This window comes from Magnolia sinica, chromosome 6 (genome assembly GCF_029962835.1).
Source record: "Magnolia sinica isolate HGM2019 chromosome 6, MsV1, whole genome shotgun sequence".
Lineage (NCBI taxonomy): Eukaryota > Viridiplantae > Streptophyta > Magnoliopsida > Magnoliales > Magnoliaceae > Magnolia > Magnolia sinica.
In genome coordinates this window covers 58,364,971-58,653,328 of record NC_080578.1, presented here as the reverse complement: position 1 = coordinate 58,653,328, position 288,358 = coordinate 58,364,971, and the positions used below count along the sequence as shown (strand labels likewise).

Genomic DNA, 288,358 nt, shown 5'->3' with positions numbered 1-288,358 from the left:
GAATTGAGAAAGCAGATAGATGGCTTGTTGAATTTGGATTTTATTCGACCTAGTGTGTCTCCTTGGGGAGCACCTGTTCTGTTTGTGAAGAAGAAGGATGGTTCCTTGCAATTATGTATAGATTATCGCAGGTTGAATCAGGTGACTGTGAAGAATAAGTATCCTTTGCCCAGGATCGATGATCTATTTGATCAGTTGAAGGGGGCACGATACTTTTCGAAGGTTGATCTGTAGTCAGGGTATCATCAGTTGCGCGTCAAGAATGAGGACGTGCAGAAGACCGCTTTCAAGACGAGCTTCAGCCATTATGAATTCCTTATGATGTCGTTCGGTCTTACGAATGCACCGGCCGTGTTCATGGATCTGATGAACAGGGTATTTCGGCCATTTTTGTTCTGATTCGTCATTGTCTTTATCGATGACATTTTGATATACTCTGCGAGTCGGGAAGAGCATGAGGAGCACTTAAGAGCGGTTTTTGATACTCTCAGGAAGAATCAATTATTTGCGCAGTTCAAGAAATGTGATTTTTAGAAGGAGGAAGTCAAGTTCCCAGGACATGTGGTGTCCAGGGAAGGGATAGCTGTCGATCTCGCTAAGGTAGCTGCAGTTCAGGACTGAAAGCAGCCTGGTTCAGTTACTGAGGTGAAAAGCTTTTTGGATCTAGCAGGCTATTATCGACGTTTCATATGTGACTTCTTGAAGATAGCCAGACCATTGTCTCAGTTGACACGGAAAGACTTGAAGTTTGCTTGGAATGAAAAGGCAGAAATAGCTTTTCAAGAGCTGAAGGACAAGTTGACATCCGCCCCTGTGCTAGTATTGCCAGAGCAAGGGGTTAAGTATACAATATATACTGACGCCTCTCGCGTTGGTTTGGGTTGTGTCCTTATGCAGAAGGACAGGGTGATTGCATATGCCTCGAGATAGTTGAAGAAACATGAAGAGAATTTCCTTACACACGACCTGGAGTTGGCAGCTGTCATTTTCGCATTAAAGCTCTGGAAACATTACCTCTATGGAGAAGAGTTCGAGCTATTTTACGACCACAAGAGCCTTAAGTATATTTTCACGCAGCGTGACTTAAATATGAGGCAACGCCGATGGATGGAAACATTGAGAAACTTTAAGTTCGATGTCTCTTACCATCCTAGCAAGGCGAACCTTGTGGCAGACGCGTTGAGTCGCAAGAAGGCTATAGAGTTTGCGGCTCCGCTAATGATAGTAGAATGGGACATGATGGAGTTTGTGCAACACTTTGAGCAGAAACTTACGGTGGAAGAGTCGTATGAGGTTATCGCACATATTCGAGTACAGCCCCTCATTGACGAGAGGATCGTTGCAGCTTAGGCCGATGATGAGCTATTGGCGAAGATGAGAGAGCGGGTTGGTACAGATGAGGATTTCAAGTGGAGTGTTGGTTTAGATGGGGGCCTATGATTTCATGGCCGATTATGTGTCCCAGACATTCCTGACTTGAGAGGGAGGTTCTCGAGTCAACCCATAATTCTAAGCTCGTGATGCATCCAGGTAGCATGAAGATGTATCAAGATATGAGAAGATCTTATTGGTGGGACAACATGAAGGTTCACATTGCTAAGTTTGTATCTCGTTGTCTCACATACCAGCAGGTCAAGGCAGAGCATCGCCGACCTCCTGGACTGCTTCAGCCCATGCCCATAGTAGAATGGAAGTGGGACTTCATCTCTATGGATTTTATTTCATACCGAGAACGAAGAAGGGACATGACTGTATTTGGGTGATCGTTGACCGATTGACGAAGTCGGCTCATTTCTTACCAATCAGAGTCACAAACTCTGCAGATGAGTTGGCTAGGTTGTACATCAAGGAGATTGTACGTCTGCACGGAGTTCCCTTGGAGATTATGTCTGATAGAGACACGCGATTCACATCTATCTTCTGGACTCGTATCCAAGAAGCGATGAGTGTGAAATTGAAGTTCAGCACCGCATTTCATCCGCAGACAGATGGGCAGACGGAACGTGTGAATCAGGTTCTGGAAGACATGTTGCGAGCTTGTGTTTTGGATTTCAAGGACAGTTGGGATGATTGTCTCCCTTATGCAGAGTTCGCGTATAATAACAGTTTCCAGGCGAGTATCGGCATGGCTCCATATGAGGCGTTGTATGATCGCCCGTGTAGAGCACCGTATTGCTGGGCAAAAGTTGGCGAGCATAGCTTGATTGGCCTAGAATTGGTGTAGGAGACTTCAAAGAAAGTTGACATTATTCGACGTCGACTTCTAACAGCCCAGAGCAGGCAGTAGAGTTAAGTGATACGAGGCAGCAACTGCTTGAGTTTGAGGTTGGAGACCATGTATTTCTTAAGGTTTCCCCTATGAAGGGAGTTCTGCGGTTTGGTAAGAAAGGCAAGCTCACGCCGAGATTTATTGGTCCATTTCAAATTCCGGATCGAGTGGGAGCGGTAGCATACCGCCTTGCTTTGCCCACACCACTTGCGGGCGTGCATAAGGTATTTCATGTTTATATGCTGAAGAAGTACGTTCCTGATCCTTCGCATATTATCAGTTGGAAGCAGGTGCAGTTGAGCGAGGATACCACATATGTACTGCGACCGACACGTATCCTTGACAGGAAGGAGCAGGTATTGCGTAGCAAGGTCATCTCTCTTGTGAAAGTATTGTGGATGCATCACAGTGAAGAAGAGGCTACTTGGGAGATTGAAGCTGAGGTCAGAAAGAGCTACCCTCAGATCCTTGAGGAGTATGAGAAGGTACGAATTTCTATGATGAAATTTTTCTTTAAGGGGGGTAGATTGTAATGACCCAAAAAATTTCATGCAAAGACCTGAGTACTACCTTAATTTCTTAGAAGTCATTTGTGGGTTAATTAGCGCTAACCTCGATTGCTTGTGAAATTAGCATCAATCACTTTAAATTTGATCTGCCAGACTCAAAACCTGTAGAATCGTTAGCGCTATGTTAATCTGAAATCTGGGATTTAACGCTAAATTCAGTTGCTCTCGGGAATATTTGGAATCTTTGGATCGGACCTGAATCGCGTGTCAAAAGTCCAATAGCGATGATCTTAGGTAGTTATGGTCACCTTGCTGGGCTTGACCATCACCTCAGAAATCAAGTCCAGATGATGTCCTGGGTCGATTTATTTGAGTCCGGAGTAAAGAGTGTGAGAACGGTGAGAAATTAAATATGATTTTATGAAATCTGAGTCGTGTCGCTCGCGCGACGATTTTAAGCAATTTGACCATTGGATTCTGACCCAATTTCACCCTCGGATCAAGAAAGATGGCCCAGCATGTCATAGTGCATGTGGACCTGATCGAGTTTCGGTGACCATTGAATTATGATTGGTCCGCCACGGCTGATCTGTAAATCCAATCGGTACAAAAACTCAATTTGACCTAGATCCATGGTCAGTGAGCTTAAGTCCGACCGCACGTGGAAAAAGGACCACCGGAAGCGCTCCGTTGGATCGAGAGAGGTCTGATTTGGTTATAACCTAAGTATACCTTGGCCCTAGGGCTATTTTCATCAATGTTAGGCCTATATAAAGACCTTAAAACCCTCACTCTCTATGCCATACGAATTTCCTAAACCCTAGCTAAGAGAGAGAGGAGAAAAGAAAGAGAAAGTAAGAGGAAAGTTGGTGAATCATCTTGAGATTCTTTCTTGTTACTTTGCATCCCTAAACCGTCACTTCTGAATCGTTATTCCGGCAATTCTAAGTTCATTCTTGGGTAAGTTAATCAAACCCTAGTCTATTTTAATGCTTAGAATAGTCTAAGTGTTGATGTAGCTCATTTTTATTCATGCCATAGGTTATCTAGTCGCCGTTGAGGAAGACATCGTCTGAATCAGTTCGGTGCGTTCTTTCTGGTTTAAGGTGCAGACTATATTCGTATAGGTTTAAGGTTCGGACTATATTCGTATAGGTTATGGTTTTCAAGGCTTTCAATGTCAGATAATGGTTTATTATTGTTGTGGGTGTAATTTCACATGCCAAATGCTATGTTTATATTGCGTTCCTAATATATATGCATTATGTTGAGATTTGTGTATTCCTTGTGTATGTAGAAAGTATCGTATACGTATAAAATACGAGCATGTGTTTGCCATGATTATGTGTCGTGTATTTGTGCTAGTTGTATGTGTGTCAACTCCTTGGCAAAAGGAATTGTCCAAATGCATGTATCACCAACATACGTCATGTATGTTGGAATATGTAGTCTAAGTGTTTGTGGCAATGTCTGAATGATCTAATATGTAATATATTATCCTATATTTAGGCGTTGAGAAGAGATTCTCAACTGTCCTATTGGTGTGTATGATTTCCTACATGCAATTTACATTCCTTGTTGTTTAACTTCAAGTACTACTTATGTGTAAATCCATGTTAAGTTGATATTCTTCAAATGCTCACATACTGTATGATTTGAATTGTTGTTCCATTACTATTCTAAATTGTTGATATAAATATCCGTTATAGTTGTATATGTTTAGGACTATGAAATAGTCCAGGAAATCGGTAACAGACTTTGAGTTCGTGGCCGAGATTATTTTCGCCACGTAGGACGTGTTTGACGAACCCGAGTCGTATTAGGGTTGTTGGTAATGGTTTGGCCACACGGAGTGTTTGCACACTCTATGTCGTTCAACTCAACGTGCGCTCATACTAGTCGAGTTCATCAAGTAACCCGATTATCCCGATGTATGTTTACCATGTATGGACACTATTGCTTGAATCTAGGGTACCAAACTTACCGATGAAATCCCGTTAACCGTTGTACCTTGATCCACTAAGACTCATGAGCCGAACATGGTGGTATGGGACACCGTGGTTGAGCTGTCGGCCTACGCTGGGGTGACGAGCCTCCCCGTAGTGAGTACTGAGCACACCAGACTCGTGAGTCGATTATGGTGGTATGGGACACTATATTCGCGTTGTCGGCCTACATTGATTGGTGACGAGCCCTTTGTAGTGACCTCAAGCATACCTTGATACTGCATTAAGGCGACGAGCCTTAGAGTAGTAACTAAGGTATGATAGGTGTGCATTGATTGGTGACGAGCCATTTGCAGCGACTTAGAACCATATGATCGTATGAAATGCCTAGGACTGACGACCCTATAATGGATCACTGTGTGGAAATTGATATGAGTAAGGTACTTTAGCTTCCCAATCCTGCTGTATGAAAATGACTAATAATAACTTGGTAATCATGTTCATGCACCGCATTGCATGTGCGTAGGAGTTGTTGGCACTGCTGGAGTTTGTCATGCGTAACGTAAGATGAAGACGCCGAGGGAGTGCAGGCGAGGGCATGCATCATTTATACATACATCCTTGCATTAACAAGAGTACTTTAGACGTGTTTAATTGTATTGCCTTATCATTACTGCTTGATTGATTTGATATCATGTTAACTTTTACTGTATAGTTCCACTGAGTTGATCACTCACTCCCTCATTCTGGGGCGGTGTTTCTACACCAACCAGACTCTGTCTTAAATGCAGATGATGACGCGACCCTTGAGGCAGAGCAGGTGTTCGAGGATGATGAGGCCGCGTTTTCCATTATGCAGTTCTCAGGCGGGTTCATGTGAACCGTGTCCTGATTGACGAGGATTCTGGGTTTTCTTTTGGGATAGATAATTTCATTTTGATATTTGTATTGTGAAGATAAACACTTGTAATTAAGACCTGGCAGAGCATACATATCACAGGGACTTACACATGTACACATATATTTCTTTAAGTCTTCCGCTTGCGTTTTTCTCTTATCCCTGGATTATGTTTGCAGTTTCGCTTAATCTATTCCCTGTTTTATGCACTCATGCAGACAACATACATCCATCATTAATTATGTTGCATAAGTGATGTTTTGAAACTCGGGAGCTGAGTTATGCTCGACCCCCAAATTTCAGGGCGTTACAAGCTGAGTTCGCATACAACAACCGCTATCAGGCGACTATTGACATTTCTCCTTTTGAGGCATTGTATGACAGATCATGAAGATCGCCGAGTTGTTGGACCGAGGTCAGAGAGCGGCATCTCCTAGGGCCCGAGCTTGTGCAACAGACGTCAGAGGCTATCGATATCATCAGGCAGAGGATGTGCATAGCTCAGTGCCGGCAGAAGAGTTTTGCTGATCGCCGGCGTCATCCCTTGGAGTTCACTGTTGGGGATAGAGTATATCTCAAGGTCTCACCCGTGAAAGGTGTAGTTCGATTTGGAGCAAAGGGCAAGCTTGTCCCGAGATTCACAGGACCTTTCAAGATCATTGGGCATGTTGGTGTCGTGGCCTATCAGCTTGCATTTCCATCATAGTTGTCTAGCTTTCATAACGTTTTTCATGTCTCTATGCTAAGGAAGTGTGGGTCAGACATCATCCCTATTATCGATTAGTAGCCGATGGAGGTTCGTGAGGACGCTTCTTACATTAAGCAGCCAGTTCGTATCCATAATCGGAAGGAGTAGGTCCTCCGGACCAAGGTCATTCCCTTGGTGAAGGTTCAGTGGGGTTACCATTTTGTTGATGAGGCTACTTGGGAGCGCGAGACTGAGATTCGAGAGCACTATCCCCATCTCTCTGATGATTGATTATATATTGTATCTTATATGTTGTCTCTGATTTTATATGATGATGCTTTGTTTTCTCTTCTATTATGGGTTATGTTTACTTATAATGATAATGTAAATTTTGAAGACAAAATTTTTATTTGGAGGGGAGATTTGTAAGGCCCGAATCATAGTTTATATCATTTCGTAGGCTTCCACGGTCTTCCCGGTCGAATTCTGGCAACCCTCGACTTGTATTCGACGTTTACGCATGATCCTAAACCGAGTCCTGCATATCGACGTCGACTCGACTAGAAATTTGTACCGTAGCAATTGCGCCGTCGTAGTGGTTTCAACGCCACGACTTGCGCATCGATCCGCTACTCAGGCCAGGAGATGTGGGCCTGCATTCATTTTGAAGAAACATCATGCATTACGAATTTCGAGAGAATCTCTACAATATGTTCCATCAATCAAGTCAAGTACACCCTCCATACTCAATGCCACCTCACCCTATCACAAGTACAAGCAACCATTACCTCTTTTTTCCCAAAGTCAACTCTCTCTCTCTCCCCACCCATACCTCCTTTACACAAATTTCAACCCAACTCATGTTTTCCCATTCCCATCCCTTACAACAACCATTCCATCCATCCCTTTTCATCCATCATTTCTCTCACTCTCTCATTTATATCTTCACTCTCCAACCCCAAGAGAAACACCCAACGTCCTAGCTCTCCAAGCTCCCTCCCAAATCCAAGTGTGGCCCACTTTCCTACCCTCTCATCTCCCATCTCAACCTTCCAATCTCCATCGACCTCCATCAAATTTGAAGGCAAGGAGCATAGGAGTCCATGGAGCTAAAGAAGGAGGCCAAACGTGGGTGATCCGCTATTGATTCTTTTATTTTAAGGGCCCACTTGATGTATGAATTGTAGAAGGGAGGGCCCAATAGTGGCGGGGTCCCTCCCCTTCATGTTCTTCTCTATCTCTCTCCCTCTTTCTCTCTTTAATGTGTGGCCCACCATGATGTAAGTGTACATCCAGCCATCCATGGAATCTATGGACCCTGGATGTAGTTTGGCAGGTGTACCACCAGCTACCAAGCTACTACTGACATGCTTTAGTAAGTGATGTGGCCCTCTATGTGGCGTGTGATATCCACACCGTCCAGCCATGTGGATGGTGGATCCCACCAGGAAGTATATGTTATATCTACACCATCCATGCTTTTGACGTGGACCCCACCATGCAGCATGTGGGGCCCACCATGACAATTGTGTACATCCAGCTGTCCGTTCAAGCATGGACAGGGACGATGGATGCAGTGTTTGTTAAAAAAAGAGTAATATAATAATAATAATATAATATTATATTATATATATGCATATAACATAGTGGCAGTCCCCATGTGGGACCCACTTGATGGATGGATTGGCTAGTGAGCCTCACACCAGCTATATAGTTGATGTATTGGCATCCCAAGCATGGTGGGTCATAGCTGATGATGTCAGCGAGTGTAGTGGGTCTAGTGATCCAGACCGTCCATCCACTGGACGAGTAGCCCGAGGGTTGCTATATTAGCACCAGTCCCATGGGTTTCATCCACACCGTCCACTTGCATGTACCCCACATGATGCGTGTGCTTTATTTATACCATCCATATATGTGCACCCCACCTACATACCTACTGCACTAACGTTAGTAAGTTTCATGGGTCCCACTGATGTATGTATTACATCTAAACCGTCCATCCATTTAGCAAGCTCAGCTCCAGGCTTAAGACTAAAAATAACACATATCCACTTATCAGGTGGACCACACTGCAAAAATAGTGGGATTGAATGTCTACCATTGATACTCTTTTGGGTCTGGACCAATAGGATATTTATTGTTTTTTTATTGGTTCAGGTCTTTGTGACCTTATGAACAGACTGGATAGAAAATAAACACTATGGTGGGCCCATTGGAAATTTAACAGTGGAAATCATTATCACCACTACCATTTGTGGTATGGTCCAGATGATCCTTGGGATATGATTCATTTTGTGATAATGCTCTAAAATGATCTCTAGCTATAGATGAATGGTGTGGTTGGTTTGGGCTCATTCGACTTGGCCCATTTAATTCGGCCCATTCGATTGCCCCATTTGATACGACCCATTTGATATGGCCCATTTGACTTGGCCCATATGATTCAGCCCATTTGATATGGCCCATTTAATTCAGCCCATTTGATGTATTTGAGGTCCTTGAGTGAGGCTCCATGATGATATGTATTAGGCCCTTATGTGAGGTTATAGGCCCACTATACATTCGGTCCTATGTGGGCCACTCCTTGGGAGCAATGTTGGTTAAAGGTCCACATTGATGGGAAATGATGGTTGAACATCCACATTGTAACCTTCCCTTAGGCCTTGTTAGGCCCATTCTCATCATTCTCTTGTGGGTTAACCCAAATGATTGGGCCCCATTGATATTGCTTGATCCATCATCGGCCGTCCATCTATGGACCCCGCCTTGCGTCTAGGTCGATTATCGATACCAGCTATTGATGTCGATTACGAGTTTGTGACAGCATAGCATCATGATACATGCCCATACGCATCATTGCATGTTTGTTACTAGCATCAGGGTGCCATAAATGTCCCTGGGTGAAAATCCCTAAACCCGATGGTACCAGAGGATGACTCTAACGTCAAGACCGAGTGGATACATGAGCACATGAGGGCCGAATACCAGGAGGCCGCGTCTCCCACTGAGTTGTGGTCGGTTGGAAAGAGGTATGGCCTTACCCGCCCGAGGGTAGGGAGCATTGCTAGGCTGAGTTTGACCAGCTCGTGAATGGGTCCGCTATCAACATGTTGGATTGGTATTGACAGACTATTAGCCAGGCGGATAGTGAGGTTTCTTATGCTCACTTGGACTGCGCGCCTGGGAAAGGGGTAGTGTCATTGGGTGTGTACTAAACCTCGGTGATTATCCACAGTGAGAACTGTGCTGATATTTGATGCTCTAGTGATGAGTTGCATTGATATGTGGACTCGGATGAGGATTGGCATACTTGAGTTGCATCTCGCATCGCATGGTCTTGATATGGTCGATAGCATTCATATCTTGCACTGCATAGCCTTGGTACAGCTGATTGCATTCATGTACTCATTAGTATGATTCCGCATTACTTTAATATTGTATTCTGAGGATGTTAATATTACGCACACACTTACACCACCCTCTAAGCTTTCTATAAGCTTATGCACGATTGATGCATGTAGGTGATGGCAGGACGTAGCCGTTGCTTCGCCATAGTAGGAGTGTGCAGTCGAGCTTCAGGAGTTTTCATTATTATTATCCTGTATTTTCCTTTATATACATTGTACCTTAAAGCTTTTGATCATAGTGGATTTTGTGATGGTGTTCTTGTGGTTATTATTCGTGTATTATGCTTATGGTTATGCTTATTATGAATCAAAATTGATGTTAAAAATCCTCCTTGTAGGATCCCAAGATCAGAACCTAGTGTATAGGCGTCAGGAGCTGAGAATGGGGTACTACGGAAGCTGTTGGCACCGGATTCGGCGATCGGGAATTTTGTGAGCCCAATTTCTGAGTTTGGGGCATGACAGCAGCCAGGCAAGGACACCCTAAAAATAATTTAAAAAAACTAATTGTAGCAGGAACAGAGTACCTGATTTAGGGATCCCTCAAGCCATCTGATAATGTACTAGGAGGTGAAGCCCATGCTCGTGAGAAGTTCATACCAGCCGACCCCTTACGAGGAGATGGGTAGAGAGTTTTTCGTCATCCAGTGTTACATCCTGATCCCCCAACACAGCTGTCTAACAATGCTGCAGCTCCCCTGCTTGTTGTAAGTTTTTATACCAATATCATACCATCCATACAAGGTAATGCCCTTTCTCATCCTCTAGGTGTTCGTGATAATGCCTTAGAGACTACCCACTCAGTCCCACCGACTGCATCTTCTATAAGGGCTCGGAATTTTCCCCTACCTGTATAACACCTCGGTGTTCAAAACCCGAGTAGATGACTCATTTTCAGAAAACCCAAGTGTTAACCTTTAAGGATAGCCAAATTTCACATAAATTTTTCTTTTTATTTTCAGAGCGAGAAGTCTAGCAGAAGAGGGACAAATAAAGCATAAAGGGAAGTCCACATATAACATTCAAATACTCAAGTGCTTGCCTGAAGGCTTATATAAATCAATGTCTCAATACTAAAAATTGAAACAATTAAATACCGTGTGATCATCAAGCTTTTTATGCTCCATGCCAGAGTCTACATGTACATCATCCACATATCTTGCACACAGTGAATATTGTTTGATAGCGTCAATAGCTATCATAGTGAGGTATAACCCCCAAGATTTATCGAGACACCAGGATAATTAAGCATAAGTATCAGGAATATTCCATAATGAATATTTTACAATGACCATTAAAGTAATAGGACTGAGTTCATTGGATGCGCAAATGTTAGGTAAATTTCACAATGATGTTTTTATTTAAATACATGAATGCATGCACATGCTCACAGACCTGGGGATGCACATCCAGCTGGCAAAGAGGTCACCTAAGGAGAACTAGCCACCTGGAAAGGTACATAAAGGTATGCTTTAAGGAGGACTAGACACCTAAAAAATACCATGCATTGAGGACACCCAAGGCGAAATAGTCTCTCAGAAAAATACTCAAAGGAATGCCCTAAAGAGGACTAGGCACCCAAAAAAGTCCATGCGATAAGTACAACCCATAGTGATTCAAATGCACGTGATAATAACTTAAGAACACCTAGTAAAACACTCTATGGTACAGCCCATAATGACCAAAGAAACCCCATGTCTTACATTGATCAACCGGTAAAGTCCGCATGCCATGAAATGTATGATTAGCCCAACCAATATTATTCCAATTTCAAACGGTCATTTTTAGAAAGCTCAAAGGTCACTATGGAGGGCTCGTCACTCAGCATAGGCCAATAGCTCTGGCATAGTGTCCCATACTACCATCCCCAACTCATGAAACTAACAAATAAGATGTTTAAAGGTAACATCTTCAACTAGTGGCCAATTATAGTTCTACAAGTGGAACTTACCATCGCAATGTTATACGAAAATGATTCATCAAAGCCACATAGGGCAAATATTCCATCAAGCCGCATAGAAAAAATAGTTCATCCTAAGGATGAGATAAAAAAAAGGATCATCCCAAAAGCCACTTAGGCACAAATGATACATAAGATGGTAAGTCCACCTGTAACATCCTGAATTTTCACGGCTTGAGTTTACACTAGTGCCCGAGAAAACTAGGCATTAATGTAATAATTGAATGCTTCAAATCACACCTTTTTTTTCATTTAGATCACATTCATGTAGGTATCCAATCACAAGAATAAAATCAATTGTACTTCTTATTCCATCAAGGCATAAAATTAAGTTAACTGTCTAACGCCCTCTCAAATGGGAGTTTATTACATTATCAAAGTGTGTAGTGGAAAATAATTCTAAATGTAATGTTATATTTCTCATTTATTTTGAATAATCTTCCATATAGTGATCAACATCCGCATCTTTGGTTTGTGCTTCACCTGCAATGTCTATATGGTTGGTGAGGGTCAATGCCCTACTCACAGTGATGGCTATCCCTTAAGATCAACAATAATTCAAGAAATTCATAAAAGTAATGTAAGAGTTCCAATATGTCTCGTACTCCACCACTACGAGTGGTATTGGTATGCGCAACCAATATATATATATATGAATGCATGCATAGCAAAGTGTGTGCGGTCCATCATACGTAGTAATCATCACAATGTGGAATATAATTCATAGAAAATTCGTCTCGCCTTGCATTCTCACACTATGGAGATTCGTCGGCGTGTCCAATGCTACCGTGGATTTACATGAACACGTCAAGGCGGCATAACACATGAATCGGATGAATTATGTGACACAATTTGTTCATTTAGCAACTATTTGCAATATCCATTCCCAGAAGTGATTTAACACGTATTGCGAATTACTTACATTGATTTGTGCACTACTACCCAAAATCCATGAAATTACACGTCGACCAAGTGGGTCACTACCCAGATCACATTACATCCATGATAAAATATATGAACTCTTATATATGAGGCCTATAATACATCACTTGTATCAATAAAGAAATAAGTCGAAACATGAGGGTTTTGGAATTCCAAGACACATGCCCAAGACATAAAGGGAGGTAGTACAAGGATGACCTAATAAAGGAGAAGAGTAGCAATAAGCTAACTTAGTAAAAGAGAAGAGTGGTAAATAGGTTAACTCATAAAAATAAGGGGAGATGAGCAAAAGGGCAACTCAATATAGAGTGGAAGCACGCGTCGCTCTCAAAATTAGCAAAGGGCAAGGCTTGTATCCATCACTCCACATAAATTCATAAAAATAACACATAATTAAAATCATATCTTAACTATAATTCTCAAAAGGATAAATAATTCATAATGGTCGATCAATCAATTGCATGGAAAATCATAGTAATATGAAAGGATGTAAAAAATAAGATAAGTCATATTAACTCAAATTAGTGTAAGCTTAAAGGAATCCCTCACCTTTAAAATCAATTTGTTCTCAATTGAGGCTAGATGTTGTTTCGACAAGAAAACAAACGCGTTTAATTTGGGGAATTTATTCAATGATAACAAAGAATTCAATGAGAGAACAATGATCACAAGTTATCTATTCATTATGAGTTCATTTATGTCCTTGGATTCCCTTAATTCTGAAAATAAAGTACAATCAATCAATGCAATGAATGAAAGAGAAGACAGTTCAGTGGCAATTTTAGCAGTATGTTGATGCTTTTATTATTCATTGCGAAGGCAAATGAGTCATGTAGACTTAAATCCCTTGACTTTATTGTGCGATAGGCATTGATCGTTCTTCCACTTATCCTTTCAGTTGTATGGACATATCTTCTTTTTCCTGAAGCTCTTTCTCTATGCTTCATATTTCCTTTACTTTCCCTTTATGAATCTGGCAAATGGCGCACTTGATCAATGAAGGGGCATTTTGGGCAAGAATACTGGTGCACAATCTACGAAGAGATGGAAACTTCATGAACTTGGGTTGTGTCATAATCTTGTTGTGTCATAATTCCGTTGCGTCACAATTCTGTTGTGCTATAATTTTGTTGTGCTATAATCTTATTGTGCCATAATTCCATTTTGCAGATCTTCCATCATGCCCCACTTTTCTCTCTCCTCTAGGAGTTCCTTGAGCTCTCCAACTTCTGTCTGTCCAAATGAAGATGGGAGAGGGGTATTTATAGGCATCTCGCACGTGTGAAGGCTATTTGCGCACAATAGGGTGTGCACAACAGCTTCCAGTGCGCAACGCCTTCTAGCGCACAACAACTTCCAGCACGCAACCCCTTCCAGCGCCCAACAGCTTCCAGTGCACAACAGCTTCCAGTGTGCAATAGCTTCTAGCACATAGTAGCTTCCAGTGCAAAGTAGCTTCCAGTGCACAGCAGCTTCCAGCGCATAGTAGCTTCCAGGCAGGGGCGCACACTAAGAATTTAGGTAGGGGCGCACAACAGGAATCTAGGTAGGGGCACAAAATAGGAATCTAGGTAGGGGTGCACAATAGGAGTAGAGGCAGGGGACACACAACCAGGAGCGCACAACCCTAGGTGCATAACCCTAGGCACATAACTAGGGGCGCACAACCAGGGCCTTCTCAGCAAGGGCCTCTGCACTCTAACAAAGATCACAATGGAATTTCCACACTGAGGTGATGGATGCGCATTGAGACTTCTAGAGAGAGAAATATATATATTTTTGTGCCCCAACAGATGCCGCCTCGATCCTTCTTTGATTGATTCATGAAATCAAATGGAGGATTGATCTTCCTCTGACTGAAGAACTGAATGAACTGCAACTGAAGGATGACTGGATAATCATGCTTGCATGGAAGATTGAATGATCATACTTGACCAGAAGATCGAATGATCGCGTTGGATCGGAAGACTGGAATGCTCGCTTTTGAACGGAAGGCATGAATGATCGCACTCGAAAGGAAGACTTGAATGCTCGCATTTAAATGGAAGATTTGAATGATCGCGTTTGAACGGAAGACTTGGATAATCACGTTCGAATGGAAGACTGGATGATCGCATTTGAACAGAAGACTGAATGATCGATTTCGAATGGAAGACTTGGATGATCACGTTCAAACAGAAGAGTGGATGATCGTATTCAAATGGAAGACTAGATGATCGCGTTCGAACGAAAGACTCGATGATCGCGTTCGAATGGAAGACTGGATGCCCCCAGTCAGCATTGTCGAGCGGATGCTTCACTAGAGAGAATAAGATTTTCTTTTCATCGAGACCCATCACTGTAACAGCTGTGACGTCTTCGTCTCTGAGTATCTTGGTCAGAGAACTATCTTTCAATGTTGTTAGTGCTGCAATGATCTCTTTGATTAACTCCGGTGACTCTTCCTTTGAACTTTTTATCTCTAGAGAGCTATTCTTTAATGCTGCTCCTGCTACAACAACTCTTTCGATTGTCTCTTTAATTCATGATCTTCATAACTCAAGCTTTCGAATGATAGTCTTTCCTGCCAAATTAATTGGATTTAGTATCTTAAGATATCATAACTTTCCAATTTAGCTTCATGAAGTATTTATAATTTTAAAATATATTGAAAGCATCTCTCTTTTAGGCTGATTGTAATATTCGCAATATGATAATGACTTAATCATTTTATCTTTGTGCTTGTTAGCGTGCTTTACATTGCATTTTTTTCTCGTTATATCGCACTTTCGAAGATGTCATTTCTAACTCTTAGGGTTCAACTACCGAGTCTTTTACTGAGTTTTTTCTAGTTTGTGCTCCCTGGCATTTCTTTATAGACTTTTTCTTAGATCTTTGCTGATTTTGAAAAATAGACAAGACTTCTTTCAATTTTCATATAATAATTTTTCGAAGGCCATAGAAGTTACTAATGACGATTTCGTTTGTTATTTATCTCTATCAAATCTGGTACTTGGAGTCTTGTGATATCATTATTCATAATTCTCGACATATGAATTCCTTCGCCACGCATAAGAATTTATTAGAAAGACCAAGGCATAGATTACTTTGAAGACATAAATCATGCCCCCTTTTCAGGCCAATCTTTGCATAAAGATTCCTTCAGAAGATAATATTTTCGAAGTGAAGCTTGCTGAAGGATGGATAATTTTTTAATGCTCTTTTAATGAATCCAAAGAATACATCTGAATCTTTAAATTGTCAGGGAGAGAATGATGATTCTTCGTTAGTTTATTCTCTACCGCCTTTGAGAATCTTGTGCGATAATATTTCTCTATTATCAAGAAGGCAAGAACAAAAAGACGCAACCGATATGGTTTACGCGGGTTCCTGGAAACCACCGGAACCTCCTCTCTCACCTTCAGTTTTCCTCCTTACTCTGCTTCCTCTCCAAAATCTTCAATCCGTCCAAATTAAGGAGGGGAGGTGGTATTTATAGGCCTTCGCATGTGTGGAACCTCAATTTTGGTGCCATGGGACCCACCTTTCAATGCTTTAGATCTTTTTACAAAGAACCAGTTCTGTATTTTATTGTGCGAACTCGCGCAACTAATATTTCGGTTGTGCGGTCCCGCGCAATGGTACTTTATTCTCCTTCTCTTCTAACTTTCTTTCTATCTCTCAATCGTCTTTTTCTTCAATCCTTTCTTCATAATTTTTTATACCTCAACAGATGCCCCCTTGATCCTATCTCTGTTTCCCTAAAATCAAAGAAAAGGATCAAAATAATCACCCTGATGTGGTTTGCATGGGTCCGCGCAATGGAAACTCATGTACCGCACTCGACCGCATGTCCTATAAATACTCTAACCCTTCGGTCATTCTGCATTCCATTTCTGCCTGTTGTGAACTTTTACTTTTGCGATTTTGCCCTGTGCAACCAATATTGATTGCGCGGTTCCGCGCAACAACTTTCGTGTTTGCACAAGGTTTCCAGGAGTTGTGCCATCCCCCACAACAGACTTCGGTTGCGCGGACCCATGCAACCCGATACTTAGCAAAATTGCCTGCTCTGAATTCTTTTCTTCCAGGACTTAGGAAAATTCTCATTCTTCCTCATGGTTCGTATCAAGCATACTTTTTGCCCCATAGACCCACCTACTGACCAACCTTCTCACCCTGATTTGCCTGATCCATCTTCTTATCGCCCTTCCCCTTCTTTCGATTAACTGCCAGCTAAACGTACCAAAACTGCTGCCCACAACCTTGCCTACTTCAAAGAACCTGTACTTCCAACCTTTGATTTCACCAACCGCATTGAATCACTGTCATCTCCCATTCATCAGGCCATCGCGATGGGAGACTTAAAGTTGCCTCCTAAGCATGGTCGCGAGTATAACTGGGATGAGTGGTTGAAAACAATCGCGCACATCCGCACAAATAGTCAGAGACCCCCTCTTCAAGAAGACACTCCTCTCGCTTCCCAGTCAAAGAAGACTCGCTGAAACAAGGCGAAGGAGTTCGAGGAGAAGATTAAGGAGTACAATAAGAAGAAGCTCCAGAATTCGTGGGATTCAGTTCGAGTCATTGAGGGTATCATGAAGTTTAATAACCCTCACTCAGAAGGTATGACGGTGATTCCCACAATGTTCATCGCCACCAATCCATGCTCGATTGCGAGCCAAAGGATTACATAGATGGAGAAAAGCTGATGTACACTGCCTCGTGGGCAACGAGAGAACCGCGCATCCTTGAAAGGATATTACAAGCGCATAAGCCGCGACAATGCATTGGGGAGGTCCACCCCATGATCTTTCTTACCCCTTTTCATAGTCTGCACAACCTCTTCCCCACGTATTTCTATGAAACTATCAGGCAGCGCTTTAGAAATCGCGAATAACTCTGGGGACCAGAAGATTTCCAAACAAGGGGTCTGTTAACTTCTCGATGCTATTATTCCAACTGGACAGAAGCCATCTTGCCGAAGCACGCAGTTACACTCACCAAGATCGGCCTATACGATGTTATAGAAGTTACATCTAAGTACTTCTATAAGGAGCCCGCTATGCTGAAAGGATTTCATGAGTATTGGTCACCCACTACCAACTCTTTCCACCTGCCCTTTGGTGAGATGAGTATCACACTTTGGGATCTACATCGAATAGTGGGTTTTCCATTAACGAGCAAGTTCTATGATGATTCGTTCCATCCAATAGAGATCTGGCCTTCGTTTCTTCTCCCGATCGTAAGCCTTCCATTTCTGAGACCACCATTGAGCTCTTTAAGGAGATGGGGAAATTTCCAAACATCCATAAGCTTTCTCCTCTGCAATGGCTGGCCCATTTCTTTAGAACTCTTAGGTATTTCCAAGTCTAGTAGTCAACTTCCCCCTTTTTCTTTCTTTCCTTTTATTATAGATTTCTTCATACCAATCTTTTACCTCTCCCTGTAGATTCCGCGATTGTCGTTTTAAGGAACTAATAAAGCTTCGCGATGATATGAAGGAGAGAGTAAATTACAATTCATTCGGAGAACTTGCGGCCTTCCTAGCTTATTGGCTGAGCATTGTGGTACTTCCAAGCTCCAAATGGGTAGATGTTATTCATCCTACGGTCTTGTCATTGCTGGCACTTTGGCAGAAGGACACAAGTATTCTCTTGCACCTCCAGTATTGTGTTCTATTTATAGAGCCCTTGGAGAAATAGCCACCCATGTTAAGAACCCTACCATCGGATCTTCATCATCATACACTTCATGGTACTATATCACAGGCTGGCTGGGAGTTTACTTTCCCTGGACCTTCGAAGCGCCAGAGAAGGCGTATGTTCATCCTACGCATCTCCCGCTTTGGTTCTTTCAATAAAGGGCCATGGCCAAAAGGTCATACGATTGGGTGGCCAACAAACTCTGGGATACTGACCAAGTGGACTTCTTCTAATTTCATCTCCATTGCTATATCGAAGATACCGACATGGTGGACCAGGGAACACTTACTATGGCAGAAAGAGCTTTCTTTCTCTCTATTCGCTCCAGCAGTCTACCGCTTCGAGAAGGAACGGAGTTTTGGTGAGAGCCTTATTATCCCAGCCGCTTTACTCACCGATTTGGTTACGACCAAGCTATGCCAGAAGACTACGGATTGGTCACTAAGGGAATGCATTGTTATGGAACTGGTCCTATCAACTGGGCCATGATATGGAAGCAATTGCTAGGCGGTCATGTTGATTCTTTCTTCATAATCCCCAGTTACGACCGCATAGTTCATACTTCCTATAGCTAGATCGGTGGTGGGATCACCAGTCATTCTTAGCTACCCATTGCTTACCCATGGATTCACCCATTTTTCTTCATCCACCTAGACTGAGGGGCAGAAAATTTGAGGGCAGAATTGGCTTTATTCCAGAGAAGAGCCGCGCATCTCATCATGGTGAAATTTGCAGAAAGATATCACTAGAAGATCCAATCCATGAGACAAATCCCATTAATACTTTGGACAGCTGGATTGCTCACGGAATCTTGATGGAATTTGAGCAAGTCCCTCGTGATTTTAGTGAGCGAGTCACAGACGATGCTGAAGACACATCTTCTCTTATTCCTGTAGAAACTGCGGCAGCTCAAGATGAGCCAGCTCAAGATGAACCAGCTCCTCCTTCACAACCTACTCCTCCTGGTTCATCATCTCCTATGACCAGATCTCGAACGCGCTTGCAAGTGTCTCCACTTGTTCCTTAGGAAGGAGGTAGATAGGTATCTACATCCCCTTCAGTCCCAACTAGCAGGGAACCTCCATTAGAAAGTATCCGAACTACTTCTTCTAAAGGAAAGTAAGTCATGATTGAAGAGGTAGACGAAGAACGCTTAGGAGATGAAAGTTTATCTTCTTCATTAGAGGGTACTGCTTCTATGGAATATGAAGATGATGAGAATGATGAAAGTGGCGAGGATAAAGATGATGATTTTGAGGAAGGAGAAGTCAATGTAGACAAAGAGGAGGATGTAGTTGCTGAAAATGTTGAAAAAGAACATCCTACTATGGCTTCTGAAACTCTTCCTAGTGCCAATATTCCTGTATAGTCTCCTGCGACAATAGAGGAGGAAGAAGAACCTTTAGATTATGGAGAGTATGGATATTCACCTGGTAAGGAAAATTTAATTTAATATATATTTATATGCGTATTTAGTGATAGTTATTTTATTATCATTGTCATGTCTCTATTTCAGGTGCTCATGTTGCTAATATTAAGATGGGTGATACTCCTCCTCTAAATCCTCCTGCAACTACATCAGTAATTTCGCCAAGAGCTCCTCTAGTTCCATTGGCAGCACCAAAAGTGGTGGCCCGTGAAATTATATTTTCAGTAGAGACCACTGATTTGCCCACTTCGACCATTAGAGACTCAAGTATAGAGGCCAGGGCACCTTCCTTCGCTGACATGGCAGGGGCTGGCCCTTCCGTGGTTCAGGAAATTCCTCCTCGCGTTAGTCATACTTCTGCGGCAGGTATATATATATTGATTGCTTTATCAAGAGTTGTGTATCTTATAACTTTCTATCACTATCTTTGAATTCTTTCCTTCTTTATACTATAGGAACCCCTCCTCGCAGTAGAGAGGCAAGTTTTAAGTTTGTGGCCAGTACATCTGAACGGTCGTCCTTTACGAAGGTCCCTGCCCACAAGATGCTCTTGATGAAGAACTCTTTGTCAGCGATAGTTCACATCTTTAAAAACCCTGAACAATGGTCGGACCTAGATATTGCTATCAAAATTTTAGAAAGTTCTGCGGCAGGTAACCCTGAACAAGATCAGTATCTCCACTTTACGTGATTCCCTTCTCAAATTCTGCAATTCAATAATCTCTCTGGCATCAGCGGAGAATGTTACAATTGCTCCTGAAATCCTGGAATATGGGAAGCAGCTGACTTTGTCCAAGAAAAAGGCTTCTCTTATTGCTTCCACTATCTCTAAATTTAACCAGGAGCAATTAGTTCTCCAAGAACAGCTGAAGGCCTATACTACTGACAGGGTGGTTATTCAAGACCACATCGCCGCTCTGAAAGAGGAGAACTCGCAACTAGAGTTGAAGAATCGTGAGAAGGAATCATCCATAACGGAGATCAAGGAAAGGATACAAGTCAATATTCATTCTGCTAATGCTGAGAAGTCTAAACTGCTCAAGAGCAAAGAGATGATCGCATCATTGGAAGGTAAGCTTCCTGACATTCGTGATCAAGCAAAGATCATTCTCGAAGAAAAGTCAAAACATGTCGCGGCTCAAATGCAATTAAAAGAGGACTTGCAAAAATATATGGGGATAGTAGGAATTGCAGAAGACATTAAGCTTGTAATTTCTCTTGTGTATATGCTTTTTGAACAAGTATATCTTTTGATTCTTAGCAATGAATTCATGACAATATTTTTAGATATTTCATTCTTCTGTGAATTTCTTCATCGCAAATCATTTCAAACATATTTATCTATGCAATAATCTTGACATAATATACAACACACAGTCCTATTAATGAAAAGCTAATATAAAACACCAACATTTTATACTTGTTAGTTCAAGATTTCCTATATAATTTTTTTATTGGCGGTGCTAAGTTTCAATTCAGTCAGTTACACATAGTTTAGACTCTTGAGTAGTAGAGCCCATGCAATTTTTTAAGCTCTTGAGTAGTGGAGCCCACACAATTTTTTAGACTCTTAGGAGTTCACTAGACTTCTTACAGCCTGGGGAATTCACAAACCGTGATCCATCAGAGGGACCCAGTGAAGCTATCGAGGCTGTGAACTCGGTTGGAATTACACTCAGGGTTGGCAGCGGTAACTCTCTAGAGTTTACAGAGCTCGCAAGGCGACCTTTGGAGTACCAAATCTAGGGCTGTCAGTCTATCAATGAGTAGGTTTAAGCCCTTCCTCATGAGTTAGTACTGAAATCAAGCCAAAGATCTAGGGGTCTTACGCATAGTTGGCCTATCTATCCACATGGCTAAAGAGCTCACACTGCGGCCTGCTTTTTGTTCATCTGCAAGGTCAAGCCCATTCATGGGAGGGCATTTTCCTTCGATCCCCATGATGCTGCCGGAAAGCTATAAAGACGGCATTGGTCTCACGCGTGACTGGCCATTGAGGACTTTTTGGCCTTTTAGTCTTTTAGTCACTGGCTCCGTCGGCTACCCGCATGGGTATTCATATGATGACCTTTACAGGCTTTTTAGGGCCACTAGCTTCTCATTGCTGCTCGAATGACGAAAATGATAGGTCTTATGCATAGTTAACCCTTTTAGGACTTGGTCCTTTTAGGGCTTGGCTAGACTGCCATAAAATGCCTTAAAACACAATAATAGGTGTGGTCATCGTTGCTGCGAGAATGATAGACATCTCTGACTAAGATTGATATGTCACCACTTCTGATAATATCTTCAAGAGGATCCATTTGTGTTGCTCATACTATATTAGCTTGGTGGCGATACCAATTTCGACAGAATTTTGCAGGGTTCGCTTGATGATGGCGATGTTCACTTTCCTTTCACAATGCTAGTTAATATACCTGATATGCTCGCAAATTTCTTCTTTATTCATTCATCTGATGATACATAGACATAGTCTTGTTTATTCTTGCCCCCTTTTGATATAGAATCATTATGCTGATAATATTCTGGATCAAAATCAGTAGCATCTTTAGGGATGGTCTCTTTTGATGAAGCGAGCATTGACCGGTATACTGATACCTTGTCCATCTTGATCCACAACTCTGTATGCGCCATTGGAGTATACTTCTCTTATTATATATGGCCCATCCCATTTAGGCTCAAATTTGCCCCTTGTTCGACGGGTGACCACTATAGGTCTTTTTAACATTAGCACCATATCCCCTTTTTTGAAAGAGTGATATTTAATACGTTTGTCAAAGGTGGCTAATATCTTTGCCTAATATGATTGCAATCGCTATTGTGCAGCCAGGCATTTTTCATCGAGTAAATCTAATTCTTTCAATCTTATTTTTGCATTTTTATCGTCTGTTATGAACTGGTGCACCGCCATTCTGAGTGATGCTACTTGTATTTCAATCGGGATTATTGCTTCCACACCATAGACTAGTGAATACGGTGTCACTCTTATTGTTGTCCAGTGAGTAGTTCTGTATGCCCATAAAGCTTCGTGTAATCTTTCATCCCAATCACATTGATTCCCTGTCACTATTTTCTTCAGTATCTTGACTATCATTTTATTAAACGCCTCTGCTAATCCATTGGTTAGTGGATAGTAAGGTGTTGAAAATGAATGATGAATGTTGAATTTCTGGCATAGATTTTTCATGCCTCTATTTTTGAAGGGAGTACCATTATTTGTAACAATTTTCTTCGGAATACCATGGCGGTATATTATTGCATGCTAGATGAAATTAACCACATCTTTTTCTTTGACATTGCATAAAGAAACTACTTCTGTCCACTTGGAGAAATAATTCGTCGCTGCTAAGATATACTACTTTCCTTTAGACGAAGGCAGATTTATAGGACCAATGACATTAAGTCCCCAAGCAGAGAAGGGCCAAGAGGTGACCGACTGATGCAAGTCTTATGGAGGAATGTGTATAACATTGCCATGAATCTAGCATTCTTGACACTGCTTCGCATAATCTATTGCATCTTTAAACATGGAAGGCCAATAATATCTCATTCGATGTATTCTATAGAATAAATTTCGACCAGCTGGATACGCCCCACATTCTCCAGAGTGTGCTTCTCGCAATGTTTGACCTGCTTCTTATTCATTTAAGCAATGTAGCAGCATTCCATTATAAAATTTCCTGTACAATACGTCACTGCATATGATGAATCTACTTGACCATTGCTTGATTTATTGTCTCTATGCTAGATCTTCTGGCAAGATGTTATATTTGAGATAATCAAGGAAAGGCTGACGCCAATCATCTGTCGTTATCTCAAAACACGATACAGGAAGTGTTTCGACAATCTCTTCGATGACCTCTGGAGATGGTAAAAATCTTCTTTCTTCTATAGTTATTTGGAGAGGGCTTCGATTCGGACATGATAGAACTGCTGCCACGCTGGCCAAAGCGTCTGGTCTTGCATTTTCAGATCGCAGTATGTGTTTGATTTCGACATGACAGAATTGTTCTAACAACTGCTGTGCTTTCCGACAGTATGGCAAAAGTTCTTGCTTTCTTACATCGAATTCAGTCGTCAATTGATTTATAATTAACTTATAATCTCCAAACATATGCAGCGTTTTTATCTCTATTTCTCAAGCCCTTTCCATTCCAATGATGAGGGCTCTGTACTCAGCCTCATTTTTTGTGCATGTAGTGCTCAACATGAAGGAGTACGGTAACAAATCACCTTGAGGAGTAATGAATATCACTCCTGCCCCCACTCCTGATGCTCGAGCAGCACCATCAAAATACATCTGTCATGGGCTTTGTGACTCAGCCAGCATAACTTACTCATTCGAAAAGTCATCACTGATGGTTTCGCATTCTGCTACAGGGTGCGCTACAAGGAAGTTTGCCACTACTTGTCCTTTTACTGCCTTTGCCGGCTCATATGTAATAGTATATTCTAAAAGTAATAGCATCCATTTAGCCAATCTTCTAGACAACATCGTTCTTGTCATTAAAAGCTTTATCGGATTAGCTCTTAAAATCAAAGTTATGTCATGGGAAAGACAATAATGTCTTAATTTCTGAATTGCAAATATCAGTGTCAGACACTCTTTCTCGATCGGAGAGTAGTTGCATTCTGTACCTATCAAAGTTTGGCTTAAATAATAAAGAGCAGTTTCTTTCCCAGATTCATTTACTTGAGCTAACAAGGCGCCTAAAGAGTTCTCAGCTGCAGATATATATAGAATAAGCGGCTTTCCTTTTATCAGAGCTGTTAATACTGGCAGCTATTTCAACAACTCTTTTATGGAATCAAACACGTTCTGACAAGCTTGGTCCCATACAAACTCTGTATCTTTTTGCATCAAATGGGAGAATGGCTGACATCTTCCTGCCAGATTTGAAATGAAACGGTGAATGTACGCCAACTTTCCTTGCAGACTCTTTAATTCCTTTAATGTTGTCGGTGGCAGCATATTTGAATGGCTTTGACTTTCCCTGGATCGATTTCAATGCCCCTATGCCTGACAAGAAAATTGAGAAATTTACATGAAGACAGCCTGAATGCACATTTGGCTAGGTTCATATTTAACTGTTTCTTTCTGAGACGACGAAACACCGATGTCAAATGTTTGCGATGCTCCTGATGATCTCTTGACCTGACCACCAAATCATCGATTTAACACTCAACACGCTTGTGCATCATGTCTTGGAAGATATTCTACATTGCCCTCTAATATGTTGCCCCGACATTTTTGAGATCGAACGTCATAACTTTATAACAATAAATTCCCGGCGATGTCCTGAATGATGTCGCTTCTTCATCTTCAGGTGTCATTCTAATTTGATTATACCCTGCGTAGCCATCCATGAAGGACATGATAGCATACTGCATCATGCTAGCAATTAGTAATTCAGTTATTGGGAGAGAAAAATCATCTTTTGGCCAAGCCTCGTTCAGATCCCTGAAGTCGACATACACCCTGACTTGTCCACTTTTCTTCTTTACAGGGACAATGTTTGATATCCACTTGGGATATTTGACCTCTGATAAACCCGACCTTTATCAACTTATTCACTTCTTCGTCTCTCAAGGGAACCAAGTCTGGATGGAACGCCTTTGTGCTTGTTTAACCGGCCTTTTCTCTTTAGACATATTTAATCGGTGCATTGCCACAGAAGGTTCCAAACCTGGCATCTCTACATACATCCAAGTGAAGACATCTTTATTTTCTTTGAGAAGTCGAACATATTCCTCAGACTTCTATTTAGAAAGACCAGTGCTGACAAATGTGTTCTTTGGTTCTTCTTCCGTACCCAAATTTATCTCTCGCAGATTGTCTATCGTCGGCTGCCCCTCGTCTTCTATCTGCTTTGAAGCCAGTTCAGGGTGATCGATCATCTTAGGATCCTCTTTTGATGATTACGTGGTCGTGACCATGTTCACTGATGATTTTGCCCCTAGTACTTGAAATTTCCTTTGCTTTTCCTGACCGTCCCCGATAGGAATTTGAATTCCTCTCCCATGATTCAGGCTAGTGGGTTCTTCGTAATTAAAACCCATGTTTTTCATGATCTTCTTGCTTGCCGGGCTATATTTTTTGAGATCTTACGGTGTCAGCCTACCGAGGTACACATTATTCTCGGTCTCTTCTTCAGCCTTTGTTTCCACTGCGACGTAAAATTTTATTGGTTCCAGATGCTTTACGCTAGCCTTGACCTGAAATCTTCCTAGAATGGCTGAAAATGGCTTATTCCTTTCAACATACAGCAATGGCACTATATAATTGGACTATAAAATTTTCAATTGTTCAGGCGATAATAGGGTTAGCGGTAATTACCCTGGTTGTCTCAGATGTTTTAGCACAAAATAGAATTTCTTCTTTGCTACTGTAGTTCTGAATGATCCTGCTTTTTTTGTTTCTTCTTTAATCATGTTATTTGAATGTCCTTTAGGACTTTTCTTTCATCATTCTTTCTTTCTTCTTTAGCGAACCCTTTATAGAAACCGGCGTCCACAAAGAAGGACTCGGCCTCTGTATATGGCTTCGCATCTGCCATTACTTTATACTGTATTCCGCCTTTACAGTATTTGAAGCATTGATGCAGAGTAGAGGGTACAATACTATACTGATGTATCCATGGCCTTCCCAGGAGAAGATTATACATCATCATGGTATTTATAACATAACACACGACATCATTGGTCAGCTCTCCTATCTCTAACATGATTGTAATCTTACCGAGTGCGCGTTGCCCATCTTAACTGAAGCCTTGTATCATCATTCCACTAGGGCATAGATCTGAACAACAATAACCCAATTTACTCAACATTGAGAGTAGCAGGAGATTCATTACAGACCCATTATCTATCATAATCCGCTTAACTTTCTTCCCATGGATATGGCCTTCTATCATTAGCGGTCTGTTATGCTCTACCTCATATATCAAATCGTCATCAGAGAAGGAAACGACCGGTAGACAGTATTCTTGCTCATCATGTTCTTCACGTTCCATCTTTGCCAGTAAAGTCTCTCTGACATCATGATCGGACAATGCTTGGACCAAGCTCTGTCGAAATTCTTCTGACAATTTAAGCACATCGTAGACGCTTAATCTAGCCAGTATGCCCTTCAAATGACTTACTACAACATAAGTCACCTTTGCTGTCTCATTCTTCTTTTCTTTCTCGTCATCATCGTTCTGCCTTTCAATGACTTCTATTCTTGTAACCCCTGCCTTCTGCTTTACAGGACTTGTTATCTTCTTTCCTGATCTTAGTGTAATCACCGTTACCTTCTTTGTTGTCTTACGATCCTTTTTCTCTTTCGTATCCTGAGCCTTTCCTCAGATCGTGAGTATATTCACCATTGCCATGGTACCTCTTTCTTTTTCTTTACCAATTACTATTTCACCTCTGTCTATCATTTACTGTATTATACATTTCAATGTATAGCAATTCTTCGTTGGATGCCCTATCAGGCGATGATAGTGGCAAAAATCTCTCTCCTTGGTCCTTGTCACATCTTCAGGGCGTTTAGGTTCTGGTAATTCTATTGTGCCGGCTTTTAGCAGTTGGTTCATCATAGGAATGACATCCTCCCTGTCGAACAGAAACCCTTCGTGAGAATTAAGCATCCTGGGCCTTTTTCCACTGTATCTATTTCTTGACTGGTTTAATTCTTCTTTCCATTCCGACCTCTTGTCCCTTGAGTCCCTTGTATCTTTGCTTCTCGTGTTATGGTCGACGGTATTTATAGCCATCCTGCTAGGTACTCTCCTAGTTGTTTCATGGTAAAATGCTGACATCTTACGAGTCATCAATTCCAAAGTATGAGCCTTAGTGGCCCGGTCACGGAAAGTTCTGATGTCAGCACTGGTGAGTCCAAACACAATTCCTGTCCCCATAGAATTCAGACACATTTTGACTAGTTCTCTTTTCTTCCGGCAGCTGTCTACACAAGGCTCCCAATGTCTTCCATCTGTCGATAAAATTTTCTACTGGTTCTCCATCTCTTTATCACACAGAAGCCAATTCTGTAATACTAACATCACGCTTTGAAGAGAAGAAGTTTAACATAAAGGCATCCTGCATTTGTTCCCATGTACGTATCGACCCTGGAGCCAAGCTGGAATACCATCGGAATGCTTTGTGGGTCAGTGATGACCTGAATAATTGTAAGCAATACTGCGGTATTGTAGAAAAATTCCCCATGCTAGTAATGAAGTGCATTAAGTGTTCTTTTGGCGATCCTTCCACATTAAACTTTTGAAAATCTGGATGCTTGAACTTGGCTGGAAAGGGGATATCTTCTACCTCCCTTAGATACGGTGTTCGGTACCTGAAACAGCCAGTATTTTCGTGCTCTCTTTCTATTCTGACAGCTTCTTCGACGACTTGCCTCACCTCGTCTTGTATTACGTCTCGCAGCTGGAACAGACCCTCGTGATCCCCCCCCCCCATGTGGTTGAGACCTTTAGGTTGGTTTTCTTATCCATTCATTATGCCCATCATTGGTGGAGCTGTTATATGGTCTACATTATGCGCAAGAGTCGTTAAAGCCTCCCTAAGGTTTCTGCACTCTTCCATTAGTGCCCTTTGTGCTTTTGCCATCGCATTCACACGATCTTCTGTAGTTAGCATATCGTCTTGATTTGTCTTGGCCATATGCACTGTAACTTCTCAACTCTTCGATGAAGTAGTAGTTGGAATGGGGTGGGAATATGTTGACGTAATAGGACTTATGAAAGAGAAGATGATGGAGTTTCATATGACTTCTGTATGCTTCTGGTGCTATTGATCGATTGGGGCGATACGGTCATTGGTGAGCCTGTTAATATTGTCTTAGCTTTCTATTCTTCGTCCATCTGACCCTTGGGGCGACTAAAGCCAGAAAGTCACGCGATACTAACTGTGGAACTACTCGCTCAGGATATATCACAGGAGGAGCGAGTTCAGGATTCTTTCTGGCTGCATTACGCGTTATTGGCCCTCTAACTCTTAATGAAGGCAGATTCATTATAGGGCTTCTTACATTCTGCGGTCTCGTCTTACGGGACATTACAATAGTCTAGCCCTTATTGCCTTCCAGTGGTTGAGGAGAGGCAGATACGACCCCAACTGTCACTCGAGTCAGGTTGTTTTCGCTTGTAGGAAATCGAGTCATGCACTCCAGGGTTTGGTTCGGCGCACATTCTATCAGGAACCCGGTCGGAATGAAATGAAAGCTCACTTTTCTTACAAAAGTTCCCATTAGTTGTAATTTGAAGTTAGATTCAGAAACCTTCAAACATGAAACATAACTATAATTAGTGTTTGAAGAATCAAATAATCTATCTTAGAGATGAAGGGGAGGATGGTCCCATTGAGAGTCGCCATTCTAGCATCAGAAAGACGCCAAACTATGATGAAGGTCCTTAGCCATCTCAATGTTATTGTTAAATAAAATAAAGAGTCCCCAGCAGAGTCGCCATTTTGTTTCAAAATAGAAACAAATGCATTTGATTTAGGAAATTATCTTATTTAAACATAATAAAGAAAGAGTATGAAAGACAATTATCATATTTTATTAGCACTGAGTTCATTTCCATCCTAAAATATCCCTTGATTCTAGGATAGATTATTTAGAATGTATAAATTGACAAAGTTCAAATATCCAAGTCGGATATTAAATCTGGCAACATTTCGACTCATGATTTGATCATCTTTTTAAGAGGAATATGACTCGAATATCTCTTCTGCTGGTTTCTTCCTCTTAAAGCTTTGAACAAAAGAAATCTGGAGGCTTTAGCCATTTCAGCAGCATGTTGGCCCCTTAGCTTCACAGATTGCAGGGTAGTCTGGTTGTGCAGACCCGCGTAACCGATATGGTTTGTGCAGGTCCGCGCAAACCACCGGACCTCCTCTCTCACCTTTAGTCACCCTCCTTGCTCTGCTTCCTCTCCAAAATCTTTAATCCATCCAAATGAAGGAGGGGAGGGGGTATTTATAGGCCCTCGCACGTATGGGACCTTGATTTTGGTGCCATGGGACCCACCTTTCAATGCTTTAGATCTTTTTACAAAGAACCAGTTCTGTATTTCGTTATGTAAACCCACGCAACTAATATTTCAATTACGCGGTCCCGCACAATGGACATCGGTTGTGCGGACCCGTGCAGACCACCCTTAAGCTACTTCATTCTTCTTCTCTTCCAACTTTCTTTCTATCTCTCAATCTTCTTTTGCTTCAATCCTTTCTTCATCATTTTTTATGCCTCAACAGATTAGTCGAACCGAAGTTGGGTTCGGTCAGACTAAATTAAGATTTAAAATAACACTTTCTCGCAGGACAATTTTACGCAATTTCGATCAGACTAAAGTTGACTTCGGTTGGACTGAAGTTGCTACTAAAAATTCTTGTGAAAAAAATCTATCAAATTTAGGTCATACTGACTCCAACCGAAGTACTTTGGTTAGACCGAAGTTTGTTCAGGTCGAACCAAATTATCCTGATTTCTTGCTGGATAGTTTTCTACGATTTCGGTTGGACCGAAGTTGGCTCAGGTCGGACCGAAATGTCCTGTTTTCTACTGCAGATTTTACATTCTTTCAAGTCCTTTCTTCATTGTTTGTACTTGGTTTTATTGGATCTTTGGCATGTGAATTCTACATTCTTTGTTTCCTAAGATCCATCTTTTGCCTTGGTGATTCTTGGGCATCAATTCCTTGCTTTTAACATTCTTTTCAATTCAAGCTCTCAGATTCACCTTGTAACACAAACATGTATAAAATATACCATTAAGCCTTATCATGTTCATCAAACCAAAATATAAATAGGGGAAAATATGTAATATTTGACACTTAACACACTCCTCAACTAGCATTTTGCTAGTACCAAGCAAAACATGCGTGAAGTGAACCTCAATTCTCAATGTTCAAACCCTTTTCAGAAAACAATCTTTTGTAAATTGAGTATGAATGAGTAAAGTTAAGATGGGAAAGTGGGACTTTGAAAACCTAGAGCCGAATCATATAAGCAGTCAATTAAATCAGTTCTTTATCAATTTCTTCAGAGTATAAGTTCCTATAACATGTTTTTAATATGCTCTATGAAAATCAAATTACTTCCCATGAGGATACTATCATTTCATTACGCTAGCCATGTTCATTATATCAAGAGTGGTTAAAAACTTAAGTGTTGATTCCAAACTTATCCCCTTCTCCTTCTTTTTCCAGTTTTATATTTTATATCAACGGTCCTTTTTTTTATTATTCATTTTTTTTTAGATTCTTTTCAAATTTTTTTTAAAAAATTTTTTCATTCTTTTCCAGTCTTTTCACTATACATGACCTTTTTGTCGATCTGTTGTCTTTTAACTGATTCTTTTCATCTTTTAAAGTGGATAAAATTCTCGAGACTCAATTCTCAATGTCTATCAATGATTTACACACTAACCATCAGAAATTCTAGCATTATTCACAGAAAGTAGCTTGAACGTGTCTTGTGACTTAGATTAACATGATATTCAAACTTCTTCTTAATCAATTTAGTGCAAGAACTGTAAGTGATAGGCTACTTAGTTTATCAAACTCCAACAATTCAAAATTCAATTTCTATCTTATCATTATACTCAAAGCATTCTTAATCCACAAATTATCAATTTCCAAACAGGTTTTATCTTAAAATTTTGATAATTTCCACAGTTATTTACTCAAAACTAAGAAAATACTGATTAGTTTACCTAATCCACACCCCCTAACAGAAAATCTACATTGTCCTCAATGTAAAAGATAAGCATGCAATGCATATGAGAAAATGAAAAGAAAGGAGAAGTGATGGAAAGATAATACTTGAAGAAGTAGAATCTATGATATTCTAACGATCTCAGTGTGAAGATGGGTTAACACAAAGACAAGACAAATCGAAAGAAAAATACCCTAATCCTATGAAAGAAATAAATTCTAATCCTAAACTAAGAAAGCAACAAAAATCTACTCAATTATGTAGTAAGGTTTTGAAATTGCGGTAATGACCGATTTAGTAGAAGTGGGAATAGGTAAAAGTGTCCTAGAGGGGAGTGAATAAGACTTTATAAAAAGTTTATGATGATTTAAAATCCCATCATCATAATCCTGATTTAACAAACACTTATCAAGATGACCCTAATTTAACTCTAATGGCTTCTAAGCCGAATAAAGGATCCAATCATAAGACTATTCAGTTTTTAAACAGTATGCAATCTTAGTCTATGATGAATGAACGATGCGACTGTGTGTGTACGTGGGATGTGATTCTTATCAGCTCTAAATAATTATGTTAACATGCTTTATGAGAACATTTAAAGTAAACATAAATAGTAAGGAGAAAATATCAATCCCAAACACAGTCATTTATAGTAGTTCGGCTACATGCCTACTCCACTTCCGGTGGACGCACTCAACCCTCGAGTGTATTGAATCTCACTAGAGGAGGTTTTAAATAAGGTTCACTTCTAACCTTCACAACCTATACAAGGTCGACTCTAGGACCTACATAAGGAACCTAGACATGTCTCCACCAGACATAAGTTTATGCCCCACACAGGAACAAGGGTCAACACACAACACCCAAGTTTTATGCTCTACACACGAACAAAGGATCCACACAAGAAACCTAGGGTTTTAGGCCACACACTCCACTGATTCACATAATGAACCTAGAGTTTATGCTTTACACAAGAGCAAAAGTCAACACACAATACTTAAGTTTTAGGCCACATAAGCCAAGGACCTACACTAAGGACCTAAGTTTATGCTCTACAAGAGCAAGGATCAGCACACAACACCCACACGTACTCTCCCATCAGAGGCCTCCTATGAGGACTTGAAAGGGGTGAGAATCACCTTTGACCCAATCCAACACAAAGGAAATATCAGTAGGGTCTCTAGACTCTAATGACTTATAGATAAGTAGATGAGCCCCATTAAGCGCATTGATGAAGATCTCCTCCTTTGATGATAAAGAATCTTCAGCTCCCTTGATCCGTAACACTTGAAGATGTACCGATAAAGGTGATGGGTTGGGTCGAGGTTATCTTGGAATCAACTCTAATAAATATTATCTGTTAAAGCACTGGAGAGATTCCAAGGTTTTAGGCATTCAAGGGATCCCAGCTCAATAATTTTCCATTAATGTGGTAGCTGGAAGATCCTTGAATGCAAAAGTTCATTCCTCAATCCACTCTATTGAATATCAATGATGAAGGTGGATTGAAAGATGAACTCTGATGAGAAAAAGGGCTTTCGGTAGATGATATGTAGTTACTCTCTCAAAGCTCTCTCTAATTTTCTCAATACAACAATGTAACGGCCTTGGAATTTTCTGTGCTAATCTTTCCTTAAGTAGTTGTTTTGGGGTAATTAGCGCTTTACTCGATTGCTTGTGGAATCCGCATCAATCACTTTAAATTATATCTGCATGGCTCTAAACGTGTAGATTAGTGAGCGCTATGTTACTCTGAAATCTGGGATCCATCGCTAAATCCAGTTGTTCTGGAGATTTTTTGGAATATCTGAATCGGACCTGGACCGCGCGTCGAAAGTCCGATGGTGATGATCTTAGGCTGTTGCGGTCACCGAGTTGGGCTTGACCATCTCCTCGAAAATCAAGTCCACGTGATGTTCTGGGTCGATTTGCTTGAGCTCGGAGTGAAGAGTGTGAGAACGGTTGGAATTTATTAAACTTTTATTAAAATCTGAGTCGTGTCGCTTGCGCGACGATTTTAAGCTATCTGACCGTTGGATTCTGACCCAATTTCACCCTCTGATCAGGATAGTTGGCCCAGGCATATCCTAGTGCTTGTGGACCTGATCGAGTTTCCGTGACCATTGAATTGAGTGTGGTCCGCCACGGCTGATCTGAAGAGCCGGTCGGTATGAAAACTCAGCTTGACCTAGATCCATGGTCAAGGAGCTTAAGTCCGACCTTTCGTGGTTATAGGCCCACCAGAAGTGCTTCGTTGGATCGAGGAAGGCTTACTTTGGTTATAACCTAAGTATACCTTGACCCTGGGGTTATTTTCATCAAAAATAGGCCTATTTATAGTCCTTAAACCCTAGCCCTCTTTTCCATACGATTTTCTCTAACCCTAGCTTGGAAAGAGAGTGGAAAAGAGAGAGAAAGTGAGAGAGATAAGTTGGTGAATCACCTTGGATTCCTCCTTGTTCATCTTCATCTTTGAACCTTCACTTTGAATCGTTCTCTCGACGATTCTGAGTTCTTTTGGGGTAAGTTAACCTAATCCTAACCTGTGTTAGAGCTTAGATTAGACTTGGTGTTGTTGTATCTCATTTCTATCCTTATTTTAGGGTATTCTAGCGCCGTTGACGAAGACAACTCGTCTAAATCAGTTCGGTGGTTCATTCTTTGCTTAAGGTGCGGACTTTAAGTGTATAGGTTATGGTTTTCAAGGCTTTCAATCCCAGTTAGTGATTTATTCTTGTTATGGATGAGATTTCACATGCCAAATGTTGTGTTTACATTGCTTTCCTGATATGCATGTGCTATATTGAGATTTGTGCATTCTAAGTGTATTTATAAAGTACCGTATACGTATAAAATACGCACTTGTGTTTGCCATGATTATTTGGCATGTATGTATGCTAGATGCATGTATGACGACTCCTTGGTAAAAGGAATTGTCTAAGTGCATGTATTCCAACATAGGCCATGTATGTTGTTCCATGTATGCTAAGTGTTGGTAGAAATGCATGAATGATCTAAGTGTAACTGATTACACTAAATGTGGGCATTGAGAAGTGATTCTCAATACTCCTATGGATGCGCATGTTTTCCTTTATGCAGTTACATTCCAAGTTATTTAAATTCAAGCATTACCTATGCTTACATGTATGTTAAGTTGTTATTTCTTCAAGTGATGATGTACCATGATTTGAGTTATTGTTCCATTACTGTTTTACATTCCATATGAATATCTGTAGTCGCGTAAGGTGTTTGGGACTATGCCTTAGTCCAGGAAATCGGTAATTGACCCTATATTCGTGGTTGAGATTGCTTTCGCTACGTAGGACGTATTAGACGAACCCGAGTCGTATTAGAGTTGTCGGCAGTGGTTTGGCCACGTGGAGTGTTTGCGCACTCCATGTCGCTCAATTCGACGTGCGCTTGTGCTAGTCAAGTTCGTCAAGTAACCCAATTGTCCGCTGTATGTTAACCATGTATGGACACTATTGCTTGAATCTAGGGTACCGAACTTACCTGTGAAATCCTAATAACCATGGTACCTGATCCGATAAAACTCATGAGCCGGACATGGTGGTATGAGACACCGTGGTCGAGCTGTCGGCCTACGCTGGGGTGACGAGCCTCCCCGTAGTGACCAGTGAGCAACTAAACTCGTGAGCTGATTATGGTGGTATGGGACACCATATTCGTGCTGTCGGCCTACATTGATTGGTGACGAGCCCTTTGTAGTGACCTCGAGCATACCTGGATACCGCAAGGAGGTGACGAACCGATCTGTGGTAGTAAGGGCATGAAAGGCGTGCATTGATTGGTGACGAGCCCTTTGCTACGACCTCAACTATATGATCGTATGAGATGTCTAGGATTGACGACCCTAGTATGGATCACTGTTTGGATGGCGATATGAGGAAGGTATCTTAGCTTCCCAATCCTGTTATGTGAAATGGACTAATAACAACTTGGTAATCATATCCATGCACCGCATTTGCATGTGCTTTGTAGATGTGGCGCACTTTGAGGCGATGTCATGCGTAACGTAAGATGAAGACGCTGAGGGTGTACGCGTGAGGGCACGCATCATATTACATACATCTTTGCATTAACAAGAGTACTTAGGATTTATTTAATTGTTCTGCTTTATCATTACTATTTGATTGAACTGATAACATGTTAACCAGTGCCTTATTGTTCCACTGAGTTGATCACTCACTCCCACGTTTCTGGGGCGGTGTTACACACCCACCAGACTCTGTCTTAGGCTCTGATGTTGCAGATGTGGATGCGACGTCTGAGGCAGAGCGGGAGCTGGATGACGACGAGGCTGCCTTCTCCTATATGCAGTTTTTAGACGTGTTTTAGTGAGCCTCGGTCTGTTGTGCGGGATCTCTGGGATTATATTTTTGGAACTGAAACGATGTAATTTATACTCGAATTTTGTTACATAACACTTTCCTATGATCTGGCTTGTATATGTAGTTCAGGGATTTACACTTGTACACATATTTTCCTATAAGTCTTCCGCTTGCTTTATTCACTTGTCCCTGAATCATATCTGTGTTTTGGCTTAATCTATTCCATGTTTTATGCACTAATACAGTCAACATACATCTCTCATTAATTATGTTGCATAAGTGATGTTTTGGAACTCGGGAGCTGAGTTATGCTCGACCCCCGAATTTCAGGGCGTTACAAGTTGGTATCAGAGCATGATCTGGATTAAACCGGACCTTGGTTATGGTCACACACTGCACGTTGTCGCCACTTTAGTGTAATTGGGTGCGGGTCTATCATCGCTTTGTGTTTGTGCTCCGTAGTTTCTATCGGCGAAAGTTTCCTGAAAACCTTCGCCGAGATCGAGTCTGTACTCTTACCTGATCACACACAGCGACCCGAAACCTTTCCTAGACCCTCTATTAATGAGTGTAGACGGTCTGTCTTCCCTTTTTTCATCTTTAAACCTTTCAGAAATCGTTATTTGGATCAGATTTCTATCAAAATGACCCGATAGGCGTCAAACTACGCAAGGGGCCAATCGGGGCATTTTCTGTGGGACCCAGGGGGGACCACATGTTTTGGACCAAGGGGGACCAGGAGGGACTCGCCAAATCGGTGAGGCATCGCCGGACTGTCCAGAGACTGGCGATGGATCGCCGGTCAGCGGGCCAGGCGGGCCGGGCCGACGCGGGCCGATCGTCCATAGGCCTTGTGTGGCCCACCCCTCCATGGTTTTGCCTTTATATCTTTTTCTTTAACCTATTTCCTTCACAAAACCCACCCCCAAGCTCTCCCTTTCTTCAAAAACCTCTCCAAACTCTCTCAAATCTCTCCCAAATCTTCATCTTCCTCCCATTTTCGTGCAAACCCATCACCCCATTTTCAAATCCTCCCTCCCATTGCTGATTTCTCTTTCTTACCTTCCCATTTGAGCCCTTTCATTCCCTTTTTGGCTAATAGTTGTGTGGAAGCTTCACCATCTTCCTATTTCTCTCTTTCTCTCATTTCTCATGGCCCTCTTTGAGATTGTGATGGCCATCTTTTCCATTTCTTCCCTTCTTTCCTTGATGGGGAAGAAGAGAGCGCCCGTGGATGAAGCCAGGCCGAGCCGCCCAACCCGTGCACGGAGGCCGAGAGGTGCCACCGCTAGCACGTCCACCACTCGCGAGTTCTAGACGAAGCGAGACCTCGATCCTCGAGCTCCCGTCAGTAGGACTCTGTTAGCGGAATTGTCGCATGGAGTCTATGAAGGGCGTAGAGTCCTTTTTGAGGCTCATGTTGATCCGCGGCTCTTTGGTGAGTTTTTCTTGTTGGAGCGCCTAGAAGGGGCTGGTTGGGGTCCCTTATTCGAAGGCGAGTATCGCGCGAATGCTAGCACTGTTCGGGCCTTTTATGCCAACATTCTAGAGCCTTTGCTGGATCCTCTACAGTTCAAGATTCCTTGTGGTAGCGATCGGGTTGGTATTGTCAATGTTGCTTTGATATCCCGACTCCTGAGAGTGCCACTTGGTGAAGTGCATGCTAGCGAGAAGAATGTGGACAGTGTGCGCGAGTGGGATCATCGCACCCGATCCTTGTGTGGTCGTCTGGTTGAATGGCAGCCGAATAGGAGTCTTCTAGCTTCTTTCATGACGAACAACTTCCGTTTACTTCACCACATCTTTACATTCAATGTATATCCAAGGTGGAGCAACCGCAGCGAGTGTACGCGCCTGATGGTGGATTTTCTATATCAGGTGAGGCAGGAAGCGAAGTTGTGTGTGCCGACGTATGTCCTGCGCCAGATTATTCTCATCGCTCGTTCGAGTAGAAGGACCGAGTCTCTTCCCTTTGGCCGCCTCATTTGCAAGATCGCACATGAGTTTGGCTATAGGCTTGGAGCTGAGAAGCCGATTCCTGTTCGTTATATCAATTTGAGGACTCTTAAGCTGATGGAGGTTGGTTCTGGTCGGCTTGCCTCAGAGGGTGAGGCTGAGTTTGAGAGCGGTGATAATGAGAGTTATGCTGAAGGTGGTGCGGAGTCTGAGGAAGAAGCAGAGTAAGACGAGGAAGAGATTGAGGCACAGGATTCGATCGATAGCTCTCCTCCTGTGGTGCCGGAGTAGGGTGCAGAGCAGATTGCCAGAGATGCCCGTCTTACACGGCTTGAAGAAGGGCAAGCTGCTTTACGCCAGGATATGGTGAATCTTCGTAGCTTTGTTAAGCATAAGCTTAGGAAGATGTCTTGGACCTTGAAGTCTATCCTGTGTTGCTTGCAGGATAAGGGTGCTCCGCCTCCATCTCCTGATTCCGACGAGTAGCATCGTCGTGGCCGTCTTTGCTTTGTTTGTGTTTTCTTTCTGTGTGTAGCCGTTGTTGACTTGTAGTTGAAGTGTTGTAGTTGTGGTAGTTGTTTGTGGTTATTGTAGTTGCTGTGGTTGTTGAAGTGTTAAATGTTGTTGTTTTCATGCTTTCCTAGTCGTGATTCATGTATTGCTGCACTACTTGTATTGCGACAATTTTGATTAACGGAATGCATGTTGTTTGTTTTTGGAGTTGTGCTGTGCTGTGTTGTTGTGTGGATGGATTATGTGACTTAGAATCTGACAGGTTGCATCCTCTGATTTAATGTAGGGATGCCTCCTAAGGGTTCGAAGACTTCGGCCCGTCTCTCTCTGATTGAGTCGCTTGCTGGGGTTCCTCCCTTGAGCGATAGTCATTCAGATCCGCAGGTGGGTCCATCTTGTGCCGGTGTTGGGTCGACACCTATGGCTCCTCCAGTCACACCCTCTGTTCCTAGGCCGAGCCGTGCACCTTCATCTACTCCACTGTTGATAGGTTTGAGCAGATGATGTTGTTGATGCAGCAGCAGTAGATTCAGCAGTAGCAGCACCAGCAGCAGCAGCAGGAGTTCCTCTCTTCCATGGCTGGCATCTTTGCTCAGTCTGTGGGGGCGACTCCACCTGTTTCACCTATGCCTCCATCTGGGAGTGCCAGTGTCAGTGCTAGTGCCAGCGGCACATTTGAGCGATTCCAGCGCTTGCGACCTCTTACTTTTGCGGGTTCTCATAGACCCGAGGAGGCCGAGTATTGGATTGACCGCATCTCTAAGATGCTGAGACCGTTGCACTGCTCTGAGGTCGAGCAAGTTGAGCTTGCCACCTTCATGTTTGAGAAGGAGGCCAGTTTGTGGTGGGACATTGTGCTTCGCACTGTCGAGGAGGACTTCGTGTGGTCGTGGCAGGCGTTTGAGGCGCGCTTCCACGAGAAGTATTTCCCGGTGACGTACCGACATGAGAAGGAGAGTGAGTTCCTTCGCCTCCGCCAGGGAGGGTTGTCGGTTACAGAGTATGAGAACCGGTTTACTGAGTTGGGGTGGTATGTTCCTTTGATCCTGGGTGATCAACCGATGAGGATGCGGCGTTTTTCTGAGGGATTGAGACCTGAGATCCGATCGAAGATTTACTGTGCTAGCATTTCTTCTTATGCGGAGCTGGTGAGCATGTCCTTGCGAGCAGAGCAGGACAAAGATAGAGCGTCCCGCATGCGAGCACCGATGGTTCCTAGGCCGCGACCGGACTTTCAGGGTGCACCTTTCCTCGGCAAGAGGCCGCGAGTTGATTCTCCTCCGAGGCGTTCAGCGCCGCCTGCTCAGCAGATGAGAGCTGATCTTAGATGTTCTTATTATGGGAAGGTGAGGCACTTGGACCGTTTCTGCTTTTCCCGTATGCGAGCAGGTGGTTTTACTCCACCGCAGAGGGTTAGCCGTCCGATGCCTAAGGTTATTTCTCCTCCTCCTCTTCGATCAGCGCCAGCTCATCCATCCTTCAGACCTGCAGTTCCTGGTTTCAGGCCACCTCAGCGGCCCATGGTTCCTCAGCCGAATCGTCAGCAGCAGGCTCGTGTTCATGTGCTTTCAGCTGAAGCGCCTATGTCTGACTTGGTGCCGATGTCCTTTGAGGTGACAGCGCATATTGAAGGTATTCCCGTTTCTGTGTTAGTGGATACAGGGTCCACTACTTCTCTTATTTCTTATGCGGCAGTTAGGCGTTTGGGTTTGAGATCTGTTCCTATGCAAGGAGTGACGCTTACTACCGCTACGGGGATGTCCTCTGCTTTGGGCAAGCGTTGTATGGATTGTTTAGTCGATCTGGGAAGTGGATCGATTCGTGTTGATTTGCTAGTCGCACCGCTTTATCACTACGATGTTATTATGGGTATGGATTGGCTCACGAGGATGCGAGCTGAGATTGATTGTGAAGCGAGATCAGTGACGATCCATGGACCTGAGGGCGAGATTGTTACTTTCCCAGTTCAGGTCAGTTACCCTCTTCGTATTGATTTTTATTCTTCTCTGTTGGAGAGTTCGGCCGAATTGGCGTTGGTTAGTACGCCGGTAGTTCAGGAGTTTGAAGATGTGTTTGAGTCGATTCCTGGATTACCTCCTCAGCATGAGATTGATTTTGCTATCGATCTTATGCCTGGTGTGGCGCCCATTTCTTTACCCACCTATCGTATGCCTCCAAGTGAAATGGAGGAGTTGAGGAAGCAGATAGATGGTTTGCTAGAATTGGGTTTTATTCGGCCCAGTGTGTCTCCTTGGGGAGCACCTGTTTTGTTTGTGAAGAAGAAGGATGGTTCCTTGCGATTGTGTATTGATTATCGCAGGTTGAATCTGGTAACTGTGAAGAATAAGTACCCTTTGCCCAGGATTGATGATCTGTTTGATCAGTTGAAGGGGGCACGGTACTTTTCGAAGGTTGATCTGTAGTCAGGGTATCATCAGTTGCGCGTCAAGGATGGAGACGTGCAGAAGACCGCTTTTAGGACCAGCTTCGGTCATTATGAGTTCCTTGTGATGTTGTTCGGTCTGACGAACGCACTGGCCGTGTTCATGGATCTGATGAACAGGGTGTTTCGGCCATTCCTGTTTCGATTTGTCATTGTCATTATTGATGACATTTTGATTTATTCGGTGAGCCGGGCAGAGCACGAGGAGGACTTAAGAGTGGTTTTGGGTACTCTTAGGAAGCATCAGCTTTTCGCACAGTTCAAGAAGTGTGATTTCTGGAAAGAGGAAGTCAAGTTCCTGGGACATGTGGTGTCCAAGGAAGGAATAGCCGTCGACCTTGCCAAGGTAGCTGCAATGCAGGACTGGAAGCAGCCTGGTTCTGTTACTGAGGTGAGGAGTTTTCTGGGTCTTGCAGGCTATTATCGACGCTTTATTCAGGACTTCTCGAAGATTGCCAGACCGTTGTCGCAGCTGACACGGAAGGATTTGAAGTTTGCTTGGAGTGAGCAGGCGGAGTTAGCTTTTCAGGAGCTGAAGGACAAGTTGACGTCCGCCCCTGTGCTAGTATTTCCAGAGCAAGGGGTTAAGTATATTATATATACTGACGCCTCTCGCGTTGTTCTGGGTTGTGTCCTTATGCAGAAGGACAGGGTGATTGCTTATGCTTCGCGTCAGTTAAGGAAACACGAAGAGAATTACCCTACGCACGACCTGGAATTGACAGTTGTCATCTTCGCATTAAAGCTTGGGAGACATTACCTCTATGGTGAGGAGTTCGAGCTCTTTTGCGACCACAAGAGCCTTAAGTATATTTTTACGCAGCGTGATTTGAATATGAGGCAGCGCAGGTGGATAGAAACATTGAAGGACTTCAAGTTCGATGTTTCTTACCATCCTGGCAAGGCGAACCTTGTGGCAGATGCATTGAGTCGCAAGAAGGCTATTGAGTTTGCGGCTCCGCTGATGATAGCAGAGTGGGATATGTTGGAGTTCGTGCGCGATTTTGAGCAGAAGCTTACGGTGGTTGAGCCGTATGACGTTATCGCACACATTCGTGTACAGCCCGTTATCGACGAGAGGATCGTTGCAGCTCAGGCAGATGATGAGCTTTTGGTGAAGATGAGGCAGTGGGTTGGTACAGATGAGAATTCTGACTGGAGTATTAGTTCTGATGGGGGCCTACGTTTTCGTGGCCGGTTATGTGTTCCTGACATCCTTGACTTGAGACGTGAGGTTCTCGAGTTAGCCCATAGTTCTAAACTTGTGATGCATCCAGGTAGCACGAAGATGTATCAGGATATGAAGAGGTCTTATTGGTGGGACAATATGAAGGTCCAGATTGCTGAATTTGTTTCTCGTTGTCTCACGTGCCAGCAGGTCAAGGCAGAGCATCGCCGACCTCCTGGGTTGTTGCAGCCCATGCCCATAGCTGAATGGAAGTGGGATTTCATCTCTATGGATTTTATTTCTAGGTTGCCGAGGACGAGAAAGGGATTTGACTCTATTTGGGTGATCTTCGATCGATTAATGAAGTCGGCGCATTTCTTACCGATCAGAGTCACTTACTCTGCAGACGAGTTGGCTAGGTTGTATATCAAGGAGATAGTACGTCTGCATGGAGTTCCCATGGAGATTGTGTCTGATAAGGACACGCGTTTTACATCTATCTTCTGGACTCGTATCCAGGAGGCAATGGGTGTGAAACTGAAGTTCAGCACCGCGTTTCATCCGCAAACAGATGGGCAGACGGAGCGCGTGAATCAAGTCCTGGAGGATATGTTGCGAGCTTGTGTTTTGGATTTCAAAGACAGTTGGGATGATTGTCTTCAGTGTGCAGAGTTCGCGTATAATAATAGTTTCCAGGCGAGTATCGGTATGGCTCCCTATGAGGCGTTGTATGGTCGCCCGTGCAGAGCACCACATTGTTGGGCAGAAATTGGTGAGCGTAGTTTGCTTGGCCCAGAGTTGGTGCAGGTGACTTCTGAGAAGGTTGACATCATTCGACGTCGACTTTTGACAGCGCAGAGTAGGCAGAAGAGTTATGCGGATACGAGGCGTCGACCGCTTGAGTTTGTAGTGGGAGACCATGTTTTTCTGAAGGTCTCTCCTATGAAAGGAGTTCTGCGGTTCGGTAAGAAGGGGAAGCTGACGCCGAGATTTATTGGTCCATTTCAAGTTCTGGATCGAGTGGGAGCGGTAGCTTACCGCCTTGCTTTGCCCACACCTCTTGCGGGCGTGCATAACGTATTTCATGTTTCTATGCTGAAGAAGTACATTCCTGATCCTTCGCATATTATCAGTTGGGAGCAAGTGCAGTTGAGTGAGGATGCCACTTATGTACTGCGACCGACGCGTATTCTCGACAGGAAGGAGCAGGTGTTGCGTAGCAAGGTTATCCCTCTTGTGAAGGTGCTATGGACGCATCATGGTGTGGAAGAGGCTACTTGGGAATCTGAAGCTGAGGTCAGGAAGACCTACCCTCTGATCCTCGAGGATTATATAAAGGTATGAATTTCGAGGACGAAATTTTCTTTAAGGGGGGTAGATTGTAACGGCCTTGGAATTTTCTATGCTAATCTTTCCTTAAGTAGTTGTTTTAGGGTAATTAGAGCTTTACTCGATTGCTTGTGGAATCCGCATCAATCACTTTAAATTATATCTGCATGGCTCTAAACGTGTAGATTAGTGAGCGCTACGTTACTCTGAAATCTGGGATCCATCGCTAAATCCAGTTGTTCTGGAAATTTTTTGGAAGATCTGGATCGGACCTGGACCGCGCGTCGAAAGTCCGATGGCGATGATCTTAGGCTGTTGCGGTCACCGAGTTGTCGAAAATCAAGTCCATGTGATGTTCTGGGTCGATTTTCTTGAGCTCGGAGTGAAGAGTGTGAGAACGGTTGGAATTTATTAAGCTTTTATTGAAATCTGAGTCGTGTCGCTTGCGCGACGATTTTAAGCTATCTGACCGTTGGATTCTGACCCAATTTCACCCTCTAATCAGGATAGTTGGCCCAGGCATATCCTAATGCTTATGGACCTGATTGAGTTTCCGTGACCGTTGAATTGAGTGTGGTCCGCCACGGCTGATCTGAAGAGCCGGTCGGTATGAAAACTCAGCTTGACCTAGATCCATGGTCAAGGAGCTTAAGTCCGACCTTTCGTGGTTATAGGCCCAACAGAAGTGCTTCATTGGATCGAGGAAGGCTTACTTTGGTTATAACCTAAGTATACCTTGACCCTGGGGTTACTTTCATCAAAAATAGGCCTATTTATAGTCCTTAAACCCTAGCCCTCTTTTCCATACGATTTTCTCTAACCCTAGCTTGGAAAGAGAGTGGAAAAGAGAGAGAAAGTGAGAGAGATAAGTTGGTGAATCACCTTGGATTCCTCCTTGTTCATCTTCATCTTTGAACCTTCACTTTGAATCGTTCTCCCGACGATTCTGAGTTCTTTTGGGGTAAGTTAACCTAACCCTAACCTGTGTTAGAGCTTAGATTAGACTTGGTGTTGTTGTATCTCATTTCTATCCTTATTTTAGGGTATTCTAGCGCCGTTGACGAAGACAACTCATCTAAATCAGTTCGGTGGTTCATTCTTTGCTTAAGGTGCGGACTTTAAGTGTATAGGTTATGGTTTTCAAGGCTTTCAATCCCAGTTAGTGATTTATTCTTGTTATGGATGAGATTTCACATGCCAAATGTTGTGTTTACATTGCTTTCCTGATATGCATGTGCTATATTGAGATTTGTGTATTCTAAGTGTATTTATAAAGTACCGTATACGTATAAAATACGCACTTGTGTTTGCCATGATTATTTGGCATGTATGTATGCTAGATGCATGTATGACGACTCCTTGGTAAAAGGAATTGTCTAAGTGCATGTATTCCAACATACGCCATGTATGTTGTTCCATGTATGCTAAGTGTTGGTAGAAATGCATGAATGATCTAAGTGTAACTGATTACACTAAATGTGGGCGTTGAGAAGTGATTCTCAATACTCCTATGGATGCGCATGTTTTCCTTTATGCAGTTACATTCCAAGTTATTTAAATTCAAGCATTACCTATGCTTACATGTATGTTAAGTTGTTATTTCTTCAAGTGATGATGTACCATGATTTGAGTTATTGTTCCATTACTGTTTTACATTCCATATGAATATCTGTAGTCGTGTAAGGTGTTTGGGACTATGCCTTAGTCCAGGAAATCGGTAATTGACCCTATATTCGTGGTTGAGATTGCTTTCGCCACGTAGGACGTATTAGACGAACCCGAGTCGTATTAGAGTTGTCGGCAGTGGTTTGGCCACGCGGAGTGTTTGCGCACTCCATGTCGCTGAATTCGACGTGCGCTTGTGCTAGTCAAGTTCATCAAGTAACCCAATTGTCCGCTGTATGTTAACCATGTATGGACGCTACTGCTTGAATCTAGGGTACCGAACTTACCAGTGAAATCCTAATAACCATGGTACCTGATCCGCTAAGACTCATGAGCCGGACATGGTGGTATGGGACACCGTGGTCGAGCTGTCGGGCTACGCTGGGGTGACGAGCCTCCCCGTAGTGACCAGTGAGCAACTAAACTCGTGAGCTGATTATGGTGGTATGGGACACCATATTCGTGCTGTCGGCCTACATTGATTGGTGACGAGCCCTTTGTAGTGACCTCGAGCATACCTGGATACCGCAAGGAGGTGACGAGCCGATCTGTGGTAGTAAGGGCATGAAAGGCGTGCATTGATTGGTGACGAGCCCTTTGCTACGACCTCAACTATATGATCGTATGAGATGTCTAGGATTGACGACCCTAGTATGGATCACTGTTTGGATGGCGATATGAGGAAGGTATCTTAGCTTCCCAATCCTGTTGTGTGAAATGGACTAATAACAACTTGGTAATCATATCCATGCACCGCATTTGCATGTGCTTTGTAGATGTGGCGCACTTTGAGGCGATGTCATGCGTAACGTAAGATGAAGACGCTGAGGGTGTACGCGTGAGGGCACGCATCATATTACATACATCTTTGCATTAACAAGAGTACTTAGGATTTATTTAATTGTTCTGCTTTATCATTACTGTTTGATTAAACTGATAACATGTTAACCAGTGCCTTATTGTTCCACTGAGTTGATCACTCACTCCCACGTTTCTGGGGCGGTGTTACACACCCACCAGACTCTGTCTTAGGCTCTGATGTTGCAGATGTGGATGCGACGTCTGAGGCAAAGCGGGAGCTGGATGACGATGAGGCTGCCTTCTCCTATATGCAGTTTTCAGACGTGTTCTAGCGAGCCTCGGTCTATTGCGCGGGATCTCTGGGATTATATTTTTGGAACTGAAACGATGTAATTTATACTCGAATTTTGTTACATAACACTTTCCTACGATCTGGCTTGTATATGTAGTTCAGGGATTTACACTTGTACACATATTTTCCTATAAGTCTTCCGCTTGCTTTATTCACTTGTCCCTGAATCATATCTGTGTTTTGGCTTAATTTATTCCATGTTTTATGCACTAATACAGTCAACATACATCTCTCATTAATTATGTTGCATAAGTGATGTTTTGGAACTCGGGAGCTGAGTTATACTTGACCCCCGAATTTCAGGGCGTTACAAACAACCAATAGCATGCTCTCCTTAAATAGACAAAGAGATCCAACGATAATAAAACAGTCAATTTTTTGACAGAGTTCGATATCATCAAGCCATCTTCGATATCATCGACTGTATACTTTCGAAGACATTGAGGGACAGATTGATGATATGAACTCTACTGACAATCACAACTGAATCTCTTATACATAGCTCATTCATATCAAACATGCTTCGATGTCATCGAATCTCGAACTCCGATTTCATCAAACCATGGTTCGATTTCTCGACAATGAAAATATAAGAGTAGGCTAAATATGAGACAACAGGCTTCGATATTTAAATACCTAGTTCAATTCGGATGTCATCAGATTTCAAATGTCGATGATATCGATACCTAGTTCAATTCATTAATCTTTTATAGAAGATTTTCCTATAAGCTCACTAGACATACTATTTTTTGAATTCGATGATATCATCTTACTTTAGATATGATCTATATTTGAATATCGATATTATTGAGGGAGTCTTAATACCTCGAACATTTAAAGAGGAATTACCTAAAAGCTTTCTGGACTAGTTTAATCCGAATTCGATAACATCGAAGATCCATCGATATCATCGGAGTTTGAGTTCCAAGGATATCGAGGCTCTCTTCAAGTCATCGAAAAATATATGATTTGCCTTAACAGCTTGCTGGACACAAAATAACCAAAATTTGATTATATTGAGCCGTCTTGATGATCTCAGAATTCGAATGTCAATGATATCGATTCTTCCATCGATTCATCGATAAATTTGTCTAGAGATCAAGTTGGTTGCTAGACACAAGAGGTCCTCAATTCGCTGATATTGAGTGCATTTTGAGGACATTGATAATAGGTGTCCGATCACATTGAGGGATCTCGATATATCAACAAAAGCTAAAAACCTAGAGATTTTCCTGGTTTTCCAAAATAGTTTTCATACATTAAACCCTATGTTGTTCTATCCACTTTTAAGGGTTTTATATACCTGTGTATTTTGGGACATGAGATGTGAGGCTAAGTTTACCTTTGACGAGTTTGGAGCACACATCTAGTTGAGACAGATGCTTTAAATGATCTTCCTATGGGGCTCACTTGACTTGCTGACTCAACACCCACGCTAATTGACAAACCAGGGCACTTTCAACCTCCCCCTTTGTCAATTACATGACAAAACACCTAAAACCACCTAAAACAACATCCTAAATTGTGTGTACATGAACCTTTACACAATTTTACAAAGATACTACATAGTTCACATAATTTCTTAAGTAGCTGCTCCCCCTGTCTTCTTTGCAGCTGCTCCCCCTATCACCTATACCACCATACATACATAGATACAAACAATGTCCCTCATGGTGGGATTTGTTCTCCCCCCTTTTGTCAGTCATTGGCAAAGGGTAAGATATATATTTTAATATCAGGTGACTGAAGTTGAATCATAAAAACATGGGAGAATCATGGTTAAAGGAGAGCTGTGATTTCGCAAAAATAGATAGCAACATCACTTTATCAAACTAGAAATCACAAATTAGCTCACAACTTCTATGGACATACAGTAATGATTAGAAAAGTAATCAACATTTATACCATGCATTCCATGGAAAAGTAGAAATGAGATTCAAACAGATGATCAGTGAATAATGTGAGCAGATAGACTTGGCAGAGAATAAGCATCAAAGATATATAGTAACATTCAGCCATCAAATATCCAAAAGAAACTGCCCTAGCATGGCAGTAGTTTAAGCATTAAGACTATCAATCTGTCTAAAAAAATTTATACAGCCCATCCATGGGCAAAGCAAAACCAAGGTATTTTCCTCATTTAGAGGAAGATCAATAAAAAAACAATTTAATCCACAGACAAAAATCATTTTGTCCTAAAAAAAATGATCCAACCATGGACACCTTCACTCTGACTTCTTCCACATCACTAGAGTGCACGAGTTGCTCAGTCCATCAACAGATTGATGATTTGTTGTTTAGCATGCTGGAGTGCATCAACCTTATCCTCGATCCCAATTAGACACATTTCGCAGTAGTAGAGACGCTCGTTAATCCTGGCTTGTTCGTTCAGTGGATGGCATTCAAGTACATGATGTCGGCAATTTGTGACTGACTCGGGACTGTGGAGTGGCATCCAATTAGATCCCCATGGCGTTGGCGTATTCTGCTGCTAGCTGTTTGCTCCCACAGGAGGACTATCCAAATGAGAATAAGTGGAGATGTACACCTGTTGAACTGCATCCTGGTCGAACCATACCTCTGGGTGTACTTTATCGTACATCAGTAGTAGACCCACCCAATGTGCTAGATTGCATATGAGGGACGAAAATGGGAATGTATCAAGATGATTCCCTTTGACTATCCTAATCAATTGCTCTAGTATAAGGGTTAGTAGGCACACAGGAACCTCTTGATATACGTCATAGAGGACATTGAGCACAACGGGGTTTAGTCCAGTTTCTTTTGTGTCACATGGATAGACATTAGAACTGAAGATACTGTGGAAGATTTTGAACATAGTTCCAAGATATTTAACATGAAGTACATTTTCATCATTCATAGGGATTGTAGCACCATGGCATAGTGCATGCGTGATTTCCCCCCACATTCCTAATCCACTCAAATTTCGCTTAGTGACTGGAATTCGAGTCATGCCTATGTTTAGAAGACGTCCAAGAACGACCGGAGTAATGAGTTTGGTTTGTTGCACAAACTCCAGATGAATACATGGTGGATAATCCCGAACAATATGGCAGTTATTGAAAATTTGTTAAATAATTTCATATTGGTAGGGACTACCTAGACTGAGTATATTCTATCAGCCTATTGTTTCTGTAACGCCCTGAAATTCGGGGGTCGAGCATAACTCAGCTCCCGAGTTCCAAAACATCACTTATGCAACATATTTAATGATGGATGTATGTTGTCTGTATTAGTGCATAAAACATGGAATAGATTAAGCTAAATAGCAAATATAATCCAGGGATAAGTGAAGAATGCAAGTGGAAGACTTATAGAAATATATATGTACATGTGCAAATCCCTGAAATACATATACATACCAGGTCGTACTGACAAGTGTTGCTATCAAAATTATAAGTATCAAATTACATCATTTAATTCCCAAAAGAAATCCCAGCATCCCGCGCATCAGAACAAGGCTCACTAGAACCCATCTGAAAACTGCATAAAAGAGAAAGCAGCCTTATCATCCTCGATCTCCGGCACTGCCTCAAAGGTTGCATCAACATCTGCAACATCAGAAACTAAGACAGAGTCTGGTGGGTGTTTAACACCGCCCCAGAACATGGGAGTGAGTGATCAACTCAGTGGAACAATAAAGCAAAGGTTAACATGTTTTCAGTTCAATCAAGCAGTAATGATAAAGTAGAACAGCCAAACATGTCCTGAGTACTCTTGTTAATGCAAAGATGTATGCAGAATGATGCGTGCCCTCACGCGTACACCCTCAGCATCTTCATCTTACATTACGCATGACATTGCCTCAAAGTGTGCCACGTCTACAAAGCACATACAAATGCGGTGCATGAACATGATTACCAAGTTGTTATTAGTCCTTTTCATACAGCAAGATTGGGAAACTAAGGTACCTTCCTCATATCACCATCCAAACAGTGATCCATTCTAGGGTCGTCGGTCCTAGGCATCTCATACGATCATATGGTTTGAGGTCGTTGCAAAGGGCTCGTCACCAATCAATGCACGCCATCATACCTTTGTCACCATAATAAGGTTCGTCACCTCAATGCGGTATCCAGGCATGCTCGAGGTCCCTACAAAGGGCTCGTCACCAATCAATGTAGGCTGACAGCACGAATATAGTATCTCATACCACCATAATCGGCTCATGAGTTTAGTTGCTCACTGGTCACTATGGGGAGGCTCGTCACCCCAGCGTAGGCCGACAGCTCAACCACGGTGTCCCATACCACCATGTCCAGATCATGAGTCTTAGCGGATCAAGGAACCATGGTTAACAGGATTTCGTTGGTAAGTTCGGTACCCTAGATTCAAACAATAGCGTCCATACATGGTGAACATACATCGGACAATTGGGTTACTTGATGAACTCGACTAGCACGAGCGCACGTTGGGTTGAATGACATAGAGTGCGCAAACACTCCGCATGGCCAAACTACTGCCGACAACTTTAATACGACTCGGGTTCGTCTAATCACGTCCTACGTGGCGAAAGCAACCTCAGCCACGAACTTAAGGCCGGTTACCGATTTCCTAGACTATTCATAGTCCCAAGCACATTCCGCTATAATAGATATTGATATCAGCAATTTAGAATAGTAATGGAACAACAACTCAAATCATATGGTACATGAGCATTTAAAGAATATCAACTTAACATGGATTCTCACATAAGTAATACTTGAAATTAAACAACTAGGAATGTAACTTGCATGAAGGAAATCATACACACTAGTGGGAGAGTTGAGAATCGCTTCTCAACGCCCATACTAGATTGATATATCACACTTTAGATCATTCAGACATTTCTACAAACACTTAGAATACATAATACAACATACATGACGTATGTTGAAATACACACAATTGGACAATTCCGTTTACCAAGGAGTTGTTGCACATACAGTTAGCATAAGTATACGACAAATAATCACGGCAATCACATGTTCATATTTTATACGTATACGGTACTGTATACATACACATAGAATACAAAAATCTCAAAATAACACATGCATATCAGGAACGCAAAATAAACATAACATTTAGCATGTGAAATTGTAACGCCCTGAAATTCGGGGGGCGAGCATAACTCAGCTCCCGAGTTCCAAAACATTACTTATACAACATATTTAATGATGGATGTATCTTGTCTGTATTAGTGCATAAAACATGGACTAGATTAAGCCAAAATACAGATATAATTTAGGGATAAGTGAAGAAAGCAAGCGGAAGACTAATAGAAATACATGTGTATAAGTGTGAATCCCTGAAGTACATATACAAACCAGGTCGTAATGTAAGTGTTGGTATCAAAATTACAAGTATTAAGTTACATCATTTAATTTCCAAAAATAATCCTAGAATCCCGCGCATCAGAACAAGGCTCGCTAGAACCCGTCTGAAAACTGTATATAAGAGAAAGCAGCCTCATCATCATCCATCTCCCGCTCTGCCTCAGAAGTCGCCTCAACATCTGCAACATCAGAACCTAAGACAGAGTCTGGTGGGTGTTTAACACTGCCGCAGAACGTGGGAGTGAGTGATCAACTCAGTGGAACAATAAAGCACAGGTAAACATGTTATCAGTTCAATCAAGCAGTAATGATAAAGCAGAACAATTAAATAAGTCCTAAGTACTCTTGTTAATGCAAGGATGTATGCAAAATGATGTGTGCCCTCACGCGTACACCCTCAGCGTCTTCATCTTACATTACGCATGACACCACCTCAAAGTGCGCCACATCTACAAAGCGCATGCAAATGCGGTGCATGAACATGATTACCAAGTTGTTATTAGTCCTTTTCATACACCAGGATTGGGAAGCTAAGATACCTTCCTCATATCACCATCCAAATAGTGATCCATTCTAGGGTCGTCAATCCTAGGTATCTCATACGATCATATAATTTCAGATCGTTGCAAAGGGCTCGTCACCAATCAATGCACGCCTATCATACCTTCGTTACTACACTAAGGCTCGTCACCTCAATGCGGTATCCAGGCATGCTCGAGGTCACTATAAAGGGCTCGTCACCAATCAATGTAGGCCGACAGCACGAATATAGTGCCCATACCACCATAATCGGCTCATGAGTTTAGTTGCTCACTGATCACTACGGGGAGGCTCGTCACCCTAGCGTAGGCCGATAGATCGACCACGGTGTCCCATACCACCATGTCCGGCTCATGAGTCTTAGCGGATCAAGGTACCATGGTTAATAGGATTTCATTGGTAAGTTCAGTACCCTAAATTCAAACAGTAGCGTCCAATACATGGTGAACATACATCGGACAATCGGGTTACTTGACGAACTCGACTAGCACGAGCACACGTTGGGTTAAACAACATAGAGTGCGCAAACACTCCGCGTGGCTAAACCACCGCCGACAACTCTAATACGACTCGGGTTCGTCTAATCACGTTCTTTGTGGCGATACCGATCTCAGCCACAACCTTAAGGTAGATTACCGATTTCCTGGACTATTCATAGTCCCAAACACATTACCCTACAACAGATATTCATATTAAATGTAGAACAGTAAAGGAACAACAACTCAAATCATGTGATACGCAAGCACTTGAAGAAATATCAACTTAACATGAATGTAAGCATAAGTAAGACTTGAATTTAAATAACAAGGAATGTAACTTGCAAGAAGGAAATCATACACACTAGTGGGAGAGTAGAGAATCGCTTCTCAACGCCCATACTAGGTTGAAACATTACACTTTAGATCATTCAGACATTTCTACAAACACTTAGAATACATAGTACAACAATATGACATATGTTGAAATACAAGCATTTGGACAATTCCTTTTACCAAGGAGTTATCATACATACATCTAGCATACATACATGATAAATAATCATGGCAATCACATGTTCATATTTTATACGCATACGGTACTTTATACATACACATAGAATACACAAATCTCAATATATCACATGCATATCAGGAACGCAAAGCAAACATAACATTTGGCATGTGAAATTTCATCCATAACAAGAATAAATCATTAACTGGCATTGAAATCCTTGAAAACCATAACCTATACACTTAAAGTCTGCACCTTAAGCCAGAAAAGAACACCAAACTGATTTCAGACCAGTTGTCTTCGTCAACGGCGATAGAATACCCTAAAGCAAGGATAGAAATGAGATACAACAACACCAAGACTATTCTAAGCTCTAACATAGATTAGGGTTAGGTTAACTTACCCAAAGATGAACTCAGAATCGTCAGAATAACAATTCAAAGTGAAGGTTCAAAGATGTGAAGAACAGGAAAGAATCTAAGATGATTCACCAACTTCTCTCTCACTTTCTCTCTTTTCCTCTCTCTTTCCAAGCTAGGGTTAGAGAAAATTCGTATGGAAAAGAGCGCTAGGGTTTCAAGGTCTATAAATAGGCCTAAAATTGATAAAAATAACCCCAGGGCCAAGGTATACTTAGGGTATAACCAAAACCAGCCTCTCACGATCCAACGAAGCACTTCTGGTGGGCCTATTATCACGAAAGGTCGGACTTAAGATCACTGACTATGGATCTAGGTCAGGCTGAGTTTTCGTACCGACCGGCTCTTCAGATCAGCCGTGACGGACCACACTCAATTCAACGGTCACTGAATCTCGATCAGGTCCACAAGCACAAGGATATGCGTGGGCCACCTTCCCTGATCAGAGGGTGAAATTGGGTCAGAATCCATTGGTCAGATTGCTTAAAATTGCCGCCCAAGCGACATGACTCAGATTTCATAAAATCACATTTACTTTCCAACCGTTCTCACACTCTTCACTCCGAACTCAAACAAATCGACCCAGAACATCACATGGACTTGATTTTCAAAGTGATGGTCAAGCCCAACATGGTGACCGCAACAGCCTAAGATCATCATTATCGGACTTTCAACGTGCGGTCCAGGTCCAATCCAAAACTTCCAAAAATTCCCCAGAACAACTGGATTTAGCGATGGATCTCAGATTTCAGAGTAACATAGCGCTAACTAATCTACAAGTTTTGAGTCATGCAGATACAATTTAAAGTGATTGATGCAGATTTCACAAGCAATCGAGTATAGCGCTAATTACCCCAAAAGCAACTACTTAAGGAAAGATTAGCACAAAAATTCCTGGGTCATTACAATCTACCCCCCTTAAAGAAAATTTCATCCTCGAAATTCATACCTTCTCATATTCCTCAAGGATCAAAGGGTAGATTTTCTTGACCTCAGCTTCAGATTCCTAAGTAGCCTCTTCCACACCATGATGCGTCCATAGCACCTTCACAAGAGGGATAACCTTGCTACGCAATACCTGCTCCTTCCTGTCCAGAATACGCGTCGGTCGCAGTACATAAGTGGCATCCTCACTCAACTGCACTTGCTCCCAACTGATAATATGCGAAGGATCTGGAACGTACTTCTTCAGCATAGAAACATGAAATACGTTATGTGCGCCCGCAAGAGGTGTGGGCAAAGTAAGGCGGTATGCTACCACTCTCACTCGATCTAGAACTTGAAATGGACCAATAAATCTCGGCGTCAGCTTCCCCTTCTTACCGAACTGCAGAACTCCCTTCATAGGAGAGACCTTCAGAAATACATGGTCTCCAACCTCAAACTCCAGCGGTCGACGCCTCGTATAAGCATAACTCTTTTGCCTACTCTGCGCTGTCAGAAGTCGACGTCAAATGATGTCAACCTTCTCTGAAGTCACCTGCACCAAATCTGGGCCAAGCAAACTACGCTCGCCAACTTCTGCCCAGCAATGTGGTGCTCTGCACGGGCGACCATACAGCGCCTCATAGGGAGCCATGCTAATACTTGCCTGGAAATTGTTATTATACGCGAACTCTGCATACTGAAGACAATCATCTCAACTGTCCTTGAAATTCAAAACACAAGCTCGCAACATATCTTCCATGACCTGATTCACGCGCTTCGTCCGCCCATCAGTTTGCGGATGAAATGCAGTGCTGAACTTCAGTTTCACACCCATTGCTTCCTAAATACGAGTCCAGAAGATAGATGTGAAACGCGTGTCTCTATCGGACACAATCTCTAAGGGAACTCCATGTAGATGTACTATCTCCTTAATATACAACCTAGCCAATTCGTCTGCAAAGTTAGTGACTCTGATCGGTAAGAAATGCGCCGACTTCGTTAATCGGTCGACGATCACCCAAATAAAGTCATATCCCTTCCTCATTCTCAGCAACCCAGAAATAAAATCCATAGAGATGAAGTCCCACTTCCATTCAGCTATGGGCATGGGCTGCAGCAATCCAGGAGGTCAGCGATGCTCTGCCTTGACCTACTGGCACGTGAGACAACGAGAAACAAACTCAGCAATATGGACCTTCATATTGTCCCACCAATAAGATCTCCTCATATCCTGATACATCTTCGTGCTACCTGGATGCATCGCAAGCTTAGAACTATGGGCTAACTCGAGAACCTCCCGTCTCAAGTCAGGGATATCAGGAACACATAACCGGCCACGAAATCGTAGGCCCCCATCAGAACTAATACTCCAGTCGGAGTTCTCATCTGTACTAACCCGCTTCCTCATCTTCACCAAAAGCTCATCATCTGCCTGAGTGGGCGGCGCTGAACGCCTCGGAGGAGAATCTGCTCTCGGCCTCTTGCCGAGCAACCATCGTAAGCTTCTGCTCAAAATCTCACACGAACTCCAACATATCCCACTCTGCTATCATCAGCGAAGCCGCAAACTCAATAGCCTTCTTGCGACTCAACGCATCTGCCACAAGGTTCGCCTTGCCCGGATGGTAAGAAACATCGAACTTAAAGTTCTTCAATGTTTCCATCCATCGGCGCTGCCTCATATTCAAATCACGCTGCGTGAAGATATACTTAAGGCTCTTGTGGTTGCAAAAGAGCTTGAACTCCTCACCATAGAGGTAATGTCTCCAAAGCTTTAATGCGAAAATGACAGCTGCTAATTCCAGGTCGTGCGTAGGGTAATTCTCTTCGTGTTTCCTCAACTGACGCGAAGCATAAGCAATCACCCTATCCTTCTGCATAAGGACACAACCCAGGCCAACGTGAGAGGCATCAATATATATAATATACTTAACCCCTTGTTCTGGCAATACTAGCACAGGGTTGGACGTCAACTTGTCCTTCAGCTCCTAAAAGGCTAACTCCGCCTGCTCACTCCAAGCAAACTTCAAATCCTTCCGTGTCAGCTGCGACAACAGTCTGAAAATCTTCGAGAAGTCTTGAATGAAGCGTCGATAATAGCCTACAAGACCCAGGAAACTCCTTACCTCAGTAACTGAACCAGGCTGCTTCCAGTCCTGTACTGCAGCTACCTTGGCAAGATCGACAACTATCCCTTCCTTGGACACCACATGTCCCAGGAACTTGACTTCCTCTTTCTAGAAATCATACTTCTTGAACTGCGCAAAAAGATGATTCTTCCTAAGAGTATCCAAAACTGCTCTTAAGTGCTCCTCTTGTTCTTCCCGGCTCGCCGAATAAATCAAGATGTCATTAATAAAAACAATGACGAATCGGAATAAGAATGGTCGAAATACCCTGTTCATCAAATCCATGAACACGGCCGGTGCGTTCGTAAGACCGAACGACATCACAAGGAACTCATAATGACCGAAGCTAGTCTTGAAAGCGGTCTTTTGCGCGTCCCCATCCTTGACGCACAACTGATGATACCCTAACTGCAGATCAACCTTCGAAAAGTACCGTGCCCCCTTCAATTGATCAAACAGATCATCAAACCTAGGCAAAGGGTACTTATTCTTCACAGTTACCAAATTCAGCCTGCGATAATCAATACATAACCGCAAAGAACCATCCTTCTTCTTCACAAACAAAACAGGTGCTCCCCATGGAGACACACTAGGCCGAATAAAACCCAAATTCAACAAACCATCTATCTGCTTCCTCAACTCCTCTATTTCACTCGGAGGCATACGATAGGTGGGTAATGAAATGGGCGCCACACCAGGCATGAGGTCGATAGCAAAATCAATCTCACGCTGAGGAGGTAATCCAGGAATCTACTCAAACACATCTTCAAACTCCCGAACTACCGGCGTGCTAACTAACGTTGATTCAGCCATACTCTCCAACAGAGAAGAATAATAATAACTGACCTGAACTAGGAAAGTAACTGCCTTGCCCTCAAGTCCATGGATCGTCACTGATCTAGCTTCACAATCAATCTCAGCTCGCATCCTCATGAACCAATCCATACCCATAATAACATTGTAATGATAAAGTAGTGCGACGAAAAAGGCCAACAACATGCGTTCCATTAAACAAAATCGTCGCAATACAAGTAGTACAAGATTACATGAATCATGACTAGGAAAGCATGTGAACTACAACATCTAACACTTCAAGCAACAACAAACAACTACAAACAACTCCAACTACAGAGCCAACAATGGCTACACACAGAAAGAAACAACAAACAAAGAAAAGGACGGCTACACCGACAACTACTCTTCAGAATCAGGAGATGGAGGCGGGGCACCCTTATCCTGCAAGCAACACAGGATACATTTTAGAGTTCGAGTCACTTTCTTAAACTTATGCTTAACAAGGGCTCGAAGATCAACAATATCTTAGCGTAAAACAGCCTGCCTTTCTTCAAGCCGTGCGAGACGGGCATCACTGGCAGTCTACTCTCCACTCTGCTCAGGCGCCACAGGAGGAGAGCTATCACTCGAATCCTGTGCCTCAACCTCTTCCTCGTCCTACTCTGTTTCTTCCTCAATCTCAGCACCACCTTCAGCATAACTCTCTTCACCATCGCTCTCTGACTCATCCTCACTCTCTGAGGCATATCGACCAGAACTAATCTCCATCTGCTTAAGAGTCCTCAAATTAATATGACGAACAGGAACCGGCTTCTCTGCTCCAAGCCTATAGCCAAACTCATGTGCAAGCTTGTAAATGAGGCGGCCAAATGGAAGCGACTCGGTCCTGCTAGTCGAACGAGCGATGAGAATAATCTGGCGCAGGATGTACGTCGGCACACACAACTTCGCTTCTTGCCCCACCTGATACAGGAAATCTACCATTAGGCGCGTACACTCGCTGCGGTTGCTCCACCTTGGGTATACATTGAACGTACACATGTGATGAAGTAAACGGAAGTCGTCCGTCATGTAGGTAACTAGAAGACTCCTATTAGGCTGCCATTCGACCAAACGACCACACAAGGATCGGGTGCGACGATCCCTCTCGAGTATATTGTTCACATTCTTCTCACTGGCATGCACTTCACCAAGTGGCACATTCAGGAGTCAGGATATCAAAGCAACATTGACAATACCCTCTCGACCGCTACCACAAGGAATCTTGAACTGCAGAGGCTCCAGCGAAGGATCGCGAATATTGGCATAAAAGGCTTGAACAGTACTTGCATTCGCGGGATACTCGCCTTCAAACAAGGGACACCAACCAGCCCCTTCCAGGCTCTCCAACAACAAAAACTCGCCATACAGTCGCGGATCAACATGAGCCTCAAAAGGGACTCTACGGCCTTCATAGACTCCATGCGATAACTCCGCCAACAAGGTCCTACCAATAGGAGCTCGAGGATCGAGGTCTCGCTTGGTCTGAAATTCATGAGTAGCGGACGTGCTAGCGGTGGCACCTCTCGGCCTCCGTGCACGGGTTGGGCGGCTAGGCCCGACTTCATCCACGGGCGCTCTCTTCTTCCCCATCAAAGAAAGAAGGGAGGAAATGGAAAATATGGCCGTGATGAACTCAAAGAGGGCCATGAGAAATGAGAGAAAGAGAGAAATAGGAAGATGGTGAAGCTTCCACACACTTGAGAGCCCAAAAGGGAATGTGAGAGCTCAAATGAGAAGAAAAGAAAGGATAAACAGCAATGGGGGTGAGGGTTTTGAGATGGGGTGATGGGGTTTACATGAAAATGGAAGAAGAAGAAGATTTGGAAGAGATTTGGAAGAGTTTGGAGAGGGTTTTCAAGAAAAGGAGAGCTTGGGAGGGAAATTTGTGAAGGAAGTAGGGTATAGGAGGTATTTAAACCACCGAACCATGGAGGGGTGGGCCACATAAGGCCTAAAACTCGTCAACCCGAGCCGGCTCACCCGGCCTGGCCCGCTGATCGATGAGGCCTCACCGTTCTGGTGAGGTCCTCCTAGTCCCCCAAGCTAAAAATGATGTGGGTCCCCCCTGGGCCCCAAAGGAAATGCCCGATCGGCCCCTTGCATGATTCGACGCCTATCGGGCCATTCAGGCAGAAATCTAATTCAAATAAAGATTTCTTGAAGATTTAAGGGTTGAAATAGGATGATAAACCATCTAAACTCATTAGTGGATGGTCTAGGAAAGGTTCCGGGTCGCTGTGTGTGATCAGGAGAGAGTACAGACTCGATCTTGGCAAACGTTTTCAGGAAACTTTCGCCGATAGAAGCTACGAAACACAAACACACAATCTACAATAGACTCGCACCCAAATACACTAAAGTGGCAACAGCGTGCGGTGTGTGACCATAACCCAGGTCCAGTTTAATCCAGATCATGCTTTGATACCAACTTGTAACGCCCTGAAATTCGGGGGTCGAGCATAACTTAGCTCTCGAGTTCCAAAACATCACTTATGCAACATATTTAATGATGGATGTATGTTGTCTGTATTAGTGCATAAAACATGGACTAGATTAAGCCAAAACACAGATATAATTCAGGAATAAGTGAAGAAATAAAGCGGAAGACTTATAGAAATACATGTGTACAAGTGTGAATCCCTGAAGTACATATACAAACCAGGTCGTAATGTTAGTGTTACTATCAAAATTACAAGTATCAAGTTACATCATTTAATTCCCAAAAATAATCCTAGAATCCCGCGCATCAGAACAAGGCTTGCTAAAACCCGTCTGAAAACTGCATATAAGAGAAAGCAGCCTCATCATCATCCATCTCCCGCTCTGCCTCAGAAGTCGCCTCAACATCTGCAACATCAGAACCTAAGACAGAGTCTGGTGGGTGTTTAACACCACCCTAGAACGTGGGAGTGAGTGATCAACTCAGTGGAACAATAAAGCACATGTTAACATGTTATCAGTTCAATCAAGTAGTAATGATAAAGCAGAACAATTAAACAAGTCCTAAGTACTCTTGTTAATGCAAGGATGTATGCAAAATGATGCGTGCCCTCACGCGTACACCCTCAGCATCTTCATCTTACGTTACGCATAACACCACCTCAAAGTGCGCCACATCTACAAAGCATATGCAAATGTGGTGCATGAACATGATTACCAAGTTGTTATTAGTCCTTTTCATACAACAGGATTGGGAAGCTAAGATACCTTCCTCATATCACCATCCAAACAGTGATCCATTATAGGGTCATCAATCCTAAGTATCTCATACGACCATATAGTTTCAGGTCATTGCAAAGGGCTCGTCACCAATCAATGCACGCCTATCATACCTTCGTTACTACACTAAGGCTCGTCACCTCAATGCGGTATCCAGGCATGCTCGAGGTCACTACAAAGGGCTCGTCACTAATCAATGTAGGCCGACAGCACGAATATAGTGTCCCATACCACCATAATTGGCTCACGAGTTTAGTTGCTCACTGGTCACTATGGGGAGGCTCGTCACCCCAGCGTAGGCCGACAGCTCGACCATGTTGTCCCATACCACCATGTCCGGCTCATGAGTCTTAGCGGATCAAGGTACCATGGTTAATAGGATTTCATTGGTAAGTTCGGTACCCTAGATTAAAACAGTAGCGTCCAATACATGGTGAACATACATCGGACAATCGGGTTACTTGACGAACTCGACTAGCATGAGCGCACGTTGGGTTAAACGACATAGAGTGCGCAAACACTCCGCGTGGCCAAACCACTGCCGACAACTCTAATACGACTCGGGTTCGTCTAATCACGTCCTTTGTGGCGATAGCAATCTCAGCCACAACCTTAAGGCAGATTACCGATTTCCTGGACTATTCATAGTCCCAAACACATTACCCTACAATAGATATTCGTATTAAATGTAGAACAGTAAAGGAACAATAACTCAAATCATGTGATATGCAAGCACTTGAAGAAATATCAACTTAACATGAATGTAAGCATAAGTAAGACTTGAATTTAAATAATAAGGAATGTAACTTGCAAGAAGGAAATCATACACACTAGTGGGAGAGTTGAGAATCACTTCTCAATGCCCATACTAGGTTGAAACATCGCACTTTAGATCATTCAGACATTTCTACAAACACTTAGAATACATAGTATAACATATATGACATATGTTGAAATACAAGCATTTGGACAATTCGTTTTACCAAGGAGTTGTCATACATACATCTAGCATACATACATGATAAATAATCATGGCAATCACATGTTCATATTTTATACGGATACGGTACTTTATACATACACATAGAATACACAAATCTCAACATATCACATGCATATCAGGAACGCAAAGCAAACATAACATTTGGCATGTGAAATCTCATCCATAACAAGAATAAATCATTAACTGGCGTTGAAAGCCTTGAAAACCATAACCTATACACTTAAAGTCCACACCTTAAGCCAGAAAAGAACACCGAATTGATTTCAGACGAGTTGTCTTTGTCAACGGCGATAGAATACCCTAAAGTAAGGATAGAAATGAGATACAACAACACCAAGACTATTCTAAGCTCTAACACAGATTAGGGTTAGGTTAACTTACCCAAAGATGAACTCAGAATCGTCAGAATAACGATTCAAAGTGAAGGTTCAAAGATGTAGAAGAACAGGAAAGAATCTAAGATGATTCACCAACTTCTCTCTCACTTTCTCTCTCTTTTCCTCTCTCTTTCCAAGCTAGGGTTAGAGAAAATTCGTATGGAAAAGAGAGCTAGGGTTTCAAGGTCTTTAAATAGACCTAAAATTGATGAAAATAACCCCAAGGCCAAGGTATACTTAGGGTATAACCAAAACCAGCCACTCACGATCCAACGAAACACTTCTGGTGGGCCTATTACCACGAAAGGTCGGACTTAAGCTCACTGACTATGGATCTAGGTCAGGCTGAGTTTTCGTACCGACCAGCTCTTCAAATCAGCCGTGGCGGACCACACTCAATTCAACGGTCACTGAATTTTGATCAGGCCCACAAGCACAAGGATATGCCTGGGCCACCTTCCCTGATCAGAGGGTGAAATTGGGTCAGAATCCAACGGTCAGATTGCTTAAAATCGTCGCGTAAGTGACACGACTCAGATTTCATAAAATCACATTTACTTTCCAACCGTTCTCACACTCTTCACTTCGAACTCAAACTAATCGACCTAGAACATCACATGGACTTGATTTTTGAGGTGATGGTCAAGCCCAACATGGTGACCGCAACAACCTAAGATCATCGTTATCGGACTTTCAACGCGCAGTCCAGGTCCTATCCAGAACTTCCAAAAATTCCCCAGAATAACTGGATTTAGCGATGGATCCCAGATTTCAGAGTAACATAGCGCTAACTAATCTACAAGTTTTGAGTCATGCAGATACAATTTAAAGTGATTGATGCAGATTTCACAAGCAATCGAGTATAGCGCTAATTACCCCAAAAGCAACTACTTAAGGAAAGATTAGCACAAAAATTCCCGGGTCATTACAGGAATCTCATCCATAACAAGAATAAACCATTAGCTAACATTAAAAGCCTTGAAAACCATAACCTATACGATTAAAGTCCGCACCTTAAACCGGAAATGGAACACCGAACTGATTCAGACGATATATCTTCGTCAACGGCGACAGGACAACCTAAGGTAAGAATAGAAATTAGATACAACATCACAAAGACTATTCTAGGCTCTAACACAGATTAGGGTTAGGTTAACTTACCCAAAGATGAACTCAGAATCGCCAGAATAACGATTCAAAAGTGAAGGTTTAAGGATGAAGAAGAACAGGAAAGAATCTAAGATGATTCACCAACTTCTCTCTCACTTTCTCTCTTTTCCTTTCTCTTTCTTAGCTAGGGTTAGGAAATTCGTATGGAAAAGAGAGTTAGGGTCTTAAGGTCTATATATAGGCCTAACATTGATGAAAATAACCCCAAGGCCAAGGTATACTTAGGGTATAACCAAAACAGGCCTCTCTCGATCCAATGGAGCACTTTCGGTGGGCCTATTACCACGAAAGGTCAGACTTAAGCTCACTGACCATGGATCTAGGTCAAGCTGAGTTTTCGTACCGATTGGATCTTCAGATCAGCCGTGGCGAACCACACTCAATTCAACGGTCACCGAATCTCGATCAGGTCCACAAGCACAAGGACATGCCTGGACCACCTTCCATGATCAGAGGGTGAAATTGGGTCAGAATCCAACGGTCAGATTGCTTAAAATCATCGCGCAAGCGACACGACTCAGATTTCATAAAATCTTATTAAATTTCCAACTGTTCTCATACTCTTCACTCTGGACTCAATCAAATTGACCCAGAACATCACATGGACTTGATTTTTGAGGTGATGGCCAAGTCCAACATGGTGACCAAAACTGCCTAAGATCATCACTATCAGACTTTCGACGCGTGGTCCAGGTCCGATCCAGAACTTCCAAAAATTCCCAAGAACAACTAGATATAGCGATAAATCCTAGATTTCAGAGTAACCTAGCGCTAACTATTCTACAGATTTTAAGTCATGCAGATCAAATTTAAAGTGATTGATGCAAATTTCACAAGCAATCGAGTCAGCGCTAATTACCCCAATAAGCTTCTAAGGAAAATAGAGGTAGTACTCGGGTCTTGGCACAAAATTTTTCAAGTCATTACAGTTTCTAACAGAAGGTCCACCCCATATAGCTCAATAGCACTATTGAGAACAATACGATCCATGATCGTGACTTATTCCCAATCTGATTGGTTTGGAGGTGATCTATTTCCTGTTGTTTTCACATTTTTTCCCTTCTTGACCTTCAAAGATTTAGAGGAAGAAAGATCCTTACCTTTTCCCTTAACCATTTTCTTTCTCCTTTTGAATGATTGGAAGGCAGCAAGGGAATGGAGAAGGCCGGAGAAGATGAAGACAAATTTTTGAATTGTTCATGCTCTCGTCTTCTTTTATAGCAGAGTGTTGATAACATCGAAACAGTTTCGATGTAATTGAACTCGGGCTCATAAAGTCATTAAAGACTGTGTCAATGACTGTTGGAAAGGACCAAAATATATAATGATCATTGGGGAAGTCTAATGGACACCTTCTTGTCTTCTCGAGAGCCGTCGATGACATCGATGGTGCATTTCCATGTCATCGAGTTTTGAATCTCAATGATATCGAAAAGGGCTTGATATCATCGAGTATGTCAAGATACATCATATCTATTGACATAAGTAACATGGTTAATTCATGAAGATTTGCCTATATTGTTTATGAATAATTAACCATACAAAAATCATGAGAACCCCAGTTCAAAAATTTACCTATTTAGTTCATTTTGACAGAGCTTTTCATCAATTTACACATATTCCAATTGACTTCTGGAGATCGCTAAACTTGTTTGCATCAAGAGGCTTAGTTAGGATATCGGCGAGTTATTTTTCTGTAGACACAGTCCAACACAATAATCTTTTCTTCAATAAGTTCTCGAATAAAATGATGACATATGTCAATATGCTTAGTTTGAGAATGTTGGACATGATTTTTGACATGTTGATGGCACTAGTGTTGTCACAGAAGAGAGTCATTGTGGATTGCTCAATCCCATAATCTAGTAGCATTTGTTTCATCCAGAGGAGTTGTGCATAACAACTACCTGCAACGATATATTCGGCCTCAGCAGTGGACAGAGATATTGAATTTTACTTCTTGCTTTGCCAAGATACCAAACAATTTTCGAAATAGAAACATCCTCCACTTGTTGATTTGCGATCATCTAAATTTTCAGCCTAATCGACATCTAAGTATCCAGCAATGATGGTGGATGTTTCAAATGGATACCATAGACCAAAAAGAGGTTGTTCCAGCTACAAATTTGATGATTCTTTTAACTGCTATTAGGTGGGATTCCTTAGGATCTGCTTGATATCGAGCACATGCTCCTATGCTAAAAGATATATCTAGATGACTGGTTGTGAGATATAATAGGCTTCCTATCATACTTCGATATGGGTGTTGGTCTACACTTTTGCCATTTATGTCTTAGGAGAGTTTGAGTGTGGTGCACATGAGAGTATGATAGGTACGACCAGACTCAAGTCCAAATCTTTTCACTAAGTCTTTTACATACTTGGTCTAACATACAAAGGTTCCATTGTACAATTTCTTTACTTGTAAGCCTAAGAAGAAATTCAATTCACCGACCATACTCATTTCGAATTTAGACTTCATGAGATCAACAAAGTTATGAGTAGTATCTTCACATGTAGAACCAAAGACTATATCATCCACATCGATCTGAGCAATAAATAATGAATTCTGTCTTTTGAGTGAATAGTGTTTTATCTACACTACCCCTACAAAAATTATGGTCCTAAAGAAATTACGTCAAATGTTCATACCAAGCACATGTTGGTTGTTTGAGACCATAAAGTGTTTTTCTCAATCGATAGACTTGATGAGGGTACTTAGGGTCTGAAAACCTGTTGGGTTGTTCCACATAAACTTTTTCATCAAGTACCCCATTCAGAAATGCACTTTTCACATCCATTTGAGATAATTTAAATTTTAGTGCACATGCAATGGACATAAGAATCCTGATTGACTCAAGGTGAGCTACAGGGGCAAATGTTTCATCAAAGTCAATGCCTTCTATCTGTGAATACCCTTGAGCTACCAATCTTACTTTATTTCTAATAACATTGCCAAATTCATTAGATTTGTTCTTGAAGAGTCATTTGGTTCCAATGATATTTGTTTCCAGTGGTCTGGGAACAAGTTGCCCTACCTCATTTCTCTCAAATTGTTGAAGTTCTTCTTGCATAGCATTTATCCAATGTTCATCTTGATGAGCTTCCACAATATTCTTGGGCTCAATCTTTGAGGTAAAACAAAAATGACTATAGTTGCTTTCTATCTAACATTGAGTTTTTACACCATCATTAGGATCTCTAATGATTTGATCTAGAGGGTGATCGTTAATGGTGGGTATGTTAAATGATGGTTGAGGTTCATTAGATGAGGGGGTTTTGTTATCTGATTTTCCTAGAATGCATGAGTCCACATCATCTTCTAATTCATTTAAAGGGCTTTCTTCTTCATGAGGCTGGTCATCAACTGCCAAATTGACTGATTCTTGAATGGTTAGGGTCCTTAGATTGTATACTCTATAAGCACGACTACTAAAGGCATACCCTAGAAAAATACCTTTATCACTTTTAGACTTAAATTTTCCTAGGTGATCTCTGTCTTTCAGAATATAACATTTACTGCTAAAGACACGAAAGTATTTCACACTAGGTTGTTTTCTGTACCATAACTCGTATGGTGTTTTGTTCAAACCTGCTCTCAGATATACTCTACTTATTATGTAGCAAGCTGTATTGACTGCTTCAGCTTAGAAACTCTTTGCCATATCCTTACCATTTAACATAACTAACCCCATTTCCTGCAACACTCGATTCTTCCTTTCAACAACTCCATTTTGCTGTGGAGTCTTTAGGGCTGAGAATTCATGGCGGATTCCTTTCTCATCACAATATCTTTCAAACCGTTCATTTTCAAATTCACCACCATGATCACTCCTAATACGATTTATGCAATATCCTTTTTTATTTTGAAGTCGCTTTGCCAGAATCACAAATTCATCGAAGGCATCAGATTTTTCTCGAAGAAAGGCAACCCAAGTAAATCTGGTGTAATCATCTACTACCACCAAGAAGTACCTTTTTCTACCATGACTTTCAACTTTGGTGGGACCAAGTCCATGTGTAGCAAATCTAATGGCTTTGTTATTGCTATGGTGGTTGTCTGTTTGTGACCGACTTTTATCTGTTTACCCTTTAGACAATTACCACATACAACTTTTTCTTCCTTTCTAATCTTTGGGATGCCTTTAACAAATTTCTTGAACTTAACTTGGCTAAGTTTCGATAGTGAACATGTCCCAACCTTTGGTGCCATAGTTTGGACTCATTTTTTACAGCCATATGACATTTTATGGATAATACATTCTCATTACTACTTTCAATAACGTAGCAGTTGTCACTTGTGCGTAAACCTTTCATGATAGATTTTCCTATATGATCTAAGATTCTACACACATCTCTTGAAAAAGTGACCAAGTGTTCTTTATCGCAGATTTGTGAGATACTAAGAAGATTATGTTTCAGACCTTCCACACAAAGAACATTCTTAATTTTAAGGAGTCCTGGTCTAACTATTGTTCGCCAAATTATTTTGGCGAAGCTCCCATCTCCAAATGTGACAAACCCACCATCAAATTCTGAGTAGTCATAGAAGTGGGTCTGATCGCCAGTCATGTGTCTGGAACATCCACTGTCAAGATACCACTTTGAGTTGTTACCGACCTTAAGAGCAGTATGAATTACTAGACATTTGTTCTGCTTGTTTTTATCTTCAGAAAGGCTTAAGGATTCAAAACATTTTTTATTTTGGATATTTGCAGTGATGTCAACTATTTCCTCTAGACCTATCATGATTCCTAACTTCAGTCAAGATCACTCTCTAGGCAGTTAAGCCCTTAAGAGAGACCCTCTCCGATACCAATTGAAATAGCGGTAATGACTACTTTAGTAGAAGTGGGAATATGTTAAAGTGTCCTAGAGGGGTGTGAATAAGACTTTATAAAAGTTTATGATGATTTAAAATCCCATCATCATAATCCTGATTTAACAAACACTTATCAAGATGACCCCAATTTAACTCTAATGGCTTCCAAGCCAAATAGAGGATCCAATCATAAGACTATTCAGTATTTAAACAGTATGCAATCTTAGTCTATGATGAATGAACAATGTGACTATGTGTGTGTGTGGGATGTGATTCTTATCAGTTCTAAATAATCATGTTAGTAAGGAGAAAATATCAATCTCAAACACGGTCATTTATATTAGTTCGGTTACATGCCTACTGCACTTTCAGCAGATGCACTCAACCCTCGAGTGTACGGGATCTCACTAAAGGAGGTTTTAAATCAGGTTCACCTATAACCTTCACAACCTACACAAGGTCAACTCTAGGACCTACATAAGGAACCTAGACATGTCTCCACGAGACACAAGTTTATGCCCCACACGGGAGTAATGTCAACACACAGTACTCAGATTTTATGCTCTATGCATGAGCAAAGCATCCACACAAGGAACCTATTGTTTTATGCCACACAGGCCAAGGATCCACCCAAGGAACCTAGAATTTATGCCCTACACAAAAGCAAAGGTCAACACACAACAACTAAGTTTTAAGCCACACAAGCCAAGGACCTACACTAAGGACCTAAGCTTATGTTCTACAAGAGCAACGATCAACACACATCACCCATCAACACACAGTACCCACATGTACTCTCCTGTCGGAGGCCTCCTATGAGGACTTGAAAGGGGTGAGAATCACCTGTGACCTAATCCTACACAAAGGAATGATCAGAAAGGTCTCTAGACTCTAATGACTTATAGATAAGTAGATGAGCCCCATTAAGCATGTTGATGAAGATCTCCTCTTTTGATGATGAAGAATCTTCATCTCCCTTGATCTGCAACACTTGAAGATGTACTAATAAAGGTGACGGGTTGGGTCGAGGTTATCTTGGAATCTACTCTAATAAATATTACCTATTAAAGCACTGGAGAGATTCCAAGGTTTTAGGCATTCAAGGGATCCCAGCTCAACGATTTGTCATTGAGGTGGTAGCTGGAAGATCCTTGAATGCGGAAGTTCATTCCCCAATCCACTCTATTGAATATCAATGATGAGGATAGATTAAAAGATGAACTCTGATGAGAAAAAGGGCTTCGAGTAGATGATATGTAATTACTCTCTCAAAGCTCTCTCTATTTTACTCAATACAACAACCAATAGCATGCTCTTCTTAAATAGGCAAAGAGATCCAACGGTAATAAAACAGTCAGTTTTTTGACAAAGTTCAATATCATCGAGCCATCTTCGATATCATCGACCGTATACTTTCGAAGACATTGAGGGACAGATCTTCATATAAGCTCACTGGACATACCATTGACAGATTTTCCTATAAGCTCGCTAGACATACCATTGTTCGAATTCGATAATATCGACCTAGTTTAGATATGATTGATATTTGAATATCGATATTATTGAAGGAGTCTCGATACCTTGAACATTTCAAGAGGATTTACCTAAAAGCTTGCTAGACTAGTTTGGTCTGAATTCGATAACATCAAAGATCCATCGATATCATCAGAGTTTAAGTTCTGAGGATATCGAGGCTCTCTTCAAGCCATCGATAAATATATGATTTGCCTTAATAGCTTATTGGACACAAACTAACCAGAATTTGATTATATCGAACCGTCTCAATGATCTTGGAATTCGAATGTTGATGATATCGATTCTTCCATCGATTCATCGATAATTTTGTCTAGAGATCAAGTTGGTTGCTGGACACAAGGGGTCCTCAATTTGATGATATCAAGTGTATTCCGAGGACATCGATAACAGGTGTCCGATCACATCGAGGGATCTTGATATATCGACAAAAGATGAAAACATAGAGATTTTCCTGGTTTTGCAAAATAGTTTTTATACTTTAAACCCTATGTTGTTTTATCTACTTTTAACGGTTTTATATACCTGGGTGTTTTGGGACATGGGATATACGGCTAAGTTTACCTTTGACGAGTTTAGAGCACACATCCAGTTGAGGATAATGCTTTGAATGATCTTCCTCTAGGGCTCACTTGACTTGCTGACTCAACACTCATACTAATTGACAAACTAGGGCACTTTCAGGTTCCTCCTCTGGCTAGTATCTTGATAAATTTCTCAGTAGGTTTCTCAACAAGATCATCCAAAAGCCCTTTTTGCAATAAGCTTGAATGCCTTGGAGCATGAATATTTAGAGAAATTTATGGACCTCAGCATAAAGTTTCCTTTTAATCTCCTGAGGTGTCCAAAGTATATACGATTCACCTGTGACAGAAAAATTTCAATGTTAGTACACCATGGTGAAACAGAGACTACAAGTAGATGAAATTCAGAAAAATTCTCAGTAAGTGGGTGTAGTCTCAACACATTCCAAAGTTTCAAACTTCGTTTCAATTGTCAGCTCCTCCTTTGATGATAAATGTTCACGATCTGTGGAAGGAGGGGCTTCAGAATAAGGGTTCTTTCAGTTAGTAACAACTACTGAGGTATTGTCTTGCAAGGCATCCACTATTTCTTTTATCATGTTATCTTTAGGATCTTCGAAGTGTACCAAGCAATCTTCCTGAGAGTTGAGAGGGGCTCGTTTTCCACATCGAGGTTTGTGATGATATGCCCAAGGACTCCTTCATTATCTCTGAGAATAGAGTGAATCATGCTCTCTTGCTCTTCATCTTGGTGAAAGTCGATCATCATCGAATACATCTCGCCTTGCCCTGCATAGACAGATTGAGAATCAGAAGGTGAAGATTTAATTTGAAGACTCGGTTCATTAATACTAGTCAGTAGAGGCATTGTATCATCAAGGGATGAGTGTTCCAATGGTGACCTCCACTACGTAGTTTCAAATACCGAAGTCATGTCTAGCAAGTCATCCATCTCCCTAATTAAATCATCATTTAAATTAGGGGAGTGAGCCGAGCATACCTCGAAAGGGTCATGCAATTCACTAGGAAGTAACTCATCCCCCACAATTAAATTAAATGTGTTAAATGGGTGGAGTAGATCATTATGGTCGACAATTCCATGTACTTCTTGATCCTTTACCTGGACCATAATTGAGATTGATTCCTGGGAAATTTAACCTGTAAACTCATGGTTGTCATCCCACTCCTCATCATTGTCTAATTCAGTACAATTCACAAGTGAGCTGAAATCACTTTCCTCACACTTTGTTTCTAGATTGGGTTGAGACTTGAATAAACTAGCCTCTTCCTCCTCATTGAGGTCAAGTGTATCACGTGGTTGGAGTGAGTCAACATCATTATATTTGAAAGATACCCATGTCTCTTGATCTTTACTTTGGACAGTCATCGAGATCGACTCTTTGGAAAATTGAACCATATGCTCATTAACATAATCCAAATCTTCATTCTCAATTTCAGTACCCTCTATAAGCAAGTTAGGATCACTTTCCTCATGTTGTGTTTCTGGATTGGGTTAAGGCTGGGAAAAACTAGCCTCTTCCTCATCATTGAGGTATGATTCAGCTCTTTGAACAGAGGATTCAATCGCTTCTAATGATTTTCTAATGTCTGCGAATGATAGTGTAATGAATTGGTTGAATTGTTCTTGAGCTTCTATGTGAAGAAGAAATTTCTGAAGTGAATCATCTTAGATCATTTCTGGTTGGATCTCAAAGGTAGGGGATCCAAGAGAATAGTCACTATAATGTCTTGTTGGTTCATCTCTCCAATGTTGATGTTTCCTCTGATCATAGTCATACGGTTCATATGTGGGAGAGTTTAATGGTTGTCGGTACACATTATCACCCATAATATAATCTCGCATTGTTTTCTTTTTGTTCGATGGGTGATAATAGTTCTCACTGTTCACAACCCCAAGTGTAGGGTTGCGATGTAGTAATAATCTCGGTGAGACTGAGATCGAATCCACAGGGACTAATCTTGTATGTTTTTGAAATTAACTAGAATTAGAACTTAAAGAAGATGTATATCTTAATCTGAATAATTAGAAAGAGTAATTGTGAATAATGTAATTAAAACTTTTAAAATTAAAGGTGGGAACTAGGGTGCCAAGGATCCACTTGTAGCTATTGGGAGGCCACCTTGCATGATTCAAGAGATGCAACTGGAATCGGAGTCCTATCGTATCTAATTAGGGAAAGAAGAGATGGTCAGATCTCTGAACTTCTCATGAACCTAGTCTTAACAAATGCGAGTTGTGAGGATTGGAAGTGATTCCATCACCCAACCATGCCCAAGAGACAATGGCAAACAACAAGATATACCAATCTCACAACCAATCATAAGAGAATTGTGAAGATTAGGAAGGATTCCATCACCCAACCATGCCCAAGGGATGATGGTGAACAACAGGACGTACTAATTTCACAATCTCAATTTAGGAAAAGAAGATATTTAAAGCAATTACAGATCTATTGTAATTTAACACAACAAACCATTAAAAACTAAAAATATTCCTTAATAAAGAACTAGAATCCATAAGGTTCAATAAAAACATGAATCATAGCAAAGCAAACATCCCAATCATGCTATAAGCTTCACCTCTTAGCCCTAGCTAAGAGGTTTAGCCAACCATCGACATGATTGAACTAAAATCTCTTAAGAAAAGCATAAAAATAACTAAAGAAGAAGAAGAAAGACTCTTGGTGGTGGCTCTCCATGATTTTGTTCCACTCCTAAAACCCTAGAAGATGCCTAGGAACATCCTAGGGACTCCTATTTATAGTTGTGAATCACCCTCTTGCGAACCGACTCGAAAAAATTTGAAAATCGCCTCAAATTTACACAGTCTATGTAGAATTTGCGCAATCTTCGACAAGTTAAGGATCGCGTGAATTTAAAAGATAATGTTGCTCTAGCCAAAGTTTGTTTGACTAGTCAAGGCAGGGCTTAGACTGGTTGAAGCAGAGCTTAGGCTGGTCGAGGATCACGTAAATTCACTTCAAATCTTTGATTTTCTTCATTCCTCACTTGGTTTCCTTGGATCTTTGGCTTGTAAATTCTTCAATCATGGTCTCCTATTATTCATCCTTTGCTTTTATGATTCTTAAGCATCAAATCCATGCTTTTAAAATTCTTTTCAATCTAAGCTCTTAGATTCACCTTGCAACACAAACATGTATAAAATATAACATTAAGCAGTATCATGTTCATAAAACTAAGATATAAATAGGGAAAAATATGTAATATTTAATGCTCAACATACTCCCTAACTAGCATTTTGTTAGTCCCGAGCAAAACATTCGAAAAATAATTCTCAATTTTCAATGTTCAAATCCTTTTTCAGAAATCAATCCTTTGTGTAATCAAGCATGAATGAGTAGAGATAAGGTGAGAGAATGAGATTTTGAAAACCTAGAGCCGAATCATATAAGCAAGTAACCAAGTAGATTCTTTATCAATTAAATCAGAGTATAAGTTTATATATCATGTTTTTTAATGCACTTAGTGAAAATTAACTTACTTCCCATAAACATATTATCTCTTTTCATTATGTTACCATGCTCATCACTTCAAGATTTACTGAGTAATCAAGTACTGATTCCAAACTTATCCCCTTCTCCTTTTGTCACTGCCCAAACTCGAAAATCGAGCTCATAAAAATCCTGATCGCTGAATTCGGTGCTGACAGCCTCTGTAGTACCCCATTCTCGGCTCCCAGCGTACATACTCCAGATTCCGATCCTGGGATCTTACAAGGAGGATTTTTCAACGCACGTTTATCTTGTAATAAGCATAACCACAAGTTTACCCAAATCACAAAGGCAACATCATCATCACATATCCATTAATACAATTATTTGAGTATAATACTGAAAGGGAAATACATAAATCAAAAATCAAAGCTCCAGAAGATTGCTGCATGCTCCAAGCTCAATGTCACTGCAACCTAACGCCACTTGCACGCATCTATCGTGCATAAGCTTATAGAAAGCTTAAAGGGTGGTGAGAGTGTGTGTAAGGTAAGTGCCAAGTATACAATAAAGCCCATAAATCATACATCATTGGAATAAGCGGAAATATTGACAAGATCACGAATCATATGATATCAGAGTAAGTGAAAATATACTGGTAAGTCCATGAGTGCTATCAGCCGTACCAAGGCTATGCGATGCAAAACATAATAAGACAATAACAGATGCGGAGGATGAAATGCAATATGCAAATCCTGACAAGCCACGAATACTACCAACCTCATCTAGGCCATATAAGTGTAAAAACATAGTAACCCAAAATGCTAAGTACTGGATGCAATGTAATATGTGGTGCGAATGAAATGACCATGTTAGGATGTGAAGTCGGGACAATAGGACGTAGTATCGCAGGCTACGGGGTCCACCACAAGGGACTTCTATCCAAACCAGTCCCATACTTAAATTTGTATAGTCCGACTCAATGTGGTAAACTCCTGATCGCAGGTTAGTCGCGTGGCCAACTAAAATCCTAGCCATGCGAAGGTACACGTAACCAATAGTTACGCACCACTAGCCCGAGTGGATAGTGAATGACTGAATGAATGGATATGCAATTCCTGCTCAATAAGTCCACATATCAGTACGGTTGCTCTCTTAGGAAATCAACAAGGTCTATTACACTCTACACCGATTGCCTTCTCCTTAGCTGCACAGCCCAGTGAGTGGAAGAGACCTCACTATCCGCCTAGTCAGCAGTCTACCAATACCTACTCGGCTTGTCGATAGCGGACCCATTTACAAGTTGGTCATACTCAGCCTAGCTTATAGCCCCCTCACTCGGGCGGATAAGGCCACACCCCCTCCCAACTGACCAGGACAGAGTGGGAGATGCGGCCTACTGGTATTCGGCACTCGGGCGCTCATGTTCCACTCAGTTTAGACGTTGGGGCAGCTCCTGGCCTCGAAGATTCTGGGATTTTCACCCAAGGACATCCTAAGTGCCCACAGTGCTGGAGCCAAGTATTTTCGGTATCCCATTTAGTCATCTACGATGTGCCTGTGGAGGCCACGACCCTGATGTCGCTTGGGCGTACAATGATCAAGTCACATATATGCGAGATGCATGAGTCACACTATCCAGTCATGCAACAATCCTGCACGTACGACGCGATAATCTGGGCACTTCGTCTCATAAGGAGTCCCGTAAATAGTCTGCCCAATGGCGTATGCTATGATCAAACATTCCTCGTATCAGGCATACATATGATATGTATGGGCATGAATCATGGAGTGATATTAAGCATTTTATAAGGTGATGAACTACTCTCACAACGAAGATAGGCCTAGACGGCCTACACATAACAAGTATGGGCCTATCAATGGGCCCTAGGGAGAGTCATAATGCGGACATTTAACCAACATTATTCTTACAATGTAGAGGTCAAACCAACATTGCTCCCAAGGCACAGTCCGCCATAAACATCATTACTTGCATTATAGTAAAATCACACATCACATCGAGTTCACATTCCTCGCATTAAGCCATATGTACATCACATCGGGCCTAGCCATGTGGGCCACAAATACATCAAGATGGGCCTTATCACATGGGTTGAAAATATATCACAATGGGCCATAACATATGAGCCAGAAATACATCACAATGGGCCTTGCCAAATGGGTCAGAAATACATCACAATGGGCCTCAACCCATGGGCCCTAATACATCACAATGGGTCTCAACCCATGGGCTCCAAATACATCCCAATGTGCCTTAACCCATGGGCCCTAATACATCACAATGGGCCTTAACCTATAGGCTCCAAATACATCACAATGGGCCTCAACCCATGGGCCCTAATACATCACAATGGGCCTCAACCAATGGGCTCCAAATACATCATAGTGGGCCTCAACCCATGGGCCCCAAATACCCTACAATGGGCCTCATCAAATGGGCTACACCAATGGGCCCCATGTATATCAAATGGGCCATACCCAAATATAAGTAGTGAAAATGATTTCTACCATTAAAATTCTCAAGGCCCACTATAACATTTATTTTCTATCCAATCTGGCCATAAGCTCACATAAACCTAGATTAAGAGGAAAAAAATTTCCCAATGATCCAAAACTTCTGTGGAACAAAAGGTTTCATTGGCAGACACTCAATCCCCACTACTTTTTGCTATGTGGTCCACTTGATCTTAGATCTGCCTCATTTTTAGTCTTAAGCCTAAGATGGGCTTGCCAATTGAATGGATGGTTTGGATACAATACAAACATCAAGGAGGGTCCCACACATGTCACCAAGGTGGGCTCCACATAACCTGCTACATCACAACCATATGCCTGGTGTGTGGTAGATGTGCCAATCCAAACCATTACAGGTGGGTCCCACGTGGGGCCCACCATAATGTTTATCTGACATCCAATCTGTTAATGAGGTCATACAGACCTGCATATAGAGGAAAAACAAATTACATAATGATGCAAAACTTCTAACAACCCAAAAGGTTTCAATGGCTGATGTTCAAACCCACTGCTTTGGCAGGGTGGCCCACCTGATTAACCGCTGGATGACAAGGAATAGAACATGTACATCACAGTGGGTCCCACTGTCCAGTACCGTGGACAGTGTGGACATAACACATACTCCATGGTGGGTCCCTGCCTCCTCCTAACGCATGCTGCTGCGTGCATTAGCAGCGTCTACAGCGGCAGGCGCTGCTGCCTACTTTTTAAAAAAAAAATCAATTTTTTCAAGGTTTTTCGTGTATAGGGACTGCATCAGTGGAATCCACCCTGGCCATTAGATTCTACGGCTCGAGAACAACTAAATGAGTCCAATATTCAATGTGTTTTGGTGTGTGAAAACCTTAGGTGGATTTCAACGGTAGAAAACATCGCTTACCATGCTATGGCCCACTAGAAATTCAGATCAACTTCATTTTTCATCTCAACATCTAAAATGAACTGGAGAATGGAATGGATGGCGTGGATTAAACATATACATCATGGTGGGGCCTGCATGAGCGGCCCACCCAAAAACCACTCTTTTCCTTTTTTTAGGTTGATGTCAGCACACCCTACTGTGTGTTCACACTTTAGTGAACACGTCCAGTGTCTAAGGACGCTAGACGGACTGGGTTCACATGTTGATCGAGGTGGGTCCCACATGGACGTGGCCCACTTAGATCATTATGGTAATTATGTTTTCCCCATCCCCATCAAGGTAGGGCCCACAAGTTTTGGTCGGTTTGGATAAGGCATACATCAAGGTAGGGTACATCCGGGTAGGCCACACAACCACATTATCACATGCAAAAACAAATAAAGTGAGGGAGAGAGAGAAAGAAAGAGGGACACGTGTGATGGAGGGACCCTGGCACTATGGGCCCTCCATTTCAAGCATCCAATCATACATCAAGTGGGTCCCAATACATGTGGGCCCACCAAATCAAAAATCAACGGTGGAGATTACTCCTCAACCTAGATGGAAGGTCTAAATGACCTCTTTTCAAGCTAGAAAGTAAACATCATGATAAGGTCCATGGAGAATGGCCCCACCATGGAATTATCATGATAATCAAGGTAGTCTATCAGACATCAAGGGTCCAAAGTGAGATCCATACCATCAATCGGTAGGCCTCACTTGGCCCTTCATAAAAACATGCAATCTAAGCCTATGAAGCACCCATCGTTCGATCTTCTTGGTCTGTTGGAAAGCCGATCTCCTTATGTCTCACTTTGATGGTGGATGATGAGAAGTGAAGGGTTATGATGAAGGATTTTGGGGTAGGAAAGTGGGCCACACAACTCACTCTCTCTCTTGGAAAACCATGAACGTCCACACTTCATGTTGCTTGGAGTTTGTGTTGAGAAATGAGAGAGCGAGGGGTGGTTGTAAGAGAAGTGATGGGTGATGGATGTGAAGTGAGTGATGGGTGAGGTGAGAGATTGGTTGACTTGGTGGTTGCTTGACTTATAGAGAAAGAAAGTATGGGTGCTCCTGTACTTGACAGGAGGTGATTGATTAATTGATTTGAGTGATTGATTGATGGGACATGTTGTAGAGATTCTCTTGGGATTACAAACGCACAGCATTTTCTTCGAAATAAACGTCGGCCCACATCTCCCTGCCAGGGTGTCGGATCAGTATGCAAGCCGCGGCGACGGTGCAGTCACAATGGTACAAGTCTCGGATTAGGCTAACTCAGATCTATGGGATACGACTTAGGGTCATGCGTAAACGTCGATTATAGGTCGTAGGTTGCCAAAATTAGACGGAAGGGATCGCGGGAGTCGACGGAACAGTATGGACTAAGATACGGGTCTTACAGCTCTCCCCACTAATGAAAATTTCATCCTCGAAATTTAAAGCACAACACAACTAATACAGAGCTCACCAAGGGAGGGATATCCTATCGTTATAGATATAATTAGAACACAACTTACCATCATAATCAAACACCTAAAAGATGGGCCAACGCCCACAAATCTCAGCCTCTTTCTCTCGAGACGTTTCATAAGCACTATGATGATCCCACTGAACCTCGAATCCTGGATCAGAAATGATCGAAACTGGAATACTATGTACCCTCATCATCTCAACGGAAGGAAGCTATATCAGAAAATCTCTAAGTTATTCAAACTCGGGGATCTAACTATTCTAAGTCCTCAATAATCATACAGTGTAGTGTAACTATCAGCAGATATGTGATGTTATCCTTAGGTATTCCCAAGTTATGCGCTCTGATACCAACTTCTATCACGCCCCAAACTCGGGAACCGGGCTCACAAAATTCTTGATTGCCAAATCCGGTGCCAACATCATCCGTAGAACCCCATTCTCGGCTCCCAGCGTACATACGCCAGATTCCGATCCTGGGATCCTACAAGGAGGATTTTTTCAGCGTACATTTATCTCGTAATAAGCATAACCACAAGTTTACCCAAATCACAAAGACAACATCATCATCACATATCCACTAATATAATTATTTGAGTATAATGTTGAAAGGGAAATACTTAAATTGAAAATCAAAGCTCCAGAAGACCGCTGCACGCTCCAAGCTCAATGCCGCTGCAACCTAACACCACCTGCATGCATTCATCATGCATAAGCTTATATAGAAAGCTTAGAGGGTGGTGAAAGTGTGTGTAAGGTAAGTGCTAAGGATACAATAAAGCCCATAAATCATACATCATTGGAATAAGGGAAAATACTGACAAGATCATGAATCATATGATATCAGAGTAAGCGGAAATATACTGGTAAGTCCATGAGTACTATCAGCCATACCTAGGCTATGCGATGCAAAACATAATAAGACAATAACAGATGCGGAGGATGCAATGCAATATGCAAATCCTGACGAGCCACGAATACCACCAACCTCATCTAGGCCATATAAGTATAAAAACATAGTAACCCAAAATGCTAAGTACTGCGAATGCAATATAATATGTGGTGCGAATGAAATGACCATGCTGGGATGTGAAGTCAGGACGATAGTAGGTAGTATCGCAGGCTACGGGGTCCACCACAAGGGACTTCTATCCAAACCAGTCTCATACCTAAATTTGGATAGTCTGACTCAATGTGGTAAACTCCTGATCTCAGGTTAGTCGCGTGCCCAACTGAAATCCTGGCCATACGAAGGTACACGTAGCAAACAGTTACGCACCACCAGCCCAAGTGGATAGTGAATGAATGAATGAATGGATATGCAATTCTTGCTCAATAAGTCCACATATTAGTACAGTTGCTCTCTTGGAAAATCACTGGGGTCTATTACACTTTACACCGATTGCCTCCTCCCTAGCTACACAGCCCTACAAGTGGAAGAGACCCCACTATCCGCCTAGCAAGCAGTCTGCCAATACCTACTCGGTTCGTCGATAGTGGACCTATTTACCAGCTGGTCATACTCAACCTATCTTATATCCCCCTCACTCAGGGGGATAAGGTCACACCCCCTCCTAACCGACCACAACACATGGGAGACGCGGCCTATTGGTATTCGGCACTTGGGCGCTCATGTTCCACACGGTCTAGATGTTGGGGCACCTCCTGGCCTCGGAGATTCTGAGATTTTTACCCAAGGACATCTTATGTGCCCACAGTGCTAGCACCAAGTATTTTTAGTGTCCCATTTAGCCATCCACGATGTGCCTGTGGAGGCCATGACCTTGATGTCGCTAGGGAGTATAATGATCAAGTCACGTATATGCGAGATGCATGAGTCACACTATCCAGTCATGCAGCAATCCTGCGCGTATGGTACGATAATGTGGGCACTCCGTCTCATAAGGAGTCCCATAAATAGTCTGCCTAATGGCGTATGCTATGATCAAACATTCCTCATATCAGGCATACATATGATGCATATGGGCATGAATCATGGAGTGATACTAAGCATTTTATAAGGTGATGAACTACTCTCACAATGAAGATAGGCCTAGACGGCCTACACATAACAAGTATGGGCCTATCAATGGGCCCTAAAGAGAGTCACAATGCAGACATTTAACCAACATTATTCTTACAATGTAGAGGTCAAAGCAACATTGCTCACAAGGCACGGCCCGCCATAAACAACATTACCATCACATATTACATCGGGTGCACATTCCTCGCATTGAGCCATATGTACACCACATCAGGCCTAGCCATGCAGGCCACAAATACATCAAGATGGGCCTCATCACATGGCCCAAAAATATATCACAATGGGCCACAACATATGAGCTAGAAACACATCACAATGGGCCTTGCCAAATGGGTTAGAAATACATCACAATGGGCCTCAACCCACGGGCCCTAATACATCACAATGGGCCTTAACCCATGGGCTCCAAATACATCATAATGAGCCTTAACCCATGGGCCCTAATACATCACAATGGGCCTTAACTCGTGGGCTCCAAATACATCACAACGAGCCTCAACCCATGGGCCCTAATACATCACAATGGGCCTCAACCCATGGGCCCCAAATACACTACATTGGGCCTCATCAAATGGGCTACACCAATGGGCCCCATGTATATCAAATGGGCCATACCCAAATATAAGTAGTGAAAATGATTTCTACCATTAAAATTCTTAAGGCCCGCTGTAACATTTATTTTCTATCCAATCTGGCCATAAGGTCACACAGACCTGGATTAAGAGGAAACAAATTTCTTAATGATCCAAAACTTCTGTGAAACAAAAGGTTTCAATGGCAAACACTCGATCCCCACTACTTTTTGCTATGTGGTCCACTTGATCCTAGATCTGCCTCATTTTTAGTCTTAAGCCTAAGATGGGCATGCCAATTGAATAGACGGTTTGGATACAATACATAAATCAAGGAGTGTCCCACACATGTCGCCAAGGTGGGCTCCACATAACCTACCACATCACAACCATATGCCTGGTGGTGGAACATGTGCAAATCCAAACCATTACTGGTGGGTCCCACGTGGGGCCCACCATAATGTTTATCTGACATCCAATCTGTTAATGAGGTCATACAGACCTGCATACAGAGGAAAAACAAATTACATAATGATGCAAAACTTCTAACAACCCAAAAGGTTTCAATGGCTGACATTCATTCCACACTGCTTTGGCGGGGTGGCTTACTTGATTAATGGCTAGATGGCAAGGGATAGAACACGTACATCACAGTGCGTCAACAGCATTTACAGCAGCAGGTGCTGCTGCCTACATATTTTTTTTTTTGAAAATCAGTATTTTCAAGGTTTTTCGTGTGTGGGGCCTGCATCAGTGGAACCCACCCTGGCCATTGAATTCTATAGTTCGAGACCAACCAAATGAGTCCAATATTCAATGTGTTTTGGTGTGTGAAAACCTCAAGTGGATTTCAACGGCAGAAAACATCACTTGCCATGCTATGGCCCACCAGAAATTCAGATTAGCTTCATTTTTCATCTCAACGCCTAAAATGACGTAGAGAATGGAATGGATGGCGTGGATTAAACACATACATTAAGGTGGGGCCTGCATGAGCAGCCCACTAAAAAATCACTCTTTTCCTTTTTTTCTATGTTGATGTCAGCACACTCCACTGTGCGTTCACACTCCAGTGAACACATCCAACATCCAAGGACACTAGACGGACTGGGTTCACATGTTGATCGAGGTGGGTCCCACACGGACGTGGCCCACTTAGATCATTATGGTACTTGTGTTTTCCCCATCCCCATCAAGGTAGGGCCACAAGTTTTGGATGTTTGGATAAGGCATACATCAAGGTGGGGTACATCCGGGTGGGCCACACAACCACATTATCACACACAAAAACAAATAAAATGAAGTGAGGGAGAGAGAGAAAGAAAGAGGGACACATGTGATGGAGGGACCGCGGCACTATGGGCCCTCCGTTTCAAGCATCCAAACAAACATTAAGTGGGTCCCAATACATGTGGGCCCACCAAATCAAAAATCAACGGTGGAGATTACTCCTCCACCTAGATGGAAGGTCTAAATGACATCTTTTCAAGCTAGAAAGTAAACATCATGATAGGGTCCATGGAGAATGGCCCCATCATGGAATGATCATGATAATCAAGGTAGTCCATCGGCCACATCATGGGTCCAAAGTGAGATCCATACCATCAATATGTAGGCCTCACTTGGCCCTTCATAAAAATATGCATCTAAGCCTATGAAGCACCCACCATTCAATCTTCTTGGTCCGTTAGAAAGCCATTCTCCTTGCGTCTCACTTTAATGGTGGATGATAAGAAGTGAAGGGTTATGATGAAGGATTTTGGGGTAGGAAAGTGGGCCACACAACTCACTCTCTCTCTCTTGGAAAACCATGGACGTCCACATTCATGTTGCTTAGAGTTTGTGTTGAGAAATGACAGAGAGAGGGGTGGTTGTAAGAGAAGTGCTGGGTGATGGATGTGAGTGAGTGATGGATGTGAAGTGAGTGATGGGTGAGGTGAGAGATTAGTTGACTTAGTGGTTGCTTGACTTGTGGAGAAAGAAAGTATGGGTGCTCTTGTACTTGACATGAGGTAATTGATTGAATGATTTAAGTGATTGATTGATGGGACATGTTGTAGAGATTCTCTTGGGATTACAAACGTACGACATTTTCTTCGAAATAAACGCCGGCCCACATCTCCCTGCCAGGGTGCCGGATCGGTATGCAAGACGCGGCGTTGGAACCACTGCGATAGTGTGGTCGCAATGGTACAATCTCGGATTAAGCCAACTCAGATCTACGGGATACTACTTAGGGTCACGCGCAAACGTCGATTATAGGTCACAGGCTGCAGAATTCGACAGAAGGGATCGTGGGAGTCGATGGAACAGTATGGACTAGGATACATGTCTTACAGCTTCTTTTTCTAGTTTTTAATTTTATATCGATATTCACTTGTATTCATTTAGTCTTTTCATTTTCATTCTTTTTTAGATTTTTCATTCTTTTCATTTTTTTCTATTTTTTTCATGACCTTTTTGTCGATCTCACTTGTTTTTAAACTGACTCTTTTTATCTTTTAAGGTGGATAAAATTCTCCAGAATCAATTCTCTTCTTCTATTTGTGATTCACATGCTATCAACCAGAAATTCTAGTAACATTCACAAAAGGTAGAATGATCGTGTTTTTTAATTTAGATCAAACTGATATATGAACTTTCTCTTAATCAATTGAGTGTATGAACTTTAGGTGATAGATTATTTAGTTGATCAAACTCCAACAATGCAAAATCCACTTTCTACCTTATCATCATACTCAAGGCATTCTTAAGTCCACACATTATCATTTTCAAATAGTTTTTATCTTAAAAAAGTGAAATTTTTTAGCAATTTTTGTTGAGAAACTAAGAAAGTACTGATTAGTTTACCTAATCCACACCCCCAACCTAAAATCTACATTGTCCTCAATGTAAAAGATATAAGCATGCAAAGTAAAAGAGGCAATGAAAAGAAATGAGAAGTAATGGAAAGGTAGTACCTGAAGAAGGAATTTTTTAGGCTTTTTCCAAGGATCTCAATGTGAAGATGGGTTAGCACAAATACTGAAACAAGTTGAAAGCAAATTATCCTAATCCTAAATTCTAGGAAAGCAATAAACCTAACTACACCTCTATCGAACTAGGAGGTCAATCCTAGTAAAAAGGATCAATCAGAGGTATGGACATGTTCTTTGAATCAAATTTCTCCACAAATGGCTTTAGACGATGTCCATTCACTTTGAAAGCATTTCCATTGTTTGGATTCTGAATCTCAACGGCCCCATGAGGATAAACATTAATAACAGTGAAAAGACCGGTCCAACAAGATAGAAGTTTTTCCAAAAAAAAGGTGTAATCGAGAATTATACAAAAGGACTTTTTGACCAGTTAAGATGTTTTCCAAAGGATGTTCTTATCATAGAACACCTTCATCCTCTCCTTGTAAATTCTCGAGTTCTCATATGCATCATTCTAGATTTTCCTCGAGTTCATTCAATTGAAGTTTACATAACGAGCCAACGTTGTCCAAATTAAAGTTTAAATTTTTAATGGCCCTGTAGGCTCTATGTTCCAGCTCCACAGGTAAGTGGCAAGCCTTTCTATAGACAAGTCTAAAGGGAGTCATTCCAATAGGGGTTTTTAATGCGGTACGGTAAGCTTATAAATCATTGGTCAAACGAATTGACCAATCATTACAATCAGGGTTAACCATTTTCTCTAAAATGTGTTTAATCTCCCTGTTAGAAATCCCAACTTGCCCACTTGTTTGTGTGTGGTATGGAGTGCTCACCTTATGAGAGATTCCATATTTCCTCATTGAGTTTGTAAATAGCCTATTCCAGAAATGTGAACCTCCATCGCCAATAATGGTCAAGATGTTCTAAATTGGGAAAGGATATTTTCTTTTAAGAATTTAATGACCGTTTAATGGTCATTATTCCGACACGAGATTGCTTTGACCTATTTAGTGACATAGTCTACTACTAGCAAGATGTATAAATTCCCAAAATATTGGGGGAATGGTCCCATGAAATCAATGCCCCACCAATCAAATGCTTCAATGATGAGAATGGGGTTTAAAGGCATCATATTTTGATGGGACAATGCTCCCAATTTCTAACAATGGTCATAAGCTTTACAACATAGTGTCATGCCCTAAAATCAGAAACTGGGCTCACAAAATTCTTCATCACCGAATTCGGTGTTGACAGCCTCCGTAGTACCCCATTCTCAACTCCTGACACCCATTTGCCAGATTCCAATCCTGGGATCCTACAAGGAGGATTTTTAGTATGATTTTTTTTGTAAGGGAGCATAACCACAAGCATAACTAAGTCATAAAAAACATCATAACCACATATCCACTAATAAAATCATTTGACTACAATGCTGAAAGGGAAATACATATATGAAATAAAAACTTAAAAGCTCTGGCACACGCTCCTGCCTCAATGCTGATGTGACCTAATGTCACCTGTACGCAACGGTCGTGCGTCAGCTTATAAGAAGCTTAGAGGGTAGTGTCTATGTGTGCAATGAACGTGCCAAGCAAATAAATATCAGAGTAAGCAAAAATACTGGCAAGTCTATAATTGTTCGAGTATAAGGACATAAAAACTAAATATCATATGTTGAGGATGCAATGCAAATCAGCTCTGCAATGCAGAGCCATAGTAATTCGAATGTCATATGCTGAGGATGTAATGCAATATGCAAATCCTGACAAGTCCACAAATATCATCAGCCTTATCTAGGCCACGCAATGTAAAAACATACTAAACCAAATGTCATATGCAGAGGATGCAATGTAGTATGCAATGTAAAAGAAATGACAAAGCTAGAGTGTGTAGTCAGGATGATAGTACATGGTATAAGAAGCTGTGGTGTTTATCACAAGAGACTTCTCTCCAAACCAATCCCATACCTAAATTTGGATAACTAGACTCAATGTGGTAAACTCCTAATCTCGGGTTGGTCGTGTACCCAACCAAAATCATGGCCGTTGCGAAGGTACACATAATGATTTAGTTGCACACCACCAGCCCGAGTTGATAGCGAATGAATGAATGAATGAGTCAAGTGTTAAGTACGCAACTCTTACTTAGTAAGTCCACATATCAGTACCGTACATCTCTGGGATATCACCGGGGTCTAGTACACTTCATACCAGATTGTTACCCTATCGCGCACAACCAGGTGAGTGGAAGAGACCTCACTACCCGCCTAGCTAGAAGTTTACCAATATTTACCCGGCACGTTGATAGCGGACCCATTTTTGAGATGATCAAACTCAGCCTAGCTTTGCCCCAACCCTCAAGCGGATAAGGCGACACCCCCTTCCAACCGACCATGACATAGTGGGAGATGCGGCCTACTGGTATTTGGCACTCGGGTGCTAATGTATCCACTCGGTCTAGACGTTGGAGCATCCCCTAGCCACAGAGGTTTAGGGGCTTTCACCCACACACATCCAAAGTGCCCACATGTTGAGTTTGAAACATTTTCAATGTCCCATTTGGTCATCCACGATATGCCTGTGAAGGCCACAACCCTGGTGTCACTAGGACGTATAGTGATCATGTGACACAAAATACGAGATGCATGAGTCATATCATCCATTCATGCATCAACCTGTGCGTACCACGCGATCATGTGGGGCAAATCCATCTTGCAAGGAGTCCTATAAACATCTCAGCTCAATGACATATGCTATGATCAATCATTCCTCATAACAGGCCTACAAATGATGCATATCGGCATATGCCATGACATTATACTAAACATGCTCTCAGTGTGACCTACTAAACAAGGTATGCGAGCATGTTATTAAATATAAATAGTAGACAATAATGGACGACAATCTGCCTAAACCGGTATATCACATATTAAGAGTAGGAGCTAAACGACTTACTCCTTTTACAACTGCAGGAGTCTATGTGGTATGTCCCTTATTAGGCTAACGTTAGCCTCTTAAGACACTAATATAACAAATATCCCGAGTCGGGGTCCACTGGGGGGAAAACGGCAGATCAACCCATACATCGAGATAGGCTCGATACAGTGGATATCACATATTCTTCCATTTACGGTGAGAGGTTATGATGTATTCTCCTACAACCAATGGATGGCCTAGATGGCATACCTTCATCAAGGATGGGCTCATGGGTTGAGTCTAATGGGTATACAACAAGGTGAATTAAGAGGGTGAAACTTCGTACAATGAGTGGCTTCCTCACCCTCTCTCTCATCAAATAAACTGGGCTTTCCAATGGGGCCTGGTATGAATACAAGATGGCTTTGGTGGGGTTCATACATTTAGGACTATGTGTCCTTCTAAACAGATTGGGTAGCCCGCTCAACACCTAAGTGGGCCTTGGGTATGGTCATTAAACTTGAGCAAAACATGAATCTAGGTGGGCCACATTTCTATGGAAGGCCCGGTATGAACATAATGTGGGCTCCAAGGTTTGGACAATCCTATAGGGCATGGTGGGAAGCACCATTATTAATGGGGGCCTAGCGGTTTGGGTTAGCCCAATGGGTAACACTAACATCAGTGGGGACCCAACGGTTTGGGTTAGCCCATAAACGGTAAGGGTGGAAATGGGCCTAACAATGGGGCCTACGGAGGTTTACAACGGTGGACATTTAACCACCATTGTCTTAAGGTGCTGTCCAATTGGGATTGGGATTGGAATCACAACGGGGCCCTTGGCCCTTAAAATTTCTAGAAGGACAGATGGATAGTGCATGTACTATGCACACATCATGGTGGGCCTCTCAAGGAAGCCCATGGGGGCGTATAACTCATACATTATGGTGGGCCTGCATAAGGTGGTCTGTATAAATGAATGGATAGTGTGCATACAACACACACACATCATGGTGGGCCTCACACATCATAATGGGCCTCACATGTACAATGCGCCTCTCATATAACTGGCCTCACACACAATGGGCCTCACAGTGGGCCTGCACATCACAATGGGCCTCATTCACATCACAGTAGGCCACATACATCTCAATGGGCCTCATGCATCACAATGGGCTTCACATACAGTAGGTGAGCCTCACATACAGCAGGTGGGCCTCACTAGACGGACAGTGTAAATTTAATACATGCATCATGTGAGTCCCACCATTCCACGCTTGACGGAGTGGATGAAATACGTACATCAGGTGGTCTCACCATCCCACACTGGACGGTGTGGATAACACACATATATCAGGTGGGTCCCACCGTCACACTGGACGGTGGAGAATAAAACACATACATCAGGGCCCCATAATCCCACACTGGATGGTGTGGATGTAACACATTTATCAAGGCCCCACCGTCCACCTACTGGACGGTGTGGGTACAGCATATACATGGAGGGTCCCATCGTCCACCTGCTGGACGGTGTGGATATAGCATACGCCAGGTGGGTCCCACCGTCCCACGCTGAACGGTGCTGATAAAATACTTACATTAGGGTGGTCCACGTACACGTGGCCCACCGGTCAGCTAATCATGTAAGGCTCGTATCCTAATCCGTACCATTCCTTATACTTTCGAGATCCTTCTCGTCGAATTCTAGCAACCCATGACCTGTAATCAGTGTTTGCGTGTGACCTTAAGTCGCATCTTATAAATCTGAGTAGACTCTACTCAATGCGTGTATCATTGTGACCGCATTGTCGCTGCGATTCCAATGCCACATCTTGTGCACCGATGCGATGTCCAAGGCAGGAGTTATGGGCCCTTGTTTATTACGAGGAAACGCCACGTGTTGTGAATCCCAAAAGAATCTCTACAATTCATTATATCAATCAATCAATCACAAGTCAAGTACATCCCATCACAACCCATCACTCACCCATAACTCTCTCTTCACCAAGTCAAATGAACCCATACCTAGCCATTCCTTTCTTACCAATAAGTCAAGGCAACCCATACCCCATGCCACCTCATGCCCCCAAAAGTCAGGAAAGCCCATACCTTCCATGTCACCTCCTCTTACAACATCCTCTCCCTCTCTCTCTCTCATTCTCTACCCATTCCCCAAGCAACCTAAGAGAAGCAATCGTCCAAGGAGAGAAGAGCTAAGGAGAACCTAGGTGTGGCCTAATTCTTACCCTCAAACCTCTCAATCCAACCCTTCAATTCTCATCATCCTCCATCAAATAGGAAGCCTAGGAGCTAATGAGTCTAGGAAGCTAAAGAAGAGGACCATAAGTGGGTGATTTGTAAGATTAGATTGTGTTTTGATAATGGGCCAAGTGGGCCTACCGATTGATGGTATGGATCTCATTTTAGACCCTAGGTTTGGCCGATGGCCAACCATGATTCATATGATCATCCCATGATGGGGCCATTTTCCATGGACCCCATCGTGATGTTTATTTTACCATCGTGAAAGGTCATCTAGACCTTGCATTTGTTTGGTGGAAAGGGATCTCCACCGTTGATTTTTATGATTTAGGGCCCACATGATTTGGTACCCATTTTGATGGATGTATTGTATTTGCATGGCCCACCTAGGGAGGGCTCATAGTGGCGGAGCCCCTCTCCTCCACCGCGTATTTCTCTCGCTCATTTTCATGTATGATGGCCCACCATGATGTATGCTTTGATCCACACCGTCTGCACCATCCACTGACTGGACGGTGGGACTTCACTGTAATATATGTGTTTTAACGCTGCCCGTGTAGCACATGGACCCACCTTGTATGTGTGTATACACACTATCTAGGGGCTGGGCGATTAAAGAATGTAATATATATATATATATATATATATATATATATATATATTTATATATAATATGGTGGGCCCCACATAGGACCCACCTCTATGCAAGAAGATTGGCTAGTGTACGTTACACAGTTATATGGCCGTTGTATTGACATCAGAAAGTGGTGTGGGTCTGATCATGAGGTATGTATATCCACACCATCCAGATTGCTGGATGGTGGGACCCACCGTTAAGGTATGTGTTATATCCAAGCCATCCACACATGGGACATGTGGACCCACCTTGATGATGGGCTTCATCCAGGTCATCTGTCCACTAGACGTCTAAGATGCCTGGATGAAGGACAACATAAATATTTGCCTGATTCAAAACTATTGGTGGGTCCACATGTGTGGACCCCTGTGGACCCACCTAATATATATGTTTCATCCATCTCGTCCGTCCCTGGGATGGTGGGTCCCACCCTGCACATATGGGGTCTCCACCGTCCAGTTGGGACATGGACCCCAGCATAGTTTATGTGTGATATCCACACCATCCAGATAGGCTAGACGGTGGGGCTTGTTGTAATGCATGTGTTGCACCCACACCATCCAGCGATTGTGGGGCCCACGTGATATAAGTGTTGTACATCCACACTGTCCAGTTGTTTGGGACGGTGCTGGATGCACCATAATGTAAATGTTGTATTCACACCATCTGCCCATGGACCCTACATAATGTATGTATTTTACGTCCACGTCATCCATCTGTTTTATACCTACGCAGTCCATCTTATGCAATGCGGCCGACTTGATGTATATGAGGCCCATGTGATACAGCCCATTTGATGTATATAAGGCTCATGCAATGCGGCCCACTTGATGTATATGAAGCCCATGTGATGCAGCCCATTGTGATGTATATGAGGCCCGTGTACGAGGCCCATTGTGATGTATATGAAGCCCATGTGATGCGGCCCATTGTGATGTATATGAGGCCTGTGTGCGAGGCTCATTGTGATGTATATGAAGCCCATGTGATGCGGCCCATTGTGATGTATATGAGGCCCATGCGTGAGGCCCATTGTATGTGAGAGGCCCATTATGTGTGTGAGGCCCACCATGATTTGTATGTTGTATACACACTGTCATCCATTATAAGGGCCATGGGCTGCCCTGAGAGGCCCGCCGTGATGTATATATTATACGCCCAACTATCGGCTGTCTCGTGAGGCTCACCTTGATATTTGTACTATACACGCTGTCCATTCATTTTTTCCAAATAGTATAAGGGCCGAGGGCCCTGTTGTGATTTCGATTTCTATCCTAGATGGACTACGCATTAGGAGACAATAGTGGTTCAAGGTCCACTGTTGTAAACCTCCCAAGGGCCCATGGTTAAAATCTTTACCTTGTTGGGTTAACCCAATCCATTAGGCCCTCATTGATGTTAGAGAATAAACACCTTCCCTTATTGGGCTATCCCAAACCATTGGGCCCCCATTGATGATACTCATCTCACCCTATCGGGTTAACCCAAACCCTTTAGCCTCATTAATGTTAGTGATACCCGTTTTCTCTTATTGGGTTATCCTGAACCGTTAAGCCCCCATTGATGCTAGTAATACCCATCTTTCCCTTGTTAGGTTATACCAACCCATTGGACCCTCATTTGATAATAATGCTTTCCACCATACCCTGTAGGACCACCCAAGCCTTGGAGCCTATCTTGTGTTCATACCCGGCCACCCATAGTAATGTGGCCCATCTAGATGCATGTTTTGCCCAAGTTTAGTAACCATACCCAAGGCCCACTTAGGTGTTGAGCGGTTACCCAACCCGTTTGGAATGACACATAGTCCTAGATGTCGGAACTCCGCCAAGCCCACTCTGTGTATGTATCAAGCCCCATAAGGAAGCCCAGTTTATTCATGATAAGAGGTTGAGAAAGTCCAATTGTTCACCCTGTTAGCTCACCTTGTCATATACCCACTTGACTCACCATGAGAGGTGTATCCTACCCTTGTACCCCATTTGCTATGATCTCGCGACATGTACATATCATCTGCATCGTCCATCTCTTCATTGAGACAAGTACGAGGTCCATCCTTGACATTAGTGTATTATCTAAGCCATCCGTTGCTTAGAACACCATCATCGCTTGCCATAGATGGAAGAATATGTGGTACCAGATTTAGTATATCCACCGTGTAGAGCCTATCTCAATGTTTGGGTTAGATCCACCATCCCTCTATGGACCCCGCTTTAGGATATATGATATGTTAGTACCTTGAATAGGATAGTTTATCATGGACCATTCCATATAGACTTCTACATGTCTAATAAGGAGTATCATTCAGTCCTTACTCTCGTAAGTGACATACCAGTTAAGACCGGTCATTACCTGTTATATTTGATAATCATGCTAGTATACTTAGTCTAGTAGGACACATTGAGTTCATGCTTAGTATTACATCATGCTACATGTCCATACACATCATTTGTATGCCTGTTCTGAGGAATGGTTAATCATAGCATTGCTGTTGGGCTGAGTTATTTAGGGGACTCCTTAAGAGACAAAGTTGCCCCACATGATCGCACGGTACATGTAGGTTTGATGCATGACTGGATGGTATGACTCATGTATCTCGTATTTGTGTGACATGATCACTAGGCGCCCTAGCGATATCGGGGTTGTGGCCTTTACATGCATGTCGTGGATGACCAGATGGGACACTAAAAATGTTTTGTTCGAGCATCTGGGCACGTTAGTTGTCCGTGGGTGAAAGTCCCTAAACCTTTGTGGCCAGGAGACGCTCCAACATCTAGATCGAGTGGATACGTGAGCGCATGAGGGCCGTATACATTAGGCCACGTCTCCCGCTGTGTCGTGGTTGGTGGATGGGGGTGTGGCCTTATCTGCCCAAGTGAGGGGGCTGTAAGCTAGGCTGAGTTTGACTAGCTCATGAGTGGGTCCGTTACCGATGAGCCAGGTCGATATTGGTAAGCTGGTAGTGAGCTCTCTTTCACTCACTTGGTTGCACAGCTAGGGAGGTAGCGATCAGTGTGGAGTGTACTAGACCCCGGTGATGATCCCAGAGATGTACGGTACTTATATGTGGACTTATTGAGTAGAAGTTGCATACTCAGCATTTCATTCATTCATTCACTATCTACTCAGGCTGGTGGTGTGCAATTAGATCATTATGTGTACCTTACAATGGCCATGATTTTGGTTGTGTACATGACTAACCTGAGATCAGGATTTTACCACATTGTGTCCAGCTATCCAAATCAGGTATGGGCTAGTTTGGATAAAAGTCACTTGTGATGAACCCCACAACTTGCAATACTATGTACTATCATCCCGACTTCACACTCCAGCTTGCTCATTTCTTTCGCACCACATATTACATGCATCCTCAGCATATCGCATTTGGTTTATTATGCTTTTGTATTTCTTAGCCTGAATAAGGTTGATGTTATTATGGACTCTCCATGATCTGAATATTGTATTACATCCATTACACATGGCATATTGGGTTGCTATGTTTTCTCATTTATATGGCCTAGATGAGGCTGATGGTATTCGCAGCTTGTCAAGAATTGCATATCGTATTACATCCTCGACATCTGATATGTGACTCATTATGACTTCGCATTGCATAGCCGATCTGTGTTGCAGAGTCTGATGTTGAATGACTTATAGACTTGCTAGTATTCTGCTAACGCTGATATTTGTGTGCTTGGCACTTATCTTGCGCACACATACATCACCCTCTAAGCTTCTTATAAGCTTATGCACGACCGTTACGTGCAGGTGACGTTAGGTTGCAGTAGCATTGAGGCAGGAGCGTAGAGGCTGAGCTTTATGGAAATTTTATTATATGCATGTATTACCTTTCAACATTGTAATAAACTATTTATATTAGTGGATATGTGATGATGATGTTGCTCTTGTGATTTAGGTAGACTTAGGGTTATGCACCTTTACATAAAAAAATTCACACTGAAAATCCTCCTTGTAAGATCTCAGGATCGGAATCTGGCATATGAGTGTCAGGAGCTGAGAATGGGGTACTACGGAGGCTGTCGGGGCCGGATTCAGCAAACGGGAATTCTGTAAGCCTGGTTTTCGAGTTTGGGGTGTGACGGATTAAACTAATATTGTTATTTTCCCTTCGTCCAGGCCTATTCAAAATGGATAGCCAGGTGGGCCCTACCCACTGGACGGATGGCGTGGATGACATTATGCTATGGTGGGGTCCATGGAATGGTGGGTCACCCCACTCCAATCAGGCTGATAATTGTGTTTTCCCTACGTCCATGCCTTCTCGAAAAAGGTAGCAGGGCGGGATGGCTGGAAGTGGCAACGAGGTGGGCCCCAGTTTGGACAGCGAGGGTATCCCACAATGGTACAGCGTGGGTACGACACATACATCATCAAGATGGGCCATCAACAGGGAGAGAGTTATGTAGTGGAAGGGAGCTCCACCACTATAAGCTCCCTTGAGCTACAATACATACATCAAGATGGGTCCCAAAACTTGTGGGCCCTTAAATGAGAAAATCAAGGTGGGGATACCATCCTCATCACAAATTTAAGGTCTAGATGACCTCTACATGTTAAGAATCAAACAAAAATCATGGTGGGGCCCATGGAGAATGGCCCCATCATGGATTTACATACATGAATCATGGTGGACCATTGGCCACACCTTAGGTCCCAAATAGGATCCATACCATCAACTGGTAGGCCCCACTTGGCCCATCATCAAAATCAAGATCTAAACCTAAGATTACCCACTATTGCTCCTCTTCTTTACCTCCTTGGAATCCTTGGCTCCTAAGCTCTCTCTTTGATAGTGGATGATGAAGTTTGGATGGTTGGATGGCGAGATTGGGTGGTAGGGAGATGGTTCTTCTCTTGGCTTCTCTTTTCTCTCCTTAGTCTTTTTCTCTCTTAGTTGTTAGGGAAATGGAGGGAGAAATGAGAAGGAATGAGTGAGGAACGGGTGTTGTAAGAAGAAGTGACATGGAATGTATAGGCTTGGTTGACTTTTGGGGGCATGAGGTGGGATGAGGTATGGGTTGCCTTACATTGTTGGTAAGAAAGGGATAGGATAGGTATGAATGGTACAATCTCATCAATACCTAATCTAACAAGACAGTCCTAAGGCCTGGTCGCACGAATCGTCGACGACTCCTGATGACTGAGGGTCCCGCTAGGTTTTATAAAGTCTGCCTTGGGCCTACTGGGGAGGTGTATGTCTCCTCTATGGTTGTTGCTACTGCGCCTGCTGTTGGGGTCTCGGTGGCAGGTACTATCATCGTTGCTACTGCCATGGAGGCTGCTGCTGAGGATGGGGACACTCGTGCTTACGATGCCCCATCCCACCGCATCTGAAATAAACACCTGAGAATGGTCTCAGTGGTGGTGTTGAAGGTGCTGCTGGCACTCGAAAGGATGGACAGTTCCTATGCCTTTGCATTCGTCGACGCTGCTGATCGGAGCTACCGGAGGGGGTCTTCCTCTTCCGGTCCCCTCTCCGGTCATGGACCTGCTGGGAATCCGCTCATTCTGCCTCATATATCAGGGCCTGCTGTATGACTTGCTCAAATGTCAGGAGCATGTGTCGAACGACATCACTTTGAAGGCCACGACGCAAGCCACACTCAAAATGGTGGGCCTTCCTCTCCTCATCAGCTCCATAAATGGTATAAATCCCGATAACGCGACGAATCGGGCCTCATACTGGGACACCAACATGTCCACCTGCATAAGAGTCTTGAACTCGAGTGCGCACTGTTGACAGCTGCGTATCGGGAAGAACTTCTACTTGAACCAATCTGTAAAGTCCTCCTATGTCCACTCAAACTCTGCCCTTGCCACTAGAGCAACCGATGTCCACCAGTGCTCAGCCTCTCTCTGAAGAAGAAATACTGACAATGGGACTTGCTTCTGGGTCGTGCACCTCATGGTATCAACGATCTTCTCCACCTTAGATCTCTATCTTTCCGTTGTTGACGAGTCAGGTTCTCCCTGGAAACGCGAGGAATCGAGCCGCTTCAAGTCATGTAGAAGGGAGCTCACATGCTCCTGCTCAGTTTGGGCAGGTACATCCGCGGGTTGCCTATCCTACCCCTGATGAATCACGATCATCGCCTGTAGCATCTGTTGTAGCTGATTCGTGCTCACCGATACGGTCAGGGTTGCACTGGTCTTGGAAGTGAGAGCCGCTCAGCTCGATCTCTCATGCGTCATACCCTATAGGAAGGGACAAGTGGCTTATTACCCTCCAGCACTCTCAAATGCACACACAGTAGGGAGCTATATCAGAAGGTTTCTAAGTTATTTGAACTCGGGGACCTAATCATTCTAAGTTCTCAATAATCATATAATGAAGGGCAGTTACAAGCAGTATGAGATGTTATCCTCAGGTAGTCCCAAGTTATGCTCCGATACCAACTTCTGTCACGCAACAAACTCAGAAACCGAGCTCACAAAATTCTCGTTCACCGAATCCAGCATCGATAGCCTCCGTAGTACCCCATTCTCGGCTCCCAACACCCATTTGCTAGATTCCAATCTTGGGATCCTATAAGGAGGATTTTTAGTATGATTTTTTTTGTAAGGGAGCATAACCACAAGCAAAACCAAGTCATAAAAACATTATCACCACATATCCACTAATAAAATCATTTGAGTACAATGCTGAAAGGGAAATACATATATGAAACAAAAACTCAAAGCTCTAACACACGCTCCTACCTCAATGCTACTGCAACTTGACATCACCTACATGCAACGGTCGTGTGTAAGCTTACAAGAAGCTTATAGGGCGGTGTATGTGTGTGCAATGCATGTGTTAAGCATATAAATATCATAGTAAGAGGAAATACTGGTAAGTCCATAATCATTCGAGTACAAGGACATAATAAACCAAATATCATATGCTACGGATACGATGGAGATCGGCTATGTGATGCAGATTGGCTATGCAATGCAGAGCCATAGTAAGTCAAATGTCATATGCTAAGGATGCAATGCAATATGCAAATCCTGACGAGTCCACGAATACCATCAGCCTTATCTAGGCCACATAATATAGAAATATAGTAAACCAAATGTCATAAGCAGAGGATGCAATGCAAAAGAAATGACAAAGCTAGACTGTGTAGTCGGGATGATAGTACATGGTATCACAAGTTGTGGGGTTCATCACAAGGGACTTCTATCCAAACTAGACCCATACCTAAATTAGGATAGCTAGACTCAATGCGGTAAACTCCTGATCTCAAGTTGGTCGCATACCCAACCGAAATTATGGCCATTGCGAAGGTATACATAATGATTTAGTTGTGCACCACCAACCCGAGTGGATAGTGAATGAATGAATGAATGAGTCAAATGTTGAGTACGTAACTTCTACTCAGTAAGGTTCCACATATTAGTACTGTACATCTCAGGAATATCACCGGGATCTAGTACACTCCACACCAGATTGTCGCCCTATCGCCCGCAACCAGGTGAGTTGAAGAGACCTCACTACCTGCCTGGCCAGTAGTCTGCCAATATCTAAACAACATGTCAATAGCAGACCCATTTTTGAGCTGGTCAAACTTCGCCTAGCTTTGCTCCCTACCCTCGGGCAGATAAGGCCACACCCCCTTCCAACCGACCAGACACAGTGGGAGACACGGCCTACTGGTATTCAGCACTCAGGTACTCATATATCCACTCAATCTAGACATTAGAGCATCCCCTGGCCACGGGGGTTTAGGAGCTTTTACCCACATACATCCAAAGTGCCCACATGCTGAGTTCTAAACATTTTTGGTATCCTATCTGGTCATCCACCATATGTCTGTGAAGGCTATAGCCTTGGTGTCGCTAGGGCGTACAGTGATCATGTGACCCAAAATGCGAGATGCATGAGTCATACCATCTATTCATACATCAACCTGTGCATACCACATGATTATGTGGGGCAACTCCATCTCACAAGGAGTCCCATAAACATCTTAGCGCAATGGTATATGCTACGATCAATCATTCCTCATAACAGGCCTACAAATGATGCATATAGGCATATGCCATGACATTATACTAAACATGCTCTCAGTGTGACCTACTAAACAAGGTGTGTTAGCATGTTCTAAGATATAAATAGTAGACAATAATGGACCACAATCTGCCTAAACCAGTATATCACATATCAAGAGCAGGAGCTAAACGACATACTCCTACAACTATAGGAGTCCATGTGGTATGTCCCATGTTAGGCTAACATTAGCCTCTCAAGACATTAATATAACGAATATCCCAAGGTGGGGTCCACTGGGGGAAAATGGCTGATCTAACACATACATTGAGATAGGCTCTATATAGTGGATATCACGTATTCTTCCATCTATAATTAAAGGTTATGATGTATTCTCCTACAAATAATGGATGGCCTAGATGACATACCTTCATCAAGGATGGGCCTCGTGGGGTGAGTCTAATGGGTATACAACAAGGTGAGTGAAACTTCGTGTAACGAGTGGCTTCCTCACCCTCTCTATCACGAAATAAATTGGGCTTTCCTATGGGGGCCCGGTGTGAATACAAGGTGGCTTTGGTGGGGTTCATACATCTAGGACTATGTGTCCTTCTAAACGGATTGGGTAGCCCGCTCAACACCTAAGTGGGCCTTGGGTATGGTCACTAAACTTGAGCATAACATGTATCTAGGTGGGCCACATTTCTATGGAAGGCCCCGTATGAACATAATGTGGGCTTCAAGATTTGGACAATCCTACAGGGCATGGTGGGAAGCACCATTATCAATGGGGGCCCAACGGTTTGAGTTAGCCCAATGGGTAACACTAACATCAGTGGGGACCTAATGGTTTGGGTTAGCCCATAAAGGGTAAGGGTGGAAATAAGCCTAACAATGGGCCCTACGGAGGTTTACAACGGTGGACATTTAACCACCATTGTCCTAAGGTGCAGTCCATTTGGGATTAGGATTGGGATCGGAATCACAACGGGGCCCTCGGCCCTTAAAATTTCTAGAAGGACGGATGGATAGTGCGTGTACTATGCACACATCATGGTGGGCCTCTCAAGGTAGCCCATAGGGGCGTATAACTCATACATTATGGTGGGCCTGCATAAGGTGGTTTGTATAAATGAATGGATAGTGTGCATATAACACGCACACACGTCATGGTGGGCCTCACACATGGCAATGGGCCTCACACGTACAATGGGCCTCTCATATAATGGGACTCACACACACAATGGGCCTCATAGTGGGCCTACACATCATAATGGGCCTCAATCACATCACAGTGGGCCACATACATCTCAATGGGCCTCATGCATTGCAATGGGCTTCACATACAACAGGTGGGCCTCACCAGACGGACAGTGTAGATATAATACATACATCATATGAGTCCCACTGTCCCATGTTCAAGGCCCCACCGTCCACCTGCTGGATGGTGTGGGTGCAGTATAGACATGGAGGGTCCCACCATCCACCTACTGGATGGTGTGGATATAATATACGCTAGATGGGTCCCACTGTCCCACGCTGGACGTTGCGGATAAAATACTTACATTAGGGTGAGTCCACATACACGTGGCCCACTAGTCAGTTGATCAAGCTGATATTGTTATCCAAGCCTGTCCAAAACGGACATCCAAGTGGGCCCTACCCACTGGACGGACGGCGTGGATGGAATTGTGTTATGGTGGGGTCCATGGAAAGGTGGGCCACCCCAGACCAATCAGGCCGATAAATGTGTTTTCCCTATGTCCAGGCCTTCCCGAAAATGGTAACAGGGTGGGATGGCTGGATGTGGCAGTGAGGTGGGCCTTAGTTTGGACAGCGAGAGTATCCCACAATGGGACAGTGTGGGTACGGCACATACATCATCAAGGTGGGCCATCAACAGGGAAAGAGAGAGATAGAGGGAGAGGTGTATAGTGGAAGGGAGTTCCGCCACTATGAGCTCCCTTGAGCTACAATACATACATTAAGTGGGTCTCAATAGTTGTGGGCCCTCAAATGAGAAAATCAAGGTGGGGATACCATCCCCATCATAAATTTAAGGTCTAGATGACCTTTACATGTTGAGCATCAAATAAACATCATGGTGGGGTCTATGGAGAATGGCCCCATCATGGATTTACATATATGAATTTTGGTGGGCCATTGGCCACACCTTGGGTCTCAGATAGGATCCATTCCATTAACCGGTAGGCCCCACTTGGCCCAACATTAAAATTAAGATCTAAACCTAAGAACACCCACCTATTATTCCTCTTCTTTAGCTCCTTAGAATCCTTGGCTCTCAAGCTCTCTTTTTTATGGTGGATGATGAAGTTTGGATGGTTGGTTGGCGAGATTGGGTGGTAGGGAGATAGGTCTTCTCTTCGCTTCTCTTTTCTCTCCTTAGTCTTTTTCTCTCTTGGTTGCTAGGGAAATGGAGGGAGAAATGAGATGGAATGAGTGAGGAATGGGTGTTGTAAGAAGAGGTGACATGGAAGGTATGGGCTTGGTTGACTTTTGGGGGCATGAGGTGGCATGGGGTATGGGTTTCCTTACATTGTTGGTAAGAAAGGGATTGGATAGGTATGGGTTAATTTGACTTGATGATGAGCGAGGTATGGGTGAGTGATGGGTTGTACTTGACTGATTGACGAGAAAGGCATGGGTAGAGATTCTCCAGAATATCTCAAAATTCGCAACGCGCGGCATTTCTTTGAGATATACGCCGGCCCACAACTCCTAGTCTAGGTATTGCATTGGTGCGCAAGACGCGGTGTTGGAACCACGCCGACGGTGCGGTTGTAATGGTATGAGTTTCGAGTTGAGTTGACTCAGGTCTTCGGGATGTGACTTAGGGTCACGCGCATTTATTGTCTACAGGTCGCAAGTTGTCAAAGTTTGATGGGGAGGATTGTGAGAGGTGGTGGAATGGTACAGTACTAGGATACGTGCCTTACACAGTGGTCCAGTAAAAGCCGCACTACAGAATTTTAGTCGTGGTCTTTTTACTAAAAAAAAGTGACCACCACAGGCCTAAGAGTGACAGAAAGAGATGACACTTTGGTGTTCATTTCTGGCACACATCTCCTTAAAATTTGATCTGGGTAATATTTAAACAAATACAGATCATCCCAGAAGAATTTGCATACCTTGGCGAAGAATTTTTTCTTATCTTGCGCAGTCCAATGTGTTGGCATGAAACCTGTGGCAAGATAATTAGCAATATCAGCAAATCAAGGTAAGTGGGAGAGTTTAACCAATTATTCATTAGGGAACATGTCGTTTATGGGTACTGTCTCAAGGGAATTAGGAGGATCAAGTCGTGAAAGATGGTCAACCACTACGTTCTCTACTCCTTTTTTAATCTTTTATTTCTAAATCAAATTCCTGGAGTAGGAGGATTCATCTTATCAAGCGGAGCTTAACATCATTCTTAGAAAGAAGGTACTTAAGCGCCGCATGATCAGTATAGTGAAAGAGTGCATTTTGAAAGAGTGTATTTAAGCGTTAGCAAGTATAAAACGCTGGGTGTGGAAGAGTGAAAGAGTGTATTTTAGCCATTACCAATTATAAAACGCTACAATGTACATATATGGAACTTATTCAAGTAGTTATCATACTTCAAATAATCAATTCCCTGCAAAGTAGTTTATAAAACATTCTAATTAGTTTGGGTTTTCTTAATTTTAATTATCAAAAATACACATCCTTTATTAAAAGTTTGAAAGATATTCGTGTTTTCAAATATACTGTAATCTAAGCATTGTCCATGCTAAAAGAATCCAGTTCCGCATTTAACTCTATCAATGATACCATTAAATTTTTATTTTTTATTTTTTATAAATTCCAATTGAACTTTGGAAGCCATCAAAATCCATTTTCAAGTAAGGATTGAATAACTTATCTTAATTAGAGTTACAGAAGCTGCATAATGCATTTCAATAAACTGAATATTAATGTCTTCAATGGAGAGTTTTTGGTGCCCAAATGATCTTCATGTGAGGATTTTGAACTCAATAGAAGTATCCAGCCCTTTGGTTTATGACAATGAACCTTATTTACCAGAACGGGAAAGGGAGTAGCAACTTAAATAATATCAAAAGTAGAAGATTCATGTAACTTTATACTATACAACTACGTAAGGAAAGAAAGAAAAGATGTAAATAGAACAAAAAGAACAAAAAATAAAATAAAATTCACTGAAATAATATAAAGTCATTATGGAGAGGATAAAGACATCTAAATAGTGATCATGTGAGTTATTATTTTTATTTCTTATCAAATTTTCAGAAAATTTTCTTTTAAAGAAAAAAAATAGAAAAAACAATTCCATTGACGGTATGATTAGATTTGTCCTCTATTACATCTAATGATACAATTATGACTTGGACAACATTGCTTAATAAAATCATTTACAAAATAGCGGTTTGCTATTGCAAAACATCCTTACATTACTAACAATAGAAAAAGCTTTGCTAAACCCATGTCCATATATGGTAGTTCCTCTACATGCCAACACATCGCCAAATGTCACATATGTCTGAGATCCAAGCTGTCCATCAACTCAGCCCCACATTGTCAAGGTACTGGCCAGATAGCTAGACCAATCCACTAATCGGATGAGCAACAGTGCACAAAAGAAAAGTACCGCTAACAAATTTTGGCCACGTTCTTTTCAACTGACAATTGGTTTCACAAACCGTGACTCACCTGATGTTTGGGCCATGAAAATTAAGTCATGGGGCCACCCAATAGACAACCTAGATCACGCACACATTCCATGCTGTTATGTAGAGGGGCTGAATTTATACACTTGTTTGGGGTTAGCAAATGCCAAAATAAACAAACTTGCCATTGTTCTGGACATTAGAACCTTATAATGATTCAAAAAAGCTTCAACAGGTCCCCATTATACCTTTGGTATTAGTGCTGCTTAATTCGATTATTGTTTTGATGTGTCCCAAAATACTGATATATCCATTACTGCTGTACATACAAGGTTAAGAAGAAAATAGGATCTGCACCAGAACCTTATATGATTTTTAATGGGTGTTTGTGTGAAGAGAATACAATATGTTGGGATTCTGGAGATAAGGTGCCCAATACAACAAGATCAACTAAAACATTTCCATGAAAATCCTTAGAGTAACTCCTTTTTATTTTTATTTTTTGAAGGAATGAATTCATTTACTAACTAGGTACTTACAAGAACTTATATACCAAGTGACACAAGCATGAAGCAGAGTGAAATATCAGCAAACACCTGCACTATATTTTGATTTGAATTGATTAGAGATAAATCAAAAAACATATACATTACAACAATCCATCATTACAAAACAAAGAAAAGTTCTACCATTTCGAAAAAATTAACATCTATCCACAGAGCTTTCTTGGGAAGGGATAAGAACTGCTTACTTGACCATCCTTTTTTTTTAACGATTGACGCGTACTTGGCCATCATTATAGTGTTATATTTAAGTCCTCTGTTCCCGAGACACTACCTTTTCCAGTGGGTAGGTAAAAACTAATTTTTAAAAAAAAAAAACTTAGTGCTTACAGACACAGTAACAATTGGAAAAATAAGGCATTGTCTTGAGAAGATATGATCTTTAGTAAATTAGGATTTAATTATTCCACCATCCATGGTTGGACCTAATCCAATAGACTGGATCTAATAATCCACGAAGCCCAATGGCCCAAACACCCATCTACTTAACTGCTCTCTTCATTGATTACTGCAACGCCCTGAAATTTGGGGGTCGAGCATAACTCAGCTCCCGAGTTCCAAAACATCACTTATGCAACATATTTAATGATGGATGTATGTTGACTGTATTAGTGCATAAAACATGGAATAGATTAAGCCAAAGCACAGATATAATTCAGGGATAAGTGAAGAAAGCAAGAGGAGGACTTATAGAAATATATGTGTACAAGTGTGAATCCCTGAAGTACATACACAAACCAGGTCGTAATGTAAGTGTTACTTAACAAAATTACAAGTATCAAGTTACATTATTTGAATCCCAAAAAAAATAATCCTAGAGTCCCGCGCATCAGAACAAGCTCGATAGAACCTGTCTGAAAACTGCATATAAGAGAAAGCAGCTTCATCATCATCCATCTCCCGCTCTGCCTCAGAAGTCACATCAACATCTGCAACATCAGAACCTAAGACAAAGTCTGGTGGGTGTTTAACACTACCCCAGAACGTGGGAGTGAGTGATCAACTCAGTGGAACAATAAGGCACCAGTTAACATGTTATCAGTTCAATCAAGCAGTAATGATAAAGCAGAAAATTAAATAAATCCTAAGTACTCTTGTTCATGCAAGGATGTATGTAAAATGATGCGTGCCCTCACGCGTACACCCTCAGCATCTTCATCTTACGTTACGCATGACACCACCTCAAAGTGCGCCACATCTACAAAGCATATGCAAATGCGGTGCATGGATATGATTACCAAGTTGTTATTAGTCCTTTCATACAGCAGGATTGGGAAGCTAAAGTACCTTCCTCATATCACCATCCAAACAGTGATCCATTCTAGGGTCGTCAATCCTAGATATCTCATACGATCATATAGTTTCAGGTCGTAACAAATGGCTCATCACCAATCAATGCACGCCTTTCATACCTTTATTAACACAGTTCGGCTCGTCACCTCATTGCAGTATCCAGGTATGCTCGAGGTCACTACAAAGGGCTCGTCACTAATCAATGTACGCCGACAGCACGAATATAGTGTCCCATACCACCATAATCGGGTCACGAGTTTAGTTGCTGACTGGTCACTATGAGGAGGCTCGTCACCCCAGCGTAGGCCGACAGCTCGACCACGGTGTCCCATACCACCATGTCCGGCTCATGAGTCTTAGCGGATTAAGGTACCATGATTAATAGGATTACATTGGTAAGTTCGGTATCCTAGATTCAAGTAGTAGAGTCCATACATGATGAACATACATCGGACAATCGGGTTATTTAACGAACTCGACTAGCACGAGCGCACGTTGGGTTGAACGACATAGAGTGCGCAAACACTTCACGTGGCCAAACCACTGCCGCCAACTCTAATACGATTTGGGTTCGTCTAATTACATCCGCTACGGCGAAAGCAATCTCAGCCACAACCTTAAGGCAGATTACCGATTTCCTGGACTAATGCCTAGTCCCACACACATTACACTACAACAGATATTCATATTGAATGTAGAACAGTAAAGAAACAACAACTCAAATCATGGTACATAAGCACTTGAAGAATATCAACTTAACATAAATGAAAGCATAAGTAAGACTTGAATTTAAATAACAAGGAATGTAACTAGCAAGAAGGAAATCATACACATCAATAGGAGTGTTGAGAATCACTTCTCAACGCCCGCAAATAGTGTAATAAGTTGCACTCAGGATCATTCAGGCATTTCTACAAACACTTAGAATACATACAACAACATACATGACGTATGATGAAATACAAGCATTTGGACAATTCCTTTTACCAAGGAGTTGTCGCACACACATCTAGCATACATACATGACAAATAAGCATGGCAAACACAAGTGCATATTTTATACGTATACGGTACTTTATACATATACATAGAATACACAAATCTCAATATAACACATGCATATCAGGAACACAAAGTAAACATAACATTTGGCATGTGAAATCTCATCCATAACAAGAATAAATCATTAACTGGGATTGAAAGCCTTGAAAACCATAACCTATACACTTAAAGTCCGCACCTTAAGCCGGAAAAGAAATACCGAACTGATTTAGACGAGTTGTCTTCATCAACGGCGATAGAATACCCTAAAACAAGGATAGAAATGATATACAACAACACCAAGACTAATCTAAGCTCTAACACAGATTAGGGTTAGGTTAACTTACCCCAAGATGAACTCAGAATCGTCAGAATAACGATTCAAAGTGAAGGTTCAAGGATGTAGAAAAATAGGAAAGAATCCAAGATGATTCACTAACTTCTCTCTCACTATCTCTCCCTTTTCCACTCTCTCTCCAAGCTAGGGTTAGAGAAAATTCGTATGGAAAAGAGAGCTAGGGTTTAAGGACTATAAATAGGCCTATTATTAATGAAAATAACCCTAGGGACAAGGTATACTTAGGTTATAACAAAAGCAAGCCTCTCTCGATCCAACGAAGCGCTTCTAGTGAGCCTAAAATCACGAAAGGTCGGACTTAAGCTCTCCAACCATGGATCTAGGTCAAGCTGAGTTTTCATACTGACCGGCTCTTCAGATCAGCCGTAACGGACCACACTCAATTCAACGGTCACGGAATCTCGATCAGGTCCACAAGCACAAGGTCATGCCTGGGCCACCTTCCCTGATCAGAGGGTGAAATTGGGTCAGAATCCAACGGTCAGATTGCTTAAAATCATCGCACAAGCGACACGACTCAGATTTCATAAAAACTTATTAAATTTCCAACCGTTCTCACACTCTTCACTCCGAACTCAAACAAATCGACCCAGAACATCACATGGACTTGATTTTTGAGGTGATGGTCAAGCCCAACATAATGACCGCAACAGCCTAAGATCATCGCAATCGGACTTTCGACGCGCGGTCCAGGTCCGATCCAGAACTTCCAAAAATTCCCCAGAACAACTGGATTTAGTGATGGATCCCAAATTTCAGAGTAACATAGCGCTAACTAATCTACAAGTTTTGAGTCATGCAGATCTAATTTAAAATGATTGATGCGAATTTCACAAGCAATCGAGTATAGCGCTAATGACCCCAAAAACAACTACTTAGGGAAAGATAAGCACAAAATTTTCCAGGGTCATTACAATCTACCCCCCTTAAAGAAAATTTCGTCCTCGAAATTCATACCTTCATAAATTCCTCAAGGAGCAGAGGGTAGGTCTTCCTGACCTCAGCTTCAGATTCCCAAGTAGCCTCTTCTACACCATGATGCGTCCATAGCACCTTCACAAGAGGGATAACCTTGCTACGAAATACCTGCTCCTTCCTGTCGAGAATACGCGTCGGTCGCAGTACATAAGTGACATTCTCACTTAACTGCACTTGCTCCCAACTGATAATATGCGAAAGATCAGGAACGTACTTCTTCAGCATAGAAACATGAAATACGTTATGCACGCCCGCAAGAGGTTTGGGCAAAGCAAGGTAGTACGCTACTGCTCCCACTCGATCTAGAACTTGAAATGGACCAATAAATCTCAGCGTCAGCTTCCCCTTCTTACCGAACCGTAAAACTCTCTTCATAGGAGAGACCTTCAGAAACACATGGTCTCCAACTTCAAACTCAAGCGGTCGACGCCTCGTATCAGCATAACTCTTCTGCCTACTCTGCGCTGTCAGAAGTCGACGTCGAATGATGTCAACCTTCTCCGAAGTCACCTACACCAACTCCGGGCCAAGCAAACTACGCTCACCAATTTCTGCCCAGCAATGTGGTGCTCTGCACAGGCGACCATATAATGCCTCATAGGGAGCCATGCCGATACTCGCCTGGAAACTGTTATTATACGTGAACTCTGCATACTGAAGATAATCATCCCAACTGTCCTTGAAATCCAAAACACAAGCTCGCAACATATCTTCCAGGACCTGATTCACGCGCTCTGTCTGCCCATCTGTTTGCGAATGAAACGCGGTGCTGAACTTCAGTTTCACACCCATCACTTCCTGGATCAGACGCACTATCTCCTTGATATACAACCTAGCTAACTCGTCTGCAGAGTTAGTGACTCTGATCGATAAGAAATGCACCGACTTCGTTAATCGATCGACTATCACCCAAATAGAGTCATATCCCTTTCTCGTTCTCGGCAACCCAGAGATAAAATCCATAGAGATGAAGTCCCACTTCCATTCAGCTATGGGCATGGGCTGCAACAATCCAGGAGGTCGGCGATGCTCTGCCTTAATCTGCTGGCACGTGAGACAACGAGAAACAAATTCAGCAATCTGGACCTTCATATTGTCCCACCAATAAGACCTCTTCATATCCTGATACATCTTCGTGCTACCTGGATGCATCGCAAGCTTAGAACTATGGGCTAACTCGAGAACCTCCCGTCTCAAGTCAGGGATGTCAGGAACACATAATCGGCCACGAAAACGTAGGCCCCCATCAGAACTAACACTCCTGCTATTTGCTTTACCTCTTTATTGGTTTGGGTTTTTGATACTGACAAACATTTTAGTAAGGTTGTCCTGCCATAAGCCTTTGGTTTTCAGTGTTAGGTTGTCCCTAGAACTAAGTTTGTATTAACCTCTCAAGACTAGTACATTTGAGGTTGCTATTTACTTATGGTTCATTATATTTGATTGTGATATCTTTCTTTCAATTCTGCATTTATTTTTTAATTTGGTATAGTCCTATTCAACCCCCCCCCCCCCCCCCCAAGGACATTTAGCTCGTCCTTTTCAAAAACTTCTGAAACCAACTAGAAATTCCCCTTGTATAACTCAAGAATTTCCTAGATAACTGAGATGTAGTTGGACTTGCCCCTTCAAAGTCAAAATGGTTTATCCTTATGAGGATGTCGAGATACAAAATCCATCAGATGGTAACATTTTAAAAGTGAACGATCATCACCTTCAACCATTCGTTAAAAGATTCTATTCAGTGGATATGTCCATCCCTCTTAATGATCATGTCTATTAGGACTGACCTTCTAGTATGATGGACTGAAATTGCTGTAAATTCACTATGGTAGAAGTCAGAATAGGTCAAAGTGTCCTAGAGGGGGGGTGAATAGGACTTTATATACTTTTCTTGATATTTAAAAACCCTATCTGCCTAATCTTGATCTAATGTGCAACTATCAAGATATACTCACTTTAACTCTAACGGCTTCCAAGCCAAGTAGAGGATCCAATCACAAGACTACTCAATATTTAAACACGATTAAGCAATTAGTCTATGATGGATGAACTGTGTGAAAGTGTGTGGGATGTGATTCTTATCAACTCTAGATATTCATATTATCATGCTTTCATGTCATCACTCAAAACAAACATAATAGAAGAATATGTAAACTTCAATCCCAAACACAGTCGTTTATAGTGGTTTGGCTATGTGCATACTCGATTCCCAGTGGACACACTCAACCCTTGAGTGTACTGGAATTCACTAATGGAGGTTTCAAATCAGGTTCACCTCTAACCTTTACAACCTACACAAGGTCGACTCTAGGACCTATACAAGGAATCTAGACATGCCTACATAATGCACAAGTTTATGCCATATACAAGAGCAAAGATCAACAAGAAGCACCTAAGTTTTATGCCCTACACAAGAGCAAAGGATCCACACCTGGAACCTAGGTTTTATGCCCTACACAAGAGCAAAGAATCCACACAAGGAACCTAGGTTTTATGCTACACAAGAGCAAAGGATCCACACAAGGAACCTAGGTTTTAGGCCACACAGGCAAAGGATCCACCCAAGGACCCTAGTTTAGGCCACATAGGCCAAGGATCCACACAAGGACCCTAGTTTAGGCCACATAGGCCAGGGACATACACGAAGGACTAAGTTTATGCCCTACACAAGAGCAAGGGTTAACACACAGCACCCAAACATACTCTCCTGTCAGAGGTATCCTACGAGGGCTTGAAAGGGTGAGATGTACCTATGACCCAATCCTACACAAGGAATAATCAACAAGGTCTTGGGACTCTAATGACTTACAGATAAGTAGATGAGCCCCGTTCTTGCACGTTGATGAAGATCTCCTCCTCGATAATGAAGATTCTTCAGCTTCCTTGATCCATAACACTTGATGATGCTCCAATAGAGACGACAGGTTGGGTTAAGGTTATGTTGGAATCTACTCTAATAAATGTTTACCCATTTTAGAGGAGTGATTCCATGCTTACAAGCATTCAAGAGATCCCAGCTCAATGATTTGCTATTAAGATGGTAGCTGGATGATCCTTGAATGAGGAAGTTCATTCATCAATCCGCTCTAATGAATGTCAATGATGATGATGGATTAAAGGATGAACTCCCATGAGAAAAAGGGCTAGGGTAGGTGATATGTAAGTATTCTCTCAAAGCTCTCTCTCTTTTTCTCAATCCAGCAATAATAAAAAAAAGCTCTCCTAATAAAGGCAAAAATTCCCAATGAAAAAAAAGTGCCAGTTTCTGATAGAGTTCGATGTCATCGAACATATACTTTCAATGCCATCAAATATCGATTCGATGATGCGAACTCAATCAAAAACATATTTCGAAAACTTTTAATAGAAGATTGATATCATCGAATTTTGAATTTTGATGTCATCAAATCACTGTTCGATTCCTCGACATGACATTGTTGAGAGCTTATTGGACTTTTAAAGGAAGGCATCGATGTCATCTATCCTGATTTGATATCATCGAAATTCAAATTCTGATACCATCGAATCCCAGTTTGATTCCTCGATCTTTTAGGATGATATTCTGTGAAAGCTCGCTGGACACTTTTGTCTTCATTTCGATCTCATCAAGCCTTCCTCGATGTCATCGAAGTTTGAATATCAATGACATAGAGGCTATATCGATTCCTTGAACATTTCTACAGATTTTCCTATTAAGCTTGCTGGACACAAATTTATCCAAATCCAATATTATCGAACCATTTTCAATGTTATCGAGGTTTGAATTTCGATGACATCAAATCTCTTTCGATTCCTCGAGCAATATCAGAATATTTTTCAAAAAGGTTTGTTGGATAATGCTTTGAGGTGAGTGCATGGGAGGGTCAAAACCCTCCTATTCTTTGTGATTTTTCTATTTTGGTGGGCTCACAAGGGTGGGACCTAAGTAGATCATGTATTGAGTATGTGGTGGACCCCAAGTGTGCCATGCTATTGGAGAGTATGTCCCGAATGGTGTCATAACATGGACCACCTTGTGTGGCCCACCTCAATGTTTATTTTCTATTTAACTAATCGATTGTGTAAGCACACTTGGATGGTGAAAAAACACCAAAAATTGATGTGATGCAAAGCTTCTTGGCCCCACCATAAGTTCATCATTCAAATGAATGGAGTGAATTTCCTTGGTGGGCCCTACCTCACCCTTAAAATACAAGAGTGGGAGGGGTAGTGGCACTGTCGCTAGACGCAACAACATCCAGAGATAGTTATCGCACCGTCTACCTCCCAAGCCCACCCTGTGGGCTTCCCTCGTGGACCACATCAAGATGTATATATGTCATCCACATCGTCCATCTATTTACCTCCTCATCTTAGGTGTTGAGCTAAAAAAATGAAGCTAATTTGAATCTCAGCTGGGCCATACTAAAAATACTAAGGGGTTGGGTTACCCATCATCATTACTTGCTTTACATGAGAGGTTTGGAGTGAGTTTTCACTCATGGGACCCAGATTGATGTATTTCTTAGATCCACACCATCCATCCATCTCCTGGCTCATTTTAGCCATGGACCCCAAAAATCTATCCAATCTAACCATCAGGTGGACCACACCACAGCCAACGGTGGGGCTAGGGGCACCCCTCATGTCAGCCATGGACGTGGGGTAGGGGTGTCTCAGTCATGGACCCCACATTGATGTATATTTTTAATCCACACCATCCACCAGTTTCACCAAATTATTTTAGGCCATGGACCAAGAAATGGGGCAGATCTGAGCCTCGAGTGGACCGTAATAAGGCAAATAAAGTCTCATTATTGGAACTTTTTAAGGCCAACTATTGTGTGTGTAGGTGATGAACCTACCCAACATTGGACTCCTTCGGTCCATAAAGAGTTGGCCGATGTAATGGACAGAATGGATTATCCACTAGTGGACCCCACATAGAAGAAAATAAAAATAAATAAAGAAAAAAAGGGTCATGGGGCGTTATTGATTAGTGACGTGAGGGGCGAAAGCCTCATTCAGCTGCCCCCACTCATGGACCCCACTATAACGTATGTGTTTAATCCACACCGTCCACCATCTCCTCAAGATAATTTTAGGTCATGGGCCAAAATTTGAGGTAGATCTTAGTCTCGAGTGGGTCGCACTAAGGGGCATAGTGCCCATCATTGAAACCTTCTAGGGCCCACTATGGAGTCCCTGATCATCCAAATCAGCCCAAACCAAAGTCTATTAGACCCCACTCGAGCTGACCAAGATGGTGGATGGATTAAATCATCCACTTGGGGCCCACTTTAATAGTGTATGCAAAACATAAAACAAATATAATAATAATAATAAAATTTAATGAATGCTATGTAGGTGGGCAGGAACCATTCTTACATAATTTGGATCTCACATGTGGGACCCATCTTGATGTGTATATCTAATCTGATCCATCCACCAACTTCTCCAAATCATTTTAAGCCATGGGCCAAAATATGAGGCAAATCTGAGTCTATAGTGGGCTGCAACAGAGGGAAACAAAATCCTGCTATTGAAACCTTCCAAGGCCTGGTGTGGGGTCCCTGTATATCTAAACCAATCCCAGTTAGGCCCATTGGGCTCCGCTCGAGCTGGCCTACGCGGTGAGCAGAGTATATCATCCTTGTGGAGGGCCACTTTGATGGTGTGACGAAAACCAAACACACACACACACACACATATAGGAAATTGAGACCTCCAGTTAATGTCTTGGGCGGGTAAATGCCCACTTGGGGCCCACAGATGGGATCCCATATGTTATATGTGTTTCATCCATTCTGCCCATATGGTAGTCAAAAATGAGACATGGCCGTACCACTAGAAACAGTGAGGACAATGATATCCACTGTTTCAACTTTTACATGGCCCCCTATGTGGATTGTATGCCATTTAATGATGTCACGAGAAATACATGACCTGTACCTTAGCCAAGTGTGGCTAGGATGTTGGGAAGACACAACTATCAGCTTAATTCAAGGCATTTGGAGGCCACACAAGGTGGCCACTGCGTACACTGTCCAACAAGGCTCACCTTGTGGGGCCACCCTAATGTATCTATTTGATCCATGCCATCCATCTGTCCCTCCAATTCATTTTAGGATAGGGCCTAAAAATGAGGCCAATCCATATCTCAGGTGAGTCATACCTCAAAGAATAGAGGGACAATGGTGTCCACCCTTGAGACCTTCCCAAGACCCACCGTGAAGTCTGTATTTTATCCACGATCCGCCGTGATGTATCTATTTTATCCATACTATAAATATGTTTTTCATATCAGTTTCGGTCATGAGCATGCTTACGTTCTAATTAGAGGCTACAACTGGCACCCATTTTGGACTCTTTATATACCTACATGGCTTGCTTTGAGTGGGTCATTCGACTTTGGGCCTACCTATGTAGGAGCATGTGGGGTCCATTAAGGGTAGATTCAAGTGGATCCCACCTAGTCATATCAATATTAGATTTGTGGAGCCCATAGTGATTTTATTTGTAATCCAACTAAATCATGTGTCCTCTTTTGTGAATAAATGTGCCCACACAATAAGTTGCCTTATTGTTCATGTTGTGGCTGCCCATTAGGTCTGCCTAGATTTATATGTAGTGGTCGTACCATGGGCCAATCCTGTGGCTTGTGTCGTGTTTCCACCATTGAACTACCGCTTGGGTTCCATACATTACATGTATTGAGCCCATCATAGGCCTGTGTTTGGTTGGTTGCGAGCTACCCTCTTGGGCCTTGCTTAGGGATAGTTGTAGGGCCCACTTTGATGACCATTTTGGGCCCACTATTATTGTTTGTGGATCTTACAATTTCTTAACCCAATTGGGTGACGATAGTTGTATGTTTTGGCTGCGTAGGGGAGAGCTTTCTGAGTAAGCCCATTAGCTTGAAGGACCACTTAAGTATAGCCCTATGGACCTCGATGAACTTCGTTTCCAAGTAGGTTCCACCCGTTATAAATGGTGAATTTCCATGTGGTGCAATATTTTACATATGTGTTGGTACAATAGTTCCTTGATAATTTATGTAGTATTACCTTAGTGATTTATACGATGTTTGTGCTCGTGATTTCTATAACACTTCCTTTATGTTGACGTGGTGCTTCTTTATATTAATGCGACACTATTTTATGTTAAATGTATCATTGCTTTTACATTCGAGTTAACATTGCTTTATATTAATTTAGCCTTACTTTATGCTTGATATGATATTACACACCCCATGCATAGTGGTTATGATTGTATGTTATCGTATCTCATTCGTATCATGTGTGCATGACTTGGATGATAGCTAATTTAGAATTTTTGGCTTGCCTATGTGGGACAAGGTCGCATTGACGACTTTACAACTTTAGACATTTGCAGGGGACCCATAAGAGATGGGGCTGCCTTGCATGTATGCACAACTTACATGACATGGTTGCATGACTCGAATGATGCTCTCATGCATTCATACATTGCATGATGTATTTTCATTCACACCCTAGCAACATCAGGGTTGTGGCCACCACAAGATTATCGTGGTTGCTAGCTTGAGTATGGACATCAGAAATCTGGTTACGTTTACAGGGCATGTAGGATGTCCCTGGGTGAAAGTCCCTAAAAGCTTTGGGCCAACAGGATGCTCCAACATCAAAACCAAGTGGATAACTATTGAGGGTCAAATATTGCATATTATTCCCCATTTATATCTTGGTTTTATGAATATGATGCTGCTTAATGTCCTATTTTATTCATGTTTGTGTTGCAAGGTGAATTTAAGAGCTTGGATTGGAAAAGGTGCTAAAAGCATAGATTTGACGCTCAAAGATCACCAAGGCAAAGAATGGATCTTAGGAGACAAATATTGAAGATTTCAAGGTCCAAAGATTCAAGGAAACCAAGTGAAGAAGGAACGAAGTCGAAAGAACAAGTGCAATATTTACATGGACTATTTCATCGATCACCATTTGATGACATCGAGGACATCGAACATGGGCTAATGACATCGAATTTATGAAAGAAAATCGAGTTGGTTGCTGGACAAATTGAAGACATTTTTCGATGACTCAAAGCTTTGCTCAATGACATCGAAGTCATTTTGATGCCATCAAAATTTCTATGGATTTTCGGCAAAACTCGCTGGACAGATTGGGTACAATGTTTGATTACTTAAAGTACTCCTAGATGATATTGAAGACATGTTTGATGACATCGAGGGCCTCTTCAATGACATCGAATTTATTGAAGAAATTGAATTAACTCGTTGGACTGTTTTGGATGGATTATCGATTCCTTGAACAATGCTCGATGACATTGAAGACATCTTCGATGACATCGAAGGAAGGTTCGATGACATAGAAGATTATGTAGTCTAAATGAAGCTATGGAGTGCAGAAAAAGCATATATAAAAGTCACCTTCGATGACATCGAAGGCAATTCAATGTTATCGAACCACTTACGCAGAGTTGCGTGGAATTACGTGGAGTGCGTAAATTTGAGGCAGTTTCTGGATTTTCCCAATGAGGTACGAAATGAGGTGTTATACAACTATAAATAGGAGTCCCCAGGGCATCCCTGGGCATCTATCTAGGATTTGGAGGAGTGAAGCACAAGGTGGAGAGCCGCCGCTAAGCATTTTTCTTCTTTCTTCCCTAGTTTTTCATGTTTTCTTCTAGGGTTTTAGATCCAATCATGTCTATGGTTGGCTAAACCTCTTAGCTAGGGCTAAGAGGTGAAGCTTGTAGCGTGATGGGATGTTTTTTATTGCTTTGATTCATGTTTATGTTAAACTCTCCTTAATTCTAGTTTGATATTTAAGGAATACTTTTAGTTCTTAATGGTTTGTTGTGACTCAAATTATAATAGATCTACAATAGCTTTGAGTATCTTCTTTTCATTCCTTGAGATTGTGAAATTAGGAAATCCTGTTGTTCACCATCATCCCTTGGGCGTGGTTAGGTGATGGAATCCCTTCTAGCCTTCACAATTCTCCTATGTTGTTTGTGGAATTGGTATATCATGTTGTTTGCCATTGTCTCTTGGACATGGCTAGGTGATGGAATCACTTCCAGTTCTCACAACTCGCATCCATTGAGAATTAAGTTAAAGGAAGTTCAGATTTGGTTTTATTAGTATATCCTAGAGAAGATAGGACTCCAATTCCAGTTGTGTTCTTGAATCAAGTAATAGATCTCCCCGATTGCTACAAGTGGATCCTTGGAAACCCTAGTTCCCACCTTTAAATTTACAAGTTTTGGTTAAATAATTTACAATTACTCTCTCTACACTTTTAAATTTAGGTTTACATCTTCTTCTAGTTTTACTTCTAGTTGCTCTCAAAATACAAGCGAGATTAGTCCCTATGGATTTGACCTCAGTCTCACCGAGATTATTACTACATTGCGACCCTACACTTGGGGCTGTGAATAATAACATGAGCACCCAAGTGTCGAATACTAGTAGACCACGTCTCTCACTATGTCATGGTCGGTTGGAAGGGGGTATGACCTTACCCGCTCGGGTGAAGGGGGCTACATGCTAGGTTGAACCTGACTAGCTTGTGAAATGGGTCCGCTATTGGAGAGCCGAGTGGAGATTGACATACCACTGACGAGGCAAATAGTGAGGTCTCTTTCACTCGCTATGTCATGCACGCAATGGGTGACAGCCAGTGTCAGAGTGTACTAGATCTTAATGATTCTAGTGATGATAACTGTACTAAAATGTGGACTTACTGAGTAGGAGTTGCATATTCAACATTTGACTCATTCATTCATTCACTATCCACCCGGGCTGGTGGTGCGCAACTAAATCCTTATGTGCACTTTTGCAATGGCCATTGAAAAGGGTGAGCTTAATAGTCCTGGAGGGGGGTGAATATGATTATGCCAAATAAAAATAAACTTGTTGAAATAATAAATAAATTTGGAATAAACTCTCACTATTATTAAAAAATTGTTTCAAACTTAATTCGTAGGATAACCTACACCCAAAATAAAGTTTTGGCAAGACAACCTTATTTCACGAATAATCGTAAGGATCGAAATCTCGAACTAAAGCAAGATCTAATAGAGCTATCTATTACAAGCATTCCTCACATTTGCATAAATAAAATTACAATCATTCTCCACATATGCAAAAAGTAAACATTCACCACAAACACCAAGAATTATAGTGGTTCGGCATGTACACCAACTATTCTCAAACAACCACACCTACTCCACTTCTAATAATCACAAACCACGTGATATTGGCTTTAACTATAAATAAGATTTTCACAGGGTCACCTTAAAACCTGCTACAATTGTGATTGTAAAGGGCTTATCACAAAAAGAAACCTCATATTGAGATTTTTTTGCTATCTCAGTCAAAACCAACACATAAGATTTTCTGGCTATCTCAAAAAAACCAAAATACAAAGAATAAAAATGTACTTATCTTCTCCTTGAAGATGTTCTTGATGTAGCCTATAGAACCATTTTGCTTAAAGTAGAATGTTCAATGTCCAGTAACACAAATAAGGGTTCTAGATTCTAGATTGATTTTAAATTAATTCAAACTAAAGGCTACTTGTTTGAATTCCTCATATCTCAAAGAAGAGTGATTACTCTCTTGAAAAACATAAATTCATGAAATAGATTAAGGAATTAAAATAAAAAGTTATATAAACAAAATATTAAAATACCGTGCAATAGCTTGAAGATAGTGAGGACTTCTCTCTCTCTCTCTCTCTCTCTCTCTCTCTCTCTTAGTGAAGGCTTTTACTAGCTTGGATGAGTAATTTTGGATTGAGAGAAGGCCTTTATTTAGAGACTAAAAAGTTGTTGCTTTGACTCTTCTAAGGTCTCCTTCGACTTGTCTAAGATATAACCAAATTAAAAATTTTGGGCGCGATCAGATAAAACTGTTCTTTGACTGGTCGAAGGCCTTGCTCGATTGGTCGTGGGTGCTATATTTTAGTTATTGAACTTCGAGTCGAGCAACCCTCGACTGGTCGAGTAATCTGCTCGACTGGTCAAGAAAGCACCAGAAATATCCATTTTTTGGAATTTAAACTTGGACTGGTCGAAGATTTTCTTAGACTGGTCAAGCTACAACTTAGACTAGTCGAACCAAGGCCTAGACTAGTCAAACTTAAGCCTAACCAAATTATAAAAACCCATATAAGTTTACCTTTTGAAAGCACCTAAGTCTAAGTTCTATCTAGGGTCTATTATACCTAAGAAGACTGAATATTGAAGTTTAAAGCTTGTTCTTCTTATTGAATCTTCAATAGAGCATAATAGATCTTCTACATGAAGTGTATTAAAGGTAGAGCTTGATCTTCTACTTGAAGTATAGTAGAACTTGAACTTTCCAGCTTCATGACTTGTACTTCAGTAAGGTGATTGACTTCATGACTTGAACTTTCCATCTTGATCCACATTAGACGGACTACAACACAAGCTATTTTATCTAAATGAAATTTGACAAACAATGGTGTGCTTTATACAATATAGCACTTACAGCCATGATTTCGGTTAGGTACGTGACTAACATAAGATTAGGAGTTTACCACATTGAGTTTAGCTATCCAAATCAGGTATAGGACTGGTTTGGATAGAATTCCCTTGTGATGAACCCCATAGCTTGCGATACCACGTATTATCATCACAACTACACAGACCAACTTTGTCATTCCTTTTACATCACATAGCTTGGATAGGCCTGATGGTATTTATGGACTTGCTAAGATTTGCATATTACATTGCATCCTCAGCATATGACATTTGACCCAGTATGTCTTTACATCGCATAGCTTGGATAGGGTCGATGGTATTTATGGACTTGCGAGTTTGACCTCCATCTTTCCGCTTATTCTGACATTTGTATGCTTACCACATGCATTGTGCACGCATGCATGCAAGCACTTTCTAAGCTTTGTAGTAGGCTTATGCACATTCATTATGTGCAGGTTATGCTAAACCATAGCAGAGCATGTGCCTAATCTTTTGGAGTTTTGTTATATCATGTATTTTCCTTTCAACACTATACTCAAAGATTATATTAGTGGATTTTTGGTGATGATGCTTTGTGACTTGGGTACGCTTGTCGTTATGCTCCTTTATATAAAAAAATTCACCATGAAATTCCTCCGTGTAGGATCCTAGTATTGGAACCTGGCTCATCGGAGCTGGGAGCCGAGAATGGGGTACTACGGAGACTGTCGGCACCGGATTTGGTAACCGAGAATTTTATGAGTTTGGTTCTCGAGTTTGGGGCATGACAAATTTTTTTAGTGTTAAAACATGACATGCATGAGTTCGGCTCTTTGTTGAGGGTCAAATATTGCATATTATTCCCCATTTATTTCTCAGTTTTACAAACATAATATGAGTTAATGGTATATTTTACATGTGTTTATGTTGTAAGGTGAATTTAAGAGCTTGGATTGAAAAGAATGCTAAAAGCATGGATTTAATGCTCAGAAATTATCAAGCAAAGAATGGATTTTTTGAGACCAAGATGGAAGATTTCAAGACCCTAAGATTTAAGAAAATCAAGTGAAAAAAGAAGTGTAAAAATTAGTGCAGAAATTGGTGCAAAAATTCATAGGATTTGAGCTTAGATGTCATTGAAGGCCTTAGATGACATCGAAGGCTGGTCTTCAATGACATCTAGGCTGGTCGATGACCTCGAAGAATTATAGAAAAATCGAGTTGGTTGTAGGACATATTGGGTGCTCTTTTGGATCAATCGAAGCTAGTCTATTGATGACATTGAAGAATTACAAAAAAGTTGAGTTGGTTGCTGGACATATTGGGTGCTCTTTTCGATCAATCGAAGCTAGTCTGTCGATGACATCGAAGAATTACAGGAAAAACAAGTTTAGTCATTGGACAAATTGGATACACTATTCAATGACATCGAAGCCAGTCTGTCGATGACATCGAACCGGTTATGCGGAATGCAAAAATTTGATTCAGTTTTGCGATTTTACAGAACTTTTCCCATAAATAGGGATTCCTAGGCACTTTTTGGGTTATCTAGGGTTTGGAGGAGCAGAGCAAAAGGTCGAAGCTGCTTCCCAAGTGTTTTTCTTCTCTTTTCCTTAGTTTTAATGCTTTCTTTTAGGGTTTTTAACTCATTTATGTCTATGATTGGTTAGATCGCTTAGGATGTTTTCTAGTTTGATTCATGTTATTATTAACTTCTTTGATTCTAGTTTGATATTAAAAGAATACTTTTAGTGTTTAATGGTTTGTTGTGAATGAAATTGCAATGGATCTGCAATAGCTTGAAGTATCTTCTTTTTCTGTTTGGAGTTTGTGAAAATAGGAAATCCTATATGGATGGGTGATGGAATCCTCTCTAATCTTCACAATTCTCCTATGTTGGTTGTTGGATCGGTATTCCCTGTTGTCTACCATAGTCTCCTAGGCATGGTTAGGTGATGGAATCACTTCCAATCTCACAACTTTCATCCATTGAAAATTAGGCCAATGGAAGTTTAGATCGGACTTTACTGAATATCTTCCAATTGGGTAGGATAAGACTCCAATTCCAATTGAGTGCCTTAAATCAAATAAGAAAATATCCAAATAGCTGCAAGTGGATCCTTGGATACCCTAGTTCCCACCTTCAAATTCTTAAGTTTCGAAATTTATCATCTCACAATTACTCCTAATTTTCCTAATTTAGGCTAGATCTTCTCCTAGTTTTGATTCTAATTACTCTTGGAATAAACACACAAGATTAGTCTCTCAGCACTCGACCTAGGTCTTACCTAGATTATTATTACATCACGACCCTACACTTGGGGTTGTGAATAAGTTTTTGGCGTCATTGTCGAGGATTAATGGTTGTGTTTTTTTGAGATTAACTAGTTTTGGAATTATGTTAAGATTAGGGTTTTTATACTTTATATTTTTAGGTTTAGAAACTTTCTATTTTCTGTTTTTAGAAACTTTCCTTTTTAGAAACTAGTTTAATTTCCTAATTTGTTTTTAGAAACTTTCTAATTCTAGGTTTAGAACTTTCCTAATCAGCTTTTAGAAACTAGGTTGTTTTTTTTTTTAAACTTTTCTTTCTAGTTTTAGAAACTGACTTGTTTTATTTCGTTTTACAGGATCTTAAATTAGGAACTTCCAATTTGGTAACTTCTTTCTACATGCCCTCGCTCTTTTTATTTCTAGGTTTACCTTCTTTCTTTTAGGTTTAGGTTAGAATTTGAAATTGAGGGGTGACAGTGGTTCATGCCAAAGTGGGTCCGTGACAACACTCGACATCTTTTGAGTGAAGGAGGATGAGTTGAGGCGCTATCTATCCATCACAGGTTTAGACACCACTCGAGATCCTCAGAGTTAATTGAGGTTCGATTGCTAATCAACTGGTCAATCAACCGAGAAGACAACCTCAACTTAAGGTTGAGGAAGTCCAGGATGAGAATGAGGTGCATCAAGCACCCCTGCCTCGTACTTTGCAAGACTATTTATAACTAGCGGGGGTGAGTACGCCCTCATGCATGATTTTTTCAGAAAATATGGGACATATGGATATCAAGCCAGGGGTGATCCAACTCCTTCCAAAATTCCATGGAGTTGAATCTAAAAGTCCAGATCTTCACTTGAAACATTTTGATGAGATTATAGCTACTTCATATTTTCTTAACGTGTCTGAGGACACGGTCAGACTAAAACTCTCTCCCTTTTCTTTGAAAGAGAAAGCTAAGACGTGGTTGCATTCACTATGTCCATGATCTATTGGCACATGGAATGACATGATAAGGGAGTTCATAAAGAAATTTTTTCCACATCATAAAACAAACACCCTTAGGAAGTCAATCATGAACTTTGCCCAAAAGGAGGATGAAACATTCTTCCAATACTAGAAGAGGTTCAAGGTTCTTGTCAGTTCATGCCCATAACACAGTTTTGAAACGTGGCGCATTACATACTTTTTCTATGATGGACTGACATCTTCCATGCGCCAATTGGTTGAGACAATGTGCAATGGGGAATTCATGAATAAAAATGTTGATGATGTGTGAAACTACTTGGACAGACTTGTTGAAAGTGAAAAATTATGGGACACCTCCCTAAAATTAAGCACCACTTCTAGGCCCACTCAATCAAAGGAGAGGGGCGGATTATACCTTCTGAAAGAGGATGATAATATCAATGTTAAGGTATCTAATCTCATAAGGAAATTCGAGGCCATGGAACTAAAGAAGGATAAGGCTAAGGAAACTGTTTGCAGTATTTGTGCTTACAACGTTCACACAATTGAAAATTATCCAACAATACCTTCCTTTCAAGAGGTGTTGAATGAGCAATCTAATGCTGTGAACAATTACCAAAGACCTTTCAATGGACCTGCCTCCAATACATACAATCCTAATTGGAGAAATCATCCAAACTTCAGTTGGAGGAATGGACAAACTGGTACTCCTCAAGGTTTCTTTAATCAAATTCCAAATCAAGGGAAACCTCAAGAGTATCCGGTTTAAAAACATATTCGAGAATAAGAGCTACTCAACCAGGATATCAGATCAGCATTGGGAACGCTTGCGTCATCCATTCAAAGGATAGAGTTGCACTTTTAACAATTAGGGAAAAGGGGATGCTTCTTGCTTAACCTCTCCCCAATCCCAAAATGCAATATGAGATAAGTGATCCAAGCTCTTCAAATCAAATTAAGCAAGCTAAGTCTATCACCACTCTTAGGAGTAGGAAGATAGTTGCAAATCTATTTCGGCAAGGGCTAAGAAGTCTAAGGACCCAAAAGTAGATGAAACAAATAGACCTAACAACACTCCATAAGAATTAGAACCGGAACTTCAAGGCAAGCCGATTGCACCATTCCCCCAACGGTTGATAGAACAAAACTCTTTCTAACTCTCAGGACATTTTAGAGGTGTTCAAGCAAGTGAAGGTCAATATTCCTTTACTAGATGCTGTAAAACAAATATCTTCATATGCCAAATTTCTAAAAGACTTGTGTATGACCAAAAGACAACAAAATATTCAAAAGAAAATATTTTTAACACAAAAAGTGAGTGCCATCCTTAAGCAAGATGTGTCATAAAAGTACAAAGATCCTGGTAGCCCAACCATCGCTTGCGTAATTGGGAAGTACCGAATTGAGCACACACTTCTTGACTTAGGAGTGAGCATGAATCTCATCCCATACTCAGTTTATGAGCAACTAGGTTTAGGTGAATTAAAACCCACCCGGACCACATTATAACTTACCGATCACTTAGTACGTGTACCGAGAGGGATAATAGAGGATGTGTTGATCCAGGTTGACAGATTTTACAACCTGGTAGATTTTATCATCTTGGATACTCAACCCATCGTGGACATGAGAACTCAAATTCTTGTCATTCTTGGTCTCCCATTCCTTGCCACATCAAATGCAATCATTAATTGCTGGAATGGAGTCATGCATTTATCTTTTAGAAATATGACATTGGAGTTAAATATTTTTTTTTATATGGGTAAACAGGTAAAGGATGATGATGATGCCCATGATGTTAACTTGATTGATTCTTTCATGGAGGATAGAACTCTGATGGCCTTTTCTTCTGACCATCTAGAGACGTGCTTGGCCCACTCTCATGATTTAGATGATGATATGATTAGGGAAACAATTGCCATGCTTGATATTGTGCCAGTACTTGAAGTTAACCGGTGGAGGCCACAATTTGAAGAATTGCCCCAAAATGACGTAGTGTCTCTACCGTCTAACCTCAAGGCACCGAAGCTTGACCTAAAACCTTTGCCCTCTGATTTGAAATATAACTACTTAGGCCAAGATAAGACATACCCGGTGGTAATTTCTTCCCACCTTGAGAAAGAACAAGAGACTATGCTCATTTCTACTCTCATTGAGTATAAGTGAGCCCTTAGATGGTCGATTACGGACCTCAAAGGAATTGAACCATCAATTTGTACTCACCATATTTATCTAGAGGATAATGCAAAGACCTCCCAACAACCACAGTGTAGATTAAATACAAACATGAAGGAAGTGGTTAAGGTCAAGGTTCTTAAGCTATTGGATGTAGATATCATATACCCGATATTCGATAGTCAATGGGTGAGTCCAACTCAGGTGGTTCCTAAGAAGTTCGGAATCACCATCGTAGCCAATACCAATAATAAACTCTTGCGAACTAGAATCACTATTGGTTGGAGAATGTGCATTGACTATAGGATACCGTCACAAGGAAGGACCACTTCCCTTTGCCCTTCATCGATCAAATTTTGGAAAGGCTAGCTGGCCACTCTTACTATTGCTTCCTTGACGGTTATTCGAGCTACAATCAGATAGAGATAGCCCTTAAAGATCATGAAAAGATCACTTTCATATGTCCCTTCGGTACCTTTGCTTACTGAAGGATGTCATTCAGACTGTGTAATTGTAAGTGCTATGGTTTTATGCTCCTTTGGTTGTCAAATTTTGTGGTGCCAAAACCTCAATCTATGTCTTGTGTAGCTCATTGGTATATATGTTCAAGACAATGCATATGGGTTCAAGACATTGCATCACCTCTCTAAACACTTTGCTTCAAGTTAAGAACGAAGAACTACTTCAAACCATTTTAAGAAATATAAGTACAAGCTACAATGAAAGAAGTGATCTTGTTCAAAGACTTAAGTTAGTATACAACTCAAGATGAAGTATAATTCAAGCTCTAGAAGATCTCAAGTTCAATGCTACATCAAGTATAGGGATCTCAAGCTTCACAATCTTCAATTGTCAATTATCATCTAAAGAAATGAAGTGTCAATGTCCACACTTCACATTTAAGGTGTGAATGACCTTAGATTGACCTTAGGGTAGGTCATTTTGTATACATAATTCAAGTTAAATCTTTTTATATGTATTTAGTTTGTTCTAAGACTAGTCCTGGACCTTGTTCGACTAGTCCTAGAACTGGCTCGACCAGTCCAAGAAATTCCAGGACCTGTCCTAAGTTTGTTGTAATTTTTCAGAATTTTTTGGTTGAGCTACGACTAGTCTTAGAGTTTGCTCGACCAGTCATAGGAATAGTGACGACTCGATCCAGGACCAATCATGTACTTAAGACTCAAACTACAGCAAACAAACCTGGTGCCTCATGACCAGTTGTAGGATGGTCATGACTAGTCGTGGAGGTGTCACGACTGGTCGTGCAAGGCCTACGACCAGTCGTGGAACAGTTTTATCTGATCGTGCTCAAAATTTCAAAATGTAGTTCGTCCTACGACCAGTCGTAGTGTCCTTAGGACTAGTCATAGATGCGATTTCTACAACTATAAATAGAACACGAATTTCAAAGTTTCATATCTAATTTAAGTAAAATCAAGGCTTCTCTCTGAGATAAGTTTGTGTTCATTTTAAGCTACTTCGTGCATATTTAAAATTCTCTTTTGTTAACTTTATTGATTTGATTTTGTTTCTATATTCCAATCTGAATTGAAAAGTGGAATTGTTGTATTGCTTCTTCTTGGAATCAAAACTAAATAGAGCTAGCCCAACTGGTTTAATTTAAAATCAATTAGAACCTAGAACCATTTCAAAGTGAGTATTGGATATTGAACTTCTACTCCGATTGGTTCTTCCGGGTTGTGACAAAAAGGAGAAATTAAGATATTTTACTTTATTGTAAATTTCCTTTATTTTGGTTTCTTTTGAGATTGAGCCAGAAAAATCTCATTGTGTTGGTTATCTGAGGAGAGCCACAAAACTCAAAAAGTGGAGTTTTTTGAATTGTATAAGCCCATTTGAAAGACACAATTGTGAAGGTTTTAGGTGAACCTGTGAAACCTATTTTCATAGTGAACGCTAATATTCCCTGTGCGAGGATATTAGGAGTGGAGTAGCAATCTGTGTGGCTGTTGTTTAACAATTGGTGAACACACAGGCGAACCACTATAACTCTTTGTGTTTTGTAGATGTGTGATTTATTTTTCCTATATTTTATCATTCAAGTTTGTGGGTTGTATGTGTGGATGTGAATGTTGTAATATTTACATTTCAAGAATTGTAGGGAATGTTGTAATAGTTTAGAATTTATTTCTTGTTATTTCCTTTATTTCCTTTCAGTTTGAGTTTTTGATATTCAAATTGTTCTAGTAAGGTTGTCCTGCCATAAACCCTTAGTTTTATGGTGCGAGGTTGTCCTTAGAACAACATTAGTATCAATCTCTCTATTTGAGGTTGCTTTACATTTCCACATTGTGATTGGTTTAAAGTGCTATCATTCCTTTATTTATTTAAATTCCGCTGTTAAAGTGTTAATTTGGCATAGTCCTATTCACACCCCCCCCCCCCCCCCCCCCCCCCTCTAGGACATATAGCTAGGCCTTTTCAAGTGGTATCAGAGCCTAATAACTCGTTTTAATTGTTATATTTTTGGATTTATTTCCTAAGCTAATCGATCTAAGTTATTTATAAGATGTCAAATTTTGATAGCCTTTCAGTGACTAGGCCTCTATCATTTGATGGCTCCAATTATGCTTATTGGAAAGCCAGGATGAGGATTTACCTTAAATCCATGGATGAGAGCGTGTGGCAAGCCACAGTGACTGAATGGACCCCTCCTACCATTGAAGTAACTGGTATCGATGGATCCAAATTAATGAAAGTCTCACCTTATTTTTCTTGGACTACACTTCAGAAAAGTGAGAGTAGTGCCATTGCAAAAGCATTAAATGCAATCACTTGCGCACTATCACCAGATGAATTCAAAAGAATTATATCATGTGATACTGCAAAGCAAGCTTGGGATATTTTAGATATGACACATGAGGGAATATCAATTGTCAAGAAATCTAAAGTCCAACTCACAACCAAATTTGAGGAAATACATATGGAGGAAAATGAAATGTTCATGGACTTTTATACAAGATTAAATGACATTGTGAACTCTATGTGGGGTCTTGGCGATTAAATCCTAAAACGTAAAGTGTGTGCAAAGATTTCTACGCTTATAACCTGAACGGTTCAACTCAAAGGTTACCGCGATCCACGAACTTCGTGATACGGATAATATGAGGGTAGAAGAACTAGTTGGGTCGTTACAAACCTATGAGGTAAATTTTAAAGCTCCTAAAGGTAAATCTATTGCCCTTAAATCTTCTAAATGTATTTCTCAAGAAAATTCTGATTTTGAAAATTCTGAAGATGATATGGCCCTTTTAGTGAAAAAGTTTTACAAGATTTTCAAAAGTAAAAAGATGGTTGACTTTTAAAAATCAAATGATAAGAAAAGATTTAAATCTAAATCTAAAACTTGGAAATCTTTAAAAGATAATCAATGTTACAACTGCCAAGAATATGGGCATTTAGCAAACAAGTGTCCTAAAAGGGACAAACCTAAAAAGAAAGGAATGTTGGCTACTTAGGATGAATCTTCTGGCACTGAAGCCTCTTCTGAATCAGAAGATTCAGAAACCGAGTCGGACAATGAAGTTAAAGATCTTATGACTCTAGCCAAGTTCACTTTTTCAGATCATGATGATTCTACTAGTGAAGAAAATCTGAATAATGATCATAAAAATGAAGAAGATCTTCAAGATGCTTACAATGCCCTGTATAAGGAAAGTTGTAAAATTGCCGTAAAACTAAAACTTTAAAAAGAAAGGTTTTTAAAACTTAAAGAAAATTTTGATTCTCTTATTTTAGAAAAATCCCACATTTTAGATTGTTTTGAAAAATTGAAATGCGATTTAGATTTCAAAACTTTCCTGATTGAAAATTTAAAATCTGAAAATGAAAAACTTAAACTTGAAGTCTTTTCTCTTTTGAGTTTAAAGGATACATGGAGGTATGCCTAAGGTGATCCAAAATTAGAAAAACATTTATCTGGATCAAGAAAATGTGGCGACCGATCTAGTTTGGGCTATGATAAAAATATTCCTCCTAAACAGAAGAATACTCCTCCTAAGCTTGTAAAAGGAGAGTCCTCAAACTCAAAAGAGAATGGGTATAATAAAAAGTTTTCTAAAAATACCAAAATATTTCAATCATTTAAACTTAAAAGTAACCATCTCAACTATAATAATCAAAACTGAAACCCTTTAGCTGAAAAAATAGTTGATTTGCTTAAGGAGCCCTTAAAATCTAACTCAGTGGGTCATTCTTACAACAATTACAAATACAAGAAGACCAACTACATTCCTAAACCCAAAACAATTATGAAATGGGTTAAGGTTACTTGCTTGGTTGCCTACACGGCTTTCAAAGCTTCAAGCCATTCAAAGGGTACTTAGACAGTGGATGCTCAAGGCATATGACTAGTGATAAAGGTCTATTCACCAATCTTAAAGACATGGCTGATGGTTCAGTCACATTTGGTGATGGTAGCAACTGCAGGATTATTGGCCAAGGTACGGTTCAACTTTCTAAGCTCTCTTTATTTAAAAATATTTTATACGTTGAAGGGTTAAAACACAATCTATTAAGCATATCTCAAATATGCGATAAAAATCATAGTGTAAATTTTCTAACCTAGGGTGTGAAATTTTAAACAAAAATGGTTCGATAATATTAACCAGTCGTAGAACGTCTGAAAACTGCTATATTGTTAGTGATTCTATTCATCTATTCAATCGTGTTACATGGTCCATACCGATGAGACTGAATTATGGCATAAACGCCTTGGACATGTACACTACCGTAATCTATATAGATTGAGGAAAAAAGAACTGATAAGAGGTCTACCTAAATTACAGAAAGTAGACAAAGTATGTGGTGAATGCCAGATTGGTAAATAAACATGGAGTGCTCACAATAAGGTAGACTCCAATGCTACATCTAAACCTCTAGAACTTCTCTACATGGATCTTATAGGACTTACCAAGATGGAGAGTCGAGGTGGAAAAAAATACATACTAGTGATCGTAGATGATTATACCAGATTCACTTAGGTAGCCTTTTTAAGGAATAAATCAGAAACCCTTGATAAAGTAAAAAAGAGTTCTCAAACGAATCCAAACGGAAAAATGTTCTCAAGTCTATAAGATCCGTAGTGATCATGGATCGGAATTTGAGAATAGCAGTTTTGAGAAATTCTGTTGTGATTAGGGAATATCGCATGAATTCTCTACACCTAAAACACCACAATAAAATGGAATTGTTGAAAGAAAAAATAGAGTACTTCAAGAAATGGCAAATGTAATGTTAAATAGTATGAAGCTCCCTAAAAATCTTAGGCTAAAGCCGTAAATACTACATGTTATATAATCAACTGGGTCTATACGAAAAATCAAACTATAAATAGCTTATGAAATATAGTTCAACAAGAAGCCTACTATCAAATACTCGCGAGTTTTTGGCAGCAAGTGCTATATTTTACATGACTGTGAAAATCTGGGCAAGTTTGACACTAAAAGGGATGAAGGGATCTTTTTAGGATATTCTTTGAACAGTCGAGCATATCGAGTACTGAATAAGAGGACTGGTGTTATTCAAGAGTCTATCATGTGGTTATTGATGATCACTTGAATACACCTGTCTCAAGTTTAGATAATAATGAAGTTCTTTTAATTGACAAACCAGATACTTCATCAAATCAAACTAATTCTGAACTGAGGACTGTTGAAGATCATCCAACTACTTAAATTCTTGGATACCCTCTCACTGATGTACGCACTCGTAGTCAACTAGAAGATATATGTAATTACGTGTGCTTTACATCCCCGATAGAGCCTGTTAACGTAAGAGAAGCTCTTACTGATGAAAATTGGATAGTTGTGATGCAAGAAGAGCTTAACCAATTTATGAGAAATGATGTTTGGCATCTTGTTCCTAGACCTAATGATAAACATATTATTGAAACTAAGTGGATTTTTAAAAATAAGTCTGATGAACTTGGTAATATAATTCGAAACAAGGCAAGACTAGTTATACAAAGGTACACTCAAATTGTAGGTATTGATTATGATGAAACCTTTACCCCAGTAGCTCATTTTGAGTCAATCAGACTATTCATATCTATTGCTTGCTTTAGAAAATTTAAAATTTATCAAATGGATGTGAAAAGTGCCTTCTTAAATGGTGATCTACATGAAGAAGTGTATGTTGAACAACCAATAGGTTTTGAAGACCTTAAAAACACTGATCATGTCTATCGCCTTAAAAAGGCTCTTTAGGCATGGTACGAGAAATTGACTAAGTTTTTACTAAGTCCTGATTTTCAAATGGGAAGTGTAGACAAGACTCTTTTTGTTAAGAAACTTAATGATCACATCTTAATAGTGCAAATCCATATTGATGATATTATTTATGGATCTACCTGTGCTAACATGACTGTTGAGTTTGCAGATTTAATGAAATCTAAGTTTGAAATGAGCATGGTTAGGGAATTGAATTATTTCATAGGATTGCAAGTTAAATAACAATCTGATGGCATTTTTATTTCTCAAACCAAATATGCTCTAAACTTAATCAAAAAGTTTAGATTTTAAAATGGTAAGAATTTTGATACTCCTATGAGTACAACTTTAAGACCCTCAAAGGACTCTACAGATAAAAATGTGGATCCTAAATTATATCATACTATGATTTGTAGTATTTAACTGCAAGTAGACCTGATATTGCTTTATTGTTGGTATTTGCGCTAGATATCAGTCTGATCCTAAAGAGTCACATTTAACTGATGTTAAGAGGATTATGCGATATGTCGCAAGTACTTCTAAATTGGGTCTCTGGTATCTATATGATACTAGTGTTCATTTGGCTGGGTACTCAGATGCTGATTAAGCTGGTACTAGTGATGACAGGAAATCAACTAGTGGTGGTTGTTTTTATATTGGAAATTGTATGGTTTCTTGGTTTAGCAAGAAGCAAAGTTCTACATCGCTCTCAACTTCTAAGGCTGAATACATTGCAGTAGGAAATACATGTACTCAGCTTGTTTGGATGAAACGTATGTTAAGCGATTAAGGAATTGCATAGGATTCAATGGTTTTATATTGCAATAATTCAAGTGCAATAAATATTTCAAAAAATCCAATCCAACATTCACGTACCAAGCACATTGACATTAGGTTTCATTACATTCGTGAATTAGTGGAAGAAAAACTGATATCTTTGGAGTACATTCCTACTAAGACTCAACTTGCTGACATTTTTACTAAACCGCTCAACAAAGGCAGGTTTAATAAATTGAAATTTGATCTTGGTATGTGTATTCTAAATTGATTATTCATGCATATTTGTATTATAGTGTATATATATATGATAATTTATTGATTTAAATTTCATTTTTTTATGAAAAAATGCATAGTGTATATATCTGCTCCTTCTTCAGGATCAGATTAAGTGCTTTAATCTTGGTCTGTAATAACTTTACTTCTACTTTTGTTAGCTTGTGAACTTTATTTGGTTAACTGACTTTTGTTTTAACTAGTTAATGGCTTGTGGACTTCAATTTACTTATTTCTTGACTAGTTAATCTATTTATTACTCTTATTTATTATCCTTTTCCATTTTTCTTCCTTTGTCATATTGAGACAAAAAGGGGGAGAATTTACTTGGTTTTGCATATGGATTGATATATTGATATTTGATTATGGATAATATGGACTGTGGTAGTAGCATATGGATTCATATATTGCTATTGATTATGGATAATATGGACTGAATATATGTGTGCTACACAGGGGGAGTAAGTAAGGAAGAATTTGTGCACTGGTGCATGATTCTTTAACCAGGATGTAACTGGTTCTCTTATATATGACTGGTGCATGATTCCTTATTGAGCATGTAATGCTTCTCTCATTTTGATTGGAGTATGTTTATCACAAATTTGACAAAGGGGGAGATTGTAAGTGCTATGGTTTTATGCTCATTTGGTTTTTCAAATTTTGTGGTGCCAAAACCTCAATCTATGTCTTGTGTAGCTCATTGGTATATATGTTTAAGACATTGCATCACCTCTCTAAACACTTTGCTTCAAGTCAAGAATGAAGAACTACTTCAAACCATTTCAAGAAATACAAGTACAAGCTACAACGAAAGAAGTGATTTTGTTCAAAGACTCAAGTTAGTGTACAACTCAAGATGAAGTATAATTCAAGCTCTAGAAGATCTCAAGTTCAATGTTACATCAAGTATAGAGATCTCAAGCTTCACAATCTTCAATTGTCAACGATCATCTGAAGAAATGAAGTGTGAATGTCCATACTTCACATTTAAGGTGTGAATGACCTTAGATTGACCTTATGGTAGGTCATTTTGTATACATAATTCAAGTCAAATATTTTTATATGTATTTGGTCTGTTCTAAGACTAGTCCTGGACCTTGTTCGATAAGTCCTAGAACTGGCTCGACTAGTCCAAGAAATTCCAGGACCTATCCTAGGTTTGTTGCAATTTTTTGAAATTTTTTGGTTGAGCTACGACCAATCCTGGAGTCTGCTCGACCGGTCGTAGGAACAGTGACAACTCGATCCAGAACCAGTCATGCACTTACGAATCAAACTACAGCGAACAAACCCGGTGCCTCACAACCAGTCATAGGATGGTCACAACCGGTCATGGAGGTGTCACGACCGGTCGTGCAAGGCTAACGACCAGTCGTGGAATGGTTTTATCCGATCGCGCTTAAAATTTCAAAATGCAGTTCGTCCTATGACCAGTCATAGTGTCCTCAGGACTAGTCGTAGATGCAATTTCTGCAACTATAAATAGAACACGAATTTTAGAGTTTCATATCTAATTCAATTAAAATTGAGGCTTCACTCTGAGATAAGTTTGTGTTCATTTTAAGTTACTTTGTGCGTATTTAAAATTCTCTTTTGTTAGCTTTATTGATTTGATTTTGTTTTTAAATTTCAATCTGAATTGAAAAGAGGAATTGTTATATTCCTTCTTCTTGGAATCAAAATCAAATAGAGATAGCCCAACTGGTTTAATTTAAAATCAATTAGAACCTAGCACCATTTCAAAGTGAGTATTGGACATTGAACTTCTATATTCGAACTTTTACTCCGATTGGTTCTTCCGAGCTGCGATAAAAAGGAGAAATACGGGTATTTTACTTTATTATAAATTTCCTTTATTTTGGTTTCTTTTGAGATTGAGCCAGAAAAATCTCATTGTGTTGGTTATCTGAGGAGAGCCACAAAACTCAGAAAGTGGGGTTTTTTGAATTGTGTAAGCCCATTTGAAAGACACAATTGTGAAGGTTTTAGGTAAACCTGTGAAACCTATTTTCATAGTGAACACTAATATCCCTTGTGTGAGGATATTAGGAGTGGAGTAGCAATCTGTGTGGATGTTGTTTAATAGTTGGTGAACACACAGGCGAACCACTATAACTCTTTGTGTTTTGTGGATGTGTGATTTATTTTTCCTATCTTTTATCATTCAAGTTTGTGAGTTGTATGTGTGGATGTGAATGTTGTAATATTTACGTTTCAAGCATTGTGGGGAATATTGTAATAGTTTACAATTTATTTCTTACTATTTCCTTTATTTCCTTTCAGTTTGAGTTTTTGATATTCAAATTGTTCTAGTAAGGTTGTCTAGTCATAAACCCTTGGTTTTTTTGGTGCAAGTTTGTCCTTAGAACAACATTGGTATCAATCTCTCTATTTGAGGTTGCTTTACATTTTCATATTGTGATTGGTTTAAAGTGCTATCATTCCTTTATTTATTTAAATTTCGCTGTTAAAGTTTTAATTTGGCATAGTCCCATTCACACCCCCCCTCCCCCCCTCTAGGACATATAGCTAGGCCTTTTCAATAATGCCCCGCCACCTTTCAACGATGGATCATGAGTATTTTTTTTTACATGGTGGGGCAATATCTAGAGGTCTTCATGGATGACTTCTCGATTTTTGGTCCATCTTTCAGCGAATGCCTCGAAAATCTTAAAAGTGTGCTGAAAAGATGTGAAGAAAAGAATTTGGTACTCAATTAGGAGAAGTGTCATTTCATGGTTCGTAAGGGAATTATCCTTGGACATATCATCTTGTCCGAAGGAATCGAGGTAGATAAGGCTAAATTGATCTTATCTCTAACCTACCTTCACCCAAGAACATACGAGATGTGCGATCCTTCTTAGGACATGCTGATTTTTACAGGAGATTCATAAAGGACTTTAGTCACCTCTCTTGTCCTCTATGTAATCTACTTCAAAAGGATGCACCATACGAGTGGACTGAACAATGTCAGGAAGCTTTTACTAAGCTCAAGGGCATGTTAACCACTGCACCTATCATGCAGCCACCCGACTGGAGCCTTTCTTTTGAACTTATGTGCGACACGTCTGACTATGCTCTTTGGGCAGTTTTAGGCCAGAGAAAAGAAAAGAAGCCCTATATTATTCATTATGCAAGTAGAAATCTAAATCCTACCCAAGTGAACTACTCGACTACGGAAAAGGAACTCTTAGCCGTAGTGTTTCCTTTGGACAAATTTAGGTCCAACTTGATCGGATCCATGATTGTCATTTACACAGATCATGCAACGCTTAAGTATCTTCTTTCTAAAAATGTGAAAAGCCCCACCCGATAAGATGGATCCACTTACTCCAAGAATTTTATTTGGAAATAAAAGATAAAAAGGGAGTAGAAAACGTAGTGGCAGACCACCTTTCACGCCTTGATCTCTCTGATTCTCTTGGGACGACACATATAAATGAAATTTTCCCTGATGATCAATTGTTCAAAGTCTCCCATTCACCTTGGTTTGCTAACATTGCTAATTATCTTGCCACAAGTTTCACGTCGACACATTGGACTGCGCAAGATAAGAAAAAATTCTTTACCGAGGTTCGTAAGTTTTTTCTGGGATGATCTATATTTGTTTAAATATTACCCAAACCAAATCTTAAGGATATGTTTGCCAGATAATGAACACCAAAGTGTCATCTCCTTCTGTCACTCTTAGGCCCGTGGTGGTCACTTTTCTGCTAAAAAGACCATGACCAAAATTCTGCAGTGTGACTTTTACTGGCCCACTATATTCAAGGACACTCACGAGTTTTACAAAGCTTGTGAGAGTTGTCAAAAGTTGAGAGCATTGCTTATCGAAATATGATGCCCATAAACCCCATTCTGATCATTGAGGCATTTGATTGTTGGGGCATCGATTTTATGGGACCATTTCCCCAATCCTTAGGGAATTTATACATTTTGCTAGCAATAGACTATGTCACTAAATAGGTCAAAGCGATTCCATGCTAGAATAATGACCATTAAATGGTCATTATGTTTTTAAAAGAGAACATCCTTTTTCCGGTTCGGAACACCTCGAGCCATCATTAGTGATGGAGGTTCACATTTTTGTAATAGGCCATTTGCGAACTTCATGAAGAAATATGGCATCTCCCATAAAGTGAGCACTCCATATCACACACAAACAAGTGGTCAATTTGAGATTTCAAATAGGTAGATCAAATACATTTTGGAGAAAACGGTTAACCCTGATCGAAAGGATTAGTCAATCCGATTGACCGATGCTTTATAGACTTACCATACTACATTTAGGACCCCTATTGAAATGTCTCCCTTTAGACTTGTTTATGGGAAGACTTGTCACTTACCTGTGAAATTGAAACATAAGGAATATTGGGTGATCGAAACTTTAAATTTTAATCTAGACAACACTGGCTCGCTATGCAAACTTCAGTTGAATGAACTTGAAGAACTCCAGAATGATGCGTACGAGAACTCAAGAATTTACAAGGATAGGATGAAAGTGTTTCATGAGCAACATATTCTCTGAAAATCATTTACACCAGGTCAGAAAGTCCTCTTGTACAATTCTCTGTTACATCTCTTTCCAAGAAAACTCCGATCTCATTGGACCAACCCTTTCACTATTATTAATGTATATCCTCATGGGGCTGTCGAGATTCGGAATCCAACCAATGGTAATGATTTTAAAGTAAATGGACATCGAGTAAAGTCATTTGTTGAGAAATTTGATTTGGAGGATATGTCCATACCTCTGAATAATCCTGTTTATCAGGATTGATCTCCTAGTCTGACAAAGGTGTAGTTAGGTTTACTGCTTTCTGCTATTTAAGATAGTTTACTTTCCGTCGTTCTAAGATAGTTTGCTTTTGCTGTTTAGGATAGTTTGCTTTTCGGTTGTTTACTTCTCATGCTAACCCATTTTATGTTGAGATCCGTAGAAAAGCTTCCATTTTCCTTCTTCTAAGTACTATCTTTCCAACACCATCTCCTTTATTTTCGTTGCCTCTTTGCCATTTCCATGATTATTTCTTGTACATTGAGGACAATGTAGAATTTTTGTTTGGGGGGGGGGGGGTGATTAGGTGACCTAATCAGTGTTTTCTCAATTTTAAGCAAAAATTTTACAATTTTTTCAAGGTTTTGAGTTGAAATCTGTTTGAAAAACAAGAAATTGTGTATTTAAGAATGCTTTGAGTACGATGAGAGAAGAGATTGGATTTTAAATTGTGGGAGCTTAATCATCTAAGAAAAAGTTTGAATATCATGTTAATCTAAACCACAAGACACGTTCAATTTGCTTTCTGGGAATGTGCTTGAGTTTCTAATTGTTAGTATGTGGATCATTGTTAGATATTGAGAATTCAATTTGGAGAATCTTATCCACCTTAAAAGATGGAAGACCAGTTAAAAAATAGGAGATCGACAAAGAAGTCATAAAGAATGAAGAATGACAACATCTTTGAGTGGAATGAAAAATGAATTTGAAAAGGATGTAATGTCTGAAAAAGAGGAATAAATAATGGTGACCGTCAATATAAAATCAAAAACTAGAAAAAGAATGAAAAAGCAGACATGTTTAGAACCAGTACGTGAGTTTTCAACTAATCTTAATATGATGAACATGGCTAACATTACGAAACAAAAGTTGTCTTCGAAGAAGTGAATTGATTTTCACCAGGCACTTTTAGAAAACTTGATAGTTGAACTTTCATTCTGATTTAAGTGATAAGAACCTACTTGATTGATTGCATAGTTGATTTGGCTATAAGTTTTCAAGAACCCACCATCTCACTTAATTCTACTCATTCATACTTGATTAAACAAAAGATTGTTTTCTAAAACAGGATTTCAAACCTGAGATTGGAAATTATTTATTGCATATTTTGCTCAGGACTAGAAAAATACTGGTTGGGAGTTGTGTTGAGGGTCAAATATTGCTTATTATTCCCCATTTATTTCTTGGTTTTACAAACATAATATGACTTACTGGTATATTTTACATGTGTTTGTGTTGCAAGGTGAATTTAAGAGCTTGGATTGAAAAGAATGCTAAAAGCATGGATTTAATGCTCAAGAATCATCAAGCAAAGAATGGATCTTTGGAGACCAAGATGGAAGATATCAAGACCCCAAGATTCAAGAAAATCAAGTGAAAAAGGAAGGAAGTGCAAAAATTAGTGCAAAAATTGGTGCAAAAATTCACAGGATTTGAGCTTAGATGTCATCGAAGGCCTTAGATGACATTGAAGGTTGGTCGATGACATCGAAGGTTGGTTGATGACATCGAAGAATTACAGAAAAATTGAGTTGGTTGCTTGTAACGCCCTGAAATTTGGGGGTCGAGCATAACTCAGCTCCCGAGTTCCAAAACATCACTTATGCAACATATTTGATGATGGATGTATATTGACTGTATTAGTGCATAAAACATAGAATAGATTAAGCCAAAGCACAGATATAATTCAGGGATAAGTGAAGAAAGCAAGTGGAAGACTTATAGAAATATATGTGTACAAGTGTGAATCCCTGAAGTACATATACAAACCAGGTCGTAATGTAAGTGTTACTTAACAAAATTACAAGTATCAAGTTACATCATTTTGAATCCCAAAAAAATAATCCCAGAGTCCCGCACATCAGAACAAGCTCGCTAGAACCCGTCTGAAAACTACATATAAGAGAAAGCAGCCTCATCATCATCCATCTCCCGCTCTGCCTCAGAAGTCGCATCAATATCTGCAACATCAGAACCTAAGACAGAGTCTGGTGGGTGTTTAACACCGCCCCAGAACGTGGGAGTGAGTGATCAACTCAGTGGAACAATAAGGCACTGGTTAACATGTTATCAGTTCAATCAAGCAGTAATGATAAAGCAGAAAATTAAATAAATCCTAAGTACTCTTGTTAATGCAAGGATGCATGCAAAATGATGCGTGCCCTCACGCGTACACCCTCAGCGTCTTCATCTTACGTTACGCATGACACCACCTCAAAGTGCGCCACATCTACAAAGCACATGCAAATGCGGTGCATGGATATGATTACCAAGTTGTTATTAGTCCTTTTCATACAGCAAGATTGGGAAGCTAAAGTACCTTCCTCATATCACCATCCAAGCAGTGATCCATTCTAGGGTCGTCAGTCCTAGATATCTCATACGATCATATGGTTTCGGGTCGTAGCAAAGGGCTCGTCACCAATCAATGCGCGCCTTTCACACCTTTATTACCATAGTTCGGCTCGTCACCTCATTGCAGTATCCAGGTATGCTCGAGGTCACTACAAAGGGCTCGTCACCAATTAATGTAGGCCGACAGCACGAATATAATGTCCCATACCACCATAATCGGCTCACGAGTTTAGTTGCTCACTGGTCACTATGGGGAGGCTGGTCACCCCAGCGTAGGCCGACAGCACGACCACGGTGTCCCATACCACCATGTCCGGCTCATGAGTCTTAGCGGATCAAGTACCATGGTTAATAGGATTTCATTGGTAAGTTCGGTACCCTATATTCAAGCAGTAGCGTCCATACATAGTGAACATACATCGGACAATCGGGTGATTTGACGAACTCGACTAGCACGAGCGCATGTTAGGTTGAACGACATAGAGTGCACAAACACTCCGCGTGGCCAAACCACTGCCGCCAACTCTAATACGGCTCGAGTTCGTCTAATTACATCCGCTGTGGCGAAAGCAATCTCAGCCACAACCTTAAGGCAGATTACCAATTTCCTGGGCTAATGCATAGTCCCACACACATTACACTACAATAGATATTCATATTGAATGTAGAACAGTAAAGAAACAACAACTCAAATCATGGTACATAAGCACTTGAAGAATATCAACTTAACATCAATGAAAGCATAAGTAAGACTTGAATTTAAATAACAAGGAATGTAACTAGCAAGAAGGAAATCATACACATCAATAGGAGTGTTGAGAATCACTTCTCAATGCCCGCAAATAGTGTAATAAGTTACACTCAAGATCATTCAGGCATTTCTAGAATACATACAACAACATACATGACGTATGATGAAATACAAGCATTTGGACAATTCCTTTTACCAAGGAGTTGTCGCACATGCATCTAGCATACATACATGACAAATAATCATGGCAAATACAAGTGCATATTTTATACGTATACGGTACTTTATACATACACATAGAATACACAAATCTCAATATATTACATGCATATCAGGAACGCAACATAAACACAACATTTGGCATGTGAAATCTCATCCATAACAAGAATAAATCATTAACTGGCATTGAAAGCCTTGAAAACCATAATCTATACACTTAAAGTCCGCACCTTAAGCCAGAAAAGAAACACCGAACTGATTTAGACGAGTTGTCTTCATCAATGGCGATAGAATACCCTAAAACAAGGATAGAAATGAGATACAACAACACCAAGACTAATCTAAGCTCTAACACAGATTAAGGTTAGGTTAACTTACCCCAAGATGAACTCAGAACCGTCAGAATAACGATTCAAAGTGAAGGTTCAAGGATGTAGAAGAACAGGAAAGAATCCAAGATGATTCACCAACTTCTCTCTCACTATCTCTCTCTTTTCCACTCTCTCTCCAAGCTAGGGTTAGAGAAAATTCGTATGGAAAAGAGAGCTAGGGTTTAAGGACTATAAATAGGCCTATTATTGATGAAAATAACCCAGGGACAAGGTATACTTAGGTTATAACCAAAGCAAGTCTCTCTCGATCCAACGAAGCACTTCTGGTGGGCTTAAAACCACGAAAGGTCTGACTTAAGCTCCTCAACCATGGATCTAGGTCAAGCTGAGTTTTCGTACCGACCGGCTCTTCAGATCAGCCGTGGCGGACCGCACTCAATTCAACGGTCACGAAATCTCGATCAGGTCCACAAGCACAAGGACATGCCTGGGCCACCTTCCCTGATCAGAGGGTGAAATTGGGTCAGAATCCAACGGTCAGATTACTTAAAATCATCGCGCAAGTGACACGACTCAGATTTCATAAAAACTTATTAAATTTCTAACCATTCTCACACTCTTCACTCCGAACTCAAACAAATCGACCCAGAACATCACATGGACTTGATTTTCGAGGTGATGGTCAAGCCCAACATAGTGATCGCAATAGCCTAAGATCATCGCAATCGGACTTTCGACGCGCGGTCCAGGTCCGATCCAAAACTTCCAAAAATTCCTCAGAACAACTGGATTTAGCGATGGATCCCAGATTTCAGAGTAACATAGTGCTAACTAATCTATAAGTTTTGAGTCATGCAGATCTAATTTAAAGTGATTGATGTGAATTTCACAAGCAATCGAGTATAGCGCTAATTACCTCAAAAACAACTACTTAGGGAAAGATAAGCATAAAATTTTCCAGGGTCATTACAATCTACCCCCCTTAAAGAAAATTTCGTCCTCGAAATTCATACCTTCATAAATTCCTCAAGGATCAGAGGGTAGGTCTTCCTGACCTCAGCTTCAGATTCTCAAGTAGCCTCTTCCACACCATGATGCGTCCATAGCACCTTCACAAGAGGGATAACCTTGCTACGCAATACCTGCTCCTTCCTGTGGAGAATATGCGTCGGTCGCAGTACATAAGTGGCATCCTCACTCAACTGCACTTGCTCCCAACTGATAATATGCGAAGGATCAGGAACGTACTTCTTTAGCATAGAAACATGAAATACGTTATGCACGCCCGCAAGAGGTGTGGGCAAAGCAAGGCGGTATGCTACCGCTCCCACTCGATCCAGAACTTGAAATGGACCAATAAATCTCGGCGTCAGCTTCCCCTTCTTATCGAACCGCAGAACTCCCTTCATAGGAGAGACCTTCAGAAACACATGGTCTCTAACCTCAAACTCAAGAGGTCGACGCCTCGTATCAGCATAACTCTTCTGCCTACTCTGCGCTGTCAGAAGTCGACGTCGAATGATGTGAACCTTCTCTGAAGTCACCTGCACCAACTCCGGGCCAAGCAAACTACGCTCACCAATTTCTGCCCAATAATCTGGTGCTCTGCACGGGCGACCATACAACGCCTCATAGGGAGCCATGCCGATACTCGCCTGGAAACTGTTATTATACGCGAACTCTGCATACTAAAGACAGTCATCCTAACTGTCCTTGAAATCCAAAACACAAGCTCGCAACATATCTCCCAGGACCTGATTCACGCGCTCCGTCTGCCCATCTGTTTGCGGATGAAACGCGGTGCTGAACTTCAATTTCACACCCATCGCTTCCTGGATACGAGTCCAGAAGATAGAAGTGAAACGCGTGTCTCTATCAGACACAATCTCCAGGGGAACTCCATGCAGACGTACTATCTCCTTGATATACAACCTAGCTAACTCGTCTGCAGAGTTAGTGACTCTAATCGGTAAGAAATGTGCCGACTTCGTTAATCGATCGACGATCACCCAAATAGAGTCATATTCCTTCCTCGTCCTCGGTAACCTAGAAATAAAATCCATAGAGATGAAGTCCCACTTCCATTCAGCTCTGGGCATGGGCTGCAGCAATCCAGGAGGTCGGCGATGCTCTGCCTTAACCTGCTGGCACGTGAGACAACGAGAAACAAATTCAGCAATCTGGACCTTCATATTGTCCCACCAATAAGACCTCTTCATATCCTGATACATCTTCGTACTACCTGAATGCATCGCAAGCTTAGAACTATGGGCTAACTCGAGAACCTCCCGTCTCAAGTCAGGGATGTCAGGAACACATAACCGGCCACGAAAACGTAGGCCCCCATCAGAACTAACACTCAAGTCGGAGTTCTCATCTGTACCAACCTGCTTCCTCATCTTCACCAAATGCTCATCATCTGCCTGAGCTGCAACGATCCTCTCGTCGATAAGGGGTTGTACACGAATATGTGCAATAACCTCATACGGCTCAACCACCGTAAGCTTCTGCTCAAAATCACGCACGAACTCCAACATATCCCACTCTGCTATCATCAGCGGAGCCGCATACTCAATAGCCTTCTTGTGACTCAACGCATTTGCCACAAGGTTTGCCTTGCCTGGATGGTAAGAAACATCGAACTTAAAGTCCTTCAATGTTTCTATCCATCGGCGCTACCTCATATTCAAATCACGCTGCGTGAAAATGTACTTAAGGCTCTTGTGGTCGCAAAAGAGCTCGAACTCCTCACCATAGAGGTAATGTCTCCAAAGCTTTAATGTGAATATGACAGCTGCTAATTATAGGTCGTGTGTAGGGTAATTCTCTTCGTGTTTCCTCAACTAACGCAAAGCATAAGCAATCACCATGTCCTTCTGCATAAGGACACAACCCAGGCCAACGCGAGAGGCATCAGTATATATAATATACTTAACCCCTTGCTCTGGCAATATTAGCATAGGGGCGGACGTCAACTTGTCCTTCAGCTCCTAAAAAGCTAACTCCGCCAGCTCATTCCAAGCAAACTTCAAATCCTTTCGTGTCAACTGCGACAACGGTCTGGCAATCTTCGAGAAGTCCCGAATAAAGCGTCGATAATAACCTGTAAGACCCAGAAAACTCCTTACCTTAGTAACTGAACCAGGCTGCTTCCAGTCCTGCACTGCAGCTACCTTGGCAAGGTCGACGGCTATTCCTTCCTTGGACACCACACGTCCTAGGAACTTGACTTCCTCTTTCCAGAAATCACACTTCTTGAACTGCGCAAAGAGCTGATTCTTCCTCAGAGTATCTAAAACCGCTCTTAAGTGCTCCTCGTGTTCTTCCCAGCTCGCGGAATAAATCAAGATGTCATCGATAAAGACAATGACGAATCGGAACAGGAATGGCCGAAACACCCTATTCATCAGATACATGAATACGGCCGGTGCATTCGTCAGACCGAACGACATCACAAGGAAATCATAATGACCGAAGCTAGTCCTAAAAGCGGTCTTCTGCACGTCCCCATCCTTGACGCGCAACTGATGATACCCTAACTGCAGATCAACCTTCGAAAAGTACCGTGCCCCCTTCAATTGATCAAACAGATCATCAATCCTAGGCAAATGGTACTTATTCTTCACAGTTACCAAATTCAACCTGTGATAATCAATACACAATCGCATGGAACCATCATTCTTCTTCACAAACAAAACAGGTGCTCCCCAAGGAGACACACTAGGCCGAATAAAACCCAAATCCAGCAAACCATCTATCTGCTTCCTCAACTCCTTCATTTCACTCGGAGGCATATGATAGGTGGGTAATGAAATGGGTGCCGCACCAAGCATAAGATCGATAGCAAAATCAATCTCACACTAAGGAGGTAATCCAGGAATCGACTCAAACACATCTTCAAACTCCCGAACTACCGGCGTACTAACTAACGCCGATTCAGCCATACTCTCCAATAGAGAAGAATAATAATCAATACGAAGAGGGTAACTGACCTGAACTGGAAAAGTAACAGTCTCGCCCTCAGGTCCATGGATCGTCACTGATCTAGCTTCACAATCAATCTCAGCTCGCATCCTCGTGAGCCAATCCATACCCAAAATAACATCGTAATGATAAAACGGTGCGACTAAGAAATCAACACGGATCAATCCACTTCCAAGATCGACCAAACAATCCATACAACGCTTGCCCAAAGCAGAGGAAATCCCCATAGTGGTAGTAAGCGTCACTCCTTGCATAGGAACAGATCTCAAACCCAAACGCCTAACTGCCGCATAAGATATAAGAGAAGTAGTGGACCCTGTATCCACTAACATAGAAATGGGAATACCTTCAATGTGCGCTGTCACCTCGAAGGACCTCGGCACTAAGTCAGACATAGGCGCTTCAACTGAAAGCGCATGAATTCGAGCTTGCTGCTGACGATTCGGCGGAGGAACCATGAGCCGCTGAGGTGGCCTGAAGCTAGGAACTGCAGGTCTGAAGGATGGATGAGCTGGCGCTGATCGAAGAGGTGGAGGAGAAATAACCTGAGTCATCGGACAGCTTATCCTCTGCGGTGGAGTAAAACCACTGGCTCGCATACGGGAGAAGCAAAAACGGTCCAAATGCCCTGTCTTCCCACAATAAGAACAGCGAACATCAGCTCTCATCTGTTGAGCGGGCGGCGCTGAACGCCTAGGAGGAGAATCTACTCGCGGCCTCTTGCCGAGGAAAGGTGCACCCTGGAAATCCGGTCGTGGCCTAGGAACCATTGGTGCTCGCATGCATGACGACCTATCCCCGTCCTGCTCTGCTCGCAAGGACATGCTTACCAGCTCCGCATAAGAAGAAATGCTAGCACAGCAAATCTTCGATTGGATCTCAGGTCTCAATCCCTCAGAGAAACACCGCATCCTCATCAGCTGATCGCCTAGGATCAAAGGAACATACCGGCCCAGCTCAGTAAACCGGTTCTCATACTCCGTCACCGACAACCCTCCCTGGCGGAGGCGAAGGAACTCACTCTCCTTCTCATGTCAGTACGTAACCAGAAAATACTTCTCGTGGAAGTGTGCCTCAAACGCCTACCATGACCACTCAAAACCTTCCTCGACAGTACGAAGAATACTGTCCCACCACAGACTGGCCTCCTTCTCAAACATAAAGGAGGCAAGCTTAACCTGCTCAACCTCGGAGCAGTGCAGCAGTCTCAACATCTTAGAGATGCGGTCGATCCAATACTCAGCCTCCTCGGGTCTATGAGAACCCGCAAAAGTAGGAGGTCGGAAGCGCTGGAATCGCTCGAAAGTGCCGCTGGCACTGGCGCTCCCAGATGGAGGCATAGGTGAAACAGGTGGAGTCCCCCCATTGACTGAGCAAAGATTCCAACCATGGAAGAGAGAAACTCCTTCTGCTGCTACTGCTGAATCTGCTGCTGCTGGATCAACATCATCATCTGTTCAAACCTATCAGTAGGCGAAGCATACGAAGGTGCACAGCTTGGCTCAGGAACTGAAGGCGTGATTGGAGGAGCCATAGGTGTCGGCCCAACACCGGCATGAGATGGACCAGCCTGAGGATCTGACTGGCTATCGCTCAAGGGAGGAACCCCAGCAAGCGACTCAATCAAAGAGAGACGGGCTGAAGACTTCGAACCCTTAGGAGGCATCCCTACATTCAACAGAGGATGCAACCTGTCAGATTCTACGTCACATAATCCATCCACACATCAACACAACACAACTCCAAAGACAAACAACATGCATTCTATTAATCAAAATCGCCGCAATACAAGTAGTGCAGCAATACATGATCACGACTAAGAAAGCATGTAAACAACAACATCTAACACTTCAAACAACCACAACAACCAACAACAACTACAACAACACCAACTACAAGCCAACAATGGCTACACAGAAAGAAAACAACAAACAAAGTAAAGGACGACCACGACGACAGCTACTCGTCGGAATCAGGAGATAGAGGTGGGGCACCCTTATCCTGCAAGCAACACAGGATAGACTTCAGAGTTCGAGTCACTTTCTTAAACTTATGCTTAACAAGGGCTCGAAGATCAACAATATCCTGGCATAAAACAGCCTGCCCTTCTTCAAGCCGTGCAAGACGGGCATCACTGGCAGTCTGCTCTGCGCTCTGCTCTGGCGCCACAGGAGGAGAGCTATCACTCGAATCCTGTGCCTCATCCTCTTCCTCGTCCTGCTCTGTTTCTTCCTCAATCTCAGCACCACCTTCAGCATAACTCTCTTCAGCATCGCTCTCAGACTTATCCTTACTCTCTGAGGCATGCCAACCAGAACCGATCTCCATCTGCTTAAGAGTCCTCAGATTGATATGACGAACAGGAACTGACTTCTCTGCTCCAAGCCTATAACCAAACTCATGTGCAAGCTTGCAAATGAGGCAGCCAAATGGAAGCGAGTCGGTCCTCCTACTCGAACGAGCGATGAGAATAATCTAGCACAGGACGTACGTCGGCACACACAACTTCGCTTCCTACCCCACCTGATACAGGAAATCCACCATCAGGCGCATACACTCGCTGCGATTGCTCCACCTTGGGTATACATTGAACGTACACATGTGATGAAGCAAACGGAAGTCGTCCGTCATGTAGGTAGCCAGAAGACTCCTGTTAGGCTGCCATTCGACCAGACGACCACACAAGGATCGGGTGTGACGATCCTTCTAGTGCACACTATTCACATTCTTCTCGCTGGCATGCACTTCACCAAGTGGCACATTCAGGAGTTGGGATATCAAAGCAACATTGACAATACCCACTCGACCGCTACCACATGGGATCTTGAACTGCAGAGGCTCCAGCGAATGATCAAGAATATTGGCATAAAAGGCCCGAACAGTGCTAGCATTCGCGCGATACTCGCCTTCAAACAAGGGACACCAACCAGCCCCTTCTAGGCGCTCCAACAACATAAACTCACCATACAGCCGTGGATCAACATGAGCCTCAAAAAGGACTCTACGACCTTCATAGACTTTATGCGATAACTCCGCCAGCAAAGTTCGACCAATGGGAGCTCGAGGATCGAGGTCCCGCTTGGTTTGGAATTCACGAGTGACGGATGTGCTAGCGGCGGCACCTCTCGGCCTCCGTGCACGGGTTGGACGGCTAGGCCCGGCTTCATCCACGGGCGGTCTCTTCTTCCCCATCAAAGAAAGAAGAGTAGAAATGGAAAATATGGTCGTGATGAACTCAAAGAGGGCCATGAGAAATGAGAGAAAGAGAGAAATAAGAAGATGGTGAAGCTTTCACACTCTAGAGATCTCAAAAGAGAATGCAAGAGCTCAAATGAGAAGGAAAAGGAGGGAAATCAGCAATGGGAGTGAGGGTTTTGAGATGGGGTGATGGGGTTTGCACGAAAATGGAAGAAGAAGAAGATTTGGAAGAGATTTGGAGAAGATTGGAGAGGGTTTTCAAGAAAAGGAGAGCTTGGGAGGGGAGATTGTGAAGGAAATAGGTTAGAGGAGAGGTTTTAAATACAAAACCATGGAGGGGTGGGCCACACTAGGCCTAGAAATCATTGGCCCGCGCCGGCGTGGCCCGCCTGGCCTGCTGATCGGCGAGCCCTCGTCGAACTGGCGATGGCATCGCCGGTCTCTGGACTGTCCGGTGATGCCTTGCTGTTTGAACGAGGTCCTCCTGGTCCCTCATGGTCTGAAATATGTGGGTCCGCCCCTGGGCCCCACTGGAAATGCCCCGATTGGCCCCTTACATGATTTGACGCCTATCGGGCCATTCTGGTAGAAATCTGATTAAAAGAACGATTTCTTGAAGGTTTAAGGGTTAAAACAAGATGATAAACCATCTAAACTCATTAATAGATGATCTAGAAAAGGTTTCAGATCGCTGTGTGTGATCAGGTACGAGTACAGACTCGATCTCGGCGAACGTTTTCAAGAAACTTTCGCCGATAGAAACTACGGAGCACAAACACACAATCTATGATAGACCCGCACCCAAATACACTAAAGTGGTGACAACGTGTGGTGTGTGACCAAAATCCAGGTCCGGTTTAATCCAGATCATGCTCTGATACCAACTTGTAACGCCCTGAAATTCGAGGGTCGAGCGTAACTCAGCTCCCGAGTTCCAAAACATCACTTATGCAACATATTTGATGATGGATGTATGTTGACTGTATTAGTACATAAAACATGGAATAGATTAAGCCAAAGCACAGATATAATTCAGGGATAAGTGAAGAAAGCAAGCGGAAGACTTATAGAAACATATGTGTACAAGTGTGAATTCCTGAAGTACATATACAAACCAGGTCGTAATGTAAGTGTTACTTAACAAAATTATAAGTATCAAGTTACATCATTTTGAATCCCAAAAAAATAATCCCAGAGTCCCGTGCATCAGAACAAGCTTGCTAGAACCCGTCTGAAAACTGCATATAAGAGAAAGCAGCCTCATCATCATCTCCCGCTCTGCCTCAGAAGTCGCATCAACATCTGCAACATCAGAACCTAAGACAGAGTCTGGTGGGTGTTTAACACCGCCCCAGAACGTGGGAGTGAGTGATCAACTCAGTGGAATAATAAGGCACTGGTTAACATGTTATCAGTTCAATCAAGCAGTAATGATAAGCAAAAAATTAAATGAATCCTAAGTACTCTTGTTAATGCAAGGATGCATGCAAAATGATGTGTGCCCTCACGCATACACCCTCAGCGTCTTCATCTTAAGTTACGCATGACACCACCTCAAAGTGCGCCACATCTACAAAGCACATGCAAATGCGGTGCATGGATATGATTACCAAGTTGTTATTAGTCCTTTTCATACAGTAGGATTGGGAAGCTAAAGTACCTTCCTCATATCACCATCTAAACAGTGATCCATTCTAGGGTCGTCAGTCCTAGATATCTCATACGATCACATGGTTTCAGGTCATAGCAAAGGGCTCTTCACCAATCAATGTGCGCCTTTCATACCTTTATTACCACAGTTCGGCTCATCACCTCATTGCGGTATCCAGGTATGCTTGAGGTCACTACAAAGGGCTCGTCACCAATCAATGTAGGCCGACAGCACGAATATAGTGTCCCATACCACCATAATCGGCTCACGAGTTTAGTTGCTCACTGGTCACTACGGGGAGGCTGGTCACCCCAGCGTAGGCCGACAGCACGACCACGGTGTCCCATACCACCATGTTCAGCTCATGAGTCTTAGCGGATCAAGTACCATGGTTAATAGGATTTCATTGGTAAGTTTGGTACCTAGATTCAAGCAGTAGCGTCCATACATGGTGAACATACATCGGACAATCGGGTGATTTGACGAACTTGACTAGCACGAGCGCACGTTGGGTTGAATGACATAAAGTGCGCAAACACTCTGCGTGGCCAAACCACTGCTTCCAACTCTAATACGGCTCGGGTTCGTCTAATTACATCCGCTGTGGAGAAAGCATTCTCAGCCACAACCTTAAGGCAGATTACCGATTTCCTAGACTAATGTATAGTCCCACACACATTACACTACAATAGATATTCATATTGAATGTAGAACAGTAAAGAAACAACAACTCAAATCATGGTACATAAGCAATTGAAGAATATCAACTTAACATAAATGAAAGCATAAGTAAGACTTGAATTTAAATAACAAGGAATGTAACTAGCAAGAAGGAAATCATACACATCAATAGGAGTGTTGAGAATCACTTCTCAACGCCCGCAAATAGTGTAATAAGTTACACTCAAGATCATTCAGGCATTTCTACAAACACTTAGAATACATACAACAACATACATGACGTATGATGAAATACAAGCATTTGGACAATTCCTTTTACCAAGGAGTTGTCGCATATACATCTAGCATACATACATGACAAATAATCATGGCAAACACAAGTGCATATTTTATGCGTATACGGTACTTTATACATACACATAGAATACACAAATCTCAATATATTACATGCATATCAGGAACGCAACATAAACACAACATTTGGCATGTGAAATCTCATCCATAACAAGAATAAATCATTAACTAGCATTGAAAGCCTTGAAAACCATAATCTATATACTTAAAGTCCGCACCTTAAGCCAGAAAAGAAACACCGAACTGATTTAGACGAGTTGTCTTCGTCAACGCCGATAGAATACCCTAAAACAAGGATAGAAATGAGATACAACAACACCAAGACTAATCTAAGCTCTAACATAGATTAGGGTTAGGTTAACTTACCCCAAGATGAACTCAGAACCATTAGAATAATGATTCAAAGTGAAGGTTCAAGGATGTAGAAGAACAGGAAAGAATCCAAGATGATTCACTAACTTCTCTCTCACTATCTCTCTCTTTTCCACTCTCTCTCCAAGCTAGGGTTAGAGAAAATTCGTATGGAAAAGAGAGCTAGGGTTTAAGGACTATAAATAGGCCTATTATTGATGAAAATAACCCCAGGGACAAGGTATACTTAGGTTATAACCAAAGCAAGCCTCTCTCGATCCAACGAAGCACTTCTGGTGGGCCTAAAATCACGAAAGGTCGGACTTAAGCTCCTCAACCATGGATCTAGGTCAAGCTGAGTTTTCGTACCGACCGGCTCTTCAGATCAGCCGTGGTGGACCACACTCAATTCAACGGTCACAGAATCTCGATCAGGTCCACAAGCACAAGGACATGCCTGGGCCACCTTCCCTGATCAGAGGGTGAAATTGGGTCAGAATCCAATGGTCAGATTGCTTAAAATCATCGCGCAAGCGACACGACTCAGATTTCATAAAAACTTATTAAATTTCCAACCGTTCTCACACTCTTCACTCCGAACTCAAACAAATCGACCCAGAACATCACATGGACTTGATTTTCGAAGTGATGGTCAAGCCCAACATAGTGACCACAAACAGCCTAAGATCATCGCAATCGGACTTTCGACGCGCGGTCCAGGTCCGATCCAGAACTTCTAAAAATTCCCCAGAACAACTGGATTTAGCGATGGATCCCAGATTTCAGAGTAACATAGCGCTAACTAATCTACAAGTTTTGAGTCATGCAGATCTAATTTAAAGTGATTGATGCGAATTTCACAAGCAATCGAGTATAGTGCTAATTACCCCAAAAACAACTACTTAGGGAAAGATAAGCACAAAATTTTCCAGGGTCATTACATTGCTGGACATATTGGGTGCTCTTTTCAATCAATCGAAGCCAGTTCAATGACATTAAAGCTCGTTTGTCGATGACGTCGAAGAATTACAGGAAAAACAAGTTTAGTCACTAGACAAAATGGTTACATTATTCGATGACATCGAAGGCTGTTTGATGACATCGAAGCCAATCTGTCGATGACATCAATGGTCGTTCGATGACATTAAACCATTTATGCGGAATGTGTAAATTTGATATGGTTTTGCGATTTTATGGAACTTTGCCTATAAATAGGGGTTCATAGGCACTTTTTAGGATATTTAAGGTTTGGAGGAGTAGAGTAAAAGGGCGAAGCCACTTACCAAGAATTTTTCTTCTCTTTTCCTTAGTTTTTAATGCTCTCTTCTAGGGTTTTTAATTCAATCATGTCTATGGTTGGCTCGATCCCTTAGCTAGGGCTAAGGGGTGAAGCTTGTAGCATGGTTGGGATGTTTTTCTTATTTGATTCATGTTATTGTCGAACTTATTTAATTCTAGTTTGATATTTAAGGAATACTTTTAGTGTTTAATGGTTTGTTGTGACTAAAATTACAATGGATCTGCAATAGCTTGAAGTATCTTCTTTTTTTGTTTGGAGTTTGTGAAAATAGCAAATTCTGTTGTTCTCCATCATCCCTTGAGCTTGGATGGGTGATGGAATCCTCTCTATTCTTCACAATTCTCCCATGTTGGTTGTTGGATCAGTATACCCTATTGTCTACCATAGTCTCCTGGGCATGGTTAGGTGATGGAATCACTTCCAATCCTCACGACTTTCATCCATTGAGAATTAGGTCAATGGAAGTTCAGATAGGACCTTATTGAATATCTTCCAATTGGATAGGATAGGACTCCAATTCCAATTGAGTGCTTGACCCAAATAAGGAAACATCCTAATAGATGCAAGTGGAACCCTGAAAACCCTAGTTTCCACCTTTAAATTCTTAAGTTTCTAAATTTATCATCTCACAATTACTCCCGATTTTTCTAATTTAGGTTAGATCTTCTCTAAGTTTTAATACTAATTACTCTCAGAATAGACATACAAGATTAGTCTTTGTGGATTTGACCTCGGTCTCACTAAGATTATTAGTACATTGCGACCCTACACTTGGAGTTGTGAACAATCTTAGAGCCATAAAGGAGACAAGAGTTGTCCAACTGGTGAAGGCGGTATCCTTATAGAATCCAAAATGTTACCGCAAGATGGTGGCTTTCAGTGCTGAAGATATCTTGTACTGTAGTTCAAGAGCAAGGTGAGCATTTAGTCCGATAATTGTAGGAAACTACATGCTCCAATGAGTTTAAAGGGTATCGGATCCCAGAGGGGTGATTCGAAAGCCTCATAAGTATCCTTGGGACTCAGGGGAGGCTATAATAGATGCATAGAAAGCTTGGAAAGCCTTCGAATGCAGATGGTGCATAAGCTTGGGTTATAATTACACTAGCAGAGTAAATGGTCACGTAGATAGTTTCATCCATTAAGGAAGAAGTTTGACTTGATCTTATTCATATGTGGACATGTCTAGCCATGAGACAATTCACACATTGCCTTACAGCCATATTTGAGATCACCTTTGTGATGGTTCTTGGTGGAGATTTTGACAGCATCTCCCCTTATTCTTTGGAAATTCATGGGCCTCAATAGGTGTTGGCATTAGGAAATTTTGGCAACATCTCCCCTATACGGGGGACATGCATTGGCCTCATCAAGCACTAGCACTTAGACCCAATGTCCAGAAGTCCATTGAGCATGCAAAAGTATAAGAATAGTAGAACTGTGGAAAATCAGAGGAGTCCGAGCGACAACTGAACTTGTAACCTGATTTTATAGTGTGACCCTTGGTTAAGAGAAAACCAGGAGGGGGTTGTAACACCTCAACCTTTAAATATTCGGGTATTGGATGTCCTCAAATTTTTTTAGTAAATTTTCTATCGAAATTGGCAATCGCACATGTGTACATGCATGTATATTCAAATAGCTAGGGATTATGAGATAGAATTTAAACCTAGAAACCTGTAACTTAATTAAACTATGTACCTTAATAGATCAAAATCTATTATACTACTTATGGGACCCATGTCATTGAATTCCTAGTCCATTCAACCCTATTGCACGATTAGATAGCATCTGTACTTACATACTCTAAACGGAATAGCCAGTTTGAGCGAATAGCTAATAGAGTACATAGGTTGGAATCCTAAGATCTTAGAACGGTGAGAAACCCCATTTACAGGAGGAAAACATGCTCTGTCAGTTTGACATATAACCCTGTCGGTCCGATCGATTGTATAAACCTGAAAATATGTGAAAATCATGTTTTTTCGGCTCGACTAACAAAACTATTGGTTCATGTTGGTCCGATCGATTGTCCTTGAATTTCAACTCTTGCAACCATCGAACTTCTATTTCGAGCTATAAGAACCCATTTGCCCATTTTATTTTAATTCTTAAGAACTAAAGGGTTAGGCAGAGAAAGTGAGAGAGAGAGAGAGAGATGGAAAATGAGTGATAGTGTGGGAGTGAGAGAGAGAGAGAGAGAGAGAGAGAGAGAGAGAGAGAGATCAAGAGAGATCGGGTGCAATTGCCGCTTCGAACCATTTTCATCCAAAATTAGATCATGTGAACCATCTTACATCTTCCCTAGTCAAATAACCTTCAGTTGGTTGGGTAAGAGATCCTTTAGCCGTGCATGTGTTATTATCCCAATTTCTAACAACTTGAGGTGATTAGAGTAAGAAATCCTTCTTATCGATCTGACTCTTCGAGATTTTAATGTTAGAGTTTATTCATATTAGGTTTCAAGGTCCTTGTACAATTAGTGGTGACTAATTTAAAGTACTCTATTTTATCAATTAGAGTAAATTAAGAGTCTTAGAGTCAAGTGAGCCCCAAAGAAGAACCAACATTGAAGACTCAAAGGTTTAAAGTTATCCAAATCAAGACAAGCTAAGAAAGAAACAAGACCTCATCAAACCCTATACTTAAACCCACCAAATATAGCCTATACCTAGCCAATACTATCAAGGAAAAATTGGATTTTTACGGTGGCATCGAACTTAGCTTCGATGACTTCGAAGAAATGCTCAAACTGTCCAGCAAGAAATCAATGAAATTCTGGATTTTTGCGATGGCATCAAAGCAACCTTTGATGGCATCGAACATAACTTCAATGACATCGGAAAAGACAATAAACTGTCCAACAGGAAAATAAGTTAAATCGAGATTTTTGTGATGACATCGAAGCTTCCTTCGATGACATTGGAGGTCAGCTAGATGACATCAAAATTGGAACAAAAATTGTCCAACAACCTCAAGTCATTTAATAGGATTTTTGCGATGGCATCGAAGAACCTCTTCAATGATATTAAAGGCCACTCGATGGCATCGTGTAAATTACAGAAACTGTCCAGCAACATTTTGCTTTTTAAATATGATTTTAGCGATGACATTGAAGATCACTTCGTTGACATTGAAAACCCTTTCAATGGTATCGAACCTGACAGTTTTCTACCCATTTTTTAACAGTTGGAAATATTTTCTATATATTTGTTGAGGTATTTTTGAGCAATTTGGTGATTTATTGAGAGAGCTTTGTGAGAGTTAATACATAGAGTTAATATCCATCTTCTCAAACTCTCTTTCCTTATAAAGTTCATCATGCAATTCTTATCTTGAAGGCATTCATTAGAATATTCAAAGCTTGGATTGAACAATGAATTCTAGCATTCATTTATGCCCTAACAACTACTTATATATATATATATATATATATATATATATATATATATATATGTTAGCAAGCATTAAATGCTCAGCCATGGGGATCCTTAAGTAATTCTTAAAGAGCCATCAATACCTTCTTGGGATTCACCAAACCCTTAACCCAACAACCTCGACATCTTTAATGGAGCATCATCATCCTATTGAGGTAAAAGGGAGCTAAAGATCCTTCATCATCCAAGAAGATCTTCATCAACATGCTTAATGGGGCTCACTGACTTTTAGGTAAGTACCAAGAGTTCATTGTGTTTGGAAACCATTCCTTGTGTAGGATTGGGTTTTAGAGTTAAAACTTCCAAAATCAACAAGTCCTCGTGTAGGCATCTGATGGGAGAATACGTTTTGTTATCCTTGTTTAAGACTCGATAAGACCTTGTGTAGGCTATCAATAGATGGAAAACATTAAACTTGTGTAGATTGTGAAGGTCTATGGTGAACCTCATTTAAAAACCATCTGAATAGTGAAATTCGGCACACTCTATGAGAGAGTGAGTCCGCTGGGAGTGGAGTAGGCATATAGCTGAACCACTATACATCATGTGCATTGTGGTGAATGATTTAAATCCTTATTCGAGATGTTTAGATGAACAATATAATTTGTTTATTTTCCACAGCAAACATGTTTATCAAAATACATGAATGATGTGTTTCACTAAATTGACTATGTTTATGCACTTCTTCTCATTGAAATTTCTTTACTTATGTATTTAGAAGCAAGTGCATGTCAATAGTTTAAATAAATTTTAAAAAGCCCCATTCACACCCCTCTAGGACATTAGACATATCTTCATGCTTTACTTATAATGAAAAAAAACTACAATTTCACTATTCTCATTCAAGAGCCATATTGGAGTGTGGCTTCGTGTGAGCTTTGGATTTATGTCGAGATTGGACCCCTTTCGCCGAATCAAGTTGTGGATCGTTCAAATCGAGATAAGTAAACCCCTAAATCCCTATTGAAGGTATAATTATGATAAAATCTAAGCTATTAATGATGGATTGACATTAAATTTAGGGCTTGGAGCATTTCCCCCAAATTTCCTATGCTTGCACCACATCAGAACTGTAAGATCTTCGATTCTAAGGTGAGATGTATTCTCCAAGCTTTCTTATGACATTTTCAGTCTTGTGATAGTCTCAATATTTGATAATCATGTTGTTTAGCTTATAAATTATGCGATAAATCTTGTAATCTATGTTATATATGTGAATGTTAGGATTATTTACAAGAATCCCTAATTTTCGGAGTTGTATAGAAACAAATAACATATTAGCCCTTCTTGCTTAGGTTGGTTCACACACGTGAAATCTTAGGATGTTCAATTACTTGAATATAGTCCTTTCCAATGTGAGATGTAGATGGAGATAAATTATAATGTGCCCTAATGTATATTATGCTTGATTTTTTGGTGTTAAAACGTGCATGTCCTGTTGAGTAGCCAAGACCATGTGAAACCTAGTGAGGATTGGGCTACAAGGAATGATGGAGGATGATTATGGGGGACGTCAGTCACAAAGATGGACTTTAAGCCTAATGATAGCAATAGATCTCATACTTGTTCCAATTGTATTTTTTTTTTGTCTTTATTATATTTTTTATTTTTTCAATATGCTAGAAGCATACATTGTACAGGTTTAACTATGGCTTCTCAACATTAACGGGTTCCATGCGTGATTTACCTGATGGCCTGATAAACTGATGTTAAGTACACGCTCAGATGGCGCCTTTACAGGAGCCTTCTCAATGAAAAGATCAAAGAGGAATTTCTTATTCCCCAAATAAGTTCCTAATTAGCAAGTGGTACTCATAGTATGAATGTTGTGGTGTATGAACACCTAGCAAAAGGAAATAAATGCTATATAAGTATGGAAATATAATGCTAAAATTAAAACACTGGAAGGTAAATGTTGAAATGTAATGCATTGGAATGTAAGTGGACTAATATTAAAGAATCCCTAAGAAAATATAAAAACCATGTTAGTGTAGCTAGTGGTTAGCACAAATCCCAATAGAGTGCCAAATCTGTTGGGAAAAAATATGACAAGTCTGGAGACCCAGTTATGGAATGGACCAACTCTATGAACACAGCTCAAAGACCCGAGGTAATGGGTCTGACCGAGGCAAGACAGTAAAGCCTAAAGGAGAGACTTAGCTCGAATTGCAGGAAATGAATCCCGACTGAGACTTAAAGAGTTAAGAGCCATAGGCAAAATATAAGACGCATTAAGTTGACTTGGCTAACAAGCCAAAACGTCTAAAGGGGATCAACTACGATCCCAAGGCTAGAAATTGCCTGATCGATCATAAAACCGACTCATATTGAGTCGGTTGTAGTATCAGTTATCGGAATAAGAAGGAATATCGGTTACGAGCTGACTCTGTTTTATCCGATAAAAGATAAAAATCCCTGTCCTTACAGCCAGCCAAGACTCATCTATTGCTAGAGTCAGTCAAGGTCAAGCCAAGCGAGGAAGAGACGGTGTAAGCGTAAATACCGTCCCGAAAATCTTTTGAAAGGATTCCCGACCCCGATAATCTCGGGATCAGGAATCATCCGTAAACAGATTGCGATCAGATCAAATCTCCTAAGATTGGGGAGAGAATCCTTGTGCGACGGGCCAGCACCCACTCATTCCGAGACTGCCGTGCCGCCCCCCACTAATCTCCAACATGAGATCGATTGGCAGAGGCACAGTTGGCCTTCGGTTGAGGGTATGGCAGAAAGTGACGAACTTTGGAAAGCCAACCTTCACAACTTCAGGAGATAAGTGTGGAAAGAGATTGCTAACATGAAGTAGAGTCGAGATGCCCATCAAATTAGGCCCAAAACAAAGGCATCCCCATTTGTGGAGGAAGTAATGCAGGCTCGGCTACCGGAACGGTTTCATCTTCTACAAATAACACCTTTCACCGGTAAAACTGACCCAACTGAACACATCGAATGCTTTCGAACATACATGAAAATGCATGATGCCTTGGATGCCGTGATGTGCAAAGCTTTTTCCCTCACTTTAGCCGATGTAGCTAGACTTTGGTTCAAACAGTTGAAACCAAAATCCATTAGCTCGTTTACAGAGCTTAGTGATGCGTTCTTCACTAACTTCATTAGTGAGAAGAAGAAGTTGAAGCCCCCTGTGCATTTGAACAATATAGTTCAGAAGGAGGGAGAGTTACTAAAAGATTACATCAAACGTTTTAATTTTAAATCACTCCAGTTCAGAAAAATTCAGAGGAGATGGCACTGAATTCCATCATGCAAGGTATTAGGGATAAGCCGTTTCTAGCATCCCTGGACAAGATTCCGCCTGAAACTCTGGTTAAATTCATGACTCGGTCAGATAAACACGTGGACGCTGAGGAAACATGAAACTTGTGTGAGGCCGCCCGGAACACAAAAACCCCAACCAAAGAGTCAGCCAAAAAGGAAGTTGACTTGGCCGGAGGAAAGAAGCGTAAGGACGACCGAACACGCGATGAACGCAAGTCGGGCAAGCGACCCGACCGAAGGTTTTCTACATACACCCTACTAAATAAACCTCAAGAGTAGGTGCTGATGGAAATCAAAAGTGAAGGATTTGTCAGTTGGTCGAATAAACTTCGAAGTAATCCAAACCGGTGGAATAAGGATAAATATTGCCACTACCATTGTGATTATGGCCACAGTACGAGTGATTGTTATCACTTGAAGGAAGAGATCGAAAGACTTATCCGAGAAGGCCAGCTCAAAGAACACATCGAAAGAACTGGGACAGCGGAAGAATGCCCAAGTGACAACCGACACATAAAGGAAATCTAAACTATTGTTGGTGGTCCCGAAGGTGGAGGTGACTCAAACAATGCTCAGAAAAATCACGCTAGAAGCATCAATCGACCTGAGTCTAAGATCCTGATCACAACCCAACCTTCAAAAGAAAAGAAGAGAGAAAAATACTGTATCGCGTTTACCGATGAAGATGCTCGAGGCATTCACCATCCCCATGATGATGGTTTAGTCATTACTCTCACTATCGTGAATCGAAGGGTGTTCCGCATACTCGTCGACATAGGATCATCTGCTGACGTGTTGTTCACTCAGGCGTTCAACAAAATGGGTGTTGAATGATCGGCATTGCGGCCGGTTCGTGCCCTATTGGTCAGATTCTCAGGAGGACAGATACTCCCAGAATGAATCATCTCACTACCACTTACTGCTAGAAACCCTCTGCATTGGGCGACAGTGATGGTCGACTTTTTGATAGTCAATCGGTCATCCGTCTACAATGCTATACTCGGTCGATCCTCTCTGAGTCTCCTTCAAGCTGTGGTACTCACATACCACCTCTCCATAAAATTTTCGACTGAGTCGGGAGTGGGAGTTGTCAAAGGAGATTAGCAAGACGCACGACGCTGTTACATGACAGCCGTAAAAGCTCCACCCGAGGTATTAATGATCAAGTCACTGGACCTTCGGGTCGAAACTCATGAACGAGGACAACCGGTGGAAGACCTTATCTCGGTATCTTTGGTTGAGACAGATGAATCCAAAATGGTGCGAATTGACTCGTTAGTCACCCCTGAAAGATAATCTAATAGCTTTGCTCTGACGCTACGCTGACGTATTTGCATGGAGTCATGAGGACATGCCTAGGATCGATCTGGCTTATCGGCCGATCCGACAGAAGCAACGCCCACTTAGCCCCAAAAGGTACGCTATAATTGAAGAAGAGGTCAGCAAGCTCCTCAAGGCCAAATTCATAGAGGAGATATACTACCTAGAATGGATAGCTAATGTCGTGCTTATGAATAAAGCCATTGGGAAGTGGCAAGTCTGTATTGACTATACCGACCTTAACAAAGTCTACCCAAAGGACAGCTTCCCTCTTCCGAAGATCGATCAGATGGTTGATAACATTGCGGGGCACGAACTTCTTAGTTTTATGGATGCCTATTAAGGGTATAATCAAATTATAATGCATCAATCTGATAAATCTAACACCACCTTTGTCACTGATAAAGGTCTTTATTGTTACCGAATGATGCCATTTGGTTTGAAAAATGCTATAGCGACTTATCAAAGATTAGTGAACAAAATATTCGCTCAGTAAATCGGTTGAACCATGGAAGTTTACATTGACGACATGCTCGGTAAGAGTATACATGTGTCTGATCATATAGCCGACTTAGAAGAAATATTCATGATCTTACGCAAGTTTCAAATGAAGTTAAATTCGAGTAAGTGTGCCTTCGACGTGAGCTCGGGAAAGTTCCTTGGATTCCTAATTAGTTAGCGAGGGATCGAGGCAAATCCAGAAAAGATCAAGGCATTGCTCGACATGGATCTCCAAAGATGATCAAAGATATACAAAGGCTGATCGGACGAGTAGCCGCACTCAATTGCTTCCTCTCCCGAGCTACCGATAAATGTCTACCATTCTTTAAACAACTGAAGGGACGACAAACGGTGTATTGGACGGAAGAGTGCGAAGCAGTGTTCCAGTAATTAAAGTCTTATCTCGGATCTCCGCCTCTCTTATCGAAACCCAAACTGGGGGAAGCTTTGCTGTTGTATCTCGTGGTGTCCGAGGTAGCTGTTAGCTCAGCTCTGATATGAGAACACAAAGGAAAGGAACTACCGATTATTACGTCAATAAAGTATTATTACCAGTAGAGACAAGATATCCACTTTTAGAAAAAGTGGCCTTAGTCCTAATAGTTTCCTCGCGGTGACTTCGGCTATACTTCCAAGCTCACACCATTGTCATTATGACAAACCTCCCACTGCGTTAGATTCTACAGAAACTAGAAGCTTCAGGCCGACTTACGATGTGGGAGATTGAACTCAGCGAATTTGACATTCAATTCAAGTCAAGAGTAGCAATCAAGGGGCAAGTCGTGGATGACTTCATTGCTGAAGTGACACCATGAGCAGATTTAATGACTTAGAATACCGAGCCTACTGAAGAATCGACGACCGCTTCTCCTGAGTCATCGCCCCAACCAATCCCTTGGAAGCTATATGTCGATGACTCCTCCAACTCTAAGGCAAGCGGGGCAGGAATAGTCTTGGAAACTCCCGATCAGACCTACATGCATTATGCCTTAAGACTTGGATTTCAAGCCTTAAACAATATAGCAGAATATGAATCTTTATTGCTTAGCCTCAGACTCACGGCCAGTTTAGGCATTACACATCTTAACGTCTTCAGTGATTCACAACTAGTCGTCAATCAGGTTACGAGCGTGTATCAAACACGAAAAGAATAACTAAAAGTATACATGGAGAAATCCAAAGAATTGATCGGCAGCTTTCAGCTATTCGTCGTCACTCGGATCCCTCGGATAGAAAATGCCAACATCGATTTATTAGCAAAACTTGCCTCAGCCAACGAGGACGACATACCTAGGTCCATTCCGATCGAGTACATCACCAAGCCAAGTATCAATGAACCATTTAGCTCGACCATGCATATTATTGATTCAGAACCCACTTGGCTTGACCCGATCATCCAATATCTCGACAATGGAGAGTTGCCCGAAGATCGCGCTAAGGCTCGACGATTAAAGATTTGAGCTTCCCGCTACACCATTCTTGATGGGATACTGCATAAAAAGGGTTTTTGTGGTCCTTTATTACGATGCCTAAATCCCGATGAAGCCAATTACGTACTATGGGAGATCCACGAAGGGATCTGTGGAAATCACTCGGGAGGGCGAGCACTCGCACATAAGGTTTTACGTTAAGGATACTACTGGCTGACCGTCTAGCACGACGCTCGTAAACTAGTCCAAAGATGCGACAAATGTCAAAAGTTCACAGCCATTCCGAGGCAACCCTCGAAAGAGCCGACTCCAATGACCGGTCCTTGGCCCTTCGCGCAGTGGGGAATCGATATTATTGCACCACTCCCCATGGGAAAAGGTCAGACTAAGTTTGCTGTTGTATCAGTGGACTACTTCACAAAGTGGGCCGAGGCAAAACCTTTGGCGAGGATAACCGAACAGAAAATCACGAACTTTGTACGGAAAAACATTATCTGTCGGTTCGGGATACCTCAGACTATTGTTACTGATAATGGAAAACAGTTCAAAAACAGAAGTTTTCGAGAGATGTGTGATAATCTCGGAATCAGAATGTATATGCATCACCTCATCATCCTCAGACGAATGAACAGGTTGAGGCGGTCAATAAGATCATCAAATAGCATCTCCGAACTAAGCTTGACCGAGACAAAGGAGCATGGGCTGAAGAACTCCCAAAGATATTGTGGGTATATCAAACCACGGTACGAACCGCAACAGGAGAACTCCTTTCTCCCTTACTTATTGTTTGGAAGCCGTTACCCCAGTCGAGTTCGGGCTGCCTTCAGCCCTAGTCAGTTCGTTTAACAAAGAGGATAATGAAGAACTCTTGGCCCTCGGACTTGACCTTGTGGACGAACAAAAAGAAAGAGCTCGGCTATGAACTATGTCTCGGTGGCAACAAGTAGCTCGGTTTTATAATGCCCGAGTCAAGGTAAGGCGATTTCGAGTCGGGGACATAGTTCTCTAAAAAATGTTCCTCAACACTAAGGAGGTTGGCGTGGGTACACTGGGCCCCAACTGGAAAGGACCCTATATCATCTCAAGCACCATCCGACCTGAAACGTATCGATTGGAAGACCTAACTGGACAATTGCTATCTCATCCGTGGAATGTCGAACATCTAAAAGTCTATTATCCCCAGGTCAACCTAGCGAAGCGTTCAGAAAGACTCAAAATTGACAAGCATGTAAACCGAATCAAAATGAAAAAGAAAACCAACTATATTTATTCATCAGTATGTTTGTTACATTGAGTTACATCTTTCTTTGGCATTACATTGATAAAGTAAAAGGCTTAAAAGAAAAAGGGAAGGTTGGCCGTGACACGCAAGCTTCTTCCTTGGCTGTGGGTACTCTCGAGCCTGCCCAGGAGCTCGGTCAGTTTGAAAAGTTGGTGTGAGTGACAAAAGTGGAGATGATGATGGTACCAAAAATCCAGCTCCAAGGTTCGCCAGGAGTTGACTCAAGAAGTGGATCAGACTCAGCTACCACCATTGGGAGCAACCTCAACAACCTCAGGAGCTGCCTTTGACTTGACATCAATACCATCTGCAGCATCAGCAGACTCGGCAGCCTCGGCCTCCAGGCCTTCAGGACTAGTGACATCATCATCGAATCCCGATAGATCAAGGTTGGGAAAAGATTACTTCATCAGTTGGATGCAAGCTATATATCCACTCTGATACAAGTGATCCTTTTCTTCCTCAAACTCTTGGGATCCAAGAACGCCTGTATGACCTGATCCTTGGCCTCCTTAGCCTCGTCGATGGCCCTCCAAATAGCCGCCTCGGCTTCAGCCTTGGTCCGAGCCAGCTTATCCAAGTAAGAGGCATGAGCCTGACGGATTCACTGACTCTCTTCTTGAGCCTCCGTTAGCAGCGAAGTCATGCAAGCACATTCAGCTTTGGCATCGGCGACAACCTTCCTAGCAAGTCCCAATTCGCTCGACAGAACTCCAGCCCGAGTCAAGGCAGCCTCGACTTTTGCTCCCACCTCAGCTGCCTGCTTTTGAGCTGCAGTTAGATCTGAGCAGGCCTTAACCAAACAAGGAGCCAACTACAAAAGGAGAACGTGAAGCCAGACTGAGTCACCAATGCAAGAAATCACTGGCAAAAAAAAATCACCAACGTTACATCAAGAAGTATCTTCGCCACATGACCAACAGTTTGCAGCGAAGAAGTATTGTAAAGACTAGCGAAGTCTCTCTGCTCCCAAGAGCGATGGCCCAACGGATCATCCCCGAAACGACCTGATGGAAAGGCGAGGGCTCCTGTTGAGTCATCCCCCCTCCTGAAGTGTACCCTCCATGCCCCTCTCTCGGTTCTGAGACCCACTCTGCAACGGGTCCTGGCTCTGAAGCCACCTGAGACTCGGTAGGGAGAACGTTCACATCTTTCGCCCTTTCCTTGGGGTCAGAGAGTACGACGACAGTTGGGATGATGGGAGTAGGAGGGACTAGTGGATGACTCCTTGGCCTTCGGAGCCGTTTTCGCCTTCTTTGAAGGTCGAGGCTCCAACATAAGCACCGACCTCAGAGAAGCCTTCATCTTCAACGCTGGTTTCAGAAGGGGCCGAGCTTCAGTCATATCTGTATCAGACAAGGTAAAGAGTTAGGAAAAATCCAAGAGAAACGCGTCAGAACGAATAGAGGATACCTGCCACGACAGAATCTAGGCCCGAGAGAAGAAGACGCTCTGGTTGAAGAAGATTCTTCCAAGACCGATCGTCCAGACTAAGCGTCCTCAGTTCCTTGATCCGAGCTAAAACGTTGGTGCCTAACTTCGGCCATTTCTTGGGGATGTCTGCAAAAACGCGTTCGGTAAGACTCAGAAGAATCATAGCAAGAAAAGACACAGAAAGGGCATGTTGAGTCACCTACTTCAGAGAATGCCCGAGGAACGCGACGTTCAAAGAGCCCAGACTCGGTGGTCTCCCAACGACCGCACACCCAGAACCACCTCTCCCCAGTGCTTGTTAGAGGTAGGAGGGTCGGTTATTAAAGGACCGCCCTTGTTCCGCCAAGCGCATAGGAAGTACTAGCCGGGCTGTTGAGGGTTTGGTCGTACTTGGAACAAATAGAGGAACTCATCAATGGTCAGTAGGGGCTGCTCTCCTTAGCTTACAACACTAAACATCCGAATAAGTTCCTCCACCCATTCGGAACTATTTACCCAGGAGCAATTCCAAGTCGGGAAAGGAAATCCCGAGCAACGAGTTAAAGGGGCAGATGCAAGCCACATTGCATGACGACTTGGAAAATCGCAACCATCCCAGGAGGAGGATGGTCAGGCTATTCACTCGGGAAAGGAAGGCGAAGAATAACTGAGTCGGGGACATGATACCCGACTCGAATTCTGTCCAATTCTGCCTCAATTAAGATCGAAGGGACAAGACCCCTCTGCTCATCTCCAGCCTCTCCTCCCTCGGCAGCCTCCCCTTCTTCGTCTGCTGACTCAGTGACCCGAGCAGACCTCCTAAGAGGAATCGACTCAGTGGTTTCCTTAAATTCCTCATCCTCTTCTTCCAAGTCATCCCCAGGAAGATTACGTCTCCTAGGTGCAGTCGATAGTGACAAGCCTTCAGAAGGACCTGTCAAAACAGGATGCTCCGCTAAAGTTCCATAGACCCCTTCAGAAAATTAGAAAGCTTCATTAGCGCCAATCGCCATCTCCGTCAGCAATAAGGGCGATTCTGAGACATTCTAGAGATGTCTCGCTTCGTCCTCATCACCGGAATTTCCTCCCGAGGACTTGAAGGACCACACATTGCCATTGAAATTGAAAAGGAAAGGGAGGGAGAGAGTTAAACCTCACCGGAGAGGTGAAAAACACATAGATGGAGAAGCTAAAAGGAAAAAAGGAATGGAAATGGCGGAGGAAACAACAACAGAGAAAAAGAGAAAACGGGGGAAGAAAAAGCAGACACGCAAAAATGGAGAAAAAGTGTCCCGCTCCTCCTTTTATAGCGCTGCCACGTGGCAGAGGCATTTAAGGAGTCGAATCGATGCCTGGTTTGACTCCCCCGCCCAACACGTGGCACACGCCGACTGACGCAAGTAACGTCCTCGCCACACGTCCGACGCTCATAAGCGAACGAAACGTTTTGACGGCTATCCGCTTGTGCGACCTCGAGCAACGAATCGACATACGTCAAGAACGACACAAGAAGCATTAATTGCCCCATCATAACCTCAGTTTTCAGGGCACACCGACTTAAAAACTCATTACTCCTTAGTGTCGACATAGCTGACACAAGGAGTAAGGGGGCTTACTGTTGAGAAAAAATATGATAAGTCTGGAGACCTAGTTATGGAATGGACCAACTCCATGGACACAGCCCAAAGACCCGAGGTAACGGGTCTGACCGAGGCAAGACAATAAAGTCTAAAGGAGAGACTTAGCTCAGATTGCAGGAAATGAATCCCGACCGAGACTCAAAGAGTCAAGAGCCATAGGCAAAATATAAGACATATTAAGTTGACTCGGCTAACGAGCTAGAAACGTCTAAAGGGGATCAACTAAGGTCCCAAGGCTAGAAATCGCTTGATCGATCATAAAATCGACTCGTATTAAGTGGGTTGTAGTATCGGTTATCGGAATAAGAAGGAGTATCGGTTACGAGCCGACTCTATTTCATCCGATAGAAGATAAAAAGCCATGTCCTTGCAGCCAGCCGAGACTCATCTATTGCTAGAGTCAGTCAAGGCCGAGCCGAGCGAGGAAGAGATGGTGTAAGCGTAAATACCGTCCCGAAAATCTTGTGAAAGGATTCCCGACCCCGGTAATCTTGTGATCGGGAATCATCCGTAAACAGATTGCGATCAGATCAAATCTCCTAAGATTGGTGAGAGAATCCTTGTACGACGGGACCTCTCACTCCTATAAAAAAAAAGGACGTCTCCAAAATCAAAGGTACGTAGAAAACCCTTTTAAAAACCCTTCCTACGCTATCTAGTAACTAACTTTAGCATCAGAGGGTCCGCGGCTCTAGCCAGGGTCTCCTTTGTCTCATCCTTGTGCAGGCGGTAGATCAGAAGGAAGGTTCACCAGTTTTTTGCATCAACAAGACTGGAAGGTAAATGTTGAAATGCAATGCACTGGAATGTAAGTGGACTAATATTAAAGAATCCCTAAGAAAATATAAAAACCATGTCAGCGTAGCTAGTGGTTAGCACAAATCCCCAATAGAGTGCCAAATCTATGAATGCTTGTGCCTCGCACTCACCCATTCCTTAATGGGGTGTGGTGTTGACTAAGGAGAGGTATGGTTGATTTGGAATCGCCGCTAGCTATTGAAGTGTAGATTCTATGATCAATTTGACATTATAGAATCATTGAAAGTTAGATAATCAAAGATTTCCCAACTTACGTAACTCCTATGGTTGGTTTATGCCGAAGATTCAAAATAAAAGCTTTGGTGACAGAGAGTGTAGGGGTTAGACAACCTACTCCGCCAGTAAGCAAGTGCAATCTCTACTTTAAGGAAATAAGAGATTTTCTTCTACGATTATTTAGTCCTAAAAGCATGAAACAAAGAAGCAAGATTCAATTCACTTGGACTAGAACTATGACCATGGAGACAGGGCATTCAACATTGGTTATGGCCTAAGAATCCACTCTTATTTTGAGAATGAAAAGAGAATCAGCAAGGATTGTATGAGAATGAATATGTGGCGACTGATTAATGAAAAACAGTTTATGGGTCAAAGATTTGAGGGAGGAAATGAGAAGCCCAAGACTATTCAAGAAAGAGACGATTGGGTGTCTCAAAAACCGACCCTATTCCATCTAATCTGGATTGCTTGGATGATAGAATGTGATCCTCTTATTTTGTCTTTTTGTCTCTCATTTAAACTGTTATTCCTCCTCTCCTCTTTTTTCCTCCCTCGGCCAATTTTGTATCCTTCTGTCCTCTTCTTGTGGTAATCTACTTATATAAAAGCCTCGGTAAAAATCAAATTTCTGGTGCACAGGTGGCTATTGAACCTCGAAGATCCCCATCCCCTGCCATAAATATTGGAATTTGGGTTTCCCATGCACAAATGGAAATCATATTTTCGCCAATCGACCCAATCGCATCCCTATCCATTTTGCTCACTTTGCTAATTTGAGAGACGCAGCAGCCTTTGATCCGCCAACAAGTGTTAGCGAAAATCGAAATTTTGTTTGCCCCTATTTTCTCTCTATTTTATTTATTTATTTAATTTTCCCTTTTTCTATACCTGTGCTGTGGGAGCGAAGGGAAATCTATTTTCAGCCGGCCCTATTATTATTATTTTTTTTCATCTTTTTTGCGTCGTTTATTGGTACGTGGTTTGTGGGAGTGGTTGTTACTTGGACTCGATCAAATGTGATGGGTGACAATTAAAAAAAGATTGCGAGTGATTACGGTTATTAAGCTGAAAAATGGGTGTCATGTCGTGAAAACCCCGAAATTAAAATATTACTTTTTTTACATTTTGAAAATTAGGTTCCAATTTTTAAAGTCAACGGCCTTAATCTTTACAATTTTGAAAAGCTACAACGAAAACTATGTTGAGGGGCCTACGTTCCATCAAACGTCTAATCAACGGACATTGGTGAGGTTCATCGCGAACAAAATTCCAAGGGCAAGTTGAACGTGAGGTTTGCTAATACCACACGGCTCTAGTAGATCAGCCGCCCTACATGCTCTCAAATGTCAATGAATACACGCCATTATATCCGATTTCTCCATTAGGTGGGCCCAGACACGTAGATGTCCGGGTCCAAGATTCAATCAGGTTGATTAATCTGGTGGGAGGCTACTTAAGGAAATAATGGACAGCTGAGGAAGCCTTCACCAAGTTCATTTCAACCATCAATTCGCTCGGCACACAGTCGTCCACCTGACGAGTGTCCTATCTTTAACTTTTAGTAGGGGCATCTCCACTGGATCCCACATGATGGACAGCCCGTATGTTGTACATGTGTCCCATATTGCCACATATGCGGATGCCTCTGGCTTCTCAGTGGTGAGTGTGATTTTCGGATAGGGTGCGGATCACCGGATGATTGGTCCCGTTCACCAACGGTGGAGCCCACCGACTATAATTTTCTGTCATTCTGCGAACACCTTTCCGGTGCTCAATTGTCGGAAGCCATTCAGGTGTTTTCCGGTAAGTCCGAACCTGTCGTAGTCTCATTTCATTGCAATAACTTGAGAAACATTGTCAGGTGAAGTTTGTACTGCAGAATAGCGGATGTGAGGGCTCACATTTTAAAAGCTCCTTTTAAGGTATTATATTGTCGACACCCCACTGAAACCATGCATTGTCGAGCGGTCAAAATCTTAAAAATTCTGACAGCACTTCAGATAAATCAAACGTGATCCGATTGTAGTTATTTCAGTTCTATTGAAAACCTTATCAAGCGATATTTTCAAGGAGTCTAAAATAGTCGAAAACAAATAATTGGTGAAATTGCAGACAACTGATTTCATATATTGAACAGTTATACTTTTAACAAATCAAATAAAGTTCGATCGAATTAATTCTAGTCTTGTTAAGAAGCTTATATCATTATCTTTCAAATGAGACTAAGATTACCAAAAATGGATGGACAAAATCAAAATATAATCATTTAAACAGTTTGTAGAAAAATACAAAAACGAATCATTATGTTTCATATATATATATATATATATATATATATAGTTTCGACAAGAAACGAAAAGTATTTCGTTTAAGGATTTATCATTCAATAATAACAAAGAAAATAAAAGAACATTCATCATCATAGATTTTATTAATTCTGAGTTTCAATTACATCCTCGTATCTCCCTTAATTCTGAAACAAAGTACAATGAATCTGTGCAATAAAAGAAAGGAGAAGCAGTTCAATGGCAATTTCGGCAACATTCTGGGTCATATCATTCATGTCTCCATAGGAGATGAGTTGCGCGGATCTTCCCCTCTTATGCATCTTCCTTCATTAATATGATAAGGGAGTGTTAGAACTCTCGAAGTACTTGAAATGACCTGGGAACTTATAAAAAATCAACAAAATGTTGCCCTCATAGAGTACCCGCGGGCCTGTGCAACTCGTTAGGAGTAGCTCGACCTGATCTTCTTCACACACACACACACACACACACACACACACACACACACTCTCTCTCTCTCTCTCTCTCTCTCTCTCCAGTACCTGTCAGAGGCACTGATCTACTGGACATCCGATCCTCAAATAAGGGGGGTAAGGGGGTATTTATAGGCTTCTGCACGTGTGGGCCATCAAATCCCGTGCTGTGGACCCCACTTTGCACCACTTTGCAAACTCCAATCTGATCGTCCCTTCGAGGAGTTGCACGGGTTGGCGCAACTATGAAGAGTTGCGTAGTTTGGCGCAACTCATGTTCAAGCACAACTCGTGCTTCAACGCAACTCATGCTCCGTGCAACTCATGCTCCGCACAACTTGTGCTCCAGCGCAACTCAACCCTTTATATCTTTTTCTTCGGTTTCTTTTTCTCTTTACTTCCATTCTTTCTTCTTCTATTCTTTTCTTCTTTGTCTCTAATATCTTCTCTTTTCTCAAAATCTCGTACAATGAGAATTTTGTACATTTTTTGTGCACCAATAGATGCCCCCTCAATCCTTCTTTGATTTGTATACGAAATCAATTAGAGGATCGATCTTCTTTTGTACAAAAATCCTTTTACGTTGGAAAAGGATTCTTCATGAAAGTATAATTGGTCGCATAACGGAGAAGGATCGCCTGAACGGAGAACTGAAGAGTCGAACCCAAAAGAATCAAGCTTAGATGAATTGAGCTCGAATGAATTACGACTGAAGGATGACTAAATAATCGCGCTTGAACGGAAGATTGAATGATCTCACTTGAACGGAAGACTAAATGATCACGTTTGAACATAATACTAAATGATCGCGCTTGAACAGAATACTGAATGATCGCGCTTGGACGGAAGACTGAATGATCGCGCTTGAACGGAAGACTGAATGCCCCCAGTCAGAAGCACCAAGTGAATGTTTCAATAGCGAAGATAATGCAGCAACAAAAGTACTTTATCTTCATAGCGGTCAATCAGTTAGAATGTCTTTATACGAACAGAGCTACAATTGCATCCTCTACAGTTTTGACTCTCTTATTCGCACAATTCTCTTTTCATCGAAACTTGCCACTGTAACAGTTGTGGCGACTCCATATTTGAGTAACTTAATAAGAGAACTGTCTTTCAATATTGCTCCTACTGCAACAATCTCTTTGATCAACTCAGCGACTCTTTCTTTGAACTCCGTGGCTATGGAATTGTTCTTTAATGCTACTCCTACTACAACAATCTCTTCGACTGTCTCCTTTATTCATGGTCTGCATAATCCAAGATTTCGAATGGTAATCTTTCCTGCCACATTAATCGGAATTAGTATCTCAAGATATCATAACTTTTCAATTTAGTTTCATGAAGTATTGATAATTGTGAAATAAATTAAAAGCTTTTAGAATGATTGTAATATTTGCAATATGACAATGATTTGGTCATTCCATCTTTGTGCTTATTTAGCGTGCTCTGCATTGCATTTGTTGCATTCTTTGCTCATTATATCGTGCTTTCAGAGATGTCATTTTCATCTCTAAAAGTTCAACCGCTGAGTCTTTTCTAGTTTGTATTCCTTGACATTTCTTTATAGGCTGGTTAGGAGTGTATTTTCCTTGAACCTTTGTTGATTCAGAAAAATAGAGAACACTTCTTTTCATTTACTAGTTTTTCGGAGGATATAGAAGTTATCGATAATGATTCCATCTCTTTTAGCGAACATTCATTCCTTATCTCCATCAGGTTCATTACTCTTTCATTGGAAGAAGGTAATAAGTTCTGGTGAGAACCATATTATCCCAGTCGATTTGCCCATCAATTTGATTTCGATCAGACAGTACCGGAGACTTGCAATATCATGACTAGAACAGTGAGAAGTTATGGCATTGGACCATATAACTAGGCTTTGATATGGAGGCAACTTTTGAATGTCAATACTGGATCTTGCTTCATAATTCCTAGCTATAACTATTTAGTCCATAGTTCTTATTGCTGGATACGTTGGTGGGTTCACCAATGTTATTTGGTGTGCAATTATTATCCAGTAGACTGTGCCGTACATATTCTTCCACCGCATGTAAGAAATTATCAGAAAGACCAAAGTATAGGTTACTTTGAAGAGACAGATTATCCGCATGTAAGAAATTATCAAAAAGACCAAGGTATAGGTTACTTTGAAGAGACAAATTATGCCCCCCTGTCCAGGTCAACTTTGCATAAGGATTTCTTTGGAAGATAATACTTGCGAAGAAAAGCATGCTGCTACTAATGAAAGATGGATAACACTCAGCGTTCCTTTAAGGAATTTAAAGAATACATCTGAGTCATCAGACCGCCTAGAAGAAAATGATAATTCTTTGCTATTTTATTCTCTGCCGCCTTTAAGCATTTTGTGAGATAATATTTCTTCATCATCAAGAAGGCAAGAGACAGAAAGACGTCGCGACTCTTGTCAGAAGGATAAATATACTTTTGTCTGAATATATTTTTATTGGACATGACTTGACATGACTGGACTGGACACTTTCACATACAGTTTAAGCTCTTGAGTAGTTGGAGCAATCACAATTTAGGCTCGTAAGTAGTTGGAGTGATCACAGTTTAGGGTCGTAAATAGTTGGAGCAAGGTCTTATGCGAATGACCTCTGTAACTCTCTAGAGTTCACTAGGCTTATCGCGGATGGGGAGTTCACAAACCGCGATCTAAGAGAGGGGCCCAGTGAAGCTACCGGGGCAGTGAACATGGTAGGTTTTACGCATAGGGTTGGCCATAGTAACTCACTAGAGTTCATGGGGCACACAAGGATATATTCGAGTACCAAATCCAGGGCCGCCAGTCCATCAATGAGGGGTCATCTTGCTTCAGAGACCCATCCCTATGTGTTACTACTTAAATCAAGCCAGGGATTTGGGGAGTCATCTTGCTTCAGAGACTCACTTTTTCTTCGTCTGTACGGTTAGACCCATTCACTAGAGGGCATTTTCTTGCCAACCCTTGTGACACTGTCAGAAACTTTATAGACGGCATAGGTCTTATGTGATTGCTTCATTAACTACCTGTATGGGTGCACGTGATGTTCTTTACGGGCTTTTTAAGGCAACATGCTTTTCACTGCTGCCCAAATAATCTCACGTATCGTCATCGCCAATGATGATAATTCTTATACGTAGTCGGCTTCATATGCTCAGCTCTGCTACCGTAGATGATAGATTGCCATCGTTGTCGTAAGACATATATGTGGTTGGCTTTATAAACTTATTTCACTGCCATTGATGATAGATCTCCATATTCCATTGCCATAGATGATAGATCGTCATTGCCAATGATATTTATATGCAACTGGCTTTATAGGTCCTGCTAAAGGTAATAAATCAAAATTGATATATCACCTCATGCCGATGATATGAAACAAAATTTTATAGTTACAATAGTGTATCAGCTTGGTGGTACTATTAATTTCGATAAATTTAGATAATAAAATGGCCTTCGTGTTGGCAATATAACGATAGTGAGGACTGCTTTTGATGATTTGATGGTAATCATTGGTGCTTTTCGTTTGGCGATAATCGTTGGCGCTTTTCATTTAGCAATAATCATTGGCGCTTGAACTTGATATGCTAGAAAATCTGCCTTTTATTCAGAATGATGAAGAATACATGGCATTTGCCTTTTGAGGCTCTTCCGTTATTCTGCTTGTCTTACCCCCTTTTGATTTGGAAGTATTATGCTGATAATCTTCAAAATCAAAACTGTGATCATCTTCAAGGATAACAGTTTTGATGAACTGGGCATTGACAGGTGTATATACCGATAAGAATTTACTTCCCCAAGGAATATGCTTGTCTTATGGCTTCACGTTCCTTTCTTATTTAATGTCTTCCTTATGACAATTTCACCATCATCAATCATCTTTTGTAGAATATTCTTTAAGACAAAGCAATTCACAATTCGATGTCTAAGAAAACAATGATAATAGCAGTAATCATTCTCTCTTATTTTCTTCATTTCCTTTGGACGTTTTGGCCATAATAGTTTGATTTTCCCTTAAGCCAATAATAGATTCATCATGGGAAGCATATCATCTTCTTCGAATGTACACTTTTCGCAGTTCTTGACTTATTTAAATCTTTTCTTTACTTTCTCTGTTATATAATGTTCACTTTTCGCAGTCTTGAATTATCTAAATCTTTTCTTTACTTTCTCCATTGTATAACTGCTCGTATTTCCTTCATCAGAGTTTCCTTATTCAACTTGATAATTCTTCCTTTCTTTTTCTTCCTTGACAGTATCAATCAAAATCTTTTTAGAATCTTGAAACAACTGGCTCATATAAAAATTGAACACCTTCATACTGAGCTTTTCTAGATTGCAAGCTTTTACAATCAGATCTTGAAAGATTTGTATATTCAGACTGATAAGACCCATTGCAATATCTGGTTTTATGCATTCCATACACAACTTAACATGTTCTCTTTTTTTACTAGTTGTTACGTGATGCCCCTAGTATCCTCCATCGATCGATGAATTCATTGACTGGTTCATCTTGTCTTTGGCAGATAGAAGCTAAAACACCTGTACTGATTTCTTCGGTAAATGACCCATGAAGCTGTGAATAATAATAATGAATGTTTCTAATGAAACTTGCTGTAGGAGATGTAGAAAATGGTGATTTTCTTATCATAACAGCTTTCCCTTTATCTTTCCATATCTTTGACGGATCCCTTGCGGACACCATATTTATAGTTACTTTTCTGTCTTGCTTCTCATCCTTTTTTTTTAATTACTATCTCACCTTGCTTTATCATTTTCTATAATATATCTTCAATGTTAAGCAGTCTTCCGTGGGATGCCCAGAAAATGATGATAACAACAATAATTCTTTTCTTTCATCATCTCAACTTCCTCTAGATATTTAGGCTGAGGTAACTTGATAGTTCCAGTAGCTCGTAATTGCTCCATCATCGGCAAAACATATTCCTTTTTGAAGATATATCCTTTGTAAGAGTCATATAATCGAGGTCGTTTATCATTTACACGACCCTTGTAACGATCCAAGTCTTCTCTTCTCCTTGTTTCTCTTCTGTTGTGAGATATGTTGATGCTTATGAGTCTAAATGCAATTCCTGTTTTCATAGAGTTTAGGCACATATTCACTTGTTCCTTTTCTTCGGATAACTGTCTACATGAAGCTATTCTCCCAAAGTTTTCTATCTATTAATGAATTTCTATATTTCTCCACGAGTTATGACTTCGGCGATGACTCAAGACTTGTCACTTTCAGTCAATACGGGTTGATTTTTACTACATTTAAGCTTTGTGGGTGGAGCATGGAGCTTTATATTGGAGCTTTATTGCTGATTTGCCCCCTTTTGATTGGGTGGAATTTTCTCTATGAATCTTCATAATAAAAAATATTTTACCTTTCGGCTATAGCAATAACTCGATTGCCATAATACTCTTGGGCTTGAGCATTATCATATAATAGTTCAGCCGTAGTAATGATACCGATTCCAATGTTCGCCTGATCCGATTTTCCTGGAAGATATCAACATGATGCTTACAAGTCTTTCAATAGACTAACAAATTCGTTATCTGATTCATCTTTCTCATTGGCAAGTAGAGACTAATTTAGTCAAACTGAATTCTCTAGTCTCATCTATCTTTAATCGTAACTGCTTCAACTTTCTCTGGTATTCTTTGTGGCGATGGTTGTGTATTGTCGATGCAATTTTGTGCAAATCCTTTTAGGTATAAAGTAAACAATCACATTAGTCGGGATAAAAGCCATTGTAGTTGTGTAAGGACGGAATAACTACAATTCAAAACTGAGTATCAATTATTTTAATTAAATAAAATCGTACTTTGTTTTAGAGATGAAGGGGAGGATGTTCCCATTGAGAGTCACCATTTTGGCGTCTATTCGACGACAAACAATGATGAAAATTCTCTAAATATTTTCTAAGTTATCATTGAATAATAATCAATCCCCAGTAGAGTTGCCATTTTGTTTCGACAAGAAACGAAAAGTATTTCATTTGGGGATTTATCATTTAATAATAACAAAGAAAATAGAAGAACATTCATCATCATAGATTTTATTAATTCTAAGTTTAAATTATGTCCTCGTATCTCCCTTGATTCTGAAATAAAGTACAATGAATCTGTGCAATGAAATAAAGGAGAAGAAGTTCAATGGTAATTTCGGCAGCATTCTAGCTCATATCATTCATGTCTCCATAGGAGATGAGTTGCACGGATCTTCCCCTTGCATGGGATCTTTTAAAAAATCAACAGGATGTTGCCCTCATAGAGTACCTGTGCAACTCATCCATGAGTTGCACGAGCAGAGGATTTGCGCGGGTCCGCGTAACTCACAAGGAGTAGCGCGGCCTGGCCTTCTTCACACACACACACACACTCTCTCTCTCTCTCTCTCTCTCTCTCTCTCTTCTCTCTCCAATACCTGTCAGAGACACTTGTCTTCCAGACATCTAATTCTCAAATGAGGGGGGAAGGGAGTATTTATAGGCTTCCGCACGTGTGGGCCCTTGAATCCCATATTGTGGACCCCACTTCGAACCACTTCGTAAACTCTAATTTGATCGTCCCTTCGAGGAGTTGCGTGGGTCGGTGCAACTATGATGAGTATCGCAGTCTGACATAATTCACGTTCCAGCGCAACTCGTGCTCCAGCGCAACTCATGCTCCGCGAACTCGTGATCCAGTGCAACTCAAGCCTTTATATCTTTTGCTTCGGTTTCTTTTTCTCTTTACTTCCTTTCTTTCTTCTTCTAGACTTTTCTTCTTTGTCTCTGATATCTTCTCTTCTCTCAAAATCTCTTCTTCATTACTTATAGTTCTCCACAATGTGCAATGAGAACTTTGTACATTTTTTGTGCACCAACATATATATATATATATATAAAGATTTATTATAAAATAAATATATATATATATAATAGTCATCATTACCTTTTAACTTATATATAATATATAATATATTATACATTAAAATATTTATTACAAGTACGACATATATTACTTTATAATTCAAACGTCGGCACCCACAACGCAATCCAACGAGCTACGCCTGTTGATAGCAAATTATTGTTATCAATACTTATATAAGGGGCTTGTTGCCGAATAGAGAGGGAGCAATGGAGGAAAGTGCGACAGAGAGGGAGAGTGAAAGAAAAAGAAATAGAGAGTGAAAGAGTAAAAAAATAGAGAATAAAGAAAGATGGAAAAACACAGAGAGGGTCCAAGGATTGGAGTTCACCTTGAGGTGTTTCTTGATGTACCTTAAAGATTTCCAATATGCTGACATGCCGCCCGATATAAGGGACAAACAATTCCATTAAAGAAGTCACTGAAACTAAGAGTTGTCTACCACAATTTACGCGTAATCCACTCTACACATTACCAGTGCATTAACTACATTTATATTTCCTTCTATCTCATTCTGCATTATTTTTCCTCTTTCAATTTCTCTTACTTATTTGCCTATCCAGAATCTTAAATCCTGTAAAGCAAGGCTAATTGGTATTTCACCTTATTTACTGTATTTTAATTTTATTTTCCTAGCAAGTGTTTTTTAGCTCCAAGAAGTAACGCTAGTTTGCATTTCATTTTACTTGCTACTGGTTACTTTATTTACCTACCCGGGGCCACTTGACTCTATGATGTATGGTTAGATAGTTTATTTTTCTCATTTTCTCCTACCCAGCCCATATGGTTTATGCGAAGCATGACCAAATATAAAAGTATCGAAATTCTGTTTGATCCTAAAAAACTATAAAATCTTGTGAAATAGAGATCGCACATTATACATGCGGAAAATTGTGCTTAATCACTTCCATTTCGGTCACCGAGGCCCTTACTCAGAATCTACAATCATAGACTAATCGTGGTAGTAACTGGACTTAGGGAATTGCGAGATTTCCCGACCCTAAGCGATTCTATGATTTCTAGCCAGCTGTAGATCTTGAGTTTTATTTGGCTAGTGAGAACTTTAAATCAAATGCATATTTACACCCAAGTCAATAATATAATTTGGCTAGACTAAAAAATTAATACCAAAGCTAAGGAAGTGAGGGTGAAATTGCGGTTTACACCACTGATACTAAAGAGGGAATATGAGGCAATGTCCTAGGGTGTGAATAGGACTTTTCAATTATTTCTGCCTATTTGAAAAACTTGATTGCCTATCTTAAATGATCATTCAATTTTAAAGGTAGTAAGGCAATACAACTCTAATGGCTTCCAAGTTAGTTAGAGGATCCAATCACAAAGGCTATTAAAGATATAAAAATATAACACCTAGCCTAGTGTTGTGAGCTTTGTGTGTGGAATGTTCTTCCTATAAATGAATAACATTCATCTAATCATGTAACAAATTTAAACATTTAAGCAGATATAAGCATGATTTAAACAGATGCACAAATGAACATTCCAAACACAAGCATTTATAGTGGTTCGGGTACGTGCCTACTCCACTCCCGGCATCCATAGTCAATCCCAGAGTGCATCGGATTTCACTATCAAAGGTTTTAAACAGGTTCACCTATAACCTTTACGGTCCTACACTAAGGAGACAAATTTATGTGCTCTGCAAGAGTAAAGGTCCTACACATAGAACCCACGTTTAGACCCACTGGTTAAGGTCGCACACAAGGCACCTCAAGTTTAGGCCCACCAGCCAAGGTCTCACACAAGGAAACTACTTTTACGACCCCCCGGCCAAGGTCCCACATTAGGAACCTAATCAAGTTTGTTGATAGCAAACTCTTAGCCTCAATCCTACACGAAGAAAGAGACTAAACTTTAAACTCTTAACTCTTAACTATGACACTTACTTGTTAAATTGAGTTCACTTTTGTAGTTTGTCTCGGGTTGTTAGATCTTCGCGCTCTCGAGCTTGAATCAGCTTCCCTGTGCTCCCCCGATCACGTAGTTTGGATTTGCTTGTTGGCTCGGCTTGACGATCAAGAACCTTGCATAAGATGTACCTAAAAGTGACCAAGGTTATGGGAGCTGATTGAATCTCCTATCTAGGATAATGAGTGAATTTCCTAAGAGATTCAACCTATGGATGCTCTAGAGTATTAAAGAACCAAGGATATTCTTATTATTTTGGTCTTTGTACTCTAGAGAAGGCACGAGTTCACGTTCTTCATTAATTAGGATCTTTGAATGCTCATAAGAGTGAAGGATCACAATAAAGAGAACATGAACTCATATGGATAGAGTCTAAGTAGGTTAAGATAAGCTTAGGATACACTAGAGACTCTTTGGTGCCTATTTCCACTATTTTTGTAAGTTTTTGCAAGCCATATTTATAGGAAAAAGGTTCCAACGTATATAAAATGGATATAAAATGGCTAGTTTATGGTGTTACCGAAGTTAAGTTTAGTATCATCAAACTTGCTTCGGTGGTACCGAAATATCATTCGGTAGTACCGAATTTATCCCTCGAGTTACTGACCAAAATTTGTCTATTTTGGTGGCACCAAAATTTGTCTATTTTGGTGGCACCAAAATTTGTCTATTTTGGTCGTCAGTGGCTATCGGTGTCACCGAATTACCCAGTCGGTGATACTGAATTACATGTGTGAGGTTGCTGGACAGTTTTGAGTCCCTTCGGTAACACCGAAGGTATCTTTGATGGTACCAAAGGTGACATTTGATGACACCTTCTTCCTACCGAAGGTGGACAGATTTTACTGTTTTTGTCCTTTTGATCATTCAACAAGTTGGGTTTTCCTTATGCCAATACTATAGGATAAACTATGGACTTGGGATTGACTTGAAATAAATGACCTAAGTAGATATTTTCTATTTGGGTTGGGATCATCTATTTGAAAAGTTATGATCGCAGAAGCTGTTCTTTGTCTTCAATGTGGCTTTAATGCTTTTGATCTAGTTGCGTCATTGGTCTTCACTTGCCAAGAAATCATCCGACTATAAGAAACAACTAATCACGTAATTGACAAACATGGGTGCAAATAAGTGCACTAACAATCTCCCCCATTGTCAATTACCTGACAAAAATAACTTAACCTACGACTATGTCATGGTCCATACTAATGAGATACTAAAACAAAAATAATTACATATCACACATATAGATTTACAACTCAGGACTTGATATGTAAAACAGAATCATGCTGCTCCCCCTTAGTGTTTATCATATATAACTTGCAATAAGAGAAATAAATACTTTCTATAAGAAACAACATCGTTTTGGTGGGTAGGTTTCTTCTCCCACTTTTTATCAGTGTTGAGGGTCAAATATTACATATTGGACCCTATTTATTACTTGATTTTATGAACATGATAATTGTCATGCCCCAAACTCGGAAACCGGGCTTATAAAATTTTCAATCACCGAATCCGGTGCCGACAGCCTCTGTAGTACCCCATTCTCGGCTTCCAACGTCCATACGCCAGATTCATATCCTGGGATCCTACAAGGAGGATTATTTTTACGTAAATTTGTTTCATAACAAGCATAACCACAAGTTTACCCAAATCACAAAGATATCATCATCATCACATATCCACTAAAATAAACATTTGAATACAATGCTAAAAGGGAAATACATATATCAAAAATCAAAGCTCTAAAAGTCCGTTGCATGCTCCAAACTCAACGCTATTGCGACCTAACACAACCTGTATGCATTATCGTGTATAAGCTTATAGAAAGCTTAGAGGGTTGTGTAAGTGTGTACAATGCACGTGCTAAGCATATAGATATCAGAGTAAGCGAAAATAATAGCGATCCAAAAATCGTACAATATCAGAGTAATGCGGAAACATGCTAGTAAGTCCATAAATACCACCAGTCTTATCCAGGCTACGCGATGCAAAAACATAATAAACCAATATCATATACTGAGGAAGCAATGTAGATCAGCTATGAATGCGTAGACATAGTAAGACAAATATCAAATACCAAGTTCACGAATACCAACAACCTTATCTAGGCCATGTAATATAGAAGCATAGTAAAGTAAGTGTTATGTGCTGAGGATGCAATGTAATATGCAATGTGAATGAAATGACCAAGCTGGAGTGTGAAGTCAGGATGATAGTACGTAGTTTCGCAGGCTACAGGGTCCACCACAAGGGACTTCTATCCAAACCAGTCCCATACCTAAATTTAGATAGTCAGACTTAATGTGGTAAACTCCTAATCTCAGGTTAGTCACGCGCCCCAACTGAAATCCTGACCATTGCGAAGGTACACGTAACAAATAGTTGTGGACCACCAGCCCGAGTGGATAGTGAATGAATGAATGAATGAGTATGCAACTCTTGCTCAATAAGTCTACATAACAATACCATACATTTCTAGGATTATCACCAGGGTCTAGTACACTTTACATGAAATCGCTGCCCACTGGACGCGCAACCATGCAAGTGGAAGAGACCTCACTATTCGCCTGGCCAGTAGTCAACCAATATTTACCTGGCACATCGATAGTGGACCCAATCATGAGCTGGTCAAACTCAGCTTAGCTATGCCCACTACCCTCGAAGGGGTAAGGCCACACCCCCTCCCAACCGATCACGACACAGTGGTAGTCGCGGCCTACTGGTAGACGGTCCTTATGCGTACATATATATATCCACTCAGTTTCGACGTTGGGGCATCCTCTGGTACCAAGAGGGTTTAGGGATTTTCACCCAGGGCCATCTATGGCGGCCTGATGCTAGTAACAGATTTTTGGTGTCCCATCTGGCCATCCACAACATGCCTGTGGAGGCTACGACCTTGATGTCGCTAGGGCGTATAGTAATCACAACACACAATGCAAGATACATGAGTCACACAATCCAGTCATGCATCAATCCTATGCATACCTTGCGCTCATGTGGGACAAACTCCGCCTATCAGGGAGTCTCATAACAACCTGCCCAATGACATATGCAATGGTCAATCACTCCTCATATCAAGCATACACATGATGCACATGGGCATGGATCGTGAAGTTATACTAAGCATGTTATAAGATGATGGTGTACTCTCCTCATATCAAGGATGGACCTAAACAGCCTAGTCATAATAAGAATGAACCTCACAATGGGCCTAAGGGAAGGTCACAATGTGGACATTTAACTATCATTGCCCATCAATGTGCACATTTAACCAATATCGCTCCCAAGCAATGGCCCACATAGAGCCAAACATAAAGTGGGCCCATGGCCTCACATAAAGGCCTAATATACATCGCAATAGGCCTCATACAAGGGCTACATACACATCACTATGGGCCGCATCACATGGTCCTAATACATGTCACGGTGGGCCGCATCATATGGGCTTAATATGCATCATGATGGGTCACATCACATGGATCTCGAATACATCACAATGGGCCTCACTCATGAGCCTTATATACACAACAGGTGGGCCCTGCTCATGGGCCTTAATACATAATATGTGGGCCCTACACATGGGTCTCACCAATGGCCCTCATATACATCAAGTGGGTCGCATCATATGGGCCGTACTAATGGGCCTCATACACATCAATGGGCCGCACTAATAGGCCTCATACACATCAAGTGGGTTGCATCAATGGGCCGCACTAATGGGCCAAAAATACATCACAATGGGCCGCGCCCATGGGCCTCAGATACATCACAATGGGCCTCATCCCATGGGCCTCCAACATATCACAATGGGCCTTCATGTATATCAAGTCGGGCCTCATCATATGGGCTTCAAATACAAAATAGGTGGGCCCCATCACATGGGCCAAGAATGCAAACAGGTGAGCCCCGCACATGGGCCAAAAATACATCATGATGGGCCTCATGGATGGGCCGCACCAATGGGCCTTAAATGGGCTTCAAATACAAAACAAGTGGCATGGGCCAAAAATACAAATAGGTGGGCCCTACACATGGGCCAAAAATACATAATGATGAGCCTCATGGATGGGCCGCACCAATGGGCCTCAAATGGGCTTGGACCACACCAAAAATCATTTCAATAGTTGTAGGTGTAACATGTGTATCACTGTACACTATCATTCCATGGGGCACATGGCCCACTAATGATGATCAGCACTGTCCAAACATTGTCCAGGTAAATCAGCATCATCCAAACATTTCCATGTAAATCAGCACCATCCAAACATTTCCCATGTAAATCAGCACCATCCAAACCGCACCTGTCCAACTATTGGACAATGTGTATAATACACGTACATCATGGTCAGGCCCACACAGATGGGCGGTGTGGATCAAAACATACATCACAAGGGTCCCACATGCCGCTGACGTCAATACAACAGCTATATAGCTACTGTATGATGCAGCTGCTACTGCTTCAAAAAGAGCAGGTGGGTCCCACGTGGGGCCCACCAGTTTATAATATAATATATATTATTATATTTATTATTATTATTATTATCAATATTATCATTTATTATTATTTATTTTTTTATTATTTTTTTTAAACAGGGACCAACGTCCAGGGAGGTTGGGCGTGTTGACCAACCACATGCATCACAGTGGTCCCTCTCTGCACTATCCAGAAATGGACGGTGTGGATATATGATTCATACATCAAGGTTGGTCCTACCCACACGCGCAGGGGTGGGCCACGTCCTCTAGATGGATGGACAGTTTGGATAAAACAATGCATCATGGTGGAGTCCACCGTCCTGGCCAATGGATGGCTGGATGAAACCATACATCATGGTGGCCCAGGGAGCTGCATGCGGTGCTCTATCCAATCCACTTCCATTTTTTTTTAAAAAGGGGGCCCACGTGTGGGGTGAATCCTCACCGTCCAGGCAGTCTAGCAGATGGATGGCTGGATGCACACATAAATCAGGTGAGCTCCACCATGGATGGACGGTGTGGATGATACACATATGCCACGGTGGGTCTCACCGTCCAAGTTGCTGGACGATGTGGATGATACACATATGCCACGGTGGGTCTCACCGTCCAAGTTGCTGGACGATGTGGACACACCACACACATCAAAGTTGGCCCAACCTGATGGATGGCGTGGATATGTCACACGCATCAGGTGGGCCACACGACATCAAAGGGAGAGAGAGAGAGAGAGAGAGGAGAGAGAGAGACGGTGAGGAGGGGATGGACCCCGCTAATATGGGCCCTCCCTATATAATACATACATCAAGATGGGTCCCACATATGTGGGCCCTCAAATCGCAAAATCAACTAATAAAATCTCCCACCTTGAATTTCTTCCTTCCTCCTTCCGCCTATAGGCTTTAGAGCTCCAAGGGGGTCGATCTAATGGTTGAGATCGGCTTTGAAGGGTTGGATTTGGTAATAGGGAGTGGGCCACACAAAGCTTCTCTCATGGAAGCCATGGTCAATTCTCTCCTTTGGAGTTGCTTGAAAATGGAGAGAGAGAATGAGAGAGGGAGTTGATGGGAGAGAAGTGATGGGAGAGAGGGATGGTGAGTGATGGATGGGTGTACTTTGATGGGTGGAGAGAGAGAGAGTTGACTTTAGGGGTTGCTTGGGGATGAGTGTTGTACTTGATGTGATGGGATGGAGTACTTGACATTTGATGTGATGATGAGACATTCTCTTGGGATTACAACGTGCGACATTTTCCTCGAACTGAACGCGGGTCCACATCTCCTGGCCCAGGTATCGCCTTGGCATAGGAGACGCGGCATCGGAACCATGGCGACAGCGCAGTCACAAGGGTACAAGTTTTGAGTCGAGTCGACTCTGATATATGGGACACAACTCAGGATCACGCACAAACACCGATAATAGATCACGGGTTGCCGAAATTCGACCTGGAGGATCGCGGAAGCCTACGGAATGGTACGGGCTTGGATACATAATGCTTAATGTTCTATTTTAATCATGTTTGTGTTGTAAGGTGAATTTAAAGCTTGGATTAAAAAGGATGTTGAAAGCATGTATTTATTGCCCCAAGAATCACCAAGACCAAGAATGAAGAATGCACACACTGAAGATCCAAGAAAATCAAGTTAAGAATGAAGAAAATCAGAGTTTTGATGTGAAATTGCATAATCCTCGACCAGTGCTGGCCTCTACATGACTAGTCCAGGCTACTCACGACAAGTCCTAGACACCACTCGACTGGTCGAGATGCCTTGACTTGAACTCCAGCGAGTAAAAAAACTAAATTTTTATCTCGCTCGACCAGTCGAGGACGTCCTATAACCAGTTGAGTGTTAAGCAAAACTTGCGCGGATTGCGCAAATTTGAGATAGTTTCTGAAAATTTTCACTCGGTCCGAAAGGTTAAGGCCTAAAACTATAAATAGGGGTCCTTAGGGCACTCTTAGGCATCATCTAAGGTTTGAGGAGTGGAGCAAAAGCATGGAGAAGTTGTCGCTAAGAGTTTTTCTTCCCTTTCCTTAGTTGTTTTTATGTTTTTATTAAGAGCTTCTAGTTCAATCATATCTATGGTTGGATAAACCTTTTAGCTAGGGCTAACAGGTGAAGCTTGTAGTGCAATGGGATGTTTCTATTGCGTTGATTCATGTTTATATTGAACTCTCTTTGATTTTAGTTTGATTATAAAGAATACTTTCAATTTTTAATGGTTTGTTGTGACTCAAATTCCAATGGATCTGCGATAGCTTTAAGTAGTTCTTTTCATGTATTGAGATTGTGAATTTAGGAAATCTTGTTGTTCACCATCGTCCCATTGGCATGGTTGGGTGATGGAATCCTCCCTAACTTTCACAAATCTCTCAAATTGGTTTTGGGATTGGTAAATTACTGTTGTTTGTCTTGTCTATTAGGCATGGTTTTGTGATGGAATCACTTCTAGTTCTCACACCTCTCATCTATTGACGACTAGGTCAAAGGAAGTTCAAATTTGATTTTACCGAGATATCTTCCAATTGGATAAGATGGGACTATGATTCCAATCGTGTGACCTTAATCAAGCATAGATCTCCCTGATCTCTACAAGTGGATCCTTGGAAACCCTAGTTTCTCACCTTTGAATTTCTTAAAATTTTCATTAAATTTCTCACAATTATTCTCAAATATTCCAGATTTAGGTTTTTATCTTTTTCTAGTTCTCATTCTAATTGTTTTCAGAATACGCACAAGATTAGTTCCTTTGGATTTGACATCAGTCTTACTGAGATTATTAGTACATCGCAGCCCTACACTTGGGGTTGTGAACAAGTTTTTGGCGCCGTTGCTAGGGATTAATGGTTGTATTTTTCTGAGATTAGCTAGTTTTAGAATTAAGTTAAGATTATGGTTTTTCTATTTTCTATTTTTAGATTAGGGTTGTTTTCTATTTTTAGAAACTTTCTAATTCTAGGATTTCTTAGAAACTAACTTACTCTCTAATTCTAGGTTTAAAACTTTCTTAATCGGTTTTTAGAAACTTTCCTTGTTCTTTTTTAGAAACTAGTTTACTTTCTATTTTTATTTTTAGGAACTTTCTAATTTTAGAATTTCTAATTTTAGAAACTGACTTGTTTTGTTTTGTTTTGCAGGATTTTAATTAGGAACTTCTAATTTGGTAACTTCTTCCCAAATCACTCTCTTTCAATTTTCTTTCTCTTTTAGGTTTAGGTTAGAATCTGAAATTGAGGGCTGAAAGTGTTTCGTGCCCAAGTGGGTCCGTGATAACACTTGATGTCATTTGAGTGAAGGAGGATTGGTTGAGGGGCTATCTATCAATCACAGGATTAGACACCACTCGAGATCCTCAGAGTTAATTGAGGTTATGACTACAAATCAACCGGTTAATCAACCGGGAAGACAACCTCAACCTAGGGTCGAGGAAGTCCAGGATGAGAATGAGGTGCATCAAGCACCCCTGCCTCATACTTTGTGAGATTATTTACAACTGGTGGGGGTGAGCACACCCTCATGTATGATTTTTCCAAAAAATATGGGACACATGGATATTAACCCAGGGTTGATCCAACTCCTTCCAAAATTCCATGGACTTGAATCTGAAAGTCCATATTTGCACTTGAAAAAGCTTGATGAGATCATAGCTACTTTATATTTTCCAAACGTGTCTAAGGACATGGTCAGACTAAAACTCTTTCCCTTTTCTTTGAAAGAGAAAGTTAAGACGTGGTTGCATTCACTACGTCCCAGATCTATTGGCACATGGAATGACATGATAATGGAGTTCATAAAGAAATTTTTTTCAACCTCATAAAACGAACACTCATAGAAAGTTAATCATGAACTTCGCCCAAAAGGAGGATGAAACATTCTTCCAGTGTTAGGTGTGGTTTAAGGATCTTGTCAGTTCATGCCCACAACACAGTTTTGAAAAGTGGTGCATTATATACTTTTTCTATGATGGACTGACATCTTCCATGCGCCAATTGGTTGAGATAATGTTCAATGGGGAATTCATGAATAAAAAGTCGATGATGTGTTGGACTACTTGGACAGACTTGCTGAAAACGCACATTCATGTGACACTTACCCAAAATCAAGCACCACTTCTAGGTCCACTCAATTAAAGTAGAGGGCTAGATTATACCTTCTAAAAGAAGATGATGATATCAATTCTAAAGTGTCTAATCTCATAAGAAAATTTGAGGCCATGGAATTAAAGAAGTATAAGGTTAAGGAAACTGTTTGTGGTATTTGTGCTTGCAACGTTCACACAACTGAAAATTGTCCAACAATACCTGCCTTTCAAGAGGTGTTGAATAAGCAATTTAATGTCTTGAATAATTACCAAAGACCTTTAAATGGACCTACCTCTAATACATACAATCCCAGTTGGAGAAATCATCCAAACTTCAGTTGGAGGAATGGACAAACTGCTGCTACTCAAGGTTTTTCAATCAAATTCCAAATCAAGTGAAACCTCCAGAGGATCTAGTTTTAAAACATATTCAAAACCAAGAGCTTATCACTCAGGGTATATTGTAAACCCTTCAAGACATTTCAAAGGCCATACAAGGGCATGAGATGAAAAATTCAATCGGAGAAAAAGGGATTCTTCCAGCCCAACCTTTCCCCATTCCTATTTCGCAATACGAAATAAGTGATCTAAGATCTTCAAGTTACATGGAGTAAGCTAAGTCTATCACCACTCTTAAGAGTGGGAAGATAATTGACAAATCTATTCTGGTAAGGGTTGAAAAGCCTAAGGACCCGGAAGAGGACAACAATGATAGACTTAATACTGCTCCATAATAATTAGAACTAGAACTTCAAGGTAAGCCGATTGCCCCATTCCCCCAACGATTGATTGCACCAAAACCTCTCTCTAACTCTCAGGACATTCTAGAGGTGTTGAAACAAGTGAAGGTCAATATTCCTCTACTAGATGCGGTTAAATAAATACCTTCATATGCCAAATTTCTGAAAGACTTGTGTATGAACAAAAGAAGGAAAAATATTCAAAAGAAAATCTTCTTAAATGAAAAAGTAAGTGCCATCCTAAAGCAAGATGTGCCATAGAAATACAAAGATCCCGGTAGCTCAACCATCGCTTGTGTAATTGGGAACTACCAGATTGAGCATGCACTTCTTGACTTGGGAGCGAGTGTAAATCTAATTCCTTACTCGGTATACGAACAACTGGGTTTGGGTGAATTGAAACTCACCCGAACTATATTACAACTTGCCGATCGATCAGTTCGTGTACTGAGAGGGATAATTGAGGATATGTTGGTCCAGGTTGACAGGTAGATTTTATCATCCTGGATACTTAACCCATCATGGACATGAGCACTCAAATTCCCGTCATTCTTGGTCGCCCATTCCTTGCCACATCAAATGCAATCATTAATTGTAGGAATGGAGTCATGACTTTGTCTTTTGAAAATATAACATTGGAGTTAAATATCTTTTTCAACACAGGAAAATAGTTAGAGGATGAAGACAATTTCTATGATGTTAACCTGATTGATTCTTTCATAGAAGATAGAGCACTTCTGACTATATCCTCAGACCCTCTAGTGACGTGCCTGGCCCACTCCCATGATTTTAATGATGACATGATTAGGGAGATGGGGACCATGCTGGATACCACGCTGGTACTTGAAGTTAACCAATGGAGGCCACAATTTGAAGAATTGCCTTAAATTGATGTAGTGCATCTACCGTCTAATCTCAAGGCACCAAAGCTTGACCTAAAACCTTTGCCCTCTGATTTAAAATATATCCATTTAAGTCAATATGAGACATACCCGGTGGTGATTTCTGCCCACCTTGAGTAAGAGCAGGAGAGTATGCTCATCTCTACTCTCATTGAGCATAAGGGAGCCCTTGGATGGTCGATTGCGGACCTCAAGGGAATTGACCCTTCGATTTGTACTCACTGCATTTATCTTGACAATAATACGAAGACCTCTCAACAATCTCAACGTAGACTAATTCCAAACATAAAGGAAGCGGTTAAGGCCGATGTTCTTAAACTATTTCATGTGGGTATCATATACTCAATATCCGATAGTCAATGGGTGAGTCCAACTCAGGTAGTTCCCAAGAAGTCTAGAATCACCATCATAGCTAATGCCAACAATGAACTCGTGCCAACTAGAGTTACTACTGGTTAGAGAATGTGTAACGACTATAGGAAATTGAATACCATCACGAGAAAGGACCACTTCCCTTTGCCCTTCATTGATCAAATCTTGGAAAGGCTAGCTGGTCACTCGTACTATTGTTTCATTAACGAGTATTCGGGCTACAACCAGATAAAGATAGGCCCTGAAGATTAGGAAAAGACCATGTTCACATGTCCTTTTGGCACCTCTGTTTATCGATGGATGCCATTCGGATTGTGTAATGCCCTTGCCACTTTTCAAGAATGTATGATGAGTATTTTTGCTGACATGGTGGGGCAATATCTAGAGGTCTTCATGGATAACTTCTCTATCTTTGGTCCATCTTCTAGCGATTACTTAGAGAATCTTAAATGTGTGTTGAAAAGATGTGAAGAAAAAAATTTGGTACTCAATTGGGAGAAGTGTCATTTCATGGTTCGTAAGGGAATTGTTCTTGGACACATCATCTCGTCCAAGGGAATCGAGGTAGATAAAGTGAAAATTGATCTTATCTCTACCCTACCTCCACCCAAGAACATACGAGACATGCGATCCTTCTTAGGACATGCCAATTTTTACAAGAGATTCGTAAAGGACTTTAATCACCTCTCTCATCCTTTATGTAATCTATTTCAATAAGATGCATTGTTCGAGTGGACCGAGCAATGCCATGAAGCTTTTACTAAGCTCAAGGGCATGTTAATCACTGCACCTATCATGCAACTACTCGATTGGAGCCTTCCTTTTGAACTTATGTGTGACACGTCTGACTATGCGCTTGGGGTAGTTTTAGGCTAGAGAAAAGACAAGAAGCCTTCTGTTATTCATTACGCAAGTAGAACTCTAAATCCTGCCCAAGTGAACTACTTTACTACGGAAAAAGAACTCTTAGCTGTAGTGTTCGCTTTGGACAAATTTAGGTCCTACTTGATCGAATCCGAGATTATCATTTACACAGATCATGCAGCACTCAAGTATCTTCTTTCTAAGAATGATGCTAAGCCCCGCCCAATAAGATGGATCTGCCTACTCCAAGAATTTGATTTAGAAATAAAAGATAAAAAGGGAGTATAAAATGTAGTGGCTGACCATCTTTCCCGCCTTGATCTCTCTGATTCCCTTAAGTCAACACATATAAATGACATGTTCCCTGACGAACAATTGTTCAAAGTCTCCCATTCACCATGGTTTGCTGATATTGCTAATTATCTTGCCACAGGTTTCACGCCGACATATTAGATTGTGCAAGATAAGAAAAAATACTTCGTCGAGGTTCGTAAGTTCTTCTGGGATAATCCATACTTGTTTAAATATTTTCCAGACCAAATCTTAAGGAGATGTGCGCCAGATAATGAACACCAAAGTGTCATCTCCTTCTGTCACTCTCAGGCCTGTGGTGGTCACTTTTTTACTAAAGAGACCACGACCAAGATTCTACAGTGTGGCTTTTACTGGCCCACTATGTTCAAGGACACTCATGATTTTTCAAAGCTTGTGAGCATTGTCAGAGGTTAGGAGCATTGTCCCGTCAAAATATGATGCCTCTTAACCACATTCTGATCATTGAAGCATTTGATTGCTGGGGCATTGATTTCATGGGACCATTCCCACAATCTTTTGGTAATTTATATATTTTACTCACTGTAGACTATGTCACTAAATGGGTTGAAGCGATTTCGTACCGGAACAATGACCATCAAACGGTCATTAAATTCTTAAAAGAAAACATTCTTTCCTGGTTCAGAACGCCTCATGCCATCATTAGTAATGGGGGCTCACATTTTCGTAATAAGCCATTCACGAACCTAATGAAGAAATATGGCATTTCTCATAAGGTAAGCATTCCATATCACCCAAAAGAAGTGGGCAAGCTAAGATTTCCAATAGGAAAATTAAACACATCTTGGAAAAGAAGTTTAACCCTGACCGTAAGGATTGGTCAATCTGAATGACCGATGCCTTATGGGCTTACTGTATCACGTTTAAGACACCTATTAGAATGTCTCCCTTTATACTTGTCTATGGGAAGGCGTGTCACTTGCTTGTGGAGTTGGAACAAAGAGCTTATTAGGCGATTAAAAATTTGAATTTCAATCTTGGCAATGCTGGCTCGCTATGCAAACGATAATTGAATGAACTCGAAAAAATCTGGAATGATGCGTATGAGAACTCGAGAATTTACAAGGACAAAATGAAGGTGTTTCATGACCAACACATTCTTCAAAAATCATTCACACCAGGTCAAAAGGTCCTCTTATATAATTCTCGGTTACATCTCTTTCCAGGTAAGCTCCTATCTCGTTGGATCGGCCCTTTCACTGTTACTAATGTTTATCCTCATGGGGCTGTTGAAATTCAGAATCCAAACAATGGCAATGAGTTTAAAGTAAATGGACATCGATTAAAGTCATTTATTGAGAAATTTGATTCAAAGGATATGTCCATTCCTCTGAATGATCCTGTTTATCAGGATTGATCTCTTAGTCTAACGGAGGTATAGATAGGTTTATTGCTTTCTGACGTTTTAGGATAGTTTACTTCTGCCATTTTAAGATAGTTTGTTTTTGGTTGATAACTGTTGTGTAACCACCTTCATGCTGAGATCCTTTGGAAAAAAGTCTCAAAATTTCTTCATCAGGTACTATCTTTCCATCCCTTCTCTTTCAATTACGTTGCTCATTTACAAATCATGCTTATTTCTTTTACATTGAGGACAATGTAGATGTTAGGTTGGGGGTGTGGATTAGGCAAGCTAATTAGATTTTCTTAGTCTTTGAGCAAATTTTGTGAAAATTTTAGGAATTTGAGGGATTTTGAAGTTCATACATGATTTAGAAGTATAAGATACTTAATGTTGATGATTTATGACTTTTGGGTTCAGTTACTTGTTAAATTTCATAGTGAAGTTTGAATTATTAATTCATGATTAGAAGTTTAAAATATTAATTGAGTCTTGATTTCACATGTCACATCTAGCACATTAAGGTGTCAGTTTGATATTGAATTGTTAACTGTTAAGTGCTATGGTTTTATGCTCCTTTGGTTGTCAAATTTTGTGGTGCCAAAACCTCAATCTATTTCTTGCGTTGTTAATTGTTATAAATGTTCAAGACATTGCATCACCGCTCTAAGCACTTTACTTCAAGTCAAGAACGAAGAACTACTTCAAGAAATGCAAGTGCAAGCTACTACAGAAGAATGCAAGTACAAGCTACAACAGTAGAAGTGATCTTGTTCAAGACTCAAGTCAGTGTACAACACAAGATGAATTGTTTTTCAAGCTATAGAAGATCTCATGTTTAGTGCTACATCAAGTTCAAAGATCTCAAGCTTCACAATCTTCAAAGGTCATCTATCATCTGAAGATATGAAGTCTCAATATTTATACCTCACTTTCAAGGTATGATTGACCTTAGATTGTCCTTAGGGTAGGTCATTTTGAATACATAATTCAATTGAATCATTTTACATGAAATTGGATTGTTCTAAGACTAGTCCTGAACCTTGTTCGACTAGTCCTAGCACTGCCTCGACCAGTCCAAGAAATTCCAAGATTAGTCCTAAGTTGGTTGTAATTTTTTAAAATTTTCTGTTCGTCCACGACCAGTCTTGGACTCTGATCGACCAGTCGTGTGAACAGTGTCGACTCGTCCTACGACTAGTCTTGGTTCTACGACTCAAACTACAGCAACCAATCTTTGAGTCCTATGACCAGTCGTGGGTATGCTACGACCAGTCGTAGAGGGCATATGACCAGTCGTAGACAGCCTACGACCAATTGTAGAACAGTTTTATCCAATTGCGCTGAAAAATTCAAAAATTCATTTCTCCTACGACCAGTCATAGTGTCCTCAGGACTAGTTGTAGCTGAGTTTCTGCAATTATAAATAGAGCACGAATTTCAGAGTTTCATAACTCAATTCAAGTAAAATCAAGTGATCACTCAGAGATAAGTTTGTGTTCATTTTAAGCTATTTTATGCATAATTTATATTCTCTTTTGTTAGCTTTATCAATTTTATTTTGTTTCTACATTCCAATCTTAATTGAAAAGAGGAATTGTGATATTCCTTCTTCTTGGAATCAAAATCAAATATAGCTAGCCCAACTGGTTTAATTTAAAATCAATTAGAACCTAGAACCATTTTAAAGTGAGTATTGGACTTTGAACTTCTAAATTCGATCTTCTACTCTGATTGGTTCTTCCGGGCTGCAACAAAAGGAGAAATCCAGGTATTTTACATTTATGTAAATTTCCATTTTGGTTTTATTTGAGATTAAGCCAGAAAAATCTCATTGTGTTGGTTATCTGAGGAGAGCCAGAAAACTCAGAAGGGACGAATTTTGAATTGTGTAAGCCCTTTTCTAAAAAGACACAATTGTGAAGGTTTTGGGTGAACCTGTGAAAACCTATTTTGATAGTGAATGTTAATATCTCTTGTTTGAGGATATTAGGAGTGGAGTAGCAATCTGTGTGGCTGTTTTTTGACAGTTGGTGTACACATAGGCGAACCACTATAACTCTTTGTGTTTTGTGGATGTGTGATTTATATTTTCTATCTTTGATCATTCAGATTTTTGGGATGTATATGTGAATGTGAATATTGTAATATTTACATTTCAAGCATTGTGGGGAATGTTGTAATAGTTTAGAATTTATTTCTTACTATTTCATTTGTTTTCTTTTTGTTTAAGTTTTTGATATTCAATTTTTTCTAGAAATAAGGTCGTCCTGCCATAAACCTTTGGTTTTTATGATGTAAGGTTGTCCTTAGAACAACATTGACATCAATTTCTCTTTTTGAGGTTGCTTTACATTCCAATATAGTGATTTATTAATAGTGCTATCTTATATTCATTTATATTCCGCTGTTATTGTTTAAATTTGGCATTGTCCTATTCACCCCCCCCCCCCCCCCCTCCCCCTCTAGGACATATAGGTTGGCCATTTCAAGTGGTATCAAAGCCTAATAGCTTGTTTTAATTCTTGTTATTTGGATTTATTTCCTGAGCTAACCGTTCTAAGCTATATATAAGATGTCAAATTTTGATAGCCTTTCAGTCACTAGGCCTCCACCTTTTGATGGCACCAATTATGCCTATTGGAAAGCCAGGGTGAGGATCTTCCTTAAATCCATGGATGAAAGTGTGTGGCTAGCCACAGTAAATGAATGGACTCTTCCTACCATTGAAGTAACTGGGATCGATGGTTCAAAATCAATGAGAGTAACACCTTATGTCTCATGGACCACACTTCAGAAAAGTGAGAGTAATGCAAATGCAAAAGTACTAAATATAATCACTTGCACACTATCACCGGATGAATTTAAAAGAATTATATCCTGTGATTTCGCAAAGCAAGCTTGGGATATTTTAGAAATGACACAAGAGGGTACATCAATTGTCAAGAAATCTAAAGTCCAAATCCTCACAACCAAATTTGAGGAAATACATATGGAAGAAAATGAAATGTTTATGGACTTCTACACTGGATTAAATGACATTGTGAACTCTATGTGGGGTCTTGGAGATAAAATCCTAAAAAGTAAAGTGCGTGCAAAAATATTACGCTCACTTCCTGAATGGTTTAATTCTAAGGTAACTATGATCCAGGAACTTCGTGATACGGATACTATGAGGGTAGAAGAATTAGTTGGGTCTTTACAAACCTACGAGTTAAATTTTAAAGCTCCTAAAGGAAAATCTATTGCCCTTAAGTCTTCTAAAAATATTTCTCAAGAAAACAATTCTGATTTAAAAATTTCTGAAGATGATATGGCCCTTTTAGCGAAAAAGTTTTACAAAATTTTCAAAAGTAAAAAGAGGGTTGATTTTCAAAAAGCAAATGATAAGGAAAGATCTAAATCTAAATCTAAGACTTAGAAATCTTTAAAAGATAGTCAATGTTACAACTGCCAAGAATATGGGCATTTAGCAAACAAGTGTCCTAAAAAGGACAAACCCAAAAAGAAGAGTATGTTGGCTACTTGGGATGAATCCTCTGATTCTGAAGCCTCTTCTGATTCAAAAGATTCTGAAACCGAGTCGAGCAGTGAAGTTAAAGCCCTTATGACTCTAGCCAAATTCACATTTTCAGATAATGATTTAACAAGTGAAGAAAATCTAAACAGTGAATGTGAAAATGAAGATGATCTTCAAGATGCTTACAATGCCCTATACAAGGAAAGTTGTAAAATTGTTGTGAAACTTAAACTTCAAAAAGAAAAATTTTCAAAGCTTAAAGAAAATTTTGAGTCTCTTATTTAAAAAAAATCCCATATTTCAGATTGTTTTGAAAAACACAAATGCAATTTGGAATTCAAAACCTCCCAGATTAAAAATCTGAAATCTGAAAATGAAAAACTTAAACTTGAAGTCTCTTCTCTTTTTAGTTTAAAGGATACATGGAGATATACCCAAGGTGATCCAAAGTTAGAAAAACTTTTATCTGGATCAAGAAAATGTGGCGACCGATCCAGTTTGGGGTACGATAAGAATATTCCTCCTAAACAGAAGAACACTCCTCCCAAGTTTGTGAGAGGAGAAACTTCAAACTCAAAAGGGAAAAGTAATCAAAATTTTTCTAAAAATTCTAAAACTTTTCAAAAACCTAAAAACAACTATATCAACTATAAAAATCAGAACCGAAACCTTTTAGCTGAGAAAATAGTTAATCTTCTTAAGGAGCTGTTAAAATCTAACTCAGTGGGTCACTCTAACACTAACTACAATCAAAAGAAGACCCACTATACTCCTAAACCCAAAACAGTTACGAAATGGGTTCCTAAGGTTACCTGCTTGGTTGCCCACACTACTTTCAAAGCTACAAGTCATTCAAAGTGGTACCTAGATAGTGGATGTTCAAGGCATATGACTGGTGATAAAGGTTTATTCACCGATCTCAAAGACATGATTGATGGTTTAGTCACATTCGGCGATGACAGCAATTGCAAGATTATTGGCCAAGGTACGGTTCAACTTTGTAACCTCCCTTTGTTTAAAAATGTTTTATACGTAGAAGGGTTAAAATACAATTTATTAAGCATATCTCAAATATGCGATAACAATCATAGTGTAAGATTTTCTAACCAAGGTTGTGAAATTCTAAATAATAAGGGTTCAGTAATATTAACTAGTCGCAGAACTTCTGAAAACTGCTATATTGTTAGTGAATCCAACTCATCTAGTCAAACATGTTACATGGTCCATATCGATGAGACTGATATGTGGCATAAACGTTTTGGACATGTACACTACCGTAATTTATATAGACTGAGCAAAAGAGAACTCATAAGAGGTCTACCTAAATTACAAAAGATAGACAAAATATGTGGTGAATGCCAAATAGGCAAGCAATCAAGGAGCTCTCACAAGAAGGTGAACTCCAATGCCACATCAAGGCCACTCGAGCTTCTCCATATGGATCTTATAGGACCTACCAGGACGGAAAGTTGAGGTGGCAAAAAATACATTTTGGTAATAGTGGACGATTTTACCAGATTCACTTGGGTAGCTTTCTTAAAAGATAAGTCAGAAACCCTTGATGAAATAGAAAGAGTTCTCAAATGGATTCAAACGGAAAAATGTTCTCAAGTCTATAAGATCCGTAGTGATCATGGATCTGAATTTGAGAATAGTAGTTTTGAGAAATTCTGTAGCGATCAAGGAATATCACATGAATTCTCTGCGCCCAAAACTCCTTACCAAATGGAATTGTAGAAAGGAAAAATAGAGTGCTTTAAGAAATGGCTAATGTAATGTTGAATAGTATGAAGCTATCTAAAAATCTTTGGACTGAAGCTGTTAATACTACCTGTTATATAATTAACCGGGTATATATGAGTAAATCTAATAATAAAATGGCTTATAAAATGTGGTTCGATAAGAAGCCTACTGTTAAATACTTTCGAGTTTTTGGCAGCAAGTGCTATATTCTACGTGACCGTGAAAATCTGGAAAAGTTTGATATTAAAAAGTGATGAATGGATCTTTTTAGGATATTCTTTAAATAGTCGCACATATCGAGTACTAAACAAAAGGACTGGTGTTATTCAAGAATTTATAAATGTGGTCATAGACGATCACTTGAATACACCTGCCCTAAGTTCAGATAATGATAAATTTCTTTTAATTGACAAACCAGATACTTTATCAAATCAAACTGATTCTGAATTGAGGACTGTTAAAGATCATCCAACCACTCAGATTCTTAGAAACCCTCTCACTGGTGTGCGCACTCGTAGACAACTTGAAGACATATGTAATTACGTATGTTTCACATCCCAGATAGAACCGGCTAATGTAAAAGAAGCTCTTACTGACGAAAACTTGATAGTTGCGATGCAAGAAAAGCTTAACCAATTTGTGAGAAATGATGTTTGGTACCTTGTTCCTAGACCTAAAGATAAACATATTATTGGTACTAAGTGAATTTTGAAAAATAAGTCTGATGAACTTGATAATATAATTCAAAACAAGGCTAGACTGGTTGTACAAGGGTACACTCAAATTGAAGGAATTGATTATGATGAAACCTTTGCCCGAGTAGCTCGTCTTGAATCAATCAGAATATTCATATCCATTGCTTATTTTAAAAAATTTAAAATTTATCAAATGAATGTAAAGAGTATCTTCTTAAATGGCGATCTGCATGAAGAAGTGTATGTTGAACAACCAACGGGTTTTGAAGACCCTAAGAGTGTTGATCATGTCATCGCCTAAAAAAGGCTCTCTATGGTTTAAAACAAGCTCTCAGGGCATGGTATGAAAAGTTGAATAAGTTTTTACTAAGTCATAACTTTCAAATTGGAAGTGTTGATAAAACTTTATTTGTTAAGAAACATAACGATGATATCTTAATGGTTCAAATCTACGTTGATGATATTATTTATGGATCTACCTGTTCTAACATGACTGTTGAGTTTATAGATTTAATGAAATCTAAGTTCGAAATGAGCATGGTTGGGGAATTGAACTATTTCCCTAAGTTGCAAGTAAAACAACAACCTGATGTTATTTTTATTTCTTAAACCAAATATGCTCTGAACTTAATCAAAAAGTTCAGATTTGAGAATAGTAAAAATTTTGATACTCCTATGGGTACAACCTCAAGACTCTCAAAGGACTCTACAGGTAAAAATGTTGATCCTAAGTTATATCTTAGTATGAATGTCAGTTTAATTTATTTAACTGCTAGTAGACCAGATATTGCTTTAAGTGCTGGTATTTGCACTAGATATTAGTCTGATCCTAAAGAGTCTTATTTAACTGCTGTTAAGCGGATTATACGATATGCCGTTCAGTTAATTTGGGTCTTTGGTATCCATATGATACTAGTGTTTAGTTTGACAGGGTACACCGATGCGGATTGGGCTGGAAATATCACCCACAAAGTATCGGTATGAGATCTACATAGATCCGCCCGATAGTTAAACGTAGGAGAATCCTTCCTCCTCACCCACAAAGTCCAACTCTGCTGTATAGACCTTGCCATCACTTACATCTAAACCAGAGTCTGGGCGGTGTTTTAAAACACCTTCCCAGGTGGGAATGAGTAGCTAATTCAGTTGAACTATAAAGCAAAGGTTAACATGTTATCAATTCAATCAAGCAGTAATGATAAAGCAGTACAACAATCATGTCCTAAGTACTCTTGTTAATGCAAGAATGAAATGCGATAATGATGTATGCCCTCACCTACACTCCCTCTGCGACATTATCTCACGATCGCGGCATGCAACACTCTCGTTGTGCTCAACTCCAACGCCAAAGGCACATGCAATGCGGTGCATGTGCGTGATTATTCAAGTTCTTAATTAAGTATATTCATACAGTAGGTTTGGAAAGCTAAGGTACCTCTCTTTATATCATTTACCCAAACGATGATCCATCTAGGGTCGTCAGTCCTAGTTAATCACATACGATGGTAGTTCTAGGTCGCTACGAAGAGGCTCGTCATCGTCAACGTAGGCCTAGTTATACCCAAGGTCACTACAGAAAGGCTCGTCACCCTAGCGTAGTCGTAGTGTATACTCGAGGTCACTCCACCAACGCCCTACCAACTGGCAGTCTATTTTCAAAGGCTCGTCACCAACCCGACTAGGGACCATAGCCAAGCTGTGCTAGTGTAGGCCGACAGCTCGAATACAGTATCTCATACCACCGTATTCGGCTTACAAGTTTGGTTTGCTCACTAGTCACTACAGGGAGGCTCGTCGCCCCAGCGTAGGTCGACAGCTCGATCACGGTGTCCTATACCACCATGCCCGGCTCATGAGTCTTAGCAAATCGTGGTACCAAGGTTAAACAGGCTTTTCACGGGTAAGTTTGGTACCTTAGGTTCAAGCAGTAGCGTCCATACTTGGTGAACATACATTGGCTCAATCGAGTTACTTGACAAGCTCGACTGGTACGAGCGCACGTTGAATTAGTTGACATGAAGCGCGTATGCACTCCTCGTGGCCTAGCTACTATCGATAAACAACGTATGACTCGGATTCCTTGAACATATCCGTCGTGGCTAAAACAGTTCGACCACCGATCGCAAACCATTACCGATTGCCTGTAGTACATTGTAGCCCCAAACACTTCAAATACAATAGGCATTCATATGTGCTAGTCAAAACAACATGTAGCAACCAATTCAAATATAAATCTCATATAAGCATTTCAACGAACACATAGAGTACATGTTATCATACATAGGCATTCATCCATAAATCACGTAGTAGCAAGATAAATTACATGAAGGAAACTGTAACTATAGACAAGGTAATTGAGAATCACTTCTCAGTGGCCTCATTAAATACATTTTAGCAAGCATTTACTCATTCAGGCATTTTATCAAACACTTAGGCTACCCTTTACCCAATATATGAACTAGGTTAGTTACGATATATATTATAGCAAATCATCATACATGGTGATCATAATACCGATGACAACAATGAATCCTACGTTTACAGTCATGACAAACATAAATCATAATTTCATATTCATTCGAACATTTCAACAAACACATGCAATGCATCTTTGTACTCAACATAGTTCACATATGTATAATATATACAAAACATCGTAACTAGGATCATATGGCAGCAATTAAGTCAGATATAAATCATTAGCTAACAGTGAAAGCCTTAAAAACCATAACCTAAATGTTTATAGTCCGCACCTTTTGACAGTAAACCTGCATCGAGCTCAATTTGAACACTACGTCTTTGTCTATGACACAACGGCTACCTAAATCACGAAATAGGTTAGCTATTTCGCCGATCTACCTATTTGGATTCCTAAAACAAGATTAGTGTTAGGATTTCTTACCCAAATCAAAGTCAGAATCAATGGTGCAATGATGGCGGGGTGGCGATTCGGCGTGTGTAGTCGTGGGAAAGGATACCAGCAATGATCCTCTGATCTTACTCTCTTCTTCTCACTCTTTTCTCTCCTTTTCTCTCTTCTCTCTCATAGGGTTTGGAGAAATTCGTATGGGAGAGAGAGAGGTGGGTTTAGGCCCTTATATAGGCACAAAACTGATGGTAATGGCCTCAAGGCCATGGTATACTTAAGTTATAGCCAAAAGGCATCTGTTTCGGGCTAACGGAGCTCATTTGGAGGTCCTTTACCTATACACGGTCAAGGGCAAGTTCCCTGACATTGGATCTAGGTCAGGTTAAGATTTCGGTCCAATCGGATCAGCTGATCGACTATGTGGGACCAGTTTCAGTTCAACGGCTATCGTCGCTCGATCAGGGCCACAAGTACACTGACATGTGTTGGAAATTTTTCCTGATCTGAGAGTATAGTTAGGTTAGAATCTGATGGTCTGAAACCTTAAATTTGGCTTGTAAGCGAACGACTCAAATCACTTAAGTTTAAGTTCATTTTCTAAATATATTCACGTTTCTCACACACTTCGTTCCAGGCTCAAGTTGTGCATTTTGGAATACTATTTGGACTTGATTTCTGAGATGGTTGTCAAGCCCAATATGGTGGTCATAATCGTATAGTTTAACGGTCGTCGGACTTTTGACGCGTGCTCGAGGTCCGATATGGAGTTCTAATGTGCTCCCGTAGGCAACTGGGTTTTGAGATTGCCCCTAAGTTTTTAAGTAATGTTGGGTTAGTGATTTTAATGGTTTTGGGTCTTCTAGTTTGTATAAAAAGTGGTTCAAGCTAATTCTACTGATTATTCAGTTTAGTACTTAACTAAATTATGCCTTAATTACGACAGAATATGGTCCTAGCGCAGTTCTATGCCCCTTTCTGGCACTTTTAGTTAGTATATTATTTTAATTATTTTTTAATATTTCATCATTAAGTCTACTTCATCTCTACTAAATTTTATAATATTTTGTATTGTAGAAAAATTCTAAAAATTCTAGAAGCAGCAGCTGTCCAAACTAATGAATTCCAGATAGTTGTCACAATGACCAATATTTAACTATATCAAAATTTTTATTATATTTTTTACTTATTTTTATATGAAACTAGACTTATTAAGCTTCAATCTTGCTTTTGAATCACCTAAATCAGAGTTATATTGACGGAGATATGACTTTTTGAAGTTGGGCTGAAAAAACTACAGAAAATGACAGAAAACGGGTCGCCCGGCCCTCTAGACGGTGAGGCCTCTCCATTACGGCGATGGCATCGTTGCTTGATGTCCTGTCTGGTGGTGATTCTGTCATGTGATTTTTGAAATGAGCATATCTTGCAAATCGGAATGAGTTATTCGACATACAATATATGATTTTGGGGTAGGAGAAGCTACTATATCCAAATAACCTATTTATTTTATGAAATTTCAAATGGTTAATGGTCAAAAACTTAATTTATTTATATATTCACTATTCATAGTAAAATTTAATTTCATTATTGTTCTTCATCATTTAAACTTTAGGATTTGTGTCTAATATGAAAGTACTTGAAAAACTTTGGAGAATATGGTGGTGAAAGGTGAGATTTTGAAGGAAATGGGTTAAAAAGGGATTTTTAGACTTTAGGATTGAGTTCTGAGAAGTTAATAAGGTGTTATGATCAACCCATTGCCTAAGGACATCTAATTCCAGGTTAGCAAAAATCTAGGGCGTTACAATCTACGCCCTTTAAAAATAATTTCGTCCCCGAAATTGGCTAAGGGTAATAAGTAAAGATTTTATTATTTGATTTGCCTAAGTTTTATTGATTTCAAGTTTATATGCGTGGTAGGGTGTATACTATCTATGATAGTCCGGTACTTTTTAGTTTACCCCCCTTAAAAACTTATCTCTTTATCTCTTGCTTATGCCTTGATGGTTTGTTACAATTTATTTCCTTATCTATTTGGAGTCTTAACGACGATTCTCATCTATTTAGAGTAAGATATATGTTTTCAATGGTCAACCAATACGGAGAGACGCTTGTAGTGAGCTTGATCCCGATACATTGATCACCTACCTGACCAGGGTAGAAGGCTCATCGTATCCCTTCCTAGTCCTGGTAGATCCTAGTCTTTTGCTCGGTCAAAGCAGTGAGTCCATTGGTAGTCACCCAGGAATGAGAATTGGGTTAAGCCATGAATGCTTCGCAGTTGTATATTTCAGTAACTCCGTAGTCTGATCACTCTAAAAGCTTTGGGAAGGCCCATTCTGAAAGGTTCAAATTTTCTATTTATAAGGTTGCCCTTTGGGTCTTGGTCTGAGAGAGTCCTCATCTTAATCTATGTTTAAGGTGAGGGTTAATAAACACCTTAATAGATCATCCTAAAACGGTTTCTAATTGTATGGAGTTGGCCAAGGCTTCTATTATGTTCGTATTTAACGAGTGGATTTATGGATACACCAACCTTAACTATTGTAATTCAGCTCATAGCCATTGTTACGAATTGGTTTAATACTTAAACCCTAATTGTTGTTATTTCAGTAACTTCATTATTGACATTCTAAGGAAGGTTTTGCTCCTATTTAATGACCATTTAGTGACTTAACCTTTCGTCTAACTTGGATCAATTTCCTTCGATCCTGGGCTAGTGGGGCAAGGGCCCATCACGCTTCCACTGCGCCACTTTGATCTAATGGATGTGCAGATTGACTTAACTAGATTAAGCTCATAATGTTTTGGCCCCCTTAAAAATTATTATTATTATTTTTTTTCTCAAGGCTCAAGAATCTATGTCTTGATCCGTATGTCGGAACAAGGTGTAATTTAGGACCTATCCTTGACATGAAATGGGAAACGATCACTCAATACATTGGTTTTCCTTTCATCAATGATGTGTACTATGGCATTAGTACCTATGGTTATAGAAATGAGTTAAAAATGATGGGTGATGTGGTTGATTCCAGAGACGGGTGTGAGTTTGTGGAAAGATGCCTAATTCTACCAAAGAAGGACTCTTACTACGGTCCCGACTTACCCTCTTTAATCATGTCCAGATTAATACCGTAATATAATCTATACATTATTAGTACACAAGGAATTTGGATAACATAGGTTAACGGGCAGACTATCTTTCTAAGTTCATATACACAATATGGATGCCAGAATGGCCTGTGGTTCGGGACCTAATTCCTAACTGTCTGTTGCCCATTTAAGAAATTCCTTGGGCCTAAAAAGAAAATCTCTATTGGCTATAATTCTTAACACTTCTTAAAGGTAAAAGAAATAAATGTTTAGTTATAAGTGGTCGGGCCAACATGGAAGGAAAGTTGTGTAGTGGGTCTGAGCCGGATACTTAAAGAAGCCTGTAAGTATCAAGGGGATCTGATGAAGGAATGAAGCCTCCCTCCAACCTAATCAACCCTACTAACTAAGTCTATCCTTCAATCATCTTTCAATTATCTTAGCATAATCAGTCTTTTAAATTCCCCAGTATAACCAATAGTCTAGTCTTAATTTAAGAGTACTGGTAATCCAATAGTTGTAATCCTAAGTCTACGCTCCTACACTAGATGATTTTGTACCATTTCTAATATAGGAAATTGTTTTATCGCTTAGGGTCAAAAGTTGTCTGATTGGAATTGAGTTGCCTGGACTTGAATTTAACTGTGCCCGAGCACTTCACATATGCTCATACCAGCTAAAGAGGTCCTAGGGTTCATGCTATTAATTTATTGGGTTTCCTATACTGTAAGATTTTTTATAATCCTCGTTCCCCAGGTCCTAGTTATCTCATTATTTCGCTCTGAAATTCTTGGTTTGGGTCCATTTTTGTGGTCCAACGCGCCTGTATTCTCGCCATTCAGATCCATTTTAGGTTTGGAATTCGTCAACTAATGACTTAAACCCATTGATTGACGGCCTAAAGGCGACCTAGGTCAATTCACGTGATCGAGGATACATTATAGACTAAGTTACAGTATTCGGTCTCGCCTATCGGCGAAACCTTGGGATCCTAATGCCGTCTCTAAATTCCATCGCCCCCTTCCTAAATCAGAGTTCGTCAGTGTGCGTCATGTTACCATAACCCAGGTCTAGTTTAATCTAAATCATGCTCTGATACCATCTTGTAAAGCCCTGAAAATCGGGGGTCGAGTAAAGCTCCACTCTCGAGTTCCAACACATCACTTATGCAACATAGATAATGATGATTGAATATTGTCCATAATAGTGCATTTAAACATGAGTGAGATTATACTAAAACAACATATCATACTCTAGAGTTAATGCAATGTGGCAAGTGGAAGACTGAAATATATGTATTTAATTATGAAAACGTTTCACGAATTTTGGAGTATGAGTATGGAACCGGGCTAAATATATACATGTGTTGTTTCTATCCATATAAAAATATAGGAAGTAAATGTGTTCAACTAAACAAGTATCCTAGTAGTTCCTATACATCGGTATGAGACTACATAGATCCGCCGGTAGTTGAACGTAGGAGAATCCTTCCTCCTCGCCCACGAAGTCCAACTCTGCTGTATAGACCTTGCCATCACCTGCATCTAAACTAGAGTCTGAGTGATGTTTTAAAATACTGTCCCAGGTGGGAATGAGTAGTTAATTCAGTGGAACTATAAAGCAAAGGTTAACATGTTATCAATTCAGTCAAGCAGTAATGATAAAGCAGTACAACAATCATGTCCTAAGTACTCTTGTTAATGCAAGAATGAAATGCGATAATGATGTATGCCCTCGCCTACACTCCCTCTGCAACATCATCTCACAATCGCGGCATGCAACACTACCGCTGTGCTTAACTCCAATGCCAAAGGCACATATAATGCGGTGCATGTGCGTGATTAGTCAAGTTCTTAATTAAGCATATTCATACAGCAAGTTTGGAAAGCTAAGGTACCTCCCTTTATATCATTTACCCAAACAATGATCCATCTAGGGTCGTCATCCTAGTTAATCACATACGATGGTAGTTCTAGGTCGCTACGGAGAGGCTCGTCACGGTCAACATAGGCCTAGTTATACTCAAGGTTACTATGGAAAGGTTCGTCACCTTAGTGTAGTCCTAGTGTATACTCGAGGTCACTCCACCAACGCCCTACTAACTGGCAGTTTATTTTCAAAGGCTCATCACCAACCTAACTGGGGACCACAGCTAGGCTACACTAGTGTAGGTTGACCAGTCGTGGGTGTACTCGACCGGTCCTGGTACGATCGGTCGAGGACAGCTTAAGACCAGTCGTGGAGCACGCTGGCCTCTTTTATTTGGAGAAAATCTTCATCTTCCTCATTTCTATCTTACTCTCCAACAAGTTGTGGCACGACTAGTCGAACCCTACAGTGTGATTCATCAAGGTTAGTGCATTTTATCAGTCTTTCTTGTAGATTCATGGTCCATTTGCTTCAATCTCATCATTGGAGTGCTTGATTTCAAGCTTTGTTGGGTTATTTGGGGTTTTCTTCTCAAATTTCTGATTTTGTGAAAACCCATTTCTCATCTTTTACTTCTGCTTAGTTCTTTGAATTTCTTGTTGCCAATGGATGCTAAAGGGAAAAAGAAAACAGCCCGTGTTCCATCTTCTTCTAGATCTACTCCAATAACTTGGCGCCATCTTCGGTCACCCAAAAATGATCTCTCATATGTACGGGATTTACGTTTACGCAAGGTTATTGTTGAAAGAATTGTTGATCTTAACCACATTGCTCCTTTTGGTATCATTCCACTCCTCCAATCTGTAGGATGGGATAACATCTTACATTAGGGTGGGCCTACATACCAATTTATTGCCCAGTCCATGTTCGCATGTATCTCTGATTTTTCTGCTGAGAATTTAACATTTAAAATAGATGCTAGAGAAGGCCCTTTTGATGTAGATTGTCATCTAATATCTGGCCTTATGGAAATACCTATTAATGATGAGGGTATTCGTATTCATATTCTAATTGAAAAACCCTCAGAATCAGAAAAATGAATGCTCACCAGAGCATTATGTAATATGGATGTGCAATGGACTCATAAAGGGAATGCGTTCCCCTCAAAATACTTGTTACCCAGATACAGAGTCCTCCATAGAATTTTTACTTCAAATTGGTATCCACGTTCTGGTAATAAAATAGAACTAACTTCCTTTATGGTTCGTGTTTTGCACTATGTCATCTCTAGTACTAAAGTTTGTCTTCCATCTTTAATATGTCATTCCATCATTCAGTTTCATCTCCATCCAGGTCATAATGATATTCCATATGCCTATCTTATGACTATTTTAGCTTTTCATATGTTGGTTGTTATGCTTGTTGGAGAGGCTCCCATCCATCATCTTATTTTTAACAACTCAAATATAAAGAAGATGAAATTGGAATTGACTCCTAGCCAAGTGGATGTTGGTGGTGATGGAGCTGAAGCTGGGAATGAAGAAGAAGTTGATGATCTTCCTCCTGATGACATAAACATGGATGATATTTTTGATGAAATTGAGTCTGATTTTGTTAATGATCCTGATTATGAACCATCTGAGTTTGATGCGCGTCTACGTGCACTTGAGGAGAAGGTAGAGAATATGAATGTTGCCCATGATTTATGATTTAAATATATGCGCAAGTATCTTAGGCGCTCAAACAAGGGCCTTCATCAACTTGATCCTACCATACTTGCTCCTTCCTCAAAATCTAATTAAGTGATTTACTCTATGGTCTGTAATAACTTTAAGTCTACTTTTGGTGGGTTGTAGTTGGGCCTTCATCAACTTGATCCTACTTAATCCTACTTTATTTGGTTTGCTGACTGTAGCTTGCTGACTTTATTTCAACTAGTTCATGGTATGCAGACTTTAATTTTCTTATATCTTGACTCCTTGATAACTCATGTTTATTATCTTTTTCCATTTTTCTTCTTCCTATGTCATATTGTGACAAAAAGGGGGAGAATTTATACAGTTTTACATATGAATTGATATGTTGATGGAATATGGACTATGGTAGAGTAGCATTTTTTATAGCATTTTTTTGGATATATGTGTGCTACTCAGGGGGAGTAAGTAAGGAGGTGTTCTACCTACTTCATCTTGATGTGAGATGACAACTGGTGCATGATTCTTTAACCAGGCTGTAACTAGTTTTTTCTTTTATAACCTGTGCATATTTTTTTGTATTCATATTGGTTACATTATTGTTGAGTGTTTTGTCACAAATTTGACAAAGGGGGAGATTGTAAGTGCTATGGTTTTATGCTCCTTTAGTTGTCAAATTTTGTGGTGCCAAAACCTCAATCTATGTCTTGCGTTGTTCATCGTTATAAATGTTCAAGACATTGCATCACCACTCTAAGAACTTTACTTCAAGTCAAGAACGAAGAACTACTTCAAACTACTTCAAGAAATGCAAGTACAAGCTACAACAGTAGAAGTGATCTTGCTCAAGACTCAAGTCAGTGTACAACACAAGATGAATTGTTATTGAAGCTATAGAAGATCTCATGTTCAGTGCTACATCAAGTTCAAAGATCTCAAGCTTCACAGTCTTCAAAGGTCATCTATCATTTGAAGATATGAAGTCTCGATGTTCATACCTCACTTTTAAGGAATGATTGACCTTAGATTGTCCTTAGGGTAGGTCATTTTGAATACATAATTCAATTGAATCATTTTACATGGAATTGGACTGTTTTAAGACTAGTCTTGAATCTTGTTCGACTAGTCCTAGCACTACCTCGACCAGTCCAAGAAATTCGAAGACCAGTCCTAAGTTGGTTGCAATTTTTCAGAATTTTTTATTTGTCCACAACCAGTCCTGCACTCTATTCGACCGGTCGTGTGAACAGTGTCAACTCGTCCTACGACCAGTCCTGGTTCTATGACTCAAACTACAACAACCAATCTTTGAGTCCTACGACCAGTCGTGGGTATGCTACGACCAGTCGTAGAGGGCTTACGACCAGTCGTAGAACGGTTTTATCCGATCGCGCTTAAAAATTCAAAAATCCGTTTCTCCTACGACTAGTCATAGTGTCCTCAGGACTAGTCGTAGCCGAGTTTCTGCAACTATAAATAGAGCACGAATTTCAGAGTTTTATAACTCAATTCAAGTAAAATCAAGGGATCACTCAGAGATAAGTTTGTGTTCATTCTAAGCTACTTTGTGCATAATCTATATTCTCTTTTGTTAGCTTTATTAATTTGATTTTGTTTCTACATTCCAATCTTAATTGAAAAGAGGAATTGTGATATTCCTTCTTCTTGGAATCAAAATCAAATATAGCTAGCCTAACTGGTTTAATTTAAAATCATTTAGAACCTAGAACCATTTTAAAGTGAGTATTGGACTTTGAACTTCTACATTTGATCTTCTACTCCGATTGGTTCTTCTGAGCTGCAACAAAAGGAGAAATCTAGGTATTTTACATTTATGTAAATTTCCATTTTAGTTTTATTTGAGATTAAACTAGAAAAATCTCATTGTGTTGGTTATCTGAGGAGAGCCAGAAAACTCAGAAGTGAGGGTTTTTAAATTGTGTAAGCCCTTTTCTAAAAAGACACAATTGTGAAGGTTTTGGGTGAACCTGTGAAATCCTATTTTGATAGTGAACACTAATATCCCCTGTGTGAGGATATTAGGAGTGGAGTAGCCATCTGTGTGGCTGTTTTTAACAGTTGGTGTACACACAAGTGAACCACAACTCTTTGTGTTTTGTGGATGTGTGATTTATATTTTCTATCTTTAATCATTCAGATTTGTGGGATGTATATGTGAATGTGAATGTCATAATATTTACATTTCAAGCAATATGGGGAATGTTGTAATAGTTTAGAATTTATTTCTTGCTATTTCATTTGTTTCCTTTCTGTTTGAATTTTTGATATTCAATTTGTTCTAAAAATAAGGTTGTCCTGCTATAAACCTTTGGTTTTTATGGTGTAAGGTTGTCCTTAGAACAACATTGATATCAAGCTCTTTTTTTGAGGTTGCTTTACATTCCAATATAGTGATTTATTAATAGTGCTATCTTTTATTTATTTATATTCCGCTGTTATTGTTTAAATTTGCCATTGTCCTATTCACCCCCCCTCCCCTAGGACATATAGCTTCGCCATTTCATTAACTTTGTTATTATTAAGCATGGAAGGAACCAACCTAGGGAATTTGTCCATCATGTTCAAATTGGAAAAAAAGGAAATAAAGAGAGAGAGAGAGAGAGAGAGAGAGAGAGAGAGAGAGAATACCAAGCTAAGAAACAGTTGGCATAAAAAAACGGCTACCTATTAAAGATCTTTAAAAAGGTTGACATAGCGTGAAAGCCATCGATGGAAAAATCAAAAGCCAAAAGAATGAAAAGATGAACTGTAAGGCAAATTTTGGTTTAGGTTATGGTTATCCTGAATGCTCCTTTGATTATCAATGTTATCATAAAAATAGAGAATTCAACCTTTGATTGTGATAAGTTTAGGATTCACTATGCACACATGGAACTCGATGTTTAGAATTGCTCCAATTGAAGGATTAATACCTTTAACTTGATTATGAAATTTACCATGTGCTGGAGTTAGGAGAAAGTAATGCTTAACATTGATGTATATTAGAAATCTATTATCTGGATTGTTTTTCAAAAACCACTTGAGCTTATAGAAATTATCCTGTGTTTTAAATATTTTTTGCATACTTTGGTCGGGACTAGCAAAATGCTGGATGGGGATTGTGTTAAGGGTCAAATATTGCATATTGGACCTTATTTATTACTTGGTTTTATGAACATGATAATGCTGAATATTTTATTTTAATCATGTTTGTGTTTCAAGGTGAATTCAAGAGCTTGGATTAAAAAGGATGTTAAAAATATTGATTTAATGCTCAAGAATCACCAAGACCAAGAATGAAGAATGCACACACTGAAGATTCAAGAAAATCAAGTCAAGAATGAAGAAAATCAGAGTTTTGAAGTGAAATTGCGTAATCTTCGACTAGTCCTAGCCTCTGCACGACCAGTCCAAGCTACGCGTGACCAGTCCTAGACACTGCTCGACTGATCGAGATGCCTCGACTCAAACTCCAGCGAGTAAAACAACTAAATTTCCATCCTGCTCAACTGGTCGAGGACATCCCACAACCAATAGACTGTTATGCAAAAACTTGCACGGACTACGTAAATTTGAGACAGTTTTCAGAAATTTCCACTCGGTGCGAAAGGTTAATGCCTAAAACTATAAATAGGGGTCCCTAGGGACTCCTAGGCATCATCTAGGGTTTGTTGAGTGGAGCAAAGGCGTGGAGAAGCTGTCGCCAAGAGTTTTTCTCCCCTTTCCTTAGTTATTTTTATGCTTTTATTAAGAGATTCTAGTTCAATCATGTATATGGTTGGGTAAACCTCTTAGCTAGGGATAAAAGGTGAAGCTTGTAGAGTGATGGGAAGTTTCTATTGCTTTGATTTATGTTTATATTGAACTCTCTTTGATTCTAGTTTGATTATAAAGAATACTTTCAGTTTTAATGGTTTATTGTGACTCAAATTCCAATGGATCCATGATAGCTTTAAGTATGTTCTTTTCATGTATCAAGATTGTGAATTTAGCAAATCCTCTTGTTCACCATCGTCTCATGGGCATGGTTGAGTGATGGAATCCTCCCTAACTTTCATAAATCTCTTAGATTGGTTTTAAGATTGGTAAATTGCCGTTGTTTCCTAGGCACGGTTTTGTGACGGAATCACTTCCAGTTCTCACACCTCTCATCTATTGAGGACTAGGTCAAAGGAAGTTTAAATTTGATTTTACTGAGATATCTTCCAATTGGATATGATGGGATTCTGATTCCAATTGTGTGACCTGAATCAAGCATAGATCTCCCTGATCTCTACAAGTGGATCCTTGGAAACCCTAGTTTCCCACCTTTGAATTTCTTAAGTTTTTCATTAAATTTCTCACAATTACTCTCCAGATTAAGGTTTTCATCTTTTTCTAGTTCTTCTTCTAATTTTTTTCAGAATACGGACAAGATTAGTCCCTATGGATTCGACCTCGGTCTCACCGAGATTATTACTACATCGCAGCCCTACACTTGGGGTTGTGAATAGTCAGTTATTGGCAAAGAACTTATCAAGAGATATTCCAATAACATATGAGAAGTGATAATTCAGAGGATTAGAGAATAAGATAGACAGATCATATAATGGTATAGACAAAAATTATCATCGTGATCAGTTAAAACCATATTTTACGTAGAATAAATATAATCATGAAAAAAATATCTAACAAGTGCATAATGGATATTATCATAAATTCAGCAAAATTACTATCCCAAGATTGGGTAGAATAAATCATTATAAAAAAAAATTAAACCCGTCAGGGCATATTACACCACAAATGAAATCCAGATTAGTATACAACCTAATTGATTTCCAAAATATCAGGCTGTTAAGTGTAAGGCAAGATAAATATCCATCTAGAAAAAAGATCAGAGAGGACTATCGGCGAAGTCATCTTGGTGACACGAGAGTTGGGCTGCAATGTGTCGCACAATTCATTGGATAGAAGCAACCATTCTTTCCAACCAACTTTGACAATCTTTGATCACTTGTTGCTGCTCGCCGAGATGGGCAAGAGTGGCCTCTAGAGAGGCAAAAGGGGAAGGAGGTGCAGCCGCAACCTCTTCTTAATGCATAGGGACTTCTTTCGGGGCTTCTTCCTCGTCGATTGGAGAACTTAGTCCTTGTCTAAAGCCAAGTTACATGAGGACAAGGCTAGCCAAGGGGAAGTGAGGTCCTCTATTAATTATTTTCTGCTCTCCCTTTATCCCGAACAGGTTTGCTAATCGTCAGATCAACCTACCAAACGGTATTGCACTAGAGTTTGACTCGAAGGTAGACACAAGTTGATCACAAATCATGGTAGGAAGACACATTGGCTCACCCGTGCCGATATTGTATAATGTTTCGACCATGAATGGTGTAAGGTCGGTGGTGTTACCTCCTCGCGGATAGACATTAACAACAAAGATAACGTGGAGGATTCGTTAATCATGAGCCATTTTGGTTGCTCGGAGAGCATTTCCCTTATACCACTCAACATTGTGACCGTTGCAAAGGAACTCAGTCTAAGCAATATGCTTTTCATCGGCTGTCATATCGAGTTCATGCTCGGTCATTGTAAAGATGAATTTTAACAAGACAAGCTATCCGGGCTGGAGTGACTTGGTAGGTCTTCCCTCTTTAGTGGACATCAAAGGCCAGAGAGTCATGGTCATCTAGTTGTGTGCAATGAGACATGAATGCCTTAATGAGGTTTACATCAACAACCCCTCCAAATGACAAAATCGGGTCCCAACCCCGATTGTGAAGGTATCGCATACATTGTAAGATTGAAGACATGAGGTGTCACGCCCCAAACTTGGAAACCAGGCTCACAAAATTCCTGCTCGCTGAATCCGGTGCCGACAACCTCTGTAGAACCCCATTCTTGGCTCCCAGCGTGCATACGCTAGGTTCCGATCCTTGGGTCCTACAAGGAGGATTTTCCAACATACATTTATCTCATAAGAAGAATAACTACAAGTTTACCCAAATCACAAAGGCAACATCATTATCACATATCCACTAATATAATCATTTGAATACAATGCTGAAAGGGAAATACATGTATCGAAAATCAAAGCTCCAGAGGTCCGCTGCATGCTCCAAGCTCAACGCTACTGCAACCTAACGCCACCTGCACGCATTTATCGTGCATGAGCTTATAGAAAGCTTAATGGGTGGTGAAAGTGTGTGCATAAGGAAAGTGCCAAGTAAGCAATATCAGAGTAACCAGAGTAAGCGGAATTACTGATAAATCCATAAATCATACAATATCAGAATTACTGGTAAGATCATAAATCATACGATATCAGAGCAATGTGAAAATATGCTGATAGGCCCATAAATACGATCAACCTTATCTAGGCAATGTGATGCAAAAATATAATAAAAAACAATATCATATATTGATGAGGCGATGTAGATCAATTATGCAATGCAGGGACAGTAAGCCAAATATCAGATGCTGATGATGCAAGCAATATGCGGTGCGAATGAAATGACCAAGCTGGAGTGAAGTCGGGATGATAGTAAGTAGTATCGCAGGCTATGGGGTCCATCACAAGGGACTTCTATCCAAACCAGTCCCATACCTAAATTTGGATAGCCAAACTCAATGTAGTAGACTCCTGATCTCAGGTTAGTCGCACGCCCAACTGAAATCCTTGCCATTACGAAGGTACACAATAATTAGTTACACACCACTATCCCAAGTGGATAGTGAATGAATGAATGAATGAATATGTAACTCCTACTCGATAAGTCCACATATCAGTATGGTTTCTCTCTGCGATCATCACCGGGGTCTAGTACACTCTACATACAAATCGCTGCCCACTGACGCGCGACCATGCAAGTGGAAGAGACCTCACCATCCGCTTGGCCAGTAGTCAGCCAATATCTACCCGGCACGTCAATAGCGGACCCATTCATGAGCTAGTCAAACTCAGCCTAGTAATGCCCCTTACCCTCGGGCGGGTAAGGCCACACCCCCCTCCCAACCGACCATGACACAGTGGGAGACGTGGCCTCCTGGTATTCGGCACTCGAGAGCTCATGTATCCACTCGGTCTCAACATTAGGGTGTCCTCTAGTACCAAGAGGGTTTAAGGATTTTCACCTAGGGCCATCTATAGCAGCCCGATGCTAGAACAGATTTTTTGGTGTCCCATCTAGTCGCCCACGACATGTCTGTGGAGGCTGAGGCCCTAATGTCGCTAGGGCGTACAGTAATCACAACACACAATGCAAGATGCCTGAGTCATACAATCTAGTCATTCATCAATCCTTCGCATACCATGCGCTTATGTGAGACAATCTCCGCTTATCAGGGAGTCTCATAACAACCTGCCCAATGAAATATGCAATGGTCAACCACATCTCATAACAAACATATAGATGATGCGTATGGGCATGTATCATGATGCTATGTTGTCACATACTCATAATCGGCATTAATAATCGGCATCGACAATCAACCTCGACAATGTGGACATTTAACTAACATTGCCCCCAAGGAATGGTCCAAATAGAGCCTAACATATAGTGGGCCCATGACCTCACACAAGGGATAAATATACAAGACCATGAGCCTCACTTAAGAGCTTAATACACATTATGATGGGCCTAACATACATCATAATGGGCTCCATCGCCTAACCCTCAAATGTATCACAATGAGCCTCATCACATAGGCCTCATATATATATATATATATATATATATATATATATATATATATATATCACATTGGGCCTTAAATACGGGTTGAATACATATCAAAATGGGTCTCAAATACGAGCCACACATACATCACATTGGGCCTCAAACACGGGTAGCATATACATCATATTGGGCCGCGACAATCGGCCTCGATATCTGACCTCGACAATCGGCCTCGACAATCGGAACCAGCCTCAACAATTGACCTCGACTAACAGAATCAGCCTCATCAATTGGACTCAGCCTTGACTAACAGAATTGGCCTCATCAATCGGACTCGGCCTCGACAATCGGAATCGACAATTGGAATCGGCCTCGACAATCGGAATCAACAATCAGAATCAGACTCAACAATCGGCCTCGACTAATGGAATTGGCCTCGTCAATCGGACTCGGCTTTGACAATTGGAATCAGCCTCGACAATCGGCCTCGATTAACTGAATCAGCCTCGTCATTTGGACTCGACCTCAACTAACGGAATCGGCCTCATTAATCGGACTCGGCCTCACAATCAGAATCGACAATCAAAATCGGCCTCGACAATCAGCCTCGACTAACGGAACCGGCCTCGTCAATTAGACTCAGCCTCGACAATCGGAATTGGCCTCGACTAATGGAATTGGCCTCGTCAATCGGACTCGGCTTCGACAATCCGAATCAACCTCGACTAACAGAACCAGCCTCATCAATCGGTCTCGGCCTAGACAATTGAAATCGACAATCGAAATCGGCCTCGACTAATGGAATCGACCTCATCAATCGAACTCGGCCTCGACAATCAGAATCGGCCTCGACTAACAAAATCGGCCTCGTCCTCGAAAATCAGCCTCAACAATCAGAATCGGCCTCGACTAGTGGAATCAACCTCGGCAATCGGCCTCGGCCTCGACAATCGAAATCGGCCTTGACAATCGACCTCAACTAACGGAATCGGCCTCACCAATCAGCCTCAGCCTCGATAATCAAAATAGCCAATTAGAATCGGCCTCTACGCAAGGCGGGATCCCTGGATGCACAACTGATGATGGACAAAGCAATATCAATGAGGCCTAATCTAGTGGGGTAACCCACTAAAGAATGATGAGAATGGGCCTAACCAGGCCTAAGGGAAGGTCACAATGTGGACATCTAACCATCATTGCCCATCAATGTGGGCATCTAACCAACATTGCCCCCAAGGAGTGGCCTACATATAGAGCCAAAACATATAATGAGCTCGTGGCCTCACATAAGGGCCATATACACATTAAGTGGGCCACATCGCATGGGCCTCTCACTCATCACTATGGGTCGCTTACATGGGCCCAATGCACAACACTATGGGCCGCTCAGACGGGCCCAACACACATCACTATGGGCCGCATCACATAGGTCTCATCATATGGGCTAAGTATAAATAGGTGGGCCCCGCACATGGGCCAAAAATACATCATGATGGGCCTCATGGATGGGCCACACCAATGGGCCATAAATACATAACAGGTGGGCCCTGCACATGGGCCTTAAATACATAACATATGGGCCCTGCACATGGGCCTTAAATACATAACATATGGGCCCTACACATAGGTCTCATATGCATCAAATGGGCCACGTATCTGGGCCTCGAATACATCAAATGGGTCACGCGTCATGGTCCTAATACATATCACAATGGGCCTTGCCCATAGGCCACGAATACATCATAATGGACCTTGCCCATAGGCCTCGAATACACAATAGGTGGGCCTTGCACCTAGGCCTCAAATACATCATATGGGCCTCACGCGACAGCCAAAACAGATGGACTGTCTGGAAATACACACATCAAGGTATGCTCCACGGCACATCGTCTAGACGGACGGTGTCGAATACAACACATCGTCAAGGTAGGGTCCACCATAACGCTATTTTCCAATCTGTTAATAAGGTCACAAAGACCTGAATAAATTTCATATTAGTTCAAAACATTTGTAACCTGAAAAGGGTTTCAATGGTGGACATTCACCCTTACTATTTGCAGCATGGTACGCCTGATAGGCAGCGTGGATATAGAATAAATACATCAATAGCGGGTCCCATTTATCAGGGCAGGCTCCACCGTCCATGCATCTAGACAGTGGATGGTGTGGAGCAAAACATAAATCATGGTGGGTCATATCGTCTAGGTGGACGGTGTAGATAAAACACATACATCATGGTCCCACAGCAACACTGTCCAGAGATGGATGGTGTGATATAGAATACATGCATCAAGGTGGCCCCAGCCAGTAGGAGATGGGTGGCACAAATATCAAGGTGGGTGGATTTCCACTGTCCAGAGTCGGTGTGAATAAAATATATACATCTGGTGGGTCTCACCGTCCTATCCATCTGGATGGTGTGGAAGCAAGTTACATACATCATGCATGGGGGCCACGGATGGGCGGTACAGATAAACCCATATATTACGTGGGTCCTGTAGGGATGGACGACTCAGATAAAACACGTTCATTGTGGTGGGGCCCTGCATGAATGGACGGCTCGTGTAACACATACTCCATGATCTGGCCACAGATCAAGCTGATAGTTATCACATCAGCTATATCCGGTGGTATGAGATATACCCACTAATCTGATTACAGCAGGTGAGTCGCACGTGGGGCCCACCATATAATATAATATATTATATTATATTTCATATTAATAATATTATATTAATAATATTATATATATATATATATATCATTTTAATGGGACTCCATCCAATGTCCAGGAAGGGATGGACGGCTGGAGAATACAAAACACATAGAATGGGTCCCATTGTCCATTTCTGGACGGTGGACTGTGTGGATGAACACATGCTCCATGATAGGGCCCACCATCTTAATCATGGCGGGCCACGCCAAAATGGATAGACGGTCTTAGTATAATATATAAATCATGGTGGTCCAAGACCACATCCAGACATATGGACGGTCTGGACACAACACATGCAGACAAGGTGGGTCCCACCCCTCACACATGCAGCACGTGTGGGGTGGGCCCACAGCTGCCAAATGGGTGGATGGTAGGACGACATGGAGGAATACATACATCAAGGTGGACCTACAGAACTTACTGTGTCAATCCAGCAACTATAGGCTGCTGGTCGTCAATAGATGGACGACCCAGATGGTATGAGGTGGGTCCACACGTGTGAGACCCACTAGCCTAGGAAGGAGCTGATATTTGTGTTCTCTTCGTCCAAGGGCACTGGACGTCCAGGGATGGACTGCCCTGGGTGGGGCATGCCTTCAAGGTGGGTCTAGTGTGTTGGCCCACTGAGGGTTGGATCAAATTGATATTATGCTATCCTCTTCACCTAGGTTAGCTGGATCAGGTGGGTCACATACCTCATCATCCTTATCACCATACAAACAGGAAAGGAGAGGGAGAGAGAGAGAGATAGAGAGAGAGAGAAGCACCCACTTTACTCTTTTTTTTTCTCCATATACTCCAATGCTTCTATGAAGCTCTTTTAACGGTGAAGATGGTGATCTAGAGGTTGGATTGGTGGGGATCTAAGGTGGGAGAGGGTTAGATTTTTGGGATGGATTGGACGTCCATGGCTCTTGCATTGGAAAATCAAATGGAAAGAGCGAGGGAGGGGGAGATAGGAGAGAGAGAGAGAGGCAAAGGTCATGGCTTGTAATAATGATGTAAGGCCATCATTAATTTCTTGGTAAGGGAGGGTGTTTGAGTTTTGGGAAAAGAAGAGGAAATGATTACCTAGCACATCACCTCATGATGGTTTAGAAAATTGTGTCATTACAATAGGTGGGTCCTGCAACGTGCAGTCTACAGTCATTACAATGCGCGGGCTACAACTTATAATCTAAGCGTCGCATTGTCGCACGAGACGCGGCGTTGGAACTACGGTGATGGTGTGGTCTCTAGGATATAAGTTTCAGGTCAAGCCAACTTTAAAATACGGGATACAACTTAGGATCGTGTGCAACTGCTGTTTACGCGTCGCGGGTCACCGAAATTCAATCAGGAGGACCGCGAAAGCCTACGGAACAGTACAGGCTAGGATACGGGTCTTACATAAGGTGTAAATAGTCCATTCACAGATAATTTTTTGGGCAGCAAAATGGCCCTCAATGGGACTCGGTGTAGGAGAGGGTGCGTGGGAACGTTGGGTATGTTGGTGAATACTCCGTACTCTCTTTGCAGCACATAACTTTATCTTTATCCTAGAGGACTCACCCCTATCATGTTTCTTTTTAAAGCGACCTTCTCTTGGTGGTGTATATTCTTGTTCATCCATGGAAGAGAAGGAAGGAGAATGACGAAAATGGACGAAAGGGGTGGAAGGAGAGGATTTACGTTGGAAGCATTTAAGGCTACTACCACAAAATATGAGAAAGGAAAGGATTTACTTAGGAAGTACCATTGAAACGGTTGAGTCATAGCAAAAACCTCCAGCCAAAGTCCAGTGAGAGCAAGAAGACAAACTAGGGCAAAACTGGACTGATTAGGGTCTGACTCTTATAAATAGCCTTGCCCGATTTTGGTATCACTGAAAGTTAGTTCGGTGTTACTGAAATTCCTTCAAAGAGTGAATTTTTCACTATGTTAAAAAATGTACAAGTATATACATTCCTTTTTTGAGTTTGTACATTCAAAAAGCACCAAAATGGATAACATATATGTCCAAAAAGTGAGTGAAGCTCATGAGAGAAAATTTAATTTACATATATGTTCAAAAAAAATTTTGAGGCAAGATTCCTCAAATTTGTCAGTTAGTGCAAATGGGCTGCTATGGTCATATCGCACGTATCTTAACAGATTTTTAGAGATTTCCAAATTTGTTAGCATCTAATGGTTTTGTTAATATATTGCTGGGTTGTTGCTCGGTAGGCACATGTTCCAATATAATGATGTTTTCTTCGATAAGTTCACAAATGAAGTGATGTCGAATGTCTATGTGCTTGGTGCGAGAATGTTGCAATGGATTTTTTGAAATATTAAAGGCACTTGTGTTGTCAAAAAAGAGTGTCATTGTTGATTGTGTAATACCATAATCCAACAACATTTTCTTCATCCATAGAAGCTGTGCGCAACAACTCCCTACTGCAATGTATTCTGCCTCAGCAGTGGATAGTGAGATTGAATTTTGCCTTTTATTATGCCATGATACAAGACAATTACCGAAATAAAAACCTCCACTGGTTGATTTTTGATCATCAATGTTCCCAGTCCAGTCGACATCTGAATACCCAGCGATAATGGTAGACGTGTCAAAGGGGTACCATAAGCCGTAGTCAGTAGTCCTAGCCACAAACCATATGATCCTTTTTACCACAAATAAGTGTGATTCTTTAGGATTAGCCTGAAATCTAGTGCATGCACCAATGCTAAAAGAGATATCTGGCTGACTCGCGGTTAGGTAAAGTAAACTACCGATCATACTGCGATACAAGTGTTGATCTACACTCTTCCCATTGATATCTTTAGAAAATTTGAGAGTGGTGCTCATGGGAGTATTATGAGTGTGGCTAGAATCAAATCCAAATCTTTTAATCAAATCTTTAGCATATTGGACTGGCATATGAATATTCCATTAGCCATTTGTTTCACTTGTAATCCCAGAAAGAAGTTTAGCTCACCAACCATGCTCACTTGTAATTCATGAGCTGCATCTTCACAGGTGGATCCAAAAATAATAGCATCCACGTAAATTTGGGTAATAAGCAAGATATTCCCAGTCTTTTACGTAAATAATGTCTTATCAACACTCCCCCTATAAAAATTATGGTCAAACAAAAATTGCGTTAGGCGCTCATACCATGCTCGGGGAGCTTGCTTCAGACCATAAAGCGCTTTACTTAAATTTTATACGTGTTGAGGGAATTTAGGATCTAGAAATCTTTTTGGTTGTTTTATGTACACTTCTTCCTCAAGTACACAATTGAGAAAAGTGCTCTTAATGTCCATTTGAAATATTTTGAACTTTAATGCACACGCAATAGACAAGAGAATTCTTATAGACTCAAGGCGAGCTACAGGGGCCAAATGTCTCATCAAAATCTATGCCCTCAATTTGTGAGTAGCCTTGTGCTACGAGTCTAGCCTTGTTCCTTACTACATTACCAGATTCATTGGATTTGTTTTTGAAATCCATTTGGTTCCGATGATATTTGTATCATGTGGCCTAGGAACAAGCTACCACACCTCATTCCTTTTAAATTGATGGAGCTCTTCTTGCATGACTGCTATCCAAAATCCATCTTGGAGAGCTTCTATGACATTTTAGGCTCTATTTTTGAAGTGAAGCATAGATGACTAATAATGTCCTCAAGTTGCCATTGAGTTTTCACACCATCAGTAGGATTTCCAATGATTTGATTGATGGGGTGATCCTTAATGAATGGTAGATTGTTCGATGGTTAAGGCTCGGGGGGTGAGGTGGATTTATTATCTAGTTTACCTATTGTGTATGAGTCCACTTCATCCTCTAGGTCAATTTCAAGACTGTTTTTATCATCTGGTTGGTCATCAACAAGTACATTGACATATTCTTGAATGGTCAGTGTCCTTAAATTGTATATTCTATAAGCGCAACTGTTAGTAGAATATCAAAGAAAAATACTTTCATCGCTTTTAGAGTTAAACTTGCCTAGATGTTCTCTTTCTTTAAGAATATAATATTTACTCCCAAAGACACAAAAATATTTTATGCTAAGCTATTTTCCACTCCATAATTCATATGGAGTCTTGTTCAGTCCTGCCCTGAGATATACTCTATTGATTATGTAGCAGGCTGTGTTGACGGCTTCAACCCAGAAACTTTTAGCCATGTTTTTACTGTTTAGCATAACTGAACCCATTTCCTATAATACCCTGTTTTTCCTTTCTACCACTCCATTTTGTTGAGGTGTCTTTGGAGCTGAGAATTCATGTCCAATTTCATTCTTATCACAATATGATTCGAACTGATCATTCTCAAACTCTCCATCGTGATCACTCCTGATTCGTTTTATGAAATACCCCTTTTCATTTTGAATCATTTTTATTAACTTCTAGAATTCTTCAATTGCATTAGATTTTTCCTAAAGAAAGGCAACCCAAGTGAATCTTGAATAATCATCCACGACTACAAAAAAATATCACTTTTTCCCATGGCTCTCAACTTTAGTAGGTCACACTAAATCCATGTGTAATAGGTTAAGAGGTTTGGAAGTTGCTACGGTGGTTGTCTTTCTGTGTCTAACTTGTATCTGTTTGCTTTTTAGACAATCATCGCAGACAACCTTCTCCTTTTTTCTAATCTTAGGGAGACCTTTCACTAAGTTTCTTGAGCTTAACTTCACCAAATTCCGATAGTGGACATGCCCAAATCTTAGAGTTATATTGCATTCTGTAACCTTCTCTAAAAATATGTTCAAGATCTCAAATCACATAGGTAAACTAGTTATGAAAAGTCTTCGTATTAGTGACAACTGTTATGTAATTGAAAGCAGTAGAGAAAGTGTCCCATCCATAAAATGTCACATATTTGGGAAATGCTTAGGAGATTGTTTTTTAGTCCCTCTACGCAAAGAACATCTATAATCTTGGGCAAGCCAGACCCAACTATTGTCCCTTGTCCAACAATCTTGGCCGAGATCCCATCACCAAAAGTGACTGACCCACCATCAAATTTTGAATACTCACAAAAGTGGGTCCCATCACCTGTCATATATCTGGAGCATCCACTATTAAGATACCACTTCGAACTACTACTTACCGTAATTGCAGTGTGAATTACAAGGCAGTTGTTCTTGTTATTTACAACCCATTTGGCGATAGTTTTCTTGGGAGATGTCACTTTATCTTCATTTTGGACTTGCTTAGATTTTTCAGATATTAGTGTCAGATTTCCATGTTTCATCAGTTCCCTGGTTCTTTGATTTAGTTCATTCACTTGGTTCAACAGCTCCACCATGCTTTAAGTTATTTTGGGTGGAGTGGGGTATTTTCTAACTTCATTTGATGTATGTTTTGAAGGACTCTTGGTTTTTTGGACTACTCTTCCTACTAGTTTAGATTTTTCTATATGGTCCAACCTGGAAGTGAAGTGAGACTTACCAAATACAAGACACTCAAAATTGTAGTGTCCCAAGTCTCCACAGGAGTGACAAATTGGAGTGATTTTTGTGTTGCTTGTAGATGCAACAATCTTCATACTTACAGGTGATGCAGAGGCTGAGCTTGGCTTTCTAGATTCATAGCCTAATCTTCTTTTGTCTTTATGACTTCTTCCCATCCTTAGCAGTTTATCCAGTTTTTCACTGCTTTGTGAAAATTTATAACTAAGTTCAACAGACCGATTAGACTTCTCTAAATCGAATCTCAGTGTGTGATTTTCATTTTTGAGTTCTTTAATTTCTTATTCTAAAAGTTTGATTTGTTTCTTTATTTTTTAACTTTCTGATTCAAGGGATATGGAAGTTCTTTCAAGCTTGTCATTTTCAATATGATATTGCTAAAGATCATTTATCGTTTGTTTGTTTATTTTTGATGTTTCATCTAGATCCTTTTACAATTTTTTATTTCTATTTTCGGAAATGGCAAGTTTTTTTTATAGTATACTAATGTTATGTATGTAGAGTTGATCATAAGCATCATGTATACTTTCTTTTTCTTCTTCTTCTTTTTCCTCATTGATTTGATATTCAATTATTTCTTCAGTATCAGTATCTTTCATTTTAGTCAAGTTCTCCCTCAAGGTTGTTAAACCCTTCAAGAGGAACTTGCTCTGATGCCAATTGAAATTGCGGTTTACACCACTGATACTAAAGAGTGAATATGAGGCAATGTCCTAGAGGGGGGGGGGGGGGGGTGGTGAATAAGACTTTTTAATTCTACCTATTTAAAAAACTTGATTGCCTATCTTAAATGATCATTTAATTTTAAAGGTAGTACGGCAATATAACTCTAATGGCTTTCAAACCAGTTAAAAGATCCAATCACAAAGGCTACTAAAGATATGGAAATATAATACCTAGCCTAGTATTGTGAGCTTGTCTGTGGAATGTGCTTCCTATCAATAAATAGAATTCATCCAATCATGTATACAAATTTAAACATTTAAGCATATATAAGCATGACTTAAACAAATGTGTAAATGAACATTCCAAACACAAGCATTTATAGTGGTTCGGCTACGTGCCTACTCCACTCCCGGTATCCACACTCAATCCTAGAGTGCACCAGATTTCACTATCAAAGGTTTTAAACAGGTTCACCTATAACCTTTACAGTCCTACACTAAGGACACAAATTTATGCTTTCCATAAGAGCAAATGTCCTACACCTAGAACCCATGTTTAGGCCCACCAGCCAAGGTCTCACACGAAGCACCTCACGTTTAGGCCCACCGGCCAAGGTCCCACACTAGGAACCTAATCGAGTTTGTTGATAGCAAACTCTTAGCCTCAATCCTACATGAGGAAGAGACTAAACTTTGAACTCTTAACTATGACACTTACTTGTCGGTTGAGTTCACTTTTGTAGATTGTCTTGGATTGTAAGATCTTCGCTTTCTTGAGCTTGAATCATCTTCCTTGTGCTCCCCCGATCGTGTAGCTTGAATTTGCTTGTTGGCTCAGTTTCGCGATCAAGAACCTTACATAAGATGTACCTAAAAGGTGACGAAGGTTATGGGAGTTGGTTGAATCTCCTATCTAGGATAATGAGTGGATTTCCTAAGAGATTCAACCTATGGACGCTCTAGAGTATCAGAGAACCAATGATATACTTATTGGTTTGGTCTTTGTACTCTAGAGAAGGCACAAGTTTATGTTCTTCATTAATTAGGTGCTTTGAATGCTCATAAGAGTGAAGGATCACAATGAAGAGAACATGAACTCATATGGATACAGTCTAGGTAGGTTAGGATAAGCTTAGGATATACTAGAACTCTATGGTGCCTATTTCCACTATTTTTGTAATTTTCTTTAAGACATATTTATAGGAAAAAGGCTCCAACGGATATAAAACAACTATAAAATGGCTAGTTTACAGTGCTACCAAAGTCAAGTTCGGTATCATCGAACTTGCTTCGGTGGTACCGAAATATCATTCGGTAGTACCAAATTAATCCCTCAAGTTGCTGACTAAAATCTATCTATTTCGGTGGCACCAAAATTGTTCGTCGGTGGCTATCGGTGTCACCGAACTACCCAGTCGGTGATACTAAATTACATGCATGAGGTTGCTGGACATTTTTTAGTCCCTTCGATAACACTGAAGGTATCTTCAGTGGTATCGAAGGTGACATTCGATGACACCTTCTTCCTACCGATGGTGGACTGATTTCACTATTTTTATCCTTTTAATCATTCAACAACTTTGGTTTTCCTAAAGCCAATACTGTAGGATAAACTATGGACTTAGGATTGGTTTGAAATAGATGACCTACATAGATATTTTCTATTTGGGTTGGGATCATCTATTTAAAAAGATATGATTGCAGAAGTTATTTTTTGTCTTTAATGTGGCTTTAATGCTTCTGATCCAGTTGCGTCGCTGGTCTTCACTTGCCAAGAACTCATCTGACTAATAGAAACAACTCATCACATAATTGACAAACATGGGTACAAATAAGTGCACTAATAGAGGGCACCGCCGCGCTCGCGCGGTAGGGAGGAGTTCACAAAATGCCAACTCTATTGGGGAGTGCTACTCATTAGCCTAAGCCTGACTTGAAACACAGGATTTTTTTTTCATTTTTAGTGATTTTATAAATTCGGCGCATTTGCTTTCCTGCACTATAGTGAATACTAATATTATTTACATTTCGTATTGTGCTTTCTAACACTTCAATAAATACTAGTCTCCCACTAACACACTAACTCACTAACAGTCCAGCGTATACTGGTCCATTTACTTTCCTATCTATATCCTACATTCTAGTGCGAACTAGTCCCTTTTACTTCTCTTGAGCATCGTGCATTCCAGTCTATACTGGTCTGCTTTACTTTCATGCTGCATCCAACATTCCAATGCAAACTAGTCCATTTACTTTCTTGCAAGCATCTTACATTCTAGCCTATACTAGTCCACTTTACTTCCTTATCTGTATCTTGCATTCTAGTGCAAACTGGTCCCTTTACTTTCTCGCAAGCATCCAACATTCTAGTTGTCATTGGTCCATTTTTTTAATTTTTTTTGCAATCCAGTTCATACAGGTCTATTTACCTTCTTGTTATTCTAGTGCGCACTGGTTCTCTTGTATTTTCCTAAAATTTATATTCTGTGTGTTTGCCTTTTATTAAATGAAAATAAATACAAATAAAAATCAGAGAAACAAAAGATAAAAAAATATTAAATAAAAAAGAGATTGCAGAATAAACCCATTGTGAGAAAGTAGCGGACCATTCTGCAACCAATATGTCCAGAAATCAGTTATGGGTTCACCGCCCTGCACAATCATCACGACCTACCAAATCATCATTCGAACTCATGCATAATTAGAAATGTTAGCCCAAGACAACAATCCTCCAACTCCTCCCAATTCACCAAGGTCACAAGCCTCTCAATTAGCTACATCTACTCCCTCGACGACCAATCTCACCCACAACCCGAATAAGTTAGAGGATATCATTGTTAAGACTCAAATATTGCATATTTTCCCCCATTTATATCGTAGTTTATGAACATGATAATGCTTAATGGTGTATTTTATACATGTTTGTGTTACAAGGTGATTTTAACAGCTTGGATTGAAAAGAATGTTAAAAGCATAGATTTAATGCTCAAGCATTAGTAAAGCAAAGAACGAATCTTTAGAGACCAAGATTGAAGATTTCAAGACCCCAAGATCCAAGAAAACCAAGTAGAGAAGGAAAGAAGTCGGAAGAACAAAGTGTTAAAATTCACTTCACAATCTGTGTCATTGACCAGTGTTCGATGACATCAAAGCCATCGTTCGATGACATCGAATACAGCTCGATGACATTGAATTTTCACAGGAAAATCAAGTTGGTTGTTGGACATATTGGATTTAATTCTCAATGAATCGAAGACATTTTTAATGACTCAAAGAAGATGCTCGATGACATCGAAGACTATTCGATGGCATCGGATTTATTGAAGAAATTGAAGCAACTTGCTGGATTGTTTTAGACACTTTTTCGATGGATCGAAGACCCTTCGATGGCATTGAAGGACTTGTCAATGACATCGAAGGAAGGTTCAATGACCCAGAGACTTACACAATGTGAAAAAAGAAAAGGTGTGACTTTTGGATTCAAACCCCTTCGATGACATTGAAGGCATTACACAAAGTTATGTGGACTGCGTAAATTTGAGGCAGTTTTGTGATTTTGTGGAAACTAGCCTATAAATATGGGTTTCTTAAGACTTTTTAAGATATATAGGGTTTGGAGGAGCAGAGTTTCTTCTTAGTTTGGGTGGAGCTACCATCCAAGAGTTTCTTCTTCTCTTCTTCTTAGTTTTTAATGCTTTCTTCGAGGATTTTAGATCCAATCATGTCTATGGTTGGCTAAATCTCTTAGCTAGGGCTAAGGGGTGAAGCTTGTAACATGATTGGGATGTTTTTCTTATTTGATTCTTGTTCTTGTTGTACTTCTTTAATTCTAATTTAATATTTAAGGAATATTTTTAGTTTTTAATGGTTTGTTGTGACTCAAATTTCAATAGATCTGCAATAGCTCTGATTATCTTCTTTTTCAGATTTGAGATTGTGAAGATAGTAAATCCTGTTGTTCACCATCGTCCCTTGGGCATGGTTGCGTGATGGAATCTCTTTTAACCTTCATAATTCATCTATGTTCAGTTGTGGGATTGGTATATCCTGTTGTTTGTCATTGTCTATAGGGCATGGTTAGATGGAATCACTTCCAATCCTCACAACTCTCATCCATTGAGAATTAGGTCAATGGAAGCTCAGATCTGATCATATTGATATACTTTTCAATTGGATAGGATAAGACTTCAATTCTAATTGAGTTCCTTGAATCAAATAAGGAAACATCCTAATAGCTATAAGTGGATCCTTGGAAACCCTAGTTCCCACCTTTGAATTCTTAAGTTTCTAATTAAATACCTCACAATTACTTCCTTTTATTCCCAATCTAGATTTATATCTTCTCCTAGTTTTAATTTTAGTTACTTTTAAAATACACATGAGATTAGTCCCTGTGGATTCGACCTCGGTCTTACCAAGATTATTTTTACATAGCGACCCTACACTTGGGGTTGTGAACAAGTTTTTGGCGCTGTTGCTGGGGACTAACGGTTACATTTTTTTGAAATTAATTAGTTTTGGAATTAGGTTAAGATTAGGGTTTATTTACTTTCTATTTCTAGGTTAGGGTTTTCTGAATTATTTTTAGAAACTAACTTATGTTTCTATTTCTAAGTTAGGAATTTTCCTAATTTGTTTTTAGAAACTAACTTGCTTTTCTGTTTTGCAGGATCTTAATATATGTTCACAACTCCAAGTGTAGGGTCGCGATGTAATAATAATCTCGATGAGACCAAGGTCGAATTCACATGGACTAATCTTGTACGTATTCTGAAAGTAAGTAGAAGTAGAACTAGAAGAAGATGTAAACCTAAATTTGAAAGTGTAGAGACAGTAATTGTGAATTATTTAACTAAAACTTGTAAATTTAAAGGTGGGAACTAGGGCCTCCAAGGATCCACTTGTAGCAATCAGGGAGATCTATGCTTGATTCAAAGATACCACTGGAATCAGAGTCCTATCCTATCCAATTGGAAGATATCCCAATAAAACCAAATCTGAACCTCCTTTGACCTAATTCTCAATGGATGAGAGTTGTTAAAACTGGAAGTGATTCCATCACCTAGTCTAAGGTCTGTACCCTAGTACCATATCGTTCCTTAAACTCCCGCGATCCTCCCTATTGAATATCGGTGACTTACAACTTGTAGACAATGATTGCAAGCAACCTTAAGTCGCATCTTGTAGATTTGAGTCGACTCGATCTGAAACCTGTACCATTGTGACCACACCACCGCTGTGGTTCCAATGCCACTCACGTGCCAATGCGATGCCTAGGCTCGGAGATATGACCCGAGTATAATTTTGACATACACCGTGCGTTACGGGGCCGAAGGATTCCAGATTAGAAAAGATCTCTACAACAACCCATCATTGCATGACATCACCCTATCCTAACCTAACCTAGCATGACATCATGCCTAGCCATCATTACTAGCATGTCTCTCTCTTCCCATGCCTCTTACAAGTCATTATTACCTCTTACATCTCATCATATCTTCCCTATACTAACCCTCTCTCTTCCATTCTCTACCATTGCAACCCCATAAAGGGCAAAGACGTCCAAGGGAGAAGAGGAGAAACCTAAAGAACCTAACCCCTTTTTCCTAGCTTATCCCATCCATCCAACCATTTAAGCCTCATCTCCCACCATCAAAGGACCTTAGGAGCTAAGGGACCCTAGAAGCCAAGAAGAAGAAGAGGTGGGTGCTCCTTAGAATAGATTTCTTTATTTTTTGCATGGGGCAAGTGGGACCTACCAATCAATGGTAGGGATCCCATCTTGGACCCTAGGTGTGGCCAAAGGCCCACCATGACTTGCATGCATGTATCCATGGTGGGGCCATTCTTCATGGACCCCACCATGATGTTTGTTTTGATCTCCTATTGCATGAAGGTCATCTAGGCCCTGATTTATGGTGGAAATGGACTTTTCAACCTTGATTTTATGTTTGTGGGCCCACATGTTTGGGACCTTAGCATGATGTATGTATTGTAGAGTTGAAGGAGGAGCTCATAGCGGCGGAGCTCCTCCTCGCCCCACATTTCTCTCTCTCTCTCTCTCTCATATTGTGTGGCCCACCTCATGTGTGCATAACATCCCAGCCGTCCAACAGCATGGACATCCTTGTTGTCTAGTTGCTGATGTTAGTGGCCCATGTTGCTGGCCATTGGGCCTGCATGGGTCAGACGGCCACACAGGCTTGATGAATAGAAACATAAATATTAGCTAGTCTGGATGTGTGCGGCCCATCCAGGTGGACCCTACCTTAATATATGTGATTTATATCCACTCTGTCCAGCAAGTTTTTGGGCTACACATGCAGCAGCAGGTTGCTGCCTAACTTCCAAGCCCACCTTGTTGCTGACCTTCCGATGTAAGGAAACCACAAATGTCGACTAGGATTTCCCAGCTTGTGAGCCCCACGTGTGACCCCCATTGGATGTATGTCTTGTATCTACACCATCCAGCCATGGGGGAGGACACTCTGGTGTGGGCCCAGCAGGCTTGGATGGTCCAGCATGCTGGCACCATCCAGCAGGCTTGGACGAAGGGGAAGATAAATATCAGCTTGATTGCAAGCTGGTGGGCCACTCACATGGACCCCACCTAGCTGTGCATGTGAGGATGCATGCCATCCATCCATTTATCCCATGTTAAGCAGGCCATGGGCCCAACTTCGAGGAAAATCCAACACCCAAACAGATTGTGCAGGAATAGCTAGGCTGATGCCTACCATTGAACTTCTTCGGCCCATTGTGATGTTTGTGGGAGGCCTAGTGGCCGACCCACCTCCTGTGGCAACCCATATTTAAGTGGGACCCATCGTTATGTGTTAAATCCACACCGTCCATCTATAGACGCCCCAACTAGGCCAGCAGCCCAACAGGGCTGACCCCCCAAGCTGAAGGGCCACCACGATGTCTGTATTATATCCACGCCATTCCTCCATCTTGTGGTCCACCTAGACAGGGCCCACCTTTTGATGGGACGTTTGCAGGTGGGGCCCACATTGTGTAGTGTTTTAACCAGACCGTCTATCTATCTAGAACGTCCAACAGGGGTAGGACACTACTGGATTGACCGTCCAGTAGCAGGCCTTCCTTGCTGCATGTATTATATTCACCCTGTTCATTGGGTGGGGCCCACTATGATGTGTAATGCCCACCATGAAGTATGTATTGCATCCAGGCTATCCCTCTGCTGGATGCATAGGAGGCCCAGAATGTTAGGTGGGCTGGACATCCAACAAAGACCCCACTTATTGTATGTTTTGTAATCCATGTTGTCCATTCGAAGTTGTGAGGCCCATCATGATGAAGTGTGATATATACACCGTGTAATCATTTTTCTAGGACCATGAGCCTCATTATCATATCAAGTCCACCATATGTATGTGCCAGCTATGCCTTCCAGATTGCTGGACATCTAGTAAGCCCAGAAGGGCTGGACATCTAGCCAATGGGGCCCACCATGTTGTATGTGATATGTGTTGTCCCTCCATTTTTTTGGAGCACGTGGGCTGTCCCATGAGACCCACCATGATGCATGTGTTGTATGTACCCTGTCCATTTATTTTTGGGCCATGGACTACCCCAAGAGGCCCACCATGATGTATGTGATAATATCTATGCTGCCCATCCATTTTCTAAATAGTATAAGGGCCATGGGCCCCCATTATTGTAAGTGCTATGTTGTAAATCTATCACCCTGTGTTATCAAATTTTATTGTGCCAAACCACTTCAGAGTAATTGACTTATTTTGATAGATGGAAAGTTCACCTTCAAGTTCAATAGATGGAAAGTTCACCTTCATATGAAGATGGGCTTCGTGTCGTCTACATCAACATCAAGCATTACGATTGTTTCAACTAAGTGTGCATGTTCACCTATGAGCTCAAGCTCAAGTTCAAATACATTTCAAGCTCAAGTTCAAGTTTAAGTACATTTCAAGCTCAAACTCAAACTCAAGCTCAACTATACTTGTTCAAGCTCAAGTTTAAGAACACAAGTTCAAGTATACAAGGACAAGCTTCATGATCTTCAAAGTAACCTATCTACCGAAGTGACCGATGTTGTAATTTCAATACTCATATTTAAGGTATACATGACCCTAGAATGACCTTAGATTAGGTTATTAATATTGTATATTATAGTACTTATTTTAGGCTTTACATCAACTAGTCCTAGTCATTGTTCGACTAGTCTAGGTACTGGCTCGACTAGTCTAGGGTTTTTCTCGACCAGTCCAGGATTTTACTCAAAAAATTGGATAAGGTTGTTTGGTCTATGACTAGTCGAGTACCCTGCTTGATCGGTCATGGAGATTAGCTCGACCAGTTGAGCAGGGCTCGAATCGAACTCCAGCAATGCGCATTTTGCCCACTCGACTAGCTGAGAGAGCCCCTCGACTAGTCAAGGATTTGTTTTATCTGATCATGCCAGAAATTTTAAAATGTGGTTCTGCCAGGACCAGTCAAGCCAAACCTTAGACCAGTCGAGGGAACTAAATTGCAGCCTATAAATAGAGGACATTTCTCAAATTTATTCATAAATTCCAAGCCAATTTAAGCCATCACTCTAAGAGATTTGTCCCCACTATTGTGAAGTATTGTGAGGTATTTATAATCATTTTAAATAGCATTTTGGTTTCTTAATTTCTTGATCTCTTGTGATTCCATTCTACTTGATATAAAAGGGATTTTGTTTTAACCCTTTTGAGATCCAAGAAATTGAATCCAAGTAGCCTAAGGTTGGATTTAATTTAAAATTCATCTAGACCTAGAACCCCTTCATTTGTGAGATTGAACATTGAGCATTTTCATATACAAAGAAGCAGTTCTACCAGCTGCATTGAAGAACATTCTTCAGATAAGTACTATTTTCAGTTTTCCATATTTTTGGTTTGTGAGATTTAGCAAGGAAAATTTCTATTTGTGGTTTTGACTGAGATCAACCAGGAAAATCTCAGTGTGGGGCTTTTTTATTGTGTAAGCCCATTGAAAAACACATCTGTAAGGGCGTGTTTGGCCAGGTGGATTGGAAGGGATTGAATGGTATTAGGGTGGATGGCATGAATTTCAAGGTAACGATGGCTATGTCAGTGGATTGGTGCTAGATCCATGGGATTGATATATCCTAAGATTACTATATCGAGTCTGTTTAGCATGCCCGGCCAATCCTGGGATTAAACCTTCCCATCCCTTCCAATCCATCGAACCAAACACGTCCCAAGAAAATTTGAACGGATTGGGGTGGATTGGATGGGATTTAAAGGTAATGATGGTGTTGTCAGTGGATTATCTTAAGATCCATGAGATTGCTATATCCTGGGATTAGATCACCCAGTCTGTTTGACATGCCCAACCAATCCTGGGATTTAACTTCCAATCCCTTCCAATCCGCCCGGTGAAACAGGCCCTAAAGGATTGAAGGTGAACCTTGGAAAACCTTCTTTCTTAGTGAAAGCCAATACCACGTGGGTTGTGGTTATTGGGATTAAAGTAGGTGTGGCTGTTTGAGAATAGTTGGTGCACACACCGAACCACTATAATTCTTGGAGTTGTGGTGGATGATTGTATCTGGTTATGTGTGTGAATGCATGTATTTATTTTATGCTTTTATGGTGATTGTTGTAATAGCCAGATTTATTTCTTTTGCCTCTGTATCAGTTTGAGTTTTTGATACTTACTGATGTTCTAGAAATCCGGTTATCCTACCATAAGCCATTAGTTTTTGGTGTAAGGTTGTCCTTAAATCAACGTTTCTGTAACGACCTTGGATTTTATGTGCTAATCTTTCCTTAAGTAGTTGTTTTGGGGTAATTAGCGCTTTACTCGATTGCTTGTGAAATTCGCATCAATCACTTTAAACTGCATCTGTATGGCTCTAAACGTGTAGATTAGTGAGCGCTACGTTACTCTGAAATCTGGGATCCATCGCTAAATCCAGTTGTTCTGGAGATTTTTTAGAAGATTTGGATCGGACCTGGACCGTGCGTCGAAAGTCCGATGGCGATGATCTTAGGCTGTTGCTGTCACTGAGTTGGGCTTGACTATCACCTCAAAAATCAAGTCCATTTGATGTTCTGGGTCGATTTTATTGAGTTCGGAGTGAAGAGTGTGAGAACGGTTGGAATTTATTAAGCTTTTATGAAATCTGAGTCGTGTCGCTTGCGCGATGATTTTAAGCATTCTGACCGTTGGATTCTGACCCAAATTTTCCCTCTGATCAGGATAGGTGGCCCAGGCATATCCTAGTGCTTGTGGACCTGATCGAGATTCCGTGACCGTTGAATTGAGTGTGGTCCGTCACGGCTGATCTGAAGAGCCGGTCGGTACGAAAACTCAGCCTGACCTAAATCCATGGTCAGTGAGCTTAAGTCCGACCTTTCGTGGTTATAGGCCCACCAGAAGTGCTTCGTTGGATCGAGAAAGGCATGCTTTGGTTATAACTTAAGTATACCTTGTCCCTAGGGTTATTTTCATCAAGAATAGGCCTATTTATAGTCCTTAAACCCTAGCCCTCTTTTCCATACGAATTTTTCTCTAACCCTAGCTTGGAAAGAGAGTGGAAAAGAGAGAGAAAGTGAGAGAGATAAGTTGGTGGATCATCTTGGATTATTCCTTGTTCTGCTTCATCTTTGAACCTTCACTTTGAATCGTTCTTTTGACGGTTCTGAGTTCTTTTGGGGTAAGTTAACCTAACCCTAATCTGTGTTAGAGCTTAAATTAGACTTGGTGTTGTTGTATCTCATTTCTATCCTTGTTTTAGGGTTTTCCATCGCCGTTGACGAAGACAACTCGTCTAAATCAGTTTGGTGGTTCTTTCTTCGCTTAAGGTGCGGACTTTAAGTGTATAAGTTATGGTTTTCAAGGCTTTCAACGCCAGTTAGTGATTTATTCTTGTTATGGATGAGATTTCACATGTCAAATGTTATGTTTACATTGCTTTCCTGATATGCATGTGCTATATTGAGATTTGTGTATTCTATGTATATTTATAAAGTACCGTATACGTATAAAATATGCACTTATGTTTGGCATGATTATTTGTCATGTATGTATGCTTGATGCATGTGTGACAACTCCTTGGTAAAAGGAATTGTCTAAGTGCATGTATTTCGACATACGTCATGTATGTTGTTCCATGTATGCTAAGTGTTTGTAGAAATGCATGAATGATCTAAGTAGTGTAACTTATTACACTAATTGCGGGCGTTGAGAAGTGATTCTCAATACTCCTGTTGATGCGCATGATTTCCTTTATGTAAGTTACATTCCAAGTTATTTAAATTCAAGCATTACCTATGCTTACATTTATGTTAAGTTGATATTCTTCAGATGCGTATGTACCATGATTTGAGTTGTTGTTCCATTTCTGTTTTACACTCCATATAACTATCTGTAGTAGTGTAAGGTGTTTGGGACTATGCCTTAGTCCAGGAAATCGGTAATTAACACTATATTCGTGGTTGAGGTTGCTTTCGCCACGTAGGACGTATGAGACAAACCCGAGCTGTATTAGAGTTGTCGGCAGTGGTTTGGCCACGCAAGTGTTTGCGCACTCTATGTCGTTCAATTCAACGTGCGCTCATGCTAGTCGAGTTCGTCAAGTAACCCGATTATCCGATGTATGTTCACCATGTATAGACATTATTGCTTGAATCTAGGGTACCGAAATTACCGGTGAAATCCTATTAACTATGGTACTTGATCCGCTAAGACTCATGAGCTAGACATGGTGGTATGGGACACCGTGGTCGAGCTGTCGGCCTATGCTGGGGTGACGAGCCTCCCCGTAGTGACCAGTGAGCAACTAAACTCGTGAGCCGATTATGGTGGTATGGGACACTATATTCGTGCTGTCGGCCTACATTGATTGGTGACGAGCCCTTTATAGTGACCTCAAGCATACCCGGATACCGCAAGGAGGTGACAAGCCGATCTGTGGTAGTAAGGGCATGAAAGGCGTGCATTGATTGGTGACGAGCCCTTTGCTACGACCTCAACTATATGATCGTATGAGATGTCTAGGACTGACGACCCTAGTATGGATCACTGTTTGGATGATGATATGAGGAAGGTATCTTAGCTTCCCAATCCTGCTGTGTGAAATGGACTAATAACAACTTGGTAATCATATCCATGCACCGCATTTGCATGTGCTTTGTAGATGTGGCGCACTTTGAGGCGATGTCATGCGTAACGTAAGATAAAGACGCTGAGGGTGTACGCGTGAGGGCACGCATCATACTGCATTCATCCCTGCATTAACAAGAGTACTTAGGGTTTATTTAATTGTCCTGCTTTATCATTACTATTTGATTGAACTGATAACATGTTAACCAGTGCCTTATTGTTCCACTGAGTTGATCACTCACTCCCACGTTCTGGGGCGGTGTTAAACACCCACCAGACTCTGTCTTAGGCCCTGATGTTGCAGATGTGGATGCGACGTCTGAGGCAGAGCGGGAACTGGATGACGACGAGGCTACTTTCTCCTATATGCAGTTTTCAGACGGGTTTTAGCGAGCCTCGGTCTGATGTGCGGGATCATGGGATTATTTTTGGGAACTGAAATGATGTAATTTGATACTTATACTTTTGTTAAAGAACACTTTCATGCAATCTGGCTTGTATATGTAATTCAGGGGTTTACACTTGTACACATATTTTCCTATAAGTCTTCCGCTTGCTTTATTCACTTATCCCTGAATCATATCTGTGTTTTGGCTTAATCTATTCCATGTTTTATGCACTAATACAGTCAACATACATCCTTCATTAAATATGTTGCATAAGTGATGTTTTGGAACTCGGGAGCTGAGTTATGCTCGACCCCCGAATTTCAGGGCGTTACAGTTTCTATCAACCTCTTAATACTTGTGCATTTGAGGTTGCTTTAGATTTTTCCTATTTGAGTTTATTTTCCATATTTTATTCTTTTTGGAATAGTCCTATTCAACCCCCCCCCCCCCCCCCCCCCACCTAGGAGTTGGTGCTCACCCTTTTCAAGGGCTGTCAAAGCCTAATAGCTCATTCCATTTGATTAATTTCCAGAGCTAAGTGATCTCGAGCTCTTAATATGTCAAATTTTGATAGCCTCTCCATCACTAGGCCACCACCATTTGATGGCTCCAATTATGCTTATTGGAAAGCCAGGATAAGGATCTTTTTAAGATCCATTGATGAAAGTGTGTGGCAAGCAATGGTTACCAAGTGGAAACCACCAATGACTGAAGTTCTAGGCAGTGATGGAACCAAGTCCATGCAAGTATCACCTTATTATTTATGGACCACACCTCAGAAAAATGAGAGCAATGTTAATGCCAAAGCTTTAAATGCCATCACTTGTGCACTATCACCTGATGAGTTCAAAAGAATTATATCTTGTGATACTGCAAAACAAGTTTGAGATATCCTAGAAATGACACACGATGGAACGATGAATCATTTATGGACTTCTATACAAAACTGAATGACATAGTCAACTCTATGTGAGTTCTTGGAGATAACATCCCAGAAAGCAAAGTTTGTACAAAAATACTACGCTCACTTCCTAAGAGATTCAATTCCAAGGTCCCTGCCATTCAAGAACTTAGAGACACTGATAATATGAGGGTGGAAGAAATTGTTGGTTCACTTCAAACTTACAAGTTGAATTTTAAAGTTCCAAAAGGTAAGTCTACAACCCTTAAATCATCCAATGTATTCCTCATGATAGTAATTCTGATTGTAAAAACTCAAAGGATGATATAGCCTTATTAGCTAAAAAGTTTTATAAGATTTTTAAAAGCAAAAAGAGAGTTGATTTTTAAAAACCCTCTGGGAAGAAAAAGGGTAAAACTAAAAATTGAAAATCACTAAAAGACAGTTAATGCTTCAACTACCATGAATATGGGCATTTGGCAAATAAGTGCCCTAAAAGGGACATGCCAAAGAGAAAAGGCATGTTGGCCACATGGGATGAATCGTCCTGCTTTGAAGCCTCTTCTGAGTCGGATGATTCAGAACCCAAATCTACAAGTGAAGTCAAGGCCTTAATGAATTTAGCCAGAATCACTTCCATAGATAGTTGTGACTCATCTGAATATGAAAATCTGAGGAGTGACCCTGAAAATGAAGATGATTTTTAGGCTGCCTACAATGCCCTATACAGGTAGAGTTGTAAGATAGTTGTCAAACTTAAACTTCAGAAAGAGAAATTCCTAAAATTAAAAGAGGATTTTGAAAACTCAGTTTTAGAAAAGTCACATATTTCTGATTGTTTTGAAAAAGTTAAATGTGACTTGAATTTCATAACATCTGAACTTGAAAATTTAAGATCAGAGAATGAGAAACTAAAACTTGAAGTTTCTTCCCTCTTAAGTTCAAAGGATACATGGAGGTATGCCCAGTGAGACTCTGAACTTGAAAAATTACTAACCGCAACTAGAAAATGTGGAGATAGATCGGGTCTGGGCTACGATAAAAACATGCCTCTGAAAAATAAGAATATAACTCCTATGTTTGTTAAAGGAGAGTCCTCCAACTCAAAAGGGAAAACCTTGAATTAAAACAGCTATAAAAATCCTAAAACTTTTCAAGCTCCCAAAGTTAATGCCAACCATATCAATCTTAGAAATCAAAATTATAACCCTTTAGTTGAGAAGATTGTGGACTTACTCAAGGAGCTTCTAAAATCTAACTCGAATGTGAGAGTTAATAACAATTATAAGCAAAGGAAAATCAACAGTGCTCCAAAACCCAATATGATAATGGGTTCCTAAGGTTACATGTCTGGTTGTTCACACCGCCTTCAAGGCTTTGAGTCAATTAAAGTGGTACGTAGACAGTGGTTGCTCTAGAAACATGACGGGTGACAGAGATTTGCTCACCAACTACAAAAAAAATGACTGATGGGTCAGTCACATTTGGTGATGGGAACAATTGCAAAATAATTGGCCAAGGTACGGTTCAACTTTTCAATCTTCCTCCTTTTAAAAATGTTTTATTCGTAGAAGGTCTTAAGCACAATCTTTTGAGTATTTCTCAAATATGTGATAATAAGCATAGTGTCAAATTCACTAATCAAGGATGTGAGATCTCAAATGAGAAAGGTTGTATGATATTGAATGGTTGAAGAACATCTGAGAATTGCTATATTGTAAGTGATTCTAGCTCATTTAAATTATCTTATTACATGGTCTAAACTAATCAGACCGAGTTATGGCACAAACGCCTTAAACATCTAAACTACCAGAATCTATATAGATTGAGCAAGGCCGATCTAATAAGAGGTCTACCCAAATTGAAGAAAATGGATAAAATTTTTGGTGAATGTCAAATCGAGAAACAATCAAGGAGTAGTCACAAGAAAGTGAACTCCTCTACCACATATAAACCCCTTGAACTCCTCCATATGGATCTTGTTGGACCAACTAGAATGGAGAGTCGAGGTGGAAAGAAATACTTTCTGATAATTGTGGATGAGTTTACCAGATTTACATGGGTAGCTTTCATGAGAGAAAAGTCTGAAACTCTTGATGAAGTGAAAAGGATACTCAAGCGTATCTAAACTGAAAAAGAAACGACTATCTCTAAAATCTGAAGTGACCATGGATCGGAGTTTGAAAATAGCAATTTTGAGAAGTTTTGTAGTGATCATAGAATATCACATGAGTTTTTTGTACCTAAGACACCTCAACAAAATGGGGTTGTTGAAAGGAAAAACCATGCGCTTCAAGAAATGGCTAACGTTTTGTTGAATAGCATGAAGTTACCTAAAAATCTATGGTCTAAAGCTGTTAACACTGCATGCTATATAATAAACTGAGTGTACATCAGAAAATCAAAAGATAAAACAGCTTATGAACTGTGGTTTAACAAGAAGCCCACAGTTAAATACTTTCGAGTTTTTGAAAGTAAGGGTTATATTTTGCGTTACCGCGAAAATTTAGGGAAGTTCAACACTAAAAGTGACGAAGGGATCTTCCTAGGGTATGCTATAAATAGTCAAACATATCGAGTTCTCAACAAGAGAACTGGTATCATTCAGGAGTCCATAAATGTGGTTATTGATGATCACTTGAATACACCAACCACAAGTTCAAAAGATGGTGAAGTCAATATAATTAACAATCCTAACTCCTCATCTTATCAAATCAACACTGAACTTTGATCAGTTAAAGATCATCCTACTGATCAAATTCTTGGTAACCCTCTCACTGGTGTGCGTACTCGAAAACAATTAGAAAACATATGTAATTATATGTGTTTTACTTCCCAAATTGAGCCGAACAATGTAAAGAGGCACTTACTGATGAAAATTAAATAGTAGCCATACAAGATGAACTGAATTAATTCATTCGAAATGATGTATGGTATTTGGTTCCAAGACCATCTGATAAGCATATCATAGGAACCAAGTGGATCTTTAAAAATAAATCTGATGAGTTATGGAATATAATAAGAAACAAAACAAGACTGGTTGTACAAGGGTACACACAGATAGAAGGAATCGATTATGATGAAACCTTTGCCCTTTCAGCTCGTCTTAAATCCATCATATTATTCATATCCATTGCATGTTTTAAAAAGTTTAAAATTTATCAAATGGATATCAAAAGTGCTTTCTTTAACGGTGATTTGCATGAAGAGGTTTATGTTGAACAACTTAAGGGTTTTGAAGACCCTAAACACTCTGATCATGTGTATCGCCTGAAAAAGGCACTTTATCGTTTAAAATAAGCTCCCGGGGCATGGTACGACAAACTGACTGAGTTTCAACTAAGTCATGACTTTGTTATGGGGAGTGTTGATAAAACTTTATTTGTTAAGAAAAATAATGAACGCATACTTATTATACAGATATATGTTGATGATATTATCTATGGCTCTACATGTTCTAACCTATCTACTGAGTTTGCAGAGTTGATGAAATCCAAGTTTAAAAGGAGCATGATTGGAGAACTGAATTGCTTCCTAAGTTTGTAAGTAAAACAACTTAAAGATGATATTTTCATTTCTCAAACCAAGTATGTCCTAAACTTGGTTAAGAAGTTTGGATTTGAGAGTGGTAAGAACTTTGATACTCCTATGAGTACAACTCTCAAGCTTTCTGAAGATGCAGCAGGTAAGAGCATAGATCCTAGGTTGTATGGCAGTATGATTAGTAGTTTATTATATTTAACTGTGAGCCAACCTAATATAGCATTCAACGTCGGTATCTGTGCTAGATATGAATAAGATCCTAAGGAATCTCACTTGATTGCTGTAAAGAGGATTATTAAGTATGTCACAAGTTCGGTTAATTTAGGCCTATGGTATCCACATGATATTAATGTTCAATTAGCTGATTATTTAGATACTGATTGGGCTAGGAATATAGACGATAGAAAATCTACTAGTGGTGGTTGCTTTTATGTGGGAACTATTTGGTTTCTTGGCATAGCAAGAAACAAAGTTCCGTCTCCCTATCCACAGCTGAGGCTGAATATATTGCAGCTGGAAATGCTTGTACTAAGCTTGTGTGGATGAAAAGAATGTTAAATGATTACAATATTACGCAAGATATAATGATTCTGTATTGTGATAACTCTAGCGCAATCACTATATCTAAGAATCCCATCCAACATTCCCTAACCAAACATATTGAGATTTTGTATCATTATATTCAGCAACTAGTGCAAGAAATAGTTATTTCATTGGACTATGTGCAGACTGAAAATTAACTTGCAGACATATTCATTAAACCTCTTGACATAAATAGGTTTTTTAAATTAAAAATGGATATTGGTATGTGTAATTCTAACTGAGATTATCATGTTTACATGCTTGTATTTTTGTATATTTATAACGCCCTGGAATTCGGGGGTCGAGCATAACTCAGCTCCCGAGTTCCAAAACATCACTTATGCAACATAATTAATGATGGATGTATGTTGTCTGTATGAGTGCATAAAACAAGGAATAGATTAAGCCAAACTGCAACATAATCCAGGGACAAGTGAAAAACACAAGCGGAAGACTGAAAGAAATATATGTGTACATGTGTAAGTCCCTATGATATGTATGCTCTGCTAGGTCATAATTACAAGTGTTTATCCTCAAAATACAGGTAACAAAATGAAGTTATCTATACCCAAAGAAAACCCAGAATCCCCGTCGATCAGGACACGACTTATATGAACCCGCCTGAGAACTGCGTAATGAAAAATGCGGCCTCATCATCCTTGAACTACTGCTCTGCCTCAGGGGTTGCGTCATCATCTACATCTAAGACAGAGTCTGGTTGGCGTTGAAACACCGTCCCAGAATGTGGAGTGAGTGATCAACTTAGTGGAACTATACAGTAAAAGTTAACATGATATCAAATCAATCAAGCAGTAATGATAAGGCAATACAATTAAACATGTCTAAAGTACTCTTGTTAATGAAAGGATGTATGTATAAATGATGCATGCCCTCGCCTGCACTCCCTCAGCGTCTTCATCTTACGTTACGCATGCCAACCTCCCGTAGTGCCAACGACTCCTACGCACATGCAATGCGGTGCATGAACATGATTACCAAGTTGTTATTAGTCCTTTTCATACAGCAGGATTGGGAAGCTAAAGTACCTTCCTCATATCAATTCCCAAACAGGGATCCATTCTAGGGTCGACCTAGGACATCATCTAGCCTTTTTGAGGTGATGGTCAAGCCCAACAAGGTGACCATAATTGTCTAAGATCATCATTATCGGACTTTCAACGTGCGGTCCAGGTCCGATCTAAAGATTCTAAATATTCCCAAGAGCAACTGAATTAAGCGTTGAATCCCAGATTTCAGAGTAACATAGCGCTAACGATTCTACAGGTTTTGAGTCTTGCAGATCAAATTTAAAGTGATTGATGCTAATTTCATAAGCAATCGAGTTTAGTGCTAATTAACCCACAAATAACTTCTCAAGAATCTGAGGTAGTACTCAGGTCTTTGCACGAAATTTTCGGGTCATTACAATATTTTTGTGTAATTTATTTTTTGAATTAAAATTGTCAAAATATGCAATATTTTTTTGTGCTCACACAACCAATCGAGCACATACTCGACCAGTCGTGGTGCACGGGCGGTGACCCCTTTTAGGGTGAAAAAGTCATTTTTTCTCCAAATTCTCATCTTCCTCACTCGCCCCTTCTCTGACCCGTCGAACCCATCTTCGATTCATGCAAGTAAGTGCTCCATTTTCAAATTCCCTTTGGATTTAGAATCCTTGAGTCTCACTTTGCTTAAATCTTGATTTTATTTCATCTTTCCTTGTGGTTTATTGGGTCTTTTAGAGAAAAATATGTTGGGTTTGAAACCTTTACTTTCTTTGTTAGATTTTCTTGTTTAATCTTACTATGGAAGGTCATCTGAAAAAAACTATAGCTTCAGGTTCTCGGATCTCGAATGTTAAGGTGCGAACCCTATGGCCTCTAGATGATTATCCCGAATATGTGTGGGATTTTTGTCAACGTCAGGTCATTGTTAAGTGGCCGGTAAATGCAAACCATCTCACCCAATTCCAGATTATTCCTCTCCTTGTTACTATACGATGGGAAAACATTTTAAATTGGGGCAGACCTACATTCCGCTCCATTGCGCTGGCCATATTCGCTTGTATAAGCGATGTCTCGATTGAAGAATTAACCTTCACAATTACATTGAGAGAAGGTCTATATAAGGTTGATCGATTTATTATTACTGACCTACTCGATGTGAATGTCAATGACGACGGTATACCTATAACGGTCTTAGCTGAGAATATTATTGAGTCAGAAAAATGGCTTTTGACTCGCAAACTATGCAACACGGACTCGGAATGGAACTCTGGGAATGCACTCCGAGCCAACCAAATGTTGCCCAAATACAAAGTATTGGATCGTATCTTCATTTCTAATGTATATCCCAGATCTGGAAATAAAGCTAAGTTAACATCTTTTATGGTTCGTATTCTTCATTCTATAGTGTCTGGTACTCCTGTATGTCTTCCCTCACTAATTTGGTATATCATTATCCAATTTCAACTTCATCCGGTTCATAGCCTTGTTCCTTTTGCTTATTTGATGACTGCTCTTGCATTACATTGCAAAGTGGTCTTGCCTCCTGGTGAAGCACCTATTGCACTTCTCCCATTCAACAATTTAAACATCAACAAAATGAATTTGAACCTAGCTCATGGTCAAAAGAATGGGGAAGCTGAGGAAGTTGGAGAGGAAGATGCATTGCCCACAGACACTATGATGAATTGGAAGAAGATAATCCTGACTTTCAGCTTTTTGACTTTGATGAGCATCTTCGCTCATTAGAAGAGAAGGTGGATGGACTCAAAATATCCCACGATAATTAAATGAAATATATGCGTAAGTGTTTTAGACGCATAACTAAGGGATTACACCAGATAGATCCATCCATCCACCTCCTTATTCATCTGGTTCTGATTAGATTTTTTTATGTTTAATGTTGGACTTGTATTAAATGCTTAACTTTACGCTTACTTGGTGACTTTTTATGTTCGACATGTATAAGTGTGTGATGTTAATACTCTTTCTTATATTTTTAACTGCTAACTTTCACACTCCTTACACTCTTCACATATTTGATAACCATGTTTACATCTTTTCGTTTCTTCCTTTTTCATTTTGTGACAAAGGGGGAGAGTTTGTGTATATGATGCTTAATTTATTTATTATTATGTGGTTATGAATAAGAATGTTTTGAATGTAGAGAAATGGTAATCCATATCATTTGGAATGTATGAATTTTTATTTTTTTTGGATACGTATATCTTAATACAGGTCACTACAAGTTACTCAGGGGGAGTAGATTGAGGGGGAATTATGATTGTTGGAATCATCATGAAAGAGTTGTTGAACTTTGTGAATCTGTGTATTATAATAGGTTAATCTTCTATAAGTTGGTTTTTGTCACAAATTTGACAAAGGGGGAGATTGTAAGTGCTATGTTGTAAATATAACACACTGTATTGTCAAATTTTGTTGTGCAAAACAACTTCGGAGTAATTGACTTGTTTTGATTAATGGAAAGTTCACCTTCAAGTTCAATAGATGGAAAGTTCACCTTCATATGAAGATGAGCTTCGTGTCATCTACATTGTCATCAAGCACTACGATTGCTCAACTAAGTGTGCATGTTCACCTACGAGCTTAAGCTCAAGTTTACATACATTTCAAGCTCAAGTTCAAGTTCAAGTACATTTCAAGCTCAAGTTCAAGTTCAAGTACATTTCAAGCACAAACTCAAACTCAAGCTCAAGTACACTTGTTCAAGCTCAAGTTCAAGACACAAGTTCAAGTATATGAGGACAAGTTTCATGATCTTCAAAGTAACCTATTTATCGAAGTGACCGATATTACAATTTCAATACTCACATTTAAGGTATACATCACCCTAGAAATACCTTAGTATTAGGTCATTAATGTTGTATATTTATATTGGGTCATAATACTTATTTTAGGCTTTGCTTCGACTAGTCCTAGTCATTGTTCGACTAGTCCAGGCACTAGCTCGACCAGTCTAGGATTTTACTCAAAAAATCAGATAAGGTTGTTTATCTACGACCAGTCGAGTACCCTGCTCGACTGGTTGTGGAGACTAGCTCGACTAGTCGAGTAGGGTTCGACTCGAACTCCAGCAATGTGCATTTTGCCCACTCGACCAGTTGAGAGAGCCACTCGACCAGTTGAGGATCTATTTTATCCGATCGCGCCAGAAATTTTGAAAAGTGATTCTGCCATGACCAGTCGATCTGAACCTTAGACCAGTCGAGGGAACCGAATTGCACCCTATAAATAGAGGACATTTCTCATATTTATTCATCTATTCCAAGCCAATTCAAGCAATCACTCTGAGAGATTTGTCCCCAACATTGTGAGGTATTTATAATCATTTTAAATAGCTTTTTAGTTTCTTAATTTCTTGATCTCTTGTGATTCCATTCTACTTGATATAAAAGGGATTTTGTTTTAACCCTTTTTGAGATCCAAGAAATTGAATCCAAGTAGCCTAAGGTCGGATTTTATTTAAAATTCATCTCGACCTAGAACCCCTTCAATTGTGAGATTAAACATTGAACATCTTTATCTACAAAGAAGCAGTTCTACCTGCTATATCGAAGAACATTCTTTAGATAAGTACTATTTTCAGTTTTCTGTATTTTTGGTTTGTGAGATTCAGCCAGGAAAATCTCTATTTATGGTTTTAATTGAGATCAGCTAGGAAAATCTCAATGTGGGGGTTTTTTGTTATTGTGTAAGCCCATTGAAAAACACATATGTAAAGGTTTTAAGGTGAACCTTTGAAAACCTTCTTTCTTAGTGGAAGCCAATACCACGTGGGTTGTGGTTATTGGGAGTGGAGTAGCTGTGGCTGTTTGCGAACAGTTGGTGTACACACCGAACCACTATAACTCTTGGAGTTATGGTGGATGAATATATCTGGTTATGTGTGTGAATGCTTATATCTATTTTATGCTTTTGTAGTGATTGCTGTAATAGCCAGATTTATTTCTTTTGCCTGTGTATCGGTTTAAGTTTTTGATACTTACCGATGCTCTAGAAATCAGGTTGTCTTACCATACGCCATTGGTTTTTGGTGTAAGGTGTTCCTTAGAACAACGTTTATATTAACCTCTCAATACTTATGCATTTGAGGTTGCTTTAGATTTTTGCTATTTGAGTTTATTTTATGCATTTTTTTTGGCATAGTCCTATTCACCCCCTCCCCCTCCCCCCCTCCTAGGACTTAGAGCTCGCTCTTTTCAATTATAAGTTAGATTTCATTCCCAAGGTAGGCCACACCTTAGGAGCAATGGTGGTTAAATGTCCACGTTGTAAACCTCCCTAGGGCCCATTATTAAGCTCATTTCCATCTTCTCTTATTAGGCTACCCCTAATCGTTGGGCCCCCATTAATATTAGTGATACCCATTTTCCCTTATTGGGCTATCCCAAACCATTGGGCCCCTATTAATGTTAGTGTCACCCAACTTCCTTATTGGGCTATCCCAAACCGTTGGGCCCACATTGATGTATGAAAGTGCCTTAGTTTGTCACTTAGCGTGAAGGTTGAATCGGTGATTCAAGTGAGTCACATAAGAAGATTGTTCAAGCCATTCCCTCCACCAGATGTGTCTTCCGAGCTGTCACAGGTGAATTAAGCCTCACATCCAATGTCCCAAAACACCCAGGGATATAATTCCTTAAATGTCTTAGAACATCATAGGAGTTAAAAGTTTGAAGACTTATTCTTAAGAGGAATTTTTTTTTAAGTTTTTCAGCTCAGTTTGATAACATCGAGCTTCCGTCGATGACATCGAAAAGGCCGTGGGCCTGGAAATGAGTCAGATCCAAAGCTCCTTTGATCCACACCATAGGAAGCAGTGGGGGTGACGTCCAGCACCAAATTTTCCTAAGCCGATTGTGATGTTGTTTGAAGCCCAGCTAGGGGCTATAAGGCCACTGATGAGGCCCACTATTTATGTGTTCTATACAGGTCGTCCAGTTGCTGGACGTCCAGCAGGCCCAACGTGTAGATGGGCTAGACGTCTAGCTTCTGGCCCGCCTGGCTGTATGCGTTGTATAATTATGTTTTCCACCCATTGTGGGGCCCATTATGGTGTGTGGGGCTCCTGCACACATGGTATATGTGTTATGTCCAGGCCGTCCATTCACAGGATGTCCAGTAGGCCCAACACATTAGGCAAGTTGGATGTCTAGTAAGAGGCCATCGTTGTATGTGTTTTATCTACATGCTGTCCATTGTCGTGGGCCAACAAGCGATGTGTGGGGCCCCTACACTGTCCATCGGCCTCTTTTGGGCCCACTCTATGGTGTGGGCCTAGTCTGAATGCAGTAGACCCATTTTACAAACATTGGGCTGCCTTGTGCAGGCCCACCATAATGTATGTGTTTTATGTACACTGTCCATCCATTTTACGGACCGTGGGCTGCCTTATGCAGGCCCACCATGATGTATGTGTTATACGCACTACCCATCCATTTTCTAGATAGTGTAAGGGTCGTGGGCTCCATTGAGAGTTAGATCCAAATCCCAAATGGACTGCACCATAGGAATAGTGGTGGTTAAACATCCACCATTGAAAACCATACCCTATAGGGCCCATCGTTATAACCAATTTTCAACCTATCTTCCCTTATTGGGCTATCCCAAATCATTGAGGCCCATTAATGTTAGTACTACCCATCTTTCTTATTAAAGTAACCCAAAACCATTGGGCCCACATTGATGTAGTGAATTCCACCTTACCTTGTTAGGTTAACCCAAACCATTGGATCCCCATTGATAATGGTGCTTCCCACCATGCCCTATAGGATTGCCCACATTATGGAAGGCCCAGTTGTGAGGATTGGAAGTGACTCCATCACTTAGCCATGCCCTGGAGATAATGGCAAACAAAAGAATATACCAATTCCACAAACATAAGAGAATTATGAAGATTAGAAGGGATTCCATCATCCAACCATGCCCAAGAGATGATGGTGAACAATAGGATTTACTAATTTCGTAATCTCAAAGAATGAAAAGAAGATACTCAAAGCTATTGCAGATCTACTGTAATTTTAGTCACAATAAGCCATTAAAAACTAAAAGTATTTCTTAAATATCAAACTAGAATTAAAGTAAGTTCAACATAAATATGAATCAAAGTAATAAAAACATCTCATCACGCTACAAGCTTCACCTCTTAGCCCTAGCTAAGAGGTTTAGCCAACCATAGACATGATTGGATCTAAAACCCTAGGAGAAAACATGAAAAAACTAAGTAAGAAGAAAAATGCTTGGTGATGACTCTCCACCTTTGTGCTTTGTTCCTCCAAACCTTAGATGATGCCCAGGGATGCCTTAGAGACTCCTATTTATAGTTGTGTAACACCTCCTTTTGCACCGACTTGGAAAAATTAAGAAACCACCTCAAATTTACGTAGTTTTAATTCTATTGAAGTGTCTTCGATATGTCCTTTGATTTTATCTAACATTTTTTTATTGAATCGAAGATCGGTCCAGAACTGGCCAGTGAGTTTGGCCTGAAATCTTGAAATTCTCAATTCTATCGAAGTGTCTTCGATATGTGCTTCATTACATTCTAATAGTCTTTGATAGAATTGAAGTTTATTCTGGCAGTTTTTCAGAATTAGACTTTTCTGGTGCCGAAATCTTTTTTCAGGACAATTTTCAGGATTCCTTTTCTTCACTTCAAGTCTTCAATTCTCTTCATTCATCAATTGGTTTCCTTGGACTTTGGCATGTGAATTTTTCAATCTTGGTCTCCTAAGATCCATTCCTTGCCTTGGTGATCTTTAAGCATCAAATTCATGCTTTTAGTACCTTTTCCAATCCAAGCTCTTAAATTCACCTTGCAACACAAACATGAGTAAAATAGGACATTAAACATTATCATGTTCATTAAACTAAGATATAAATGGGGGATAATATGCAATATTTGACCCTCAACACACAGGTTATTTCCAAGCATAAGCATTTAATACTTCTTCATAGAACCTCTCGTTTTCTAAAAATAGATTACCATACTCACATGCCCACTCTAACCACTCTTGTTCATTCATGGTGAAACCTTAACCCTGATTTTATTCATAAAATAAAAGATCCCATAGCAATATGGAAAATAAGTAGAGGGAAGAAGTTAGAAGGAAGTTACCATATCAGAGCTCTATGTTAGGACCCTACAAAACAGAAATAATCTTAGCAATGTTAGAAGAAGAAAGAGAAAAGAAAAAATAAGATGAATCGTAAAAATAAAATCTAAAAACTAAAGAATCCTAAAAACCCTAATCTTAACCTAATTCTAATAATAATTAAATTCAGAAAAACGTAGACGTAGTCCCCGGCAATGGTACCAAAAACTTCTTCCCAACCCCAAGTGTAGGGTCGCGATGTAATAATAACTAGGTGAGATTGATGTCGAATCCACGAGGACTAATCTTGTACGTTTTTTTAATTTAACTAGAAGTAGAACTAGAAGAATATGTAAATATAAGAATCTGAATAAAGGAAGTAATTGTGAATATGTTTTAAACTATCAATTAAAGGTGACAACTAGGGGGCCATGGATCCACTTGTAGCAACTGAGATGCTACCTTGCTTGATTCAAGAGATCCAACTGGAATCAGAGTCCTATCTTATCTAGTTGAAGAAAGAGATGATTGAATCTTTGAACTTCTCATTGACCCAATCTCAAGGAAGGAGAATTGTGAGGATTTGGAAGGGATTCTGTCACCCAACCATGCCCCGGAGATGATGACAAACAACACGATTTAGCAATCCCACAATCATAATTAAGAAAAGAATATATCCAAAGCTATCGCAGATCTATTATAATTTAAGTCATAACAAACCATTGAACACTGAAAATATTCCTTAAAATCAACTAGAAATCAATGAAGTTCAATATAAACATGAATCAAAGCAAAGTAAACATCTCAATCACGCTACAAGCTTCACCTCTTAGCCCTAGCTAAGAGGTTTAGCCAAGCATAGACATGATTGAACTAAGAACTCCTAAACAAAACAAAAAGACCAACTAAGGAAGAGGAAGAAAACTCCTAAGCGGTGGCTCCACCCTTTTGCTCCACTCCTTGAACCCTAGAAGATACCTAGGAACTTCCTAGGGACTCCTGTTTATAGTTGTGAAGCCCCATCTTACGCAACTCCTTTAAATTTCTGGAAACCCCCTCAAGTTACGCACTCCGCATAAGTCTCGTGTTACGCTTTGGTTGGACCAAAGTTGGGTTCAGTCGGACTGAATTAAGATTGAAAATCATACTTTCTCACTAGACAATTCTGTGTGATTTCAGTCAGACCGAAGTTGATGCTAAAATTCTTGTGTAGAAAATCTGTCAAATTTAGGTCGGGCCGACTCCAACCGAAGTCTCCAATCGAACTACTTCAGTCAGACTGAAGCTGGCTCAGGTCGGATCAAATTATCATGATTTCTTGCTAGACAGTTTTCTGCAATTTTGGTCGAACCGAAGTTGGCTTAGGTCGGACCGAAATATCCTATTTTTTGATGTGGATTTTGTATTCTTTCAAATCCTTTCTTCATCCTTTGTACTTGGTTTTCTTGGATCTTTGGCATGTCAAATCATCATTTTTTGTCTCCTAAGATCCATCTTTTTCCTTGGTGATTCTTAAGCATTAAATCCATGCTTTTTGCATTCTTTTCAATTCAAGATCTCAGATTCACCTTGCAACACAAACATGTATAAAATATACCATTAAGCCTTATTATGTTCATAAAACCAAGATATAAATAGGAGAAAATATGCAATATTTGACACTCAACACCTCCTAGGTTAATGACCATCTCAAATCTTTGGAGAAAAAGGTTGAAGCATTGTATGTCTCACAAGAAAATTTAGTTCAAACCCACAAGTTTTCAATGAAGTACATGAAGAATTACTTCAATCACATCAGTCAGAGTTTGAATCAACTTGACCCTTTAATGCCTGCTCCTTCCTCGTTTAAGTCAGATTGAGATTATTTATCTTTTGGTGGAACTTATGGTTATGGATATGTAACCTTTAAACTTTACTTTTGATGGTGCTTGGATGATCTTTCTTTAAACTCCCTATACTCTTTAATGTCATTTACTTTCCTGACATTTGCAATTTCATATGCTTAATTCCTACTTCAATTATTTCCTAGCTATATACTTCTTCTTAATATTCATTGTCTATCAAGTTTACTTGCTTGTTATTTCATTATCTCTACAGTTTATTTGATGCTTATTTCATTCTTCCTTCGTCAACTTGTGACAAAAAGGGGGAGAATTGATTGGAGAATGTTTCATGTAGCTATGGAAAACTATTGCATGTCATGTAGTTTATTGAAGAATCCATGTCATGTTAATTGGAGAATGCATGAATGCATTTCATGTTTGATGCATATATGTGAATGCTTTATGCCATGGAATGTTATATGCTATGGAATGCTTTATGCCATGGAATGCTACAAAGGAACTACAAATTGAGGGGGAGTAGTACAATTTGAGTTTCATGAACTTTAAAAAACTCATACAACATGATTACAAGACTTCATTATTCTCTTATTTGTAATGATATGTGTTTTGTCACGAATTTGACAAAGGGAGAAATTGTAAGTGCTAAAATTATTAAAGCACACTTTAGTTGTCAAATTTCGTATAGTCAAAACAACTTGACAAGAGATCTTCAAGACCAGTCCAAGATCAAGAAAAGATCGAGCTCAAGGTCAAGAAAAGATCAAGCTCTAGTCTGGTACATTCTCAAGAGAAGATCAAGCTCAAGTTTGGTGCATTCTAAAGAGAAGATCAAGCTAATGATCAACTTATATTCAAGTGTATGATTAAGTTCAAAAGTTAAGATGAAGTCAGTGATCAAGTTTAAGACAAAGAAGTTTAGAAAGACCATATGATTAAGTGCTTTAAAAAATTATTTAAATTCGGTTTTTATACTTGTGATTGTTTAGAATTCGACCAGCCTAAGGTCTGGTTCAACTAGTCTGAGTATTCTCGGCTAGTCCAAGTTCAAGTCGAAGCAAAAATAAATTTTAGTTGCAAATTTGACTAGTCGAATTTTTGGTTTGACTAGTTGAAGCTTGACCTTCAACCAGCCTAAGAAAATTTGGGTGCAAGTCCGATTAACTAAATTGTTTCAGATTTTGGGATCTTCGACCAGTCAAAGACTAAATTCAACTAATTGAACAAAGCTCTTCGACTAGTTGAACTGGTTCTCGGGCTAGTCGAAGTTTGGATAAATCTTATCCCGCGCAATCCGAAATCCGTCGAACAGAATCCGGTCTGCTCCGGCTAGTCGAAGACAGCCTCTGGCCAGTCGAAGATTCAACTTTTTGTCTATAAATTGAGGTTCTCTCTCAATTCGAAATATCAATTATTATTATCAAAATTCTTCTACGAGAGAGAGAGAGAGAGAGAGAGAGAGAGAGAGAGAGTCTAGTTATTAGCAAGCTATTGAACGGTATTTATAAATTTTATTTATAGCTTTTATTTAATTCCCTTAATCTCAATCCTTTCATTCTGATTCTAAAGAAAGTAAATACTACTATTCTTTTGAGATTTAAGAGAATTAACTCAAGTAGCCATTGGTTTGAACTTAATTAAAACCAATAGAACCCTGAACCCTTTTCTATCTGACCGAACATTGAATGATCAACATAGAAGAAAGCGGTTCTTTGGCCAATGAAGATGAGTATACCTTCAATTCTTTATTTGGTTTTGTCTGAGATATCTTGAAAATCTTAGTGAGGGGTTTGATTGTGATATCCCGGTAAAATCACAAGTGTATCACATTTTAAGGTGACCCTGAGAAAACCTTTTTCATAGTGAAAGCCAAAATTATGTGAAGAGTAAATTTGGGAGTGGAGTAGGTGTGGCTGTTTTATAATAGTTGTTGACAATCGAACCACTATAATATTCTGTGTTATATGGTGAATGGTTTTATTTACATTTTAGTTCAAGTGGTGAATGATTGTAATATTTATTTTTATTTACTCATGCAAAGTTTGGAATTTTTTTTAAAAAGGAATTCGTGAAATAAGTTTATCCTGCCTAAACTTTTAGGTGAAGGTTGTCCTACGAATCATTTGGAATCAACATCTCAATACTTGGGCAATTGAGATCTCTTATTTATTTATTATTCAACACTTTATTCGATTATTTTACATAATCCTATTCATCCCCCCCCCCCTCGTAGAACATCTTAATCTCTCTTTTCCAGATGCTCCAATCGGATGGCTGCATTATAGGTGCGGTTGTTAACATAGCCTTAAGCTTATTGAAAGCTTTTTGGCATTATTCCGTCCACTTGTATGGTGCATCCTTTTGAAGTACATTATGTAAAGGTTGAGAGAGACGGCTAAAGTCCTTTATGAATCGTCTATAAAATTCGGCATGTCCTAAGAAGGATCACACATCACGTATGCTCATAGGTGGAGGTAGGTTAGAGATAAGGTCAATTATAGCCTTGTCTATTTCAATTCCCTTGGATGAAATTTTATGTCCAAGCACTATTCCCTTGAGAACCATGAAATGACAATTTTCCCAATTCAAAACAAAATTCTTTTCTTCACATTGCTTCAACACATTTTAAAGATTTTCTAGACACTCGCTGAAGGATGGACCAAAGATGGAGAAGTCGTCCCTGAAGACCTCTAAATATTGCCCCACCATGTCAAAAACATACTCAACATGCATTATTGAAACGTGGCAGGGGCATTCCATAGCCCGAATGACATCCTTTAATAAGCAAAGGTGCCAAAGGAATATGTAAATGTAGTTTTTTCTTTATCTTCATGGGCTATCTCTATCTAATTGGAGCCCAAATATCCGTCACCGAAATAGTAGTAAGAGTGACCAACTAGCCTTTCCAAAATTTGATTAATGAAGGGCAGAGGGAAGTGGTCCTTCCTTATGATGGTATTCAATTTTCTATAGTCATTGCACATTCTCCAACTAGTAGTAACTCTAGTTGGCAAGAGTTCATTGTTGGCATTGGTTATAATGGTAATTTCAGACTTCTTAGGTACCACCTTAATTGGACTCACCCATTGATTGTCGGATATAGGGTATATGATACTCACATTCAACAACTCAAGTACCTAAGCCTTAACTACTTCTTTCATGTTTGGATTGAGTCGATGTTGTGGTTATTGGGAGGTTTTTGCATTATCCTCAAGATGAATGAAGTGAGTACAAATCAAAGGGTTAATTCCTCTTAGGTCTGCAATTGACCTTCCAAGGGCTCCTTTATGCTTAATGAGAGTAGAAATAAGCATATTCTCTTATTTTTTTCTCAAGGTGGGAAGAAATCATCACCGGGTATGTCTCATCTTAACCTAAGTAGACATATGTAAGATCAGTGGGCAAAGGTTTTAGGTCAAGCTTCGGTGCTTTGAGGCTAGACGGTAAAGACACTACATCAGTTTTGGGCAATTTCTCAAATTGTGGCCTCCACTAGTTAACTCTAAGTACTGGTGTAGCATCAAGCAAGGCATCCATCTCCTTAATAATGTCATCATTTAAATTAGGAGAGTGGGCCAAGCACATCTCTAGAGTGTTAAAGTATATAGTCAAGAGTGCTCAATCTTTCATGAAAGAATCAATCATGTTAATGTCGTGGGTATCGTTATCATCCTCTGTCTGTTTGTTCATATTAAAAATGATATGGAGCTCTAATGTCATATTTCCAAAAGATAAATTCATAATTCCATTCTTACAATTAATGATAGCATTTAATGTTGCAAGGAATGGGTGAATAAGAATGACGAGTATTTGAGTGATCACATCTATGATGGGTTGATTATCTAGGACAATAAAATCTACTGGATAGTAAAATTTATCAACTTGGACCAACACATTCTCAATCATCCCTCTCGGTATCCATTAGAGGAATATTGACCTTCACTTTCTTAAGTACCTCTAGAATATCCTGAGAGTTAGAGAGAGGTTTCTGTGCAATCAACTGTTGAGGGAATGACGCAATTAACTTATTTTAAGGTTCTAGTTTTAACTCATGTGAAGCATTGCTAGGTCTATCATTCTCAATTTCTTCTGGGTCCCTAGGTTTTTCATCTAAATTGAATTCTGGAATAGTTGAGACAAATTGTGAATAAAGTATCGATAATTAAAAGGAAACTAGAGTGCCAAGGATCCACTTGCAGCTATCAAGATGTTACCTTACTTGATTCAACAAACACAACTTGAATCAGAGTCCTATCCTATCCAATTGGAACATGAAGCAATTAAATAAAATCTCTGAACTTTTCATTAATCTAGTCCTCAATGAAGGAGTATTGTGATGATTGGAAGAGAATTTATGCATCCACCATACCCAGGAGACGATGGTGAATCACGAGTTTAACCAATCTCACAATTTCAAAACAGGAAAAGAAGATATTTAAAGCCATCACAGCATCTATTGTAATTTGAGCCATAATAAATCATAGAAAACTGAAAATATTCTTTAAATTCAAACTAGAAATCAATGACGTTTGTTGATGGTCAAATATTGCATATTTCCCCTTATTTATACCTTGGTTTTATAAATATGATACTGCTTAATTGATTTAATTATGCATGTTTTCATGTGCAATGTGATTTCGAGAGCTCAAGGTGAAAATGATGCTAAAAGAAAGATTTATGCTCAAAAGATTACTAAATGAAGATTTGGAAATTTGGAAGTCATCAATGAATATTAAACATGCCAAAGATCCCAGAAAACCAAGTGAGGAATGAAGAGAATCAAAGATTTGAAGTGAAGAAAAAGAATCCTGAAATTATCCTAAAACCAAACATATTCCTGAAATTGTCCTGAAAAAGCATATCTTAAACTCTGAATCTGTTTTGGGAAACTGCGTAGAGTGCGTAAATTTGAGGAGGTTTCTAGAATTTTCCGACTAGGTGCAAAAGTTGGAGTTCCACAACTATAAATAGGACTCCCTAGGATGCTCTAAAGCATCTTCTAGGGTTTGGAAAGGTCTCAAGGAGCATACACAAGGGTGGAGCAACCACCAATAAGTTTTTCTTCTTCCTTAGTTTATTTTTCATGTTTTGTTTAAGAGATTTGATTTCAATCATGTCTATGGTTGGCTAAACCTCTTAGGTAGGGCTAGGAGGTAAAGCTTGGAGCGTGTTTGGATGTTTATTATGCTTTGATTCTTGTTCTTATTGAAATTCATTGTTTTCTAGTTTGATATTAAGGGAATATTTTCAGTTTTATATGATTTATTGTGACTCAAAATACAATAGATGATGTGATAGCTTTGGACATCTTCTTTTCCTGTTTTGAGATAGTGAGATTGGTAAATCCCGTTGTTCACCATTGTCTTTTAGGCATGGTAGGGTGATGGAATCCCTTCTAATCATCACAACTCCCCTCTATTAAGAATTAGGTCTATGAAAAGTTTAGATTTAATTTAAATTGCTTTATCTTCCAATTGGATAGGATAAGACTCTAATTCCAATTGTGTTCCTTAAATCAAGAAAGGTAGCATCTTGTTAGCTACAAGTGGATCATTGGCACCCTAAGTTTTAATAAACATTATTCACCATTACTCTCAATTATTTAAATTTCAATTTGATATTTTTCTAGTTCTAATTCTAGTTATTTTCAGAATACCTACAAGTTTAGTCCCTGTGGATTCAACCTCGATCTTACTGAGTTATTACTACATCACAACTCTACACTTGGGTTTGTGAACAATGTTCAACATAAAAAAGAATCAAAGGAAACATCAAAATAAACTACAACTTCACCTCTTAGGCCTAGCTAAGAGATTAACTAGTCATACCCAACTAAAAAATAAAAGAAAAAGTAAAAGATATACTAGAATCCATGAAGAAATCAAATTGGAAGAACGTTGTTAACGCCTCGCCTAGGCCTTCTCGACCTTTCCAAACCCTAGAAGATGATTTGGAATAGCCTGAGAACTTCTTTAAATAGTTTTGCAACTCAAACTTTCGCACAAACTTTGAAAAAGTTCGTAAACTGCCTCAAATTTGAGCACTCTGTGCAATTCCCAAAATAGACTTTCAGAACTTTCATTTTTTAGACTCAGAGTTTCAGATTATGTTTTTTTAAGAATATGTTTTTTTAGGACAATTTTCAGAATTCCTTTTCTTTTTCTTCACTTCAAATCTTCGATTCTCTTCATTCTTCACTTGGTTTCCTTGGATCTTTGGCATGTGAATTCTTCATTAATGACTTCTAAATCTTAAAATCTTCATTTAGTAATCTTTTGAGTATAAATCTTCCTTTTAACGTCAATTTCACCTTAAGCTCTCGAAATCACCTCGCACATGAAAATATGCATAATTAAATCAATTAAGCACTATCATGCTTATAAAACCAAGGTATAAATAGGGAGAAATATATAATATTTCACACTTAATACAACCCCCAACAAACATTTTGATAGTCTCAAGCAAAACATGCGTGAAGTGATCTTCAATCTTTAATGTTCAAATCACTTTCAAAAAACAATCTTTTATACAATCAAGTATGAATGAGTACAATCTAAATAAGCGAGAGTACAATTTTGAATTCCTAGAGCCGAATCACACGAGCAATCAATCAAAAAGTTTCTTTATCAATCATTTAAGAGCATAGGTTCATATATCAAAATATTCCAATGTGCTTAGTGAATTCTATTTACTTTCCATAACATACTACTATTTCATAATGTTAGCCATGCTCATCACCTTAAGATTTATTAAATAATCAAGTACTAATTCTGAACTTATCACCTTTTCCTTCTTTTTTCAGTTTTTGATTTTATATCGATGGTCCCTTTTATTTATTCATTCTTTTTAGACTTTTCATTCCTTTCCAGACTTTTCATCATACATGACCTTTTTATCGATCTCTCTGTTTTTTAATTGGTTCTTTTCATCTTTTTAAGGTGGATAAAATTCTCCAGACTTAATTCTCAATATCTATCAATGATACATATACTAACAATGAGAAATTCTAGTATAATTCACAGAAAACAATTTGAATATGGCTTGTGACATAGATTAACATTATATTCAAACTTCCTCTTAATCAATTAAATGCAAGAATTTAGATGATAGTCTACTCGGTTGATCAAACTCCGACAATTCAAAGTTCAATCTCCATCGTATCATCATACTAAAAGCATTCTTAATTCCACAAATTATCATTTCCCAAACATATTTTTAACTTGAAAATTTGAAAATTTTCACAATTTTTCTCACAACTAAGAAAATATTGATTAATTTACTTATCATGTTTATAAAACTATGGTATAAATAAGGGAAAATATGTAATATTTCACACTCAACATTATATAATAAATTAAATTTCATGGTAACACTCGAGAACTTTCAATACTCAAGTATTGAAAAGTTCGGGGTGTTACATAATTCCCTTGAGGTCCACAATCATCCATCTAAGGGCTCCCTTGTTTTCCTTAAGAGTAGAAATGAGCATATTCTCTTGTTTTTCATCAAGGTGGGAAGAAATCACCACCGGATATGTCTCATCTTGACCTAGATAGACGTATTTAAGATCGACAGTATTTTGACAAGAAATGAAAGGTATTTGATTTGGAGATTATCTTACTAAATAATAACAAAGAAAGAATGAAGAGAATAATCATCATAAATTATTCATTTATTCTGAATTCATTTATATCCTTTCCATCCTTTGATTCTAAGATGAAGTATTTACAATTAAAGAATATAAGTATTGAATAAGTTTAATAAGCTCAATGTCAATTTCGGTAGCATCTCGTCTCATATTATTCATGTCTTCATTAGAGAAGAGTTGTGCGGATCAACATATTTTCACATGTTTCATGCATATTCCTCCAAATGATGTCAAGGAATGCTCGAATCCCTTAGAAGACTACAATATTCTGACATACAAGCTGTCTTTTTTAGATTATCCACGCAGCTTATCATAGTTGCGTAGGCCATGGAGTTGGGTAGGCTTGTGTTCACAACCCCAAGTATAGGGTCTATTTCGAACAAGAAACAAATGCATTCGATTTGAGAAGATTTCATTCACTTAATAATTAACAAGAGAAGATGAAGAAGATAATCACTATATTTATTCATTCTGAATTCTTTTACATCTTTTCTCTCCTTTGATTCCAAAATAGAATATTTATAGAATCATAATAGAAAGTAAATATGACATATATCTTTATCACTCCTTTGATCAAATCTGAAGCTTTTTGTTGATCTTTAACTGCTGGAGAAATCACACATATGTCACTTTAGCGGAGAAATATCATTGTGCGGTGGAACACTGTGCGCTGGGGTGTTGTGCGCAGGGGCTCAGTGCGCGCTGCAACTTGTTGTGCCCTCAACCTTTTGTACAGTTATAGTGTTGTGCGTCGTACAACACCTGTTCCACATAATGGGTGCGAACTCTCCCTCTTTTCCCCCGAGGTCTACACCTCTCCTTTTTCTTCTCCTAAATTGAGTGCTAATGACCCCTTTAGAGGGGTCATGAGGTATTTATAGCCCTCTCACATGTGTGAATATGCCACATATTCATTGTGCACCGATCCCCTCTATGTAAACCCGAATGTGCAGTCTCCATTGTGTGGCCCTCACTGTGCGGCCTCCTCTGTGTGGACTCCTTTGTGCAGACTGGTCTGCTTCAGGGCACAATCCCTCTTGCGCACAACAACAGTCACCTTTCTCTCTTTTTTCATGCCTCAACAGGTGCCCCCTTGATCATTCATTTTTTTATTTTTTATCTACAAAATAAAAAAAATGTGGGATCAATACTTCAATATTCTAACTAAATTTCACTCCTTTATTTTCATTGTGCGCTTTCTATAATTTTGTGCACAATGACTCGCGCACAACAAATCGTGCGAGTTTACAAATACAGGGTCAATGTTTGTTTCCTTCATTCCTCACTCTACTTCACTTCCCACTCGCCCATGTCCTTTGCGCGTTGAACCTCCCTGCGCACAACATCTTGCGCACAACTGAATTTTGTACACAACACCAGGTAGCGCACAACCCCTTCTTATGCACAATGTCTTCTTATGCATAATGCTTTCTTGCACACAATGCAAACTTGTACATAATTAGAACTTTCTTTCTCCCTGCATACAACAAGATTTGTTTTACTCTTTCAACTTCTAGGACTTGGAACTCTTATACATATTTCAAACTTCTTCCCATGATTCTAATTTGTTCACTCACTTTTGTGCATTTGCAAATTCTATAGATCTTCGATGGCTAGCTCTAAAAGACCTCATGCTTCCCCAAATACTGTTGGACCCTAAGACTATCAACCAGCTGAGATCATAATCGAAAAAAACCTAGATCTGACGAAGGTTATTCTTCCTTCTTTAAGGAATCCTCTCCTTCAATCATCAATTTCGCTGACTGCATCCAACGTCTGTCCGACCACATTCGCACGACCGTTCTAATGAGGGAGATAGAGGGACCTCTCATCGAAGGACAAGAATCGGATTGGGATGACTGGCTAAAATCCACTGCCAATCTCTGAACAGACGACACCCATCTAGCCCCTGCTGAATCTTCCCCCTCTCTAGCAATTTTGAATGAAGTAAGGGAAAAGAATAAAGATGAAGCCTTCCAAGAGAAAATCTAGGAGCACAATAAGAGAAGCTTCCAGAACGCCTAGGATACGATCAAGTCTAACGCTGACGCTCTCAAATCCCGCAATCCCTACAAAGATGAGATATCATCATCCCCTTACATCTCCAGCGTCATCCAGCGTCATCTATCAATACTCTAAAGTGAATCGACCGATTACATGACATAAAACTGACTCATGTATGTGTCAAACTGGGTCATCAAAGAGCCAAAAATCCACGAGGGCTATCTCATAGAGAAATGCCTAATCCAGAAGACCGGGCAGATATCATACATGCACTTCCTTACACCCTGTTACAACCCTCATGCCATATACCCCACTCATTACTTCGAGACAATTCAACAACGTTTTCATGATTGCGACTCCCTGTGGAGTAAAGATGAATTTAGGACATGAGGTCTTTAGGTCGATCATTCATACTATAACGCATGGACTAAGGTAACCTTGAAGAAGTATAAAGATGTTCTCGTTGCGGCGAAGATATATTATGATATAGAAGCCACCTCAGAGTTCTTCCACAAGGACACCATGATTTATAAGAGTTTTCTAAATTAATGGTCTTCTACTATAAATTCTTTTCACCTCCTGATTGGTGAAGTATCACTCTATGGGATCTGCATAGGATGGAAGGTTTGCCTATCTTCGGATCCTTTCTGGATGAATACATTCCTACGAACAAGGAATTTGCTTACGTTGCCCCCAATAGGTTGCCTAAGATTTCAGCATCTACCATTGAACTCTTCCACGAGATATCTTGCTTCCCCGATGTTCACAAGATATCCCCTCTTCAATGGTTCACGCATTTCTCACGATACCTACTATAAGCATTTCAACATTCCTTTTCTCTTTCAAATAAAATTTTTCACACATGTATATATCGTTATTTCATTTTTTTTGTCCCTTAGGTTCCCTGGCAGTCATTGCGTCGAATTGGAAGCCACTCGTAAAAAGATAAAGGGCCCAGCCAAATTCACCACTGAGATCGAGTTAGCTGCTTTCTTGGTTTATTGGTTAAGCTTGGTTGTCCTTCCTAGTTCAAAAAGTTCGGACTTTGTTCGACCAACCTTATTTGTAGTGGCAGGCGCTATGGAGGAAGGTAGGAAAAAATACTCTCTAGCTTCCCTTGTATTATGTTCCCTATATAGAGCTTTTGGACATACTGCGGTGCATTGTTCAAGCCCAGCAATTGGAGCCTCATCCTCTTTCACCCCATGGTATTATTTCTCAGGCTTGCTCGGCGTGTACTTCCCTTGGACTTATGGAGACCTAGAGAAGGCCTATGTCCACCCTAAACATCTACCCTTATGGCATTTCCTTAAGCAAAAAATGATAAAGAAATGGTATGACTGGATAGTGGACAAGATTGAAAACACGGAATCTATTGATTTTTTTCCTTTCTATTTGCATTACCAAGCTTAAGACAGGGAGGTCGAAGATAATAAAAACTTGGAACCCATTGATAGGACCTTCATTCTTTGTATCCGCTCTTACAGCCTACCCATGCAAGAAGGGGTAGATTTCTGGAGAGAGTCATACTATCTGAGTAGATTCGCCAAACAATTTGGCTATGATCAAGCCGTACCTCAAGCAGGAGAGGAGGTCACGTGGACAATGAGAAGCTACGGAGTCGGCCCCTATAATTGGGCTCTGATATGGAAACAACTCTTAACAAGAAATTTTGGCTCCCGCTTTCTTCTCCTGGTGTATAATCATTGAGTAACAGCCTCCTACTCCTAGATGCGGTGGTGGACTCATTATTACTACTTGGTGCGCAACTGTTTTCCCATGGATCGTCCTATCTGGGTTCCTCCTCCGCATTTGAGAAACTACAAACCGGAACAAGGAATCTGGTATTTTATTAAGAAAGACCATGCTGCTGTTTCGGGGTAAATTCATCACAAAATTCTATAGAAGAACCAATTAGAGAGATAAAGTCATCGAACACTCTGGAAGGATGGATTGCTTTCGGCTCTCCTTTGGACTTGATAAGATGGGGAGAATGACCAGTTACTTTTCGTGATGAATTCGAGACCGTGGGTGGTATTCTGCCTTCCCCTACTCCTGAAGGAAGAGACCAGCCTAAACATCCTGCTCTTATCACCTCTCCTGCTATAGAGCCTGTCGTAACTACGACTTCTCTTGCCATTGATCATGCAGCCACCATGGTCATCTCTATCATGGGTGATGCAATAGCCACAGTCTCTCCTATTACAGGTCATGCTACAGTTAAGCTTCCCCTACTGTAAATCGAGTCACTATTACTACATCTCCTATGACTCATTCATGTGCCTAGTCATTGTCTCCTGACATTTTGGCACAATAGGCCCCTTCTCTTATTAGAAGTGCTCGTCTTCTCCCTGTGAAGACTGCTTACAAGGGGAAACAAACCATGTCAGGAGAAGATAGTTTGTCAGAATACTCGGGTAACACTCCAAGCAGTGATACATCTTCTTCTACAAGCTTGACCGACAAAGAAGATGTCTTATTGAATTAAGAAACTGAGGCTGACGTAGATATTGAAGAAGATGATGAGGCTAGGGACAAATCTCCACCTCCTTACACCTAAATCAGTCGTCCTGATGTCCCTCTTCCGACTACGATGACCTCCTTAGAAGAAGAACAACTTGATTATGGAGAGTCTAGGTATTCTCCTGGCATAAATATATTTCTTTCTTTTGATGCCTCATATTCTCCATGTATCGTGGAAGTCGCTGATGTAATTTCTCGTGAAGTATTGACACTAAGGGAAGCAAAAGTCCAATCATCAGAGATTCAAATAGGGATGGAAAATATGCTCCTTCCTCAAAGCATAGAAGAAGTCTTGTCGATAGTCACCACAACATCTGATGCTCCCATTCATCCTGATAAATCTCCTACTGCGTGCCCTCCTCCTATCTAGCCAGTAGCCTGGAGTTTGGAATAATTCTCCAACCCAGTTGATGTTCTGACTCTAATGACTCTCGACCCAAGTACCGGAGGGGCTCAAGAGATTTCTTTTAACATTGTCATGGCTACAGACGCACCCAGATCTACAGCACCATGAACCTGTTCTATTCAAGCTACTTCTGCAGTTGCCCCCAGACAGGGTATATACTTTCTTTTCTTCTTCTCGTTTTCTTTACATCGTTATATATATGTATCTTCTTTTTAATTTATAATTCTTCTTTTGTTTCCAGCTTTGGTTGTACCAACTCCAAGTGGGTCTGAAGGCTCTAACTCAGTAGCTACAGTTTTTGATAGACTTTTGTTGGAGAAGGTTTCACCTCTCATGCTAGGATTCTTCCAGAACACAATCTTTGTCATCATAAGTGCTTTTAATAATCCATCCCAGTGGCCCTTTTTAGACAGTGCCTTAACCGTTCTTGACCACTCAACTCATCTAGCGCATGTCAATGTTCAATCCCTTCATGACTCCTTATCACAATTTTATGACTCCAAAAATTTAGAGGTAGCACGAGGTGTAGTCATTGCTCCAGAAATTCTGAACACTAAAAAAAAGCTAGCACTGCTCAAGGAGAAACTTTCTCGTTCAAACAACATTATCTCTAATTATGGTGCTGCTAGTCAATCTCTTCATGAGAGGTTGAAAGCTTCTGATAGAAATAAGACGATCATTGATGACTAAATCGCCCTTCTTGAGAGAGATTATGCTACTCAAGGGAAAAAAAGAAGTAGAGGAATTGAATATTCATCAAATTAGGGAGGACTTAAAATGAATACTCAAGTTGCCGACATCAAGAAGGTTGAACAAATGAAGAATAGGGAAGCTGCTATTTTTTTAGAATCAGAATTGGTCGGTGATCCTGATCAGGCTAAGATTATTCTTGGGGCTAAACATACGACTACTACAGCACAAATTCAGTTAAAAGAGGAATTACAGCATTATGTAAGAGCATTAGACATATCTGAGGATCTATAAGAATTGCATCTTTCATGTAAATTTCTTCGCTTCTTTTTGTTTCTTTTTGTGCTGTGATGTATAGACAGATTGTGGTGTTTTATTTGAAGCAAGTATATTCTTGATAATCCAATCATTGATTTTGGAATACATGTTGATGCAATACTTTCATATTCATGCTTTATTATATCTACCATTTATATTCATGTATCGTAAAGCAATCCTATGTGATGTTTATTTCAATGGGCGGAACTATTTCGCTTTAAAATTAATAGAGTCCGTTTTGCACACAGTTTAAGCTCTTGAGTAGTGGAGAAATCACAGTTTTTTAGACTCATAAGTAGTTGGACTCAGGTCTTACGCGTGTAACATCTCGAAAAAATTTGTACAAAAACCCAAGTACCACCTCAGGCAGAAATCACTAAGGACCGAATCCTTTAGAAATTAGACAAAAATTAATTAAGTATGAAACTGAATTGATAAGTAGATTAGCTTGAACTACTTTTTATAAAAATTGCAAGACCCAAATCCAGTAGAATTGCTAACCCAACATTACCTAAAAACGTAGCATCAATCTTAAAACCCAGCTGCTCTCGGGAGCATCATGAAACTCTGTATCGAACCTGGACCGCGTGTCGAAAGTCCGATTATTGTGAAGCTATACGGTTATGATTACCTTATTGGGTTTGACAATCATCTCATAAATCAGGTCCTAATAGTATCCAGAAATGCACAACTTGAGCCCAGAGCGAAGTGTGTGAGAAATGCAAATATCTTTAGAAAATGAACTCAAACTTAAGTGAATTGAGTCGTTCGTTTGCAGGACAAATTTAAAGTTTCAGACCATCAGATTCTAACCTAATTACACCCTTGGATCAAGGAAATTTCCTAATATAGGTTAGTGTACTTGTGGCCCCGATCAAGTAACGATGACTGTTGAATTAAAACTAGTCCTCCGCGGTCGATCCACTAATCCGATCAGACTAAAACTTTAACCAGGCATAGATCCAATGCCAGGGAACTGTCTCTGGACTATATGCAGAAAATGGGCCTCCAGATGAGCTCCGTTGGCCCGAAACAGCCAACCTTTGGCTATAAACTAAGTATACCATGGCCCTGGGGCCATTGACATCAGTTATGGGCCTATATAAGGGCCTTAACCCACCCCTCTCCTATCCCTTACGATTTTTCAAAACCTTAAGAGAGAGAAGAGAGAAAAGAGAAGGAGAAAGTGAGGAGTGAGTGAAAGTGAGAGATATTTGGTGGGATTCGTTCCCATCGCTCCATGTGCCAAATCATCCTGCCTACATCGCTATACCGTTGATTTCGATTCCATTTTTGGGTAAGAAACCCTAACCCTAATCTGTTTTAGGTATCCAATTAGAAGAATTGATGAAATAGCTAACCTATTTCGTGATTCAGGTAGCCGTTGTGCCATAGACAAAGGCGTAGTGTAACACCCTAAAATTCGGGGGTCGAGCATAACTCAGCTCCCGAGTTTCAAAACATCACTTATGCAACATAATTAATGATGGATGTATGTTGTCTGTATGAGTGCATAAAACATAGAATAGATTAAGCCAAACTGCAACACAATTCAGGGATAAGTGAAAGTCGCAAGCGAAAGACTTAAAGAAATATATGTGTACATGTGCAAGTCCCTGTAATATGTATATTCTGTCAGGTCATAATTACATTCATTTGTGTCTCAAAATGCAAGTATCAAGTGAAATAAACTATTACAAAATAAACCCTGTATCCCCGTAGATCAGGACGCGGTTCACATGAACCCGCCTGAGAACTACATAACAGAAAACGTGTCCTCATCATCCTCATACTCCTGCTCTACCTCAGGGGTCATGTCATCATCTGCATCTAAGACAGAGTCTGGTTGGTATTGAAACATCGTCCCAAAATGTGGGAGTGAGTGATCAACTTAGTGGAACTATACAGTAAAAGTTAACATGATATCAAATCAATCAAGCAGTAATGATAAGGCAATATAATCAAACATGTCCTAATTACTCTTGTTAATGCAAGGATGTATGTAGAAATGATGCATGCCCTCGCCTGCACTCCCTCAACATCTTCATCTTACGGTACGCATGACAACCTCCCGCAGTGCCAACGACGTCAACGCACATGCAATGCGGTGCATGAACATAATTACCAAGTTGTTATTAGTCCTTTTCATACAGCAGGATTGGGAAGCTAAGGTACCTTCCTCATATCAATTCCCAAACAGTAATCCATTCTAGGGTCGTCAGTCCTAGACAATCTCATGCGATCATATGGTTCTAGGTCACTGCAAAGGGCTCATCACCAATCAATGCATGCCTATCATACCTTAGTTACTACCCTAAGGATCATCGCCTTAATGTAGTATCAAGATATGCTCGAGGTCACTACAAAGGGCTCATCACCAATCAATGTAGGCCGACAGCGCAAATATAGTGTCTCATACCACCATAATCAGCTCACGAGTCTGGTGTGCTTACTGGTCACTACGGGGAGGCTCGTCACCCCAGCGTAGGCCTACAGCTCGACCACAGTGTCCCATACCACCATGCCCAGCTCATGAGTCTTAGTGGATCAAGGTACAACGGTTAACGGGATTGAATCGGTAAGTTTGGTACCCTAGATTCAAACAATAGTGTCTATACATGGTGTACATCCACCGGGATAATCGGGTTACTTGACGAACTTGACTAGCACGAGCGCACGTTGAGTTGAACAACATAGAGTGCGCAAACACTCCATGTGGCCAAACCACTGCCGACAAACCTAATACGACTCAGGTTCGTCAAACACGTCCTACGTGGTGAAAACAACCTCGGCCACGAACTCAAGGTTTGTTACCGATTTCCTGGACTATTTCAAAGTCCCAAACACATTCAATTATAACAGTTATTCATATTAACAATTTAGAACAGTAATGGAACAACAATTCAAATCATATAGTATGTGAGCATTTAAAGAATATCAACTTAACATGGATTTACACATAAGTAGTGCTTGAACTTAAATAACAAAGAATGCAAATTGTGTGTAGGAAATCATACACACCAATAGGAGAGTTGAGAATCTCTTCTCAACGCCCGTAAATAGGATAATATATTACACATTAGATCATTCAGACATTTCTACAAACACTTAGACTACATATTTCAACATACTTGACGTATGTTAATGATAACACACCTTTGGACAATCCTTTTGCCAAGGAGTTGACACACATACAACCAGCACAAGTACACGACAATTAATCATGGCACACACATGTTTGTATTTTATACGTATATGATACTTTCTAAATATACTAGGAATACACACATCTCAATATATCTCATATATATCAGGAACGCAATATAAACATCGCATTTGGCATGTGAAATTTCACCCACAACAAGAATAAACCATTAACCGACATTGAAAGCCTTGAAAACCATAACCTATACGAATATAGTCCGCACCTTAACCAGAAAAAGTGCACCGATCTGATTCAGACGATAAGTCTTCGTCAACGGCGACTAGATAACCTAAGGCATGAATAGAAATGAGCTACATCAACACTTAGATTATTCTAAGCTCTAAAACAGACTAGGGTTTGATTGACTTACCCAAGAATAAACTTAGAATCGCCAGAATAATGATTCAGAAGTGATGGTTTAAGGATACAGAGTAGCAAGAAAGAATCTCAAGATGATTCACCAACTTCTCTCTCACTTTCTCTCTCTTTTCCTCTCTCTCTCTTAGCTAGGGTTAGAAATTTCGTATGGAATAGAGAGTGAGGGTTTTAAGGTCTATATATAGGCCTAACATTGATAAAAATAGCCCTAGGGCCAAGGTATACTTAGGTTATAACCAAATCGGGTCTATTTTGATCCAACGGAGCGCTTCCGGTGGTCCTTTTTCCATGTGCGGTCGGACTTAAGCACATTGACCATGGATCTAGGTCAGACTGAGTTTTTGTACCGATCGGATTTACAGATCAGCTGTGGCAGACCAATCTCAATTCAACGGTCACCAAAACTCGATCAGGTCCACAAGCACTACGACATGCCTGGGCCATCTTCCCTGATCCGAGGGTGAAATTGGGTTAGAATCCAACGGTCAGAAAGCTTAGAATCGGCGCACAAGCGACACGACTCAGATTTCATAAATTCATATTTAATTTCTTAGCTTTCTCACACTCTTTACTCCGGACTCAAGCAAATCGACCCAGGACATCATCTGGACTTGATTTTTAAGGTGATGGTCAAGCCCAACTAGGAGATCATAAATGTCTAAGATCATCGCTGTCGGACTTTCGACGCGCGGTCCAGGTCCGATACAAAGTTTCCAAGTACTCCCGAGAGCAACTGGATTTAGCATTGAATCCTAGATTTCAGAGTAATATAGCGCTAACGATTCTACAGTTTTGAGTCCTACAGATCAAATTTAAAGTGATTGCTGCTAATTTCACAAGCAATCGAGGTTAGCGCTAAATAACCCACATTAAACTTCTAAGGAATATGAGATAGTACTCGGGTCTTTGCATGAAATTTTTTGGGTCATTACACTTAGTGTTCGAACTGAGTTCGATACGAGTTTTGATATGAGTTTACTGATGGAAGGTGCGAACTATAAATGTTTAGGTTATGATTTTCAAGGCTTTCAATGTTTGTTAATGATTTATGACTAACTTGATTGCTATTCATATGCTTAGATGCGATGTTTTCCGTGTATTACATATATATATGAACAATATTGAAATTAATGCATTCCATGTGTTGTTGAAATGTGTGTATGAATATAGAATTTTGATTTGTAATTGCCATGATTGTTGTTTAGGAATACATGATTGTTGTACATATGGCAACTCCCTTGTGAAAGGATTTGCTATAATATATGTTTTAACTAATTTATTACATGTATGTTATATGTGTAGTCTAAGTGTTTGATAAAATGCCTGAATGAGAAAATGCTTATTGAAATGTATTTAATGAGGGTGTTGAGATAGGATTCTAAATTCCTTTATCTATAGTTACAGTTTCCTTTATGTAACCTATCTTACTACTACGTGATTTATGGATGAAATGCCTATGTATAATAACATGTGCACTATGTGTTTCTTGAAATGCTCAAATGAGATTTATATTTAGGTTGGTTGTAACATACTGTCTTTAACTATCACATGTGAATGCAATTGTTTTGGAGTGTGATTGGGGCTAAGATGTAGTCCAGGCAATCGGTAACGACTTCTGATTGAGTGGCTGAATCAGTTTAGCCACCACGGACACATTCGATGAATCCGTGTCGTACGATGATTATTGACAGTGGTTAGGCCCCAAGGAGTACGTATGGGACACTGTATTCGAGCTGTCGGCCTACGATTAGGTGACGAGCCTCTCGTAGTGACCTCGAGTATACACTAGGACTACACTAAGGTGACGAGCCTCTTGTAGTGACCTCGAGTATACACTAGGACTACACTAAGGTGACAAGCCTTTCTGTAGTAACTTCGAGTATAAACTAGGACTGCGCTGAGGTGATGAGCCTCTCCGTAGCGACTTGGAACTGCCATCGTATACGACTAACTAGGATTGACGACCCTAGATGGATTATTGTTTGGGTCAATGATATTAAGGGAGGTACCTTAGCTTTCCAAACCTACTATATGAATAAGACTAAGTAAGAACTTGGCTAATCACACACATGCACTGCATTGCATGTGCCTTTGGAGTTGGAGTTGAGCACAGCGAGAGTGTTGTATGCTGCGATCGTGAGATGATGTCGTAGAGGGAGTGTAGGTGAGGGCATGCATCATTACAGCATATCATTCCTACATTAATAAGAGTATTTAGGACATGATTGTTGTACTGCTTTATCATTACTGCTTGATTGAATTGATAACATGTTAAACTTTGCCTTATAGCTCCACTAAGTTGATCACTCACTCCACCTTTAGGATGGTGTTTTAAAACACCAACTAGACTTTATTGTAGTTTCAGGTGATGTCGAGGCTTATGAGGTAGAGCCTGACTTTTATAACGACGAGGAGGAGTTCTCCTACCTGCAACTCTCTGGTGGGTCTATGTAGCCTTGGAGTTGCGTCATCGGGGCTATAAGGATATGAATTAGAGGACATTACTCTTTATCGTTTGTATATTTTGGAACTATACATGTAATTATTTAACCTGGTATCACGTTCATACTTTGGGGACCTACAACCACTTATATGCTTTATATACTTATCACAGTCTTCCGCTTGTGTAATTTAAGTATCTCTGGAGTATAATTGCTGATTTAGTATAATCCCACTCATGTTTAATGCACTAATATGGACAACATTTAATTATCATTATTTATGTTGCATAAGTGATGTGTTAGAACTCGGGAGTTGAGCTCCTGCTTAACCCCTATTTTTTAGGGCGTTACAATGCAAATGGTCTCTCTTACTCTCCTGAGTTCTCTGGACTTATCGTGGCCAGGAAGTTCACAAATGGCAATCCATCAGAGGGGCCTAGTAAAGCTATCGGGGCCATGAACTCAATGGGATTTACGCACAGGGTTGGCCACAGTAACTCTCTAGAGTTCATGGGGAGCACAAGGCTACCTTTGGTAGCAAATCCAGGATCGTTAGTCCATCATTAAGGGGGCATTTATTAAGACCCTGTCCTCATAAGTTAATACTGAAATCAAGCCAAGGATCTAGGGGGTCTTATTCTATTCCCCATTTTTCTTCTTCTGAAATTTTGGACCCATTCACAGGAGGGTATTTTCATCCTCGTCTATGACGTTGTCCGAGAGCTTACAGACGACATTGGTCTCACGCGTGCTAACCATTGAGGACTTCTGGCCTTTTAAGGCTTTTAGTCACTGGCTTCGCCCGCTGCCCACATGAGTATGCACGTGATGTGGCTTATACGGGCTTTTTTGGGTCGCTGGCTCCACACTGCTATCTCAGATAATATATAGGTCTTATGCGTAGTTGGCCATATAGGGCTTGACTAGGCTACCTTAGATGATGAACCACCATTGTTGTCATAAGAATCTGTATATGCTTGGCTATATACGTCGTTCTACTACCATGAATGATGATTCAATAATTGATATATCGTCGTTGCTTGTTATTGCCCATAATAATCTGTTGATGTCTGTCTTTATATTCAGTCATCTTGGCGATAATAACAATTTTGATAGGTGACTAATAATGGTAGTGATGGCTGCGACTTTAGCAATAGTTGTTGATGTTTAATCTTTATATGCTTGAGAATTTACCTTTTATTCATCATTTGTGAAGAAAGAATACAAGGCTCTACCTTTAAAGGTTGTTTCATCATTTCATCTGTGATTGCCCCCTTTTAATGTAGAAGTATTATTCTGATAATCTTCTAGATCAAAACCTTTCCCACTATTAAGGACGATATTTCTTGATGAAGCGAGCATTGATCGGTATGCTGATGTCATGTCTGTCTTGATCTGTTACTCTGTATGCCCCATTAGAATAGACTTCAGTTATGATGTACGACCCATCCCATTTAGGGTCGAACTTGCTCCCTGTCCTTTGGATGACTACTATAGCTCTTTTCAACATCAGAACCAGATCCCCTTTCATGAAGGATCAGTGTTTAACTTTTTTTATCGAAGGCGACGAAAATCCTAGCCTGATATAATTGCAATCGCCGTTAAGTTGTCAGTCTTTTTTCATCAAGCAGGTCCAATTCTGTCAATCTTATTCTTGCGTTCTTATCATCTGTAATTGACTGGTGCACTGTTATTCTAAGCGAGGCGACTTGCATTTTGATTGGCATAATGGTCTCTATACCATAAACAACAAGTATGGGGTAGCTTGTGTCGTCATCCAATGGGTGGTCCTATAGGCCCATGAAGCTTCTTGCAACTTTTCATCCCAATCACACTTATTCATGGTCACTGTTTTCTTCAATATTTTTACAATTGTTTTATTAAACACCTTTGCCAACCCATTGGCTAGTGGATAATAAGGTGTTGAGAATAAATGGTGAATATTGAACTTGAGACATAGCTTCTCCATGCCCCTATTCTTGTAAGGAGTGCCATTGTCTGTGATGATTTTCTTCGAGATGCCATGACGATAGATTATTGCGTGCCGAATGAAATTGACAACATCTTTCTCTTTAATATTCTGCGGTGCAACTGCCTTTGTCCATTTGGAGAAATAGTCCGTTGCTGTCAATATATACTGCTTTCCTTTGGACGTGGATTTATGGGGCCAATGACATCGAGTCCCCATATAGCAAAAGGCCAGGAAGTAGCCGACTGATGAAGGTCTTTAAGGGGTACATGTATAATATATCCGTGGATTTGACATTCGTGGCATCACTTTGCGTAGTCTATGGCATCTTTGAACATTGCTGGCTAGTAAGATCCCATCTGGTGCACTCAGTGGAATAAATTTTGCCCAGATGATGTGCCCCACACTTCCTAGAATGTGCCTCTCGTAGCACTTGACCTACTTTCTCTTCACTCAAGCATCACAGCAGTATTTCATTATAAGATCTTCTGTATAATGCCTCGTTACACATAATGAATCTTTTTGATCTCTACTTAATCTGCAGCTTCATCTCTGGATCTTCTGGAAGGATATCGTACTTGAGATAATCGACAAAAGGCTGACGCCAATCGTCTATTGTCACCTCTAAACATGATATAGGGAGCACTTCCATGGTTTCACTGATGATTTCTATTGAAGGTAAAAATCTTCTTTCTTCAATTGTCACTTATAGGGGGCTTCGATTTGGGCAAGATAGCAGTGCTGCTAAATTAGCCAAAGCATCTGCCTTCGCATTCTCACACTGTGGTACATGTTGGATTTCAACATACAGGAATTGTTCTAACAAACGTTGTGCTTTTCGACAGTATGGCAAAAGTTCTTGTTTCCTTGTTTCAAACTCAGTCGTCAACTGATTTATAACCAGCTTAGAATCCCTATAAATTCGCAGTGTCTTTATTTTTAGCTCACTAACTATTTTCATTCCAATGATAAGGGCATTATATTCAGCTTCGTTATTTATCACCCCAACACCTGCTCCTATTGCTCGTGTTGCACCGTCGATGAACATTTGCTAGGAATTTGGCAATTCAGTCATCATGACTTGCTCGTCGGGAAACTCATCGATAACGGCTTCGCTATCTGTCATAGGATAGGCTGCTAGAAAATTTGCCACTGCCTACCCTTTTACTGTTTTTACCGGCTCATATGTAATCGCATATTTTGATAATAGTAACATCCACTTCGCTAGTCTTCCTAACAACATCGGCTTTGTCATTAAAAACTTGATGGGGTCTGCTCGAGATATAAGGTTATGTCATGGGATAGATAATAATGTCTTAGCTTCTGGACTACGAATATCAATGCCAAGCATACTTTTTCAATCGGCATATAATTGCATTATGCACCTATTAAAGTTCGACTTAGATAATAGAGTGTTGCTTCCTTCCCGCTTTTGTTTACTTGTGCCAACAAGTCCCCCAATGAATTTTCAGCTACCGATATGTACAAGATAAGAGGACTTCCTTTCACCGAGGTTGCTAACACTGGATGTTGTTTCAACAATTCTTTTATCGAATCAAAGGCATTCTGGCAGGGCTTGTCCCATATGAATTCTGTCCCTTTCTTCATCAAATGAGAAAACGGCTGACATCTTCCTGCCAAGTTTGAGATAAAGTGGCGAATATATGCTAGTTTACCTTATAAGCTTCTCAGTTCTTTCAACGTTTTCGGGGGCAGCTTATCTCAAATAGCCTTAACTTTTTCTAGATCGATCTCGATGCCTCTGTGTCTTACAACGAAACTAAGAAATTTTCTTGATGATACTCCGAATGCACATTTGGCTGGATTCATCTTTAACTATTTCTTTCTGACTCAGTAGAAGACTGAAGCCAAATGCTCGTGGTGTTCCTCGCGATGGTTTAACCTAACCACCAGATCGTCCACATAACACTTAACATGCTTATACATCATGTCTTGATATATATATTTTGCATCGCCCTTTGGTACGTCGCACCTGCATTCTTGAGACTGAACGACATAACTTTATAACAATATATACCCAAGGGAGTTCTAAAAGTTGTTGCCTCCTCGTATTCAGGTGCCATACTTATTTGATTGTAACTAGCGTAGCCGTCCATGAAGGTCATGATAGCATATTGCGTGGTACTATCCACTAGCAGTTCAGTGATTGGCAATGGAAAATCATCTTTTGGGCATGCTTTGTTTAAATCTTTGAAGTCGACACAAACCCTAATCTTCCCATTTTTCTTCTTTACTAGGACTATATTCGATATCCATTTGCGGTATTTGACTTCTCTGATGAATCTAACCTTTATTAGTTTGTTTATTTCTTCTTCTATCCTAGGGACCAGATCTAGATGGAACCACCTTTGTGTTTGCTTGATCGGCTTTTTATCTTTAGAGATATTGAATTGATGCATTGCTAATGATGGTTCTAGGCCTGGCATTTCTGCATATGTCCAAACGAAGACGTCCTTGTTCTCTTTCAAAAGACTGATATACTGATTATCTTCTTCCTCTGGCAAACTAGCACTTATAAATATATTCCGCAGTTCTTCTTCTATTCCCAATTCTATCTCTCTTAAACTGTCAATCGTCGGTTACCCCCGTCTTTTATCTACCTCAAAGCTGTCTCAGGCTTTCTGATCATTACAGAGTTTGTTTCTTCCGTCTGGCTGACTGTTACTATGTTTACTAAAGCTTCTGCCCCCAGTCCTTGGAACTTTTCTCACTTTTTCTGATTAACTCCGATCAGAATCTAAATTCACTTTCTATAATTTAAGCCAACGAGTTCTTCGTAATCAAAGCCCATTTTCTTCATGATTTTCCAGCTTGCCGCACTATATTTTTCAAGCTCTTCGGGTGTTAATTTTTCATCCCTCGTATCACTATCGACTATTTCCTCTATCTTTTCTTTTGAGGGGGCATAAAATTCAATTGGCTCTGGGTATTTTGCGTTTGTCTTAACATAAAATGTTTTCAGGATGAGAGGAAATGGTTTACTCCTTTCAGCATATGGGAGTGGCACCATGTAATTAGACTGTAGAATTTCCAACTGTTCTGGTGACAGTAATGTCAATGGTGGTTGTCCTAGCTGTCACAGATGCTTTGGCACAAAATAGAACTTCTTTTTTGACTTTTCTATTGCAGACGATTCTGTTTCTTTTTCCTTCACTATTTCCATGCAAACAGTTTTTGGGACCTTGTTGTCATCATTTCTCTTTTCTTCTTTATTAGCAAATGCATCGTAATAGCTGGCGTCTGTGAAAAAGGCTTCAGCTTCTATATACAGTCTTGCATCAGCTAGCACTTTGTGTTGCACCCCATCTTTGCAATATTTGAAGCACTGGTGTAAGATAGAAGGTATGATGCTATACTGATGCATCCATGGTCTTCCCAGAAGGAGATTATATGTCATCGCTACATTTATAATGTGGCAGACAACATTCATAGTCAACTCTCCTATTTCCAATATTATTGTGATCTTACTAAGTGCATGCTATCCATCTTGATTAAAGCCCTGTGACATCATTCCACTAGGGCGTAGGTTCGAGCGTCGATAACTTAATTCATTCAACATCATCAATGACAATAGGTTTACAACAGACCCATTATCGAGCATTATTCACTTTACTTATTTACCATGAATGTGACCCACTATCATCAATGACCTATTATGTTCCCCATCACAAACCAGGTCATCATCGAGAAGGAAATAACTGGCATACAATCTCCTCGCTTCTCATTCTCCATCTCAGTTAACAACACTCCTCTTATATCTTCATCAAATAAGGCTTTAATCAGGCTCTACCAGGAGTCTTCTGACAATTTTAGAGCATCATAAACACTCAACCGAGCTGGAATGCCTTTCAAATGGCTTATAATATCATAGGTCACTTTCTTTGTCTCCTTTCCCTTTTCTTTCTCGCCGCTGTTGCTACTGTTGGAGTGATTCTTGACTATTCCTATCTTTAATTTTTCATTTTTCAAATTTGGTGGGCTGGCCATCTTCTTCCCTGATCGCAGGGTAGTTAACTGTAACTTTTTCCCTTATTTTCTGATTATCTGCCATTGTCCTTCCTTGATAGTCTTCTCGAACAGTGAGTACGTTTGTTGCAGCTCTTTTGTCTCTTTCTTTTTTCTTTTCCAATTATTATCTCCCCCATGTTTATCATCCTTTGTATGATACACTTCAATGTATAACAATTCTCTGTCGGATGCCCTACTATGCGATGATAATGACAGAAGTCTCTTTCTTTCATTTTGGATGCTTCTTCGGGACGCTTTGACATGGGAAGCTCAATTGTTCCTGCTTTTAGCAACTGATTCATCATAGAAAGTACGTCCTCCTTTTCAAACGTAAAACCCTCATGAGAATTCAACGATCAAAGTTTTTGGTCGTAAAACCTTCCCCTGGGACGATTCAACTCTTCTTTCCTTTCTATCCTTTTACCCCTCTTCTCTCGCGTCCTTGCTTCTGTATTCTCTTACATCCTGGCTTCTCTTTTTATGCTCAACCATGTTCGTGATCAACTTCTAGGGTCCTCTTCTAACTAGTTCACAATTAAACGCCGACATTTTTCGAGTCATCAGTTCTAAGGTGTGGGCTTACGTAGCCAAATTGTGGAAGGTCCTGATGTCGGCACTAGTGAGACCGAATGCCACTCCTATTTCCATAGAATTCAGACACATTTTCACCTGTTCTTTCTCTTCTGGCTGTCACACCGTAAACCCAAAAATCGGATTCACAGGAATCCCGATCACCGAATCTGGTGCCGATAGCCGCTGTAGTACCCCATTCTCGGCTCCTAGCATTCATACGCCAGATTCCGATCCTGGGATCCTACAATGAGGATTTTTTTATACATTTAACTTGTAATAAGCATAATCACAAGTATACCCAAATTACAAAGATAACATCATCATCACATATCCACTAGTATAAACGTTTAAATACAATATTGAAAGGGAAATACATAAACCGAAAGTCAAGCTCCAGAAGACTGTTGCACGCTCCAAGCTCAACACTGCTGCAACCTATCATCATCTGCACGCATCTATCGTGAATAAGCTTATAGAAAGCTTAGAGGGTGGTGTAAGTGTGTGCACAAGTTAAGTTCCAAGTATTCAATATAATGCCATCATCATACAATACCGAAAATACTAGTAATCCATAAATCGTACATTATCGAAATAAGCAGAAAGACTGACGAGATCATGAATTATCAGAGTAAGCAGAAATACTAACAAGATCATAATCATAAGATAACAGAGTAAGCAATATAGAACAACTATGCAAATAAGGAGTCATAAAAAGCCAAATATCAGATGTCGAGGATGCGATGCAATATACAATTCCTGATGGGTTCACGAATAGCGTCAGCCATATCTAGGCCATATAAATGCAGAAACACAGTAGCCTAAAATGTCATATGCCGCGAATGTCATGCAATATGCGGTGTAAATGGAATGACCATACTGGAGTGTGAAGTCGGGATGATAGTACGTAGTATCGCAGGCCATGGGGTCCATCACAAGGGACTTCTATCCAAACCAGTCTCATACCTAAATTTAAATAGTCAGACTTAATGTGGTACTCCTGATCTCAGGTTAGTTATGCGCCCTAACTGAAATCCTGACAATTGTGAAGGCATACGTAATAAATAGTTGTGCACCACCAACCCGAGTGGATAGTGAATGATTGAATGCATGAATGAGTATGCAACTCCTACTCACTAAATTCACATATCAGTACAGTTCATCTCTGGGATCATCACCGGGGTTTAGTACACTTCAAATGGCATTGTCGCTCTCCCAGCCACACAGTCCAAGTGAGAGTAAGAAGCCTCACTATCCGCCTGGCCAATAGTCTGCCAATACCTATCTGGCACGTCGATAGCGACCCATTCATAAGCTGGTCAAACTCAGCCTAGTATTGCCCCCTACTCTCGAGCAGGTAAGGCCACACCCCCTCCCAACCGATCACTAAACAGTGAAAGATGCGGCCTCATAGTATTCGGCATTCGGGCGCTCATGTATCCACTCGATCTCGATGTTGGGGCGTCATCTGGTACCAAGAGGGTTTAAGGATTTTCACCCAGGGACATCTATAGCGCCCTTATGCTAGAACCAATATTTTTGGTGTCCCATCTGGCCATCCACAACATGCCTACGGAGGCTACAGCCCTGATGTCGCTAGGGCACACAATGCAAAATGCATGAGTCATACAATCCAGTCATGCATAAATCCTGTGTATATCATGCACTCATGTGAGATAACCTTCGCCTATTAGGGAGTCTCATAACAACCTGCCCAATGGCATATGCAATGGTCTACCACATGTCATAACAAACACGCAAATGATGCATATGTGCATGATCATGATGTTATGTAGTCACATACTCATAATTAGTATCAATATCCGACATCGATAATCAATCACAACAATGTGGACATTTAACCAACATTGTCCCCCAAGGAATGGTGGACCCATGGCCTCACACAAGGGCCAAATATACAATACCATGGGTCTCACTCAATAGCTTAATACACACCACGATGGGCCTTTCTCATGGGCCTAACATACATCACAATGGGCTCCTTCGCCTGGCCCTCAAATGCATCACAATGGGCCTCATCACCTAGGCCTCAATATACATCATATTGAGCCTCAAATAAAGGTCGCATGTACATCATATTGGGCCTCCAACACAGGTTCCATATACATCATAATGGGCCTCAAACATAGGCCGCATATACAACATATGGCTCTCGACCATCAGCCTCGGCAAACGTAATTGGCCTTTACAATCAGCCTCGATAATTAGAATCAATCAATAATTAGCCTCAATGATCGGAATCGGTAATCGGCTAGGACAATCAGTCACGATAATCGGCCACGATCGCTAATCGACAATCGGTCACAACAATCAGGATTGATCGATAATCAGCCTCGATGATCAGAATCGGCAATTAGCTAGGACAATCGGAATTGACAATCGGTCACGATAATCTGCCACGATCGCTAATCGACAATCAGTCATGACAACCGGGATTGATCGATAATCGGCCTCAATGATCGGAATTGGCAATCGGCTAGGTAAGATCTATAGATAAACAATCGATCAACCATAATATAAAGATCGATCTTCGGCTGTAGTTATATCAAATCCGATAGCACGAAACCATCCGTCTAGGGTGGATGGGGCCCACTTGTCTGGGTTAACCACAAGACGATTATGAGAATGGGCCTAACAATGCCTAAGGGAAGGTCTCAATATGGATATCCAACCATCATTGCCCATCAATGTGGACATCTAACCAACATTGTTCCTAAGGAGTGGCTCACATAAGGGATTCATACACAACATATCGGTGACACATACATCCCTATAGGCCCCATTATGGCCTCTCATTTATCACGTTGGGCTTCATACAAGGGCCTCAAATGAATCACAATGGGCCACGCCCATGGGCCTCGATTACATCACAATGGGCTTTGCCCATGAGCCTTGAATACATCACATTGGGCCTTATCACATAGGCTGGAAGTTTATCACAATAAGCCGTATTACATCCAGCGGGCCGCATCCACCGGCTGCACCAATGGGCCTTAATAGGCCTTGGCACATGGGCTATAAACACAACAAGTGGGCTGCATCAATGGGCCTCATGGACGGGCCATGGACGGGCACAAATACATTAAGGCGGGACTCAGGATAGCCATAAATACATCAAGGTGGGCCTCATGGATGACCATAAATACATCAAAGTGGGCCTCATGGACGGCCATAAATATATATCAAGGTGGGCCTCATGGATGGCCACAAATATATCAAGGTGGGCCTGATGGACGGCCACAAATATATCAAGGTGGGCCTCATGGATGGCCACAAATATATCAAGGTGGGCCTCATCATATGGGCCACACCAAAAATCAAGGCGGCGATAAATACATCAAGGCGGGGTGTAACATGTGTATCACTGCACACATGGCCCACGTATGATGATCAGCACTGTCCAAACATTGTCTGAGTGAATCAATACCACCCAAACATTGTCTATGTAAATCTGTACCATCAAACATTCCCATGTAAATCGGCATTGTCCAAACGTTGTCCAGCAAAATGAATAGATGGCATAGATTTAAAACACATACATCTCGATGGTCCCCACCATCTAGGCTGCTAGACGGTGCAGATATACAATACATATGTTGAGTGCAGGCACCACGTGATCTGGATGGGGTAAGTAGGACACTTACATCGGTGGGACCCACTTGGATCTAGATGTATTTCGTTCTCTTAGTAATGCAAAAAAAATGATTTTACTAACTGTTTGGACGGCATGGATTATGCATACCTGCTGATCAGCTCCAGATGGACGATATGAATATAACACAGACCTCATGATCAAATCCAAAGAACTTACTGGTGTTGATCTAGTAGCTGCATGCTACCGGGGTCTACACAGATGACAACTAAAGAAAAACATACATCATGGTGGTCCCACACGTGTACGATGTGGATCTAAAACATACATCATGTGGGCCACGAACGGCCTGGATAAAACATCCATATCATGTTGGGGTCCATGTCCAACACTGTTTGGATGGTGGACGACCAGGATAAAACACATATATCATGGTGAGGTGCCACGTGGGTGGCCCACCAGCGTCCAACCCACGTCCAACAGGTTTGGACAGTCTGGCAAGAACACATCTAGCATGGTGGGCCATGCAGATGGACAAGGTGGATATAACGCATACCTCTAGGTGGGCCCCACCCCAAAGAAAAACGGATGTACGGCATGGTATAAAGACACATACATTTCAGGGGGGTCCACTAACAGAGACGGATGGATGGCATGGAAGAAAACTCATACATCATGGGGTGGATTTCCACCATTCAGAAGCTCTAGACGGTGTGAATAAAGTATATACATCTGGTGGGTTCCACTGTTGTTGATGGTGTGGACCACCTGAGTACCATGAATGACTGATTTTTAGGACATCCCCATGCCTAAAGGGGACCCATCCATTGCACGGTGTGGATGCCCCAAATGCATCACAATGGGGCCTGAGGTGGGGTCCACTCTCCCTGCCCATTTTGCCAACGCCAGGACGCTGCTCGCTACTAGCGTACGTAGCAGCAGCAACGTTGACCTTTTTTTAAAGAATCTCATAGGTGGGGTCCACATCAGGAGGATCTACTCCACTGGTTGGGTCCTTAGGCGCGTGATGGGTCTAACAAGCCCAATATTGGGTGTGTTTTGATGCACAGAATACCACAGTAGCCCTAACAATTGAAATCACCCAAAACTATTATTTTCTACAATATAGCCCGCCAGGGATTCGGATTGACTTCTTTTCCCGGCTCAACACCTAAAATGATCTAGGAAATAGGATGGACGGTGTAGATTAGATACATACATCGAGGTGGGGCCTGTATGAGTGGCCCACCCAAAAAGTTTAAAATCAAACAACCTTTTTGGCGGTGAGTACACCTCATTGTTTGATCAATCTTCACAATGTCCAGCGCATCCAAGGACGCTAGGTGTGTATATATTTATCAAGGTGGGTCCCACGTGCGGGGACCACAGCTGGTGGGTCCCACGTGAATGTGGCCCACTTGATTTGTATCAATATGATATTTATGTTTTCCCATCATCCAGAGGGTAGAGTTCACATGGCTTTGACGACCATGGGGTCCATTTGATGGACAGTTTGGACATCACGTACACTCATTAAGTGGGCCACAAAATAAAGGAAGGAGAGAGAGAGACAAAGACACCCACCTCTAGATCAACTCCTTCCGCCCATGTAATCTAGAGCTCCAAGGGGACAATTTTGACGGTTGAGATGATGATCCAAGGGTTGGATTGGGTGGTAGGAAGGTGGGCCACACCTAGTTTTCTCATGGAGCCATGGACGTCCACCTCTCATGGGGGTTGCTTTGAATGAGAGAGAAATGAGAGAGAGAGGTGTAAGAGAGGGAGAGAGAGAGGTGATGGTGAGTGATAGGTGAATGTACTTAGTTGTAAGAGAGAGTTGACTTTAAAAATGGGTCTTGTACTTTAGGGACGGGTGTGAGTGATGGTGAGTGATGGGAGTGTACTTGACATTCGATGTGATGGATTCTCTTGGGTTTTACAATACTCGGTGTTTTCCTCAAACTGAATGCAGGCCCACATCTTCTAGCCCGGGTATCACCTCGGCGTGCGATACGCGACATTGGAACCACGGCGACGGCGCGGTCACAAGGATACAAGTCTTGGGTCGAGTCGACTCAGACATACGAGGCATGACTCAGGACCGCGTGCAAATGCCGATAACAGGTAGAGGGTTGCCAAAATCTGACTGGAAGTACTGCGGAAGCCTACAGAACGGTACAATCTAGAATACGGATCTTACACCGGCAATTGCCTATAAGAATCCCCCAAGGTCTTCCATCTATCTATAAATTTTTCCACTAGTTCTCCCTCTCTCTGTCGTACCGAAGCTAGTTCTGTGATACTGACATCTCGTTCTGATGAGAAAAAATTTAACACGAACGTGTCTTGCATTTGTTCCTACGTCCTTATAGACCCAGGTGCTAAGCTAGAATACCATCTGAATGCATTATTCATCAGAGAAGACCCAAATAACCGGAGGCAATACTTGAGCACTGTGGAGAAATTCCCCATGCTGGTAATAAAATGCATCGGATGCTCTTCTGGTGATACATCCCCATTGAATTTTTAAAAATCAGGATGCTTAAAGTTGTTCGGGAGCGGGATATCTTCTACTTCTTTTGGGTGTGACGTTCGATATCGGAACCTTCTTGTGCCCTCACGTTCTCTTTCTAGCCTAATTACTTCTTCGACAACTTGTCATACCTCTTCTTGTGTCACTGCTCTCATCATTGGGGCAAATCCATGTGACCCGGTCCTCGCTGGCTATGACCCTTCGAGGTGTTGTTCTTGTTCATTTGTGTTATCAGTCAATTGGGGTGCCGTCATCTAGGCTACATTATGCGCAGGAATCCCCAAGGCTTCCTGAAGGTTTCTACATTCCTCCATTAGTGCTTTCTGTGCCTCTGCCATTTCAGTTACGCCATCCTCTGTAGTTGGGGAAGACCCTCGATTTGTCCCAGCCATGTAAATAGCAGCCTCTCCATTCCCTGACGAGGCGGTAGTCGAGGTCGAATGAGAGTGTGTTGACATTATAGGGGTTGCCAAAAGAGGAGACTAGTATGATCTTCGTGTATTTCCATGGTAGCCAATTGATCAGGGGGATGTGGAGATTGGTGACGTGGATCCTGGTGAGCTCATCAATAGAGCCTTGCCCTTTTGCTCTATTATCCATAGGGAGTTCTTAGTAGCCAGGGTAGGAAAATCTTGTATTGCTGAAGGAATGACAGCTTGCCTGGGGTAAATTGCTGGTGGAGCGAGTTCGGGATGTTTCTTGGCTATATTTCGCGTTATCGGTCCCCTAGCTCTTCTCAGTGGTGAACTCGTTCCTGCAATAGTGATGTTCCGGGTCCTTATCCTTCTACGAGTAACAGAATCTCTTTCTTCCTATACTACCGGTGAAGTGGTTATGACTGCAACAACTGCTTGTCATTTTGTATGCTTGACTAACGCTGCTCTTCTTTTATGACATTCCTGTCGCAGTGAAGTAGAAGCTGTATTTTCCTGAATGATTGCCATTGATTGGTTGTGATATCTTCTCTCTCTTGAATCCTCTTATATTACAAAATGGCACAAGTTAGTACTTAAATGAAGTCAGATTCTATTTTGGAGATGAAAGGGAGGATGTTCCCACCGAGAGTTGCCATTTTGGCACCTTAAAGACATCAAACAGTAGTGATTGTCCTATGCACAGTTCTTAAGTTAAGATCAAGTGAATACAATGGTCCCCAGTGGAGTCGCCATTTTGTTTTGAACAAGAAACAAATGCATTCGATTTAAGGAGATTACATTCACTTAATAATTAACAAAAGAAGATGAAGAAGATAATCACAATATTTATTCATTCCGAATTCTTTTACATCATTTCTCTCCTTTAATTCCAAAATAGAATATTCATAGAATCATAATACAAAGTAAATATGACATATATCTTGATCACTCCTTTAATTAAATCTGAAGCTTTTTGTTGATCTTTAACTGTTGGAGAAATCACGCATGTCACTTTAACGGAGAAATATCATTGTGCATTGGAACACTGCGCTAGGGCGTTGTGCGCTGGGGCTCAGTGCGCGCTGCAGCTTGTTGTGTGCTGCAACCTGTTGTACGCTGACAGTGTTGTGTGCTACAAAACACCTGTTATGCACAATGGGTACGAACTCTACCTCTTTCCCTCCAAGGTCTGCTCCTCTCCTTTTTCTTCTCTTAAATCTGGTGCTAATGACCCCTTTAGAGGGGTCATGGGGTATTTATAGCCCTCTCACATGTGTGAATATGTCACATATTCATTATGCACTGATCCCCTCTATGCAGACCCGAATGTACAGTCTCCATTGTGGGGCCCTCACTGTGCGGTCCCCAGTGTGCATCCTCCTTTGTGGGACTCCATTGTGTGAACACCTCTGTGCGGACTCCTTTGCTTCAGTGCACAATCCCTTTTGTGCACAATAAAAGTCACCTTTCTCTCTTTTTTCATGCCTCAACAAGGTCACGATGTAGTAATAATCTCTGTAAGACCGAGGATGAATCCACAGGGACTGAACTTATACGTTTTTGAAATTAAGTAGAACTAGAACTAGAAGAAGATGTGAATTTAATTTTAAAATAATTGAGAGAATAATTATGATTAAAGTAATTAAAATTTGTAAATTTAAAGTTGAGAACTAGGGTTTCCAAGGATCCACTTGTAGCAATCAGGGTGATATTATGCTTGATTCAAGGACACAACTCGAATTGTAGTCCTATCTTATCTAGTTGGAAGAAGGGACGGTCAGATCTTTGAACTTCTCATGAATCTAGTCATTAAAGGAGGAGAATTGGGGAGATTGGAAGGGATTCTATCACCTAACCATGCCCATGGGACGATGGTAAATAACAAGATTTACTAATCCATCAATCTCAAAATAGGAAAGGACGATATTCAAAGCTATTGCAGATCTATTGTAATTTGTCACAACAAACCATTAAAAACTGAAAAGATTCCTTATAATCAAACTAGAATCAAAGAGAGTTCAACATAAACATGAATCAAAGCAATAAAAACATCCCATCACATTACAAGCTTCACATCTTAGCTTAATTAAGAGGTTTAGCTAACCATAAACATGATTAAACCAAAGTCTCTTAAATAAAACATGAAAACAGCTAAGGAAGAAGAGTAAAAACTGTTAGCGACTGCTTCTCCACTCTTTTACTCCACTCCTCAAACCCTAGAAGATGCTTAGGAACATCTTAGGGACTCTTATTTGTAGTTGGGGAACTCCCTCTTGTGAACCGACCTTGAAAATTCACAAATCGACCTTTGAACCTATAAAGCCCATATCCTGGTCTGTACTGTTCTATAAACTCCCGCTATCCTCCCCGACAAATTTCAGCAACCCGCAGTCTGTAGACAGCACTTGCGCATGACCCTGAGTCGCATCCCGTAGATCTAAGTTGGCTCGACTCGAAACTTGTACCCTAGCGACCGCGCCATCACCACTGTTCCAACGCTGCGTCTTGCACACCAATGCGATACACGGGCCAGGAGTTGTGGGCCCGCGTATATTTCAAGGAAATGCCGCGTGTTGTGGATTCTGAGAGAATCTCCACCACCCATCACATCAATCAATCAATCACTAGTCAAGTACACATTCCATCACAACCCATCCCTCTCTTAAACAAGCCATCACCAAAGTCAACCCTCATGTCACTCACACCCATCACTCCATCCATCACTCTTATAACCACCTTCTCTCTCTCTTTCTCCACCCATCCTAAGCAACAAAGAGAGGTGTGGATGTCCAAGCATTCCCAAGGAGAAAAGCCAAGTGTGTGGCCCACTTCCTACCCAAACCTCTCAATCCAACCCTTCAATTCTCATCTTTCACCATCAAAGGAGAAGCCTAAGAGCTTAGCTTTCCAAGGAACCAAGAAGAAAAGAAAACGGTGGGTGATCCTAGGAATTTTGATCATGAGACAAGTGGGGCCTACTGGTTGATGGTAGGGATCCCACTTTGGGCCCTAGGTGTGGACAATGGCCCACCTTGATGCATATATGAATTCCATGATGGGGCCATTCTCCATGGACCCCATCATGATGTTTATTTCATTTTTATTGTAAAAAGGTCATCCAGACCTTATATTGTTGGTGGAAAAGGGATTCCCACCATTGATCCTTGTGATTTAAAGGCCGACATGTGGTGGGACCCATTTGATGTACTCATTGTATGATAGAGAGGAGCTCATAGTGGCGGAGCTCCTCTCCACCGCACGTCTCTCTCTCTATCTCTCTCTTTCCCATCTTGTGACACACCCTGATGATTGGGTTTTATCACACCCCAAACTCAAAAACTAGACCCACAGAATTCTCGATCGCTGAATCCGATGCCGACAGCCTCCGTAGTAACCCATTCTCGGCTCCCGACACCTATATGCTAGATTCCGATCCTGGGATCCTACAAGGAAGATTTTTCAACGTACATTTATCTCGTAAGAAGCATAACGACAAGTTTACCCAAATCACAAAGGCAATATCATCATCATATATTCACTAATATATAAATAATTGATTACAGTGCTGAAAGGGAAATATACATATATCGAAAATTAAAGCTCCAGAAGAGCATTGCACTCTCCAAGCTCAACGCTACTGTAACCTAACGCCCCCTACACGCATCTATAGTGCATAAGCTTATAGAAAGCTTAGTGGGTGGTGAAAGTGTGTGTGATGCACGTGTCAAGCATATAGATATCAGAGTAAGCGAAAATACTGGAAATCCATAAATACCATCAGCCTTATCCAGGCTATGCGATGCAAAAACATAAACCAATATTATATACTAAGGAAGCAATGTAGATCAACTATGCAATGCGGAGACATAGTAAGACAAATATCAAATACTGAGGATGTAATGCAATCTGCAAATCCTGACAAGCCTTTGAATGCCATTAACCTCATCTGGGCCATATAAATGCAGAAATGTAGCAACCCAGAATACCATATGCCGTGGATGTAATGTAATGTAGTGTGAATGAAATGACCAAGCTGGAGTGTGAAGTCGGGATGATAGTACGTAGTATCGTAGGCTATGGGGTCCACCACAACGGACTTCTATCCAAACCAGTCCCATACCTAAATTTGGATAGTCAGACTCAATATGGTAAACTCCTGATCTCAGGTTAGTTGTGCACCCTTATCGGAATCCTGGCCTTTACGAAGGTACACGTAACAAATAGTTGCACACCACCAGCCCTAGTGGACAGTGAATGAATGAATGAATGAATAAGTATGCAACTCTTGCTCAATAAGTCCACATATCAATATTGTACATCTCTTGGATCATCACTGGGGTCTAGTACACTCTACATGCAATTGTCGCCCACTGGACGTGCAACCATGCAAGTGGAAGAGACCTCATTATCCGTCAGGCCAGTAGTCAGCCAATATCTACCTGGCACGTCGATAAAGGACTTAATTACGAGCCAGTCAAACTCAGACTAGATATGCCCACTACCCTCAGGTGGGTAAGGCCACAACCCCTTCCTAACCGACTACGACACAGTAGGAGACGCGGCCTACTGGTATTCGGCACTCGGGCGCTCATGTATTTACTCGGTCTAGATGTTGGGGCATCTCATGGCCACGGAGGTTTAGGAATTTTCACCCAAGGACATTTATGGTGCCCGTATACTAGAATCAAACATTTTTGGTGTCCAATTTGGCCATCCACAACATGCCTATGGAAGCCATGGCCCTGATGTCACTAGGGTGTACAATAGTGATATCCCAAAATGCGAGAAGCACGAGTCATATCATCTAGTCATGCATCAAACTTGCGCATACCGCGGGCCTATGTGGAGCAAATTCATCTCTCAGGGAGTCCCATAAACAACTTTCCCTATGGCATATGCAATGGTCAATCATATCTCATAACAAACATGTAGATGATGCGTATGAGCATGTATCTTGATGCTATGCTGTCATATACTCATAATCGTCATTGATAATCAGCCTTAATAATCGGCCTCGATATTCAGCCTCAACAATTGGCTTCGATAATCGGAATCGGCCTAACAATTGGATTCGATGAGAATGAGCTTAACAAGACCCATAGGAAGGTCACAATGTGGACATTTAACCATCATTGCCCATCAATGTGGACATTTAACCAACATTGTTCCCAAGGAGTGGCCCACATAGAGCCTAACATATAGTGGTCTCATGGCCTCACACAAGGGCCTAATATACATCACTTGGGCCTCATACAAGGGCTACATATACATCACGACGGGCCTCATCACATGGGCCAAGTACACATCACAATGGGCCGCATCACATGGGCCACATATACATCAAGTGGGTCGCATCTCACAGGTCTAATATACATTGCAATGGGCCACTCACATGGACCTAATACATATCACAATGGGCTGCACACCTGGGCCTTACCCTTCAAGTGGGCCGCATCAC

General features: G+C 40.6%; 1 pseudogene; it reads left to right on the top strand.

Annotated features, from left to right (window-relative positions):
* The first annotated feature begins 94,967 nt into the window (after positions 1-94,967).
* LOC131249627 (uncharacterized) lies at positions 94,968-242,950 on the top strand (annotated as a pseudogene).
* Positions 242,951-288,358: the final 45,408 nt, after the last annotated feature.